Consider the following 288,358-nt stretch of genomic DNA (forward strand, 5'->3'; position numbering starts at 1 on the left):
TGCCTTGCCCCAATTACCAATGTTTTCATTTACCTTAAAGGCGGCCATCTTTGCGCGCCAAACACTCGGATGCATGAGCTCCTTCTGGCTCTTAACATGCTCCATTTCATAATGGTCGGTAAGCAACGAGAAGATGTTTATATATTCCCCTGCCCATATCTTCTCTTTGATAGCCAGAGGGACATGTTGACCCAATTTCTCCCTTCGAGAGGGTGCCGACTCATCCCTCGCAATCGGCAATGGCCGCTTACCTGAACCGGAAGCTGTATCTGCGACTGGAACTGATGGCGATGGTGCCTTCGTCGCTTCCCTTGTTTCCCGCAGCTGCCTCATCAACACCTGCGCGTCGTCAGCCGTGGCGCCCTTGCTACCTTTACCCAACCACGCTGCTAATTGTGCTGCCAGCTCGGGCGGCATATCCTCCCCGGACACGGGGGTGACCACTACGGGAATCGGATTCCCTTCCTCCGGCACAGGAGTGGGTGCTTCGAGTGGGGTACAGGGAACTGGGACGTCTCCCCCAGCTGCTCCCCTTCTGGGCCTCTTGCCTTTTCCTCCTGGAGCTGCTCCTGCCAGAGGACGTTTCGGCCCCCCTTCCTCGTCTTTCTCCGCCATTCGCTTCTTTAGGTCGGTCACCTCCTTCATGAGAACACGCAGCATCTGGTCGGTAGTCATTCGCTTTCCCGCCTTCTTAGGCATTCTCCGACAGAGTATCTGCAAAACAAACAAGAAAGATTACAACGCTCAAAATTGGCTCTTCGTTCCGTCTCGAGCTCACGTGCAGCGAGGTGGTGCAGCTTCAGAGCACAGGAACAAGAGGATGCTTCCTTGGCTTGTTGCTCCTTTTATCCGTCTTCAGGGCGGGCGTAAACCCGCCCGGCCTGCCCCGAGGGCGTGGCCCGGCCGCGTCAGTGTCTAGGCCAGCCCACTCCAGGGCGGGAAAAAGGCGCGCCCCGGCTACGCCGCTTCGGGCATACCAGCCGAGACTCGCCTCCCGCCCAAGATGCCTTCCCGGGGGGATCGTGGTACTCCGCCATACGTTCGGGGGGACCGAATGGTCGCCCCTTTCCATAAACATCTGCTGAAAATCAAACCAGCTGGTTTGAAGTTGTGTTCATATACTTGCCTATGGGAAATCAGATTATGTTAGAATTTGAATACGTTTAGTGCCCCTCCACTTTAAATTAAAGAACTGCACTACATTTAGCCTTCTACTACATATTCCTAAAACAAATGTTTTCAATTTCGGTGTAGATTGGTCAAAGAGTGGGAAAAGTTAATAAGAGAGTGAGTGAGATGTCGACATTGAGGAAAGAGGCACAATTGCTATCAATTCCGCCTTAAACCAAAACACAGTTATCGCCTCTTTGACCATACAAGAAGATGTGTTGCCAATAGTACTGGTGGTGAAGATGCATTCTAGTGCCTTCTGATTCATTCTCATCATAATTGGCAATCTACAAATAAACGTTTACAATTTTTGAATGGCTGGACAGCAGGCTAAGGTCCATATCAACCATAAACAATCTCATCCATTTGACCATGAATAACATGAAGGTCATACGTAAGTAATGATCACAAAGCTGAAAAACTAATGGTTATCACAGTTTTGCGGGGAAATGTAATGAGAACTTTGTCAGTCTATCAGAAAAGTGATACCATTAATGTAGATGGAAGTTTGGGAAACTTGGTCCGAAATTAATGATGTTTACGTATTCATAACGGTTATTAAAGCTGTTCTATGTTGGTTTAGTGAAAAAAAGTTTGCATTAGAAATGTAAAACATCACACTTATCGAAAAAAGAACGCTTAGCGAAGTTTTCTTATGTTTATTTATACACAAGGCTGAAGAATATTTTCTCGTTTTTTGGCAAGTGAAGACATCGCATTAACATTCAGCACAGCGTTATTTCCCAACAGTACTGCTATGTAAATCAATTTATTTAGTCCTATTTTTCACTTGTTTTGCCAACAGCTTTATTAATTGAATATTTAATCAAAGATTAATGGCTTTCAAGGCGCACTTGGAAGTTGCCATTTCAAGACAATGTTTTCTCCTAGCTATTGTTATTGGACAGCTCAATTATTCCAAACTCCTTGTTACCGACAGCGCTAGAACAAACATTGTGCTTTGATAATGAAAGACAATGACGACTCTTCTTTTTAGAAAGATACCTCCAGAGGGGTCACATATTAATGATTAATTAGTCACACTAAGAATTCAGATACTGTTTCAACTACCACGTCTCAGTAGTTAGTCGATATCTTAAGATTCATATAAAAATATTTCAAAGCACTGGAATTTACCTCACATTACTTTGCATTTTGACTGACAACTTTGAATCAGATGGCAACTTTTGATTATTAAGGTAGCTAATCATAATTGGTAGGGTGAGAGTTTGATTGGCACAATGTATGATTTAAAAGAATGTTTTTTGGTGGCTTCTTTTGACCAAGTAAAATCACATCAATTATTCCTTTTCAATTTAATTGCGCAGTAGAGTATTTACAGCAGATTGGAAGCGTGAATGACTGTCACAAATATTCTTTTACAATCTAATGCTGGGGAAATCATAGAGCAATGTCACACAAGTATTTTCTCATCCCCCTTATTGCATAGGTGCAAGAAAAGCACATTTGTGTATTCAGAATTTCATGATCAGGTCTGTACACATGCAAAATACACATCAGGTGCACAATTTGTTGTTTGTGCTTGAAAATAACATGGTGAACTCAGGGATGGTGTGAGAGAAGGCCAGGAACACATCATGCTACCTCTCTTCCTCCCAAGAGATGAATGCCCTAATTATAATGTCGGCCGGACTTGCGTCTGCCCGACCATAGGTCAGCGGTTTCACGTACCGAATTAGGATGCGACAGCACATGGTGCGATGGCAAACTTCCATTTTACAATCGGAGCTTCGGCAGCAGTCTGAAACTGCCCTCAGCACAAGCTCCCATTGTAAAAAGGACGTTTTTGCACATCTTTGCACTGTGTGGCAGGCACCTTGCGGTGCTTGCCACACTGTGCAGGGATGTGAAGTGAGGCACCATAGGTGCCCCCCAGGGCTCAACCGTAGGGCGAGGGGAGAAGGGGCCCTAGTAGGGGCCCCAAAGGCGCTCCCTGACAGCTCTTCCATGTCAGAAAGCCCGACATGTGAAGGTTGTCAGAAACTAACATCATATTCCCTACTGCGAAATTCCATCCATAAGGGATTATGAGCGGCTTCCAACTGGTGTACTGGCTCCTTGAGCCCATTGGAACCCATTTGGTTTCCCCTGCCGGTTTACATTCCGACCGTGGATATTATAATTTGTCTGTTGGAATGTAACCTACCATGTCGGTCAGTAAGCCTCCTACGAGCAGTCGGAGGCCATGACCGACATTGTAATTAGGCCCTATGTGAACTGTGTGCCTGTTGCACAGCCCATATTCCGGGCATGTCATGATGTTGTTTTCTGCCAATAGGTTTGTGCACTTCTTTTGGTCACTTGATTGCTTGCATTAACAAATGAATAGATTTGTTTATGACAGCAGAGCTCAGAGTCACAGAACAGCAGTTGCTTCTATATGTAAAGGCCCTATGTGTCAAAATATTCCTTTGGGTTACTTGAATATAGGAATGGGAGAATGCTTACTTTGGCAGGGCCTTTTCAATGTCCCTACATATTCCTAAATGATTCGTGCAACCTTGAATGTGCATGTTGCTATAACATGCATTTATGTATTTATTTATTTATGAGAGTACTTTAAAGAGAGTACATGACCCAAGGGTATCAGGGAGCTTAAACAAAAGAGAACATTTCCACATGTAACATTGTGTACGTAGGTTTATGCTTCTCTAAACATATGTTTCATATATAATAGAGAGAGATATGAATCTGCAGAAAAGGGTACACAGAATCACATTATACATATTCAGTTAAGCATATTTTACCTCATAATGTTCCTCCATCTGAGGTAGCTCTTGAAGACTTCTTTATAAACAATGGATTGTCCAATAAAAGTCTTATATTTCTAGTGGGTAGACTTGGGAGGTTTTTGGTGATTATATTTTTTGAGGGAGCTGTAGGAGTACTTAAGTTCCATTTGTGCCAAGGTATTTATTGAACAGTGTTGCTTTTATCTTTTTCCTCAGGTTGGGTAGTGACCGGTTGGACGTAATTCTGGACGCAGGTAGTTCCAGACTCTGAGGCCCTTATATATGAACAACTTGCGCCGCGAATGCGTCAAATAGTTTGCAGCATTTGCAGCGCAAACATTCCTCCAAATGTATAAGCTGACGTATCCATGAGGTGTGTCACTTTTCCTACACATGCATCAAGAAGAAACTGCGCTGGAATGGACTCTGTCAGGTAATTATTAAAACATCCAAGGTAGATATTCCCTCATAAATTCCTGTGTAAAAGTGATGCATGGATATTTATAACATTTCACAAAAGTGACACAGTCGCAGCTTAAATGGCACAGCATTGCAGTTACGTCAAAATCGCTGCACCTGCAAAACACTTGCAAAGGAAATGACACATCCATACAGATATACAAAGACAGTGGCTGATTCATTAGCTCCTTGTGCTGCTGGTACTACAAGTTAATATATGGGAAAAAGTGTCTCCACAGTGGTGCAAGGAGCTTGTAAATAATCCCCAGAAGCTGGACAGTACAGTTCTGCAACTAGACCTACAGCATGGAGGTAGTAGTTTTGTGACTGGGAGCCAGACGGAGATGGCCACAACCACATCACCCCCACAAAGCAATGCAGGAGAAAGGAGTGCACATTTCACTAAAGGAGCACTATGACACATCTCAGGGAGGAGGAGGTCATCATTCTTAATCGCCTGAAGAAGGAGTCAATAGTAGATCTGCTACACCTGATTGTTCCAATGCTAAAGTTCACAGCAAACAGGCCTATCAACATACCTCCACAGGCTAAGCTCATGGTGGTGATACAATTTAGTCTTTATCCGATTATAAACAATCATAAATATGTAAACAATAACCTAAGTATATAAAAGACCTAAGTTGATTTATAAACAGCTAAAATGTCACTAGATAAAATAGATTAAATTCATGAGGGAAAGGTAACACCATAGTTATGCGTAATTAAGAGTTCACAGTCTTATAAGCATATAACAAATTTTAATTAGACAATACTAAAACACCAAAACTCATTAAAATCTGGTTATATGGTGACATAGCCAGGGAATTGGATACTTACATGATGGCCTGCAACCTATTCCTTCTTATGACCCACGTACAGCTCCAAAATTTTGCCATAGTGACCCCGTCTTGCCTGAAATGTTTACGTCCCAAATGTATGTGTAATGTGTTTTTGTAGTATGTAGGATTATGTCCCACAGAGAAAAATTATCGTGGAACCCTGTGGTATGTTATTGGTCAATTCGGTAGGACCAATATATTTACTATATAAGAACTGTGTAGTATATGGATGGTGGGGGGGACTAAATACGAATCAGATTTTATATAAAGTACATATGACATTAGTACCAATGGATGACACAGGAAAAAAAAATTAGAACTAAAATGTATATAAAAAAATATAGTGCAATTTATTTAGGTACCTCCCTATACAGGGTTACACTCTAAGTTAAAAACATTAAAAACAATACATTTCATCTTCAGAATACAATTTACGTAATCATAAAACAGTCAAAAAACAACAGTCGACACGGCGTTTCGGTGGTTGTTAAATAGTTGCACCTTCTTCAGGACATTTTGACTAAGGTAACATCAAGTCTAAAAATAGAACAACATTATTATGTCCCACGTCATTTTTATTTTGTATTTTTTGCTTCTTGATTTTTTTTAATCATTAAATTAATTGTCCGGCTGGGCATTCATAATATTGCACCAATTAAAGTCTATTTTTATCCTAAGCACACTATTGTTTTGTCTAAAGACCACTGTTCCAATACTAAAACAGTAAAATCAGGTAGCATGATCAACAGGTACATAGGCAAACTTGAAACAACTCAATGGAATGAAAGTGGACCCATTGGTATCCAACGTCAAAATTCAACCATGCAAAACATTGCAACAGGGACATTGGTGTGATAAAAAATGACTCAAAGACAATTGTGTAGCTCTTAATCTGTTTTTGTGAAAGTTTACTCCAGAAAATTATGCATTCAGACCAAATGTGGCACTTGAGACAAAATAATGACAGGCGGTAACCATGCATCAGTGATCCTACCTAAAAAACAATGCTTTGTCCAATGTGTAATTTCAGGTTCATGTTATACCTAAGCGATGTGTCACAAAATTGTGTTGCAATGACGAAAAATGATGCATACTTCAAAAACCTGTTGCAGCCACACAAGATATGATGCCATGGTCCTCCCATGCTGCAAACCAGAAAGCAGCAAGTTCCTTTCACTTTCATTTTCATTTTGGTGTTGTTTGCAAGTTTCTGTCTGTGCATTGTCTATTCTGATGTTTGGTGTGTTATTTTATATTGTTAGGTTTTGTGCCATTTATTAACTGGTGTCCATCAATATAGAGGTATTTTGTAATCGTTTTTAGGGGAAATGGTTAGTGTTTAACATAGTTGATTTAGTTAGGGTGTGAGGGAGTCTTTTGTTGTTTTTGGGAGATGCTGGGCAGGTCCAGGAACCTGACTGAGCAGGGGTTTGGGGGCCTCCTGTGGCTCATTGTGTGCACTGTCTGCCCAACAAGATTGGGAGTGGAGGCAGGGTATTATGGGGGTACCCAACACAGGAGAGATAGTACCACTGGGAGAAGATGCAGAACCAAATGAAACATTTATTTGATGTTGATAGGATCATGTGCCACTACAAACATTGATGGGCTGACATAGACCATCTGTGCCTTGAAGTGTCTGGAATTGTTGGTAAGTTGCCTCATACAATTCGTTTTTTGCTGTTTCCTGTTGCTAAAATCAGATGTTGATTATTTTCTTTTGTTATGGTATATAGGGGCATTTTTTGTATGGCATCATAAAATCCAAAATCATATATAGCAAAAGTTCTTAACACTGGGACCATGGCATCAAGGGAATCATAATGTTAGAAATCCAAGCCATGCAGTGCAGGGGAGGCCCACACATATGAGGATAGACACATCCAGCACTGCACAGGAAGATCTGTTCAACTACCTGGTAGGATAGAAATTAATCAAAACTACTTTGTCTACATTCCACAAATAATGCAGGTGAGACCACTTATAAGACCACAGGCCAGAGCTTGCAAAGGCTGTCTGTCCCCCCACCCAATAGTCCAAAACATGACCCTGTCAAATATCCACATCCTCATCCCTTGATGAGACTGTATGTTTCAATAATTAGAAATGTCAACATATAATGCAACAGTCATATGTAAGGAGTTAAGTGAATGAGGCAAACAAGCATTGGTATATACAAAAATACATTCTTTGGCGATGAGTACGCCTGTATCTAAGAAGGCTCTGGAACTCTCATGCTCAGCAGAGAGAGGTCCTTTAGGGTCTTATTTACAATGGCATTGTGACCCGGTGTGAATATTCTTTAGGTGCACTGGCAATGTCAGGGGCTTGCATGATTGACAAGGCCACTTAAAGTCAGCCTGCATGACTTCTCATTGCCTTGTAAATATCGTTCTTACCATATGCATTATTTTGCGTAACAGGGCCATTCCATTGTTGTTTTTTGGTTTTCCCATTGCAAGATGCATGGAATTAGAACCATTCCCACATTTTCAAACTGTTGTAAACCAAGTAACCTCATTTGATTCCTATGCCTTCCCCATGGAGGCATAACAGCGGACCATGTGTCAATGCATAAAAACAAAATACTAAGAATGCATTGTATCTCAGAGATAGGGTGCATTTATGTCCTTCTCCCCAGCACCAGTGCGCATACAGCGGCACTGCTGGGCTCACAAATCACAAGCATTAGTAGAAATATGTTTGTAGGTGTATGTCCTATGTACATGATAATTCATAATTGTACTGTACTTGTTGAAAAAACATGACTGTGCAACACAAATATTTTGAGTGTTAGCACATATATTGTACCATTTGCCATGTGTCATGTAATACACTTGAGTGTACATAGATGAGCTTTGTGTGCCATACCATGTGTACAAACATGCATAGCCTTACTTCGAGCACCATATGCACACGGGCACATGGTTAATAGGCATGTTCCTCATTGACTGGTGATTAACCATTTTAATCTCTGACGAATGCCTATTTTCATCTTCTTTTAATAATGATGGTTAGATAGATGTTAGAGTGTTTGACATCCATGCCTCTTATGCCATTAATGCGCTTTGGTACAGATGAATGTGGTCAAGTGATACAAAAGGGCGGTGACTGATTTGTAATTCATTCCTCTATGTCAGCCAACATGAACCCAGCAGAAGAACGACAGCACATGATCTGGCTGGAGAGATTCTGCCACATTTGCCATGTGGAAAAAGGGAAAGAGAAAAAAGCAGAATGAGAAAGCAAAGCTGCAGACTAAAAGAATGAAAAAACCACATAACCCAATACAAAGATGGTTTAACCATGAGTGTACAAGAACAAATGGGGAATTGAAACTGGCGCTTAAACAAATTCCTAGAGATCTACAAAAAATAAGTGCCGCCAGGAGAGATTATAAAAAGACGCTGGAAATAAGAAAAAGGGAAATCCGAGATGAGGCCTGGGAAAGTTTAAACCGGGCAGCAGAGCTGAAAGACCCAACTCTCTTTTGGAAGATAGTTAACCACCCATATTGCAAAGACAATAACGCAGTTAGGATTGATACCATTGTACCAAACAGGGAATTATTCCCTCATGGCCTAAATTACTTTACAATTGTCAACATTTATACTTCCAATGAAGACCTTCAACACATGGTGACCACATGTATTTTTTTCATATTTATAGCCTTTAATATTTCTTTTTATATTCTTTTTTACAAAATTATTCTTTTTTACTGTGTTTCACTAAGTTCACACAATCATTTCACAAAAAAAGTTACATTCATTTAATTAACAATACATCTATGAACAATAAAAACACCATACAGAGAACAATTCTAACTCACTCTCACCAATACCTTATACATACACTCTCATACCCTCCACATTCAATCTTTAGTCTGTGTCTGAGGAGTCACAAAGTAATTGTGTGAACTATCACGCTAGGTCGACGCATTTCGGTGGGATGGGACCACCTTCCTCAGGACCTTTAGCAGAACAAAAGCTCTTCTCAACAATTTTTGGGGACTCTGTATGGATATCTGCAATAATAAAAAAAATATAATATATCTGTGCCACTATTTGAAAACAATAATTAAACAATATTCTAAACTAGCATAAATTGTAATTAACACTGACCACCTAGTGAAGGATTAACAAATTTAACATAATTCATTTCATTCTGTAATTATTTTGACTTTTGTCATTGCTCTATCTGAGACACAAACCAGCACTAATCCCACTGTACACTTACAGCGGAATAGAATTCTCTTACAATCAATTGAAGCACAAAGAATAAGCCATAGGAGGGGTACTAAACCAAGATCAAGAATTAGTTAGAAAAGGCGAAACCATACATAAGTCTGAGGGATCCCTCAACTTGGTTACATTAAAAAAGGAAGCTGACTCCTCTGATTCAGTTACATTGGGGAAGGACGCTAACTTGGCCTCGATCAGCAAAGTGTATGCTTTTAATTTATAGATGTTCTTACCCTAACAACAGTTCTGGGAAGGATCGTTGTCTCAATTTTCAACCAGCAGTAGGTTAAGTGGATAATCCTACAATGAAGTGTAAGAAGTGGTTTTTCTATATGTATATCTATACATTTATTTCAAAGGTTACATTATACATCTTCCGGTGCTACTTACCTAATATAAAATCTCCTCTTACAATATCTTTGTCTCAACTCAATATTTGATCAACCGCTTCCCATATTATATCTATATTTTGTAGTCCGCATGCTTTTCTGTAAGGAATATATAGGCAATGTTCAGTCTAGATGTTCTGTTTTTACAACAAGTTTCTAAGAAATATCCTGTGTGAATGGATGAAAGACCCAACCTTTTGTATAGAAATCACGTCTCACAGGTAATCTATTGTTCAGTGGCGGGATAACTTCAGTTGTTCTCAGTTTTTGTATATTTCCAGCTTTGTGCATATAATTTGAAGCTGTAAAAAAACGATGATGCGGAGTTAGAGGAATTTACGTTGTTGTCACCTTTGCCTATTTAATTACTACCTTTAGAATAAATGTTATTTATTAATGTCCCAAGACTTTATTATTAGCGGTTTGTTTGCCACTACAAATAACCGCTGTTTATGATTAATCAAAGGGGGGTTCCCCATGAGTGGTCCGACATTCAGTTTGGCCAAAAGCGCTCCGCTTTTGTTAGGCCGAGGGTGAAGTATAACGATGTAGTTCCCTCTCCTGTTCCAAAAAGTTTCCCACTACATATGTTTATTTCTATGTCGTCTAACTGAAATACTGTTTACGTACAGTACATATAACTCGCATAACCAAGACCCTTACTCTGACTCAATGCTATTATCCTGAGTATAGTAAATGCCTTTTAAATATCATATCCCCTGCTTTGACTCTATTTTGATGTCTCGAGTACAAGCCTCCTGTTTGAATACCATGACTCCATCTCTTATCCGGTCTCGTTAAGGAGCCGATGTTACTAGGGCTCACTCTGGCTCACTCATACTATCCACCCGTAACTAACTAACCATCTACACTATTGGTCGTACGCTATTTCGTATCGGCCGACATAATTACAACAATCCTACCAGCGTTACAGAGTTTTAGTATTAGTCTAATAGTGTACTTACCAAATCTTTGATATTCTGTATCCAACAGCAAACTGCGTCTCCCGAACCCGTGGACTCATCGAGACCCCTACTCTGTTCTCCGTTTAAGTATCATCATTCAAGCGCCAAATGAATTCGTACATCAACAGTTTTCCGCGTTTAGCGTGGGCGCCATTACTAAATGGAGTTTTGTAAATGGCATTGGCAATATATGCACGATGTAACACTATATGACAACCACTTTGTTAAGAATAGTTTTTAGAATAATAAATAACGAATGAAGAGCTGGTATCTTGGGATCAAATTTCTATACTACGATGTTTATATAAGAGGTATTGGATCCAATTACTATCACCATGGATCAATATAAATATCATAGCTCTTGCTACAAGATGGTTTTGACGGGTGCCATTACTAAGTAGAGTTTTGTAATTGATGTCTATTGAGTTTTGCGTAGAATAGCGCGGTATGACATTTACTCCACAAGAGCTCATTATGAATTGATAAATATGAGATAAAAATTAATATATTGAGATCAGAGTCCTATGATCCTTTAGTTAATAGACCCAATCTCTTCCATGAATGGACTGTTTTGCGTGTTGTATCATAGCTTTTGTTCATAGCGAATTGAGTAGACAAAAGATAACACGAAGTATCACTTAGATGCCTTTCTGCTTCGATGATATAGTCCTTAGTTCGCCAAAGCACCGTATTTCCTCCTTTATCAGCATTTTTGATTATGACATCCTTGTTCTATTGAAGTCTACTAACAAGTTGATGGTATTGATTGTCATTGTAGTTGGTTTGCTTCCTTTGATTCATGATTTCTCTATTGAGAGCTTTCAATTCTGTAATGACCCTGTCGCTGAAAATATCCACCGCATCACGGGGCATGATGGGTAAAAAGGTAGATTTGGGGCGAAAGGGTGTAGCAGCTGAACGCCCAACATCAATGTTCTGACTCAGAGTAGGTGTTGGTTGCGAATCATTGTCAAAGGCTAGATCCAACAGGTTCTGCAGCCCTGTGATATCTCGTACTTGTAGGGAGGGTGTTGCAGTCACTTCGTTATCCGCAATGTTCGTTTGATTCTGTTTGGATTCAAGTTTAAAATATTTGATCAATTTATCTTGCGGATAAATTTGTAGATATCAATGCGTGTTTGGTTGTAAGAGAACCTGTTGGGTGGACAATACGAAAGCCCAAGTGAAAGTAGTTGTTGTTCAGCTGGAGTCAAAGTAAGATCAGTAAGATTAATGACAGTATTTTCCAACATACTTGTTATCTTCTCCAGTTCCTTTTTGTTTTTCCTCGCGAGGTACTTGCGCTTGAAGATGCGCCTCCTTGTGCGCCTGCGCTGGCTGTTTGATTGCCTGATTTAGTTTGAGGTTGCCGGGAGCGCAGGGAATAATGCCGGTCCTCGCTGACAAAATTCAGCTCTTCAATCAGTGTGAAATTCTCTCGGCTGGCAGTTCCTTCTGTGGGTCTCACTGGTATACTCTCCTCATCACTTGCAGAAGTGAGAGAGTTTAATGATAAATTATCACTGTTGTCAGTCAGTACAGTGCTAGTGGATGTTGAAGGTTGGATATTGCGTGAGTTGCCGTCATTTGCCACCGCTTTTCGTTTTAAGTTGTTATATTTCCTCGAAAAGGTAAAAATCCTACCAGTGGCATAGTCGTTTTTGTCGCGGGCAAATTTAGTGATCTTGCGCTCAATGATTGATTCTTCCAACTTTTTTATACGCACATCAATTTCTGCTTTAGCTTTAGTGATAATATCAGTTTCACCTGACGCTTCCAAAAGGCCGTTTATGCGATCAATCTCAAGTAACAGTTTGTTGCGATCAGATTCTGCATACTTGATAAGAATATGTAGCATATTCATTGAACTTTTTAAATTGTTGTCGGCCCATTCTTGGAGCATCTGGGGATCTGGGTTCTCATAAGTAGGGACAATTAGGACCCTTAGACCACGAGGTATCCTGTCAGCATCCCTGTACTTTTCGAGGGATTTTTTCTCCCACCACTTTGAAATTTCACCACGTAAAAGTTTCTCAAGTGTTCTCAAAAAGGGTTTTCACATCACTGTCAGCAACACCAGGTGCCTCATTAGTGGATTTAGAAATGTTAGTAGGCAGACTGTCAAAACGAGCTTCAGCTGTAGCTTCTCTGTTCCTGAGCGCGTCACTTGAAATCATGATACACTGTATAAATACAGTCTAATCCATCTGGCTTGGATGAATTAGAACCCAAGACCCTGCAATAGTTTAAAAGGCTCGCTGCAGGCAAGATGTAGACGGCAATCCCGTAACCCACTACAGCTAAATTCAAGAGCAAGCCACACATATATATACACATACATATACAGCTCTTCCTTACATCTTTGCACCGAAAACCTCAGGCTTTTGCACTACAATGGCCCAAAACTCCTCCCTTCGTTTTTCAGCAGGGGTGACACAAATATATTTGGGTGCAGCGCATGGATAAACATTTATCATAAAATAGGTTTGGCTGGTGTAATCTCTGATCAATTGCTGCTGTTTGTGGCCCTTCACGATGCCTTACATTGCTTACAGTCACACCAGTGCAAACCCTTAATACATCTGGCCCTAGGTTTCTTTATTTTGCTTTCTTTTAGTTTGTTGTATTATACATAGGCGTCATTGTTTAGATTGGTCAATCAGAGGTATACTATAATTTGCCTAATGTTTACTTTAAGCCCACTGGGCCCGATTCACAGAATGAACTTAAGACTCAATCCTAAATTTACTACTATTTTGGTATTCACAGAATGCACTTACTACTTTTGGCATTCACAGAATGCACTTACCACTTTTGGCATTCACAGAATGAACTTACTACTTTTGGTATTCACAGAAGTTAGGATTTTGTCTTAAGTTTGTCTTAAGACAGACTTAAGACAGACTTAAGACAAACTTAAGACAGACTTAAGACAGACTTAAGACAAAATCCTAACTTCTGTGAATACCAAAAGTAGTAAGTTCATTCTGTGAATACCAAAAGTAGTAAGTGCATTCTGTGAATACCAAAAGTAGTAAGTGCATTCTGTAAATGCCAAAAGTAGTAAGTGCATTCTGTGAATACCAAAATAGTAGTAAGTTTAGGATTGAGTCTTAAGTTCATTCTGTGAATCGGGCCCTATGTGTTTAGAAGTATTTTTGGGTGTTATCCAGTAATGTGGAGGACAGGTAATCCATTACTCTGCAGGAGATTACCCTTATAGCTAACAGCGTGCTTGGCCAAATGCCCTGTGCTTGGCTGCATACATGAGGGAAACAGCCATATCTCTGCTAACTTGGTACAACTAAAGTACATATAAACAATCTATTTCTTATCAAGTTCTGCTTTTTACTTTAAAGGAACAAAATTATTACAAGAAAGTATTCAGGAGCAATTAATTATTTAGTACATTCTATGAAGAAACGGGAGTTATGGAAGGCCAGCATGTGAAATGTATGTTCTAATCATCACAAAAATAAAGGACAATAAATGGCAATTGCTTATACTTCACTGTTAAACTGCCACATCACAGATGCTGCCCATTCAGTCAGTTAGCTATGGAACTCCTATTGGTTTTATCATTGAATTCAGAGTATAAATGTATTCCCTTTTTCCAATCGATGCAATCTGTGGTAGTATGTTTTTTCTTAGGACCCGACCTGCTCCAAAGCCTGAAGTCTCAGAAGCCGTAGGTCATGTCACGAGGATATAAAACATCAAAGCCACCTCATCGAGCCACCTCTTCTGCTTCCAGTGCAGTATCAGCACCCTGGCCCGACTGGGGAAGCAAAAGCAGCCCTGAAAAAATGTTCAAATCAGCACAGCTCCCTTCATTTCCTCGCTCGATCTCTCACTTGCCATCCACACTCACTCCAGTGGTGTACCAATAGCCCTCCATAGTGCCGTCCAGACTGGCCATAGTGGGCACCTGCCATTTCCCAGGATGGGGACCGGTTTTAGACCCACTAACACCTCTCCAAACCCTCCACCCGGGGTGTGCCGAGGTCTTTGCCAGGGCTGGTTTGGTATCCCAGTCTAGCTCAGGGTGCAGGTGCCCCTACTGCCACTGTGCATTGGTGGCGCGCCCCTGGTGTGAGAGCTGCTGACTGGGTCCAGAGCATGGGGGGCCCCTGCAAGTGCTTTGCAAGGGGGACTCCTTCTTTTTGTTATGCCACTGTCTCTATCTCCTCTTCATATCTGATCTCTCCCTCTTGCTTTCTCCCTCGACCCCTTTTCCTCTATCCCTCTCTCTGATCATGCTCCCTTTGACTGCTGCAATTAATCTCGAGAGAGCCAGGAAAAATGTCAGAGGCACCAGAAGCTCCCTGGCTTTTAAACTGGCATCCAGTGGCCCCAGCCCACCGGGGAAATAAACCATGGAATAAAAGACGACCAGTAAGCACCAGTAAATCCCAGTCAAGTTCCATCCCACAAACCTGTCCCAGGAAAAACAACACAGCAAAAATACTTGAAGGCAGGACCAGTGCTTGGTTTAAGCTGCAGGTTGCCGAATGGGGCCACAAACCTCATTTTTGGGGTCTGGCACTTACTGTTTCTCTTAAGACATTTGCTCAGTGCAAGAGAGATAAAAGGAAAGAAGGAGGAAGAGGAAGATGGAAAAACTCACATAGCAAGCTTGCAGGAACCCACAAGGCTGTGAGAAAGGGACAGGGTGTGCCTGGCAGGTGACTAAAGAGGCCTGGGGTGGATTCAAGACTAAGAAGCTTTGATATTAATCACTGTCACATGTAATAGTGCCCTCCACATGCTTCTGAGCAATTCTCCGGCAATTACTCTTTTTCATAATAAACAATGAGCAGGACAGTACCGAATTACGGGCCGATTCACAGAATGAACTTAAGACTCAATCCTAAATTTACTACTGTTTTGGTATTCACAGATTGCACTTACTACTTTTGGTATTCACAGAATGAACTTACTACTTTTGGCATTCACAGAATGCACTTACTACTTTTGGCATTCACAGAATGAACTTACTCATTTCAGTATTCACAGAAGTTAGGACTCCTAACTTTAGGACTCCTAAATGCCTTCTGTGAATACCGAAAGTCTTAAAATTAGGATTTTTCTCAATTTAGTAGTAGTAAAGTTAGGACTCCTAACTTTAGGACTCCTAAATGCCTTCTGTGAATACAGAAAGTCTTAAAATTAGGATTTTTCTCAATTTAGTAAATTTAGTAGTAGTAAAGTTAGGACTCCTAACTTTACTACTACTAAATTGAGAAAAATCCTAATTTTAAGAATTTTGGTATTCACAGAAGGCATTTAGGCGTCCTAAAGTTAGTTAGTGTATGATCATTTGAAAACCTATTTAACTACAGTGGCATATAATATGGTCTTACTGGTAATAATTCTGAACTTGGTGCAAGATCAATTGTAGTGCACGTTAATATTCACCTGTGGCCCTTTTTCTTCCAATATCTGCCAATCCAGAACTTCGGGTGATGTATTTAGAAGATAAACCATGATCTGAAACCAAAACAGGCCCTGTGCACACGCAAATGAATAGATAAACAATATACAATGTAATTAATGACAAAGATGCAAAACAAAACTTTGTTATAGACGCATTGGTATTTAATGGTGTATTACTTCACAGGCCAGCCAACACGTGCTTTGTCAAATGGTGTAAAACTCTTGATTTCTTCAGGGCTGGAAGCAAACAAGGAGAGTTACATATTTCACCAGAAAGTTTACATAAGGTTACAGGTCTGCGACCAACAAAGTCTTAATGCATAAACATGCGCATTGACTTAACGAACATACACGGGAAGCACCCAAAGAAAGAAGAAGCAAATTCCAAATAATCCACTATGAAGCTTATTGTTGTATAATTGTTGTATAATGCGTGCATTGAAGATGTATACATTAAATGTGACGTGGAGTGTACGTGAGGTGCTGGTGAGTCGTTGTTTGTGATAAATCACAATTCATCCACAACATGTAAGAAAATCAGTGCAGAAACTGAGGTGAAAAGGTAGATACATTTATTTGTGACAAGTGAAAAAGATTAAGTGCACTCAAACCAAATTTATAAGGGGGAATAATTGGTGGGAGAGCCTAAATTAATTGTTGACAAAATGTCAGTGCCTGTCACGTGAAGAGATTACTTATCCCAAATGTACGGGCTCAACCCAAGCATACTTGTACTCAAGTTGGGTGAGTCCTTGGACCTAGAGGACGATAAATAGGCAATGGGGTAAGACAGTACCAGTTGTGATTGAAAACCATCATATTGGCCTGAAAATGTCTAAGCAGAGATACCGGTGTTTAATGCTCACCTAGCCACTGGTGATAATTCCGTCCCAGTGGGTCCTAAAGAAATCTTTTTCTCCCGGAGTTGTGAAGAGTTTCTTGTGATTCTTTAAATCTGTGTAAAAAATAACAGAAACACACAGTCACTGGATGATGTCATCAGTGATGGTATTTGAGATGTCACTGACCATGTCATGAATGATGAAATATGTGATGTCATCAGCAGTGCATTGCGGGGAGTGAGTTATAATTAGCTCAACTAACTATAACGCCAAATTTCTCTTGGTTTGTATGAGTGAAATGTCCAACTAACTATAATGTCACTGAAACCTGTGTTTTTTTCAGTGAATTTCAAAGGTTTTTGAAATGCTAATTTCTAACTATGCCTACATAGGAAGGACATGTGCAGAAAGAGGAAGAGAGGCACAGAAAGAAGCTAGAGAAAGACAGAAAAAGGCAACAGAAGTCCAGAAAGACAACAAACAGTACAGAAAAAAGCCAGAGATATGCAGAAAGAACCAACAGAGGTGCGCAAAGTGGCCTTGTTGCAAAGTCATCCTGTGCCCCCAACTGTTTGCTGACTCGTACTGGTGGTAACTGACTCTGAATAACCAGGCCCTGCACCAGTGGTTATCTAAAAGACACTTTGAATACAGTAAAAACATGTACATACTGTAGGGTACACTATGGGTTGGGGTGCCCCTGTTATTTGCATGACATCCCCTGTAAGATACATAATAGAGCAGGAGGGTTAAAACTACCTCTAAGAAAGAGGTGCAGAAAGAAGCAAGAGCAGTGCAGAGAGAACGAACTGAGGTCTAGAAAGAGGCAAAATGTGTACAGAAAGAGGTAAGAAAAGTACAGAAAGAAGCAAACGAGGTGCAGAAAGAGGCAAAAGATCTGCAGAAAACAGCAGGAGAGGCATTAGAAGAGGCAGGAGATGTGCATAAAGAGGCGAGAAAGGTACAGAAAGAGGGAATAGGGGTGCAGAAAGAGGTAGGAGGGATACAGAAATGTGCAGGAGAGGTGCAGCAAAAAAGCAAGAGCAGTACAGAAAGAAGCAGGAGAAGTGCAGAAAGAAGCAAGAGAGGTAGAGAAATAGGGAAGAGGGATACAGAAAGAGGCATTAGGGATGCAGAAATTCGCAAAAGAGGTGCAGAAAGAAACAAGAGTAGTGCAAAAAAACAAACAGACGCACAAAAAAAGGGAAGAGGAGTGCAGAAAGCAGTAGGAGAGAAGCACAAATTGCCAAGAGAATTGCAGAAGGATGCATGAAGGGTGCAGAAAGAGGCAGGAGAAGTGCAGAAAGAAGCAACAGAGGTATAGAAAGAAGCAAGAGATGTGTGGTAACAGGCAGGGAAGGTGCAGAAAGAGGGAACAAGGGTGCAAAAAGAGGCAAAAGAGGTACAGATAAAGGGAAGAGGGGTACAGAAAGAGGCAAGAGGGTGCTGGAAGAAGCAAGTGAGGTGCAGAAACACACATTAGAAGTGCAGAAACAAACAAGAGAAGTGCAGAAAGAGGCAAGGGAATTGTTGAAAGAAGCAACAGAGGTATAGAAAGTAGTAAGAAAAATGCAGAAAGAGGCAAGTAAGGTACAGAAAGAAGCAACAGCAGTGCAGAAAGAACCAACAGAGGTACAAAAAGAGGCAAGAGGGGTACAGAAAAAGTAGGAGAGATATACAAAGAGGCAAAACAAGTACAGAAAGAGGCAGGAGGGGTGCAGAAAGAATGAATAGAAGTGCAGAAAGAAGAAACAGAGGTGCTGAACGAGGCAGGAAGGGTACAGAAAGAGCAAGAGAGGTACATAAATAGGCAAGGAAGGTGCAGAATGAGGGAACAAGGGTGCAAAAAGATACAATAGAGGTCCAGAAAGAGGGAGGAGGGGTGCAGAAAGAGGCAGGTGAGGTACAGAAAAAAGGAAAAGAAGTGCAGAAAGAGGCAAGAAAATTGCGGAAAGAGCAACAAAGGTATAGAAAGAATCAAGAGAAGAGCAAGGTGCAGGAAAAGGTAAGAGAGGTACACAAACAGGCAAGACCAGTAAAAAAAGAGGCAGAAAAGGTACAGAAAGAAGGAAGAGAAGTTCAAAAATAAGCAACATAGGTGCTGAAAGAGGCACAAAGGGTGCAGAAAGAGCAAAGGAAGTGCAAAAAACACAGATATAGAACGAGGCAAGTGTGTGCAAAATGAGGTAGGTGATGAGGACAAAGAGGCAAGAAAGGTACAGAAAGAAGCAGGAGGAGTACAGAAAGAAGGAAGAGAAGTGTTGAAACAGACAAGAGAATTGCTGAAAGAAGTAACAGTGGTAAAATAAGAGAGGTGCACAAAGATGCAAGACAAGTATAGAAAGAGGAAGGAGGGGTACACAAAGAAGGAAGAGAAGTGCAGAAAAAAGCAACAGAGGTACAGAAAGAGGCAAGAGAGGTGCATAAACATGCAGGAAATGTGCAGAAAGAGAGGTACAGCAAGATGGAAGAGGGGTACAGAAAGAGGCAAGAGGGGTACATAAAGAAGCAAGAGAGGTACATTAGGAAGCAACAGAGGTACTGAAAGAGGCACAGGGGTACATAAAGAGGCAAGAGAAGTGCAGAAAGAAGCAACAGAGGGGCCAAAAGAGGCAAGAGAGGTGCAGAAACAGGCAATAAAGGTACAGAGAGAGGGAAAGGGGTGTAGAAATTTCCAAGAGAGTTGCAGAAAGAAGCAAGAGCAGTGCAAAAGAACCAACAGAAGTACAGAAAGAGGCAAGAGGGAAGCTGAAAAAAGCAACAGAGGTACAGAAACATGGACCAGAGGAGCACAAAGAGGCAAACGGGGTACAGAAAGAGGGAAGAGAGGTGTAGAAAGAGGCAAGAGAGTTGCACAAAGAGGGAAGAATGGTGCAGAAAGAGGCAAGAGGTGTGCAGAAAAAAGCAACAGAGGTGCAGAAAGAAGCAAGAGAACTGCAGAAAGCAACAGAGGTGCAGAAAGAGCAAGAGGGGTGTATAAACAGGCAACAGAAGTGCTGAAAGATGCAACAGAGATGCAGATAGAGGCAAGAAAAGTGCAGAAAGAGGCAAGACAGGTGCAAAAACAGGCAGGAGAGGTGCAGAAAGAGGAAACAGGGATACAGAAAGAGGCAAAAGAGGTGCAGAAAGATGGGAGAAGGGTACAGAAAGAGGATAGAGGGTACAGAAAAAAGCAAGTGAGGTGCAGAAAGAGACAACAGAGTTGCAGAAAGAGGCAAAAAAGGTGCAGAAAGAAGCAAGAGAGGTGCAGAAAGTAGAAGAGATGAGCACAAAGAGGCAAAAGAAGTGCAGAAATAGAAAGAAAGGTGCAGAAAGAAGCAATAGAAATGCAGAAAGAGGCAAGAGAGGCGCAGAAAGAAGCAAGAGTGGCTTGCACACCATTAGTACCAATTCAATTCCCACATTTAGCAATAAGTAACTGGGCCTTCCACCTTGCTGTAACACTTGTCGCTGCATTTTTGGTAACGTTTGAGACGTTTGAGCTAGAAAAAAGTTTTTTTTTGTTCAAATCTGCAGATTATGCAACAGATTATGTGGCAAATGCAGAAAATGTATGATTGTGAGAAAGGTGGTGCAGCCAAACAGTTGCATAAATCCAGTAGCCCTGCTCATACCTCTGACCAGGTCCGGAAGTGCTCCTCAGTGGTTCTTCTGTTTTTTGTCTCATTGAGTTTATAGTTTAGCTTCTGTGGCAACGAGGAAGACTAAACCTGAGGATACCACTCCACAACACAGACTACCATACCACATAATCCACATAATTACTTTCCATAACACATAAGCACACTCTACATAATTCCTATACACTAAATACCACATACTTTCTATCCACAACAAAGTCATAGTCTATCCACATAATTTCACTGCACATCTTACCACATAATTACACTACACACAACCTACATCCACTCCACTCCAAGAAGCATTAGAAGACCACTTTTACATGTACAACGCCAATAGCTCTAACTATTGCAAATGTGAAACCTATTACATTGCAAACACTTCCTTAACTGTAGTTGCGTTTACAGAGAAATGTGGAAAAAGGGGGCTGGGCCTCTGACCAGCGCTCAGGAATTCTACTGCATAGGACCTACAGGAGGTACCAGGAGGGCTTCTTGGCACCCATAGCCCCTCAGGAGTAAATTGAACTTCATCCCCCATCCCGTAGTCTGCCAGGAGGCGCGTTTTCAGAGTGGTGGAAAAAAGGGAGCATGGTCTCCGAAGACGTTTTAGCAATCCCACTGTGTGAGATTTACTAGAGGTAACAAGAGGGGTAGTTGGACATTCTTGGGGGACAACTACCCCTCCTATTACCTCCATTAAGTCCTATACAGGAGGATTACTAAGTTCTCCTAGCAGGACATGCCCCCTTTGCCCACTACTCTGCAAGCATGCTCCCTGGTGTGTGCTGGGATTGGGATTGAAGTCCCCTTTGCTGCTGGGGGTCCTTAATGGCCAACTAGCCTACTTCTTATCTCCAGTAAGCCCTACACAGTGGGATTGCAGAGAGGGGTGGAAACAGGTCATGCCCCCTTTCTCCACCACTCTGCTAACACGCCTCCTGGCATGCTCTTGGTTGGGGAATGAAGTCCCCTTTCTCCTGAGGGTCCCTGGGGGCCAACTAGCCCTCCTGTTACCTCCAGTAAACCCCATACAGCTAGATTGCTGTGAGTGCTCAAAGGCCTCGGCCCCTTTTTACACCAATCTGCAAACGTGACTCCTGGAGCACTGCTGCTTGGGGGATGAAGTCCACTTTAGTCCTGAGTTCCTCACAAGACACAAGAGGACCTCATTGTGCCACCAACAATGCACCAAGAGGCGTGTTTGCGGAGTAGTATAACAATGGGCGTGGCCTCGGACCACCTCTTAGCAATCTCACTGTGTGGGGCTTACTGTAGGGACCTGGTGGGCTAGTTGTCCCTACGGACCCATAAGATTCTGGGAGACTTCCTCCCACAACGCAAAACCCACCAGGGGGTGCGTTTGCAGAGTGGGACAGGGAGGGGGCAGGGCCTCTGGCAACATGCCAGCTTGTTTTATTTTCTTGTTTGTTAGAAGGGGGCTGTGTGGACCCCCCTTATAACAAACTTTTTTGGGGCCCTGGGGACCCCATCCTCCAGGGACTGGTCATTTTTTTTGTTATAAAAATAAAAAACAGGAAAGGGGCATCATGGCCTCCTTCCCTGTGCCACTATTGCCCCCAGGGACCCCATCCCCCTGGTCTCATTTAAAAGACAGCATTTTGCTGGGAGGAGGGACACCTGGCTGCCCCTCCCCTGGGCCACTTGTTATTGTTATTGTCAAGGCGTTTTATATAGCGCACAGCTGCCTCAGCAAAGAAACGTCCCGGCGCAAGTAGCAGTGTCAAAAAAGGGGGAAGGGATTAGGCCACAGGAATGAGAAAGGTCTTAACAGTCTTACGGAAAGACATCAAGCTGTCCAGACAGCGAATCTGCATAGGCAGGGAGTTCCATAGTTTTGCCGCCAGACAGCAAAAAGATCGTCCACCCACTCGAAGATGCTTCACTCTTGGGACCATAGTAAGATGTTGTCCAGCTGAACGTAGTTGGCGCATAGGTACGTAGGGTACTAGTAATTTGGACAGAATCTCAGGAGAGGAAAATGTTAAGATTTTAGAAGTCAGGCACAGGGTTTTAAATTAAATCTTTTTAGCCAAAGGCAACCAATGAAGATGGCGAATCACCCCATCGCAGAACAAGTTCTAGAAAGCCTCAGTGGGACACAAGCTGCTGCGTTCTGCACACACTGCAGACAAGTCATTTCTGCCTTATTAGACCCTAACAGGAGGGAATTGGCGTAGTCCAATCTGGACAGGATGGCCACCTGTACTATTGTCTGGTGGGTAGAGGGATCAAAAAATATCAACAAGGTTCTTAGCCCCCGAAGTAGGCCAAAGCAAGTTCCTGCTAATTTCTTGGTATGCTCCTGATATCTGAAAGTGGCATCTAGCGATACCACAAGGTTTTTTACTGCCAGCTTAGGGGTAGGAGCGCAACCCAGGTTCTTAGGCCACCACTGCTCGCTCCATAATCCATGATCTCTCCCCACCAACAACACCTCGGATTTGTTGCCCTTCAGCTGAAGGCAGTTGGTGGTCATCCAATCCGCAACCGCCACTAGGCCATTCCAAAATTTGGTAGCGCCCAGCATTAGGTCGTCGGAGAGGGCCACCACCAACTGCGTATCATCAGCATACAAGACCATGGTAAGACCGTTATCCCTGGCCACCATGGCCAGGGGCTGAACATACTGATGGAAAAGTATGGGGCTGAGGGCAGAGCCCTGAGGGAAGCCCTGTCTGATGTCCTGGGCATGGGAGAGAAAGGGGGGAGCAGATACTTGGAATGTTCTGTCTAACAGAAAAGACTTAAATTATTCCAAGGCAGTACCTACAACACCGGCCTCTTCCAGACAAGCTAGAAGGATCTGGTGGGAGACCGTATCTAACACGGCGCTAAAGTCAAGTAATATCAGCACAGCAGTGCGCCCTTCATCCAAAATGGTCCGCAGATGTTCAGTCACAGCTAGGAGAGCTGTTTCTGTGCTGTGACCAGGGCGGAAACCATTCTGGGACAGATATAAAAGGCCAGTGTTGTTCAAAAAGAAAGTGAGTGTGTTATTCACATGTGCTTTGGCAATTTTAGCTACCCATGGCAATAGGGATATGGGACGGTAATTCTCTAATTTTGCTGAATCCAGCAAGGGTTTCTTAAGTAAAGGAACTACCCAAGACTGCTTTCACATCCTAGGAACAACTGCTGTGGTAAGCAAGATGTTAATCATCAAGACACAGTGGCGCCAGAAGCACCAGTAGGGACTAGGGAGTCCCTAAAATGGGCAGGTTTCATAGGATTAGTTGGCGAGCCCGATTTGACTTTCTTACTTAGCCGGATTAACTCATCCTTTGAGATAGAGGACATGGCGACCAGAATGTGCGTAGGGGGAGAACCATGTGTACCTTGACAACCTGTGATGGTCCAAGGAAAGGACTTGTAAATCACTTCCACCTTATTCACAAAAAAAACAGCCAGGCAGGTGGATAGATTTATCTGTTACCACTTCTCAAACAGTTAATACTAGAGGGGTTGCCATTCTCTTTAAAAAAACATCGCAACAAGACTCTTGAAGCAGAAGGTTGATCCCTTGGGTAGGTGGGTAATCGCGGCTGTCATGATAGGTGGTACATGCGCCACGTTGGTTGGATACTATGGGCCTAACCGTGACGATCCATTTGTCCTGGCTGCGCTGTTCTCTGAGCTTTTGCATTTTCCGGAACCTATGATAATAGCGGGAGACTTTAATATTGTGCTTGACCCTCTGCTGGATAAGTCTACCTCTGACCGACAACTCGCTCTCTCTAAATCCAGAGACCGCCTACTTAAATCTATGCATCAATATGGATTTATTGACATTTGGAGAGCAAGGTCGGGAAAGAAAACTGGCTTTTCCTTCAGAAATTATAAGTACCATCACAATTCTAGGATCGATTTTTTTCTGGTAAACAAAGCTCTGGATAAATCAGTTAGGAGTGTAACCTACTTACCATTTCACCTGTCGGATCATTCGGCAGTACTCTTAGACCTTGCACTGCAATCTCAACCCCCGACTAGGTCATGGTCAATTGACAGATCTTTCCTTACGCCTCCCGATGTTTTGGAGTATATCAGAGTGGAAACGCAAGAATTTTTTTTAATTAACATTGGTTCGGCCTGCTCTAGCACAGTTTGGGACACTTTTAAATGTTCTCTGAGAGGGGTTATTAAGAATAAAACTTTGTTTCGAAACAGTATACCCAAGCGGTCACACTGATAGAGACTAACATATTGACAGCCCAATCAGAGTTAGAAAATCTTAACAATGCCCCTGAGCATGTCACACTGGCTAAACGGGAGGAGTTGATGAAGCTTAAAGGGTGACTAGCTTCTCTACTAAACCAACGTATTTTGCAAAGGTGGGAAGCCAGTAAATTAGCTAATTTTGAATTTGGTGAAGGGGCGGGCAAATTACTAGCCTGGAAGTCTAGAACTGATCAGACTCGTAACAATATTGAGTCTATAATTACTGACTCTGGCATAGTATCCTCCGACCCAGAAATAAGGTCAGCCTTCAAAGACTTTTTCCAGGCTATATATCGAGAGGATAATAACATCTCCTCCGATAATGTAGGAAACTGGCTTAGTAAAATTTCCCTCCCAGTACTCTCTACAGAACAAGTGGCTTTTTTAGATCAGCCTATAACGGTAGAAGAGGTATCAACTGCCATACTTAATAGTAAATCTGGAAAGGCGGCGGGCCCTGATGGCCTGCCGGCAGAGATATATAAACATATTGCAGCTGATATTGCTCCCTTTCTCGCCAGGTTATTCAATCAAGTTCTGATAGATGGCGATCTACCGCCCACATCATGGAATAAAGCTTTGATCACGCTTATTTTGAAATCAGGAAAGGCATCCACCGCCTGCGGTTCGTATCACCCTATTTCAGTTCTCAACGCTGACTATAAGATCTTCGCGTCACTTCTAGCCAAGAGGTTGGGGCAGGTCACCCCCTCAGTTCTACATCCCAACCAAAAGGGCTTTGTTAAAGGTCGCCAGCTTTATGAGCTGATATACGACCTAATAGGAGCGATTGACATGGCAACTAGCTCATCGCTACCCTTGGCTATTCTCACATTTAATGCAGCAAAGGCCTTCGACAGGGTCAACTGGGTGTACCTGTCGGGGGCCTTGGAAAAATTTGGCGTGGGCCGGGTCTTCCACAGAGCGGTGGAACTGCTGTACCATAACCCATCGGCCTCGGTCTTGGTTAATGGTGGACTGTCCGAACCATTTACCATCACAAGGGGCACTCGGCAGGGTTGCCAGCTTTCGCCCCTGCTTTTCGACCTCTATATTGAGCCATTTGCTCAAACAATCCGGGAAGATATTAACATCATACCATTCAGATATAGAGATTGGGAAAAAAAAGTATCCTTGTATGCTGATGATCATAACTTCAGATATCAGCACTGCGTTTCCGACAGTCATAAACCTAGCACAGCAATTTGGTAACATTTCTGGCTATGAAGTTAATGCCACAAAGACCGAGGTTATGGCGTGGAATAGTACAACAGCGGGACTTCCTGTGCAACCCTGTGACAGCATGAGATACCTCGGCATAAAAATTGTAAAGGATATTAATTTGATCGCCCCTACAAACTTCACTCTGGTGGCTAAAGAATGTAGGAAACAAATGAGTTCTTGGGGACATCTTCCATTACCGCTCCTAGGTCAGTCAAACTTAGTCAAGATGTCTATCTTACCTAGGTTGATCTTTATTTTCAACAGCTTACCACTTTATTTTGATAAAACACTGATAGCGAAGATGCAGAGTGACATTACATCATTTGTTTGGAGGAATAAGAGTGCAAGAATTGCTTGGAGCAAATTGAGGCGTCGCAGGGAGAAGGGTGGTTTGGCCGGTCCTGACCTTCAGATTTATGCTTGGGCCTTTCAGCTGACACACGCCCGAATGCTACTCAAAACACCACAAGATTAGGGCATTGGCTTAATGTTTTCAACATTACTACAGTGTGAAGGTCTAAGTCAGATGGGTTTTCTATTTAAGTTCGGAGACCCCCAATATTTCAAGAAAATCAAGCTGAAGGTACTGCAGGGCCTAGCAAGAACCTGGTATAACCTTAGAACCACTACCAAAACAGGCTATCATTCTAACGGATCTCCTATATGGGATCTTCCTGCTCCTCCGTGCTGGACTAAAGATGCATTGATAAGCCCATTAAAAGACGCTGGAATTTTAACATGGGGAGACCTGTTCTTTGAAGGGGAAATGTTTTCTTGGGAACATTTGGTGAGTAAGGTAGGCCCCAATCTCTCTAGATTAAAATTCTTACAAATCTCAAGCTGGGCACAAGCACAAAGAACAGGGCCCCCTCGTCGCCAACAACGACCTTAGGAGGGAGTAGTCAACTGGAATCTTCTTTACTTGACAAGGCACCAGCATCTAAGGAGGTCTCCTACTTTTATAATCTAATCTTAGAGGAGATTGACAGAGAATTTCATCTTCCAGACCAGCTGTGGGGCTCCCTATTGCCTGCAATAAACGTGAATGAACTATGGTTAACATCCTGCAACATTCTCAGGGATATTGTCAAACCTGCCTGGCTTCGCAGAAACCATCTTTTTACCCTGCATAGGGCTTACTATTCTCCTCAGAGGTTGTCCAAATTTTCAACAGGTGTACCAGTGGCTTGTCCCCGTTGTGGTCAAGTGGCAGCCTCAGACGCGCATATGTTTTATGATTGCCCACATTTAACATCTTATTGGCAATCAATAGGCAACAAATTAACATCTACAATAGGCTCTATTGTGAGTATACATCCCGCCTAGAAATTTTTGGAGTAGTGGACAAAAAGCAAAGTGCTAACAACAACCTTTTGTTCTACTCAATGCTGGTGGCTCGACGTGAGATCTGCAGGCGCCGGAAAGAGGCTTCTCCTCCGACGCTGCACGACTGGTGTTCCTCCATGCTACATATATCTAAAATGGATCTTTCCAGCTCTGGAAAATGTGATAAAAGAGCCTTTTGGTTGAAACTCGATTGGTCTCAATAACTTGAGGTGTTTTTTTTCCCCCCAGTTCCAATGATTATGAAGCCATGACACACTCTTTTCGCTCTATCACTTCTCGCCCTCTCTTTAAGGCAAATTTGTGGTAACAGCAATGGTGGAATCTGGCTATTGGCAATTATCGTCCAAATGGTACACAAGGGTCTGAGATTAACTGGGAGACCGACATGGCTGTAGCGTCTTGGCAGTTCCTTATTACAATTGACCCCAACCAGTCTTGCACTGAGACAGCAGGTCTATTTCTCATATCTCATTTCTCCCAGTCCACGGTACTGACGGGCCAGCCATGGTTGAGATGAGGAACAAAAAAAAAACAACAAAAACAGCCAGGTCCTCACACTGTTGCTCAGATGTAATAGCAGAAGGAGTCAAATCTTTCTTGCTTTTAAGGTCATTGAGGATTTTGAAAATTCACTCAACAGGGTTCTTTCTAGACTCAATTTCCCTCGTAAAATAAGCCGCCCGTGTGGCACGGATGGCTCTATGATAGATCTTGATGGCAGCCTGGTAGCCTTTTTTGGCCACCGAATCATAGTCCCTACGCCAGACCCATTCTAGTCTTTTACAAGTCTTGCGCACAATGGCCAAAGAATCATTAAACCAAGGATTGGAATTAGTACAACAGATCTTGGACCACTTAGCTGGAATAAGTGAATCCAGGGCCAATAAAATCCAATTAAAAAGTGCTTTATATGCCAGGTCAGGGTCACTGGTTAAAATGGGAAGAATAAGTGACAGGATAGCATGGAACTCCTCCAGATTCAATGTAAGCCACCTTCATCGAAAAGAGGCTGCTGGATCAGCTCCAAACACTGGCTTATGCAGCGGAAGTGACATTGAGACCAAAAAATGATCAGACCAGCACACTGGCCTGGGAATCTAAACAGTCAAGGACTGTAGGTTGGAAAACACAGGGTCAAGTAGGTGTCCAGCACTATGGGTCGAGCCCATCACAAGCTGAACTAACTGACAAGCAGCAAAGTCAGCAGGTAGGTTATTAATTTCCGACTCAGTAGAGCAATCAAAATGTAGATTCAAATCACTTCTAACACTGAAATTAGAGACTGTCAAGGCCAAAGAACTTACAGCCTCAAGGATAGCAGTTTTAAATTCTGTGGCTAGCCCTCGGGGGCCATATATCAACAGCCCTGCCATAGTAAAATGGGTGTTAAAGGAGATCCCGCAGCGAGCACATTCGCCGCCAGCCACATCCTCCTTAACAAATGTGCAGTGATAAGTAGATTTAAAAATCATGGCTATGCCCCCGCCTCTAGATTCCATTTTTAAAGTCAGGATGCTAAAACTGGGGGGGAGCGCCAAACCAGGTTCGGCCACAATCACATCTGACAAAAAAGTTTTAGTTAGAAAAAATACATCTGGGACTTCGTCCTGTATAAGATCATAGGTTTCCATATGATCTTTGACCAAAGAGCACACGTTAAGATACAAGATTTTCATAGCGGGCCTGAGCGAGACGGCGGATGAAAGTGGGATAGCTCAGGGTGAGAATCAAATCCACAGCAGGAGCAAGAAAGTTCCTGCCAGAGAGGTCCCTAAGCACTGGTTGCATGGGCTTACCTGATTGCTAAAGGCCAGTAATTCCTCTCTAGTATACAATGGCATGACAGGCTCAATTCCACCAGCATTTCTGGTGTTTGGTGCAGACGGGCTTGCCTTAGGCATGCCTTCAGCCCTGGGGACCCCATCCCCAGGGCCTGGCCTTGTTTTTATAAATCTGTGCCGGGACGAGGCTGTGGCAGCCCTCCTCTGGCCCACTTTTGGGCCGGGGAACCCAATCCCCCAGCACCTGTCTAGCCTTGAATGTTTTGTGGAGGGGGCGATGTGGCCCCCCCGCCTCAGGCCAATTATGGCCCAGAGTCCTAACTATAACTACCGACTGGCAACTGCCAGTAGGTAATATATATATATATATATATATTGATTACCAGTCCAACTCCACACCAATTACGGAAGGCACTGACACCGTGAATCTTCAACTCAAGAAAAAATGTTTATTCCATGAAACTGCAAAAAGACGCGTTTCGGCGGAAGCCTCCGCCTTGCTCACTATATATATTCACTGAAAAAACATAGGTTTTAGGGACGTTATAGCTAGTTGGACATTTCACTCATGCAAAACAATAGAAATTCCACTGTTATAGTTAGTTGAGCTAACTATAACTCGCGCCCCCGCAATGCACTGCTGATGATGTCACATATTACATCCTTCATGACATTTTTCAGTGACATCACTGATGATCACTGATGACATCTCAAATGTCATCTCTGATGACATCATCCTGTTAATGTGTGTTTCTATAAAATGTATATATGTTTTATATATATATGCCAAGGGTATTGAAGAATGAATGGGTCTAGAAGAGTTAAGAGGAATGATTAAGTAGTTGTGTGACTGATTGTATAAGTGAGTGATTAATTATGTCTTACTTAATGCATGTGTTTAGAGACTGATACAGACATTCACACAGTTTAGGTTGTCAGTTGGTGTGTAAGCAATAGCATAGGTTGGTTATCAATTAAATTAGGATCTATATTGGCTTTCAAATGGTTGTCTGAGTATCTGTATGGGTGCCTGGGTGTCTGTGTGGGTGAGTAGGGTGTGTGACTGTGTGCATAGATGTGTGAGTGGATAATTCACTGGGTATATGTGTTCAAGTCTGTATCTGTGAAAGCCGTATGGCTGGGTGAGTGTGTGTAAGGGTGTGTTGGTGAGTAAATAAATGCCTCAGTGGTACATCTGTGAGTAACTGCACATGTGAAAGGCAGTATATGTGAGTGTTGGACTGTATAAATGACTATATGTGAGAGTGACTGATTGTGAGAATGCCTGTATGGATCAGTGTGTGCTTGTATTAGGTATTTTATTAGAGTGTAAGTATGTGTCAGTATAAGTATAAATAAGTGAAGTGGTATTGTTATGTATCATTTTGGGACCCTATTGTAAGTTTCTCGATTCATGCCCTTATATAGGTATAAATCACCATATCCTTATATAGGCATAGAAATCATAACCATATTTAGGCATAGCTCATGCAGTCCAAATACGGCAGGGCTACTTCCACTAGTTCTGAAAATCCACAACGATTTCTTGGAAAACTCAGCTTCAGCAGCCGGGGACTTCCCCTTGCTTGATTATTGATTTGTCCAAGAACTCATGGGGTTTTTAAAGAACAGACTCTTAGGTGACGTTATTATGTCCACCTTTACGTCAAACTCGGCACCTTCAAGGTATAAATATGCCCACACTCGCCCAAGCAAGCACACGGTGGTTTGGAGCAGTTTGACGATCTATTTGCCCGACGCCGAAGGAAGCCAACCCTCCAGCATACGCACTGAGAGAGACGCTGTCTTTTCTCCTGCCGAGAAATACATCTCCAGTGTTTCCAAGCTACCCTTGCAGGTTGTTGGGAAATCGAGTCTCGAGTCCGACATTCTCGATTCTAAACTAAGGTACGGAGCTGATTAGACCCTTAGAGAAATCTTGAGCAGATTCTTAGCAAAGAATACTACATTTATGCTACACCGCATATTTTAGAAGCAGCAGTTGAGTACTTTTTGGCCTCTGTTATTTATGTATGTATTTCTATATGGTTTAGGAACCACACAATGCTCTTACAGTATTATTTTATTCTACTATTTATACAGTACGCATTATAACTTACCAACTGTGTTACGATTTTAGCAGTTCATTTCTTATGCTCGAGAAAGAAGACTAAGCATGGGCGAATTTTGCGAATCTGGCGTTTGCGAATTTGCGTATTTGCGGACTCGCAATCTGCAAAATCCGCAAATTCTCGCGAATTCGCGTTTTTTTTTTGTGTTCGCAAGAGTTTCTGCCAGTTCGCGAGGGTTTTGTTCTAGTTCGCAATTGTGAACTTACTTGTCGGCTCGCAACGGTCACGACTATGTTGTTTCTACGTCTGGTTCATCATCACAGGTTCCCAGCACCCTCTGTTTCACCACTGCCACCCTCTGTTATACCCATGCCACCCTCTGGTACATCAATGCCACCCTCTGGTTCATCATCACTGTAGATTATGGGGGGAAAAGCAAGCACACCTGCCCTGCTTCAACTGACATGAATTAATTTGGAGTTGATTTATTAATGTTTCACTGTTTTAAAATTCCAGTCTGGCACCTGATTCCTTATCTGTAATTTGCTTTCTGTTGCAGTGCAATTTTTTTTCCAGGACCTTTGTGGCCTACTTGTAGCTATTCTATGAGCCTGCTGTGAGGGTCAGAGCAGGGTCATAGAATTGTTGCAACTAGCAACTGAACTCTGGAGGGGCCCCAGTCAGGAAGCACTACAGGGAATGGTTACTAATGATGAGTTTGAAGTTGAACTTTTGCACCTGCTGAGTGCTTTCAGTTTTGCAAAACTCGCTTTTCTGCAGAACAGCAACTGTAATGCCCCAAACAAACAAAGGCAACTGAACTCTGGAGGGGGCCCTCAGGAAGTACTACAGGTAATGGTTACTAATGATGAGTGAACTTTTGCACCTGCTGAGTGCTTTCTGTTTTGCAAAACTCGTTTTCCTGCAGAACAGCAACTGTAATGCCCCAAACAAACTTACTTGTGAAAGTTGATTTCTAATCCAAAAGTGATCCAAAGAAAGTCAAAAGGCCTCAAATCCAAAAAAGTGCAGGCAAATGTCAACCTGAGGAGTTATTCTGATAAAAATCATCATTTTCAGATCTATGCTGCTTGCTAGTGGATTTCTTGTGCAGAATTGCAAATTTTGTAATTTCGTGAGTGCGAGATTGTTGCTGCCCGTCGCACCTACATGTTCGCAATTGCGAACTCTCGCGATGCGTCGCCAAACTCCCGCAGCAAGATCCAAAATGGCGCAGCACTCGCAAAATATCGAGAAAAACAACTCGGCAAACGCTGAATGACGGTAAGTGAACGCCGCACGCCACAAAATTATATCACCAAGAAAAAAAATCTGCTGCGTGCGAATTTGCGGATTTTCGGTAAATTCGTGAGCGTTCGCGGATTGCGAATTTACCGAAAATCCGCAAAATCCGCGAGCGGAACGGATTTTCCGCCCATGCTTAAAGAAGACTATTCAATAAAACCTTTTATTGAAAGCGCCCGTCTTTCTACTTTCTCTGTACCTCTAGTTAAACGAAGCATGCACAGGTGACTGAGTGAAATATCAATCTATTGTTTCCACGACTCTGAAGATACGTTTTATCCTGGGGAAACAAAGTCGTCATGTTTATGCGGTTGTCGGAGACTAATCCCTTTTTGTGAATTCGAGAAAGTTTCTAGTGACCTCTGAGCTAGCTGGCACACACAATTAAGTCTAGTATATTCGATAGAGACCCAGTCAACCTCAGTCCTACGTCTAATCTATAGGATATAATATTCCAATGCGCAGAGCCTAATGGGAATATAGGAACTACACTACAGTATGTGTATAACTGTACAGGTGAGTAAATGAAAGTGTGATTGATTATTTCCATTACTAACTAGGTATGTGAATAACTATGAATGACAGGCAGTGTCTGAGTGTCGGTATAGATAGGTGACTGGATATGATAATGCTGTATTGATGGCTAACTATACATATGAGTGACTGTACGGGTGAATGAATGGATTTGTGTGTAGACCTAGGAATTAGTGAGTGGATACTGGAAAGGGGCGACCACTCGGTCCCCCCGAACGTATGGCAGAGTACCTCGATCCCCCCGGGAAGCCATTTTGGGCGGGAGGCGCGTCTCGGCTGGTATGCCCGAAGCGGCGTAGCCGGGGCGTGCTTTTTCCCGCCCTAGAGTGGGCTGGCCTAGACACTGACGCGGCTGGCCACGCCCTCGGGGCAGGCAGGGGCGGGTTTACGCCCGCTCTGAAGACGGATAAAAAGGGACGCAAGACCTGAAGGCATCCTCTTGTTCCTGTGCTCTGAAGCTGCACCTCCTCGCTGTACGAGAGCTCGAGACGGAACAAAGAGCCAATTTTGAGCGTTTTAATCGTTCTTGTTTGTTTTACAGTTACTCTGTTGGAGAATGCCGAAGAAGGCGGGAAAACGCATGACTACTGAACAGATGCTGCGTGTTCTCATGAAGGAGATGTCCGAACTAAAGAAGCGGGTGGATAAGAACGAGGAAGGGGGACCAAAACGTCCTTTGGCGGGAGCAGCCCCGGGAGGGAAAAACAAGAGGCCCAGAAGGGGAGCAGCGGGAGAAGACATCCCGGGTCCCAGTGCCCCGCTCGAGGCACCAACTCCCGTGCCGGAGGAGGGGAATCCGATACCCGTTGTGGTCACCCCCGTGTCCGAGGACGATATGCCGCCCGAGCTGGCAGCACAATTGGCAGCGTGGTTGGGTAAAGGTAACGAGGGCGCCACGGCTGTCGACGCGCAGGCGCTGATGAAGCAACTGCGTGAGAAACGGGAGGCAGCCAAGGTGTCCGTGCCGGCTGCAGTAGTGGACAGGACACCAGGGACGGGTGCGACCGCAGAGGCAGCGTCCGGTGCAGGTAAGCGGCCATTGCCGATTGCGAGGGATGAGTCAGCACCCTCTCGTAGAGAAAGATTGGGTCAACATGTTCCTTTGACGATTAAGGAAAAAATTTGGGCAGGGGAATATGTGAACATCTTCTCGTTGCTTGTTGATCATTATGAGGTGGAGCATGTTAAGGGTCAGAAGGATCTCATGCACCCGAGTGTTTGGCGCGCGAAAATGGCCGCCTTTAAAGTGAACGAGAATATTGGCAATTGGGGCAAGGCATGGGGAATTTTTACGTCGATCTTAGGGGAACGTAGGCCTGAGTTGCTTTCCGAGTTGCCAACCTATCAGTCGCGAATCATGGGGTACTCGACATCACACCAGGGTAACCATTGGTTCTGCTACGATAATCTGTTTAGAAAGGCGAAGGAGCATAACAAAAGCTTAACCTGGGATTGTTACGATTCTTTGACATGGGATAAAATGAAGGAGACGGGTATGTTGAAAATGCCATTGGTAGGAAGTAATGTTGGCGAATCCTCCCGCCACTATGGGGGGACGCCCTTTCGTTCAGGTACGGGTACCGAAGATCACTCGAGACCTGCCGGCAATGCAGGAAAAAGGGGGTTCTGCTTTAATTTCAACAGAGGTAAATGTACTAGGCCACAGGGATCGTGTAAATTTAAACATGAGTGTAGTGGATGCGGGTCGTCCCATCCTGAGTCCACGTGCAGAGCCAAAACGGGTGATAATGGGGGGAGAGGAGGCGCCAAACAGGTCTAATATAGTCCGAGGGGCGCCTTTACCTACCCCGATTGATACCTTGGCGATGATTCCCTGGCTCAGTGAATACCCGGATCGTACTTCTGCTGGGGTGCTGCGGAACGGTTTTTCCTATGGTTTCCGCATCCCGGTAGGGGACTTTCAGGGTGTGGAAAAGTGTAAAAATCAACTTTCCGTCCTGCAGCATACGACCGTAGTACAGGATAAGATCCGGAAAGAGGTGACTCGAGGTCGGGTCGCCGGCCCGTTTAGTGTACCCCCGGTCCAGAATTTTGTTTGTTCCCCTTTAGGGGTGGTCCCCAAGAAGGATCCAGGCGAGTTCCGACTGATTCATAATTTATCAGCTCCACGTGGTCTTTCTGTAAACGATGCAATAGATCCAGAAGTGTGTTCGGTGCGGTACGCATCCTTCGATGAGGCCGTAGCCATTTTGAATCGCCTGGGGCCCGGGGCGCTGATGGCGAAATCAGATATCGAATCAGCGTTCCGACTGCTCCCGGTACACCCAGAAGACCAGCGTCTCCTGGGATTCATGTTTCAGGGTTGTTATTACATGGATAGGTGTATGCCGATGGGGTGCTCTATATCTTGTGCCTATTTCGAGAAATTTAGTAGTTTCCTACAATGGGTCTTCACACAGAAGACGGGTTTCCAACATGTAATGCATTACCTTGATGATTTTTTGTTCCTTGGGGCAGCCGGGGATCTCGAATGTGGCCAGGCCTTGGCCGAATTTTGTGTGTTAATGAAACAGTTTGGTGTGCCATTGGCACCAGGTAAGACGGTGGGTCCTGCGACTTGCCTTGAGTTTCTGGGGATCGAGTTAGATTCCAGTGAGGGTTGTTTTCGATTGCCAGCTGACAAAGTTGGGAAGTTCAGGGCAACTCTGCAAGTATGTATAAATGCATCTAAAGTTACGCTGCATCAACTACAGCAGTTGGTGGGACAGTTGAATTTTGCCCTGAGGGTGATACCAATGGCCCGCCCCTTTTCCCGGTCAATTTCCCAAGCTATGGGCGGCCTAAAGGAGGGCCATCATCACACGAGACTATCGGCTGAGGTCCGCCAGGACATGCGTATTTGGTTAGCATTTCTGGCGGATTTTAATGGTCGAGTGGTCTGGAACAAACCAGCCGTGTCCTCTGACGAGCTGGGGCTGTGGACAGATTCAGCAGGAAGCATAGGTTTTGGTGCCATCTTTGGCACAAAATGGTCGGCACAGAGATGGCCGACATGGTGGCATGACAGTGGTCTGACAACTAATATTGCTTTCCTGGAACTTTTTCCCATTTTGGTGGCCCTGAGAACCTGGCCCGAAGGGTTCAAAGATCACTCTGTCATATTTTGGTCTGACAATATGACCGTGGTTGAGTGCATCAATAGTCAGGCAGCACGTTGTAAACTGATTTTAAGACTGCTCAAAGAAATTGTTTTACTGTGTATGCAACTGAATGTGCTATTCAGAGCAAAACATGTCCCAGGGGTAATGAATCAGGCGGCTGATGCACTGTCTCGTTTTCAAATGCAGGCTTTCTCGGGTTTCCTTCCCTCAGCGGACCCAGAGCCGGCACCCTTTCCCGAAGCTCTCTGGTCTCTCGGTGCCCCGAACTTCGTCACCTCGTGGGAGAGAGTCTAGCACCAAGGACGAGGAAGGCATACGAAGGGGCGTTTCGGTCCTATTTAGCCTTTTTGGGGACTGATAGAGAGCGGCTTTGGGGTCACGAGGAATGGGTAGTGAATTTTCTGATGTCATTACGTAGGGCTGGGAAATCGGTGGCTACGGCCCAGAGGCATCGTGCTGCCATTTCCTTTGTTGCCAGAGCACACGCTATCCAGGACCCGACAGCGTCTTTCGTTGTACAGAAAGCGCTGCGTGGGTGGCAACGCCTTGAGGGTCGCAGATTAGATGAAAGGCGCCCGATAGGTTTGGATAGATTGTCCCAGTTGTTGGCCACACTCCCGGCCACATGTTCATCTCAGTTTGAGGCGGTGCTGTTCCGAGCCGCTTTTTCGCTAGCATTTCACGGGGCGATGCGGGTAAGCGAACTAGTTGCAAGGAACAAACTGGATGTGGCAGGGGGTTTGTGCCAGGAACACGTTCAGATCAGGGGAGAAACAATGACAGTCTCCTTTGTAAGGTCCAAGACTGATCAAGATGGGATGGGTGACTGCGTAATCATACGCAGGATTCCCGGGTCCTCCATGTGTCCGGTAAAGTGTTTAGAAGATTACCTAGCACGAAGGGTGGCATCATGGGGGGGGACTTTGTTAAGACACGCAGACGCCACCCCACTGACGAAATTTCAGTTTCAGCGGGTGCTTGCGATGTCAATTGCCGCTGCGGGCTTGAACCCGGGCGAATTTGGGACCCATTCCTTTCGGATAGGGGCTGCTACGGAAGCTACAGCCAGGGGTCTTAATGTTGAACAAGTGAAACGAGTGGGGCGTTGGTCCTCCAATTGTTATAAGAGATACGTGCGGTTGCACATGTTGTGAAGCTGTAATAATGTACTCACGCTTCTTGTTTTTGTTTGGTTTTCAGTTACGCAAGCCTACGAGGCGGGGCGGACTATGCAGTCGACCCAACACATCACCGGCTGTGAAAAAGGAGGTGTGGGTCGTGGGCCACTCATACGTGAGGCGTGCCGCGGACGTATTCAAAGCAGGTGATATGATTCACGTAGCTGGGGAATACGGGTACAGGGTGTCCTTCCACGGAAGAGGCGGTCTCTGTATTGACCAGTTTCAGTCATTTTTCGAGGGTCTGTTAGGGCGGACGAGGTCACCGCCGGCTATAGTTATAGTGCATTTAGGGGGCAATGATTTGGTCACCACCGGTAGACGACTTCTCCTGGAGGCAATGCTTTCCACTGTAAGTTGGTTGGCGAGGAGAGTTCCGGGGTGCACAATTGCGTGGTCCCATATGATCCCACGAAAGGTGTGGCGGGGGGCTATTTCTATTTCCGCTTTGAATCATTCTGTTAGAAAACTTAATAACAAAGTGAGTAGGTTGTTCCGTTCCAGGACATTGCATTCTATTTCGCATGGCTGTATTAATGATGACAGTATGTATTTGGGGGATGGTGTGCATTTGTCTCGGGTGGGGAATGAGTTACTCATAGGAGACTTCTTAGCATGGTTAAAAACGTTACAACATGACCTTTAGGTAGGAGCTTTGTGGGGGGGTCCGGATAGCCGGTCAACTATCCGGCCTGTGGCGGTAAGGTCATGATCGGTGAGCACTAATTGGAAGATCCCTATGAGTGGGCGTCACCCAACACGGATGGGAGCGCTCGGGAGAGGTGGCCTTTGGCCCCTCAACGGGGAGGCGGTCCCTTCTAAGGATGGGTCGCCGAAAGAAAAGGAAAGGCGGTCAAGGCCCCTTCCTGTGTAGGAGGGGTTACAGCCCCCTCCTGGGGAATTTCCCGGGGCCAGTAACGTCTGCGACGGCAGATGTGGTAAGTTGTGCGGGGTTTGGGGGGAGGTCTACGATACCTTCTAGATAACCTCACACGAGTCCTCGAACGACCTTTAACTGGCGTCGAGTTTATTGGTGCCCCCGTCAAGTCAAGGGAAATTGGTAGTTTGCACTTGAGGTACGCCTCAGTGCTGTCGCCCCTCCCAAGTGGGGGGGGTATTTCTGGTTAGGGATCTTGACACCGGTTACGACCTTGCCGTTGGCCCTTAAACGTTAGGATGTACAATTTCAATATTTCAAGAAAATGTTTTGTAGGATGTTAGTTCGGCTAGGAGAACCTCTGTATTAGAGAATCTGTTAAGGTTAGCCAAACATCGCAATGTGGTAATGAAATTGTACATTAATATGAACTGTTTAATGTTTTAATTTTTGTTTTAATAAATACGGCCGGGAGGGTCACTCCCTCCCTCTTCCAAAAACTTTAAGAGCTGTTTCCGGTTTCCCTCCTTTGGGGATTGTGTTGAGAGGGGGTGGCGGGTATCTCAGCCATATGGAAAGGGGCGACCACTCGGTCCCCCCGAACGTATGGCAGAGTACCACGATCCCCCCGGGAAGCCATTTTGGGCGGGAGGCGCGTCTCGGCTGGTATGCCCGAAGCGGCGTAGCCGGGGCGCGCTTTTTCCCGCCCTAGAGTGGGCTGGCCTAGACACTGACGCGGCTGGCCACGCCCTCGGGGCAGGCAGGGGCGGGTTTACGCCCGCCCTGAAGACGGATAAAAAGGGACGCAAGACCTGAAGGCATCCTCTTGTTCCTGTGCTCTGAAGCTGCACCTCCTCGCTGTACGAGAGCTCGAGACGGAACAAAGAGCCAATTTTGACCCACCCACCAGCCCCTGAGGACAGCAAGTTGTTTTGAATAAAGTTTGATGTGGTAACTCTAATTCTTTGTTTACAGGTGTGATTAGTATCGTGATAACGTTGAATATGCAATAAAGAATGGTCATAAAGAATGGTCAATTTGTGGTATGTTTTACAAATAAAGTAATCCTGCTTTAGTGTTCATCAGTAAGCATGTTTTAATAAAGTGGTTGTTGTTACTGTCTTTCAAGTAATTGAGTCATTTAGTAATTTAGTTAGAATTGTCGTATTTATTTTGGTCGGGCGGTAAGGTCATGATCGGTGAGCACTAATTGGAAGATCCCTATGAGTGGGCGTCACCCAACACGGATGGGAGCGCTCGGGAGAGGTGGCCTTTGGCCCCTCAACGGGGAGGCGGTCCCTTCTAAGGATGGGTCGCCGAAAGAAAAGGAAAGGCGGTCAAGGCCCCTTCCTGTGTAGGAGAGGTTACAGCCCCCTCCTGGGGAATTTCCCGGGGCCAGTAACGTCTGCGACGGCAGATGTGGTAAGTTGTGCGGGGTTTGGGGGGAGGTCTACGATACCTTCTAGATAACCTCACACGAGTCCTTGAACGACCTTTAACTGGCGTCGAGTTTATTGGTGCCCCCGTCAAGTCAAGGGAAATTGGTAGTTTGCACTTGAGGTACGCCTCAGTGCTGTCGCCCCTCCCAAGTGGGGGGGGTATTTCTGGTTAGGGATCTTGACACCGGTTACGACCTTGCCGTTGGCCCTTAAACGTTAGGATGTACAATTTCAATATTTCAAGAAAATGTTTTGTAGGATGTTAGTTCGGCTAGGAGAACCTCTGTATTAGAGAATCTGTTAAGGTTAGCCAAACATCGCAATGTGGTAATGAAATTGTACATTAATATGAACTGTTTAATGTTTTAATTTTTGTTTTAATAAATACGGCTGGGAGGGTCACTCCCTCCCTCTTCCAAAAACTTTAAGAGCTGTTTCCGGTTTCCCTCCTTTGGGGATTGTTTTGAGAGGGGGTGGCGGGTATCTCAGCCATAGTAATAACTGGTATTGGTGTGTTCATGATTTCGAAAATTATAGTTTGTATTTTAGAGTGGGTGTTTCAAGTGTTATATTAGAGTCTGATGAGGTGCATCAGATTTTCATGTGTATTTTGTCATCAGTGATATCATAAGTGATGTCATTTGACATGTCATCAGTGATGTCCCTGACCATTTAATAAATGATGTAATATGTGATGTCATCAGCAGTGCATTGCGGCGGCGCAAGTTATAGTTAGCTCAACTAACTATAACAGCTGAATTTCTATAGTTTTGTATGAGTGAAACGTCCCTAAAACCTATGTTATTTTTCAGTGAATTTCTAAGGCTTTTTAAATGCTAATTCCTAACTATAACGTCTGTAAGACCTGTTTTTTTCAGTAAATTTCTAAGGTTTTTAAAGGCTAATTTCTAACTATAACGTAACTGAAATCCTATTTTTTTTTGTGAATTTCAAAGGTTTTTTAAATGCTAATTTCTAATTATAATGTTCATTAAACCTCTCTTTTTTTGGTGTTTTTTAATAATCATCCCATTCTCAACCTGGAGAAAACTGCAAATCTCACCACTCTTCCATCTATACCTTCCACCAACAAAATCGCCACAAAGAAGAGCCACAACTAATGCTAATGATATGCAAAGTAGGTGTTCTTGTGCAAAAAAAAACATGAAAACACCACTTTCCTATATTTTCAACAACCAGCCAAATCTGCAATGCGATCCAAAAAGCAGACGATAAGCTGAGTTACCAGTAACAAATTTTAACATCAACCTTTAATTGGTGTAAGGAGGTCGACTATCTACTGTGTGAATTAGACCCAACTCACAGCCACATCTAAAGACCAACAAGTGATATTGCTACTGATCATGCATCTCCGACACCCAACAAGGCCACAACTCCCAGCGCCACCACCACCAGAACCTCCCCCCCGGACCCCTCCCCACTACTACCACAGAGGCAGTGCAAAACAGGACAACGGACCTTCCCAAAATGCCATGTCCTCAAATCCACACAATAGCTGAATGTTGGGAAATGCGGAAACCAACTATGAATGAAGGAGGCAAGCCACCCATCAATAATAATACACACAATACCAAGTGCAATGCTGATATGCTGCACAGACCTCGCTATGCAAAGCACAAACCTCTGCATGTGGAGATATACTATTGATACTCGTAGTGTAGTGCACAGTGGACGCAACCATGATACCTCAGGCAGTGTGGAAGATCTCGGTCATGAAGCTGTGTTGTCCCCCCCGAAAGCAGAAGCGGAGTGGGCTGGTCCAGCGTATGCCACTACAGCATAGGAGTATCAATAAATAGGCCGGAACCTGGCATTGGTCACTTGCGGGAAGACCAACGAGTCTGCAGAGCGGCGGCCCTCACCCTGGCACATGGCTGCTGCCATGACCGCAGGCCTCCTCCACACAAACCCCCTGCAAACCCAGCGGCACAGCATCGCAGACTTATGTCTGTACCGACTACTGCATTCCATCTACACTGCGGACAGCAGGGCATAGAATTCACATGCAGTGGCGATTGCAGATGACGCACTCCAGTACGCAAGACACGTTGCTCCCTCTGCGGCTGCACAGACCACGCATGATCGCAGGCTGCGCACACGCTGAGTGCTTCAGGTGTTACTAACTCACTGTGCCATAAGTCATCACCACGTTGCCTTATCAAGGCGGAATTCATTAGACAAAATACATAGTTCCCAGTGCGGCCCTCTGGGACCACGTATCATCGCAGGGTACGCACACGCTGAGTGCTCCAGGTGTTGCTAACTGCGCAGCTCAACTCAATGCCACGTGGCTGTGCACTCATCCTGACTACTGCCTCCACCCTGTACTGGGGTTACATGGTTCACAATTCAAGATTAGTAGCGATGCAAATTGTGTAAGAGACTAAAATCGGTTAAGAAGACCAAATGCTCCCAATCTGAGCAGCTCAAGTCAACGTGCCTGTGGGCCTTTGCTGACCGCTGCCCCAGCCTACATTGTAGCAGACCAGCGACATATGGTGCCAACTAAACCTGTTCAGCACAAGCCAATCCCACATGTATAACTGGTCCTGAATTGCAGCGACCCCAACTTTGTGGCAGCGACCACAGCACCAGACTCCCTTTAATCAGTGAAGGATATTTACATATGCAAGGCCAGCGACACGTGGTGCCAGTGAACCTGTACTATGCAGGCCGGCGGGCCACCAACATATGCACATAGCTATGTGCCCTTGCTCATCGCTACCTCTGACCTACACTATGGAAGACCGGCAACACATGGTGCCACTAGCCGTCTTCAACACAAGCCAATCCCACATGTGTAACTGTGTCCTGAGTCCTCAATGGCAGTGACCCCAAATCCAGGAGACAACCACAGCAGAAGACTCCTTTCGATAAGTAAGGTAGATTTCCATATGCAACGGCAGAGACACATGGTGCCACTAACCCTCTTTAACACAAGCCGATCCCACATGTGTAACTTTGTCCTGAGTCCTGAATGCCAGTGACCCAAAGTCCGTGGCACTGACCACACCACGTAACTCACACAAAATATAGGGTAGCAATGTACTCTCCTGTATGGACACAGGACAAGGGGGTGAAGAAATGGGCACAACCTATATTTGGACAAAAACCCTCACTCACCCGAGGGTGACATGCTTCATCATTGGGTTTCTCCAGAACAGGGGGACCGCAAGGCACCCCATGTGGGCTAGGACGTAACCCAAGAGGGAAGGAACTGGAGTGCAAAGCACTTGTTGGTTCTATAAACTCGACATGGTGAGGAGGAGCCGAGTGCAAAAAATGTATAGAACGTGTGTATTAAAAACTACCTATTTAGGGGTTACAACTTTTTTCTTCAATCCTAAGTGGTAGTGATTAAAATGCGAGTGAATGTAGGGTTATGGATATGTACCCTAACTGTAGATCAACATGTTTCTGCCATGATGACAAAAAAGTTCTTCACTCCCTTATCCTGTGTCCATTCAGGAGAGTGCATTGCTACCCTATATTTTGTGTGAGTTACTTAGCTTAATTCTTCCACTAGCCCCATTGTGTGAGATACACTGACCACACCACCACATTCCCTTCAATCACTGAGGCATATTTCGATATGCAAAGTTGTGGACAGGTATCGCCACTAACCCTCTTTAAAACAAGCCAATCGCACATGTGTAACTGTGTCCTGAGTCCTGAATGCTAGTGACCCCTAGTCCGCGGTACAGAACACAGCACCATACAATAGAGAAAACCGTTGCACTCCAAAGGGTAGAGAAAGTGTGCAATTTCTTCAGCGTGAGAAGTGATGGAAGGTAGGGTGCTGAAGGTGATCACCTCCTGTTCCTGGGGTGATGAGTCAGACAAATAGAAAGTATGCCCTTCCACTGGGAGGACTCAACCTAAAGCACTCCTTAGACGAACGTGTCGCTTCAATAAAGCTATGTAGCAGAAGAATTGTAAATTCAAATTATCAACATTTTATTTTTCAAATGATCCATACAAGCTACTTCATATCAGTATGTTTTTGTCATTGTTTTTGTATAATCCAAAAGAAATGAGGACCTCTCGCGAAGTGCACAATAGTACTGTTGTGTCACAGCATTCTAAATTTCCCCCCATGCATTTCGGGCCATTGCCCTTTTTAAAGGAGAATATACCTGAAAGCAAAATGGAAACAGAGTGTATTCAAGGACCTAGATAACCAGAACGCGCTTGCAGAATAAACATGTTAAAAGTCCAAGTGCTGAAAAATTAGACAAGCAAAGATGCGAGGTGTATATAAACTAATACATCCTACCTTATATCCCGGAATGTAGGAGTGTTCAAATAAAAGATCACCAGTGTCCGTGAAGAAACAGAAAACTCATAAAAAAGCTCCTGTTCTGTGCTGTAGTTGTAAAATTCGGCTAGTCATGATCGAGTGAGAAACGCAAACGTGTGTAGGAAGAAAGGAGAAAGACAACATTTAATAGTGTAGTGTGCCCATGTGTTAAAGACTAAAGGAACAGAAATCAAAGAAGACACCACACGTATCTCAATAAAGTGACCCAAGATTTCAGCAGTCGAGGTGATCTCGGAAAGAACGCCGCGAGGCAAGTTAGTATGGGGAGACTTGCTCCGGAAGTAAATATGTGTAAATCGGAAGCGATTGGCGGGCGTAATGAGAAAGTGAAAACAGACTACTGTGATTACGTAGTGCTCGAGAAAATAAAGTAAAAAACAACAGAAGTGCACGAAATTATAATAACTAAATATAAAAAAGTGAATGTAACCGCGGAAGCGGTGAAGGTGTAAACTGGAATTAAAATCTTACTGTTATCAGTGAAATTAGAGGGAAAACGTGTCAAAAGAAGTTACCAGGGTAAAAAAATGCACTGTCAAAGTATAGGACATATTTCGATATGCAAGCCGGCGACACGTAGTCCCACTAACCCTCTTTAACACAAGCTGATCCCACATGCTTAACTGTGTCCCGAGTCCCGACTGCCAGTGACCCCTAGTCTGTGGCACCGACCACAGCACCACACTCCCTTTGATCCCTGAGGCATATTTCAATATGCAAGCCGATGACACATAGTCCCACTAACCCTCTTTAACACAAGCCAATCCCACATATGTAACTGTGTCCTGAGTCCTGAATGCCAGTGACCCCAATTCTGTGGCACCGACCACAGCACCACACTCCCTTCGATTAGTAAGGAATATTTACAGGTTGAAGGCTGGCGACAAGTGGTGCCACTGAACCTGCACTACGCAGGTCGGGGGGGCCACCAGTGTATGCACATGGCTGAGGGTCCTTCCTCATCGCTACCACTGGCCTACAGTATGGTCAGCAGGCCTCACAATTCAGATACAGTCCTGATTTCACATGACGCAATCCAGTAGGCAAGGCACATTGCTGCCGAACCAAATGGAACATTAAAAAAGATGCTGAAAACGAGGTCTAGGCAAAATTATTATACGACACCAAAACTAACAACAGTGCCCGATTCTGGCAATCAGTGAATAGGATTTTGCGCCCACAGCACAAAGAGTTAGGTTCTCATATTACGGAATAGACTTGGATTCATTATCTCTCCAGCCATTGCAACGACCACACAGTGCACGAAGGAGCTCAAAAATGACCAACAGGAGCACAGAGCCTGATTGCAGAATTCACATGCCTGAGATATCGGGTCAGGTCGATCAAGGCCAACTCATCAATTGCCAAGACACCGCTAGAATCCAGCAGACAGCCCTAATCAAGCAGCGGATAACCAAAGGAAGGAAAGTAGGTGCTCCAGGACCGATTGGTATTCCACCAGCCTTATTTAAAGCAAAAAATAAGGAGTGGGCGGCCATAATGCAAACCCTATTTTTGGAAGTTAGGCTTCTAAATAGAATCCCAGAATCCTGGAGGGGGTCGACAACTGTCCCTATCTACAAAAAAGGAGAAAACTACCGACTAGTGGCCCTCCTTGACAATGATGCGAAATACTTCGCTGGCACCATCCTAGAGGAGATCACTCTCTGGGCTGATACAAACCTGATTATACCACTGAACCAGACCGGCTTTCGGAAAAAAACCAGTACCGCAACCAACATCCTTGCCATCTCTTTAATTATCGATGCAGCAAAAACCAAAAAAAACTCCCGCTGCACCTGTGCTATATCGACTACAGTGCTGCATTTGATAACATTGAGAGAGGTAGACTATGGGGAAAATTGGAACAATGGGGCTTACCACAGCGGACTCAAAACATGTTGAAGCTTCTGCACACTGACACCTGGGTGCAGGTAAAGCTAGGAAGCGGCTCCCGCCTGTTCTCAAAAGTTCGTACCACCAAAGGACTCAAACAAGGGTGCTTGCTTGCACCAATATTGTTCAATCTTTTCATGGCGGATTTAACAAGACTATTCGATACTTTCAAAACCCACTCCCCGAGGTTGGGAGGGAAAACTCTGAGCAACCTTCTGTACGCGGATGACGTTGTACTACTTAGCCATACCTATATTGGTCTCCAGCACCTTCTGAGGGAAATGAACACTTTTGCAATAGAAAACATCTTAAAAACAAACCTCAGCAAGACACGCACGTTATTGAATAACACCAACAAAAAACAACAGAAGACCTGGTCTCTTGGTGGTCTAAAGATCGAGCCAGCCAGGGAGTACAAATACTTGGGAGTCATATTTGACAGAGAAGGGTAATTTGTGCAGCAGAAGCAGGAAACAAGAAGGAGAGGAGCATTGATCGCCGTGACGCTGAAAAATCTAGCCACCCAACTGACGGGACCGACCATGACTCCTTATCTGAAAGTATTTCAGGCGAAGCTACTTCCCTCGATTGCCTATGGCAGCGAGGCCTTGCTGGGAAGAGACTCCAAAAACCTGGACCACATACAGGTCAAAGCCTACAGAACAATGTTTTCGCTCCCGCCCCACACCTAAGATTGGAGTTTGGCCTGCAAAAACAAGATCTAGCCAGGCACGGAGCATATATTATTTGCTGTCACAAACTCAGATCCTCCACCACAGAAACATTAAACTCTTTACTATGGCAGGACATACAAGACAGGGACGCCTCTCAGGCAAGAACTTACTTGCAGGCAGCGCTGGAAGTTACAAAACTCTCCGCGCCTTGGGACATGCAACTTGGGCACAGCGCTTTTAAAAAACTAGTTTGGAAAAACATTAAATCGCTTTCCCTATTAAAGGACAAGGTTCTTTTTTCCAAAGGATCTCATGCATGGCTGACCCTCAACACGTACAAAGTCTTGTCACCACAAATATATTTTAACCAGGGTTACCCAAAAGAAACAAAAATGAGGTTCCTGGAACACAGATTAGGGATTCTGCCAAGCAGAGAGTATCTTCCGCCATGGCTCAGGACAGAGGGCAACGAGGTCTGCCCGCTTTGCGACTTGGACAAAGGGGACATTCTCCATGTCACTTGTCTTTGTCAAGAACTTCAACAAGCACGCCAACTGCTCCTGAAGGACCAGCTTTAGCAAAAAAGGATCAGCACCAGAAGGCAAGCGGTGCTCGCCTGCCTGAATCCTCTAAACACCAAACTGAACTGCAGATACATCAAATTCCTCGCGATGGTCGAGCAAAGAATTCCAAGACCGCTAAAACCGGGGATCAACAATGTAGACACAGGTTATCAAGCAGACTGTCAGAAGGAAGTAAGGGAACCCACTGTCCAACCTTTGTAAAAAGGCGCATCAACAGCCACACTGTTCTTTTATTTAATTATATGCTCAATTTTTTTAAACGGTTTTAAATCATGGTATTTTATGATCCTTTTGTAACATGTTTTGCACTGGTTTTAATAAACTATGCATAACAAACTTTACCTTACCTTACCTTACCATTGCTCCCAGTGCGACCCGACACTCTGAGCATTATCACAGGCTCATAAAGTCCCAATCTTTCTGGTACCACTAACCCTATTTAACACAAACCAATCACACATGTGTAAATGTGTCCTGAGTCCTGACTGGCAGTGATCCCAACTTCGTGGGAGCGACCACAGCACCAGACTCCCTTCAATCTTATTTGTTGTACTTTTCTATAAATACATTTTTTATATGTAAATCTATACATGACTCAGATTCTTCTTTGTCCAATCGCACAGGGACACTTCCGGGCCCAAGAAGGTTGTTGGGGATATGTTGGTAATGTTGGAAGAGGTTACCTGCTAATGTAGGGCAGTTACATCCAGTGGCCTATCGATCTAGAAAATTAACTCCTGCCGAGATGAATTAGTCCATAACTGAAAAGGAATTGTTAGCGATAAAATATGCTTTAAAAGAGTGGCGTCATTACCTCATGGGAGCCAGACATCAGGTGACAGTTTTTACCGACCATAGGAATTTGATGTTTTGAAGTCAGCCAAAACTCTAACACCAAGGCAACTTAGATGGTCGTTGTACTTCCCTGAATATGATTTTGTCATCACCTACAGACCGGGAACTCAGAATGGGAAGGCTGACGCTTTGTCCCGATTGGGTACTGAAAATCATAAATCAATGGAGAAAGATCGACCAATAATTCCAGTTTCCAAAATAATTTGTTCAGCAATACCCGTTGAACTGGAAGAATTAATTATTCAAGCAATGAGTCTAAAGGAAATGCACACTTGGGTAGAAGAAGAACTGGAAAGAGAAATTCGAGAAGACTTGCCGTATCACCATGGAGCTGTGTATGTGCCAACTCTTGAATTGCAGTGTCAAGTGATGTATGAATGTCATGACAGTATTCTAGAAGGACACAAAGGAAAGGTAAAAACAGAAGAGTTGGTCCAGAGGCAATACTGGTGGCCAAGAATGACTACTGACATCGAAAATTATGTCGTCATGTGAAGTTAGCGCACAGGGAAAATCGGAATGCTTGGCTCCAAAAGGGTTATTGCAGCCCCTACCCACCTCTTCGGGCCCATGGCACACATTCACATTAGATTTAATTGTGGACTTACCTCTTAGTCAGGGATATAACACGATTCTGGTGGTGGTGGATGCCTTTACCAAAATGGCTCACTTTCTGGATTTAAAAGGAGTTCCCACTGCCAAACAACTGGTCGATTGTTTCAATGCACAAATTGTTAGGCTACATGGTGTCCCAAAGATAATTATCTCAGACAGAGGTTCCCAGTTTCTGTCCTGCTTTTGGAAGGCCTTTCTGGAGAGCTAAGGAGTTGAGGCAAGATACTCCACCAGTTTCCATCCTGAAATCGATGGTCAAACAGAAAGAGTAAACCAAGAATTGGAGCAATATTTGAGATTGTTCCTTTTGAAACAGGAAGGGGAATGGTCGGACTGTCTTTGGGCAGCGGAATTTGCACATAATAATGCTAAAAATGTGTCCACAGGTTACTCCCCCTTCTACTTAAATTATGGTCAACATCCAAATTTGGCCATGACCAAGGTAGAAATCTGTGTTCCAGCAGTAAAAGATCTTGTAACTCATTTAGTACAGGGTCATGGGTCTGCTATACAAAATTTAGAACAGGCTAAGCAGAGGTACAAGAAATATGCAGCTAAGAAAAAAAGGGAGGGCCCTGAGTTACAAGAAGGAGACAACGTTTGGTTAAACACAAACAACTCGAGGTTAAAAGGCAATAGGAAGTTTTTACCTAGGTTCATTGGTCCATACCAAATCGAGAAACAAATTAACCCAGTAACCTTTCGCTTGAAATTACCAAATAAATGGAAGGTACATCCAGTGTTCCACGTTTCTTTGTTGAAAAGAGGTAGCATCTGGTTTACGAAAGACAACACCCCCAATGCCAATTCAATTTGATTCAGGAGTAGAATATGAGGTTAAAGAAATTCTAGACTCCAAAAGAATCAACGGACAACTGTACTATTTGATGGATTGAAAGGGTTATGGACCCGAGGAACGGTCTTGGGAATGCCATTTTGATGTTCACGCTCCTAGATTAGTGAGGTCCTTCCACCAACGATTCCCAGCAAAACCCAGAATGAAAGGACCATCTTTGTAGAGGGGTACTGTCAGGACTCCTCCACAGTCTAAACACACAATTTCAGCTATTCTAAACAGAAAGACGTTGTACAGCAAGAGAAAATGCCAAAAGAGCAATGAATGGTCTTATTTGGTTAAGGAACGGAATTCCAACATGGCCGTCATTGTGACTGAAGAGGTCGCGCTCTAGTCTTCAGGCAAGTGACAGGTGCTGGAATTTAAGTGAAACGCGGGGGCGCAATTAATCACGCACTTCACTGAGGAAGAATTCCGAGACAGTCGTGTTGTTGCGCATTGGTTCAAGTCATGGAGATTTCGAGGAAGATTCAGTGAAAAAACTTCACTGCGTTTAAGATTAAAGAAGTGTGTGAAGTTCCGACGTTCGGATATTTGGAGATTTGAGAGGCAGTTACACGTGAATATCTTACCCTTCGTCAGTAGAGGCATTTCCGGATTTCTAGTATCGACGAATTTCCTGCAAAGCCTGAAAAGAAGAGATAAGTGAACAAGAGACTTCTAAGGATTATGGCCAAATGTTTCCTTGTAAATATTTTAAAAGTCAGCATTAAAGATATAAAATTATGTACTTACCAGTTTGAACGCATTCCCAATAGTTGTAGGAGTAGACTTGGGTTAGACACACTAGAATAGAGAAGGAGAAATAATAGTTAAGCACTGAGTTAAAACAACATTGTATAATACTAGTTAAGAGCTCTTTAGGTAGATTAGTTAGGAACACTAATTAGAAGAGTTTAACAAGGCAAAAGACTATACCAAGAGGATGAATAAAGTCGCCTGAAGAAGTCAAGGAGGTAAAAAATAAAATAGCTTAATCAATAAGATATAGCAGTAGTTATTTCAAATAATAAGCATAGTTCTGTTTTAGGGCGCTCTTCATCAAAATAAATAAGAGACACAATACACCAGAGAGAAGAGGAGCAAGATTACTGAAATACTAGGTAAAGATAATAGATGAAGAGTTATAGAGAGAGAGTTGAGTAGTCAGGTGATGTGATCATTCTTTTCTTTCCTTTGAAAATATCAGGTTTCTCTGAGGTTGGGTCTGCAGGCAGATTTATCAAGAGGAGCAGTAAGAACAGTTCCAGTGCAGTCTCTTCTGTGTACCTTTATTACTTAATCCACTCCCCTTTCCCCCTGTGGGGTGTCATAGAGTCAGATTTCCTAAACGGGCTCTGGAGAATCCTGTGGAGGGAGTTGGGAACAAGCATCTTCTGTTCCTGTGCAAGTCTGATGGTAAAAGGTACGTTCTGACACATGGTTTGGATGTGCATTTTACCTGCAATATAAGAAGGATGACGAAGCGCTGCAGGAGAGTGCCAATTGCCACTAACTAGGTGATTTTATAAAGTCTGAATTGTATTATTCAAGGATGGCCGCTGCATATAGACTTTGCTAGTCCTCTATTGAGTACTATGTACATTCTAAACATGTGACCAATGTAAGGTAAGTCTTAAAAATGTCTGCCTTTCGGGCGTGTATTGTGAAAAAACACAAGTCTAAGGCATCACCAAAATGCGTCTGTTTCTTCATGCTTTTCCATATATGAAATTAAATAAAAGTACTGCAGCAGGCCCTGTGAGTGCTTTTCCTGGTACCTGTATTGGAGTGGAAGTGAGCTGATATATATATATATATATATATATATATATATATATATATATATATATATATATATATATATATATATATATATATATATATATATATATTTACACACACACATATATATAGAAACAAACACTCACACTATTACCACTCTGAGCCCCGCTCCCCACTCAGGTTCCTTTTGCTGGAAGCATGCAGCTGACTTGCGGTGCACAATTGAAACTGAAAATCTATTTCAGACTTTTGAGGGATCCAGTGGAAACGAGAGCTTATTTTTCAATTTTGCTGTACAGGATAACTTCACCTTCTTCCCAAAAACTGGGACATGTATTTAAAACATAGGATCTCATTATGATGTCGGGAGGATCTTCCTAGACTGTGTCGGGACCGACTTGGTCAGTTTACAATCTGCCTGAATGATTACGGATGTTCGCAGTCGGAAAGGAAACCATGCGGTTATTCCAAATCAGTATAAGTGTCAGTCAGAACTGCATTGTGCACCTCTGCGAACAGTGTTTCTGACCGACCAATTACGATGTCGTTTTCCAACAGCCTTTCCGCGTCAGCCTGTCCGACATGAAAAGGCTGTTGGAAAGTGACTTTGGAGGCCCCTAGCAGGGCCCCCATCATCCTGCTGCCTCCACTTGTAGGCCGAGGGGGGACCTAAGAGACCCCACTGCAAACCTCTGTACTGTGTGGCTGGCACCGTGGGATGCCTGCGACAGGGTGTATGGTTTTACACACACAACCCAGTTTCCTATATGAGCCAGTGCTGTGGGGCAGAACACAGGCTCCCATAGCGAACAATGGGAGTCAGAGCGAACAATGGGGCTGATTAGGATGGAGGATTTTCCGCATTCTCCGGGCCGGCGGAAGCCACCGCCGGCCTGGAGGATGCGGAAAATCCTCTGCGGACCCACCAAGACCCACCGCCACATTAGGATGGCTGGTGGGTCCTGGTTTCCATCCTCAGCTTTTCCGCCGCGGTTGGCTTACAACCGCGGTGGAAAAGCACTAATATGGTGACGGTGTCTCTCAGACACCGTCAGCCAGATTAGGATGTGCTCGGAAACATGCTTTTCCGCGGAGGCTTTTCCGCCGTGGAAAAGCATGTGTAACTTCACTGCGGGGGCCCGTTGCGGGCCCCCTAGGTGAAGGGGGGGTGGGGGGTACACATGGGGGGTACCTATGGTACCCCCCTGCATTTGTATGCAGTAAGCGGCAGGCACCGCGCGCTGCCTGCCACTTTCTAAATACAAATGCAATGCGTGCATTTTTAACATTGCTGCGGATGCAGCTTGAAGCTCCACCCGCCGCAATGTTAAAAATAGAGGATGTGACCGCCACCCTGGCGGTCACATCCTAATCTGCACAAAGGGAATGCCGCAGCCCATGCGGATGTTCCCTCCTACTCAGGGGTCGCGGACTGACTCAAGTCCGTCCGCGATCCTAATGACCCCCAATGTTCGGTAGCATCGCAATCGGTCGGCGGAACTGCCGACCGCAGTTCGCTCGGTTCCCAAATTCGAGACAGTGTCATAATGAGGTCTTAAGTGTCGGGACACTGGGACAGTTCTCATAAAATCGTGACTGTTCCCCGGACGTCTGTTCACCCTGCACAGTGTGATGCAATGTACAACTGCCCGATTCAGCGTGAACTCTGCAATGGTGTTATCGTCAGGTGAATTTTATTAAACCTGGTTCTGCACTATTTTATCTCCTGTGAAAAAGCTAGGGCTGCAGGTTTTTCAAATAGCACTCCATAGCATGAAGGACTGTAAATCGTGGTCATGGTGTATGTGCAAGGTACACACCCCTGATTGAATGCGTTCAAAACCCTGAAATCTCGATTAATATTTTGAAAACATCTGTAATAATATTATTCCAATAATTGGATTAATGCAACAAGACTCTACGAACGTCGCGGATTTTAATGTGAAGTGGGTAGGTACATTGTTTACATTGAGAGCAAAGAACCGCAGCATTAAAATGTTGCCTGTCACATTTCCAAATTAAAACATGAAATGATGTGCCAGTGCTTTCAGATGGCTGTAATTCAGTCTGCACTGCAGAGTGATTACAATTTACTGGCCGACTGTACATTTTATGGCTACATCACTATCGAATGGAAAACATTCCAATAATTTAAAAACACTCTGTGCCTTATGCAGACATTAAAATGTATTGGACTGAAACTGCAAAATACATCATTATAAGCTCTGCCATGCAGAATGGTTCAAAATTACTGGAGCATTTAACATTTTTGATGAGTGCTTTATTTAGATGTGATTAAGGTCCTGGACTGGTGTGCACTTGGGAAATTTAGAATTGTCAAAACTCTCTTAGTTGTACTAATATTTCTAAAATGTTATGTTCTACGAAAAAGATTACTCATTTTTTTTGTTTACTTTTCAAAGTTAGACGTCTGATTTTTTCCATCAAGTTTAATCAGAACATCTATTTTGTTTAAGCGTCCGACAAAATTACGTCCCAGGGGACTTTATTTTAAGAAAACAATTGTAATAACCCATGACCTCTCTCGATCATCAAGCCATATACCGACATGAAAACCAAAATACACGGTGGAAGACAGAATCAGAAGTTGAAATGCTGGAAAAGGGGAAAAGAATGGAGAACAATAAGAAAAAAACGAAATGATACGAGAAGCAAAATAGGGAACTAAGAGCCAAAGAAGAAAAATAAGACGGAAGTAAATGAAAGACGAAAGGAATGGAAAAAAAAGAAGGGGTGGTAGAAGGATTGATGTAAGAAAGGGTGCAAGGAAGGAAGAATAACAGAAAGAAAGAAGGAAGGGACGAAGATAGGAAGGAATGAAAGAGGAACAGAGAGAAAAAGACAGAAGGAAATAAGGAAAGAAAGAAGAAAGAAGAAAGAAAGGCAAAAAGGAAGACAGCGAGGGGGGTAGTAATAAAGGGAAGAAGGAAGGTCAAGGGGTACAAGGACGAAAAATGAAACATTAAAAGGAAAGCAGAATTGATTTCAAGAAGGAAGAAAGGATGGGATGAATGAAAAAATAAACTGAAGACAGATAGGAAGGAATGGGGTGCGGAAGAGAAGGTCGATAGATAATACGGGAGTGAAAGGATGACCTTAACGTGGAACAGATAGTGGGCCTGATTCACTGAAAAACTGTTGTTTATCTACCACTGTGAACTTTTTCTACGCATGGGTAAAGATCTGCACATTTTGAAATTCACAACATTTTTCAGTAGCCTTTTCATATAATCAACACCAATTGCTGTTTTCCAGGCATACTCCTGAGAACGTCATACTACTTTATTACAGTTTGGCAGTCCACAATTCAGAATTGTAGACACCGTAAGCAGTGGGGAAGCAAAAACCTGTGTGAAAATTAACCGTTTTTTTTTTTTTATCCTCAGTTCACTTGTGCACTGGTTTACGATATTTCCCCGCACACAAATAGTCCCAGTATGCCATGAAATATGTCCCATTTGAATTGCACACGTTTTACCAGGACAGCCATGTGACATGTTCAACATTAATATGTTATGTTATGTTAATTAGATTTATATAAGTGTACGATTACCCTCGGGTGTCCTGGCGCTGAGTTCTGCTTAAACAATAGTCGAAGGGGGTTCAATGAATAATGAGCCAGGTTTTCAGACCCTTTCTAAAAGAAAGAAGATCTCCAGCATTTCTCAGTCCAAGCCTTGGACGTACAGGTAATTAAACTCCTACCTCCCCAGCTGTCTTTCCTAACCATGGGGATCTGGACAATTTTAGCTCCTTTAGACCGCAGGGTCCTGATCGGACATACCCATCAGGTATACCCCGATGGCTATCAATAGTTCCCAAATGTGGAATAGTGCAGGAGGTTCAATTCTGCAAGGACGAAGGCAAGCCCAAGTGCAATTGCAGATTTGTTGTTGTTTATATTTTTTTTCCACATGAAGCATTTTTTTCCTGAGGGGGGGTATCATTGCCCACCCACCACTGACAAGGATTTACTACGGCCCACAACTGGTGTAAATGTGACCATTTCCTGGTGGTAAAGGTTCAGAGTGGAGTTTAGGCACTAGTTTTATTTGGAAACTTTAAAAGTTCCTAATTTGGTCATACTGATTGTATGTTTGTCGTTTTGGTGTCAAATAATAAATTACATTTTTCTCTATTTTCCTAATTGGTGTAGGATTGTTCTTGTGTTTTATTTTCCATTTATTACTGTTTGAGGACCGCATATATACTTTGCACATTGCCTCAGAGTGTTAAGCAAAGGTTAATTTAGTGACTTTTGTGGTTCACACTGAGAAGGACTGTCGTTGTTGCTTGAGAAGGGTTAACACTCCCTTTACCCCAAAAAATATTTTTTTATTTCCACCACAAACTGAGCAAAAGTAGGAAATGTTTTGGCCTTTTTGTGGGTCATATTCACTATTCCTACTCCGGTGTTCGAGGTCCATCACTTTCACTACTATTCCCACTGTTAAATTAAAAAAATAAAACATTTAAATATAGACCTAAAATTCTAAACTAATTTGGCATAATGAATGTAAAACAATACAATTACATTTAAAAAATACAAATTTTATATTAGAACTATAACTACCCTTAAGAACAGATACCAGCAATTCAGCTGCCCTAATTTCTGAATGGAAAATTTTAAATTGGCCGTCTCTTACCACCTTCAATCTACTAGGGTACAGTAGGTATGCCTCACAGCCAATTCTCTGGAACGGAGTTATTAACTCACGCAATCTCCATCTACGCTCTACCGTCGTATGACAAAAGTCTGGTCTGGCAAAAAATTCTACCTCTTGGTATCTACATTTTGTCTGTGGCCTTGCTTTCCCCATTATCTCTTCCCTCAGCAAATAATTGCCCACATATATTAGAATTGCTCTGGGTTTATTTGAGCCAGCCCCCTTCCTCTGTACAAATGGGAATCTGTGAACACGTTGAATTTCTAACTCCCAGTCCCAGCCTTTTATATCTGGCAGTGCCCCCTTAAGAAGCTCTATTGTGTAGGCTCTAATATCTTTTCCTTCTCTTCCTTCCGGAATACCTAAGAGTCTTACGTTATTCCTCCTCTGCCTGTTCTCAAACTCTTCAAGCTTCCATAACACATCACTATTAGTTCTTTCCTGCTCTTGTCTAAATTCCTTCCAGCCTTTCATTTCATCTTCCAAATTCCCTGTTCTTTCTTCAACTTCCGTAAGTCTCCCTGCCAATTCTGTACATGCCTTGCTTACTTCCCGAAGGGAAATTTGTATTTTTTTACTTTCCTGCCTGGCTCTCTGACTCTCTACCCTCGCCTCAGTTTGGATTTGTTTGAGCATTGAAAAAATCATTTCAAACCCCTTAGGTGAGTCTTGGCCTTGGGAATGTGACTGATTATGAGCCTGGGTATGGATCTGAGTCTGAATATCAGATTGCCCTTGCCTAGCCCCCTCCTCAGTCCTCCGTAAAAGGCCCGTAGTTTCATCTATGCCACCAGTGCCCTCTTTGTACATCTGAGAAGTGGCTGCGTAATCCCAGTCTAACCTTTTTGCCACGCTAATAGCAGCTGGGCTTATAGATCCTTTCGCTCTTCTCCTTTTTTTAGTCAGGACTTTTGGTTTACGTTTTAGAGCTATATCTTGTATAGAGCCTGATGTAGTAGTAGTCCCCGTTTCCAACCCAGACACTGTCAGATCGCTTCCTGAGTCTGCAATAAAGGGATCCAACTCGCCTCCCCCAACCGCCCCCACCTCTTCCCCTTCCTCTTCACCCTTTGGAATGGTTGAAAGAAAAGAACCCGCACACTCATTCACAATCCCAAGCGCACGCTGATAGTGAACTGGTGGTAGACCTTTTGGCAAAAAGATAGTAGGATCTAGGGTATAATCCTGAGAAGTAGAAACAGTAACAGAACAGTTTTAGAATTCTGATGTATATAATATGTAGAAAGATAGTAATAAATTACACGTTCTGGTTTTTTCTTTCTCTGCCAATGGACAGCAGACAACGGGGGCGGGGGGGGGGCAGGGGGGCGCGGTATCCAAGCAGACACAGCTGTCACATATAGGTCCTTCGGACCTATTTGCCTGTAGGGGGGGTGGGACAGCCAGGGTGGGGGTTAGGGGTGGGGGGCACAGGGGGGGCAAGGAACACAGAGGAATTTGGGAATATAGAGCACAAGAGACACTATGGAACAAGAAGATTAATAAAATGGAAGAAAAATTTGTGAGTTATAAAGTCGTGGCAACAGACTGCGTCAAGTTTTTTTTGCTTAAAATGACTAAATTTATGGTTATATTTGTTAAAAACCCAGGATGAGTACTCGTATTATGACATGGAATGTATGTGGTCTCAATGATAGGGTAAAAAGGCAGAAGGCAGCAGCCCTGATCAAACAATTAAGATTGGACTTTTTAATATTACAGGAAACACATATACAGCTATCTGAAATTAGGCTTCTAGATCAGTTAGGGCTAACGGTTATAGCACACTCTAGGCAGGGCACTAGGAAGAGGGGGGTTGCTGTGATGGCAAAGCAAAGAAATATATGTACTAGAAAAAAATGGGAGGATGTATGGGGTAGATGGGCTTTAGTAGAGTGTATGGTCGGAGAAACATGGGTCACCCTGGGGTCTATTTATGGGTCTACAGGGGATGATCCGGAGATTTTTGAGGAAATTGACATAGAGCTGGCAACTTGGGCACCCTTCATACTGATAGGGGGTGATTTTAACATCAATGGAGCAGGAGGCTTGGGGTTGGGGTTAGGACCCCCAGTTAAATACAAAGGAAGGAAGAGAAGAGTTTTTAAAGCAGTCTATAATCTAGCTAGGAATAACGGATTATTAGATGTATGGGATACTCTTAACCCGGGACAAAATGGGTACACATACTATTCATCGCCTCATAGGATAAGCGTTAGATTGGATTATTTTTTAATTAGTACTCAACGCATGGACGGGGCAGAGATTGAAAGAATACCAAGGCTTTTTTCAGATCACAACCCTCTCATCGTTACCTTGAAAGGTATGAAAACGGCAAGGAAGGCTATTGAGTGGACATTCGAAAGGGCATTGCTCGTGGAGGATGCATATATCCAGCATATGAAGAAATGGATAGTTGAGTTTCTGAACATAAATAGACACACAGCATCGGTCGGGATGGTGTGGGATTGTTGTAAGGCCGGAGTAAGGGGTGAGACCATCAGCTTTGGCGCTAGAAAAAGGAAAGAGGAAAAGGAAAGATCTGAGCGGATAAAGAGGGAGTTGTTGTCGGCAGAGGAGGAATTAAATAATAGGACAGGACAAACTTATAATGGAGACCCACTAGACCTCCCATTTATGAAACTTGTAAAATTAAGAACGGCAGCAGAAGAGTACATAGCAGAAAGGGCTGCGAAACAATATACAGTGAATAGAGAGAATTGCTATGAGCTGAATGAAAGGGTTGGAAAAATGTTAGCAGCTAGAACTAGACAGAAGGCATCTCTAGGTGAGATAAAAGCAATAAAGGATATCTCAGGGACGATGGTAACTAATGTACAAGAAATAAGGGAAGTCTTCAGAAGCTTCTATACGAAGCTCTATTCTGAGAGTCAAATAAAAGATCATGAAGACATAATGGAGTACCTGAATGAATATGAGGGGGGACAGCTGGATGAAACAGAGAAACAGAGGATAGACATTGCTTTGGAATTAGAAGAAGTAGAAGCAGCTATGAAGAGTTTACCAGCAGGAAAGGCTGCTGGCCCAGACAAAATTCCGTTAGAATTTTACAAAGTTTTTTGGGAGGAGTTGGCAGGAGATATTCTCTATACTTTTAAACAAGCACAGAAGGGATGCTCAATACCGAATACTTGGTCTGAGGCTGAAATAGTGGTTATCCTCAAAAAAGGAAAGATACCGACTGATCCAGGGTCATACAGACCAATTACCCTTATGAATACAGACACGAAGATTTACTCAAAGGTATTGGCCATTAGATTTGCCAGTGTAATAACACCGTTAGTTACTACCAATCAGCACGGCTTTATTCCTGGGCGGGGGACCACGCACCATGTAAGGAAATTAATTACCCTTATGGACATGACGGAGGCTAATGGGGATCCATTTGCGGTACTATTATTGGATGCTGAAAAAGCCTTCGATCGTGTGTCATGGGGATACCTATGGAGTGTTCTGGAAAAAGTGGGATTTGGCAGCGGCTTCTTGACAGCGATAAAGACACTATACAGAGACCCGAGCGCTGCAATTAGAATTAATGCAGGGTTAACGGATAAAGTAAAAATTGAGAGGGGCACAAGGCAGGGGTGTCCATGCTCTCCTTTGCTGTTTGCTATATACTTAGATCCGCTAATTAGAAAACTGGAGTTAAATAGACATATTCCCCCAATTGTCACACTCAGGGGGGAGTGTAAGATTTTGGCGTACGCCGATGACGTGGCGGTTATAACATCATCACCCATAGAGGCTATAAGATATGTGGAGGAAGAGGCAAAAGAATTTGGGAAAGTGTCTGGGTATTCCTTGAACACTGGAAAAACACAAATTATAAAAAACAACAAGGCACCATGCCAGGATTCCAGGGTGGCACTGACAGGAACATATTTGGGAATAATTATAGCCTCAGCACTAGAAAAAATAGTAGAACTAAATATTAGTCCTATCATACAGAAAGTAGGGGGTGAGCTGGACAGATTGAATAATCTCCATCTTACTCTGGTTGGAAGAGTAAATATTATAAAAATGCTAATTATGCCAACATTTTTATACCTTTTTCGAACAATTCCCCTATGGTTTGACAATGTCTGGTTTAAAAAAATCGAGAACATGATTAACAAGTTCATATGGTCCAAGGGTAAGACTAGAAGGGCGGCGAGATTCCTGGCACTTCCACGTGAAAGAGGAGGTTGGGCACTACCAGATATTAAGCTTTATTATTGGGCTGCTGCTCTACAGTATATGATAGGATTAATAGGGGGAGCCGAAGCAGAAGGAGAGGATCATCTGGGATCATTAGCAATATACGGTATTTTGATGGGGGAAGAAACTAAGAATATTTTTTTGAAAAATTTTGACACGTTATACTTTAAAAGAACACGCTTTAAGACGTTGGTGGGAGCTCACAAGTTATGGAAGGCGTTTACGAAAAAATTTGGATTGGGTAAATTCAATAGGTATACGAGGATGTATGATAACAGGGCATTTCCGCGAGATATTTTTTCCGAGTCAATATACAGAGAGTGGTTTCGAAATGGAGTACTAAAAATGGGGGACATTATGGGGACACAAGGGATGAAACAATTCGGAATAATACAGAAAAAATTTAATTTGCCAAGAAGTCATTTTTTTAAATACTTACAAGTAAGAAGTTTCTTACAAAATAAAAGAGGGGGGACGAGAGGATTTGAAAAAAACAATATATTAGAAATAATAGAGAGTGGAGTAGATTGCACTATTAAAAGGTTTTACGCAGAGTTAAACGAGCATAGAACAGATGACATGGTCAAATGGGGGGAAAGCTGGTCAGTGAAGTTGGGTATAGAACAAGATTGCTTTAAAGACTCATTAGTCTTAGGGATAAATATTTTGTGTTCTGCATCACTACAGGCACAACAATACAAGACCTTGTACTGGCTTTATTATACCCCGGCTAAACTAGCACAATGGGGAGCGACAAATGGTATACACTGCCCCAGGTGTATGAGTGCAAATGCGGATGCTATCCATATGTTTGCAACATGCCCAAACCTAGCAATACTACTTAAGGAAATAGAATTGTTTTTACAAAGGGCATTAAAAATAGCTGCTAATTTAACACCCGTGACTATATTACTAGGGACAGATGGTAGTAATGAAGACGAAGCAGGGAAATATTGTATCTTCATTGCTATGGCAGTGTATAGACTATGTATAGCATCTGCATGGTTAGATCAAACGGCACCATCATTTCACCAATGGCTAGCCAGGTTGTTGAGTACATACAATTTAGAAAGAGCAATCTACTCTAGAAGGGGGAAAAACTCGAGGAGACTAGGCCTGAAAATATGGGAGGCTATAACGAAATGGAAGGAAGAAGGATGATGTATATAGAAATTGTATATAAACTGTATTTGTATATAGACTGTATATAAACTGTATATAACAGATAATACTTGGTGTATACTTAATGTATTTAAAGGATATCAAAATCATTATATAAGCTCTAGGATATTGAGTTAATCTTAATAATAATTGATGATATACTTTGTTTTGAAAAGTAAGTTTTAATTTACTTTATGTTGATGTTATATGAAGATGTATGGTATGAATATTCCATGGCTATGTTGTATTGTTTACTTGTTTCACGCCCCTTCTGTGTTCCAGAGGGTGGTAAATATTTAAAAATCCTTTAATAAAAAGAATTAAAAAAAAAAAAAAGAACAGATACCAGCAAACAATTGAAAGTATTGGAAATAAATATTATAAAAATGTATCAAAAATATGGAATTAATTAACACAATTTTTAAGTAAAAAACGTTATTTCGGCTGTATAGCCATAAAAGCACACTTTGCAAAAACATACATGTAAAGCCAAGCTTCTATTGAACAACAATTTACACATATTGGAGACGAATATAAAATATCCTTAGGGAGCCAAAAAGAGTGATAAAATACAAAATGATTGGGTATTTTCAGGCCCAGAGACCACACATCTCACGATAATCAACAACCTTAGATGCTAATTGAGAACAAGGCAGATATAATCACATCTTAAGAACATTTAAAACCAGTACAAAAAATAGATGTTGAAAACAATAAAAAGGTTTTAGAAAAAAGCTAAAAGTAGAGAAAGCTTTTCAGAGCAATGGAAGAATGTGCAAGTTTAAATTAGCAGCATGATCTTTAGATGGGCACGCTAGGGTTATTCCTGAGCTCTGTTTCTCTATAATGCCTCTACGCATGCACCAAAATAATGGGTGTGACTCATATTTTAGTAGCCTGTATGCCTCAGTGTGTTCTCTAATTCCCTTATTTCTACATAACTGGAGCACCCATTAGGACCTTGGCCTTCTATGAGCAGGGCAGAAGAGGAGAACGTGAAGTTCTGTCTCTTCGGTCAACATACACTCAGGGCAGTCCAATTTGGGGCCTCCCTTCCATTTATTTGTAAATACTCAAAGGGGGAGCACCCCATGTCTAAATTGCAAAAACAATTTCTTAGCAAGAAATTGTTGAATATTGTCAAGTGCTAATTCTAGCTTGTTTTGCTGTTTGACTTCCAGAAACCTGGAAGTCAGAGTTCATGTTTTGGTTCCCTGCGAGAGTTGGGCTAATTTATGTTCTTTAAAGGCAAGCTGAGGGTTTTTCTTGGAAATGGAGGAGCAGGTCTCCTCAGGTGTCAAATACATGTTTGTCATCCCCAATATATGGCATGTATTGCGAAAGTTGACAACCATCGAATGTTCCCTGCTCCTAAAATGGACATAACATCCTTCAATTCCGCTCTGTAATTTAATATCTCAGGCGTACTCCATAAGCGGCGCCAAAATAAAAGCGGACAGGAGGCGATTATATCACTTATCGGGCTGATACCCAGGTAATCCTTAGTGGTGTTAAGGGGGTACTTTTAGGTAAGCTCAAACGTTGTCTAAGGAAGGTGTTCTCTGTTATAAAGAGTGCAAGGGAAGGGCAGGAGCCCCAGAGTTCAGCTCCATAGAGTGACGCTCCCCTAGCCAGGGTTTTGTAAATTTCTGCAGGTGGTCCTACCACTTTTTGGGTACAATTTTTGTGTACTTTTAAAATACCCCCTATAGATTGTGTCAGTTTTAGATTTGTTTTCTTTACTTGGGTCCCCCAATCCATCTTGTCATTAAGGGTGAGGCCCAAGTAATCGAAAGTAGATACTCTTTCTAGGGGCTTGCCTTTCATTTGTGGCTGTGGGCAATTACTGGTGTTTGCATGAAATACCATATATTTCGTTTTTTGGAGATTCATCTCCAAATCCCTCTTCCTATAGAATTTACAGAACTCCTCCAGTACCCGATGCATACCCATTGGGGTCTTGGACAGTAGCATTTTATTATCTGCGAACAGTAACGCGGTTATTTTGCGGTTCGCTAGCCTTGGTGAGTCTCTATCTTTTATTACCAGCAGGCTTTCAATTAGACCATTTAAAAAGAGTGAGAACAGGGTCCGCGCTAGCACACATCCCTGTCTCACTCCTTTCCCTACCGGGAAGGGAGCTGTCAGTTCCCCTTTCTTACCAAATCTAATTCTCACATACATATCCTGGTGCAGACGCTTCAGCTGGTGGCATAAATAAGCTGGTGCTCCCATATCCAAGAGAAGGTCCCAAAGCTCATCTTGCTGCACCTTATTGAATGTGGATTTAAGATCCACAAAGGTTAGGTAAAGGCTGCCACCCTTCAAGATCACTGTTTTCCAATGAATCAGTTGCAATCTGAAAATCTGGTGAATAGTTGAGATTTTACTCCTAAAGCCAGCCTTCAAAGGTGTTAACACGTTTTTTTATCGATCCAAGACTGCAATTGACCCAGGATGACATGGGCAAATATCTTTTGAGTCACGTCAATTACGCTCATTAGAGGATAATTTGCCGGGTTGTGCGGGGAGCCTTTCTTGTAGATAGGGATAATTTCTGCACCTGCCCAAGTCGGGGGTAGCCCCATCCCTTTGAGGATAGCGTTATATAATACCCATAGGTAGGGTGCCCACACCCATTGTTCAAACTTAAATAAGTCCTCAGGTATTCTGTCCAGCCCTGGAGCTTTTGCTGGAAGCATTTTACCCAATGCTGCAGTAACCTCTTTTATAGTACAGGGAGGAGCACTAATATCCAGGAGAATGTTATCAAATATTGAATCCCTAACAGGTACATCTCTGTCTGAGGGCCTAGAATATAGAGTTTGAAAATACGACCTCCAGACTTCCTCCCCCAGGTTCGGTTCAATTGCGGAGTTGCCTTCGGACTACCCAGTTCTCACTAAGTTCAAAAAGCCTGTCATATCTCTATTATCTAGGTCTTTTTTAATTGCTTCCCATTTGTCTATCTCCTATGATGACTTTGCTTCAGCTACAATTTTTTTATATTCAGCCCTGGCTTCTTTGGTACATAGGTTGTCCTTATCTTTGACCGCTAGTAGTAAAGCACGCTTAGCATCCCTGCACCCTTTATTGTACCAAGTCTGTCTATTTTTAGGATCAGGGCGAATTTTGGTATCTCCATTATAGAAATACACTGCAAGTTTAGAGAACATTTCCTGATGGTTCTTGCCTATTTCCAACAGAGAATCTGAGTCTTGGTTATTTGCAGACACTCGAAAGGCAAGTTCTAGATGGGGGCAATTTGTTCATACAGAGTAGCCACTTTTTAGGTTGACTGTACAAATGTTCCCCAACAAACTCTTCTACCTCCTTCTGTTGCTATCAAGTTTGGGGCAGATTGTACGAGTAGATTCTGATAATACTCAAGTTTTGGGAGTGTTATTAATAACATCAACGGGTTATGGTCACTTTCACAGCGAGGTTTAACTACAAAATCTGCAATTCTGTGCCATACCTCTACATCTACCAATATGTAGTCAATAATAGATGTTTGGCCCAGCTTATTATAGGTAGGAGTGCCTGGATTGTATGAGGGAAGCAGGCTGTTGCATGCCCTGAGTAAGTTACTAGGAATAAAATAATTCATCTGCAGGACTATGGGGGTCCAGCCCCTTACCTGATAAGTATTACATTCTGGAATTAACCAGGCCGAGTCCTCCTCACTGGTGATAGTAGTACTCAAACCATTTAACCTTTCAAAGGGACATTTAAAATCTCCACCAATAGTTATATGTGAGGACTCGGGCAGAGTATGTACAAAAGTGGCCAAAAATCTAAGACCTGTGATGTCAGCCCCTGTCTTACTGGCCGGGAGTAGATGTTAATAATAGCAATTTTCATGTTGTTATTGAAAGTGAGGAGGATACACAGAATGTCAGGAGATGGTGTGTCTATCACTTTAAAATTGCAACCCAGATGTATGCAAACCCAGATACAAAGGCCACCTGAGGGTCTCCCCCTAGGCCCCTGGACAGCTGGAGTAAAGTATGCAACATACCCCATATATAAATCCTTCCTTGACCAGGTTTCCTGGAAGAGGCATAACTCATGTGTATCTATATAGTCTTCCCAATCTGGGACGTCAATGTTTGAGTTATGACCTGCTATATTCCAGGATAAGATCTTAGTGTTCTGTACAGGAAGCCCATCCTGCTGTACTACCTTGTGAGTGGATTTGACCTGTTCATCCTGTACAGTGCGAACTTGGTTAACCAGAGGTATATCAGGTACCCCAGAATTACCAACTGATAGAGTGGCCTCATAGAAATTTTCAGGGGGTTTGTCATTAATCTCGGGTCTTTCTGGGGGTTGGATATCAGTTGATAGGATTTGGGCAGAATTAAACATTTTATGCGTATGTGTTAGTCAATCAACCAGATCAGCGAACTAAATCGATTACTTACAGGGATATTAAATGTCTCTTTGTTACCCCAATCCTGACCTGGATATGGCAAAATGCTACTCTGAGCTTGCGATTCCCATTTTTTTATAGATACTACCCACTATCTAACAGGGGGCAGGGACAGGGAAGTGGAACTGTCTGTATGCCTCCAGTCTCGACAGTTGGACCCCATTTGAGAATGTGTTGCACCACCTTTCTATCTCTGAAATTAATTAAGACACAGTCCCCCGAGATGTCTTTTCATCTCTGCCCAAGCCAACTAACCCTTTGTGTGTATAGGATTTCACTATATACTGAGTGAGGAAGTGGTCTATGTTTGTTTAACCAGTAGGGTTTTTTATTTTTCAATTCAGGATATGTTTCCTCATGACCAGCTTCCAGAGGTGGTACTGCAGTTAAAATGACCACATATGGTATTGATGCTGGGGCAGGTCAATGGAGGGAAGAGTAGAGTTTGTCAATCTTGGCTACGATTGAATAGAATTCCTATTGACTGTTTCAGCTGTTATTTGTGACTGTTGCTCATTTGGTATAGCTGTAATAGTCGTCACAACCCTAGAATTTTGGGCATTGACAGAGGAATTGGGTGCCCTACAGTGAGAACTACTTGATGACTGATTTAGTTGAGGTGGGCAGTTGGACTTAGTGGGCAGATTTGTTTGTTCAGTATACTTTATGCCTTCTGGGGGAGGTTGCTGGGTGCAGGGAAGCAGAGTAGCCCGCATATGTTGAGGGATAATTGCCCTGTTTGGGGATTTAATGGATTCAATAGTATTCAGGGCAGCGTCGATTTTGGGTCCCCAGTCCAGTAATGCTTAACAGGAGCAAATATCCATACAAGAGTACTCACAACGAGCTGACAAAAAAGGGGATGGTCCAGCCCAGCCTAGATCAGTCTCCGATGGGCTCAGATGGGCCCGCCCTTAGCCCGTGCTTTGCCCAGCATGTCCTATGCATGTCCTGCGCTGCAGGGGTAGAGGCTGCGCTTTATGCGCGGAGATGGACCTGTGCCTCCTCCTCGTCAGCAGGTCCCGGAACAGCTGTACGAAGTCGTGTTGCACCCTGGATGATGGAGTCCTCAGGGCGGTTGGTTGGAATGCAACAACGAGGCAGTGCCTCCTGAGCAGGGGTTAGTGGGTTTTACTCCCCGCAACTGAAATCAGCAGTGTCACCGGTAAGAGGGCAGAGTGGCAAAAACAGGGACCCACGCTGCGGGGGGAGAGGCTTCACTTTATGCACGGAGATGGACCAGTGCTTTCCCCTTGTCAGCAGGTCTAGGAACAGCTGTGCGAAGTCGTGTTGCACACTGGATGATGGAGTCCTCAGGGTGGTTGGCCGGAATGCAACAACAAGGCAGCGCCTCCTGAGCAGGCGTTAGTGGGCGTCACACCCCACAACCGAAATCAGCAGCGTCACCAGTAAGAGGGCAGAGCGGCAAAAACACAATTTAATACTTAAATAAACAAATCATCAAATTAATGATTAATCAAAAATCAATGTGTTGGTATGTAAAAGTCCCTTGCATGGTCGTGGACCAGTACTCCTGCACTGAGTTCCCAGCTGTATTTATGTCTGGATACCTAATGCTGATTTTTGTCATCATAGACAAACACAGGTAATGCATTTGTGCAATGATATAGGCCTGACTCGCAGATTGTGATCTTGTTGGACCGGGAGGGGTACCCAAAGCACTACTCTCAAAGTGGTGTAAGTCTACTGCCTTAACAAGGAGATAAGCGGTACAAAAGGGGGGGTGATGGACAGAGCATCTGAACCAATCAAACACTCACACCCAGTCAACAGATCTGGGTTTAATCCATCACCGTTCTTTTGCCCACTCCGCCAACCCAGTTCAGACATGGCCATATGCAAATCAGTCTGACCCTGTGCCTCATGGGAACAGTCCAGCCCAAACTGCCAAGCCATGCCTTCCCTGGACCGGAAACAAGCTTCCTGGGACTGGTTTCTGGCATTCCAACCATCTTCAGCCAGGCTTGCTTGAATCCAGTGGCAAAGTGAGCAAGGGACTCAGGTCTGAGCATACCCTGCCAACTTATGGTGAACAAAGCGGTACAAAAGGGGGTGGTGATGGATGGAGCATCTGAACCAATCAAACACTCACACCCAGTCAACAGATCTGGGTTTAATCCATCACCGTTCTTTAGACCACTCTGCCACCCCAGTTCAGACATGGCCATATGCAAATCAGTCTGACCCTGTACCTCATGGGAACAGTCCAGCCCGAACTGCCAAGCCATGCCTTCCTTGGACCGGAAACAAGCTTCCTAGGACCGGTTTCTGGCATTCCAGCCGGCTTCAGCCAGGCTTGCTTGAATCCAGTGGCAAAGTGAGCAAAGGACTCACGTCTGAGCATACCCTGCCAACTTTTAGCGAACATAGCGGTACAAAAGGGGGTGGTGATGGACGGAACATCTGAACCAATCAAACACTCACACCCAGTCAACAGATCTGGGTTTAATCCATCCCCGTTCTTTAGCCCACTCTGCCACCCCAGTTCAGACATGGTCATACGCAAATCAGTCTGACCCTATGCCTCATGGGAACAGTCCAGCCCGAACTGCCAAGCTATGCCTTACCTGGACCAGATAAAGCTTCCTAGGGCCGGTTTCTGGCATTCCAGCCGTCTTCAGCCAGGCTTGCTTGAATCCAGTGGCAAAGTGAGCAAGGGACTCACGTCTGAGCATACCCTGCCAACTTAAGGCGAACAAAGCGGTACAAAAGGGGGTGGTGATGGACGGAGCATCTGAGTGGGCTAAAGAACGGTGATGGATAAAACCTAGATCTTTTGACTGGGTGTGAGTGTTTGATTGGTTCAGATGCTCTGTCCATCACCACCCCCTTTTGTACCGCTTTAACCAGGAGTTAAGCAACACAAGCCCAGTAGTGGCAGTACACTGTGTAGTGATAAGTAGGAGTGAACAATTCCCCTTTAACCTGTGTCACTGGAGTGAGGCCTACCAGCTCACTCATTTTTCAAGTTCCACTGCTCTGTGCTTATCCCACCCCTGTGTGCCTAACTCACCACTTGACCTACAACTGTTTGGTGTTCACTTCTGGATGTATTTGTGCCTGAGAAGATAACAGTACAAGGATCATGCAGTACTATGCAGTACACACATATTGCATACATGTGCTGGGAATATGTGTTCCTGTGAATGGTTCGGTACACAAAGGTTATGGTACTGTCTGGTGTGTGCACACTGGCTGAATATTCAGGGTACAGTACTGGAAGGATGTAGTGCATGTACACCTAGGAGGGGTCCAATGCACAAGGGATACAGTGCTAGGTCAAGCTAAATGTACGTGCTGAATGTATGTATGCCTATGAACATCAGAATGCATGAAGGATGCAGTACTGTGCAGTGTGTTCATAGTAGGTGTATGTGTTGGGTGTATGTGTGACTCGGAGTGGTACAATAATGCAGGATAAAGTGCTGTGTAGTGCATGTATGCTTTATATATATACACTGAATGCAATATTGCCTACAAATGGTTCATTGCATGGAGGATCCTAGGTTTTTAGAGACTCAGGCCTGATGGTGAAAGCTAGGCCTGGCTGGGGCTTGTGGAGTATCCCTCTACTGAATTCCACAGAGTTAGCAAACACCTCTACAAGGTTGCGTGGAGTTCCCTGAGCTAGCGAAGTCACAGTGGCTCTCATTCTAAATCTTAACAAAGTCCTACCAGGGCCTGTGAGGGTGGATTGAGAAAGGACGGACCTTTCTGTGAGGCTGGCATGATCGGCCCAACCCGCAAGAGGCTTGTCTGGTGCTGCTCGAGGCGCTTCCCTTATACATGTCATTCCATGGGCATATCCATTGCCAAGAGCGAGGACACCAATGCAGGCAGCATGTATGATAATTCTCTGAAATGCTTAATGATAATGATGACAATGAGAATATGCTGAATTAGAGTAGTTCTGACTGGTATCCAGAAGTGATTCCCAGAAAGTTGTGTAGATGAGGACAGAACCTCATCCTTCTGCAACTGTAGCAGGGTAGACAATGGGAAGCGGCCACTAACAATAAGGGAGTTCAGCACAGTGGCTCCATGACAGTGCTCCTCCTGGGTACTGTGTGATGCACCTTCAATCCCGGGACTGTAGTGAAATGGTCAGAAGGATCTGATGCTCTCAACTCTGAGTCCTGGAAGCCCCCCTCCCTGGCCCATGGCACGTGACTCCTACAGGTGGAGATTGGTCTCCATAGGGAGGGGGATGAAGGCCTGTCAAGATTGGGGATGGAACTAGAACATATGTGCATGATCTGTCCCTTCAAGTTTCAAGAGGCGGCCATATTAAAAGCAGGCAAAATGCAGTTCCAAATTGTGCTTTTTTTTGTAGGCACCAGTAAACTCCACTACGGGGCAGATTGCAGACACATTGCAAATTCAGCCGCCAGTGTGAAGTTCACTACCCGCCCATAGTGAAAGCATAAGGAATTACAATTATCCCCACACAGACTTGTGCAGTGCTGCATTTCTGTAAGCTGGGTGGGATACACTTTGTAGAGGGGAGAGCCATAATTCTTCTGCACACTTCAAAGGGTGCTCTTTGATTCATTGAGAGGTCACAATGAAGGGGGCTGGGCACATCTCAGGAAGGAAATAGGTCTGATTAGAAAACCATACTATAAAGAGTGGGGCTGTGAGCCATGGATTAACCTTTTGATGCACTTATCACTGTGGCTGGCATACAGTTGTGAACTTAAGTTACTCCCATGGCCTGTGTTCTGTGACCACCAGCTTTGTAGTCACTCCTAGTGTAACAGACTGCTTTTCAAGTGAAAGAGAGAGCAGAAGAGTTGTTATATTCCACATAGGTACCTTATATAGGCGCAAGTAACACTGCAACCTTTCATCTATATCCTTCCCTACATTACAAACATAACGGTTCATAGGAACTGACCCTTTACCTGGATACGACATAACGTTCAGAACGTGGGTTTTTCCCTAGTTTGAAACTCACACATTATGCATGAGGCTTCTTGGAAGCACAGCAGGACTGACAGCAGGATGAACATCTCCTGTATAATATCTCTGTATAAAGTTCAGGCCCGCCGTCATACTTTAGGCTGACACAGTAACACAGCAAGGTAGGACCCCTGGGGAGACCTATGGGTATATATACATCATGTCTTGCTTAGAAAGACAGAGGAGACCGTGACTTCCCGGCTGACTCACTCACCAGAGGCACTGAGGTTCCTGCATGCAGACACTCTAGTGGTCTAACATCCTTCGCTGGTGTCCAACTCGAGACCAGGACGGGGTCTCATATTCTCTCATTCTCAGGTAATTGGGTTGACTAGATCCTAGAGGGATTCTCAGCATAACACCTACATACATGCTAGGTACATTTAGGTACACCTAGTTAGGGAGACATCGTAGGAGTAGGTACTTTTATCATGTGTTTTAAATACCTGTATAAATTCATGATTCTTGCAAAATGGTAGAACTGTACCATTCCTTTACTTTCGTAATACTGGTAATCATATATCTCTGCTACTGTCAAATGGTTGTTACAGCTCACCTATTCTACACTAGAATAACATCTGTTCAATACATTCTTATTGAAACGCATTCTTAGTGAAACACCCAGACTGTTTATTCTGTGTATCTTTGAGACCAACTAAATGAGAATGAGTGACTGAGCAAAAGGTAGCATATTGGTTTCCACGATTCTGAGGGATCAGGGTTGTCATGTTCTGAGGTTGCCAGAAACTATTCTCTCCCAGATAAGAGGAGATTATAGTGGCACTGTGAGCTAACTGATACACACAGGGTAACATATCCAATGGGGGTGCACAGAACCAGTCTGCCACCTATCCCACAGTTTATGTTATCGAAACGAGCAGATCCTGTATTGGGTATATAGGAACTACATGACAGAGTGGACACTTCAAATGAAACAGAACACCAACATTAAACCTAAACAACTCAGATCCTAAATAACATTTGGTGTTTGGAAATGAACTATAAGAAGTGGAGTTTAATACCTCTCAAATTGTCATCCGCTAAGTTGCCATATGGGCTGTGTGAGGAGAGGAAGCTCTGCATGTCTTTGCTTGTAACTAGGACTGAGGGCCAAGGCCTCCTACTCTCACTGCTAAGTGAGCGGACTTCACCCAGGGAATCCTAGACCACCTGTCCTGGAGCTTGGAGCACGAGTGCATGCCTTCTTGCCAAGACCAGTGTGCTCTGTGAGAAAGAGGAGAGTGTTGGAGGGAGTAAGGTTTAGTCAGGAGCCCTGTTGAGGGAACTCCCAGTGTGAGGTGTGAGGAAAAGGCCTCTGAATCGATCTGGTCATTGCCACTGTGCAGGACAGACTCGGCAACCCTGTGCGTCAGAAGGAGCTACAGTGAAAAGGACCTACATGAGTTAATGGCCATGGCCTCATGCTGTAGCGGACGGCAACCACATATGCCAGGAGGAGACGATGTGAAGGATTTTACTGGCCCAATTGTTCAGGAGTCCATGTGCAGTGAAAGAGTGACCCCATATGCCAGAGCTGGTCACTGGGAGCATCAAGAACTTTGACCTGATCTGCCACCGCCTGCTAGAGAAGTTAGGACCACGTGGGAGCACTTGCGCACCAGTATGTAGACAAGGGACCCTAAACAGGATCATTGCAGCCATCCCCCACTGGGAGAGGAACCAGACACTTAGCCGACAGGAAGAGCAGCAGAGACCCTCTGGCTGCTTCAAGAGTGCGACTGTGTGTGAGAGACTCTGCACCCACTGAGTACAGTTGCCTTGGCCGTGTGCGGCCAACTCACCAAAAACCAGCTGTACCCACTGCAAGCACTCACAGATGGGGTGAGCTCAGTAACTCCAGCTGCTTCATGCCTGCCAGTGTGCGTAAGACTGGTTTTGTTTTGTCGGCCACAGTCAAAGTGGACTCTAGAGACTTGGACTTCAAGTGGGGCATACCCTGGATGTTACCGATAGGTTAAAATGAATAATCCCTATTGCTAGAGGGAGGAGGAAGTGGGACAAGACACTTCCAAAGAACCTCTGAAGCCTCAACCTCAGACAAGACTGTGTATAATTTGTGAATGTCGTATTGTGTTGATAGTGGTAGAAATAAATTACTTTTTTTTCATAACATTTCGTATTTGGCCGGACATTCATTTATTGCTGCTCCTGCACGCATATTGAGTTTTGTGCCCAAGTTCACTAACCTGTATCCACCTCCTACCTGAGGGAGCCTTGGACTGATTGGGCCATGTTTTCCTGAGAGTCAAGTGCAGAAGGGTTACTTGGCCCAGTTGCTGAGCATTGGACTCTAGCACATCAGGAGTAAAAGATGTCAACCGCCACAGTTAGGCACAGTAGCCTCAGGTGCACTGTGGCCCTCTAAAAGGGGTTTTGATGCAGTGAGCAATAAAAAATAAGAATGAGCTCATTAATTAATTAATTCACCTAATTATTTAGCAATTAAAATTTTAATATACCAAAAAATACAGTTAAAACAATACTTTACATTTAAAAATTAAACTCCCCATTCAAATTCCCTACAAAGCCAACAATCATCTACTGAACGAACAACTTCAAAATAAAATAAAAATACATTGATATAAACACTTACAAACTACCCTTAAACAAATGAAACACAAATATTTTTATAACACTAATAATGTATAATACTAAAATAACTAATGTATCTCATTAAAAAAGAAATTGTATACAACTATATTAAATAAAACAGTATTTTGCACAATTATATTAAAAGCAATATAAATGGCTAGAAATTCGATATTCTTACCTTCAATGTTACGTTCAAAGATATTTTTAGCAACACAATTTTCAGGACATTATATTTGTGACATGCAATATTTCTGATTCAATATTTTGTTCAAACACTGAGGGCCTGATTCACAAAGGTGAACTTACACTTTTATGTACATATACGATTGTTTGCTTTTCACAAAAAGATGTACAAGTAGTGTTGTTACAAGTGCAAAATCTCCACAAGTAAAAGACCTATCTATTTATGTGAAGAGACTCCGTACTCGTAAAGATACTACTCATGCATACTACACATGCATCCCTTTGTGAATAGCAAGCAATCATAAACTTACACAAAAGTGTTTGTTTACCTATGTGAATCAGTCCCGGAATAAATAGATGGCTAGAAACTATCCGTGCATACTAGTCTCAAGTAACACATTTTTCCACTGATTTCCAAGATCTAAATCCTCAACGTCACTGGTTGCACCAGCACCTTTTCCCTAATTCAGCATGCAGTTGTCCTATACAGGTCAGTTCTGCAGGCACTTCTTCCTTCAACCAGCTCACGTTTCTCTGATGGGAACATCTAACTATCACTCACATGCTCAACATGGCTTCAGACTTGTCCAGTAGTAAACACCCAAGACAAGGAGCTTCAACAGTGAGTAAGCAAAGATATAGCCATCAATTTATGTTTGGGCTTTGGTTGTGCATCATTGAATTGATATTCACTCAATTCGCCACGTTACAGAGCACTCAGATATGTTCCTGCCTGCCAGTGAGACTCTCTTCTGCTAAATCGAAGACATGACCTTGATTTGAGTGATCATTAAACTAGAAAACACTGAGGGAGGTTTCAAGGATAGGAGTACTCTAACAACATACACCAAGGAACTTGCAGGACTATACTGGGAGCGGGCAGATCTTCCTTAGTTTGTGCAGTTCAAATAAATGCATTTATGTAAAAAGCCCAGCAACTAAGCTCATTATTCACATACTTGTAAATTGCATTTTTTCATTGACTCTATAATATATAATTCCTGTACACACAAACATTTTTTAGTGGGGGTCTGGAAAACAGGTATACCTCCTGGGCCATATTTATCATTCTTTGACATAAGACACCTTGCTGCACTATGTGAAAGGGAGAGCGCAGAAATGTGCTATATTTATCAAGATATGGTGCTTTCCTGCTCTTTGTCTGCACTGGCAAATAAACTGCTGTCATATGCCAACATAGGCACCTTTGCACCATGGTGCAAGGAAGCCTGCGTAACAGACAGGATTAGCTTTGTGCAGGAAGGGACAAATTCTTGTACAAAAACAATACTCTGTGGCACGCATAGACAGAGGAAAAATTAGGAGAAATAAATATATTACTCCTCGTTATGCCTCCTCAGGGAAGGCGTAGCATTTTGATGTATTCCCAGGTTTACCAGTTTTGGTAATTCTGGGAATGCATCATAATCCATGAGTGAATGCATGGGAAAAACCACGCTCCACCCATGGAACACATTCTTGCGGCAGAGTAATACAAGGCAGCGACTTGGGCTGCCTGGCATTACACCAGATTTACCGATAAAGTGCTAACTCCAGCACTTATCTTGGAACCTAGTCATATGTTTTCAAAACATCTCTTTTTGCGTAAAAAAGCACAAATATGGCCCAATTTACAAGTCATATATGGCCAAATTCACAGATACATTTTCAGTTGTAAATTAAAGTTTGAGAACGAATTTACATTTTCTTATAAGTCTACCAGGATTTCACAGAGCGATTCCTGGAAAGTATAAATGGATTTACTGCTACGGATATCACTGCCACCAATACATCCAATTCAAGGTGTGGGAAATGAACATTCAAGGGCGTAGTTTGCCTTCAAAGTTTGTGAATGCCCAAAAACTAGTACATTTGTTTGCATTCACAAACTTCAATCTTACCCCATTCCACTCTGGCAATGGTCAGATGATTATTCCAGCCCTTTTCATTGCAGGATGGGAAGGGTAATGGTTCATACCCTGATTTTGTGTAGGTGTAGTAGGTAGGTCTTTCACCATAAAGAAAATGTTTTTTCCCCACAGAGTCAAAAAATACCTATTTGCACTATTAGCACCATTCCTCCTGTATGGAGGTCTCTGCTATGGAGAGCTCTGCACAGCAGTAAAATGATCCTCATGGACATGTTGCTTCAGACTTCCAGTAATATGTCTGGCAACTAGTACCACTGCACTTCTTTCCAAGTTTACTAACAGGAATGTTGACCGCTAGGAAGCTAACTGAAAAATGTGCTCGGGATGTGAAGAAAAGGTTCAACATAATGTATTTACAATTAGTTTTTGTGACAAGGCCACCAGCACGAATGATTACATTATTTTGCCTATATTCTGTCATGAAGGATTACTAGCACATTATCAAGCTGTTTTATTTTAAGGGGAAATGTTTCTTCTCCTACACTGGTACAAAAACCTAGCTAAAGTTGTCTTGCTTCTGTTAGCGAAGGGGTATGTCAGTGTGCTGAGTGTTCAATACTGAGCTGTTGGATCCCATCAAGGAAGTATCAGCCTTTCTTCTTTTCAAGGTGAGTATATTGAGTACCGCACATGGGGTAATAGAGCATCTGTTAATAGTGTAAATGCTGTGTGAACTGCTAAATGACCAAGCATTAGCAAAGGGAACAGGATTGATGTTTGTAGGACATGCCAGTCGAGCCTATGCACTTCCTATAAACGTCAAACATATTGTACTAAATCACAAACAAAATCAATTGAAAAGTGGATGTTACTGAAATAAAAGATTGGCTCTGCATCAGTTGATTTCCAGAGTAAAACAATTCCTTAAAAGGTTTGGGGAGGCAGAAGGACAAACACAAAACAGACAATTAAAATACAGTAAGACTGAAGAACTATGTAAGTCAGATCCATGATGTAATCATTGTAACTGACAATCTTTCAACAAAATGGTGGAAGGTTCCATAGCTAATGAAGAACAGCTGATGTAGTATGAGGCAAAGCCCCTTATAGGAAGTATGGAATACAATACATTTGTCATAAATAGTACTACTACTACTAGACAAACTCCTGGCCTGCGTAGCAACAAACACAATTATACCATTTCACCAAACTGTGTTCTCCAAGTCGGCAGGCACAATGACCAACATCTTAGCCATGTCAATTCTCATAGACATGGCACGATCCTGGAAGCAGGCACTCCATCTTGCTTCAAAGACTTCAGGGCAGCATTTAACTATATAGACTAAGCTAGACTTTGGCAGAAACTGGCCCATAGGAATATTCTGCACGTGCTTCTGGATTTGTTAACCTTTCTCCACACAGATACCCAGGTGCATGTGAAGCTGGGCAAGGGCACACAACTCTCAAGGCGAATTCCAACACCCAAAGGGATCAAACAGTGGTGTGTGTTTAATCTTTACATTGTGGACATGATGCAGACACTTAATTCCTGCAATTTGCATCCCTCCAGGTTAGGGGGCACAGCATTATCCAGTATTCTCTATGCTGATGACATGGTCCTGGTTTGCCACACCCAAGTGGGTATGGAATGCCTCCTCAACTTAATGTAGGCATATTCAGCGGATAACATCCTAGAAGTAAATTTGGAGAAAACAAAAACATGACCATAAAATGGGACCGGAACAAAGTCTCCTGTCTAGTATCTAGGGCACACTTAAAATCAGACTGCAGAAAATTATAAATACCTAGGTGTAATCATCGACAATGGTGGTCAATTTGCCAACCAGATAGAAATTATCAGAAGGAAAAGGGCAGCCTTTGGCAGTAATGCTGAGGAACTTAAAGTCCAAACTGACAGGCCCAACGCTCTCCCTACTCCTTTTTTTTCTTACAGAGTTTTATATAGGGCAAACTTGACCCGAAAGTATCGGGTATCAGACCACTTTACACAAGCACCTGTTGCGTTACATGAGGACACATTCATTTTTTTGTTAGGCACGGGGAGATTAGGTGATTTGCCCAGAATCACAGGATGTTGCGCATCCTTGCTAAGACTCAAACCCAGTTCCCCAAATTTGAGGTCGACCGCCCTAGCCGTTAGGCCAACTCCTCTCCTCCAGGTAGCTCAATCCAAAATACTACCAACTAACTTACACGCAAGTGAAGCCTTGAGAGGAAGAGAATAAAGTTCTGGAAAGTACATTAGTTAAGGTCTGCAGAATTATGTTTACCATACTAATCTATTTCTCGGCAGTGCAGATCCGGTTAGAGTTTGGCCTAACCAAGCAATCCTTGAAAAGGCAAGGGGCATCCATAGTCTGCTGGCACAAGATCGGAAATGCTGCTCCTAACACCCTGAATCATCTACTCTGGCAAGAGGTCCAGTGAAGGAATACCTTACCGGCTAGAAGCTTCCTTCAGGAATCCCTGCCAAATACTGGGCTCTCCCAACTCTGGGACATTCCAACTAGACATGCAGCCTTCAAAAATGCAGTTCGGTAGTCAATCAAGTGTCTTTCATTAGTAGAAGACAAGGTCACATTTTCAGACCAAAGCCACACCTGGATGACGATTAATGGTTACAAATCACTTGCCACTCAGAAATACTTCAGCCTAGGATACTCCAGGGGCCTCATTTATGAAAAGTGACGCATCGCTGCGTGAAAACAGCGATGCGTCACTTTTCACTGCGCACTCCTTGCGACACCAATGATGCGTCATATTTAATGTATGACGCATCATGTTGCAAGGACTTACAGATACGTCAGTATTTCTGACCTATCTGTAAGCGCAAAAGTGACGCATTGCTGGAGTGTGTCACAAAAGTGACGCAACTTCAGCAATGCGTCCTTTCACATGGGGAAAGCCCCATGTGAAAGGGCTTGCGTCAGTCTTACGCCTGCTGTGAGGCAGGCGCAAGATTTTGACGCAACAGCATCCTAAAAGTGACGCAGTGAAATCTCATTGATTTCACTGCGTCACAATTACGAGGCTTTTTGCGGGGGAACGCCCCCTCTGCATACATTATACCTGACGCAGGTATAATGCGGCCCAGGGGTTTAAAAAGTGACGCATCTACCTAGATGCGTCACTTTTTAAATATGGCGCAAGAAGCCGCATTTTTTACGCTGCTGGTGCGTCACAAAAAGTGACGCACCGGCTGCGCAAAACTGACGCAAGGCCTCATAAATAAGGGCCCAGGAACATAAAGGAAAGGTTTCTGAAATATCGGTTGGGCATACTTCAATCTGCCCTTTATCTTCCACCATGCATGAGGATATGCAACACCTACTTTTCACCTGCAACAAGCTGAAGGAGGAGAGGACTCGACTGCTCAAAACACAATTTACCTCGCGAGGGATGCACATGTGGAGACAGGCAGTGCTAGCCTGTTTCAAGTCAGACGACCCGCAGCTGAACTGAAAGCTAGTAACATTTCTTGCACTGGCAGAAAAAAAACTACAAAGACTCACCATGGACACTGCCCCTGCAGCCCCCTCGGTCGCCATTGCAGCAAGCAGCTTGCAACTCCTAACTTTCAATGTTTCCTCACATGCATTGCCCTTTGTTTCTTATGATTCATCTCATAATGCACAATTTCTATAATGGCATGTAGACAGGAAATCCCCCTCTTGTTGATGGTTTTATTGCACCAGGAACTTTATTAGGCTCATTACATAAAGAAGGGCTAGACTACTGGCAACGTTATCCTTGGCTTAAAGGGTACTCTGCTAGCCTCTGCTTGATCACAGGATTGTTTATGGTCTGAGCACACTTTGGTCCCTAGTGCTACAATATTTTTCTCTATGCACATTTTAAATTACTATGTAGGTGTCTACATTCATCTTCACTTATGAGTTTTAAAATGTATTTTTATTTCTTTTATTTTCCTTTTGACCTAATCTGTAATGCACTCCTGGTATTAATTAACTACGCATATGTATAAATACAACGTGGAACATGTCATATACAGCATCAATATCATACACATTAAACCTAAGAACGAGTGTGATGGGATACCTATTGCAGGTTTCCCATCTCCACCTGTACAGGGCAGTGCAGCAGAAGAGGTTTGGAACAAGGTGTTCCCAGATGGCAAAAATAGAGAAGGTAGGCTAATGAAGGTGGGTGCAGGAAGAGGATTCAAGGGGGCAGATTTACAAGCCCCTTGTGCCTCTTTTACGCCACCGTTGCGTCACTTTCGTGACGCTGCAGCGGCGCACAGCCAGCGCCATGCCGCGGGGGATTTACAATGTGACGCATCTGGGAGATGCGTCACGTTGTAAAGCCCTGCGCCACATGTAGGCGTTCCAGCGTAGGGGGGGGGCTTTCCGGCGCAAGAACGCCTCCTAAAAGTGGGTGAGTGAAATCTGCAAGATTTCACTCAGTCACTTTTAAGGCCATGCTGCGTCAAAACTCTGTGCCTGCTTGAAGCAGGCGTAAGGATTGATGCAGCATGTTAGGGATAGGGAACCCCCGAGCCTTGCTGGAGCTGCTTGGCGCTTGCAATGCAACTCCAGCAATGTGCCGCTTTTCCGACGGGGGATGTGACAAGCATCTGCCCATCCGTGTAAATGCGGTGTATCAGTGGGGGCGCACGGGTGGGCAGAAGCACGCAACTCTTCTGGCACATCCCTGCTGTTTAGCAGAGATGCACCAGAAGTAGTAAATATGCCCCAAGGTGTGCGCTGAGGAGGAATCACACCAAGCAAAATTGGTGCCTCAATCCTTTATGGTTCAGAGTTGTGGGCGCATGTAGAACTGGATTCCCTATTGGCGGGCCAAAATAAATTCCTAAGATCGTTAATGGGCCTGCCAAAATCTACCCCACTGATCCCCCTTTATATGGACTTGGGGTGCCATTCTACTAGGGATGTAGCCCGTTATAGATTAGTATTATACTGGAGGAGACTCTGGGTGACTCCCGAGCTAGCCAATTATGCACTGGCTGTGTTAGAAATTCGGGATATGGATGTAAAGAACAGAATTGAGTGGTTTAGGAGTGTAAAAAACATTCTCTGTGAGATGGGATTGAGTCGGCTGTGGACTTCCCCCGAGGGAAGTCCCTTTCCCAGTAAAACAGAGTTAGGCAGCTTATTGGCACATGATATATTCCCAGCAGTTTTCAGCTTCCAGCAGTCTTACCCTGTCCAGCACCTCCCTTCAAACTAAATCTGAACCCAAATATGAACAGTACTGGGATCTAATCACATCGACACGTGATAGAAAATTATTCCACCAGTTTAGAGTGGGAACATTATCCACAAAGGCCTTTACTTCGAAGTTGTCTAATTTCCATGCAAATAATAGCAACAGATTACTTAACATCACAGTAGATGGCCTCTCTGTGATTGCCACAGCTAAGTTCTTGGGCTGGGTGTGGGTGATTCGCTGGACCGAAAGGAGATATAGGTAAACTTCCTCCCTTTTTGATCATCTAATATTTTTGTATTTGTATTTTAATGTATAGATTTGATGCTCTCCTAAAAAGAAAAACTTGTTTCTGGGCCGCCGTTATGGGTGTGTTTTAGAGCTGTATTAAATTATTTATTGTTTTAATAATGAGCATTATATGTCCAATTCACAATCATGTGTGTTGGGATAGTGATATGATTATTGTCCAATTTAGTCTCCATGTTTGTACTGTGATAACTTTTGTGATTTTTTAAATCGAAATAAAGTTTATGAACTGGAAACTGGAAGTCGATGTGTGTGGATTGCTAAGGGTTAAAAAAGCTAGAGTAGAGAGAGTATGGACATCAGAGACCAGTGGATGAACAAAAGTGAGAAGGAGGTATCACGAGTTCCAGGACAACATGGGCAGGTAAGGAAAGGATGAGAGTAAAAAGAGAAACAGCTGAAGGAAAGCACAGGAAGAAGGCTACCAGAAGAAAGAAAGACAGCATAAAGAGGAGGTCAGGGTACATAAAAAAAAGATTAAGACGCATATGAATTTTATCATAACCATTACCTATTTGTTTGTGTCTAGGTATCAGCATTCCTGGAAAGCAAAACTGCCTGACATCGGGAAGAAAAAACCTATCGGCGACTCCCGAATACTGAAGAGAAACGTTAATATAAGCTGTAAGCCTAAAAAACAATATTAATTGTAACCGTACTGAGATATCAATGAGTCGAGTAAAACCTTAAATGCAACTCAGGAAGACTGCAATCCTCTTCTGCCCATTTACAGTGAGTTATTAGCAAAATCATGAAATAAGGGTGTTCTATAGCCCCACCTTCCAGAAAATGTAAGATTATTAAGAACATGCACCCTGTGTTTCACGGCCTAGAAATAGCTGCTGATCCCAACCTTTGAAAAAACACAAATTGTAAGTTAAAGCAACTCTTTCTCCTCATTCTAGTATTTCAAGACTTTTAAATCCATAACATATAAAATAGCACTTGAAAAATCTGTTTGATAGTCTTCTTGCTCTCCATAAAGTTTCCTTGGCGCCCTTTGATCCTTTTGATGCACTGTAGATGCTGCATTATATTTTAATGTATATTTAATTTAATACCTAGCTGGAAGCAATATTCGCATATATTTCTGATTTGGAAGGAGTAAGATACAAATTCTCAGGGCTCTGGCTGTTGGCTCTGTAGTCGTCCATGCCTGGTAGGCATCTTGACTAATGAAACTAGAAGCTGTGCTCCCGGTAATATGTCTCCAGCGCATCTCATGCTAATTATATTGCAATTAAAGCAGCCTGAACATTTAAAAAACATGAAGACATTATTATTTGAAGGCTGGGGAGTAAACCTCTATCCCGGCCTCTCTCCTAACATGTCACATAAGAAACACACACTATGCTTGGCTCATTTCATGTAATAGACTTTGAAGTTTGTCTCGGTTAATTTCAGTCGCATGGTTTAAAACACACTTCATATGACATCGATACTGCTGCAAATATGAACTTTCATTTCAAATGACATTTGCCGCTATCCGTCCTAAAATTATAGGGGCAGATTTATGAGGTCCTTGCGCCTCTGTGCGCCGCAATTGTGTCACTTTATTTGACGCAACGGCGGCGCAAACAATGCGCCCTATTTACAACGTGACGCATCTAGAAGATGCGTCACGTTGTAAAGCCCTGCGCCATAAGGAGGCGTTCCTGCGTAGGGGGGGGGGGGCGTTCCTGCGCAGGAACGCCTCCTAAAAGTGGCTGAGTGAAATCTATGAGATTTCACTCAGTCACTTTCAGGCCAATGCTGCGTCAAAACCCTGCCCCTGCTTGAAGCAGGCGTAGGTCTTGACGCAGCATTGTGAAGATGGGGCACCCCCGAGCCTTGCTGGAGCTGTGTCGCGCTTGCAACGCAACTTCAGCAATGCGCCACCTTTACGGCACAGATGCGTCACGCATCTGTGCCGTTTTTGCCCCATGGTGCGCCGCATTGTAAATGCGGCGCACCATGGGTGGCGGAGCTGTGGCGCACTGTGGCGCACGTTAACTGGCGCATCCCTGGGGATGCGCCAGTTGACATAAATCTGCCCCATAATGCTAGGTCTGGGAAAGCTGCTCTTACAGTGCTATCTTTACAGACAGTGGACTCTTGATACTGAAATATAGGTTGAAGTACCCTCTGCCATACATTAGAAGGATATTTCAAGTCACCGAGGAATTCAATGACTTTATACAGGAACGAGCAGTGGCGGACCCTATTTAACGGGGATAAAAAATGAAAAAAAAAAACAATTACCAGCAGGCCGACCGGCCACCACTGCTCGGTCCTCTTCAGCTCCTCAACAGCAAGAACCAGAACGCACCCAGGCTCCTGACTTCCCTAGCCAATCACAATGCAGCAGCGCAGCATTGTGATTGGTCTGAGCGCCGTTGTTTGGCACTCAGATGGGGAATGGGAGCATGGGAATGTTCTCCAACCAAGCTGTAATGCAGCCTGGTTGGAGAATATGACAAGTGCGCGTTGCATACCACCCCTCACTCTATCAAACAAAAGCAGTACCACTCCCAGAAAGCACACAACTTGCAAACCCAACCCTCTAACCAACCTCTACTCTTCTTTCACTCAAGCTCTTAAACGCACAACGGCCTGGGAAATATGTTGCAGACATAATTAATCAAAACAACCTTTATAATCTCTTGCAAGTTACTTAGCTAAATCCCACATAAATCCATGTTTAATGAACTCATGCTGGACAACTACACTTCCATCCACCAATCAAACTTACACAGACATCAAGATGGCCTTGTTCTGAGTCGTTCCAGGTTTCTCTTTTTTCAATAACCTCTATTCTTATCTTTTGAAATGCTGTTTGCTAGGGCTCTCGTACCAACATGTCAACGATCAACTTTCCTGCAATATCAAGTGTTTCATTACTGATTTCTCAGATCTCATCTCCTTAGCATCTATGTCTTACTCCAACAACATGTATCTTGGCAGCTTATACCTCTCCCAGGACCACAGCATCAACGCTGTGAGAGATAACTTTGTTGATACAATTGCCTCAGAAGTCTAACAGAAGCAACACATTCCAAACGAAATTCTTTTCACCTAGTTATTCATGCGATGCCTGGCCTATTATGCTAATGATCATTTCCCTTCGACTGGATTGCAAATCCAGTAATACCCATTCATATTTCTATCTCCAGACCATACATGATTATAAAGAACCCTCATCTGTAATAAATACACAATCATTAAGAATGTCTTGCTAGAATATCTTGCACAAACAGTGGTATTGGTATAACTTACTATTCAGAAACAATACTGACTGTAATAAAAGGCTCTCCAAAAAGATGAGTTCACCTTCAAACTTAGTAGACTCATATGTTCCTTTACAATCACAAAAAGATCAGACCAAAACCCAGTGCATCCTAGTGCATTCAAGTACTGAATGCTAAAGAATGCAATATTCACAACCCTGAAAGGTCTTTTTATGAATCAAAATCAACAGCTAAACACACCATCTTGGAAATGGGACAGAGTGCCCAAAAATGAAACTGTCAAGACTAAGTACTATTGAGGTTCCGTGACAATCATACCGATGTTTTTGACTCGTTCGAATATGGACGAGTTAGGTATCTGTGAACCGCAAATGACGAGTTTAGTTGGTGTTTTCGCTATTCTGGCCTGAACCGTTCGTCTTATTTGTGGGTTTCTTCATCTGAACCCACGGGTTCCATTTTAGATACGGCATCCATTTTGTCTCTTGCCCTCAAGTAGCCAGCGAACGGACACTGTCCGCTTCGTGACCCTGGGACTCCCAAGCTCTTGCGGAAGACACGTGTTCCTTTGAGGATGTCTTTATGATGAGGGGGATGACACTGCAAAGGCAGATGGCCCCGCTCGAGGCTCATCTTGCCGTGCCGGTCTATTGTTTCAGCCGTGCATGCATTAGGTACGAACCGTTTGATCCTGCAATCGTGCTTCCGATACTGCCCCCTACACTCTTTTTCTATCTGTTGTCTATCTTTGTCTTCCTTGCACCTGTTTCTGTCTCTTTCCTTAACTCGTTTACAGCCAGAATGGAATGTACCTAATGGTGGGATAACGTACTTTTACAGTTGGGAACCAGCGATGTTACTGTAATTATGTTCCGGGTTTCTGAATACATGAAAGCAACCCTTTTGAAGTTTACTGTGGGAACTGAGTTGTAACCTTTTGTTCGCCATGTTGTGCTATGACTAAAATATGTATAAAAGGGGCGACCCACTGTTGCAATTCGAAGCAGTCTCCTAGAACCTACACATGCTGTACTTCTTGCGACTTCTGTATTCCCTGCAGTAAATAAACGCTGATCTTTGACGCCGAAGGAAGTGTCCCGTGTCTCTGTAATTTGTACGCCGGAACAGGTAACCCACGAAGGTTTCAGGTGTTGTTCCCTGGCACCGCTGGGCCTTAGAATAGCCCAGTCCTTCAGTTGGCGCCCACGTGGGGCGACATCAGCGGTACCGGTCCAAAGCACCACGATCGTGAGGAACTTCGTGTGAAATCTCCGAGGAAAGGTGCACCCCGCTTCATCGATCCTGTTGTCGAAATAAGTGGTCCGAAGACTTTTCCCGCGAAGATTCCCGCCTCCTGACAGCTGCGACGGACTGATGCCCTGACTGTTGACCTGTTTTGGCGCCTGGCGTAGTCCTTTGTACGGCGAGACGATAGACGGGCCTTCCTGGTGACGCCATTGCTCTTTCAGTTAAGTATTTGTGGGTCGCTCCCAGAGTCCTTGGTTGTTGTTGAAACTTGGTTGTTTGCATGGTTCCATTGCATTTGTGGTTCTTAGTTGTTGGTTCTTAGTTGTTGGGTTTTATTTGACGATTGCAATTGCCAAAAACCGAGGGTCTTGCATTTTTGTGAGGACATCGTAATTCGATAACCCTTGAAGTTTGTAAACTCGGTTAGTGTGCACGATTCCTGGCCGTAGTACTTTGTTTGGTTGCTTTAAATGTTGTGGTACGGATTCCCGATAGGAGGACTCATGTCCGATACCTCCAGTTGGAACTCCAATTTATGAGCTCTATAGTCGCCATGGAGTGGGTCCCATCGTATATAATGATTATTGGGTCCGCTACACTAAAGACGATGGTGTCCTTAGTTGGCCACCCCATGGTAGTTTCGAAACTGCAATTTTGGATAATCTTGAAGCAAAATTGTTTAAAAATAAAGCTAGGCCGACCATGTTTGATTCCTTGCGGTTATGGCGCAAAGAGGCCAAGCAGAAAGAAATCAAGCAGATTAAGAAAAATAAGAGAGAAGGTATCGTTACGGTGATGAGAAATGCAGAGCAGTTTCAGCGAGACAAAGAAGAGAAGGAAAAGGAAGTCTTTGCTAGACTGCAACACATGGCAGTGGATAAGTGTTATCCTGTTTTACCGTTGAGTTCTGATAAGAAGGGAGAAGAAGCGGTAGAGGACCCTTTGTTGTCCTATCTACTGAAATCACCACCTCCATATGCACAGGATACTACAGCCCCTGTGGTTCCTCCTGTTCCTCAACCTGTTGCTCCGGCAGCTGCTGGTCAGCCTGCCGTTGGTCCTGTCCTTCCGAATCCTCTTGTTCCTCAAGTTGTCCCTGCTCCCTAACTTGGCCTTCTTCCTACTGCTCCACTGCCTATACCTTCTCAGTCTGCTGTTCCTGCTACTTCTGCTCTTTTTTCTACTCCTACCGCTCCTACGTTTAGCCCTCATGTTGTTGCCCCTGTACTTCTCTCCTCTTCTCCTTCTGTCCGTAGTCGCATAACTAATGCGGTTGCTAATCTTTACTCTCCATTTGGACCGATCCTCGGGTCCGATGTTTCTGATGTCTCTCAAAGACGAAGTCAAATTTCTGGTGGTAGGGAGAGTGATATGTTAGTGAAAATGTTGCGTAAATGGATTAGGTATCCCGTTAAATACACCCCGCGCATGGTTTGTGAGACGTTCTCCCAACTTAATGAGCCCACGCAGAGATTTGTGTTTGAGGAAATGTGTAAATCCTTACGAGAGGAGTGGGATAATGATGAGGTAGACAACGTGCCATCTGAAATGACTGAACTTCAGAATCAGTTTTCGAACGGTATGATTGTGGGTAGTAATGTTCGACGTGCTTTGGAGCGCCTCCTATCCTTTAGATCTATAGTACAACCTCGAGCACTGTTTAAAGACGAAACTGAGGAATGGATGGCACAACCTGGTCAGTATCCCATGCAAGAAGTTCCTCCAGTGTGGATGCCAGGTAATCCTGCTGCTAACCCAGCCATTTTGCCACACTTCCAGAGAGTATGGATACACCTCCCATGGAAGCGGTCGGAAGTTTTACAGGTGAAGCAATCTTTGCCTGATCCCCGCAAAAATCTGGCAGGTTATTATAAGGAGTTATCCCAACTTGTGGATGCTACTATTATGAACCTTGCCGACATTGACATGTTGTTTGGTAACGTGGTTCCGCAACCGGTTTGGGCGAAAATCCGTCAAGAGAATCACGCAGCTGAGTTAGGCGGTGATTGGGCCACACTTGTAGCGGCTGACGCATTACAGGTTGGTGGGGCTAAGCCTGAGCAGTTAATTACGGCTCTGCCTCAAAGAATCATTACACTTATGAAGACACTTATGCCAGCAATGAGAGTTAACTGGGATAAACTGTCCGCGTAGTAGCAAAAGAAAGACGAGAGTGTCTCCGATTTCTTTACGAGATTTGAGGAGGCATTCATCGATCACAGTGGTCAGGATATGAGCACTGAGGGAGGTCAGTGACTGTTTGTTTATAAATTTGTATCGAATTTGTTGCCTGAACTCAGCAACAAGTTGAAAAATTCTAACAGTTCGTGGGCTGTTTCTACTTCTGCTCAAATATTGGCCACGGCTCAATATTATGAACATAGGGAGAAGGAGGAAAATGATCATGCGGATAAGAAAACAAAGGATCTTAAAACTAAAGTTCTGTTGCAGCAAGCGTATCCTCCGCGCTCGAATCAAAACGATGCACAGCAACAAAATAGATCGCAATCACAGTCTTCTAGGACGCAGTCGCGTACAGACTCCTCTACACCGAGATCTATGCTTGGATATAATCAATGCGCATACTGTAGAGGTGAGGGCCATTTGAAGTTTAATTGTCCGGTTTTACGTGACCGAAATAATGGTGTTTCGGCTCGGGGAGGTCGTAGTGGTCCTCAACAGGCATCTCGTGGTAGAGGCCGTGGTGCCACTCAAAATCAGAATGAGCGTTCTACCACTTCATCAGACTCGAACCATTGTTTTGATCAGCGCGATTCATCATCTGATAGATCTGCACAATATCATGTGGATGACTATTATGTCGAGCATGATATCGATGCTGACGGTAATTAGTAGGACAGCCGCAGACAAAGAGAGGGAGTAGTATCAGTTCCAGTTGATCAGAGAGGGCCTTAAGTCGCAGTTGCCACATCGGGCGTAGTTGAGCCTTTTCTATTGGACACTGGTGCAGCGAAAAGTTCCATCATGCATTCAAAACTCCCTGGCACACCTTTGTCTGGCTTAACGAATGTTTCCGTTGGATTCTCTGGCAATCCAGTTTCTAGCCCTTTGCCCCTTACAATTGGGCCTCGTGAGCTAGAAGCTCCTTTGGTTTTAACTACTGGTTGTGGTGAGAATCTTTTGGGCCTGGATTTGTTGAAACGGTTATATGCGACTCTGTACTGTTCTCCTGCGGGAGTGGAGCTTACATTGGGTCAGAGAGTGATCTCTCCTATGTACTTGTCAACTGATAAGCTCCCACCGGAATTGAGGTCTCTTCCTGAGTCTTTGTGGGCAACAGGTCCCAATGATGTGGGCCTACTGGACATATCACCTTATGTTGTCCAATTGAAATTGAATGTGTGATTACCACGTATTCCCCAGTATCGTATCTCTCTTGATGGTGAACGAGCGCTGTTAGCGATCATATATGACTTGATCAAGAAGGATGTTATCGAGGAAACTCGGGGAAATGTGTGTAATAGTCCTGTGTTACCTATTCTAAAACGAACTGATCCATCCAAGCCTCCTGTGTACAGTTTTGTCATTGATTTAAGAGAGGTAAATAAAATTGTGATTCCACAATTTCCTGTGGTGCCTGATATTACGGCTTTACTGACTCTGATTCCAGCCTCTGCCTCTTGGTTCTCAGTGATCGATTTGAGGAATGCTTTCTTTAGCATTCCGATTGCTGAGGAAAGCAGAGATCTATTTGGTTTCTCATTAGGAGGTCGCAGCTTTAGATTTAAACGCGCTCCTCAGGGCTACTGTGAGAGTCCATCGATCTACAGCCAAGCTCTTAAGAGTCAACTTGATGCGTTTGTGCTACCAGCTGGTGCGGCCTTGATTCAGTACATTGATGACTTGCTAGTGGCTGCTAACACTAAAGAGATTTGCAAAACTGCTACAGTATCGCTGTTACAGCATCTATGTGACTTGCATCACAAAGTGTGACCTTCTAAGCTACAATATTGTTGTCAAGAAGTAACCTATCTAGGTCACTTATTGTCAAAGGAGGGAAGAAGGTTGACCCCAGAAAGAATTGCAGCGATGAAATGAAATGAAATGAAATGAAAAATTCCATTTATATAGCGCATAACTGCCCGGAGGCCTCGCAGCGCTGATGACTGATTACTGTGTTCGACTGCAGGGCAGAGTTAGTACGCCTTTGAGAACAGGTAAGTTTTTAAGTCTCTCCTAAATGACATCAGATTATCATTTTGTCTAAGGGACAGAGGCAGGGAATTCCATGCCTTTGCTGCTGAGCAAGTAAATGAACGGCCACCCCAACGGGCTTTCCTGATTTTTGCCGTGGTTGCCAAATGCAGAGAGGCCGAACGAAGAGTTCTAGGCGGCACATAAGGCGGTACCAGGGAAAGCAGAACTGCCGGGCCAGTTTGATGAAAGGCTTTGTGCAGAATGCACATGGCCTTGAACAATGTTCTTGCAGCCACTGGGAGCCAATGAAGCTCCTTTAGGGCAGTTCTCGCTGACTGCCAGCGAGGGATGTTAAAGAGCAGGCGCGCCGCACAGTTTTGAGTGACTTGGAGTTTTTTTGTCACCGATGCCGGAGCCCCTAGATATAAAACGTTTCCATAGTCCAGGCGGGAAAGTATCAGGGCCTGTACCATGACCCTTCTCGCCTGGAATGGAAGTAAGGGGAGCACTTTCCTGAGCATTTTCATTAGCCCTACGCATACAGAGGCTGTTTTAGTGGCTTGAACCGAGAAATCCAGAGCTCTGTCCAGCCAGATTCCCAAACTCTTTATCTGGTCCTTTGGAAGGGGAGGGGTGCCAAGACACGAAGGCCAGTTCAACTGGAAGGTGGGAGAAGGGTTACCTAGTAACATGACCTCGGTCTTCTCCCCGTTGAGTTTGAGATGGGAGAGTTGCATCCACTCTGCAACAGCCTCTAGACACGGACCCAGGGTGTTAGACGAACCATCCTTGTGGTCCAAAGAGACCACAAGTTGGGTATCGTCAGCGTAGGTGACAATCCGCACACCGTAGGGGAGAACTATCTTCTCTAGAGGCTGCATATAGACATTAAACAGTGTGGGGCTCAGGGAGGAGCCCTGAGGAACCCCACAACTGAGCGGATGCTTAGATGATACCACCTCGCCCTCAAATACTTGGAAAAAGCGTTCCTCCAAAAAAGAGGTCAGCCATTTCAGGGCCGCGCCCGACACCCCCATGCCCTTCAAACGGTGTAAAAGGGTGGCATGGTTAACAGTGTCGAACGCGGCACTGAGGTCCAACAGTATAATAGCAGTTTTTCCACCTTGGTCCATTATTGCTCTGGCCGCCTCTGTGACCGCCAGAAGGGCGGTCTCAGTGCCATGTTGAGGACGGAACCCTGTTTGGGAGGCCTGTAGAAGTTTGTTGAACTCCAAGTAGTCCCCTAATGTTTTATTGATATGTCTCTCCAACAACTTACTTACTAGCGATCGCTCGAATGACTGTGCCAACAACTCAGAGAGATGTTCGTGCCTTTCTAGGTATCACGTCATACTGCAGGCAATGGATTCCAAATTTGTCATTGCTAGCGAAGCCATTGGTCGCCCTCACGTGCAAGGATGTTCCGACTCCTGTGCCATGGACTGAAGAGTGTCAGAAAAGTTTTTCTGAATTGCGTGATGCGTTGTGTTCCGCTCCTGTGTTAGGTACTCCTGATTACAGTAAGCCGTTTACACTATACGTTCACGAGAGAGAGAGGGTTGTGCGTTGAGTGTTTTGACGCAACAATTTGGCGGTAAGCAGTGTCCATTTGCATATTTTTCCTCGACCTTGGACCCAGTAGCTAGAGCATTGCCGAGTTGCCTGAGAGCGACAGCGGCAGCTGCGGTGTCCATCCGGCAATCTGCAGGACTGGTCATGGATAATATGCTTACGGTGATGGTTCCGCATGCAGTTGACACTCTCTTGAATCGTACAAAAACTCAACACTTGACGAGCGCTAGGTTGTCCGGTTATGAGTTGACGCTTTTGGCAAGTCATATACAAATAAAGCGCTGTAATGTACTAAACCCGGCGACATTGTTGCCGACTAATATGGAATCAGATGATGTACCACCACATGATTGCTATTTACGAACTGAGGAAGAAACGAAGGGTCGTGTTGACCTAAAAAACACTCCATTGGCAGACCCCGATGGTACTTTGTATGTTGATGGTTCTTGTTTCAAGTTACCGAATGGTGATGTGACGACTGCGTATGCTGTAGTGACGCTGAGTACGGTTGTGGAAACTGCGAGATTGTGTCAGAATTCCGCGCAAGCGGCAGAGTTGATTGCGTTGACGAGAGTGTGTGTTTTGTCTAAGGGAAAGCGAGTGAATGTGTTTACAGATAGCCAATATGCGTTTGGCGTTGCACGTAGCTTTGGCCGTCTGTGGAGAGAAAGAGGATTTATGACATCGCATGGCACGAAGATCCAACACGGACAGCTCGTGAACGATCTTTTGGACGCACTTACATTGCCTAAGCAGGTGGCAATCATTAAATGCAGCGTGCACCGAAAGGTTACAGATGATGGTGGTCGTGGTAACGCGTTTGCGGATGAGATTGCTAAAGAGACAGCTAAGAATCTTGCAACCCGAATGTACGTTACGAGTTCAGTAAGGTGGCCTGCGGAGACTGGTATGTGTGAGGACACTGTTGAGAGTGTGAAAGTGATTCAGAATGAGGCCACTGAGACTGAAAAGACTAAGTGGAAAGAAAGCACAGGAAAGTTAGATGCGCATGGATGCTGGATTGATTTGTCGGAGTGTCAGAGGTGGATGTTACCGGATGCATATGTGCTAGCCGTTGTGACTATGGCTCACGTCTTGTCACATATTAGCCTGAAAGGTATATGTAAGTTGTTGTCCCCTGTATGGAAGAATGATGGTATTGCTAAATGTGCTGAGAGAGTGGTCAAGAATTGGATGGTATGTATGATGTACAATCCCGGCAAGGGCACCCCCACTCCACCTGGCCATTTTGGTCCTCCTACATGTCCCTTTGAGGTTATCCAACTGGACTTCATCCATATGGAGAGATGCAATAACCTGAAGTATGTTTAAGTTGTGGTTTGCTCGTTCTCCAGATGGATTGAGGCCTATCCTCTTAAAGATAACACTGCCCTGTCCACCGCGAAAGTCCTTGTTAGAAACGGGACCCTGGCCGGCCAAGACTCGCGTCGAGGTCAGTCAGGGATCGCCATTTCTAAAGTCAGGGCCAGGGAGTCACACACCAAGGTAACCCCCACTCGCCCTCTAGGTAACGTGGCGCGAGCAGTCTAGGCTAAACTTGGAGGCGGTATGAGTTAAGTATTTGCGCACGCACCCCAGCAACAACACCCAAGGCCCACCACAAAGAACGACTCCACACAAGGATATATATAAAAAATAGCCTTTGTATTTATAGTAAACAAAACACATTAGATAACACACGCAAACTGTACAATGTGCCAGGGGCACGGGCAGAATTTACAAGGGGAATTATGTACAGGACAGGGCCACATGGACCACTGTCAGGGGTAAGCACTTGTCAGAAAATAATACTGGTAGATATACACTTATGTCGTAAACATAGAATGTTTAGCACCAAAATTATAAATGCAACACACATCCAGTAATTACTGGAAAAGTAAAGACCTCCTACGCAACCCTAAAACACTGTAGGAAATCACGCAGGTAACTAGGACCTTCTCATCAGGACCTAAGGAAGGAATACCAACACCTAAGCAGTTCAATCTTAGCAAAGTGAAGGAAACCTAAAAATAAAGTGGGACATCAACAATCCTCTATGCAGGTCACTCTTAGCAAAGTGGATAAACATGAAATACCTAATCAGGTCACTTTTAGAAAAGGTAAGCGGACATAAACAATTGCACATGAGGCATTAAACACAGAGGTGCAGATTAGAACATTTTGCGCAAGAATCACATATCAGAAATTACCCTGAGCGGGGTGCACGTAGCACAACACTCACAAATGTCCCTCAGGCCAACTGGCCTCGAAAGGGGCGGAATGCCCTAAGTCTCAGTGTCAGGGAGGTCTGCGCAGGCAGCACAGAACACAAAGCCTAAACGTGGCAACTGTCCACTAAGTGCTGGACAGTTGTTAATACAGATGCACAACGTTGGAGCCAGGAGGGCTCAAGAACGAAGTGGGCAAGGAGCCTCTCAGGGGCTCACAAAGCAAATGTACAATGTAGAGCTCAGTGCTCTAAAAATAATCAAAATGCCCCAGAGCCTCGGGGTTCGTGAATGCAGGTAGGGCAAGAAGCCTCGCCGGGCTCGGCAATAACTATGGCCTCTGGAGCCTCTCGGGGCTCGAAAAGGACCAACGCGGGCAGGTGGAGCCTCTCTCAGGCTCGTAAATCAAATCACTGGCACTCGAGCCTCGCGGGCTCTAAATGAACAAATGGACCCCAGGAGCCTTGGGGCTCCAATCTAGATTGTAGGCCTCGTTGGAGTCCCTCACGCGGGACTCGAAAACAACACAAATGCCCCCAAGAGCCTCAGGCGGCTCTCTGAACTCTAGCGTGCGCGAGATCGCGCAACGGGGGAGGGACGGACACCGGCAATGTGTCCCGCGGCCCCTCTCCCTCCTCAGCACTCACCGGGTCTCCTGGCGGTAGCAGCGCGGGGCTCCTCTCCTCACTCGGGAGCCTCCGAGGACGCTGCAGGCTGCTTCCTGCTTCTCCGGCGGGCAGCCAATCACGGCGCGAGTCACTCGGCGAGCCTCCGGCAGCTGTCACCAATCACAGCGCGGCTCTCTGGGTGACGTCAGCGGCTGTCCTCTCTCGGTCCCGGGGCTGCGGCGGTGAACACAGGGCAATGCCGGGTGGGCACTGGCTTCGAGATACGCAAATACAAATGGGGCAATGCCGGGTGGCACCGGCCTTCCAATTAAATATAAAGCGAGGTGGCACTCGCTACGCCAAAAATCCGTGAAATCGGCTCCGATGCCGGGTGGGCACCGGCAATGCAAATCAAGCGCTCCCAAGCGCTCAGGGGCTAAGGACAAGCGCGCTCAGCGGTAAAAAGACAAGCAAACCGCTATTGAGCGCTGGGGCACCAGGAAAGCGCGCCTAGCGCTATAAATCAAAGAAGAGCGCTTCCAGGCACAGCAACAGCTCCAGCAGGGTCTGGAGGCAGGCAGAGGGGCAAGGCAGGGCCAGAGCCAGCACACTGGGTCTCCAGGCAGGGAGACATCCAAGTGGCAGTCCTCTTGGCCCCTGCAGCAGCAGCCCCCTCTGGCAGGATCCTGGAAGGAAAACCAAAGACAGGACAAATTGTATGGGGACACAGCCCCTTCTTATACAGAAAAACCCCTTTGTCTCAGGGTGCAGGGTCGGGGAAAACCAGTCGCAGCTAGTTCTGAAGTACTCTGTTTACCTCAACCACCCTCTCTATTCACTGGCAGGGCTAGGGCCATCAGTCGCACTACAGGGGGTGGAGCCAGCATTGTCCGGGGAAAGTCCAGGCCCATCAGGGACCAGGGGTACTCCTCCCAAGCCATCAAGCATGCTGATCTCACACTCACCACCGGGCAGACCCATCCAGCCTTCCTGGAGCCAGGCTCACCAGCCAGCTCCAGCCAATCACACTGCAGACATATTTTACAGTAATATGCCAAGTACTAGAAATGGCATTTCTACACATGACACACACATGCCACATGCACCATTGCAAAGCATTCATTCTCACGAACTCGCACATACCAAATTCGAGCATGCACTCCCTACACATCAGGAATTACTAGGGACACAGACATTCCCCATGCATCCATATGGGAGAGCAGGCCAGCCTAACTACATGCACGCACTTTACTCTGGGACACAGAGAAAAAGTGCGCCCAGACCAGAAAATCATCCACACAGATCACAGATCTAAAGCAAAAAGATTAGGGGTGAACCTGCCTTAAGGGCCAAGTCCAACAGTCCTGCTGAAGGAATACTTTCCTCGGTATGGAATGCCACGGATTGTATGGTCGTACAACGGAAGTGAGTTTGTGGGGAGTGTGATGAAGAGTGTGTGTAAGGGCCTTGGAATTCAACAAAAATTCCATAGCGCCAATCATCCCCAGTCAGCAGGTTTAGTGGAAGGGTACAATGGCACTCTGAAACTAAAACTTGCTAAGATTCAAGCTACGACTGGTTTGTCATGGCCTGATGCCTTGCCTCTGGCTCTCTTATCGACCAGGGCGACTGTACACTCTTGAGTAGGGCTTAGCCCATATGAGATTGTGTTCGGTCGTTCTGCGAACATTTGGGGAGTCCCGAGGCCTAAGGCCTTTGATAGTCTAGAGTATCCAATGTTAATTGATTATCTTCATGATCTGACTGCTAAACTGAGGTTAATTCATCAACAGGTCTTTGAAGCTCTACCGGCACAGACAGAGGGTCCTGGACATCGGCTCCAACCGGGTGACTGGGTCGTCACCCGCAATTTTGGCAGAAAACGTAACTTGGAGCCGAGATTTGTTGGTCCTTTCCAAGTCCTGCTGGCCACAAGGACTCCGGTTCGGTTGGAAGGCAGGAAAAATTGGGTGCATGCCACCCACACCAAAAAGGTCCCGATCCCTTTGCCAGCGGATTCTTGGGTAAGGACTAGGATTGCCGCAACGGAGACAGAGACCCCAACAAGTTTTGTGCCGTTTAGTGATGCTCAACCTGTAGGAGACACTTTATTGCAGCCAGATACATCTGTTGAACTATCAGCATTGGAGAACTCGAGGCTTGAATTGTCGCCTGATCGATTGGACGTTGTTTCGCAAACTGAACAATTGTTTGAAGAACAGACTCGACCTGGCAGAAGTCGATATTTTCTTCGTTCTCGTGACAAAGACTAATAAAACAACCCTTTTTGGTTTTTTTCCCCTTTTGAATTCACATTACCCCTTATTGTTGACACGAACATTATGAACAATTGCATCCTCTATTAATTCTTGAGAGTTTTTCCATGTGTATTCCTTTTTCCACAGCTAGGAGATTTGCATGAAAATTGAATGTTAGTTTAAGAAAACCTGTCATCCGGGTTGACCGTAGGGCCGTGCGGGTACTTCCTTCTGTTTAGCAGGTTCCTGACACTAGGTCGGTTACTTTTGTCGATTCCTGGGAACTCCTGGGACTTGATATTCGCTACTCAGAACGAAGTGCGTCAAGAACGTTGCAGACGGTTTTTAGATGATGGAGTTCTCTAAGCTGTCGGAAGTAGAGAGGATGTCAGCTCAAAGATCAAAGTTGCATAGGGTTGTACGAACAAAATGCTTTCTGTTTCAGGTATTTCTGCTGTTTCTGACTGTTTCCATGCTATTGGTGGGTGGAGTGTATTTTGGAATACAGTCGTTGTTGCCTTCTGCTTCACCTATTTCTTCTTCTTCGGAACCAAAATCTATTCCCACTGTTTATCCAAACTCCTTTCATCCTCTGCCCCAACATGAGCAGGTTAGACGTGCGGAATTCATGAACAACTCCTTTGTCCAGCTCCTACATCAGCATCAGTTAGTGATGAATACTACTAACTGTTGGGTGTGTGGGTTAATGCCACATACCATGGATAGGGGTATTCTGTATTTGGTTCTTCCTTATAGCTCCCAGGGGTCAGCTCGAGCATTCCAAACTATGTTCCGTACCGCACTAGATTCCTACCCCCATCGAGAGCCACGCTCTGCAGATCCTGGTCCCGGCCCGTACCACAAGCCTTTGGCAAGAGCGATTGTTGATTTAGATAGAGATATTTTTGATGCATCGCTTATCCCAGAGGAAGAGGTGCGAGCATACAAGGACCTGAGTGAGGCTGAGTATAGCATGTCAGTGGCTGATAGACAGCTTAAGAGCTAGTCTCCGATCTGGATTGTACCCCATCTTGGTAATTTCTGCTTGCAAGGCCTTGGTCGAAATCCGCGAGCCCAGCTTGGGAAGAGTGCTTGCACTGAAACGTATGTTTTACCAATGCTCTCTTCCCCTGTTTTTCTGACTGCCAAGGGTACATACTTTGTATGTTACGATCGCGCATATACATGGTTACCCCGTGACTTCTCAGGCACCTGTTATATTGCAAATTTGTTGCCACCGACTTTCACAGTTGCCTCGGACTATCACAAGACTAGAGTTGTGAGAGGCGTTATTAGCAAAGAGGACACTGCCGGTCAAGAAGCAGGAGACTTTTTCAAGGGTTTCCTGCTGTTTTGGGGACCTATGGTTAACAGTAGGAACCTGAGACAATTGACTCGTGTGGTGGAATCGACTGCTAATATAACTGCAAGTGCCCTTGGTAATTTGACAGCAGAGCTTCAGGCGGATAGACTTATGACGTTGCAGAATCGTATGGTTTTAGACGTTGTACTTGCAGATAGAGGTGGTGTGTGCAAGGTGATCCATTCGAGTTGCTGTATTTTCATCCCTGATAACGCTCCAACTGTATATCAAGCTATCTCGAAATTGCATAAGATCTCCGAGTCCATACACGTGGACGTAGGTGATTGGACGCTACTCGGATGGTTTTGGGGCCTAATGTCGACGTGGGGTTGGAAGATTCTGATGATCATTGGAGTTGTTGTGACGTTCCTATTCACGTGTTGTCTGTGTGTACAGTGTGGTCCTGCCTTATGTGGCCTCTGTGCTACGTCGTGTATAAGACGGCCATCTGTTACCAAGGAAGCATTGATGGATAGAATAATGTTGCAGCAACATCTGAATGACCTGATGAATATCTAGATCGATTCTGATATCGACTAGTGCTTGCCTACATGAGGGCAAAAGGAGCGTCTGAGGTTCCGTGACAATCATAACGATGTTTTCGACTCGTTCGAATATGGACGAGTTTGGTATCTATAAACCGCAAATGACGAGTTTAGTGGGTGTATGCGTTTTCGCTATACTGGCCTGAACCGTTCGTCTTATTTGTGGGTTTCTTCATCTGAACCCACGGGTTCCATTTTAGATACGGCATCCATTTTTTCTCTTGCCCTCAAGTAGCCAGCGAACGGACACTGTCCGCTTCGTGACCCTGGGACTCCCAAGCTCTTGCGGAAGACACGTGTTCCTTTGAGGATGTCTTTATGATGAGGGGGATGACATTGCAAAGGCAGATGGCCCTGCTCGAGGGTCATCTTGCCGTGCCGGTCTATTGTTTCAGCCGTGCATGCATTAGGCACGAACCCTTTGATCCTGCAATCGTGCTTCCGATACTGCCCCCTACACTCTTTTTCAATCTGTTGTCTATCTTTGTCTTCCTTGCACCTGTTTCTGTCTCTTTCCTTAACTCGTTTACAGCCAGAATGGAATGTACCTAATGGTGGGATAACGTACTTTTACAGTTGGGAACCGGCGATGTTACTGTAATTATGTTCCGGGTTTCTGAATACATGAAAGCAACCCTTTTGAAGTTTACTGTGGGAACTGAGTTGTAACCTTTTGTTCGCCATGTTGTGCTATGACTAAAATATGTATAAAAGGGGCGACCCACTGTTGCAATTCGAAGCAGTCTCCTAGAACCTACACATGCTGTACTTCTTGCGACTTCTGTATTCCCTGCAGTAAATAAACACTGATCTTTGACACCGAAGGAAGTGTCCCGTGTCTCTGTAATTTGTACGCCGGAACAGGTAACCCACAAAGGTTTCAGGTGTTGTTCTCTGGCACCGCTGGGCCTTAGAATAGCCCAGTCCTTCACTATCTAGAAGTAACTCTTAATGCTAACAAAGCAAATAATTAGTGAAAGCTCTCAAAAGTTTTTTTCTATTTACCTTATCACTACATACTAAGTTCAGAAATCAACTAATAGTAACTAATATTTCATTAGGAAAATCACCAAAACAGCTATCACCATGAAAACACATCCTAAACTGTAAAATCAAACATACGTTGTAAACATACCTCTTCCTGGCACTCCTTTGAACTATTGTCAACACCTACAACCTACAACAATACCTCTACCACATTGATGACCTCATTACCCTATCCAACGTGATGCGGTCCGCAAGCAAACGGTGCGGCGATCTCACCCAGCGACGACAGTCTCGGCGATGATACTCACAGCGATGGTAATCTTCCTGCACCGGTCTGGTACGTCCCGCAAACGAAGGATGTGATGGCTCTGGCAGCGGCAACAGGCGGTGCGACGATCTCGGCCTTCGTAGCAACAGGAATTTCCTCGCACTGTCGGGGATGCGTTCCGCAAGGGAGCGATGCGACAAAACTTGCAGAAAGTCTTTAAAAGCTTGGTTTCCAGCTTACCAACACAGGTACAACTTCCAGGGGCACCACACATGGGCCACGCACTCCAGGAAGTACAGAACTCTCTCAGTGGAGTTCAGGGAAGCTGGGGGTGAAGTCCTTTGGTTCCTGGGACTACATAACATGGAGCCAGCTCTCTCTCAGGCCCTTGGAGAATCCTGGTCTGAAGCCTGTTGCTGCATACCAACGAGAGATGGGCACTCTTTCTGCTCCTTGCAGAATTCCTCCCTGGAGGGCCCACCTTCTTGCTGCCAATGGGTCAGCTCAGGCAGGTCGCCAAGTTTGGCCACCTGTTCCCCTGAGGGTTCCATGGCATCCCCCTCAGGTTCTGCTCCCTCCTGGATCGTGGGAACGGCTGGGGCTGGTTTCCCAAGCCCCCTGCCCTTTCCTCCCCTGGTAGGTCTCTGGGTCACTGTTTCAGGCTCCAGTTCTGCTGAATCAATCCCTACTGGCTGCCATAGCACGCATGGTCACACAGATCCACGCAGTGTTAGGTTCCCCAGAAGAGCGCCTTCTCTGCTGCATAACGTTGGGATCATCAAGTTGGTGCATCGTGAAAACTACAGATCCCAGAAATCTTACTGGTTCATTGCCGATGGGAGGTTTCCTATGGGAGTCATTTCCTGTTCTCTGTGTCAGATATTCGATCTTGCTTTCAACCGGCTACGGAGTTAGGCTGACTCTGTATTTTGGGATTCTTGTTCTTGGAATTAAAAAGCTTCTGGTCTTTCTAATTCGTTATGATATTACGATCGGCAATTCTGCCGATTTTCTGTTTCCGCTGCGTCCTCCGTTGGCGAGTCCTGAATGACTCATGCTGAGGACGACTGTATATGAGCTGATCTCCCATTGCCCTCCGTTGGATGAGCCATAATCGGCTCATGCGGAGGACGACTCTTGTATTCCTTTGTCAATGATTTTATTTGCAACATTTGCCCTCCATTGGGGAGCCTGAAGCTAAGGCTCATGCGGAGGACGAAAACGCTACAAACCTCGGACATTCATTACCAGGCTTGGTAATTGGTTCTTCTTGTACGGAGTTGGCATCTTGGTGTCCTGTTAATGGAACATCGTTTATGGCGACTCAGTGTATCTGACAGAAGGTACTGTACAGTTCTCCATACTTACTGGGTGAAGTAACCCATTCTGGATTAAGTTCTTAGATCCTAAGACTGACTTCGGACTACTCCTTGATCTCCCCTTCTGAGCTATAATTTAGCAAAGGGTGGTATGTACAAACCTTACACATAAAATATATATCTGATTCATTAGTCCCGTACTCGGACACTGGGTAAGGGTTGTTATTCCTTTATGTGTTGCAGGTGGGAAGTAGCGCTGTCCTTATTCTTCCAGGCTTTGATGTTGGTGAAGAGTCTTTATCTTCTACAGTACAGCGTCTTTAATTTCCTTTCCAGGTAGAGTGAGTGAGGGGGTAAATCAGTGGTTTGTGTTACATGATTGAATTGTGGATATTCCAGAGAAAGTACTGGTTCAATAATCTTTATTGTTTGCCGTTTCAGATCTCCCTCCCCGCAGTTCCCTTCCTTCCCGGCAGGCTTCATTGCCCTCGTCTGATCCTTCCTTAACCCTTGGCTATCACAGCATTCGGGGTTTGGATAGATCAGGAGGTGGCCTTAATTTTACATCACGCTGATCCCAAGGACTAGAAAGCTAACACGCAGGCAAACTCAACATCTCCAAATGAGTTCTGTGTTCTACATCCTTCCATGGAGAACTCTCCAGGTCATTACCTAGCAGACAGTCTACAGGCAAGGCATCACTGACAACAACTTCCAAGAGACCAGAGACTCCAACCCATTCAAAGGGAACATGTGCCACTTTGCAAAGGCATACTGACCTATCAGCTGCAACTACCTATCAGCTGCAACAGCCGCCCCCCAATGTTTTTCAGGCACACCATTCATTCTCAAAGCGATTTCATAAAAAGTAAACCAGGCATAAATATCCTCACTCCTATTGTAATTCTGTACCAGATCCTTGGGAATATATACTTTACCCCCCTGCACTGGCTGTGCGCTGCCACCATTTGAACTGGCATCCACCTCCTTGGCTTTAAGATCCAGTTCTCTCATGCTCAACTCATGAGCCAAGAGCAATTTCTTTTCCTCCAGGACTCGGGCATTTTTACTCTCCTCTGCCGCCCTTTCTCTCTCAGCTCTTTGATTCTCTTTTTCCATTTCCAATTGCTTCACTTTCAATTTCAGGACCTCCAAGTCATGGTCCCTTGCTCTTTGATTTTCTTCTAACTCTTCTTGAGTGAAACCCCTGCTGGAATGGTGACTGCCAGGCCTTGAGCCTACTCTGCTCACAGGCAGATCTGTGATTTGAAAACCATTCCCTGTACTTGCATCCTTTCCCTCTTGTGCCTCCCAATGGGCCTTCAAGATTCTCTGCAGCTTATCCTTCCTGTATCTGATCTTTATGGGGAACTCAAACTCATGGCAGAATTTCCTAAGCTGATCAGTTTTATAGGAATTCAAAACTCAAATTCTGCCTCCTCCACACTCAATGCTTTCCCATTCACAGACATGATGCTTAGAAGAGTTACTCAAAAATAGAACCAACCAAAAAAAACAGTAGTATTCGGTGGCGTAGTGGTCTGCCCTCACTAGTGATGTACACACATCACTGTGGGTCTAGTACAAATACAAGTTCAAATCCCACCGCTGACCAACAATGCTAGAACTGGGGGTCTCTAGTTCACAGAGGTAGGTACCACTGTCCAAATAAGGACCCTTGCTTCTAGTCAGGGTACGGAGGAAACACTCTTTAGATAACCTCTGCTCACACCCTTGGTAGCTTGCCAAAAGCAGTCACTGCACTTCAGACACCCACTGACACCTCACAGATGTCACGCTGGCTCCTGTGTCTCTCAGAGCCTCTATCTCCCTCCCATTGATGATCACCTTCTGCCCAGTATTTCTTAGTTTTAGGGGGCAGTAAGGTTTCCTGGACCATCACTTGGTCTCCTAGAGAGACAAGGGTCATAACTGCTAGTTCTCCTTACCCACTAGAAATCAAATCCCCTCCCAAAGCTACACTTGCTAACCCTGGGGCTGGAGCCCCAGCAGGTGCCGGGGGGTTCTTGGGGCACCTGTTAATAACATGTCCCACCTCATTGCAGTGAAAGCAGATAGGGGGACCTCTGTTTTCCCATCTGCCCCTAGGGGGTCATGGCTGCTTGGGTCTGGGGGGTTGGGACTCCTTTTCCTGGGAACTATTTTGGGGCCCTTGAGAGAACTTCTTTTGGTTACCCTTGTCCCCCCCACTCTTCTTCTGGGGACCCTGCCCACCTTTGGCTGTGGTACCCACAATTCCTCTGTGGACCCTGATACTGGTCCAGCGGTACGCCTCCTTAGCAAGCTTAATGGGGTCTGTCAGCTTGCTGTCTAAAAGATGCTGGCAGAACTCTGGAACACAAAGACTACTCAAGTGCTCCCAACTGATTAAATGCAACAACCCCTTAAAATCAGTTACTTTACTACCCTTCTTTCAACCTTCCAGTGTACGTGAGTACAAATTCACACATTCCATCCAAGTCTCGGACTCTCTCTTCTTCGAGTTTCTAAACTGCAGTCTATACTGCTCTGGAGTAAGCCCATACCTGAGACATGAAGCCTCCTTCATATTGGGGAAGGTCATGGCACCTGCCATCTCTAAGGGCTCTAGAGCACTCCTCCCAGAAGCCATCAAATGTTTCTACAGGCCCGCCCCCCAATGTTTTTCAGGCACACCATTCATTCTCAAAGCGATTTCATAAAAAGTAAACCAGGCATAAATATCCTCACTCCTATTGTAATTCTGTACCAGATCCTTGGGAATATATACTTTACCCCCCTGCACTGGCTGTGCGCTGCCACCATTTGAACTGGCATCAGCCTCCTTGGCTTTAAGATCCAGTTCTCTCATGCTCAACTCATGAGCCAAGAGCAATTTCTTTTCCTCCAGGACTCGGGCATTTTTACTCTCCTCTGCCGCCCTTTCTCTCTCAGCTTTTTGATTCTCTTTTTCCATTTCCAATTGCTTCACTTTCAATTTCAGGACCTCCAAGTCATGGTCCCTTGCTCTTTGATTTTCTTCTAACTCTTCTTGAGTGAAACCCCTGCTGGAATGGTGACTGCCAGGCCTTGAGCCTACTCTGCTCACAGGCAGATCTGTGATTTGAAAACCATTCCCTGTACTTGCATCCTTTCCCTCTTGTGCCTCCCAATGGGCCTTCAAGATTCTCTGCAGCTTATCCTTCCTGTATCTGATCTTTATGGGGAACTCAAACTCATGGCAGAATTTCCTAAGCTGATCAGTTTTATAGGAATTCAAAACTCAAATTCTGCCTCCTCCACACTCAATGCTTTCCCATTCACAGACATGATGCTTAGAAGAGTTACTCAAAAATAGAACCAACCAAAAAAACAGTAGTATTCGGTGGCGTAGTGGTCTGCCCTCACTAGTGATGTACACACATCACTGTGGGTCTAGTACAAATACAAGTTCAAATCCCACCACTGACCAACAATGCTAGAACTGGGGGTCTCTAGTTCGCAGAGGTAGGTACCACTGTCCAAATAAGGACCCTTGCTTCTAGTCAGGGTACGGAGGAAACACTCTTTAGATAACCTCTGCTCACACCCTTGGTAGCTTGCCAAAAGCAGTCAGGCTTATCCAAAAGCAATGAGTAAAGTTTTTGTACCAACACTCACAGTAACACAGTGAAAACACCGCAAACTGACTCCACAACAGTTTAGAAAAATAAAGGTATTTAATCTAAACTACACAAGACCAAAACAACAAAAATCCAACATACACAGTTCAAGAATATGGTTGCAAACGGTTGCAAAAGAGTTCCTAAAGTTGCGATAAAATAATCCACAGTTGCGTGAAAAGTTCACAGATACGTCACGTTTAGCCAACAGTACCTTTTAAATGCGACAAAGTTCCCAAACAGAAGCAGGTGCGGTGGAAAACAAGCGATGCGTTGCTCCTGAGACCCTGGGGAGGCGATGTGACAACCCCGCTGCAGCAGCGGGCGTGTTGCAACGAATCCGGTCTGTATGGGGAGGAAGGCGGACTTGTATGATTCCGGTGCGTAGGTTCCGTAGGAAGTTTTCTCTCGCAAAGGCACTATGCGATGATCTTCGGAGTTGCGACGATCTCCGGGGCGACGATGCGTGGACCAGCAGTGATCTCTCTCTCGCAGCTCCTTGATGCGATGGCTTCTGCGATGACACTCGCAGCGACGTGATGCGGTCCGCAAGCAAGCGGTGTGGCGATCTCACCCAGCGACGACAGGCTCTGCGACCACACTTGCAGCAATGGTAATCTTCCCTCACCGGTCTGGTGCATCCCGCAAACGAGGATGCGACGGCTCTGGCAGCGGCAACAGGCGCTGTGACGATCTCGGCCTTCGTAGCGGCAGGAATTTTCTCGCATTGTCGGGGATGCGCTCCGCAAGCGAGCGATGCAACAAAACTTTCAGAAAGTCTTTAAAAGCTTGGTTTCCAGCTCCCCAACACAGGTACAACTTCCAGAGGCACCACACATGGGCCACGCACTCCAGGAAGGACAGAACTCTCTCAGTGGAGTTCAGGGAAGCTGGGGGTGAAGTCCTTTGGTTCTGGGACTTCATAACAGGGAGCCAGCTCTCTCTCAGGCCCTTGGAGATTCCTTCAAGCAAGGGGATACAGCACAAAGCAAAGTCCTTCACCTCTCCTTGGCAGCAAAGCAACAGCAGGTCAGTCCAGCAGAGCAACAGCAGGACAGTCTTCCTACTTCAGTTTCAGCTTTCTCCTTGGCAGACGTTCCTTCTTGATTCCAGGATGATCTAATCTTCTGTTGTCAGGGGTCCTGTACTCATACCCCTAAAAGTCTTTGTTCTCTATGTGCAAGTGGACCCTGAACCCGGTCTGAACCAGTTCTGGGTGTTCCTTGAGCACTTTGTTTTCTTGGCTTCTCCTTTCTTACAGAGTGAGGGGCAGGGTCATCAGCCGGCCCGCAGGAGGTGGAGCCAGCATTGTGGAAGGCAGGTACAGCCCTATTCAGGCCCAGGTGCTATCTCCTCCCACCATTCAAGTTGCAAATGCAGTCTTTCAGCCTAGGGCTGACTCAGCCAGCCTCCTGGGGAATCACCAGCCCCTGTCCCTCTCAAACCAGACAGTCAATTCACAAACAGGCCAAGGCACACAGAAAGGTCAGACAAGAGAACAGCAACTTTCTAAAAGTGCTGTTCTCAAGCACAGGATTTAAAAACAACTTTTCCTATAAGATGTGTTATTAAATTCTGTGTTCAGGGATACCAGACTTTTATTTCCTATCTTGTTCCTATGGGAAGATAAGCTGGTAGCCACTGTAGTCAGCATCCCCCATGATAGCCTATGGAGCAAGATAGCCTTGCAGCAGTGAAAAACGAAAATGTCTGTAATTCACTACCAGAGCATGTCACCTGCACAAGTACATGCAGTAGTAGTATATACTTTATTCCATACAATTTTCATCATAAAAGTATGCAATCTTATACAGTTTAAAAATAGGAAAAGGGACCCACCAATACATACAATCTGCACATAAAATACTAAAATGCTTAAAAGAATAAAATATGCGATAAAAACAGATACATATCGCATAAATTCATCATGTCATGAATCCATACAACAATCAGCTAGTTAAGGGGGTTGATTTTACCCTCCGCATGCGGGTCTGCCAGGTACTGCCCAAGAATTTAGCTACCCCACAGACCGTGTTGGAGCTGAGGACCCGTAAGACCATTTTATGGCACCTGAGGCCCAGCCCCTTACATATTGGTTTTAGCCATATCTTCCTTGCACCCCTATAGGCAGGGCAAGCAAAGAGGAGATGAGCCACAGACTCCTTTGGGGCTGCATACCCTTTACAGGATTTTGGTAGACTGCCTAGATTGTTCCACCCCGAGGTGAATTAATTCACCGGGAGGGTCCCGAACCTTAGTTTTAGGTAGAGTGATCTATCCAATGGTTTTTGTATAAAATCAAGGAAAGGTTCGAGTTTCCTTACAAGTTTAAACTCTAGAAACTGCTCTGTAAGAGGACCCCCTGCGCCTCTGCATGTGGCCACCTCCTAAACCCAGTCCCAGTAGAGTTTCCTAATTACTAACTTGGGGGGAGGGGATTGGCTAGCCCATGATTCACTCAAGCCCAGTTTTAAAACCAGCTGCATCAGATTGCTCAACCACTTAATCTTATTCCCCGAGTTTAGCAAAAGTAGTTCGTCTAGAACTGCTGCATAGTTAGAGAGCTCCGGGGTCCTACTAAGTCGAACCCAGAAAAGTAGCGGGCGCAGGCGAACTACATCTTTTAAAGAGTGCCTGCCCATATCTTGCCGTAATGGATTTAGCGGGGTAGAAACAGGAAGGGACACCAGATATCTCAGAAACTTATTTTCAGATGTGGCTAGATCAGTTGCATTCTTAAAGCCCCACAACTCGGATCCGTATAGTGCCAAGGGTAATGCTTGGCCTTCGCACACAGCGAGAGCCGGGGCTACAGGTTTACTCATCAACTCCCGCTGCTCCCTCAGGATAGCCCCTGACACTCGTTTATGATTTAAAAGCATTTTGGCGAAATGATCTTTCCAATTCATCCGGCTATTAACCCTAACCCCCAAATAGTCGAATGAATGTACCAGCTCCAATGGGGCACCGTTAAGCGAGACATTATTCCTGAATCTCTTGGAGGGTGAGATGGCCATAAGCTTTGTCTTGGCGGTATTGATGGTAAGACCTCTATCCTTGCAAAACAAGCTGAAACGATCCAGAAGCGTTTGAAGGCCAGTGGGGGTTTTAAAGATCAGGAGGGTGTCGGCTGCAAAGAGCAGGGTAGGTGTTTTTTCCCCCGCCAGGGATGGGGCATCGGCCGATTCCTCCCTCAGATGGTCCAACACACCATTCACAAGGAGGGAGAACAAGATCAGCGCCATCCCTGGTGGACTCCTCTCCTCACAAACACCCTCTCTGTCAGTTGCCCCTCGGTACCCCATCTGATCCTAGCATAGTTCCCCTCGTGGAGTTTCTCAATAAATTCCAAGAAAGACCTAGGGAAGCCCATCTTCTCTAGGTTATCCAAAGCCTAAAACGAGGGACTAGATCAAAAGCTGTTTTAAAATCTATAAACGCCAGGTACAGGCTGCCCTTGCCGATGGTCACTGCCTTCCAATAGATCTCAAAAAATCGGAAGACCTGGTCCATCGTGCCCACTTTTTATCTGAATCTCGCTTGGAAATGGGAAAGGATGTTCTCCTCTTCTATCCAGAACCCCACCCTGGAGATGATGACCCTTATAACTACCTTCTTGACCACGTCTATTAGACTGATCGGTCTGTAGTTGGCAGGGTCATCTCTCGCCCCCTTCTTGAACACAGTTACCACCTCCGCTTCCTTCCACGAATCCGGTACTGGGTATCCCCTAGAGATCAGATTCATTATTAGGGCAATGAGTTTGGCCCAGGTTACAGGGTCATTCAGAAGGAGGTCCCCAGGTAACCGTCCGGGCCCTCCGCCTTCCTCGGGGTCAGATGTTTAATAGCCATTTTTACCTCGGTAATCGAAAAAGGGTCTTCAAGCACCGTGGGCACACGGCCCTTAATATCACATGCTAAGGGTGAGGGGGGTATCACATCTGCTCCACCGTACAAAACAAAGAAGTGGAAATACCATTGTTGTTCCGTTATATGGTTACTGATGGGAACCGTGCCCCACCGCCTGGCTTTATTAATCAAATCCCAGAACAGAGGAGAATTCTTCATCTGGGCTGCAGATGTGAGGTCCTGCCAATGATGTTCTTCCCATTCGCATTTGGGTAGCACTAATGACCTGACATAGTCCTTCCTAGCCGCTCTAACTAGTGAAGGGTTCTTTTTAAGCAGGGCGGCTGTTAGCTCCTTCCTTTTTTCCCTGCACTGGGCTGTGTACCAGGGGTTACTAGATTTTGCTTGATTTTTGTTCAATCTACCACTATTGCCCTGGGTAGTAAAATATTGGCCCATTTTCTCTATTGTATTTTTGTAAACTAGTGAGAAGAACGGGCCCTGAACACTGCCATTTACCACTTCAAGTTCCTCTAAGTCTGCAGCCAATTCTGCTAAATGCACATTAATCATACTAAGGTTCCCTTCCTGGGATTGGACCTTGTTCCATTTCAACCTACGGTTAGAATTACAGGGGACAGCCTCCTTAGTGGTCATCAGGGGGGCTTTGTTCCCATTTCCGTTTATTGTGCCCCACCTTAACTTCATAAATAAGGGGTTGTGGTCACTGTCCTGGGATGGTATTACCACCACGTCGATTAAATCTCGCCACAAATTGATGTCAAGTAGAATATAATCTATTCTTGACCGTCCGTTAAGCCTATTGAAGGTGTTTGCCCTGTCACGATCTGAGCATGTCCTGCTATTTAATACTCTTAGATTGTGTTCCATGGTCGGGGCATCTATCTGAATTGCCCTCAGGGACCATTTTCTAATTGGGGCTATTGACAGAGCCGGTATGGACCATCTAGAGTCCTCGTCCTCTATGTCCAGGGGATCATCTCTGCTTAGGGGTTCGAAGGTGCAATTAAAATCCCCTCCCACTATGGTTTCGGAGAGCGGGGGCATTTAGCTGTTGCCTGCTTGAAGGTCGCTATTGTACTTGACATTAGGTCCCCAGGAGACCCTCTTGAATAAATACTGAATAGGTCTATCCTACTCCCCTTGTTATGCCCTGAGAATGAAAGGTGTAAAATGTCCTTTCGTGGACAGTGATATCCCAATTCAATGCTATCTTTATCCAAACATGAAGGCCCCCAGCGGGTCTACCCTTCCCAGAGCTTATTGCGGGCAAAATGAAGGTTGAGTAACCTGATTCATATACTTGGAACAAACTCCATGTCTCTTGGAACATGCAGATATCGAATTTATCGATAAACGCGTTCCACTCTGGTGAGACCATCTCTTTTTGTAGCCCAGCCACATTCCAAGACAGCAAGTGTAACACCGGAGAAAGTGTAACCACAGGAGAAAGCATAATGGAGAAGTTTACTGCTTCAGCAGAATCAATATCGATGGATTCTATCCTTGTTTCAAAAATGTTTCTATGTACAATAGCTATACCACCGCCTTTCTTCCCTGAAGATCTATCCTGCCTGACTACGTGGTATCCATCTGGAACAGCTGTACAGAAATGTGGGCCAGAAGCTTGGTCCGTCCAAGTTTCAGTAATGAAGAGGATATCAATGTTGTCACTGATTATTAGTTCATTAATCTCCTCTTTATGTTTAATAAGAGAACGGACGTTAATGAGCACACAGTAGGTATGTTTAGTCTTTAATTTTTTTTCAGGAGATGTGGAATGCGTATTTTGATAAGGAAGCGTTAGTTTAAATGGACAATTTGAGCATTGAGAGGACTGTAGATTAAACATAGAATCTGAATGAAAATGAGGGCAATGGGGACCACCCCTGATGTTTCTTAGGTCCCTTAGTTGGATGTTAGAATATGTTATTACCTCATTCCCATAGTAAGATAAATTGGGGCCAGGACTGATGGCACCCGAACAGCCATCACTATTTATGTACAAAGCCCCTCCCCACGCTAGAGCGCTAACTCTGTTAGCGGCGGGATCCGGCCCTCAGGCAATATGGCGCCCTACCCTGCCCTCCACATCAAACGGCACGAGAGCCGCGTTGGAACGGGGCTGGTAGGAGAATGCACACAAAGCAAATGACAGCAGGTACAATAAGGTTTAAAAATACATCGCAGCGGGCGTGGCCAAGATGGCGGGCTGAGTGGTCGCACTCGCTGTGAGCTCCGCCGGCCCTGGGCCCTTAACCTACTAGTATCGCGCTGATCTCCCACCCGAGACGCTGCACTTGGCGAGATACAAGTGCCGGACATCGGAGTGGCGGCTGTGGGGGCAGAGACCGCCGGAACCGGAGGCTGAGTGGTCCCGGAGTCATTGTCGGGAACGAGGAGGGCCCGGGGCTCGGAGCGGAGGCGGAGCCAGAGCTTGGTTTTGGTGTCCGTCTGCCTTGGTGACTGCGGAGGGGCTGCTGTGTTCTCCCCCCTGACCCCGAACATACTCACCTCAACCCATCCTGTGGCGAGCCCCGAAGAACTGCGTCGCTTGGCCCCCGGAGGCGGAGACACTAGAGGTCACGAAGTGTGGCGCTCACCCAGCGGCCCGTCGGAGGGACCCCCTGGGTGCGGGACTGCACCCCCAGATTTGCAAGTGCCAAGCCGGGGGTCGAGAAACTTGGTGTTGCCGCCCAGGAAGATCCCACACGTGGCGCCGAGGCTGAGGCCTACCTCTCCTGGAGCTCCGGAGGTGCAGTGGTGGGTGTTCTAGCTGTTGGCTGCGGAGGGGCTCAGCTGCCTGTGTCCTCCCGAGGTCGGCCCTTCCTCCGGCGCCGACACCTCGGCCGGCATCGCCTTGGAAAGGCTGAGAGGGAGGCGTTTGGTGTGGTATAGCTTGCACATACTTGGCGGTAGAGCGGTGGCACGCTGGAAGGTAGGCACAGTCCCCCCTGCTGACGTACACGGGAAGGATATACCGGGCCGGTTCGAGGGGGGCCCCCTGAGGAGCGAGTGAGCTGGGGATCACGCCTGTGGTGCCGGCCGTGGTGGAAGAGGGAGCAGGGCAAGGCCAGTCGGGCCTGGAGACCTGGGTGGGACGCCAGTCCCCGGGGTGAACGGATCGCAGCCCGCTCCATTGCTCATCGGAGGAGGCCTGCTGGCAGTACGGACTGGCCCACTGGGTTATTGGTGGTGGGGGCAGGGAAGTTGCAGCTTGGCCTGTGGCGTAGACCAGTGGCTGGGACAGGGCCCCATCGAACATCTGGGAAGGTACCCTAGCAGACTCAATGGCGAACAACAAAGGGTCCAAGAAAGGGGAACGCACCCTGCCGGACATGTTAGGCAGGAACAACGCGAGACAGGATAGAGGACAGCCGTCTCCGAGTCTCTCGGGTGGCTCCCAGGGAGCGAGTGGAGGGGAGCCCCCGCTCACGAGATCCTTCCTTGAGTCCCTCTTCAGTACATTGCGGGACGATTTCCAAACGCTCAAGCAGGAGGTGGCAGGTGAGGTCCGGGAGATACGACGGGAGGTTGATGGCCTGGGAGAGAGAGTGGCCACGGTGGAGGGCGCTGGCCACGCCAGGGACGAAGAGATCACGCAGTTGCAGCAGGAGGTTATACGGCTCCAGGACCAGCATCTTGATCTTCAGTCACATGCCGAGGACCTTGAAAACCGCTCCCGGAGGAACAACATCCGAGTCCGGGGAGTTCCTTCCCGAGAAGAGGGGGAAGACGTGGGTGCGTACCTAGGGGACTTATTCAGAGAGGTGCTGGGTGAATCGGCCAACTTCCCCATTCGGATCGATAGAGCAAGCAGAGTGGGCTTGCAGCGCCGGGCCTCGGCGCCCCCCCCCGACATTCTGGCCTTCTTGCCAGACTATCCCCTGAAGGAACGAATACTTTGCGAGGCACGGAGGAGGTCATCCTTGGAATTTCGGGGTCACCGGGTGGCTCTCTACCAGGATCTCGCAACATCCACCCTGCAGAAACGCAAGGCCTTTAAAATTGCGACTGACTTTCTTCAGGAGCATGGCACTCAAAACTCCTGGGGACACCCTTTCCGCCTCATTTTCCGGTGGAATGGGACTTTACATCAGCTGCGTTCCCTTCAAGATACGTGTGGGGTGCTGGGGATCACTGCTACAGACGACGGAACACACACACCTCGCCGGCGCCGTATCACTAGAGATGGTTGGCAGACGATCCCTGGCCGGCGGTCCTCGGCTTCCTCAACGCGACTGGGTTCGCCTGCTGCGGCTGCGGACCTGGACGATGCAGCGCGAGATAGAGCCAACGTCACGGCGGCAAGTGAAGTTGCGTTGACAGCCTGAATGAACTCCGGGGGGAGATCGACATTGCCATAACTGTAATGCAGGTTTGAGGGTTCGGGGGGGCGGGGGAACGGGGAAGTGCGTAGTGGCTGGACGTCCACTTTTCTGACTTTCCACAGGCTTGTCCGCTACGGACCAGACTAGGACAATGGGTTTTGGAGGGTTGTTGGGGGGCTGAGGGGGTGGGGTCGGTGTTGTTGAGACAGTCCCAGTTGTGGGTGGGGACTGGGGTCAGTTGGAGGGGAGGGAAGCAGGTTTTGGGGTACCGGGAAGGGGGTGGGATAGGTGGGGGGGATCCGGGAGTTGGGGTGGAAGGGAGAGGGTCGTCCAGTGCATAATGGGGTTCCTAGTTACTCAGGCAATGTATGTGCTTTTTGGTTTGCTCAGTATTGACTGCTGCAATTACAGCTTTGACTTTCTTTTTGATTTGCTGGAGCGTAGGGGGGGGAAGGGGAGGGATGTCCAGTACACGTTGTGGTCTCTAGCTTTCCGGACATTGAATGGGCCTCTTGCTTTGCTCGGACATATTTGCCCCACACATGATAGCGCTTTGTTCATTGATTTGTCACTTCTATTACATTGCAGCATTTGTGCCCTTGTTGCCCTATTGCTGTGGGTCCCCATTGCTTTCTGCTACACCCTTTCACATGCCTCGTGACACTTGCAAGGTTGTGACCCTGAATGTCCGGGGACTAAATAATCCGGTCAAGAGACGGGCTGTGCTCTCACTTCTGGAGAGTACCCAGGCAGACATTTGTCTTCTCCAGGAGACGCACTTACTGTCACAAGACACGCACAGACTCCGTTCTCATAAGTTCCCGTCACAGTTCTTCTCCTCTTGTACTACTAAAACGGCTGGGGTGGCGATACTGGTGGCCCGACACTTTAGGGGAGAGGTTCTCCACAAGTTCGCCGAACAGAAAGGCAGGCTACTCGCATATCGGTTTAAGATAGGGGGTTTTCTATTTACGATCGGGTCCCTATATATTCCTAATGAAAGGCAGGATCGTTTCCTGCAGACTGCTATCGGGGACATTACTTCTTCCCAGGACAGACATATCATACTCGGTGGTGACTTCAACATGGTCTTTAATTCCGCACTGGATAGGTCGGCGCAATGCTTCATGCAGGTCGGGGAATTCTCCGCTGCCCTTAGGGCTCAGTTGGAGGAGATAGACCTCCTTGATCTGTGGCGACACATGCACCCCGCGGACAAGGACTACTTGTACTATTCCCACGTGCACAAGACATATGCGAGGCTGGACCACCTTTTAGTTACCTCCCCAGTGCGGGCGCTGACCTCGAGGTTGGAGATAGGTGTGATTTCCCTTTCGGACCATGCCCAAGTTGAGGCCACGTTGTGTATGCCCCCTGCGGTTCCTCGGCCCAGGACGTGGCGTCTCCGTGACACGCTGTTACATAGGAAGGAGGTAGTGGTCCGCATTGAGAAGGCAATTCGGGACTATCAATCCCATAATGACAACACTGACACTAGCCGGGCCACGCAGTGGGCGGCGCTGAAGGCGGTGATTCGAGGGGAATTTTTGGCGATTTCCTCGGCTGACAATAAAGAGCGGCAGGCCAAGAGAGATGAACTTACGGATCGAGTTAGAGAACTTGAGCATATACATCGTAGGACTGGGGCTCCCAGGATTTGGAGGCAGCTCAAGGAAGCGAGGAAGCTCCTGGCAGCCCTGGATCTTGACCGGGCGGAGTATGCGGCACTCCGGCTGCGTCACACTTTTTATACTGGAGGAGACCGCTGTGGTAAACTGCTAGCCCATAGGCTCCGGGTGACACGTCAGAACCAACTAGTTAAGGAAATTTCCGATTGGGCAGGGAAGGGTTGGAGACGGAGGACGCTCGGATAGAGGCCGTCTTTAGCGACTTTTATAAGGACCTCTACACGGGAGAGCCTCCGGACGAGATGCCTATGGCTGCTTACTTGGATTCGGTTACATTGCCATCACTGGATCCTTTGCAGGGGGAATATTTAGATAGAGACATTTGGATAGAAGAGGTGGTCTCTGCTATTGCCAGACTTAAACATGGCAAAGCACCTGGGCCGGATGGATTCACGGCCCTCTATTATAAAACGTTCTGCACGTCTTTAGCCCCTATGCTTACGCAACTCTTCAATTCCTTTGCTGACTCCGGAGCTATCACACCTGATCTTCTCCGGGCCTCTGTCATGGTTATCCCTAAGCCTGGTAAGGATCCGAAGCACTGTGGGTCTTATAGACCGATCTCTCTTTTAAATATTGATTTGAAGTTATATACAGGGATTTTAGCCGCGCGATTAGCTCTTCACTTGCCCGCTCTCATCGACCCTGACCAGGCAGGTTTTGTCCCAGGGAGACAGACAGTGGACAATACGAAACGGATTGTACACCTTTTGGAGAAGGCTTCCCGGATCCCGGGAGAGCGAATGATGCTGGCGGTAGATGCGGAGAAGGCATTTGACCGAGTCCACTGGCATTATCTGGAGCAGGTTCTAGTGAAAGTGGGGATAGGGGACAAGTTCCGATCCATAATTCTTAACTGTTACATACAACCGTCAGCAGTGGTCCATGTTAACAGGTTTACATCTGCGACCTTTGACATTGAACGTGGCATCAGGCAGGGTTGCCCGCTCTCGCCCTTGCTCTTTGCTCTTTTATGGAGCCGTTCGCTCAACGGGTGCGTGACAATCCTGCGGTGACCGGAATCCGGATGGGGGTTTCACGCACACTATCAGCCTCTATGCAGACGATGTCATCCTGTCCATTGACGGACCCCGGACGGCTCTCCCGGCGTGTATAGAGGAGTTGGACTCCTTCGGCGCGGTCGCAGGGTTTAAAATGAATATGGGGAAGTCGGTGGCTTTAGACATCTCCCTCAAGCCGGCTACTAGGGCCTATTTGCAACACAGGTTCCCCATGCTTTGGTCTTCAGGTGCAGACCTTACCTGGGGATTCAGATTGCTCCCACTTTGTCACCCATGGTGTCGGCCAACTATCAAGCCCTAGGTGCAAAGATTAGGGAAGAACTGGGGCGGTGGAATTGCGGAACTCTCTCCTGGCTGGGGAGGATAGCTGCTATCAAAATGAATGTCTTGCCCCAAGTACTTTATCTCTTTCGGGCCTTGCCGCTCCAACCGACGTTCGGGTGGATACCGCAACTACAGGCGGACGTTTCACGCTTAGTCTGGCACGGTAAGAAACCTAGAATGCCCAGAGCCCTTTCGCTGCTGGCCCCTGAAGCGGGCGGTTTAGGAATACCCGATTTCCGCAAATACTTCCAGGCTGCGCAGTTATGTTATCTTGTGGAATGGAGTAGGTGGGAGTCAGATAGACATTGGCTCTTCCAAGACCAGGCGGTGGCAGGGAGACCTTTGCAGGAGATCCCTTTTCTGCGTCGGGCACATAGGCCCAAAAACCTCTACGCCTCCTTTATTACGAGAGTACCCCTGCGGGTGTGGGATGCTACTAACCTCCCACACGTCCTCACTACGTTCCCGTCACCGCTCACACCGCTGGTGAACAATCCAGACTTTACTCCGGGACTGGAGAGAGGAGCGTTCACACATTGGAGGCAGGCGGGGTGCTGAGCCCTGTGCCATTTATATAGCCCTGAGGGGGTTGTCCCCTTCTCCCAACTCCGTCAGGAGTTTTCTCTCCCGAAGAGCGACCGACACCGCTATATGCAGGCTCGCCATTGGGCCCTCCAGCCGCAAGTGAGGGAGTCAGCCGACCGGCTTTTTCTTCCTTATGAAAAGTGGCTCCTGTCGCGGACATCGGATTCCAAACTGATTACAGAACTTTACAAGCTGCTGCAACCGCCTGTGACACACACTTATCTTCCCGGGAGGGAACGCTGGGAAAGGGAATTGGGGACGACACTGAGCCCTAAGGAATGGGAGCACATATCTTATAGGGCGAGGCACTCAGCATACCACATGGGGCTCACTGATACTCTGACCAAGGTCTCCACCTACTGGTACTACACACCTGAACGAGTCCACGAGTTTGATCATAGCAAGGAGGACACGTGTTGGCGGGGGTGCGGGCACCGGGGTACACTCACGCACATTCTATAGGATTGACTGTTACTGGAGCTTTACTGGAAGGAAGTGTTGGATGACATTGACTCACACTTCAGCATTGAACTGCCACGCTTCCCTGCTTATACCTTGTTGGGGCTTCCGAACGGACTGATGTACCCCCTTAGATCCCGTAGGGGCAGACAGATAGCGATAGCTCTAGGCTCTGCAGTCCAAAACATTTTAATACACTGGCACACCGCTACGATACCCTCCATCACAGGTTGGCTCCATAGGCTGTGGCATGTGTTGGGTATGGAGAGAATGTCCCTCACGATGGCAGGAGATGTGGAGCAATTCAGGGAGCTCTGGCAACCGTTTCATTCCTTATTACTCACGGAATATAGGGAGCTCACCTAACCAAGTACCTCCGCCTCCTGCGGCTTCCAAGCCCGATAGAGCCCGCCCAGTGAACTGTTGCTGGACTTCTTCTCCCACAGGGACGTGGCTTTGATATATTTTTTTTTGGGTGAGGGACTGTGCACTGGACGGGGGGTAGGGGTGGGGGGAGAGGGGGGTTGGGTAAAGGGAGTTGGGTTGTTGGGGTTTGGGGAAGGGTTGCACGGGGAATGTCATTTCATGCTGTGACAGAGCATACCATGTATCACTGTGAGGGCATAACCCGTAATGACGATCTTTGCTGATGGTATCCCTGAGATTTGGGGGTTTTTCTGCCCTGTCGTATCGCATTTTGAAGGTGTGTGTTTGTCCCAGCGTGTTGTGCTGAATAAAATACTTTAAACCTAAAAATATATCGCAATTAAAAAATGGGTTTAAAATTAATTTCAGCGTGTTATACAGGCTAGTCCAGCTGGGGTTAATACAGGCAGAGGAGGATCCCCTCACAATCTGCCACACTCCGAAGCAACACACAAGGAGCTGCCACCACCTTAAGAAATCGCCCGGACTCCCAGAAATACAATCTATTTATGTACAAAGCCCCTCCCCACGCTAGAGCACTAACTCTGTTAGCGGCGGGATCCGGCCCTCAGGCAATATGGCGCCCTGCCCTGCCCTCCACATCAAACTGCACGAGAACCGCGGTGGAACGGGGCTGGTAGGAGAATGCACACAAAGCAAATGACAGCAGGTACAATAAGGTTTAAAAATACATCGCAATTAAAAAACTGGGGTTTAAAATTAATTTCAGCGTGTTATACAGGCTAGTCCAGCTGGGGTCAATACAGGCAGAGGAGGATCCCCTCGCAATCTGCCACACTCCGAAGCAACACACAAGGAGCTGCCACCACCTTGAGAAATGCTATGGTCTCTTTACACCTTTGTTCAGCTGGTTGTGTGTTCTTCATATAGTTGATTTATTTGTTAGAACAGGAGAAAGATGAGGAAATTCTGGCAGAGTAGCAGTATGATGATTGAAAATCCTCGAAAAAAGCTGGAGAATAGGAAATGAAGAAATGCTCGAATCAGTCCAAATACTGCTTTAAATCAAGTCACCAGATCCAAAGCTCTAAAAAAGATGCGGAGCACCAGTGGCCACAGATGAAGTGAATATTGTTTGTATGATATCTACATAATGTCTTGGGCATTGTGTCTGTAACAGTCTTGGAGGTTCTGAAGAATTTCTGTCTGTCTGCAGATTATAAACTTCAGCGCAGAGTGACTTCTTTTTGTAATAGAACAGACAATAATTTGTTTATATCAGATTACATAGAGTTCTTACAGATGCTAGGCCAAGGGATGTTCCTAATGCTATTTTGAGTTGTAGGATACAAGGTCTGTCCACAACACTGTATTGTTTTTGAAACTGTGTTCAGGTAAGGCTGGCTGAGTTCCAAACCTCAGCAAGTAACATGTGTTAAAATTAATGAGACCCATTATTCAGAAGGTCATGATGTGTGGGAATGGATGCAATGGGGGAATCAGATACAACACTACTTAACCCTGGCATCAAAGTACTACATATTTCATGCAGTACTATGGTGTCATACAAAAGGTAGTGTCGTAAGGGATTTCTACAATTTCCTTTATTGATGTACACAAGGTAATCTTCATTTTTATTTGAATATATTTGGGGGAAAGGACATTTCCATGAATGGAAGAATTGTGAATTGTGAATTGTTTCATTCCAGCCAATGGATATAATACTTTTGACAGCTGTGGAAATGACAAGTTGTAATGGGTAACACAATATTACTATGTATTAACAAGGTACTAGTCAGAGTGTTACTGGCTGTAAATGATGCATCTCCAACATCCTCTACACTTAACAGGGTGCATTCAGATTCTTTTTTAGCTATTGTCTTTTTTGTGTGAGTACCAACATTTATGGTTTAACATGGCTGATTCCTTGAGAAGTTGCCAAGGCAAGAACCCTGATCTTAATGTTTTTAGCACCCTATTTATTTGTGTAATTGTTCATAACTAAGCTTTACCATGTTGTGACAAATTCAGGTTGTCTCCTTTAGGGGGGTCGAAGGCTGAGGGCAAAATGTGATTTAAAGAATACACTCTTTTAGAAAGTGTGTGCATTCCATTTTCAATATCTTTAAAAACAGTTTTGCACATTTTCTTGATCAATTTGCCAAATTCTTACTGCAGCTTCTTTCTCTCAATGGGTGTTCGATTCATTAGAGATTGCATATATTCTTGTGCCAAATAATCGTTTATTTCTTTTATGATGTAATCCCAGATGAAAGGCAGAAATCTCCATATTCTTACTAATTGAGCAAAAGTGTTCTTTTACAGCTGAAAGACTACAGTGTTCCAACCATTGTTGGCAAAGCTTACACAGTATGTGGTAACTACTACAGCAGTTTGTGTATTGTACCATGGATCAGGACGATTAATTGTAGGTCCATGACTTATGGAAAGGAAATGCTACCTGCAGGAGTCAGGAGTTAAGGCCATAAGGCCAAACCTTCAACAGGAATGTAGATTGAATTATAGGTTCCGCTCTGTATAATATCATGTATGTCTGATTTAGACATATTAATTTTCAATTGCCAATTATTAAACACAGACAAATTGACTTTTGGAATAGAAAGTTCCGTTAAATCCTCCATTATTCCAAATCTCAGTTTGCTAGATAGTTTTGTTTAGAAAGAACATTTCTTTCAGTATGATACAGGGCCTAAATAAGGCTTCCTTTCCTTATATCTGCTAAAATGTGGTTCTTCAAATCCTTTTTTTCATCAACATTTGCATTACATTACTCATATCCTTGAAAAGCCAAGTTTTGACTAAACTCAATGGAGTAAAGCAGCTTGTTGATAGTGATCAGATTTCTTGGAAGCTGCTGTTGTTATATTTCACATTGGTACCCTAATATAGGTCCAGGAAACATTGTGCACTTTCCCTACATCAGCTCCCGTTATTTCATATGAACGAGCTTTATAAGGACATAACTACAAATAAGGACAGATGCCTTACAAGGACATCACAACTCATAAGGTCTGCATCCTTTTATGGACTAAACCTTTCACCTAGTTCTATGACGAGGGCTGATTTTGCCCGATTGATATTGCTAAGACGTCATCCTTTGCACATATGAATAAGGAATGAGTACACTCTCCAGGAGGTTCACTTCACCTCTCCCATCGATGCACAAGGTTTAATCCCCAACGTCATCCTCATACTGAACAATGTGAAACACACATACATAGACTGCAAAAATACAGCACCTCTTGCTATCAGAGAGCAGGAGGGACCCGAGACTTCAAGGTCGACACACTCACCAGAGACGCTGCATCTCTTGCATGCCATCGCTCCAGCTGACAGTGGTCTGACTATCCCTTGCGAGGTGTCCAGCTCAAGTCCAGGACAAAGTCCCACACTCTCACGACTCAGGTATGCAGGTTTGACTAAAGCCTAGTGGGATTCTTGGCTCTTAGGCTTAGGCTCTCTAGCACCTACTCACATGCTAGGTACACTTAGGTACATCTAGTCAGGCTTCTTCGGAGTACGCACTTTATTTGATAAATGCATTATATATTCATGTATAGGTTCATGACTGTTGCAAAATCGTAGAACAATACTATTTCTTCTTATTCACTGTACTGCTGGTTCTATATCTTTGCTACTGTGTTACATTTGTAACAGCACACATATGCCCACATGCATCAAGGGTTTTTGCATTCGCAAACGGTGAGAATCTCAAAATTCTGCCGTTTGCGAATGCAAATCCCGTTTTTGGGATGCATGAAGCATTTTGCTATTTTCGCAATTTAAGAAATTGCAATTTTTTTAAGATTTCTCAAATTGCGATTGCTTTTAAGAAATCGCAATTTTGCAATTTCTTAAATGCAATGCATGATTATTTTGAAATTGCGAATTCGCAATTTGGAAGGGGTAAATTAGCATGAAGTTGAACTTCATGCTAATTCACCGAAAACTTTCAAACATGCACTAGTTGCATATTTGAAGCTTTTAATTTACACACACACATGTCCTTGGGTCAAGTGTGTGTGTAAATTGCACTTAAAGTTCAATTTCAGGGGTGCAGGGAGGGGTTCTTTGGACCCCCCCCAGCACCCTTGAAATTGCATTCACATTTTGCGAATCGCAATTTGAAATTCGCAAAATGTGAATGCCTTCCCATTCATTCCTATGGGCCTTTTGGCCCAATGGAATCAATGGGAAGGGTTTTCCTTAATTGCGATTCACAAATTGTGAATCGCAATTAAGGAAAAATGCAGAATCGCAAAAAATATTGTGATTTTTTCATGCATAGCATTTTGCAAATTCTTAATTGCGATTCCTGAATTTTCGCAATTAAGAAATCGCAAAATGTTACAATGATGTATCTAGGGGTTATTTTACATGAAAGGAACTACTGTACAATACATTTCTTATTGTAAACATGTTTGACTGTTTCTTCTCTGTATCTCCTGAGAGTAAAAAACAAGCAAGCATAGCGATTGGGTAAAAAGTAATATATTGTTTCCACGAGTCTGAGGTTATTGTGGTCTAAGGTTGCAAAATCTAATCTTTCTGATAACAGGAGATTCTAGTGGCACTGCGAGCTAGCTAATACAAACCATAGGCTAATATATGCGGCGGGGTGTACTACAGAATCAGTCTGCCACCAGACCCACAGTATACGTTATCCGTAAATGTTGTAGGTCCTGCATGACAGTGTACTTTTTGGGACTACACTACATACCTATGTTAGGGTACGGATATGACATATAACACCCACTCCATCTTATACTTAACAATAATAATACACATTTATGAAGCACAGTGTCTGTGCATACAATTAACAAGCAGTCATTTAAAATGTTCCTAAGAATGTTAATATATCATTAAAAACTGTTTAAAAAATGAGGAAAAATTTCTTTGGTAATGTTTGACATTGTTAAGTTCCGCAAATCACAGTTTTAAATGTGTTTGTTCATACAAGTTGAACTACTATAAGCGTACTTAGAAGGGTGTGATTTGAGCTAGGAAGTGTCAATTTGAAAAAGTTATTTTGAGAGAAAATGAAGGGAAAGGAAAAAGATCCATATTTGTTTCCAGCACATGGTGAGACGGATTTAGATTAAATGTCCTGGCTGGTAAACATAATATAGTCTCTGCCTGCTGTTGCAGTGGACAAACATTGTAGCACCTAGTATAGCACGTCAAGTGTGCATAGATGAAACTCCTCAGTGCTGCCAACAGTTGTTGGTGAGACAGCCGGTGCTTTATTCAATACCTCCGTGCCAAGGGTGGAGCTGAAATCCAACTCGATCAAGGGCACCAGCGGATCCACGCGGAATGCATGCTTTAGGATAGGAATACGCTGGGGACAGAGTTGATAATGGGACCGCCGGGGTTCCTGCCTGGAGTCTAAGTCTGCTGGCATCTCCATTAGAGGTGTCAGACAATTGTCTAACTCGCATTTTCCCCTGCAGAACTGGCATCGGAACACAGGTACGATGCAGTCGTCGTGGACTGGTCTGAAGGACAGGAACCAAGACGCACTAAGTTCTCAAAGGTTAGGTGACCCAGATGTTGTACCATGCTCTCACAATAATATCTTTCCAGGAGAGCTTTCGAAATCTCAGTGGTGGATGGTCCGTCCTTTGCGAAGCAGGTAAGAGACAATCAGGATTCCAGCTACAGCACGCAGTATTAGAGGTAGACCCCCGAAGATGATTCCAAGCACGGAGTGTAGGAAGTGTAGGAAGTTAGCAATAACTCCAAGGATTGTCTGGAATGTGCTAAGAAATCCAGACCCTATGTTCCTATGACTTCTTTGTAAGCCTGAGAACTAAACGCAGGACCACGGTCAGAGTGTAACGTTCGAACTGCGTATGTACTGATGACGACTCACAAATCTTTTATAACAGTAGACACATGCAAGAGGTTTGTCTGATTTTAGTAATGGCGTCTGTGCCGGGTGTGCCATGGTGGAGCCTTCCATCTGCTGGCAGATGTCGCATTTCAAGACGTAGTCCTTAGTTTGCTCAGTTAACCTGGCCACCAATAGCGCTGTTTCAGTAAAGAAATAGTCGCTGTAACGCCTGTGTACTCAGAGCCCAAACCCTCATGTGCAGCTAGCATTAACCCTTGCCTATGATCCATATTTGGTATTACTCGATCCCCCACTCCAGGAATCTGAGCATAAGGAATGTTTTGTGAATCTAATTAATAGGAGTATTTGAGTGGAAATTTTTTAGGTACTGCTGTGCTGCCTTTTCAAGATGAGATGACAGCTACCGTTATATCTCCGTCTATTCTCGTTTTTGAATGAGTCAGCGCAGCAACGGAAGCCGTGCAAACAGCCACCTTTGCGGCTTCATCAGCCAATGAATTCTCTTGTGCACGCCATCACCTTGATGACTCAGTGTATGGATCAGGTGAGTCCTTGGTAGTTCTGATTTCAATTCTGCTACCTGTTCCCATAGCATTTTGTGCTTTATTGTGCCACATTTTGCATCTTTAAACCTGTTCTGCTCCCAATGTTGTAAGTACTCATTGTACTACTGTACACAGCAAAAGGAGTCACACACAATTAGTGTGAAGAATTCGTGTTCCGTATTTACAAGTGCCAGTATCAGTGCTTTTAATTCTGCCAACTGAGCCATGCAGTCTCCTAGAGATTGCGTTTTTGTGCAACTAGGATGGAACTTGCCATCATGCATGCGACCTTTTACGATTGCACACACTAAAACATGTTGTTGCTTACTCCCTATGGCCAGTTGCGTAGATCCATCAGTATATATTATATATTCATGCTGTTCAAAAGGCAAGATTTCATTAGGTAGAGGATATTCGTGTTCATATTTCAGGAATGCCTGAGCTTTTAACCTGGATCAAATCTGTATTTAACGTCTGTTGCAGTTAGAGAATCTGCCCATTGTATCCACCTGGGATGTAAAGCTGTCGCATTTGGGATACTGGCCTTTGTAACAGCTTCTAAAGCTGGTACTGCAGTTACGACAATAATGTGTTTCCCCTGAGTCAGTGCTCTTCCTCTTGCTACTGCTGTCAGGATTTTTTCTGTTGAAGTGAAACGCATTTCTGCATTTGTGTGCAGGTTTGATTTGAAAGAGATTGGTACTGTTTCTCCTTCATTAAAGGTTAAATAAGTGTACCCGCATTGACCCGCTATGATTCGGATCACTAAGTGGAGTATGTTTACGCCTGTTTGTAAGTGTTTGGAAGCTATCATGTCTTCCTGGATTGAATGAAGAATATTATTATGTTCTTGTGTCCGTTCCTTTACCATATATTCAGGTTTTAATAATTCATGGAAAGGTTTTACCCTTTGTGTGTTATCTAAATTTTATGTCCTGCCGAAATTTAGGAAACCTAGTATTGATTGTAAATATTTTAAGGATTTAGGAGGCTGGAGCAGCACACATTTCTCAAAAGTTAGCTGCCAGCCATTTGCCTGCATTTGACAGCTTATATCCCAAAAATAGGACATAGAGGTGGGCTATTTTCGATTTTTTAAAGTTGAATTTGTAGAGTTCTGCAGCAAATTCCATAATAATGGTGCTTACCCTGGTCAAGTGCCTCATCAAGTCGTCCTCTGTTAGGTAAATATCATCCACATAGGACAACGCTTCTACATCAAATTTGTGAGCTAACTCCGTTACTCTTGCTGGAAATACACATGGGTTGTTTCTGTACCCTTGTGCTAGAGAACAGAATTGTTGCTTGGACCCAAACGCACTGAAGGTGGTCAGATACCTGCTTTCAGGCGCTATATTTTGGCAGAAAAATCGATTTAAGATCTCAGGAGTGGTTTTGTATTTTTGGCACACAATGTTATTCTTTAATACGGCACCATGTGCATTTTGGACAGCAAATGTCTTTATGCAGGAGTTTTGATGTCTGTAATCTAAAACTAGACGATAAGTATTGTCAGGTTTAGAGACAGGAAACAGGATTGTTCATTGGAGAGGTACAATTTTCAAATAACCCCCAATACTCAAGTTGATCTAAGATCTCCCTGACCTGTATTTTAGCTTCTTGCTTTATAGGATATTGCTTCTGAGCATTAGGTGAAACTTTTACCAGGATCACATGGTAGGTTGTGTTCTTATCCCACCCTGTGTAATTTTTGTATAGTGCTGGATCTTGGACTACTGCCCAATCCAGTGCATAAGCATGTTTAAAGTGAACGGGAACATAGTTGGAAAATGCAGGAAAAATTATACTTTTTCCCCTGGGGCACCCCATAATAAATGCAGGTGACCAATCTTGTTCTGCTAACAGGATGTCATAACCAGATGATATGTTCTTCCAAAAAAGAGCTTTTACTTTCCTGGCCTTGTCCCCCTCGAGCCGGAGTGTTACTTCATATAACCTATGTGGGATGCTCACCCTGGTGTCTGGTGTTTCCACTGTGATGTAATCATTCAACTCTGCTGTCACCAGAAATTCCTTCAGGTTCAGGCGAGCTATTTTTACTTCAGCTGTGCTGTCTAGCATCGTCAGAGCCCATTCCTCGTTCAGAAGTTGTGTCCTCAGAATTCTGGGCATGTCTGATTTTCAGACCTGCAACTTCCTTTTTCTAAAATTGAGGCTTTTGATTTTGCTTATATTCTTTTTTAGAAGTTAAGTCTTGAGTGCGCTGCTTGTCTCTGGACTGTGTGCGCTCCTCTCAGTGTTCTGACCGTTCTTCTCTTTCAAAGCCTTTCTTTGAGCCCTGAAAGGAACGAGAGGAAAGTAAATCAGTATCCTGATACCTGTCAGGTTTTCTAATATTATCCCTACTCCTGAGGTTATACCTCTTTTCAGAGGGCTCCTGTTGAAGAGACCTAACTCGTGACTGAGATCTCCTATCTTTAGAGTTTTCTTTTTTATCCCACTTCTTTTTATATAAAGTAGGTGTTTGTTTAACAGTATCCTTCTCAGGACTGCCCTGTAGTTGAGGTTTTAATGCTTTGCCCCCAAACCATCCCTGCCTAGTTCTGTTGATGCAGTTTCAATTAATTTGGGTAGTTTAGCCTCCTGAATGAATGGGCTGACCTCCCTTAGGCATTGGCAGATTGCCATTGATGCTGCTTCCCCTTTAATATTAGCTAGTATTATGGCTGACACCTGGTCTTAGTTATTTAATAACTTCTTCTCTAAGTTAGGGCAGGTTCTGCTCCTTAGGCATTTTGTATTTGTCTTAATACATCTGGTATTACTGCTAATGAAGGAATACCATGAGTTATGGTATATATGGCAGCAAAGACTGTACCCCAAGAGGTGCAATCCTCTAACTGTGGTGTAATCCCCATGGGCAAACAGATTGTTAACATTCTGTGTTTTTTGAATGGTGTTGTATTTGGAAAAACCGCTTCTAACTAGGTTATTTTTTGGGCTTCCCAGAAAGGAATTTGTTCACGTTTTGTAGGGCACTTTGCCCATTACTGCGTGTAATGTTTGGGGAGTAACTTTAGTACCTGAGCTCTGTGTAGGAGCTGCAGTAGTTGTAATTACTGTAGGTTGGACTGTAAGTGTCCTTAAGACAAAATGTGTCATGTTCCTCTAGAGTTTTATCAACTCTTTGTGTTGAACAAGTAGTTCATTCTGTAGCATTGTTTCAATGTCTGGATGTGGTGCATAGGTCGCTAATATTGACCATGTTGCACCTTGTATCCCTAAAGGACCAAGCCTGGCTCTTGTTCTTATGTGGGGTAGGGCACCATTAAACCAGAAAATATGTTCCTGGAATGTAAGTGGAATCTCAGTCTCCTCAAAAGGAGTGGAGATCACTGGAATTTCATCATGTATGTAATAATGGTGCTGGGAATATAACCCATGAGTAGAATACCTCTGTTTTGAAATCTTCGTGCGCCTCTATCACAAATATTACTACACCTCCTCTGGGTGGTAAGTGTCTGAGTTTGGACTGTGAGTTGCTGCATGAGCCTCTCACCAGGTGAGTGCATGAGTGTGTGTGTGACTCTATGTGAGTCTGTAAGTGTATGCATTAGTATGCATGTGAGTGTGTGAATGCATTTTTTTAATTGGCAAGGTTTATGACTCTGCTGCAATGGGCTGCTGTGTGAGTTGTTGTATGGGGGGTGACTGGGGGTCTTAGTGGCTGTATTGATGACTGAGTGGTTGTGTGAGTGACTGTATGGGTGAGTGACTGGGTACGTAAGTGTCTTTATAAGTGACTGTTTAAATGGGTATTTGGTTAACTGAAGGGGTGTGTGAGGGGCTGTACGGGAGAGTGAGCATCTGTGTGAGTGGCTGTATGGGTAAGTGGTTATCTGAGTGCTTGTATGGATGAGTGAATGGATCTGTAGGTGGTTGTGTGGGTGTGTGAGTGAGCATGTTGGTTCTTGTATGGGTCAGTGAGTGGCTGTTTTGAAAAGCTGTATGGATGTGTGATTGGCTGTATAGATTAATACTGGTGTATGTGAGTAGCTGTATGGATGAGTGTGTGGCTACGTGAGATGCTGTATGGGTGAATGACTGGTTGATATGAGTAGCTGTATGGGTGAGTGAGTGGTTATTTGAGTGCCTGTATGAATGAGTGAGTGGGTGGGTGAGTGGCTCTATAGATGAAATAATTGGTCTGTGAATGGGTATTTGAGTGGTTATGTGGGTGTGTTAGTGGGTGTATGAGAAATTGTATAGAGCTGTGAGTGGTTCTGTGTAGTCAGTTTATGGCACTCAAGGTCAGTTGAGGAACACTTCACGTGTGCAATTTTACCTGTAAAATAGGCTGAAGCTGGCATGCACCCACTTACATATGCACTCAGAAACTCATTCACCTACTCACAGATGGACTTAGAGACTCACACAACCATCTGCAGACCTGCTCAGAGCTCCACCCACTCACTCATAAACCCACTCACAGATGTATCCACCCATTCATAGACCCACTCTCAGACACTGATGTACCCATTCACAGATCCACTTGGGCAGGCATCTACTCACAGACCCATTCAGAGTCTCACACACCCACTCACAGATGCACTCAGAGACTACACATCCACTCATAGAGTTACTGAGACTGTTATGCACCCACTCATAGACCCACTCCGACACTCTTGTAGCCACCGACAGACCCAGTCAGACACTCATGCAAACATTCACAGACCCACTCATAGACTCATGTACCCACTGAGAGGCTCATTTAGATACCCATGTGCCCATCCACAGGCCCACTCAGACAGTTATGCAGCCACTTTCCTATCCACTGAGAGACTCACAAACCCAGTTAGAGAATTACTCAGGCACTCATACACCTACTCACAAACTCATTCAGACACTAATGAATCCAGCCGCAGACCTATTAAGAGACTCATTCACCCACTCACAGACCCACTCAGAGACTCATGTACCCACACACAGATACACAGAGAGACTCATGCATGCACTCAGAGATCCACTGAGATACCCATGCACCCACTCACAGATACACTCAGAGACTCGTGCACTTACAGATGCACTCAGATACTAATGCACCCACTCACAGATGTATTAGGAGACTAATGCATCAACTTACAAACTCAGTCAGATACTGACATATGCTGTCGTAGAACCATTAAAACTCTCACATACACTCACAGATCCTCTTACACACTATTGCACTCACTCTGAGACCCAGTCAAATTTTCATGCGCTCAGAGATCTACGAAGACACTCATACACTCACTCACAGACCCATTGATATTCTGATGCAGCCACTCACAGACCCACTCTGACACTCATACACCCACTGAGAGACCCACTGAGAGACTCATGCATAATAGACCCTGGCAAACACTCAGACATCCAGAGACCCAATCAGATACTGAAGCACCAACTCACAGTCCCACTCAGAGACTCATGCACCCAGTCACACACCCAATAAAATAATAAATAATACACACTCAAGTCAAATTTACTTTTATTGATTCATTAGAAATCATAAAAGGATGGCGAACCATTATAAAACACTGTACTTTCAATGGACATTTAAAAACATAAAAGAGACATAAAAAGGGCCTTAGAGTCATAACCATATTCAGAAAACTAACAAGTAAAACAATGCATTTAAAAAATGTGAGCCAGCAGAATATTTAGTGGCTGCTTGGCTTAAATCATTTTTTTACAGTTCCTTTGCTGCTATTTTTCAGAATTTTATGGCACTACAGGACAGGGGAATCGAAAACCCTCCAAGATACCTGATGACTGCAGCTCTACATGTTCTTATCTGTTCCTTCTTTAAAATCTCCCGAAGAATGGATTTTCTAGTTTTTCAAGTTTTCAGTAGAAAAGGGCAAGTATTCTCGGTACACAAAGAGAGAGATAATTCTTTATTGTTTGTTTATTCAAAATCTTACAATATTTCCAATACAAAAACATAGTTTTTAAAATACAGTAAAAAAACAATTATATCCTAAAAAGATTTCTGTAAAAAGTTATTTTAAAAACAATTTTTCTAAATCATTCTCCCAGTTTTGTAGATGCTATCTTTAGGAACTTTACAAAGGCAGCGTTCATGACTATATCATTTGAATGAAGACAGATTTTTAAAGCCTGCCTACATGTCCTTGTTCCATGCATATTAAATTGAGGTTTCAGTAGTGCACATCTTTCATTTCGGAGTACAGGGCAGATACATAGAAGGTGGACAATATTCTCTTCTCCACCGTTACATAGTCTACACCATGTGTTGCTGTTGGTCTTTTTCCACGGCGGGGCATGACTGAGGCCTGGTAGTATTCCAAATCTTACTCTTATGAGACATTGTTTGCTTTTTTCAGACCAGGGTGTCTTCAGATATTATTGTACTTTCTTTTTTTCGTATCCATTTATTACTGACCACGAATGCTTTCTTTTTGCCAACGTATCTTTGTCCTTTACTGATGATAGGTGGTTTGTTGTTCGATTTACAATTTTTTTAAATTATCCATTGCTTATCATATTTATCCAGATTGGCATTAGTGCAAACTCTTCTATTGCCTCATTGAGGTATTTCCATGCAACCAATTTCATGTTCTTATTTATTTCTTGCCAAAGTAATTGGGATAAATGATTATCATGGTCATTTTTAATCCTATACCAAGTTTTAATAAATTGGCCTTTTCTTGCAAATTCTTGATTGTTTAAACCAAACTCCAGTCTAATTTGTGCCGGTGAAGCGTTATTTGGGAGATAGAAAAGCGTTTTATACGTTTTCGAAAGAACTTTGTTTATCGTTTCCGCATCCATCCCCATTAATGCTTCGCTACCATATGATATTGTTGGGAGCAATTTAGCCCCTATAATTTTCAAAAGCGGTTGATGGGTCAGATTTCCGAGCGATTTCTGTGCTATCTTAAATTCTGCAGTAAGTGAATTAGCTTTTCTTTGTATATCCAGTTTTTGTGATTGAAGATGTCCTTTTTGGTCAAATAGTACACCCAAATACTTGTATACTTCTATTTGTTCCAGTTGGGTGTTTTCCATATACCATTTATGTTTTTGTCTTAGTTTTATGTTACTAGTGACCACCATGATTTTTGTTTTGGTTTAATTTATTATCATTCCATTTTCTTGAGCATACAAAGCTATTCTGTTAATTAGGCGTTGAAGACCGATTTTAGTATGACTTAAAAGGATGGCGTCATATGCATACATTAAGTTAGAGATATGTTTGTCCCCTAACTTCGGAGGGTGTGCATTGAGCTCATCCAAGTTCCCTGATAGATCTCCAAGGAATAAATTAAAGAGAAGAGGGGCCAACACACATCCCTGCTTTAGCCCGTCTATTGCTGGAATCTCCTTTGTTATTGATCGGCCGTCCCCCATTCTTACTCTTACCCAAGTTTTCCTGTGTAGTAATTGAATCAGTTTCAATAGTTCATTTGGAAAGTTTTTTTCAAAAAGCTTTTTCCACAATAAGTTCCTTTGCACACAATCAAAAGCAGATTTAAAATCTACAAAGCATAGATACAGGGGCTGTTTTAGTCTGAGTGACTTTTCAAATATTAGTGATAGTGCCATGATGTTTGTCATTGTTCCAAGCCCCTTAAATAATGTGTTTGATTGAATGGCAAGATCTTATTTTCTGATGCCCATTCATTTAATTTGATCAGTAAAATTCCAGAAAACAGTTTAGCATCCGTGTCTTGTAGGGTGAAGAGTCTATAGTTCTCCGCAAGGGCCCATTTACCTTTCTTGAATATGGGGGAGATTAAAGATCCACGCCAGGACTCCGGGATGTTACCTGTCTCTATAACTTCTTTAAATACTATTTCCAAGTAAATCGACCAAAGTCAGGGTTTTCTTTAAAAAGGGCAAACGGTATCCCATTTGGGCTGGGTGCCCCATCTTTCTGCTTCCTTATTAATTTTACTAGTTGTTCTTTTGAGATTACAATTTGTTCTTGCATTTCGTCAGTGTCTTTTTTTGAGCTATGCTGTATGTTTATAATGATTTTTATAGCTCCATTACTGTTTAGATGCTTTCCAAGATAGGTAACCCACTCTTGCTCAGTTAGAGTTGATGAAACTTCCAATTTGTTCGGCCGTACTAATTTATTTATAATTTTCCAAAATTCTCTTGCATTTGCTTGTTTGCTTGCATGAAATAATGTAGTCCACATTTCCTGTTTAGCTTGGTATTTCTCATTCCATATTAGCTTTTTTAGGTGTTGATTTAATGCTTTTAGATTGTTCAACATTTTGTCATTAATAGCTGTGGTGCTAATTTGTCTCCTTATTCTGTTCCTAGTTCTTTTTAACTTAGTTATTATGTTTGAAAGTTCCGTTATGAGTCCTCTCCTTCTTCTTTCCTTTTTGTCATTCTTTTGTTGGGGTTAACCCAGATTTGTAGTTTTGCTAGTTTCTTAGTGAATTCCTCCCACTGCTCAACTGCTGTTTCCGTCGTATTTTCAGAAAAGTAGCTCTTTATAATGTTCTCAACTTTTTCATTCATACTATTCTTATTCAGATTGGTCCAAATTAGTTTTTTATAATTTATTGTTCCAATGTGCCCCGGCACAGTATGATATGGTTGGTAAATATTGTATCTAATGTTGGAAGTTATTAACTGCTGGCAGTGGTCACTATCTCCAACTTTAACTACCCTATAGGAATTTATGTTTTGAAATATATACAGTGAGACCATTGTATAATCAATCCTAGTACTCGCATTGTGTGCAACATACTTGAATGCAGGGGGTGTATCCTCTTTAAATCGGCCATTAAGGACTCGTAATCCCAACGCTTCTATATTCTTAATGAATGTTGTACCAATTTGATTTTGTGCCTGTTTTACCATGACGTCTTGGTGATCCTGGTGTGGAATTGACCGCTGAAGGTCTTGTGATTGTGCTACATCATCCCTTAGGAACGGTGTTAGTAAATTAAGGTTAAAATCCCCAGTCATCACATAGTCCACTAATGGGTTTTCTAGCATTTGTTCCAATAGGATGGTGTTAAGGGTTGCACATGTAGATATTCTACTTGCTTTTGTTGGATGGATATATACGTTGATCATAATTAAAAACCTATCTTTTTGGTCTGCATTTTTATATTTCAATCTAACTACAAGAATGGTATTACTATGCGATACTAGTTGCTCATGCTCAGCTTGTATGTCACAGGAGATGAAAGTTGCTAACCCTCCACTCGGACGTCCATATCTATGAATTTTACTTGCATTTTCATAGTATCCTACATAGCCCTCCAAAATAAAAGGATGTTCTTCCCAGGTTTCCTGAAGAAATAAAATGTGACATGGTAAAGGGATAGACTTTATTTGTGCATTGGAAAGCTTTGTCCCTACTACATTTATGTTCCATGAACACAAGGGCAAGTACATAGTAGGTGTAGTAGTGACTCCCCCCCTTGACCGCAAGGGCGGCATTCCTTAGATGGCCATGTGTATTTTAATTTTGGGGTCAGATCCTTTGAGGGGAATGATCCCATTTGTAGCAACATCGGGTAGTGCTTTTTATGGTGGGAGAGGTGTTCAAACAGGTACTGTTGCGGCTTCTGCCTCTGGTAGGACACCCCAGCGTCGCACAGCCACCAGCTGCTGCGTGTGCCCCCGCCGGCCGATTCAGCCTGCCTCACAAAGCCTTCCTGCCCTCGGATCCGCACTCAGGCCAGGCCCCCCGCCTGCTGCTCTCGCCGCGTTGTGCTCCTCTGCCTGCCTGTTCCTGCTGTAGTGTTTGTTTTTCTGTGCCCTGATACTTTTTTCCCCGTGCTGCCCCTAGTTTCCCCCCCATTGTGCAGCCTACCCCTGCACCCGCACCCCGCTCCCCGCTGCCGATTCCCGCCGCCGGGGAGTGTAGCCACGCCCCCTTCCTCCCCGCTCCCGCCTCCCAGCTGCCCCTCCCTCCCTGCACTTGGCCATAAATGGCGACCGTGCGGCACAGGTGAGTGTGACCTACTTGTAGGACACCCCCGCGCCGCACGGCCACCAGCTGCTGCGTGTGCCCCCGCCTGCCGATTCAGCCTGCCTCACAGAGCCTTCCCGCCCTCGGATCTGTCCTCAGGCCACGCCCCCCGCCTGCTGCTCTCGCCGCGTTGTGCTCCTCTGCCTGCCTGTTCCTGCTGTAGTGTTTGTTTTTCTGTGCCCTGATACTTTTTTCCCCGTGCTGCCCCTAGTTTCCCCCCCATTGTGCAGCCTACCCCTGCACTCGCACCCCGCTCCCCGCTGCCGATTCCCGCCGCCGGGGAGTGTAGCCATGCCCCCTTCCTCCCCGCTCCCACCTCCCAGCTGCCCCTCCCTCCCTGCAGTTCGCTTGCACGTAGTGCATCCTGCTCAACACCCGCTCCGTCCACAGACACACCATCAAACTCTGGAACCTCCTCGATACCACGGCTCCTGACGTCGCCTTCCTCACGGAAACCTGGATGAACGACTCCTCAGCGCCCGACATCGCCATCGCCATCCCAGAGGGCTACAAGATCACCCAAAGAGACCGCGGCAACCAGACTGGAGGAGGCATCGCCATCATCTACAGGGACACCATCCGCATCACGACCAACACCGACGACACCCTGAAAACCGCCGAACACCTGCATTTCCAGATCCACACGGACCCCAAAACCACCCTCAGAGGCACCCTCATCTACCGACCCCCGGGACCACGCACACAATTCAGCGAAGACATCGCCGACTTCATCTGCCCGCACGCCCTCCCCTCCGCTGACTACATCCTCCTGGGGGACATCAACTTCCACCTGGAGAACAACAACGACCGCAACACCACCACCCTGCTGGACAACCTCGCCAACCTCGGTCTCAAGCAGCTGGTGACCACCCCCACCCACCTCGCCGGACACACACTCGACGCCGTCTTCTCATCCAGCAAGGACATCATCTTCAGCCACGCCACCGGACTCCACTGGATGGACCACAGCTGCGTCCACTTCACCTTCAGAAGATCCACGATCCACCACCACCAGCAACAGGTCGCTCGAAGAAACTGGAACAAGATCACAGCTGACCAGCTCGCCGCTTCCCTGAGCCAGCACCCTCCCGCCAGCTCAGCGAACCCCAGCCAAGCCGCCGACAACCTCACTAAGTGGATCAGCAACTGCGCAGACGACCTCGCCCCACTGAGGACCCCGCCTAGCAGACCCGGCAGCAAGAAGGCCCCATGGTTCACCGACGAACTCAAGAGCTCCAAGAAGAACTGCCGAGCCCTCGAGAAAGCCTGGAGAAGGGAGCCTACACCGGACAACATGACCACCCTCAAGCTCGCCACCCGGAAGCACCATCAACTGATCCGCGCCACCAAGAAAACAGCATTCAAGGACCGACTGGACAACAACGCACACAACTGCAAGGAACTCTTCAACATCGTGAAAGAGCTCTCCAACCCCAACGCCGGAAACAACAACATCACCCCATCGCAAGACCTCTGCAACTCCCTCGCCTCCTTCTTCCACAACAAGATCGCTGACATACACAACAGCTTCAGCCCACAAACAACGCTCCCCACGACCGCTCCAAATCCCCCCACCACCACCCTCTGCGCCTGGACCCAGATCAACACAGAAGACACCATCTGCACGATGAACTCTATTCACTCCGGATCTCCGACCGACCCCTACCCCCACCACGTCTTCAACAAGGCCGACGCTGTCATCGCACCCCACCTGCGGGACATCATAAACACCTCCTTCGACACCGCCACCTTCCCGGAGAGCTGGAAACAGGCCGAACTCAGCGCTCTACTAAAGAAACCAACAGCGGACCCCACCGAACTCAAGAATTACCGCCCCATCTCGCTCCTCCTGTTCCCAGCCAAAGTCATCGAGAAGACCGTCAACAAGCAGCTGGCCGCCTTCCTCGAGACGAATGGATCCCTCGACCCCTCACAGTCTGGCTTCCGAGCCAACCACAGCACCGAGACCGCCCTCATCGCTGCCACCGATGACATCCGAGCCCTGCTTGACAACGGTGAAACAGCGGCCCTCATCCGCCTTGACCTCTCCGTGGCGTTCGACACTGTTTGCCACCACACCCTAGTGCAGCGCCTCAGCAACATAGGAATCCAGGAGAAGGCACTGGAGTGGATCATCTCCTTCCTCGCCAGAAGGAAACAGAGAGTCCGCCTACCACCGTTCAGATCAGCAGCCTCGGAAGTCATCTGCGGCGTTCCTCAGGGCTCCTCGCTCAGCCCCACCCTCTTCAACGTCTACATGAGCCCCCTTGCGGCCATCGCACACCAGCACAACCTCAACATCATCTCCTACGCCGACAACACCCAGCTGATCCTCTCCCTGACCAACGACCCCGCCGCCGCCAGAACCAACCTCCACGAAGGGATGAAGGACGTAGCCGAGTGGATGACGACCAGCCGCCTGAAACTGAACTCAGACAAGACGGAGGTCCTCATCCTGGGCTCCTCGCCCTCCACCTGGGACGACTCCTGGTGGCCCCCCGCCCTGGGCACCGCACCCAAACCGACAGACCACGCACGCAACCTGGGCTTCATCCTGGACTCCTCCCTCTCCATGACCAGACAAGTCAACGCCGTCTCCGCATCCTGCTTCAACATCCTGCGCATGCTACGGAAGATCTTCCGGTGGATCCCCACCGAGACCAGGAAGACGGTCACCCAGGCCCTCATCACCAGCCGACTCGACTACGGCAACGCCCTTTACGCCGGAACCACCGCCAAGCTCCAGAAGAGACTCCAACGGATCCAGAACGCCTCAGCCAGACTCATCCTCAACATCCCCCGATGCAGCCACATCTCCGGACATCTGAGAGACCTGCACTGGCTCCCCGTCAACAAAAGAATCACCTTCCGTCTCCTCACCCACGCACACAAAGCCCTACACGACCAAGGCCCGAGCTACCTCAACAACCGCCTCAACTTCTACGCTCCCAAACTTCACCTCCGATCGACCAACCACGCTCTCGCTGCCGTCCCCCGCATCCGAAGAGCGACAACAGGAGGAAGGTCCTTCTCCTACCTGGCCGCCAAGACCTGGAACACCCTCCCTACCGACCTCCGCCTGACCCAAGACCACCTCTCCTTCAGGAAGAAGCTCAAGACCTGGCTGTTCGAGCAGTAGCTGCACCCCACCCACCCCCCCCCCCCCTAGCGCCTTGATACCCTCTGGGTAAGTAGTGCGCTCTATAAATGCCTTGATTGATTGATTGATTGATTGGTAGGCCTGTATCACAGCCCAGGCGTGTTTTTTTTTTGTGAAGATAATTTTATCTATTAATTAAAAGATCCGCTTGATTACATTATTCACCATGCTTTTGAATCCAAAATATGTTACTGGGGTGAACCAGGCCTCCTCTAGCTGTAATGCTGACAAAGATTCCTTCAGGATTGTTGTAGTTGAATCAGCTAGTCTTGCTTGATTTTCAATCTCAACCCAACAATGGTCGGCTAGGGTATTGTCTTCTGCCTCCCTCATCCTCCAATAATACTTTACTAAGGCACCTTGCCAGGCCATGATCTGATTTTTTTGTCTGAATTCTATACAAAATTGTTCCTGTGAGGTGTGTAATGGTATTAGGAACAGTCTTTTAAAAAATGTAGATTGTGCTGTGTTTAATACTGAAGCATCTTTAATGTTCAGGATTTTCGAGCCATACGAGATGGAAGGTAGAAATTTTGTGGCAATCACTTTTTTTGCAGAGCAGCCTATGACCTTTTGTCTCAGAATTTTGAAGGCAAATAACAGTTGTTTGGATTTCGTGCATCCTTGTTCCACATGTTGCTTAAAGTTGAGCTTGCATTCTAGCTGGAAGCCAAGATATTTATAGGAAGCTACCCGGGCCAGTGGTTGCTAGCCCAATTTCCAGGAGAATCTGTGCCTTCTCAATATTTTATTATGATTAGAGAAACACATGACTTTTGTCTTCTGATAATAAATCGTGAGTTGGTTCAAGATGGTATAGGCTCCTTGTCCCGTAATCAATTTCTGCAAGCCAACAGGAGTTTGTGCAAGCAACACAGTGTCATCTGCATATTGGAGGCACGGTGTCAGTATTTTGCCCAGTTTTGGGGGGTCAGCTGGAATTAACTGGAGGTACTTATCGAGATCGGAGGTATAAATATTAAACAGATAAGGCGCTAAAACGCAACCTTGTTTTAATCCATTTAATGTTGGAATCTTACAGGTTATGCTGGACCTGTCTCCTTTTTTGATTTGAACCCACGTATGAGAGCAGAGATTAATGATGGCGTCCAGGAGCTCGGACGGGACCCCCAGGCTTGCATTTTTGCCCATAGAGTAGCACTTGAAACTTTGTCAAAAGCCGCTTTGAGATCCACAAAACAGGCATACACAGACCTTGATTTTGCGAAGGTTTGGTTGACCGCAGAGATGTTCGTGAGGGTGCCCAATCCACTCCGGAATCCAGTTTGCGTTTATGGTATTAGGTTTCTTTGACTGACCCAAGCCTCTAACTCTACCAGAAGATTATATGCATGGATTTTTGCCTCCACATCTATCAGTGCAATCAACCTGTAATTGGAGGGATCCGAGCGGGAACCCGACTTGTGGATTAGATTAAGGATGCTTCCTCTCCAAGACTCAGGGATAGAACTGCTGGCTATATCTTTGGAAAAGAGAGGAGTCAGGATACGAGACCAAAATGGGGGGTCCTACCGAAACAGAGCATTTGGTCATCCGTTCGGACCTGGGGCTCCCTCAGATTTTACATTTTTTATAATTTTTAGAACTTGATTTTCTGAAAATAACACAAAATCCTCAGGGGATTCATTGGTCATGAAGTCATTAACTTTGCCTCCACTGCTGGCACCCTTCCCTGTTGATAATCCGCTATTTGGGGAAAATGGGGGTGGAGTTTTGTTAAAGAAGAGTTCGATATGGGCTCTCCATGTGGCCTCCAATATATCCGAATTATGATGTCAATTCCAGCCATTGGTTAGTTGGTTGATTTTTTCACAAAAGAGCTTGGAGTCCCTTAGATTACAAGCATGAAGAAGTTTCACCCAAGTATGTTCTTGGTACTCTTTTTTGGCCAATATTATGTCCTTTTTTAACTTTTTTCTTTTTTTTAAAATTAGAAGCACGAGTTTCTGGTGGTGTTCTGGTCCTTGAGATAGTAGTTTTCTGAGGTACTTATTTAGTTGTTGTTTTTGTTTCCTCAGGCTATTGGTGATCCAGGATGCCCCTTTTAGGCTTCCTGCATTGTGGGCGTATGCGTGCTTGGAACATTTCTTGTTATTTTCATAACAGGCACTCATACACCCACTCAGAGACCCAGCTATGCACGAAGTCACAGATCCCACTGAAACGCTCTTACATTCTGTCACAGACACATTCAGAGAATCATAAATGTTTTATAGAGTTATTTAGATAGTAATATTTCTAGTGTAATAGATTGAAACAATTATATAGTTCTACATTTTGAATATGCTGGTGGCTATTGAATGTCTGCTTTTGTTTTGCAATTTCATAACTCATTCCCAAATATTGTGATATTGTCATGAATATTTAAAAACGTTGAAAAAGGTATTTATAAAGAAAATGAACAGTAGTTTAGGCACTAGGATGGCTCTTAGGGTTCATTGTGTATATATGACAGCGACACATAATACTGGATTCAGAGTTTCATTTTTCTGAGAAACACAATGTTGTCTTCGTCTCTAAAGCAACTCCATCACTTCTATAGATTCCATCCATGTTGAAATGCAGGTTGTTGTTGTAGATAGAGCTCATGTTGCAGTCTCTGAGGAATACAGAAACAATTTTATTAACATATTTCCTGGCTTTTTCAATCTGTGGTATTAGACCTCTTCCACTTCTGCCATTGACATATGTTGCAGTACACCAAGATAGTGTATAAGAAAAGTGTAATTAATTGTGTGAAGGTATCCTTCATTAGAATTTCCAGTTCTACCCCAGTCAGTTTGCTAGGTCATTGCCAACACAGTGCATAATCATGAGGTGAGGCGGTTTGGAATCTACAATGGTTTTAACCAAAGGCAGCAATTGAAGCCACGTCAACCCTCTGTGGCCAATCTAAGTAATGTCCACATTAGCCAAACCCACGTCCCTGTCAATACGCCTCATTCTAGCACACTCCCAAGCCAAAGGACCACGCTCGTAACCTGGGCTTCATCCTGGACTCCTCCCTCTCGATGACCAGACAAGTCAACGCCGTCTCATCATCGTGCTTCAACACCCTGCGCATGCTCCGAAAGATCATCCGGTGGATCCCCAATGAAACCAGGAAGACGGTCACCCAGGCACTCGTCACCAGCCGACTGGACTACGGAAACACCCTCTACGCCGGAACCACAGCTAAACTTCGGAAAAGACTCAACGCATCCAGAACGCCTCCGCACGACTCGTCCTGGACATCCCCCGGCACAGCCACATCTCCAGCCACCTGAGAGACCTGCACTGGCTCCCCGTCAGCAAGAGGATCACGTTCAGACTCCTCACCCATGCACACAAGGCTCTCCATGACCTCGGCCCAAGTACCTCAACAACCGCCTGACCTTCTACACTCCCACCCGCCAGCTACGATCAACCAGCCTCGCCCATGCCGCTGTTCCACGCATCCGCAGAGCCACCACGGGAGGAAGATCTTTCTCCTACCTGGCAGCCAAGACATGGAACTCCCTCCCCATCCACCTCCGGCTAACCCAGGACCATCTCTCCTTCAGGAAGCAACTCAAGACCTGGCTTTTTGAGCAGTAACGGGCCCCTCTCCCCCAGCGCCTTGAGACCCCTCCGGGTGAGTAGTGCGATATACAAATGTTATGATTGATTGATTGATTGAGAAAAGACATAGCTGTGGCCCACAATCCATACTCTAACTATTTTGAAGTAAAGCAGCAGTAGAAAAAATGAAAAGGCTGAAGTGTTGAATGAGACATTTTTCAAAATTGAAGGCAGTTGAAATGAAGTGTGCTCCTTGTTTTAAAAATACATACATGATGGGATGCTGTGAATATGGAGGTGAATAAAAATAGGTAGTGTCTAGAAATCTTAAGTAACTACATCTATGATTGGCTGCAGGGAGTATAAAAAAAAGTGTAATGCAGATATGGCTATGCTTTTAGTTCTGTACTGTACACTACACCTCCTGCAGCTCATTTTGTACCAAGTATGGCCCTTCTAGAATGTGCTATGAACTCGTGACTCACTAGTTCTACTGGGTTGTGATGGAGACTGTGCTAAGAGAGTATTGGGGAAGGCTATTAGAGAGAGAGCTGTCTGTTTTAAGATATTAGAGATCTTTAGACTGATTGTTGTGTAACATGATTACATTTCCTTATCACAGCTCGCTAATTAAGTGTACTATACTCTTAAAGTCATAAAATTACCACCCTATATATGTTTTTGGACACCTGTTTTAAACCTCAAATTCATTGCGATGATCATGATTAAGTGACTAATATACACAGTTTTCCATTGTAAGTAAGTAAGTAAGTTTATTATGCATAGTTAATTAAAACCAGTGCAAAGCGTGATGCAAACAGTAAAAAAATGGACATTAAAAAATCGTTAAGATTTATACATTGTTATCGTCATTAAAAAGCATACACAGAAGAACCCAGTCTGATTAGCAAGGAGCAATTGTCTTTAAGGCGGGGCTGCATATTCCTGTAAGTCCTGTAGGCCGCCTACGTGTTGTCTGTGTCAATGTTCGGAATTTTTTTGTTTTGACAGTTTTTGCTCGATCATTGCAAGGAATTTAACGTATCTGCAATTCAGTTGTGTTTTCGAAGAGTTCAGGCAGACGAGAACCGCTTGCCTTCTCGTGTGAGTCCCTAGCTGCTTAAGCTGGGCCTTTAAGAGCTGTTGACGGGCTGGCCGTAGCTCTTCGCAGAGGCAGGTCAGATGAAGTATATCGCCCTTGTCTGTATTGCAAAACGGACAAACCTCGTGGCCATTTCTCCTGAGCCATGGTGGAAGATACTCTCCGCTGGGCAAAACCCCTAGTCTATATTTCAAGAACTTCAGTTTTATTGTCCTAAGATAACCCTGGCTGAAGTAAGGTTGTGGTGTCAGCGTTTTGTAAGAGTTTAATGTCATCCAGGCATGGTTTCTTTTGGCGAATGTGGCCTTGTCCTCTAGTAAGGATAGTGTTTTAACAGTTTTCCAGACTAGTTTTTTAAATGGGTTGTGCCCGAGTTGCATGTCCCAAATCACAGATAGATAAGTAGCCACCAGAGCTGTCTTCAGGTAGGATCTTGCCTGAGATGTATCCCTATTTTGGATGTCTTGCCATAGCAGCGAGTTTAGAGTGTTGGTGGGGGCCGAGCGGAGTTTGTTGCAGCAGTTGATGTACGCTCCCTGTCTGGCAAGGGCTTGCTTTTGCAATCCAAATTCCAGCCTAAGTTGGTCCGGCGATGTATAGGACGGAAGGGAAAACATTGTTCTATAGGCTTTTGTCTGGATTGTGTCCAGGTTCTTGGAGTCTCTCCCACGCAGCGCCTCGCTGCCATAGCAGATAGAGGGGAGTAACTTAGCCTGGATAACTCTCAGATAGGGGGTTCGAGTTGGTCCCATCAGTTGATTGGCTATGTTTTTTAGTGTAACGGCGATGCACGCCCCTCTCCTTTTTGCTTCCTGCTTTTGCTGTGCAAAGGTGCCATCTCTGTCAAAGAGAACTCCCAGGTATTTATAAACAAGTGCCGACTCTATTTTTTGACCGCCTAATGCCCATGACTTCTGAAACTTCTTCTTGGTGTTGATCGACATGGTGCATGTCTTGCTCAGATTTATTTTAAGTTTGTTTTCCGTGGCATAGCTGTGCATTTGGATCAGAAGCTGCTGGAGGCCGATGTAGGTATGGCTAAGTAGCACAACGTCGTCCGCATACAACAGGTTGCTCAGGGTTTTCCCCCCCAGCCTCGGGGAGTCGGAGTTGCATTTGTTGAGTGTGCCTGATAGGTCTGCCATAAACAGATTGAATAGTATTGGGGCAAGCACGCACCCTTGCTTCAGGCCTTTGGTGGTGCGAACTTTAGATGACAGGTGTGTGCCGCCTCCTAGCTTCACCTGCACCCAGGTATCAGAGTGTAGAAGCTTCAGCATACTCAGGATCGTCTGCGGTATTCCCCATTGTGTCAGTTTCCCCAAAGTCTGCCTCTCTCAATGTTATCAAACGCTGCACTAAAATCGATGTAGCACATGTGCAGCGGCAGTTTTTTCGTTTTTGCTGCGTCGATCATTAGAGAGATGGCCAGAATATTGGTAGCTGTTCCAGTATTTTTCCGGAAACCGGTCTGGTTCAATGGTATGATCTGATTTGTATCCGCCCATTGCGCAATTTCCTCTAAGAGAGTTCCCGCAAAGTATTTTGCCTCATTATCGAGGAGGGCTACTAGTCGGTAGCTGTTAGGGTCCGTTTTGTCGCCTTTTTTGAATATGGGGACAATCGTCGACCCTCTACAAGATTCTGGGATTTTGTTTAAGAGTCTTACTTCTGCGAATAGCGGTTGCATGTTGGTAGCCCATTCTGTGATTTTTTCCTTAAATAGGGCTGGCGGAATACCTTTTGGACCCGGAGCACCATCCTTCCTGCCCTTGCGAATCTGTTTTTTTATGATTGCTGTTTGCTGGCCGGCTGTTGTATCCAAGATGTTTTTGGGTGGGCTTTGCTCTCTCTTGATTAGGGCCTTCAGCACAAACATTGTGGAATTAGGCTCTGTGGTGTTCGTTGTTTGCGCTCCTGTGTGTTCCGGCTGGTCATTAAAGTGGCTGGAGAGGTAAGTGATCCATGACTCTTCCAGAATGCGCGAGCCTAGTTCTTTATGCTGTGGTCGTAGGATCCTGTTTGCTGATTGCTAGAAGTGTGCGCTGTTGCTACTTTTGCTGTCGTGTAGTAATTTTGCCCATGTCTCACTTTCAGCATCTTTCTTTATGTTCCATTTTATGCTTTTGAGCTCAGTTCTCTGTTTCTTCAACACTATCCGAAGCTGTGCGTTATCGGGGGCTGATCTTAGCATTCGTAAGGTCGAATTTACTAATCTTTTATGCTGCCTTAATTCTGCTCTTGGTCCTTTTTTTGAGTTGGTATTACTGCTCACATTGTGCAAGTTACTTTTTGCCGGGGTCTTAGTTGCCAGTTTTTTTTAGCAAAGATCCTGTGTATTGCTCCCAGTGTGGGATATGCCCAGCTGAATTTGGTTTGTGTATTTTATATCGTTGAAGGGCAGTATCGGCCAAAGTTGTTAGGTTAGTTGGTGTGCATTTGATCCTTTTTCGATTGATGGTGTAGATCGCCCCTAACATTTTGTCTGGCCTAATTGTGCTAGGCAACTTTATTGTCAGGTGGCATTCCTGGGGACGGTGGTCGCTTTCTCCCTTGTCACTCATTCTAAATTCCAAGATGTAGGGGAAGAGTGCCAGACTGGCGAATGTATAGTCCAAGATGGAGCTGGCTGTATGTGAGTAGAATGTTTCTACTGGAGGACGATCTATCTTGAATCTACCATTTAATGCCCGGAGATTTGAATGTTCTAAGTCTTTGAGAAAGGGATTATGTTGGTGCTTTCTCCTGTTTTGCGGGGAGCTTTGTGGTGGTATGGTGTAAATATTATTCAGAGCCAGGACCTCTTCCTCTGCTGATGAGCCAAGGAGGTTTTGGTTGAAGTCCCCTGACAGGAGAAAGAGTGGCTTTTCTATCTGGGAGATAGACTCCGTGAGTTGATTGAAAATTGTGTTGGAGTCTTTACCTCTGTGTTTAGGATGGACGTATGCATTGACAAGGCATATCTCTTCTTCTGTGTTGCTGAGCTTCAGTTTTATTTTTACTGTTAAGGTTGAGGATGTGGACGAGTTCATGAGAACTGCCGACGATATTGTTGTGTTGGATATATATGTAGCCAGGCCTCCTGACTGGTGGCCAAATCTATTGGTTCTAACTGCTGCTGTTGAAAAGCCAGTGAAGCCTGTGATGTGTTGTGTAGATGTGAGACAGGTTTCCTGCAGCATTACTTTATCAAATAGAGAGATGTACTTTTGGAAGTCTGGGTCCTCCATTTTTGAAATTAGGCCGTTTATATTCCAAGAACAGATGCCTATGGATGGTGAACTGCCCTTTGTTCCATCTCTCCTTTGTTGGGTGCATCAGGCCTCTTCAGGACGTATGAAGATAGAGTTTCTCTTGTTAATGCTCGATTTTGATGTAGCGCACCCCCTGTGCTCGCTTCTGTCCATCCCCGAGGGCTGCATGTGTTTTTTCCATTGTGGGATTCTTTGTAAAAGTGAGCAAATGGGTTAACACATGCCAACCATTCAGAAGTGAACTTTCAAAACTAATATTTGAAAGGCATGTTGGAAGGCATGTTTTTATTTGCTGCGCTCCACAATATAAGAGAGAGAAAACTTGAAAAGGTTACCATTAATGGTTACTTTGTCAGAGAGTGGCAGGTCATTCTTATGCTTAGTTTTCACATTTCCTGAGAGTAATGAAACTATAAAATAGGAGCAAAAAACTTTTTGACCTATAAACTCAATTTTCAGTTTTGTGAAGTACATTGTATTTTGAGAAAAAAATATTGAACAGGCATATGTGTATGTAAGGTTGATAAAATTGAGTATGAAATATGTAGAAAGGTTTTGTTGTTTAAGAGATGATGTATACGTGATAGTGTGTGCTTTTACATATTTATGAATAGGTGAGTAACACACGATGTAAGTGTGTGAGTATGTAACAGTTTGTGTGAGGCTCAGAGTAGCTTAGTGAGAAGTGTAGTTCCGTAGTTTAAAGGTCTGAGGTTCGGGTGTTCTGAACCCTTTTAATAAAGGTCGTCGGAAATAGACGATTTTGGTGTCAGCGGACCGCAAATCACGAGTGCAGTGTGTACGAGTGTTTTCGCATTAATCGATCAATGAGAACATTACGTATATAGGGGTTTTGTTTGAACCTTTGGGTTCCATTTTGTGAACGGCAGCCATTTTGTGTGGTTGCCCTCACATAGGCCGATGACTGCGGCCGAACGAGTTCTTGGGATACGTACACCTTAGCTGACTCCTGAATGACCTGGCCGAACTGACTCCCTTGCCCGAGGCTGACCTCGCTAAGCCAGTTCCTTGTTAAGCAGCTGGTCAGATAAAGATCAAAGAGCAGGACGTGCCGAAGTTTACGGTACACTGCATCCACCCTTCTATCTTGTTTCCAATCTGTTTCTGCTCCTTCCTTTACGACATAATCACTGATTTGGGTTGAGGTTTTATGATTGGTTTGTCGGGCCTGATCGAACAGGAATAGCGGAATGTGCTTGGTCATTTCTGGTGGGCTGGACAACGGAAAGTGGGATTGTCATCATGCAATATGTTTGAAATGTCACCATGTGATTGGTTAGTTTGTATGTAACTGACGCCACCTTTTGGAATGTGATTTTTGGCATAAAAGACCATGCTCCGCTCATTGAATTTGTGCAGTCTCTAGCGAACCACCCGTGTGTGCTTCGTAGACCTCTGTTCCTGGTTGCAGCCAATAAATTTGGTCTTTGATGTCATCAAGAAGTATCCCATGTCTCTGTACTCTAAGACAGGTGAATCCAAAGACATTGGGCATTTTCCCCTGGTGCCACTGGGTTCTAAAACCCGGTTCTTCAGAAGTTAGTTGGCAATGTGTTGCCCAAGAATTCAATATTACACATGTTGTTTTACTGCATGCTGTAAGTCCCTACAAACAGAACTGACTGCTAAGGTCTAAACTTATACTTAAAAATTAATGATCTGCTAAGTTTTACATATCTATATATGATGTTCTGCTGTCAAAGAATGTTTTTCTTGGAGCTCTCGGAGTTGTTCTATTTTTTCCATTTTAAAAGAGGGCTAGAAGTCTCAGAATTGAAAGGAAGAAATGTGCAGTGTAGGTGTAGATAATGTTTGAATCTGTGAAACCTGAAAGCTATGTATTATTTACCCTTTAGAGTAGGTATTGGTAAATTATTGAACAGGTTTTTATGTTGGTAGATGGTAACACATGCTCTTTATACTAATACTGAGTTACATATGTCGTATGAAAATGCTAGGCATAATTAAAAACGCAGTGTTTAAAGATGGATCAGGCCTACCAATACAGACTGTGTGTGTGTGTGTTCTCACTGCCAGGTTTACTTGCCTTGTAAAAGCTATTTGTCAAGTGTTTAATGTATGTTTAAGTACACATAACTCACCTGTCAGATAATTTTTAGGTATGCAATAAAAACAGTGCTGTGTGCTTAAATGATTGAGAGACATCCTTTCGAGTTTTAGTAATTTAGGATCCTTTTTAGATCTTGGTGGATAGAATACTCTGTCACAAATGTGACGGATATCCTGGTCACTATATTCCGATCTCCATAGGATATAATGGGATTGTAATACATTGGACGGGATATCAGCCATGTTTGTGATAGAGTATTCTCCTCCGCCAACATCTAAATCAGGCCCTAAGTCATGTACTTGCAGACCTGTACGACAAGCACTATATAAAGGAAACCATCCATAATAAAACCAACATACAGGTTTCCAAAGTGCAGAGCATCTTTCTCTTTCCGGTTACAGAGCAACAGAGGTACTTAAACATTTACTCACATACTCACAAACTGCTTATGAATGCGCTAGAATCAAAGGCAGTTGCTCAGACACCTACACACTTCTCTATTTCCTAACACAGGCCTGAGGTATTTGTCACGCCACTTACATACACGTTTAGAGAGCCCCTGAGGTACTAAAATAGACAGCCATATAATGGCATATTTACTTAAACATCTCATGGCACTGCTATGGGTGGACTCCTACACTCGCTCAGATATGCAGGAAAGTGGTAACATAACAGATACAATAAGGTGATGGACGGAGTGTTGAAACTTTTAAGACACTCACAGCCCCAGATCTGCATTTAATCCATCATAGTTCTTCTGATCACAAAGTCACCCCAGTTTGGACATAGGCAAATCAGTCTTGACCATGTTCCTCATGGGAACAGTCGAATCTGAACGGCCAGGCTAGGTCTCCCTGGACTGGAAAAAAGCATCCTAGGGCCAGTATTGGGGTTTCACCCTTCATCAGCAGGCTAGGTTGAATCCAGTGGCAATGTGAACAAGGGACCCACGTCTAGGCATACCCTAGCCACTTAGGGCGAACATAGCAAACACAATAAGATGATGGAGGGAGGCATGGACTGTTCCCATGAGGAACAGAGTCAAGACTGATTTCCATTTGGCTAAGCTTTAACTGGGGTGGGGTAGTGAGCAAAATAAGATGATGGATTCAACCCAGACCTACTAGTGACTGGGGGTGAGTGTCTGAAAAGTTTCAGCACTCCGTCCATAATAATATTATGTTTGCTTTAAGTAGCGACACAATCTCACTATCCATCCAGGCAAATAGTCCTTTAAACATAGATCAGGCTTACTCGTGCAGAACCTGTCCCTGAACTTTCACTGCCAGCTTCACTTACCATATAAAAGCTGTTTGGCAAGTCTTACATCCACGTTTTAGTACACATCCCTCTCTTCTAAGATATGCTGCTGGTATATGATAAAGCATGCTGCTTCCTGCTTGAAAGTTTAACTAGCGTCCTCTTGAATTTTACGAACTTACTCATGCACTTGCAGACCCTTATTGCAAGCACTACATAGAGGACATCATTGATATTGCAACTATCGTACATGTTTCAAAGCAAACAGCCTGTCTGTCAACCAGTCAAAGAGTAACAAAGATGCATCTACATTTACTTACATACTCAGAATGCACTTTTCTATTTAAAGAGAAAAACTGGATGGATGAAAAATAATGACATCAACTATCGATTTAAACCAAAACCTCCTTCCAATTTTCCAAATTCGTATATTTCTTTCTTCAACAAATGCTCTAAGGAGGAATTGTGGATAAAAACGTGGTGTGCTGTGTTTTTCTACGTGGTTCATCAGTCTTTTAGACATTAGCCTATCGGGGGTAAAGTCTTTAACGTGTTTGTCAAAATTCAGCTGTCCTTTTATCTTCCATAAAGCAGTTAATACCACATCTAAATACTACAATGTGTAGTTAAAATAAGAAACTGAATGGACATAATCCAATTAAAGCAGCCTGAAGTTGAAAGCAAAAACTGCATTTGTAACAAAAAAATTACCCCTATTGTTTCATCAACCAAACTTCTACTTGATATTTGTTGAATATTGTCTATATGGATCACCAGTATGTAAATATCATTTGGCCTACCAGTTGTTTTCAAAAGGATCTCCAAAATTGAAGAGCGTTTTGTATTTATTTGTAATATTACAACAGATATTGGCCTAGATGTATCAAGCATTTTGCGATTCGTTAAGGCCGAAATTCGCAGAATTTCGGCCTTAACGAACGCAAACGGACATTTTGCATCTTTTGGGATGTATGTGAAATTAGCAAAATAAGGAATCGCAAAAAATTGCGATTCCTTATTGTGATGGTGGGCGGACTGCAGGCTGGAAAAGCAAGCGCGGAGGCCGAATATAGTGGGCGATGGTGTTATTTATTCAAAACCAAGGTAACCAACAAGGTACGGGCCACATAACATATAGTCCAGGTAAGGGATCCGAGGTCGGGTAGAGGGCTCGTTTCCGGTTCCTTTCTTCAGGCTCGTCTCTGGGGTCCTTCGTCGGGGAAGTACCTCGAAGGGCAATAAGAGACAAAGAAAGGACCTGTTAGTCTGGTCGGTAACTCTATACAATGCTTCCACCGTCAACCGGGTAGTGGGGGAGAGAAAGGAATGACTGTGAGGAAGGAGGGGGGGGCGGTATCCTGAAGGGAGGTAGGGTGAGAGCGAGTCAAGTGAAATCGTGACGGGCAGGGGTTTCACACAGTGAGGTGCTATACAACTAATATACAGTGCGACAAAGTGGCTAGGGGATAGTCTATACATACAGTATATACAACGAGCACCTAGCGAGCTCTCTGGTGGAATTACGGTACTCACACGGTCCGCCGTGACTCTCCGCTGAGTCACGGCCGCGCTTCAGCCACCTCCTCGGGTCTCCACCAATCCTCCGTCCACACGTCTTCTTCGGTTGCCTCGTCTCCGTCTCCAGCTCCGGTTCGAGTGTCCTGCCACGATACTCCAACGTCGGTCGTCTGCCAGCTCTCGGCTTTTACCTGTTCCGACGCTGCCACGGGGTTGGAACTTCCGGGGTTAGAGGGTTGTCCTTCCTGTGGTCGAAAGTCACTGATTGGCTCCTGCAAGAGAGAGGAAGGCGGAGTTCCGTTGGACATGGTTGTAGCGCCTATGTTCGTTACTGTCATGGGGAAATGGTTGCGGCGCCGCAGTCCTGGCGGGAAGGAAGCTGATACAGGTGTGTAGGAGTGTTCGTAGGAAAGGTGGCTCCGGGACAACGTCTTACACTTATTTTGCTTAAGCATTTAAGGAATCGCAATTTTGCGATTCCTTAAATGCCATGTATGAAACTTTTTTAATTTGTGAATTCAGGTTAAGGAATCGCAAATTAACACCAACTTGAGGTTTGTGTTAATTTGCGAAATCCCTTCAAAAACCAAAATTTGGCAATTTTGAGGGTGGCATGTGACACACATGTAAGTATCAGGGGTGCAGCAGGGTGTCCATGAGACACCCCTGCACCCTTGCAATAATTCTCAAATTGCGATTAGCAAATTGCGAATTCGCAATTTGAGAATTATTTCGCAATCATTCCTATGGGCCTCCTGGCCCATAGGAATGAATGGGAAATTATTCCTTATTTGCGAATTCGCAACTTGCGAATTCGCAAATTAGGAATAATAAGGAATCGCAAAAAAATAGCGATTTAAAACATACATCCGATTTTGCGATTTATTAATAGCGATTCGGTAAAAATCGCTATTAAGAAATCGCAAATAGGAACGATGATACATCTAGGCCATAATATTTTAAGAAATAATTTTAGAATAGGTTTGTTTACACTACTGGAGTCACTCCGGACAAAGCAATTAATTAATGTCAGTCCTGAATGTCTTTATTCATTAGCAAAACTAACCATAAAAGTACAATAAAAACTGTATGAAAAAAATTGTAGATTCATACACATACCATAAAATTCAATGTCATAAATATATCATAACATACAGTATCATAGATGAGCATAATAAACCCCTGCTAAAAATCTAGATAAATAGCAACATACATTAATATTGACCAAAAATTGCAACTATGATAGAGCTGGTCTTACTTGCTGAAAATTCAGAGGCAAGAGTAATGGATGAATATATATATCTGACTGAAGGGTTCATTTAGGGCAAATTAGAACAATATGTAAGGTGTCTATTACAGAGGACATCTCACATGTCAAAATGGGGTAATGGGGGATCTAATGGCTTATGTCCTCCCACTAGTAGCTGAGGGAACATATTCAGACAAAAATATGTTAAAAACCTACTATGCATGACCAGCATATCCAGTGTTAGGTATGGTTCTATTTTATGATAGATTTAACCGACACATAATGTGTTAAGCGGTGCTTCTGCTGAGAGCCTAAGGTTTTTGGGTTTATGCCTTAAATGCTCCCTTAACCCATGTAACATCTAGTTTGGATATTAGTACTGGTGAATTATTAAGATGGGGTTTCCTTAAATCTCTCAATGTCTATTTTATATAACCCAACCAGGGTTTTGGGAGTCTATGTTACATATTCAAACAATCTCTCAAAATCATCATAGTCAATTCTAACTCGCTTTTGACCCATATCGAGAACGATTACAGAATGGGGTGCAAATGTATACAATCAGCTATAAAGCCTGCTCTCATCTCATCATGCACTATTTCTGCTGGTACACTCAGTGGAATTCATAACAATCTTCTAAAAGACTTACTTTTGGCCACTTGTAAAGAGAGGGAAGATTAATATCCCCAGATCTCTGCTCCAAAGGATACAGTTGGTACACACTTTGCATTATAATGGTGTAATACAGACATTATATGGCCATAGCCTAGTCATCTAGAAAAGGCATCAATACTGTGGGTGACCCTATTAAAAGATTCAATATGTGATCTCAATAAGGGAGCCCAGGTAAATTTGTCATCCAGCAAGTGACTAAGTAACTGCACTTGTCCACCTTACCTATATAGTGATTGTTTGTTACATGAGTTTTTGTTTAATTTTACCATTTCTGGGTCCCATTATTATGGTATAAGATTTTTGTTAATTGATTTTTAAGCCCAGATTTTCTATAAAATCAGCATAATTATAATTGTAATCCATTGGCTGTACACGCGATAAGAACAGAGTCGTCCTCGCACAGCAGGGCAGGAACCATTCTATTTCCTACCTTTGGTAAATCTTTACTATGTTCCATTAAAAACTGATCTAATTAATTAATATATAAAATAAAAAGCATGGGGGCTACTGTGCTCTCCGGCCGAACCCCTTCCCTAACTGAAAGTGCAAAGTGCATTCCCTTAATGGACAGTATCTTACTGAGGCTTCAATCCCTGTATTCAAAATGTACAAAAAGGCCACTAAGGCCTCATCCACCCCCATGTCCCTCATCACAGTTTAGATCTCCCCACTATGTCTAACGCTGTGCTGAGGTCCATGAAGGCTAGATGTATGCTTTCCCTTTTGGTCACTGTGTATTTATTAACTAAGAGATATCCATTCAAATTTTGTTCTGTAGTACCTAGGCCCGGTCTAAACCCATATTGCATTTCTTACAAGTTTTTCTATTATTTGCCCAATCTGTTAATCACTTCAGCAAGGCCCTACCCAGTACTTTGATTTCTGCATCTATCCAAGAGATTGGATGTTATCATGCTGGGTCGGCTTGATACCTTTTTTAAAAAATCGGAACCATAACTGATTGCATCCATGAAGAAGGAATATGGCCTTGTGCCTCCGCATTTAGGTGTTGTGTGATTAGTTGGGTCCAAGGTCTAAACATGATTTAAAACGGTCTCCAGTAAGCATGGGCGGAAAATACGTTCCGCTCGCAGATTTTGCAGATTTTCGATACATTCGCAATCCGTGAGATTCGCGAATTTCCTGCAAAATCCGCAAATTCGCACGTAGCGGATTTTTTTTTCTTGGTGATACAATTTTGCGGCGTGCGGTGTTCACTTACCGTCATTCAGCATTTGCCAAGTTGTTTTTCTCAATATTTTGCGAGTGCTGCACCATTTTGGATCTTGCTGCGGGATCCCGCGGGAGTTTGGCGACGCATCGCGCAAGTTCGCAATTGCGAACTTGTTTGTGCGACGGACAGCAACAATCTCGCACTCGGGAAATTACAAAATTTGCAATTCTGCACAAGAAATCCAATAGCAAGCAGCATAGACCTTCTGAAAATGATGATTTTTATCAGAATAACTCCTCGGGTTGACATTTCCCTGCACTTTTTTGGATTTGAGGCCTTTTGACTTTCTTTGGATCACTTTTGGATTAGAAATCAACTTTCACAAGTAAGTTTGTTTGGGGCATTACAGTTGCTGTTCTGCAGAAAAACGAGTTTTGCAAAACTGAAAGCACTCAGCAGGTGCAAAAGTTCAAACTCATCATTAGTAACCATTCCCTATAGTGCTTCCTGACTGGCGCCCCTCCAGAGTTCAGTTGCTAGTTTCAACAATTGTATGACCCTGCTCTGACCCTCACAGCAGGCTCATAGAATAGCTACAAGTAGGCCACAAAGGTCCTGTAAAAAAAATTTGCACTGCAACAGAAAGCAAATTACAGATAAGGAAGCAAGCGCCAGACTGGAATTTTACAACAGTGACACATTAATAAATCAACCCCAAATTAATTCATGTCAGTTGAAGCAGGGCAGGTGTGCTTGCTTGCTTTTCCCCCCCATATTCTACAGTGATGATGAACCAGAGGGTGGCATTGATGTACCAGAGGGTGGCATGGGTGAAACAGAGGGTGGCAGTGGTGAAACAGAGGGTGCTCGGAACCTGTGATGATGAACCAGACGTAGAAACAACATAGTCGCGACCGTTGCGAGCCGACAAGTACGTTCGCAATTGCAAACTGGTACAAAACCCTCGCGAACTGGCAGAAACCCTTGCGAACACAAAAAAATAAAAAATCCGCAAATTCGCGCCCAGAGCCTTCTCAGCTTTCAGCTCCATTATAACTTTCCTCACCTGTTCCTGCTCAAAATAAACATTTGTTTCTCTGGCCAGAATGCAATAATATTAGACTCACTGTCACCCACGTATATATGATGAAAGTCAATTACCTACTTTTGGCTCAAATCTGTTACTGTTCCCTCAGTAAATAATTCACGACTTTCCAGAAGGCTGAACTGTCTTTAGAGCTGCAAGTCTCCATGAGCTTATCCCAAGCTTTCTCTCCTCAAGGTATTTATTCTATTATACACCCACCTAACCACTTTTACAGTGTCTGTCGACTAACCCTGGGCTGTGAACTCTGCTCCATTCGTGGAGTTTGCAGAGTTTTCCTCACTCAGTGCTCAGCGGACCACGCAGAGTTCAGAGCAGAGTTTTTTTCCTCGGTCGCACTCGTCAATGTCAAGTTGGCAAGCGCAAGCAAGGTTCCTTGCTCACACTCGCCAAGGTCTAGTTGGCAAGCGCAAGCAAGGAAAATCAACCTGCTGGTGAGATTTCTTAATGCGAGTGGTTGGATTGCTCAATGTGAGTGGTTGCGGCAAGTCGCTATCAGTCACTTTGAGAGCCCTTTCTTTCGGGTTGCGAAAGCTGCCACTAGAGTATAAAATCAACTCCAGCAGCAGAAAGGAAGCTGCACCCGCTTGCACAGTGCATGGTGCCATTTGTGATGATTTGACAGTGAGAGGACAAACACCCGGTGCTCAATATCACAATGAACAGCAAGACCCTAACACACTCCAGGCATAGAGCGTTGGAGTTTTTTGTCACTCCACAAACTCAGCCCTCGCTTACTGTTGACCTTGGCTTTTGTTTGAGGGCTGCCCTTAATTCTTTGTAAGACTTTGTACAGCTCTTGTTGAACAATTTAGATCCAGACTAATTGTCCCGGTATTATGTTGAGTTAAGGCTAATTTGACCTCAGTACAAATCTGGTGAATGAGTCCACAGTAGCTTAACTCACCTCAAACACACCTCAAAGTTCTGGCTGCACACCTGTACCAAATTCCTCAAAAAATCCTCTGGAGTGACCTTACCCCAGCTAATACACCTACCTTGCATTTTAAGTGTAAGCAGGCTTTACATATGGTGGAGGTCTCACCCACAAAATCAAACCAAACAAATTCTGCAATAATAGGGTTATTGTCAGTGAAGATACTCATACTGTTCTAAATCCCACCAAAAATGTAATCAAACGTGCAGACACAAAAATATAGTCAATAGTTGTATTGACATCTCTGCCCTTAAAAGTGGGGAGTGACCTAAGGGAGTCATACTAGATAAAAGATTAATAAAACAAAATTCTGAAAACATAAGATTAACAGTCAGTCAGTCAATAAATGTTAATTCGACCGAGGCCTACAAGCAGTACACAGATAAAACACAGTAAAATTGTCTGACATAGAAAACTAAAAAAGAAAAAAATTAAACATTATAAAATAAAGTGATGGGGTATGACTGAATTATAACAATAACATCCTTTTAAAATAGTTGTTAGAAAAATTAATAAAAGATGATCACAAACAGTTCTAGTTCGAGGATAATGGCATTCGATGCAAACATAAAAGCTAGATTTAAATATCTGATCACTTGCCAGGCCCCACCTTATTTTATAAAATAAACCACCTAGGCGTTGTGCACAGGATCTAGCGCCTTGACCTTGGCCCTTCTTTGACACCACATATAAAATAGAAATCTTTTAAGTCACAAATACCATCAGAGGGGAGCGGTTGTATCTTAAAATTCGATACACTTCCTGGTAATTTCTGATACCTAAGTTTTTACATAATTGGAAGATCCATTTGGCTCTGACGATGGCGTAGGAAGGTCAGAAAAGTAAAATGTTTAAATCGGATTCTACACTAGCTGAACAGCCAGGGCAGCCTTTAAGTGTAGAATTTTCTCCAGCCCACTTGTTTGTAAAATACCGTACCAGAAGCGTTCCATGTCTAAATTGCACATAACGTTTTTTTGCAAGGGGCGGATGCATGGTGTCCAAAAATTGTTCAAATCGATATGTGCACTCGACCTCCAAAAATCTAGAGCTTAGCGCCCCTACATTACCATTCCAATTTAGAATGGCCAGATGGTGATCCTTGAGCGCTAGTGCAAGAGATTTATTGGAGATACGGGGACATGCCTGTTCCGGGGCAAGCCATAAATCAGCCCTTCCCATAGTAGGAAGTCCTTCAGTTCCTCCCTGTAATGACTAAGCTCTGGGGTACTCCAGAGACGTCTCCAGTAGAGTAAGGGGTGGTCAATTATTGTCTCCCTGATTGGGGTCAGGCCAACGTCTAAATGTAGTGGGAGTAGGGGAGTGCTCTGGGGGAGGCGTAGTAGGCGTCTCAAGAAGCTGTTCTCCGTCGCCTCCAGCGTGATTATGTTAGTATGGCCCCAGAGTTCTACTCCATACAGCGCTCCACCCCTTGCTTGGGCCTTGTATATTTCTATTGGGGGAGCTAAAAAAGAATATGGGGCACTCCTTATGTACCTTTAGGATACCCCCTGATACCTGAGCTAGTTAAGGGTTGGCTTTGGCCACATGAGACCGCCAGTCCATGCAGCCGTTAAGGGTGATCCCCAGATAGCCAAATGTAGATGTTCTGTCCAGGGCCATACCCTTCAGTTGGGGATGGGGACAATTTGTTGTTCTAGCATTATAAACCATGTATTTTGTTTTGTCAAGGTTTATCTCCAGATTCCTGGTTGAGCAAAAGTTACAAAATGCTTCTAATATACGCTGTATACCCATAGATGACTTGGATATAAGTAACGTATCATCAGCGTACATTAGAGCTGGTACAAGATGGTCTGCCAGACATGGAGAATCTAGATCTTTTAATCCTAAAAGATGGTCGGCCAGGCCATTAAGAAAGAGGGAGAAAAGTGTGGGGGCCAGCCCGCACCCCTGCCTGACCCCCTTTTTGACTCCAAAAGGAGCTGAGAGCTCTCCAGTTTTTCCATAGCGGACCCTGCCATAATTACCTTGATGCAGACATTGTATCATTTGGCATAGGTAGTGGGGGATGCCCATATCTTGCAGGATGGCCCAGAGCTTGTCTCTTTGCACAAGATCGCACACAGATCGTAGATATACGAAGATCAGGTACAAACTGCCTCCCCCCTTGATGACCACTTTCCAGTGGATTAGCTGTAATCTAAAGAGTTGGTCCATGGTAGAGACCATAGCCCTAAACCCCGCCTGAAGGGGGGTAAGAATCTCGTGGTCTTCAATCCATAACTGTAGCCAACAGAGTAGTATTCGGGCAAACAGTTTTTGCAAGCTATCTATAAGGCTAATCGGTCGGTAGTTCACCGGATCAAGGCGGGAGCCCTTTTTGAGGATAGGAATCATTTTGGCTTCGAACCAGGTGAGCGGAACTTCCATGCCCTGAAATATGGCATCGAACAACAACCAGATATATGGTGTCCAAAACTTCTGCTTGCTAAGGAACAGTTTGCCTGGGATCCTGTCAAGGCCCGGCGCGTTTCCTCACGGTAAGGACCTCAGGGCAGCTTGGTCTTCTAGCATGGTGCATCTAGGGACCCCCTGGACCGGGTTTTTAAGGTATTTACTCACTGAGAGCACAACTGGGGGGCAAGTGATGGCCTCTGTAGGAGCACCATTAGTTAAGGAGTACAAGTTTTTATAGTGCATGAGCCAAGCCTCGTCGCCTACATTCGGGGCAATAGCTAAGGGGCCGTCGGCCTTGCCGGATTTTACCAAGTTCCAAAAGGCCCTATAATCACGGTTATCCAATGCTAATTTAATGTCAGCCCATCTGTCTTCCTCCCAGTCTAGTTTGACCTTTGCAGTAATGTTCTGTTAGTGGGATCTGGGTAGTCTAATTGATTCAGTAGAGACTCTTTTAACCTCCCTTGGTAACAGAGATTTTGCCAGTCTACATGTTGAGCTATACCATTTGTTTAGACGATGAGGCCGATCCTTCTTGATGACAGTGGAATAAAAGAAGGTGGCCATTTTGACAGTAAGCTCTAAGTGGTGTTATTTATTGCGTTTAGGTGGACAGTGTCTAATTTGTCCACCGAAAAAGAGAGTACTCTCTCTAGAGTGTTTGCGACTTGGTGGTACAACTCTGCTACCTTGTAGTGTGATTGCGCAAAATTACCCCATCTAATTCTTCTGCCTCCAGCAATTAAAAATACGTTTTGATGGTTACCCCCCTCGTCTCTACGAGAATTGAACAACAAACCAAGTGGGTGCTTTTGCTCTAATGAAAGTAGATTATGGTCGCTGTCCACTCTAGAAATGACAGTAAAACCCTGATGTGAGACCAGAATTCTAGATTAACCACTATGTAATCAATTGGTGTACTTTTTCCTGGTCTATTAAATGTTACTTTACCGGGGAATCAATGGGGAATCTTCCATTACAGGCTCTAAGGGAATGTGAGATGGTTAGACTACTTAATTTTAGAACAAGCGAAGTCCAGCTCTTTGTTGGGTAAATAGAACACTTGGGGTTGGACCACACTGTATCCTCATCCCGAGTGAGAGATGTAATGCCATCTAGGGGTTCGAAGTGGCAGTTGAAATCGCCCCCTATGATTTTATGGGAAGAGGCTGGGATTCATAATAAAAGTTCTTCTAGTTGATTTAAGATGGATATGGCCTCTGTTGTTTGTGAAGGGCTTAAATAAACGTTGACTATTGCCACCTGTTGGCCATCTGGAAAGTTGAGAAGAAAAAAAAGAATGTCTTGAGAGTGGGTATCTAGGACCTTCACAGAACAGCCCAGGTGGGTAGCCACCCAGATACAAAGTCCCCCATATGGTCTACCCCTTAACCCCCGTAGAGCCTTTGTACGAAAGGTTGCAAACGCCGCTCTATGTGGGGCATCTAGAGCCCAGGTCTCTTGGAATATACACAGATCATACAGATCTATTAGATTCCCCCACTCTGGATGGTCCAGTTTAGAATTTATCCCAGCTAGGTTCCACAAGGTGAGTCTAAAAGTGGGTAGCTCCTCTAGTGGTACTGTGAGAGCTAAAAGAGAACTGTTCCCACTATTTGGGGGCACCGAATCAATAGGGTTGTTGTCACGGTGTGTGGGGGGTCTGAATACGGGACAAAATTGTATCGTTTCTAACCTCCCAACGTTAACCATGGTGCTGGTACGGGGGTCCCACAGGTGGGTTCCCTCCATCACCCGGTTGGAACCTTGGCCTGATGTAGTTGGATTGCTCTTGTGGGTAGGTGATGAAATTAGTCAATCTACAGTATTCAGAGAACTGTATCTATTTTCTAATGGAAGAACAAAAGCTTTTCCCTGGGGTCCAAGAGAATGATGAGTTCTGGGACTGGAGTTATTTCTAGAATAAGATTAACATTAGCTCTCTGACATGAATGCCTCAAACGAATCTGCTCAGAGACCTCACTATGTCCATGATTCTCCTATTCTCAGCAATTAATGAATTGTAGTGAGTGCAACGCAAGGCCGGGTGAGCGGCCTTGATAGAAGTGTCATTGTAATGCGCATGCGCATAGACGGAGGAGGGAACAGCGCATGTCCGTATAGGAAGCGCAGAGTGTTTAAATCAGGGAAACTGAACTTTAATGGAAAAACCAGTGCTAGCATTCATAAACCCATGTTGGTAATTTATGTTGGCTGATGAATTCCTATAAGTTCACACATGAAATCAAGTGTCAACACACCACTCACAATCCAAAGTCTACAATACATATTTATTTATATTCCAATTTTGTGCAGAGGATGTGGGTATGATTTAAATTCATGTTAAGATGGGAGTCAGAAATATACCCAGTATGTGTAAACTTTCATGTAAGAGTGTTTTACGATGATATAGAGCTTATATTAGTGGGTTGCTGTGGATGGTCAAAAAAGTCCAAGAATGGTTTTAGGGTTATTGACCGAGTTGGAGCCATGGAATGTCATCATTAAGACCTTCTTTCCAGGTGAGGAGGCGGTACACCCACCGCTGTTCTCGAATGTGCAGTGGCCTACTAAGGTCAGTCGTGTATTTTTTCATAATTACTAGGACAGTCCACCTGAGATCTGTATCTTTGTGGTTCTTTTCTAAGAAGTGTCGGGTAAGTTTAGTGTTATTTTTTCTGCAGCGAATGGTGCTGCAGTGCTCATTGATGCGTATTTTGATTTTTCTCGTCGTCAGCCCCACGTACCTAAGGTTACATGGGCATGTGAGGAGATAGACCACATTCTCTGTGTTGCAATTGCTAAAAGAGTTCAGTATCCATGGGCGGGTCATTCCTATGTCAACAGTTTTGGAGGTAGTTGTAAGAGGGCATGCCACACATCCACCACAGGGATAATGTCCAGTGACCCTTTGGGAGTTCTATAATGTCATTTGATTATCTTCTCTAGATTCTGGATCCTTGGCCCGTACTAACTCATCCCGCAGATTTTTGCTTCTCTTAAATGCGAACAGGGGAGGATCCCAATGTTTTTCAGCCCCCTGAAGGATGTGCCAATTCTTTCTGATAATTCTCAGTACTTTTTTTGATGCTGGAGTGAATGGTGTGACACATACCATTCTATCTGATTTCTCTTTGCTGTTTGTTTCTAGAAGGGCTTCGCGGTTGACATTTCTTGCTCTTTGCTTTGCTCTTTTGATAAGTTTCCGGGGGTAGTGTCTTTCAATTAATTTGGAGTCCAGCTCCTCTGCCTGTTGCAAAAAGGTGTTTGTTTCAGAGCAATTTCTACGAATCCTAAGAAAATGGCCGATAGGGAGGTTGTCCCTCAGGGCTTTTGGATGATAGCTTTTGTAGAGTAATAAGCTGTTCTTATCCGTTGCTTTGTTATGAACTTTGGTACTGATGCCCTCTGGATCCATTTTGATATCAAGGTCAAGGAACACTGCATGGTTCTTGCTTATTGAGTGGGTGAATTTGAGATGTCTGTCTATCGTGTTGACCCACTCTACAAAAGAATCAGCTGCAGTCTGGTCCCCTCGCCATACGATGAACACGTCATCAAGAAGAGTTTCCATGTCTTCAGGTTGGCAGAGAAGGGGTTGCTGTCATGGAAGATGTAGTCTTCCTCAAACTGTTGTACATATAGACACGCTAAACTGGGGGCAAATGTGCTGCCCATCGATGTGCCACTAATCTGATGGTATAGGGCACCCTCGAATTCAAAAAAGTTTAAAGTAAGGGCTATTTCTGCACACTCCATAACAAATCTTTGTGGTGTAAGGAAATTCCACTATGTGTTATTAAGAGTCTGTTCCACCACTTCCAAGGTGCGTTGTTGAGGGATGCTCATATAAAGAGCATCCATGTCCATCATGATGAACATATCTTTAATGATGTTGGTCTCTAAATCCCTCAGGAGGCATAGTACATCTTTAGTGTCCCTTAGGTAAGATCGTGATTTCTGGACTAGTGGTTTGAGAAACCAATCACAAAATTGTGACAGAGGTTCCAGGATGGAACCTATGCCGGACACAATGGATCTGCCCGGCAGTGGAAACTTCTCATTGTGTATTTTCGGTAGAGTATAAAATCTTGCTGTTCTCGGGTTGTTATTCACCAGGAAGTCAGCTTCCTGCTTGGTGATCCAGTCGTTACAGACAGCTTCATTGACAAGTATCTTGATTTTTGGTGGTAAATTGTTCTGTCGGGTCGATGGTGTGTCTCTCATAGCTGGTGTTATCCGCCATCTATGCGCATGCGCATTACAGGGACACTTCTGTCAAGGCCGCCCACCCGGTGGCGTTCTCCCGAGCCGCATGTAATTAGCAATCCCGATGTCCATATTTTGGCAGCCAGGCACTCCGACAAGCACATACTGAAGGGGGAACTTAGACACCGGAATCCCCACAGCTGCTCCGTAATTATCCAATCTATCACTTAATTCCCGGTCACGCTGAATATAAAAACGAATCTCCAGCGGAAACATTTACCATCGAGGAGCGGAGACATGCAATTCTAGGCTGAGAGGCGGGAATCACGTCAGTTGACAGTAAGAGTTTGAATGAGAAGATGAATGAGTTTTTTTCTTACAGGCTACACAGCTATCATACAACACAGAGATGCCTCATAGATTGTTGTGGCAGGTCCCTATGGGCCATTCATGTTTTAATATTCTGTTTTTCTCCACGCCTTCCCCTCTTTTAGTTCCAGGACCTAAAGGGTCCATCTGCCCTCCCTCCTATGGGGCGTATTTTACCTCATCACAGGGTAAGTGCAATGGGAAAAGGTTCTCCGATTTTGGTGCACAGATTGTTTTTTCACTTCACAAATTGCACCAATAGCAACTCACGCTAGAAAATTGGGTGATTATGGCTTTAATTGATTTTTGTATGCTAGTATAAGTAATAGTGCGAATAGGTTTGAATTGTTTTTGTATTTCAGATTTACTAAGACCTAATCATTACAAATAGTGGAGTGTGAATATAGCTCACCCCACCAAGTGGAACCCTCTCACCGAAGTTTCGTAAGAGCGGAGCCCTTTATATTATGGTCCTGATGAATGCCGCGGACCCAGCTGGGCCTACAGGCAGAAACATGTTGACCTCAGATACAGCGGTGATACAGCAGTGGGGGGACACTAATATCCCCATGACACCGATCACCCTATTTTAACTACCATATGGATGTCGGCACTATTAAAACTAAGCAGACACCCATAATGGCCTTTTAACTCACTATATATTTTTCTTTGGGCCCCCACTTAGTTTAAAAGTGCATCCCTGTCGTCAGGTGCATGCCCGCCCTCTATCAAACCAAGATTTTAGAGGGAGAGGACTGGTCAATGATGAAGCATGACACCCGGTGGTGTGTGAGAACAGTCCTTCACTTTTTGTGAGATGCCGGCACTCACAAAATAACACTTCACTTACATTAGCAATACTCAGACTGGTAGCGGTTCATTGTGGTACACAGCATTTGCCAATTGCCTGGGACCTCACTTTAGACTAGGTGTAATAGTCTCTGGAAAACCACATGTAAAAGACCGCCATGAGGTGAAGCCTGGCATAGAGTGTGCCAATATGATTCACTTAGTCACCCAAAAGTTGCAGCAGCCAAGGCCTGCTGGTCACCATCCGGTAACCAACCCCTTCAACGCATTCACCAGCCTGAGAGATCCTCACTGTAACTGCGGCCACTGCTGGAAACAGAGGCTGTACACGCTTTCTGGTGGCTTTGCCTGCTGTGCCTGAGACCTGGGACTTCCAAAACACTGCCTCCCCTGGAGGAGAACTTCCTTCATACTTTGGGCAACCGTTGTACGCTGAAACCTCCATGGCGGAGTATTGTTTTCATCGACCGCAATGGTAAATGTGTTGGTAACACTCCGCTGTCAAACCCTATGCTTTTCTTCCCCCTGACTGTGATGGTCTCTGCCTATCGGTATTGACTGCTTATTAAACTTGTAAGCATTTGTGGCTTGAACTCTATTTGGTTAAAAATAGACATACAAAGCATTTAATTATGAACTGTTTAATGCTGTTCTTGTTTATTAAAATTATATATAAAGATATGATTTAATTTTCCCTAATTGGTCTCGGATTTGTATTTGAGTGTGTGTTTCATTTATTGCCTCTGTGTATGACAACAAATGCTTAGCCCTACCCTCTGATAAAATTAACTGTTCACCCACACTACCACAAAAAGAGCATTAGAATTAGTTTTTACCTTTGCACACCATTTGGGGATTTACTGCACTCTCTGCACAGTATACTTCATTTTAGTGCACTATGTAGAAAGTCAGAATCCTACATTTAGAGGTTCGGCGGTGGAATAAAAGACTTTGCATTTGCTGGAAGCACTGTGCCACTATTTGACCACATGAGTAAATCTAAAAATGTTTATTAGCTAGTCAAATTTTTGATTGGTCTATTTTTCTACATTTCTTAAATTACCTAATAGGGCCTTGGTTAAGTCCATGAAACAAACTATTTAAAAATGTAAATTTCTGTACTTTGCTGAGGACAAATTATTTTGCAGTGAGTTTTTTTTAACATGCTGAAAGGTTCCTAAATTTACTAAAATAATGCCTAAACCAGTAGTCAGGTTCAGGAGCTCGACCTCACCCCTTACATGGGCCTGAGTCATGCTCAAATGAGAGGCCTTTGTAAGATCTATGGAATCAAACCAGACAAGAGAACTAAAAAGGAATATCTCAAAGAAATGATAGCTCAGTTCAAGAATGATCATCCAGAACTGATAGAAAAGCATGAAGAAGAAGACAATATCAATTATAATAGTGTTGAGGATGGGCTTGAGTTAATCCCCTTAAACACAGCTGAGAGTCCCTCAGACGAGGACCTCATGCTAGAAAGACTGGCCAGGAGATTAAACTTAGAAGCTCAGCTCCTGGAAATAGCATGACAAAAGAAAGAGATGGTCCTAGTGTAGTGTTGTTCCTATATTCCCAATAGGCTCTGCGCATTGGAATAATATATCCTATGGATTTGAAGGAGGACTGAGGTCAACTAGGTCTCTATAGAATATACTAAACTTAAATGTGTGTGTGCCAGCTAACTCAGAGGTCACTAGAAACTTTCTCGAATACACAAGAATGGATTAGTTTCTGACAACCGCATAAACATGACAACTTTGTTTCCCAAGAATAAGAATATATCTCTCAGAGTTACGGAAACAATAGATAAGTATTTCACTCAGTCAATTGTGAATGCTTCGTTTCGACAGAGTTGCAGAGAAATAGTGAGACAGACGTTTTCAATAAAAAGGGTTTATTGATCAGTCTTCTTTCTCATGCAAGAGATTTGAACTGCTACAGTTGTTATGCAGACTGTAAAGTATAATGCATACAGCGTAAACAGTAATATGAAATAATACTGTAAGAGCATTGTATGGTTTCTAAGCCATATGAAAATACATCCATAAATACCATTGACTAAAATACTCAACTGGTGCTTCTAAAATACGCCTACCCCCATTGTACCTAACCTAAGTCTAGTACGAGGGAAGAAGTAAATATTGTGTAGTATAGGTTGAATTTTTGCCAAGAGTCTACCAAAGGTTTCTCTAAGTTCTAATCAGCTCAATACCTTGTTAAAATGAAGGAGGTCTGGTATCTCTGTCTCAGGACTCGATTTCCCAACACCCCGCAAGGGGAGCCGGAAACACTGGAGCTGGATTCTCGGCAGGAGAAGCGCAGCTTCCTGATCAGTGCATCAGCTGGAGAGTATGCTTCCTTCTGCACTTGCTGTAGCGAGCTGCGTCGGGCAAGTAGGTCTTCAAACTGCTCCGAACCACTGTATCTTGCTAGAGCAAGTGAAGGTATATTTATACCTTGAAGGTGTTTAGGAATGCCATAGTTTGACGTAAAGTCGGGCATATGAACATCAGAAAAGAACCCCTAGGGAATAGTTGTTCTTTGTAAAGTAACCTTGGGGCATATTATCAAGGGGGGCGATATGAAATTATTGCCACTTTAGTAATTCTATCGCCCTATTAGCAAGCTGTCGCTAACAGCAGTAAGTGACAGCTTGTAGGCGATAGCGAGAGGTTTGGGGCCCGTTTTGCCTGTCAGCGATATTTATCGCTAATGACATGCAAAGTGGGCGTACCCAACCTGTTAGCGACTGAAAGAAGTCGCTAACATCGCTATCGCCTATTACCAACACAGGCATAGCAATGGAAATATTCGCGCTAAGCGCGAATATCTCCAAAAACTAATGCCTGCTCAGACCTGTTCTTAGCCATTATATCCAATTGGGAGGTGGATATAATGGCTAAGACCCTGTTAGCGATAATGCGTGAATATTGCTGTATTCTCTGCGATATTCACGGATTTCGCCGCTATCACCGGAAATTTTATCGCTTTTGTGATAAACGTTGCTTATAGTACGTTATCTCAGTGATAAAATCCGGTGATGCGCGGCGATAAAAAAAATTTGCCGCTTACTCTACTTAGCGATAAATATAACGCTATTTGTTGATAATATGCCCCTGAGTTCTTGGACAAATAAATATTCAAGCAAGGGGAAGTCCCTGACTGCTTAAGCTGGTTTTCCAAGAAGTCATTGTGACATTTGGTATGGGTGGAAGTCGCCATGCCTTTATTTGGGTAGCATGGGCTATGCCTAAATAAGGCTTTGATTTCTATGCCTATATAAGGGCAATGTGAATTGTAACTATATAAGGGCATGAATCAGAAAAATCCACTTGGAGCTTTAAACGCCACACAACACCCACTCCACCTTCCTATGTATGACATTACCAAGTTCTAAACACATAAAAACATATCTAAACATGATGGGTTAAAACCCACTCAAAATACATAAAAATGCATTGGTACTAGTTGTACACGAAAAGCATTTGAGCTGTATGCATTTAAAGCAATGTTCCATTCAAAGCATATAGATGACATTTGAAAATGCTAACCGAATAAATCACGAAAATACATTTATGAAATGGCTCTTAATTACAGAAGAAAAAGTTGAGATCATTCTATGGCAGATTATATAAACTGTTTGATTGTGGACAAGATCAAATATTGTCTTTTCGAAGTTTTCAAAGAATTCTAGTTCTCTATGAATAGTTTTAAATTAAGCAGATTACTTTGTGCCAAAAAATGAAAAAATGCAAATTTGGAAAAACAAAAGTTTGATCATACAAAAAAAATTTGAGTTCCAAAGTTAGGACTTTGTTTTGAAAAATAAAGGTCAAATTTAGAGTCTCTCAGAACACTGTGTGCCAAATCAAAAGTTAGTGTTATTGTTTGGCGAAAACATCAAATCATCTAAGTCTGTAAAGAATTTGTCTACCATTGTAGGTGAAAGTTGGATTACCTAGTTAAGAAGATTAATCGCACATAGATGTGAAGCATCGCCGTCAGCGTTCTTCGCATTAGCGATGTTCGAATTGGATGGTACCTGTGTGCCGCTTTTCTCTCGTACCTCACCTCAGCATTTTGCGTCTGTGAGATCTCAATGCATGCCGTCATCAGAGTTGGTAGCAGCTAGGGACAACACAGTGCATGAGCCGTCACTAGTCTAAGCAAAGTATCAACATCTGTTGGCAGGACTGATTGGAGTGTGAGACAGCTCTCTAACACGCATTCTTCTCCACATAGCAGGAATCATAGAACAGGTAAGATGCAATCTTGCCAGAATGGGCTGAAGGACGTAAACCATGTGGTATTCAATTGTCCTAAATAAGTTCATCCTAAAATTTGGACTATGCGCTTGCGACACTTCACCACCAGTAGAGTATTTTCCACGGTAATGTGGGTGTCTGCTGTGGATTGGCTTGCCATATCGAAGCAGTAGGAGCAAAAATAGTATCCCTGCAGCGAGTCCCAAAATGAGAGGCAATCTGCCAAACACAGAGTGCACGAAGTTTGGAAATATTCCTAGGACTGGTTCAAAAGGTGCTAAAAGTCCCGAAAAATCTGTCTTAAAGACATGTACAATACCACTAGTATAAGACATGTTTCAAATACGACCTAACATTTCTGAGAATTGTACAGGGCAATTTGTAGCTAATATGGTGTGTATCTCTGTTGAAGTCCTTGTGACTTGCAGGTCATAGGTTTCTTTGGCCGAGGTCAATGGCACTGTTTTTTGCAAAAGAATGGCTTTCATTCTGCTTAAAGTATCAATTCGTATAGAAGAGATGTTCAGTGAAGGCCATAACGGCGACTCCCGGTCTGTCTTTGTTTTTGGAAACAATACTTGCATACAACAATTGATCCTGGCTTACACAGTTACGAGATAGGCTAGACCTGGCAACATTCCATAGCAGCTGTGATCATTCAACATAATGTAACTCTCATTTGAAAGTTACCTAAAAATTGGATCATCACTGCAGCTCGTGAACCTTGCAGGTGGCAGGATAAATTGTTAGAGGAACCATCGCAGGCCCTGTGTAAATTAATACCTTGACAAAGGAAAGAGACGCTTAGTGCATTTTCTCACAATTGTTACTACTAAGAAACACTTCTTTCCCCCACTCCAAAATTTGTGTGTGTATGGTAATTCCCAGGATGTCTTGATGCATTCTTTACCCAACCTTTCATATATGCCTGCTGGTATATGTTCTAAGCAATACTGAAAATGGAATATTGTAACAGGCAGAGTGATTGTTCTGTGTATTATCCATTCAATGGCTGGCTTTTCAGCAACAGTAAATGGCAAACTTTTCAGTTTTTCAATGCTCAGCACCATACAGTCTGCTCCCCTCTGTGCCAGTTTGATCTGTTTATCAGTGAGATTGAATTCTGAAAAACAGTGACGTGGCATTGATTAAACGCCAAGGCACATAGCCTGAATGAAGGTTTCGTAACTTCCAGCCTAATAGCATTATATAACGTAATTGCGATTTACCATGTTGCAACATGACCAAGTACGTCGACCACCCCCTCTGAAGTGTTACTGCTATCAGGTGTAGGTGTAGGTATTGACGGTTTGTTTAAATCTTTTATCTTGTTGGACAGTGTCATTCAAAAACATTATTTAAAACTTCTTCGTTTTTGTGGTTCTCAGTTATTTAAAGCTTACTTTTGTTTTTAATCGCTGATAAGATTGTCCACACACTTGCACGATAAATTGGGCCCCCCACCGCTTGTAGAGCGGAGTTTTTTGTGTTCCCAACATCCCTTACTGGTGACGCTTGGCCGCCATACTGGGGGTGCTGGTTCTCAGCGCGCCACTTGTTGCAGCGCTCTAGTGCTCCGTTGGGAGCCCAGGTGAGGCGGCATTTAAGGCGAGCTTTGAGTGCAGCGCGTTCTTAGGAAAGTCTAACGCGCATTTGCTATCGCGCTCCTCGACCTCTGCATTATTCGCGTGCAGCGCTATTTGATATTTTAAAACTTCTTCGTTTTTGTGGTTCTCAGTTATTTAAAGCTTACTTTTGTTTTTATCGCTGATAAGATTGTCCACACACTTGCACGATAAATTGGGCCCCCCACCGCTTGTAGAGCGGAGTTTTTTGTGTTCCCAACATCCCTTACTGGTGACGCTTGGCCGCCATACTGGGGGTGCTGGTTCTCAGCGCGCCACTTGTTGCAGCGCTCTAGTGCTCCGTTGGGAGCCCAGGTGAGGCGGCATTTAAGGCGAGCTTTGAGTGCAGCGCGTTCTTAGGAAAGTCTAACGCGCATTTGCTATCGCGCTCCTCGACCTCTGCATTATTCGCGTGCAGCGCTATTTGATATTTTAAAACTTCTTCGTTTTTGTGGTTCTCAGTTATTTAAAGCTTACTTTTGTTTTTAATCGCTGATAAGATTGTCCACACACTTGCACGATAAATTGGGCCCCCCACCGCTTGTAGAGCGGAGTTTTTTGTGTTCCCAACATCCCTTACTGGTGACGCTTGGCCGCCATACTGGGGGTGCTGGTTCTCAGCGCGCCACTTGTTGCAGCGCTCTAGTGCTCCGTTGGGAGCCCAGGTGAGGCGGCATTTAAAGCTCACTTCCGTCGCGCAGCGGTGACGCGCAGCGGTAGCGCCTGACTCGCGCCTGAGTCGAGCCAGAGTCTGCCCGTCTGCGCCCGTCAGCGCTAAGGAAGTGCGGCGTGCGGCAGAATTCTTTCCTTCGCAATGGCTTCCCCTCCTGTCAGGTATGGTAGATCAGATCTATTGGCGTTACGGAAGCAAGTTCCCATCTGTTCTCTTCCGCTTGTATCGCCGCTAAGGGGTCCTTATCGGTGCTCCCACTGCTGTTGGTGTCTGCCCCCCTCTTCTCGTTGCCGCTCCTTAGAAGCCTCCGCCCGGTTGAATAACGTGTCTGGGGTGAACACTGTGAGTATATACAGTTTAAATGTCAGATCTCTGGTCAAACACCAGGCGGAGATCTTTGACATTGTGACTAACGATTCCCCAGATGTGTTCTTTATCACCGAAACCTGGCTTCAGGACGCTGACATCGCGATTCTAAATCTTGCTTTCCCCCCAGAATACACAGTGGCCACTCTTAACCGCGGCTCCAGAGGGGGTGGCATTGCGATGGCAGTGAAACGTTGTTTTCCCTGCGAATGGAAAGAATTAAAACTCTTGGGCTGCGAATGTGCCCGCTTTAGAATTTCTCTTTCCCATTGCTACAGCTTCTCAGGTCTTCTAATATACCGGCCTCCGGGCTGCGATGCGGCCTTTAGAGCCGCTCTCCCGGACGTTATTAGCATAGAAGCGCTTGGCTGCGCTAATTTTAATGTGGTTGGTGATCTCAATCTGCATTTTGATTGTACATCCCAACCTGCTATTAAAAGCTGCCTAGCCGATTTAGAAGCCTTGCAGCTCCTACAAAAAGTGTTATCCCCTACCCATTCAGGTGGTCATACACTGGATCCGTTCTTCACTACCCTAGAGGATATAATTATGTGTCCATCCGTCCCGCTGACATGGACTGATCATATGCTGGTGAAGGCAGCTATTCCTGTGGCAGACCCTATATTTGTGGCACAGAACAAAACCTCTTTCTCTCGCCAGTGGAGCAAATTAAAACTAGAAGATTTTTACTCTCTACTTGGAAAGACTCCCTTACCTACCTTCTCGGATGTCGACGGAGGGTACGACTCTTTCTGCGCTTGGATTGAAACGGCCCTAGACTCCCTTATCCCCTTGGTTCGCTCCAAGTGCCGCACTAAGGCTCATAGTCCGTGGTATGATGAGACTCTGGCGTGTCTTAAGAGAGAGTGCAGGCAAGCGGAAAGGCAATGGAGGAAAGCCTATGATCCTGTGCGCAAATCCTGCTATCTCACTCTGTCCAAGGCATACCATAGAGCGGTCTGCCGAACTCGTGCTGCATATTATGCGCAGGAGTTCCGGGACAGCCCTAACCCCTCTAAACTTATCTTTAAGGTTCTAAAAGAGCTGACGACTAAGAGGGTCTCTGCTGCAGAAATCTTTACAGACTCTCATTGCGAGAGTCTGGCCTCTTTCTTCGTCCAAAAGGTGCATACAATCTATCGCACCTTCCCAACTGCCGTGCATCAATTGGACCTGGATGTCGGTTCAAAGGACAATACTCCGACTTTGGATTTGCTGGCCCCCCTTTCTGAGGAGGGTTTCGATCTATTGAGCCAAAAAATTAAATCTGGCTCCCCAGCAGATCCTCTCATACCGACTCAGTTCAAAAACATGCAGGCGATATGTCGTCCTCCCTTGCTGGCCCTTATTAACACGTCTTTGACTTCGGGGGTGGTGCCCACCAAGTGGAAGCAAGCGGTAGTTACTCCCATCCTAAAAAAGCCTACCCTAGATCCTGTAAAACCTGAAAATTATCGCCCCATCTCACTGCTACCGTGGCCTGCTAAAATCACCGAAGCCCACGTGAATAGGATCCTGGCCGACCATCTTGCCAAAGCTAACATCTTGGATCCCACGCAAAATGGATTTCGTGCAGGCCACAGCACGGAGACTGCCTTGTTATACATGGTTGAACATCTGCGCTCCGTGCTGGACACCGGACGAACAGCGGCACTCCTGTTGTTAGACCTGAGTGCCGCCTTCGATACGGTGTCCCACGAGATCCTATTACGGAGGCTAGTGGAAGCTGGGGTTAGGGGCACGGCGCTAGGGTGGTTCCGCTCCTTCCTTACCAACAGATCCTTTCAGGTTACGATACCACCTGGCAAATCCACCTTCCACCCGCTCACCTTGGGAGTCCCACAGGGCTCATCTTTGAGCCCCACTCTTTTTAACCTATACGTGAGTCCGCGGGCTGCGGTAGTCAAACGCTGGGGCCTGACAATGGTGTCCTATGCGGATGACACGCAGCTGGCGGTCACACTAAGTGGAGACTCAGCTGTGGACGCCCGCAATTTCTGTGAGGGGCTACGTGCGGTGGCCAATTGGATGAACCTAAATTGTCTCCAATTGAACACAAAGAAGACTGAGGTGATGGTGGTGGGAAAGCAACCTGGATGGTGGAACGACAACTGGTGGCCCCCTGAGTTAGGAACGATACCTTCTCCTGCCATAGAGATAAAAAACCTCGGGGTATGGCTGGACCCTACATTGAGCTTCATCTGCCAAACTAAGAGGGTGGCTGCCTCCTGTTTCGGCATACTCAGGGGTATCAGGCCGGTGCTCAAATTTTTTGATGCCCCCACTAGACAGCTTGTAGTCCAGGCTTCGATCCTATCCAGGATAGATTATGCCAGTGTCTTACTTGCAGGTGCGAACAAGGCAGAACTCATGCGGCTGCAACGTGTGCAGAACGCGGCCGCAAGAGCGGTTCTGGGATTGCCCCGCCGTTGCTCGACGTCTAGAGCATTGCAATCGCTCCACTGGCTGCCTGTCGCTCGTCGGATTGAGTTTAAGGTGCTTTGCCTAGCTTTTAAAATTTTGAAAGGTATGGCTCCACCGATTTTGACGAATTTACTGACCCCATATGTCCCTTCTCGATCCTTGAGATCGATGGGTCAGAATTTGTCGGTTGTTCCACGCTTTCTGCTGTGCAGGATGGGTGGCCGCTCCTTCCGGGTAGTGGCGGCCAAACTGTGGAACTCTCTTCCCAGTGAAATCCGAGCTATGGAGGATTTACTGCAATTCAGACGTGCCATCAAAACTTTTCTTTTTAACTAATATTCCTGACTTCTCTGAATGCGCTGTGTGATGTTGTGTTTACCTTTCCTGGCGCCAGGACGCCCCTTTGCTGGGGCAGCTGTGCGCGGTACAAAAGCCAATAACATAACATAACATAACATAACATTTGCTCTTGGATAAGCAGGCTCTATATAAAGCTTCTAAACCCTGACAGTTTTTGTCTCAATGTTGTCTTTCCAAAAGTCGAAACCTAATGAAGACAACTGAGCATAAAAGGCCACAGAATAAATTTGCTTGGAATTTATCAACATAATTTTCATTCCTGTCCTATTAACAATTTTAAAGTAAAATGATTCTGGATTTGAAACATTAAAACCTAAAAAGTATGGAAATTTGCCATAAAATGTTTTTGAGCTACCCTTTGGTGGGTTGGACAATGTTCCCATTGGTTATATTTCAATACATTTCTAGGATTTGCAGATTTGTGCCAGAAATGATGACCATAGTGATTATAACAATACATTTGTTCATAATCTGAAGAACATTCTAAGTATTCATGATTTGTAAATACAGCAGACATTTCTAAGTAAGACATCATATTATTAACAGTCTTGAAGTCCCAATCATCAGAAAAGGTACTGGATGAAACAAAGTAAGTCAAGGAATGGAATTTTCAACAGCTCCGCTGGACCAAAAATGTCATAATCAGTTCTGTCCCAAGCTATACTACCAGGTATAGGAACAGCTGTGATGTTCACTGATGACAAGTCTCTTTGTTCACGATGTGATTATTTGTGTGGCTTAAGGATAAAGTTGATGTTCTTGCATGCTGTGTCCTTTTTAACATATCTTCCATTTATCAGCATTCCCAAAGTTATTACAAGAGTCAACCAAAGTAGAAGAAAAAGTACACCCAACACAATCCAAAGTTCGAATCATGGTGAAACCAGATAAGTCTTTTCCAGTTTTGCTGCTTGTCCTCTAAAAGTAATTTTTACTGGCGTTGTTTCAGGTTCGCTGGCATCCTCAGAAAATGTATCAAAGTTAATGAAATACCCAGAGGCAGATCTGTCAATTGTAGGGATTGCATCAGGATTTGTTGAAATCGCTGGAACCACATGATCACTTGTTACATTTGTATAGTCAGATGCTATTTCATTGCAGACAGGCGTTATTTGAGTCTCAAGAGGGACAAGTTCCATGGCTTTGTTGCATAGTCCTTCTTTTCGCACTGCAGATTCATCAAAGGAGATGAGTCTCTCAGTTTGAACCTCTTGGATAGTTGAGGAAATATAAATTTTATGGTCAAGTAATGTTCCCTAACGTGTACCCCACCGTCTCCATGTACCAGCTTAAAGTGCATGTAACTTCCCTCCTGTGCCATCTATGAAGACGCAAATACATTTGCGTCCAACGTTAACATGTCCTTTTTGAGACCCACCCTGAATGGGTTGAATATTCCGTTTCTAAGTATGCTATGCCAACGTCTTTTTGTGGTGTACTTTACACGTTTTTCAACTCTGGCGAAGTAGGCCCTGAATTCTGCCATCGAGCCCTTTTCCTGCTTTCTGACTCCGAAAGCCTCAGCCCAGGCTGTCTCTGTACCCGTGACCTCTGCCTTACTCCCTGTGCGGCTCACGGCGCTTAGCCCAGCCTGCTGCCTGCCAAGACTGTATTCAACCTTCGAATTATCTGTTCCGCTCCTCGAAAATGCATTCCTGCCTACTAGTTTAAGTAAACATCCCCCCAGCTGCAGAGCAAAGGGCCCGGCCTCACTGTCTCCGTGCAAGTAATTCATAGCCTCTGTTACCATGGTAGGCCCATGCCCCTCGCATTCTCATGCAGACACTTAGGCGCTTATACACGCACTCACAGTCAGTATAGAATAGCTTCTGCCCCCAGAGACCTTTTCCTTCTAGATAATATGGTTCCCAAACATCAGATATCAGATATGATAGAGGTATGAGTTGATCTGACATGCCAGACTTCTGTCTCTTTCCGCCAGTGTAAATGTCAAGTCCCCTGCACCCTCCAGTTTCACGTCAATCACACGTCATGCAGCTGCGCGCGCATCCAGGCCTCAGATTTCTGCTGACATTACAAGATTCTGCTTTGTTGCCACCCACTTGTGACACCTACCTGTGACGTTTCTAGCACACACCTCTATGTTCACGCCTAGTTCACGCCTTCTAATTACGTATCACTACCACGTGTGTGCTCTTATCTTGTTTCTCTCAGCTGTTACGCCTACTGTATTGGTTTCTACTGTACGTTTTAAGTATATAAGCTATGTATTGTCAATAAAATATTGCTCTATCCCTTCCTACACCCCAGTGGTGTTAGGAACATGATATCCGGTCTGACCATTCCTTTTTAAGGAATAAAACCCCTAAGAACTCTAACACCACAGACTCTGCCTCTTTCTTTCCGATTGAGTTATTATTGATTAAGTACTTACCTGCATAGAAATTAGGACGGTAAATCAAATATTTACCACATTATTCTGGCGCCCGAATAGGGACCCCTCCCCCACCCCATGCGCCGGTTGGTGCGTTGCAAGCTCTGTCCCCTGCCATCAGTTAGACGGAACTACGCGTACTGGCAGGATTTCCTGTATCTCCCTCTGGCCCACGGAGGTGACGAAGACTGCGATCAGCACCCAGACGAGGCGGTGAGGAGTGCGGAGGATCCCGACCAGAGCCTAGCCGAAAGAAGCAAGGTCCGAGGTGTCAAGAGACCCACCAGTTTCCGAAGTATCCACGTGTCGAGTCGAGTCGAGTCCGGTCCAGTCCAGGCGAGTTTTCCGAGGCCTTCTGTTTCCGTGCTTCCCGGTGAGTACCATTGCTGGGACGTATCTAGACGGGTGCATTATTATGTATCCGGTAAAGACGGGTTTGGGTACACAAATTCGGTCTGCACTGTTTTAGACAGTGTATCTGTACTGTTTAGCAGTATATCCGTTATTCTAGTTCTTGCACTGTTTTTAGCAGTGTATCTGTGCTGTTTAGCAGTACATCCAGTATAGGGGGGTAGTCATATATGTCTCAAATGTCTTTCATGTGATTAATGTCGTGGTATGAGTGACTGTTTTTTTTTAATGTGCATTATTGTGTTTTTGTGTAACTAGCTGTGTTCAGAGTTAAGTAGCAAGGATTGAGCATTTAGTACTAAGTAAACAAGATGCCGTTTTTCAATAAGTTAAAGCAGATAGGAACTAGGAAAGGGATACTAGAGGAAGAAATTCCCATCCCCCCTAGGGACACTCCTGGAAATTTCATGTATCAGAAGCATGGCTTAGATGCCATATTGTATCTAGATTTATGGGCCGATTATACTAAGCATCTAGATGAGAGACACAGATGGCCTGTTACCGGAACATGGGATGCCGAGTGCATCATGAAGGTAGAAGAAGCACTATGGAAAAAGAAAGCCAGACAATCTCAGAAAGACGCCATAGAATTTTGGCGTAAAGAATCACATAAACGTGCTGAAAAAGCTCTCCGTAGAGAAGACAGACATAGAGAAGAGTCAGATAAAGCCCGAGAAAACGAATTAGTTACTGAAGGGATCCGAGTAAAATCAGAACAAGTAGACCGCGCACGAAACAATCTTGTAAATGGCATGTATCTTGTGGCCGAGGGTTCGCCGGAAGCCACTTCAGAAATACCGAAAAATCTGCCGCCACCATTGGTTCCAACTAAAGTAAATCACAGGACTACTAAGGACATATTTCTGAATTCCTATCTAAACGATGTAGCACCCGCTTACACCAATCCACGTGCCCACGTCCCGCCTACTGACGGTGACGGAGATGGCAACCCGCCTCCAGACCATATCCCGCCATTACCGCAACAAGGTTCCCCGTCCGACAGCCTGTTGTTCCTCCACCTCCACCACTTCCCGCACTTAAAGTTAATATACCAAATCCGTTTCTACCTGATCCTACTAAAAGACAAGTTCAAGTACACATACAGACTCCACAGAGGGATAATGCCCAAGCCTCCGCCTCAGGAGGTGCGACCGGGGGTTACCAGACCCCGCCAGCAACACACAGATTACACCTTAGGGACATGCAGAACACACTCCAATCACCCCGTCTCGACAGACTCAAAGCACCGCTTTCAGTTTGCAGATATGATCCAGTACCCGGCAAAGACGATAGAATGTTGATAGCATCACTACGCTTGCGACAAGCTACAGATTACCTAATAATATTCTCAGGAATGAAAGATCACCTAGATAAAATATATCATTTTGTCCAGACTGAGGAAAATCCTGAAAGTATTAAGGAGGCCCTGGCACATCAGAAAGTTGACACTCAAGCATATATACTACGTTTTTTCATAAATTGCTTAATAAGAGAACGAGACAGGCCTGAGACAGAACAGGATGAATTAGAGGCACTAAACAAGTGGGGTCAAAATATATCCGAAGGAAAACATGATAAAATAAATTGTATAGCCAGTATGTACAAGAAAATAAGAAAAGCAGTAATAGATATACACGAAAAAGAGAAAGAAAATGCTTCCTCCGAGGAGGAGGAAGAACCTGAAGAACCAGAAAAGACTACAGATACGATAGCGTATGTAGGTAAGGGAACTTATCTTAGGAAAGGCATTCGTCCAGAAAGCAAGAGAGTTTTTCTCTCTGGCATATCAAAACCGAATTCTCCTGAACATCAGTTCCAAGAGACTGATAAAATGCTTCGAGAACGAATGGGGTACCATGTACTCAATTCTATGGATGAACAAGAACTAGCCCGGTCAGCAGTACTATGGGCTGACAATCCGAACATATACAATGATGACACAGTAGCGCAGACATTCGTGAACCTATCCCCAGGCGAGCAGAAATTAGCAGGTACCTATATGATTCAGCACCTCCTCAGGTTATACAGAAATCAACATTCTGATCCAGGTCCCTTACACGATACATTAGAAGCACTACTCATGGATAGATGGAGAGGCCTAAGTACCCAGTTAATACAAATAATTCTAGAACAACGGCACAGATATAACACTTTCTTAAGCTCCGAATATGTTCCCGCTCCATCCCCAGAAAGAAAAATGTATCATATGGAGCGTCTTGAAAGACAGAACCCTTTACGAGAAGTACATCCAGTTATGGGTGCCGATAATACCTTGAAACGTGTGTATGTACACACACCTCTGACCAAGTTAGAACTATTAGAAATGAAGAAACTAGTACCGTGTCACGACAAAGACCCTGCAGGTTTTCACAGAGAACTTAAAGACATGTTACTGATGGGAGATTACACATATGCAGATATCATGAAAATGTTAAAGGTACTGCTGCCCACCGGCATCTACGAGAAACTAAAGGAAAGAGAATGGGAGGTGGGAGACAAAAAGATTGTATGGACAGAAATAGAAGACGAAGAGAAACTTCGTACCCCAAGGCTAGGCCTTGGGGAGAAAACTAAAGCATTACCAGGTTTGATAGTACAGGTTCTGCCGAGATTACTGACAACTAGAAAGGAAGACTGGGACGCAATTTCGGCCTGTAAACAGAAACACGATGAAGATACTAGTGACTTCTATTCAAGATTCGAGAAATGTTTCCTTATTAATAGTGGCCTTAAACCAAGTAGCGAATCGTACCCGCACCTTTTTGTATCAAAGTTAGTCGAGAATTCCCTGGCAGCAGTTAAAACTCGTGTATACAAGGTTGAGAGTACATGGCAAGCAAATACGCCATCCCAGATGTTACAGATGTTACAATACCATCAGAACAGAATTAAAGAAGAACAGGATCATGAACAGAAACGTATGAAAGACACGAAAATGAAAATGTTAGTGGCCCAGTCGGTTCCAGCCGACGACCAGAGAAAGGGTACGACCCAGACCCAGAATTCAGCAGCTCCCGTTAAAGGGACATGCAACTATTGCAAGCAGCCAGGTCACTACGTACATGAATGCCCAGTCCTGAAACATAATATATCGACAGGTAAAACTAAAGAAAGACCGCGTCCGCCTAGACAAGACCAGGTCCAGCAACCGACTTCACAGAATATACAGCCCATGCAGAATACACAGCCTATGCATGTTTCACCACATGCAGCACAGACAGTAGCGATACCACAGCCACAGCCCATTGCCGCGACTTAGCAAGTTTGACAACAGATGTACCAGTATGCCCAATCTGATTACCCCGATTATCCACGTTACACATGAAACAGCCTAGAGAGGGAGGGTGGCTTGCCTCTTATTGAGATTCCTGTAGATCAAGAGGGTCCTTATGTACACAGTCAAGTATTGGGAAAAGACAGAAAGTTTTTAATTGACACAGGGGCAAGTCGCACAACAATCAGCCATGATGAAGTCCCAGGGGCACCCCTCTCAGGCTCACAGAATGTTTCCCTTGGTTTTTCAGGACAGCCTATTGTAAATGAGGTATCGAAACCCGTCCCCCTGGCTGTGGGTCCATTATCACGTGTTACAGACTTGTTACTTACGAAATCATGTCCAGAAAACTTGTTAGGAATAAAGACACTGAAGGCTCTAGGAGCAGTGATATGTTGTTCTCCGGAAGGAGTTAGACTCTTTTTGCGAGATTTCAAGGGTCACTATGTATTACGAGAGTTTGATGTCAGATTGAAAAATGTACCGGATCACCTGTGGGCACAAGGCCCAACCGATGTAGGCTGCATGCACATTACACCATACCGTGTTACACTGAAGCCAGGTGTTGTTTTACCCCGAATCAGACAATACAAGTTACCACCCGATGCTGTAGTGGCTTTACTGGAAATCATTGAAGAGCTCATTGCCCAAGGAGTGGTCGTAGAGACCGACTCCAATATCTGTAATTCCCCTATCATTCCGGTTCTTAAACGTACTGATCCCAATGCACCGCCAGTATATCGGCTGGTGATTGATTTACGAGAACTGAATAAATGCATTGTACCACAGTACCCTGTGGTTCCCGACATCTCATCCCTATTGACTGCTATTGATTCAGAAGCAACGTTCTTTACTGTAATTGACCTCAAGAACGCCTTCTTTAGTGTGCCTATTGATCCAGAGAGCCAATATCTCTTCGGATTCAGTTTAAATGGACGAAGTTTCAAATTTTCACGCGCACCTCAAGGATTCACAGAAAGCCCCAGCATCTATAGTCAAGCACTGAAAAGACAACTAGATTGTATTCAAATGCCAGTTAACACCGCTTTACTGCAATACGTCGATGATCTGCTGATCACCGCACAAAGTGAGCCCGAATGTGAACAAGCATCATTGACAGTTTTACATTTTCTGGCCGAAAAGGGACACAAGGTGTCTCCTTCGAAGCTACAATTCTGTGTTCAGCAAGTTGTGTACTTGGGTCACTTGCTGTCCAAAGTGGGGAGACAGCTCACTCCTGACCGTATCCAGTTAATTGTAAATATGCCACAACCCCAGACACAAAAGGAAGTGCGGGCCTTTATAGGCCTCACCTCGTACTGCAGACAATGGATTCCTCAGTATGCATTTCTAGCTAAACCACTCATCCAGTTAACAACACAGGAGGCAGCGACTTCGACTGTCCTTCCTTGGACTCAGGAACATACACAAGCCTTTGAAGAATTAAAGAAAGCTTTATGCCAAGCACCAGTTTTAGCGACACCATGTTACAGCAAACCTTTTACACTTTTTGTTACAGAACGTGATGGTACAGCGTTGTCTGTCCTCACTCAAGATCAAGCAGGTTCACATAAGCCTTGCGCTTATTTTTCAAGTACATTGGATTTAGTAGCCCAGGCACTCCCTGCGTGCTTAAAGTCAGTAGCAGCAATCAGACAGAGCGACTCAATTGTTTTAGGACATCCATTAACAGTACAAGTTCCACATTCTGTAGAGGTTCTTTTAAACAGAACTCAGACTCAACACTTGACCATAGCACGACTGACAGGTTATGAATTGACGCTATTCCAGCCACACATAGAAATCAGACGCTGCAGCATTCTAAACCCCGCAACATTGTTACCTTCAATTATGACAGATCCAGCCCCGCATGATTGTATAGAGATCATTAATGCAGTAACAAAGCCCCGACGAGACTTAACGGATGTTCCATTGACAAATCCAGACCTGACACTTTACGTGGATGGTTCATGTATGAGAACAAGTACAGGAGAATAAGTGTCCGCGTATGCAGTGACCACTGAAACTGAAGTAAAAGAAACATATCGTATTGATACACTGTCCGCTCAAGCGGCAGAGCTCATTGCTCTGACCCGAGCCTGTATACTAGCCAAGAACAGAAATGTTAACATATACACTGATTCCCGTTATGCTTTCGGAGTCGTACACGACTTCGGAATGTTATGGCAAGAACGAGGTTTTTTGACCTCTCACGGTGCCAAGATTCAACACGGTCCCCTCATTCAAGCACTGTTAGAAGCAATACATCTGCCTTCAGGCATATCCGTCATGAAGTGTAAAGCACATACTAAAGTTACAGATTCTGTTTCCCAGGGTAACGACCTGGCAGACCAGACAGCAAAACATACAGCATTGACTCACACCCAGACAACTGACGTGACAAAGACAATAGTACCGACACATTGTATGACAGTCAGGGATCCCACACTAGATGTAATCGATATTCAGACACATGCTACTACAGAAGAAATAAAGAAATGGACTGAACTAGGAGGGATCCAGACAGATCAAGGTTGGATGACGAAGGGAAAATCTACATGGTTTCTCCCCGACTCTATGGTCCAAGTCATAATAAATACAGCACATAGTCCTGCACATCTAGCAGAGAAAGCGATGTTAGACAGTTTACAGAATCTCTGGTACAACAAACACTTACGAGCAGCAGCAAAACAGAAAGTGCGTACTTGCATGATCTGTTGTCAGTTCAATCCAGGTAAAAGCGTCCTTGTAGAGCAAGGTGGATTTCATCCTCCCGATCACCCTTTTGAAGTCCTCCAGATGGATTATATCCAGATGGACCGTTGTCGAGGATTCAAATATGTCCTCGTAATTGTTTGTGCACTTTCCCGTTGGACCGAAGCATATCCAGTCCCAGATTACACTGCTCCGACCACTGCCAGGCAGCTGGTTCGAGAATTCTTCCCACGGTACGGCTTGCCTCGTGTCGTGTACTCAGATAACGGACAGCCATTCTCATCCGAACTCATGAAACAGGTTTCCCTTCTGCTAGGATATCAGTGGAAATTCCATTGTGTCCGACATCCCGAAGCCGCTGGCCTTGTAGAAAGGCATAACCAGACACTAAAGACCCGCCTTGCTAAAATATGTAAAGAGAAAGGGGTCGACTGGATAGTCGCCCTGCCAGTTGCATTGTTCTACATGAGAATGGTCGCCCATTCGAGATCAGGACTATCCCCGTATGAAGTGGTCTTTGGCAGACCACTGAATATGTGGGGGACGCCCATACCTAAGAAAATTACAGATGTTGATTGTAATATGCTGACAGATTACCTTGCCTCCTTGATGTCTGCACTCCAATCATGTCGTTCACAGGTTGCCGCAGCCTTTCCTGACAACACTGATGTAAAGCCGCATGATGTCCGTCCCGGAGACCTAGTGCTAATTAGGAACTTCGACAGGAAAAGTCCGCTGGAGCCCCGCTGGAAAGAACCGAAGACCGTCCTTCTTACAACTCGGACCGCTATCAAGGTGGAAGGCCGAAAGGGGTGGATCCATACGAGTCATATTAAAAAATGCAATGAACTGTTACCCGAAACCGACTCGTCCACCCCCTCCAAGGACTGCCTCGATACTAAAGACTTTAAAGTTATCAAACAAGAGAAAACTCCCCAAGAAGAGTATCGCATGAAACTTCGATCTAGCAAGTCAGACAGTTTAATTGTTTAAGTCCTCCCCTAGGTGAATCGGTTAAATAGTTTCTGACATGTATCCCCTAGATCGAGATAGAGAGAGAGAGAGACAACTCAAGAAACGTACATATTGCAAATCACTCCGTAGTCACTGTATAGTGACATTATTGGTTATGTTTTTTCTAAGTCTTCTGATTATTGTTGCGAGTATATTGCTTCCTATATATTACCCTATCTTCAAGCGTGAACAATCTGCTTACAATGTCACTGCCGAACATTCTTTTAGTGAACTACCTCCCCACGAACTATCTTACAGACTTGCGCTGCGCAACAACACCTTCATTAGTATGTTACATCACTCCCATCAGACTAACAATGCTACAAACTGTTGGATATGTGGCCGACTCCCTCCCTACCAGAAATACAAGGGAGTTCTGCCCCTCTTTCCGTACCCGTTCACTCACAATGGCTCCTGTGGTGCATGGTTTAGAATAAATAATTCCTTAGATCCTGATATTGCTGTTTTTAAAGGGAGCTGGGTTTGGGGAAACTTGAACTTAGTTCTGCTTAATGCCTGTTACCCTGACAAGAAGGGACTTCCCATTAGAATAGGAACTGATCTAGAAAATGAAGTATATGGATTAGGTAATTATACAATTAACCTTATGATTCTTACTGTCGAATCCGAAGCTGCACCAGTTCTCCCTGCTATGTCAGTATTACCAGTCACTGGCGATTTATGTGTCAGTAAGAAAGGTTCAGTACACTTAGGTCATAGTAAATGTACTACTGTGGTCGAATTCAGTGACCAAGGCAAATCTTCCTTTAGAGCTACCCGTCATTCCTACTTTGTTTGTGGCCATACCGCATACATACGCTTACCTCCAGATTGGGATGGTACCTGTTACATTGCATTCCTTCTGCCCCCTGTTTTTCTAGCTCCTCCTGATTATCACAGAAATACAAATCTAGTAAAGAATAGACTCCGAAGAGATCTCCCGATTGTCGACTATACTGAAACGGCATGGGAACAATACACAGATTTCAATAAAGGATTCTTTTTCTGCACAGGCCCCGTCCAAAATAGTAAATTAATACGCAGATTAACTAGAACACTTGAAGCTGTAGTGAATGAAACGGCCTCCGCCCTAGGTAACTTAACAGAGGAGCAGTCCGCCATGCGGGTTGTTGTTCTTCAGAATCGTCTTGTTATTGACGTCATCTTGGCAGATAGAGGCGGAGCTTGTAAGGTCATCGGGTCAAGTTGCTGTGTTTTCATTCCAGAAAACGCGCCAACGGTATACCAAGCTATTACACGTCTTCATAAAATTGCAAGTCAGATACATCAGAATCCAGGCACCTGGACTTGGTCCGGTTGGTTCTGGACAACGTGAACAGCTTGGGGATGGAAGATCCTATTCTTCCTAGGCATTGCCCTTGTCATAGTATTCAGTTGCTGCCTGTGCCTACAGTGTGGGCCAGCGATTTGCGGACTGTGTGCCACATCGTGCATTGAACATTCCAGTTTTCTCTCAAAACGTGAAAGAAAGAAAGAAGAGCAAATGATGTTACAAGAACAGACTGATCGATTCATGAGGATCGATATATCATGAAGGGTCCGTAGGGAACAAGGAGGGAATGAGGAAATATAAATTTTATGGTCAAGTAATGTTCCCTAACGTGTACCCCACCGTCTCCATGTACCAGCTTAAAGTGCATGTAACTTCCCTCCTGTGCCATCTATGAAGACGCAAATACATTTGCGTCCAACGTTAACATGTCCTTTTTCAGACCCACCCTGAATGGGTTGAATATTCAGTTTCTAAGTATGCTATGCCAACGTCTTTTTGTGGTGTACTTTACACGTTTTTCAACTCTGGTGAAGTAGGCCCTGAATTCTGCCATCGAGCCCTTTTCCTGCTTTCTGACTCCGAAAGCCTCAGCCCAGGCTGTCTCTGTACCCGTGACCTCTGCCTTACTCCCTGTGCGGCTCACGGCGCTTAGCCCAGCCTGCTGCCTGCCAAGACTGTATTCAACCTTCGAATTATCTGTTCCGCTCCTCGAAAATGCATTCCTGCCTACTAGTTTAAGTAAACATCCCCCCAGCTGCAGAGCAAAGGGCCCGGCCTCACTGTCTCCGTGCAAGTAATTCATAGCCTCTGTTACCATGGTAGGCCCATGCCCCTCGCATTCTCATGCAGACACTTAGGCGCTTATACACGCACTCACAGTCAGTATAGAATAGCTTCTGCCCCAGAGACCTTTTCCTTCTAGATAATATGGTTCCCAAACATCAGATATCAGATATGATAGAGGTATGAGTTGATCTGACATGCCAGACTTCTGTCTCTTTCCGCCAGTGTAAATGTCAAGTCCCCTGCACCCTCCAGTTTCACGTCAATCACACGTCATGCAGCTGCGCGCGCATCCAGGCCTCAGATTTCTGCTGACATTACAAGATTCTGCTTTGTTGCCACCCACTTGTGACACCTACCTGTGACGTTTCTAGCACACACCTCTATGTTCACGCCTAGTTCACGCCTTCTAATTACGTATCACTACCACGTGTGTGCTCTTATCTTGTTTCTCTCAGCTGTTACGCCTACTGTATTGGTTTCTACTGTACGTTTTAAGTATATAAGCTATGTATTGTCAATAAAATATTGCTCTATCCCTTCCTACACCCCAGTGGTGTTAGGAACATGATATCCGGTCTGACCATTCCTTTTTAAGGAATAAAACCCCTAAGAACTCTAACACCACGGACTCTGCCTCTTTGTTTCCGATTGAGTTATTATTGATTAAGTACTTACCTGCATAGAAATTAGGACGGTAAATCAAATATTTACCACATAGTAGCCAGGTTAGGGCGTCTGCTACATCTATGGAGTCCACTTGGCCTACTGCTTATGATCGGCCACATGATGTGGTTTTACCAGGTCGATGGACACAACCCTGTTCTCCTTTTTACCAGCAAGGGGCGGCAGTAATACTGTTCTTGATCCGTGGATTGCTAGAACAGGTACTGGTTGTCTGTAAGTAGGCCCAAATTCCTTCTTGTCTGCAATCTTTTCTCTGACTAGATTCCCAATCAAGGGAATCCAGACAGGTCTTGCTGGGATGGTTGCTTTCTCTTCAGTTGTTGTTGGCTTCAGGAACACGTTACTTTGGCTTTTCCTTATTTCATTTAAGTCCTGCAAAACAGCCAAACGATCTTTGATATCAAAGGGTTTTTGTTCTACCACTGAAGTGCGACAATCGAGATCCGAAATAATCATTCTTGTTCCAAAAAGGATTTCATATGGAGTGATTCCTTCTAGGGAACTTCTTAGCAGATTATTAAGACTGCGTTAAACACATATTAAATGTTTGACCCACCCATCCAGCCTAATACCCTAGCTGTTATAGATTATTTTATGTCACAGTTTTTTCTCTCCACCACCGAATTTCCCTCAGGATGGAATGGACTAGAGTACCGCAATGCAACGCCCAATTTTGCCATGGCCTTCTTGTAAGCTCGAGAGTTAAACGCAGCACCCTGGTCAGAATGTAGCGTGCCGACTGCGTATGTGCCGATAAAGACTCGCAAATCTTTTATAACAGTTCGAGCGTCAGCCTAGCACTGAGGCCACATCCAAATAAATCTTGAGCATGAATCCACCGCGACTATGATATTGTAGTTACCATCCCTCTGTAAGGGACCGCAGTGATCCAGGTAAACACAAGCTAATGGTTTGTCGGAAATTAACAGGGGCGTCTGAGCAGGACTTTTCACTGTAGAGACTTTCATCTATGGGCATATTTCACATTCCAAAACATAGTTTCTGGTTTGTTTCCTCATGTGCGGCCACTAGTATCTCTGTTTTAATAATGATACTGTAGCGGAAACACGTGCATGTGCAGAAGCAAGCCCTTCATGTGTTGCTAAGATTAGTCCTAATCTTTGTTTCATGTTTGAAATTACTCTATACCCCACTCCAGGAATTCGAGCAAAAGGAACATTATTCGCATCGGTTATATATGAGTATTTGAGTGGAGAGCCTTTTGGTAATGTTTTATCACTGTCTTTGCTTGAAGCATTGACAACTTGCATTATTTCGCTGTCTATTTTTGTTTTTGAACGAGTGATGGCAGCTAAGGAAGCCGTTTTCACAGCTGCTTTTGCGGTTGCATCAACCAATGAATTCCCTGCAACGTGAACGCCATCACGTTGATGACTCAGTGTATGTATCATGTGAGCCTTTTGTAGTTCTTGTCGTAACTGAACTACTTGTTCCCAAAGCAATTTATGCTTAATTGCGCCAACTTTTGCATCTTTGTAACTGTTTTGAATCCAGTTTTGCAAGTATTTATTGAAGATTGAACACAATAATTCGAATCGCACACTATGAGTGTGGGGAATTCGCGCTCTATATTTTCAAGCGCCATCTTGAATGCTTGTAGTTCAGCTCTCTAAGCTGTACAATCTCCTAGAGATTGCCTTTTAGTGACCATTGGTCTGAATTTACCGTCACACCAGCGACCTTTAACAATTGCGCACGCAGCACTATAAGCTTGTTTAGCCCCGTAGCGGGTTGGGCTGATCCGTCAGTATAAATTATACATTCATACTGAGGCAGAATCTCAGTAGGCAGAGGACATTCTTGTTCGTATTGTAGAAATGCTTTCGGTTTCAAATAAGGTTCAAAACCGTATTCAACGTCTGTTGCATCAAGATAATTAAACCATTGTAACCATCTTGGATGTAAAGCTTTAGCTTTTGGAATGCTCGCTTTTGTCACTGCCTCTAAGGCAGTTACAGGTGCAACAACCATAATGCGCTTACCCAGTATGAGGGCTCTCTCTTTTGCTACTGAAGTTTAAACCGCTGTCAGAATTTTTTCTGTTGAAGTGAATTTCGTTTCTGTTTGTGTGTAAAAATGTGATTTGTAAGCTATTGGTACTTTTTCTCCTTCGCTAAAGGTTAAGTACGTGAATCCGCATTGTCCTGGAATGATACGGATCACTAAGTTGCATACGTTTACAAGTGTTTGTAAATGTTTTGTTGGTAACGTCTGTTTGCAATGAACACAAAATTTCTGTGTGTTTTTGAGTCCAATTAACTGTTTTGAAATTAGGTTTGATTAGTTCTTAGAGAGGTTTAACCCTTTCAGCGTAGTTTAGAATTTAAGTTCTTCCGAAATTAAGGAAACCTAGAATCGACTGTAAGTTTTTCAGCGTTTTTGGAGGTTGGAACAGCTCACATTTCTCTAGAAAGTTTGCTGCCAGATTTTTGCCTTCACTTGAAAGTTCATATCCTAGGAAAAGGACATTTAAATGGGCAATTCATGATTTCTTAAAATTGAATTTGTACCCTTCAGAAGGGAAGCCCTATATTAAGGTGTTCACCCTGTTAAAGTGCCTATCCAAGTCATTGTCTGTTAGATAGATGTAATTGACATATGATAATGCATCATCATCATTGGTTTGTAGTAACTCTGTTACTCTGGCTGAAAATACCCCCAGACTATTCTTGAATCCCTAGGGGAGAAAACAGAATTGACGCTGTGTCCTCATAATTGAGAAAGCGGTCAAATACCTACTTTCTGGCGCAATGTTTTGACAGAAGAAACCGTTAGAAATATCTAATGTGGTTTTGTATTTTTTACGCACAATGTTATTCATTAGTTCCGCACTGTGTGCATTTTGTACTGCAAAAGTTTTGCAACAATAGTTAAAATGTCTGTAATCCGAAACTAGACGATTTGTATTGTCTGGTTTGGAGACAGGAAACAAAGGATTGTTCATTGTTTAGGTGCATGTTTCAATCAACCCTTGGTATTGAAGTTGATCTAAGATCTCCCTGACCTGTTTTTTAGCTTCTTGCTTAACCGGATGCTGCCTTTGTGCAGTTGGTTGATTTTTTAACTGGATTTTATGGTGAGGAGAATCCTCATCCCATCCTACATGATTTTTATATAATGCAGGAGCGTGGGCTACTGCCCATTTCCTGGCATAGGTATATTTTAAATGAACTGGAATGTGGTTGGAGAAAGCTGGCATAATGATTTCTTCGCCATGTGGGCACTCCCTGAAGAATTCAGGTGGCCAGTCTTGTTCAGCTAGAAGAATGTCATAACCCTGAGAGAGTCGCTCCCAAAAGAGTGCTCTTATTTTTCTAGTAATGTCCCCCTCCATCGGGAGTGTTACTTCGTATAACTTATGTGGGACACTAGACCTGCTATCTGCAGTTGGAACTTTGATGCACTCATTCAAGTCCACTGTCTCCAGATGATCCTTCAAGTTCTTGCGAGCTATGGTGACTTATGCTGCACTGTCCAACATTGTTTGAGACCATTCCCCGTTCTTGAGTTGTGTCCTCAAGATCCTTGGCATGTCTGATTTTTAGACCTGCTACCTTCTTTTCGGTGAATTGAGTTTTCTTAATTTTTGAAACACGTTGATCGTCTTTAGACTTCATGCGTTCTTCCTTGAGTTCTGACCGTCCTCTTCTTTCGGATTTCTGTGACGAAGTCTGAAAGGTACGAGAGGAACGTGTATCAGTACCTTGATATCTATCAGGTTTTCTCAAATTATACCTATTCCTGAGGCTATACCTCCTTTCAGAAGGTTCCTTTTGAGGAGACCTACCTCAGGGTTGAGAACGCTTCTCTTTACAAGTTGGTTTGGTGTTCTCCCACTACTTTGTAACGGGAGTAGAAGTGTTTTTAGTAAAGACCTCTTCAGGACTTTCTGACAGTTGAGGTTTGCCACCCAAGCTGTCTCTGCCTAATTCTTCATATGATTTTTCAATTATTCGGGCCAGTTCATGTGGTTGCTCAGTTACATAAAATTCTCTTAGCTTTTGGCGGATCGCCACGGATGCTGCTTCACCTTTAATATTAGTTAATATTGCAGCAAAGACTGTACCCCAAGTGTCGCAGTCCTCCAGGTGTGGTGAGATCCCCATTGGTGAACAGATTGTTAGACTTCGGTTTTTCTCATGAGGGGTAGTATCAGGAAATACTGCCTCTATTTGAGTAATTCTTTGAGCTATCCAGAATGGAATTTGATCCCGTTTTGTGTGTAATTTACCAACGACTGAATGTAGAGTCTGTGGTATAATTTTATTCATGTTCCCCTGGTAAGGGGTGTGTTGTGGATTCCTTATTGCCGTTTGGACCGTGAAAGTCCGCATAACATATTGAACCAATTGTCTATAGATTTTGATTAGCTCTTTGAGTTGAACTAATAGTTCCGCATCTGACATTTCTTCAATGGCAGGATGTGGTGTATAGCTGGCTATTACTGGCCATGTTGCTCCTGGTCTACCTAGCGAACTGAGCCTGGTAATGTGATTTATATGTTTTAGGGTGCCTTTAAACCAGAGCACAAGCTCTTGGTATGTTAGTGGAATTTCAAGGTTCTCGAAAGGAATGTATTCCTCTGGTGGTCCATCTTCTTTGTAATAGGGAAACACTATTGTTCTTGGATCTGCTTCAGGGAAGATTATCCAAAAATAGAATACATCGGTCTGGTGATATTCGTGTGCCTCTATCACAAAAACTACCCTACCACCTCTTGATGATAGGCCATTTCATATAAGCTTTATAGTGATGGCTTTCCTTAAATTTCTGGACTGCTTATAGCATTCTTGTTGGTCTCCTGGGGACCTGTAAAGTTTAAAGCTTGTACGACGTTGTCGCCTGTAGCTCCACTGGCCCTGGGATTATCTTTGTCAGCCATTTTGTTGATTGAAAGGAAACAAAGATAACCTTCAATGTTATAAAACCAAAAACTAATACATCAAATTTTTGTCCTACTCAGTTACGGCGAATATTATCCCTTTATCCACTCCAGACGTCTATTTGAGTATTACAGAAAAAGGGGTCTCTGAGAAAAGCACGACTGAGTTACTTTAGTATCTAGCGTTAAATTAGTGCCTTACCAAACGTTGGGCCCTTGTAGTGAAGTTCTATATTCCAAATAGGCTCTGCGCATTGGAATAATATATCCTATAGATTTGACTTAGGACTGAGGTCATCTAGGTCTCTATTGAATATACTAAACTTAATTGTGTGTGTGCCTGCTAACTTAGAGGTCACTAGACACTTTCTCGAATACACAAGAAGGGATTAGTTTCTGACAACTGCGTAAACATGACAACTTTGTTTCCCAAGAATAAGAAAATATCTCTCAGAGTCGCAGAAATAAGTATTTCACTTAGTTAATCGTGAATGCTTAGTTTCAACAGAGTTGCAGAGAAATAGTGAGACAGGCGTTTTCAATAAAAGGTTTATTGAACAGTCTTCTTTCTCATGCAAGAGAGGTGAACTGCTACAGTTGTTATGCAGACTGTAAAGTATAATGTGTATAGCGTAAACAGTAATATGAAATAATACTGTAAGAGCATTGTATGGTTTCTAAGCCATATGAAAATACATACATAAATAACATTGACTAAAATACGCAACTGGTGCTTCTAAAATACGCCTACCCCAATGTACCTAACCTAAGTCTAGTATGAGGGAAGAAGTATTTATTGTGTAGCATAGGTTTAGTTTTTGCCAAGAATCTACCAAAGATTTTCTAGGTTCTAATCAGCTCCATACCTTGTTAGAATAAGGAGGTCTGGTATCTCGGTCTCAGGAGTCGATTTCCCAACACCCCGCAAGGGGAGCCATAAACACTGGAGCTGTATTCTCTGCAGGAGAAGGGCAGCTTCCTGATCAGTGTGTCAGCGGGAGAGTCGGATTCCTTCTGCACTTGCTGTGTCGGGCAAGTAGGTCTTCGTACTGCTCCGAACCACCGTATTTTGCTAGAGCAATCAAAGGTATATTTATACCTAGAAAGTGTTTAGGAATGCCATAGTTTGACGTAAAGTCGGGCATATAAATGTCAGGAAAGAACCCCTGGGGAATAGTTGTTCTTTGTAAAGTAACTGAGTTCTTGGACAAGTCAATATTCAAGCAAGGGGAAGTCCCTGACTGCTTAAGCTGGTTTTCCAGGAAGTCATTGTGACGTTTGGTATGGGTGGAAGTAGCCATGCCTGTATTTTGGTAGCATGGGCTATGCCTAAATAAGGGTTTGATTTCTATGCCTATATAAGGGCAATGTGAATTGTACCTTTATAAGGGCATGAATCAGAAAAATTAACTCGGAGCTTAAAACGTCACACAACACTAGGACCTATCTCTACTGGCAGCACATAAATAGATAGGGAGGGTAAATACACAGATGGTGATGACATCACCAAATGGTTCACTGCATTTAAGAGAGTCTGCTTTGGTAGAAAAGTAGACAGAAGAAATGTGGCTCCTCTCTTGTGGGAGCTATGCTCACAAAAATGCAGAAATCGACTCCTGACATTGCTGAAAAAGATGCTGAGTCCTAAAACCTCACGAAGGGTACCCTGATTATGGGCTTTCGACTCACCACTAAGAAGTATAAAATAAGATTCAGGGAGATTTTACAAATCCAGAGTCATTCCTGGTTGAAATTTGTTGACTTTCTGTGAAACCATTAGGTAGTTGGTTAGCAGGTCAGTCAGTCAAATAACTTTATTAGATTCTTAAGAATCATAAAAGTTTGTATACATACATAAAATAATTCTTGCGAGAACTAAACAAAAATACTGACACAGAATACATAAATAAGCTTTAGAATTTAGGACTCAACACATATCATCCTCCAACATAGTTTTAACTCCCACTACATAAATACCATATTTAATAAAAAATGAATTCATCATGTCAGTGTTCTGCACATAAATACTAAAAAAATAGTTCTATAAAATCGTTTAAAAGCTTGATTTCCTATTGCAGCACATAACGTTTCCTAACTAATAAAGCGGTTTGAGTGAAGTTAAGCGCAGCAATAAAAATAGCAGCAGTGGATAAAGAAAGTAAGAAATTAAATACCTCCTGATAGGAACAGGGTTGAATATATCGCAAGACAGGTTTAATAAAATGTGCCCTTGGTTCTTTGTAGAGTGTGCAGAACAACACAAAGTGCATCGTGCTTTGTTGGGCTGAATTATTGCACGGACAGAGGGTTAGTCTCTCGCACCAACTCACCTGTTTAGGGAAAGCCACAAGAAAGTGCAATGTGCAGAGTTGGAATCTAGTCATGAGGAAACGTGAATGTACTTGAATAGTAAAAGACAAATAAAATTGCGGCTGGTTTGGGCATTTTTTATCATCAATTTCTTATTTGGTTGAATACAGTTGGGATTATCACAGTAATGCCCTAACCCGATCTTATAACAATTTTCTTTACATATCGAAGGCCGGGAATAGCAAGAGCCTATTCAAGGGTCATACAATCTCTGAGAATACTCCTTGAGAATGATAAGTCCTCTGAGGTCCACACTTTTCCCAGAGGATTAAGGGAGCAATATTTATTCTATCTTTTACAAAATCCATCCCCACTTCCGAGTGGCAAAAAGTAGTGGGCGAACTAATAGCGATCATTAATAGTCTTTTTTAACATTTTCCAGAATATGTAGCTGGTTACTTCTGTGGTGTCCTTATACTCCCACCTCAAGGGTAGCTACTGATAAACATTTAGATTTGTATATGGTTATCATTTACGCTACTGGCTTATGTCCTAACTTGCAGGTGAAGCGGAACAGCCCCTCCACTATTATGCTAGTATGTTGGACTCTAGCCACAATCAGTTGCCTTTCAATTTAATTTGTTATTAAAAACATTACTTAGATAAGTGAAATTGGGCACCTTATCTATAATCTTTTCCTTCACCACGAATGTTCTTGTTTTCTTTTGTTTGGGACCACACATCCACAAATCCAGAGTCATTCCTGGTTGGAATTTGTTATCTTTTCTGTGAAACCACTAGGTAGTTGGATAGCAGGTAACAGTGTGAATTATTTTGAAGGGCTTTACAATTTAATTATGAAGATGCATCTTTTAAGTAATTGTTACATCAGCATCTGGTAGACCTAGGTCCACTTTCTCTTCTATAGTTGGGGAAGAAGGCAGACTACTGGCTCAAAATAGGGATGACCAAACCTACCACTGGTGGGGGTGACCAAAAGAAGCAGGCCAATGGAAAGCTGGTGACCAAAATGATGAAAACAAAAATGAGACTTCTTGAGGCCCCCAAAAACCTGCTCAGTATTATACACCCCGAGACTCATCACACCCCAAGGGTGGGTACCTGGGTAAAATCTTTGAACCCAAGAAAACTTGATATTTTCATTGTAAGGCAACTGGACTGCAGCTGGAGACCTTAGATGTAAAAATAAAAAGAATGTTTCTAGTCTCTAGCAAATGCAGCTGTGAGTCTCCAGGTCAATGTGCTCATCTTCTGCTATCACTGTACATTGTCTGCTTGGAAATGATTTGGAGTACTCAGCCAGAGCTGAGGTTGAGACGAAAGCCCATGTGGCAATGCTGGGAATACCTGAATGGGTGTGTGTAAAAATGAGGGCACAAAGCAAAACCTAGGGTGAAAAAGAAGTGTTGGAGCATGAAAGGATGGGCCAACCTTCCAAGACAAAAGGTGGTAATACTGGGGGATCGGCTTTAAAATTACCACCAGATCAAGTTTCCTCTTCTCAGGGAGAAGACTTGTCAGCCCCAGGGGAAAATGAGCCTCAGGAGCTTGGGCATTATATGGCAGAGCTCTTAGGAACAGCGAACCCTCTAGGAAAGATCTATTCCAGGGACAAAAAACCTGTCCCACTCTTGAAAGCCTGAAACAGCAAGCTGCTGATCAGGAAAAGGGAAGTGTCAGTGGTTCCAACTGGACCTACTGGGAGGAGGGACTCCTATACACTGACACCAGAGGCCCCAAACCTGGTACCATTAGGATAGTGATAGTGGCTCAGAAGTATAGTGAGTTTCTCCTAACATTTGCCTATGATATTCCCCTATCTTGGCCAGATCAAAACCTGAAATCAGTTAGTTTACCACTTCTACTGTCCAGGAATGTCCCAATGGTAAATTTGCAACTCCTATGCCAGCTGTCAGGCTGAAACTGAAGGTCCTCTTAATCCCACTTGCAGTGGTTGAAGTACCCTTTGAATGTATTGGGAATTACATTGTTGGTCCCCTTGACACTTCAATTGTATCAGGGAATACATTTATTCTGGTGGTAGTGGATCATGTCACAAGGTACCCTAAAGCATTCCCCTAAGGACTACCACTGCACCTGCAGTGGCCAAGGCACCCCTTGAAATTTTTACTAGGGTTGGCTTTCCTAAGGAGGCAGTATCAGACAGAGGTACTAACTTTGTGTCTTCTTACGTGAAACGCATGTGAGCTGAGTGTGGGGTGACCTATAGGTTCATTACCCCATACCACCCAAAAACAAATAGGGTTTTTGAAAGATTTAACAAAACTCTAAAAGGCATGATTGGTGGACTCCCTGAAAAACCCAGAAGGAGATGGCATTTTCTACTACTGTGCCTTCTTTTGCTTAGAGAGAGGTACCACAAAAGGAGCTGAGTTTTCCCCCTATTAACATTTCTTTGGACACGGTGAAGCAGGACCCCTCTGTCTTGTCAAAAAATGATGGGAGAAATCCCTCCAGGAACCAAAACAGGACATTGCAGATTATGTACTTGGCCTTTGTTCCGGGATGAAAAAAAGGCAAACAAAAATCTTGAAGACAGCCAAGAGTTCCAGAACCTCTAGTATCACCAAAATGCTGCCATGGTGGAGATCAAAACTGGGCAGAAGGTGTGCATTTTGGAGGCTCTGGCATCTAGGTCCCTTCAGGACAAATGGAGTGGGCCTTAGGCAATCCTTGAGAGAAAGGGGGAGGTCAACTACTTAGTTGATCGTGGCACATTTAGAAACCCCAAGATCTAAATCGCCTGAAACCCTACAATGACAGGGCTGATGTGACCATGCTCATGGTCACAGATGAGGACCAGGGGGCAGTGAGTGAGCCACTTCCAGATTTCCTTTTTCACAACCCTAAAGATGTGTAAGTTGATGGAGTGGACTTTTTAGACACCCTCACTGCCGAACAGCAAAGTGATGCAGGCAAATCCAACTCAGAGATATGAGTTATTGTATGCACTCAAGACACCCAAAAGAAGCACACATATCCCCTCTGAGCTGGTGCAGCACAGAATTCAGAATTGTAATATGGCCCAGCTTATAACTGTGTACATATTTTTGGTAGTAAATATTGGAGATTGACAAGTCAACAACTTAACAGGTAGAACTGAGCCAGAGTCAGGGGTCTGGCTCATATCATAGAGCCCATGCATTAGCCAGGTCCTGAAAATGGTTGCTATGTAAATCCGACATCAAACTTAATATGACATTTGACCAAATCTGATCAAACTTCAAAAAAGTGTATTTCTTTAACATGTGGAAGCTTTGACATTAATATGTCACATATTATCATCATTGGTCTGAGGATTACTTTATAATGAACGGTTAGTGAACTAAAAAGACAAGACAGTTGTCATGTAAACCCCCTGCACTTGGCCCAAATTATTATAGAGCAATGTTATAGTCTATTAAATAAAACACAATAGGTTTTTATATAACTGGTATTTTGATCTCAAATGTTTGAAAATATGTGCATACGCAATAATAAAGAAAAATAGTTTTGGTAAAATAAAGTATATGCCTAAGATCCCACAAATTTAAACAGGATAGCAGTGATTTATCTAAGTTTCTGGTTTTGCTTTGTACAAAATCACTCAATAAATGGGTAGTATCTATTTGTCTCTCCTAATGTTAAGTTGTTTTTAACCTCTTTGTGCATTTGTTTTACAGTTTTTAACACCTTTGACGCTCATGACGAGCTCAGCTCGTCATGATGTACACCTCTCATACACTCATGACGAGCTGAGCATGGGTTTCTGAATATTTCAGCACCCAGCGGGAATTGCTCTAGCAGCCATGGAGTTAATATAGCGTGAACGCAACATGGAAGGTATTGGATCACTTTATGTGGACACCAGTTACATTATACAAGGTCACAATTCATTATTTATAGGGATGGGAAGATTTAGTGATTTGTCCGGAATCACAATATGTTGAACCGATGCCAAGACTCGAACCTTGAATCCAAGTTCCAAACTCGGCATCTCTGATGTAATGCCACGTCCAAGGTACAGGTTGAAAGGCAATGAGGAATGCAATATTATTTAATTTCTGGCGACATTGTTGTTTTCTGTCACTTGGCATGCGTATGTATTGCATATTCACGCTCTTATGTATTTATTCATTTGTACTCCATTGTAAGTAAATCAAGATTGTTCATAGGTGGTACAAAATTTGCATATACAGTACAGTCAGCCAATTGGCATTTACCTTAAAATTCAAATGTAAAATAGACACTAAAATCTTGTTTAAAAGTTTTGCCATAAATGTGTGCCTGCTCACTGTGCACTACAAATCATGTTATAGCTGCAGGAGATACCTTTATGTATCATACCGTTTTCACAGGGTTTGCATGAAAAGTTGCCTTTTTGTATTTCAACTGTCAATTAATTTAATCATTTACTTGTAATGGTCACAAAGCTTTTCTCTTTTTTTTGATCTGTTAGCATTTAGCACTACTTGAGTCTTTTAATTAATGTTGTTATTTGTGTGGAATGTAATAAAACGATTGGGCATTATTCATTAGTTTACGAGGCTTTGACAAAGACCTTAAGGTCAAAATTCATCATCCAATGGGCAGGAACCACTAGACATATGGTGAATTCAAAGCTCCTGACTCACGCCGCCATTGATGCATAGTTTGGAGAACAAGGTGCTTGGACTAGATGCAGGGTCTAAGGTTGCGGTGTGTCGTTTGCGGTGGCGGTACGGTGGTAATCTGATCCCTCCTCCATGACTCCTAAGACCCCAGTAGCGCCGGCCACACTACGTGGCCCTCGCACCCCTCATGATGCAGTCCGTGCAGTCGCAACCATAGAGTGCCGATCACCCTAACGCCTGGGGGTAACGGCTTGCACGCTGAAAACGCTGTAACGCCGCCCGCAACCGGTTCCCCTTGCAAGCAGACCGGGGATGGGTTGGGACAGGCACGATCGGGCAATCACCTCTCGGACCCATCGAGCACCCCATTGGAAGTTGGCGGCGCGCTGCAGTGTGCCTTTTTTCTGTGAGGACCCCCTTCGCCTGACTCGCCTTTTTCATCAGCGTGCCTCGGACGGAGGTTTAATCCCTGGGCACGTTTTCAACGAGCTGCGGGGACATCCCGACATCCTGCCACGGACTTCTGCTTAGGTACTTTTATTTGGCCACGATAACCTAAGCCTTGTTGCACTCGAAAGCCTGGTTACCCTCTCCACTCGGCCCGGCGCGCTCTCTCAGTTGCATCCCCCACCTGACGCCACTCCGGACCTAAGGTGAGCCCATCGATGCGCGCATAATTATGCCCGTAGCTCCTCTTTGAGGCCCCAATACCGGCCCAGTTCTGCTCTGATCACCCGATCAGCTCCCCGCATTGCTTGAAGATGGTTTGAACTGGGTTTGGCAATGGGAAATCACGGACTGACATCATGTGATTTTGTTTTTGTTCAATCGCTCAATCACAGCACATTTTGTGCTAGACCACTTCTCCTGACTTTGACTCTGGAAATCCTCCTCAGCCACTTTCTCACAGGCAATTTCGAAACTAGGTTGTTTCCACTTTCAACTGGCAGCCATCTTGTAACGGCTTCCGACGCAGAGGCATCCATCGGGGACCTGCGCCCTTCTGCTAATCCGGTGTCCCCCATCCTTCTGCAGATCTGCTGTTGTACATTGACTTTATTTTGCAATAATTCAGGGCTCTTGAAATTGATTTAAACTGTAGTTTTTCTCCTATCAGCTGCATATATATATACAAAAGGTGCTATAATAAACAGGATAGTCACTGCACACTCTCACAGGTTTTTTGGATTAATGCTATCTCCTGACCTGTCATGTATACTCCCTCCTCCCCCTACCCCCTACCCCTTCCCGCTCTACTCCTCTCCACTTTCCTCCTACTGACCTTTGCCCTCACTTGTTCTGGCCCTTAGGCCCCACCTTGTCTATCTGTGAATTTTCCCTCCTCAATTTGAGACCTAGCTATTTTGTCTGATGCCCGATGGAGCTACCTGGTTTAGCTATAGGGGAGACAGGTCGGGGATTTCCCTCCTTGGACGTCACCTACCCAGTCGGTCTTTAGACAGACTTCCTTTCGTCTCTCCTGTTGTCTCTTCCCACATCCTCCCTCTATCTATGTCTCTCCTTCCCTCCTCTCTCAATGTACTGAGACTGAACTATTTTGACTGATGCCCAATGGAGCTACCTGGTTTAGCTATAGGAGAGACGGCCCGTGGATTCCCTCCTTGGTCGTCACCTACCCAGTCGGTCCTTAGACAGACTTCCTTTCGTCTCTCCCCTTATCCTCCCTTTCTCACCTCCCCTGCCCCCTCCACTACTTTTCTCTCTCCTTTCTCTCCTCTCCTAATGTTTTTCCTTTTTTTTATGTATTTTGTAATTGTTGATCTTTTTCTGTTACATTGTTGATTTTCATGTAAAACGCTTTGATACCTTCGGGTGTAGCCAGCGCTATATAAATCTCTTTAAATAAAAAAATAAAGAGTGGAAGGTTGGACGCTAGTTTTTTTGTATTATCCCTTTGACAAGGAACTTGACTGTCTCCCACCAGTGAGCCCTCCTTAAAAGAAGTAGGGGCATATTCTCAAGGACTTATCGCTGAGTTAGTAGCACTTTATCGCAGTCAAAGTCGCAATAAATGTATTGTCCCATTCAGAAGCTGGTGCTAACATCCGATATCACCAGTTTCCCTGCGATAGCAACCGCAAAAAACATTGCCACAGATGACACCGGCAATTATCACTAATGATATGCAGAGTAGGCGTTTCCGTGCAAAAAGCTGCAACAACACCACTTCACAACATTCTCAGCAACCAGCCAGATCGGGGATAAGATCACAAAACAGGCGATATGGCGCGTTAGCAGCAGGATTTTAAAACATCCTCGTACCTGGTGTAAAGTCGGACGACAACCTGCACCAGAAGAGGGAGCCCTGCCCAGAGCCACACCTGAAGAAAAACAGATGCCATGGAGCCATTGATCATGCAGCTCGGATACCCAAGAGGGCCACAAAACCCACCGTCGCCACCAACACCAGGACCTGCTCACCCAGGCCTCACTGCTCACCTTCCATCACTGGCGTGTCTCCAAGAGGACCCACCACATGACGCTGCAATCTGCAAGCCAGGGGCCCGAGACCATTGCAGCCTCCACATAATGAAGCCCCACACCGCGGGCTACCGGGTCACACACTTGATTCTGGGTCTTGATTTCACAACGGCAGAGATCATATAAGTGCGCACAGCATCATCACAGGCTGCACACCCACCCAGCTCTTGGTAGACCTGCACTGCCCACTGGCTCAGGCCTACACTGCGATCCAGCAGGGCTCACACAAATCCTTACCAGTACGGACGGGCAGGACGGGATATCATCACAGGCTGTACACCAGCTCAGCTCTTTAGGTGCCCCTACCTCAGTGCACTGAAAGTCACTGTCCCCTGGCGGTGTGCCTGTGCCGGCCACAGTGTTTCAGGTGCCACCAAGTCTATGCACCGCAAGTCATGGACCCTTTATCATTGAGTCTTGTGGTGTGGACGTCATCAATGTCACCTCCGGTAGAGGGGAATGTGATGTGGTAGGGCCCTAGGCCCTCATACATAAATATTAAGCACACAAATACACCCAGACTCGCCAACCATACAGACCCCGACACCGCCGCCCGCAACCTCAGACAGTGGATCAACAACTGCGCCAACACCCTTGCCCCAATCAAGAAACCCTCCAACAATCATACAATCAAGAAAGCCAGCTGATTCACTGAAGACCTCCGGGCCTCCAAGCAAACCTGCCGAAAGCTGTAGAAGATCTGGCTCCGGGAACAATCACTGGACAGCCACGCCGCCCACAAGAATGCCACCCGCAGACACAATCACCTCATCAGTTCCGCCAAAAGGGCCTCCTTCAAAGACCGCCTAGACAACAACGCGCACAGCAGCAAAGAGCTCTTCAACATCGTGAGGGAACTCTCCAACCCCAGCTCCAACACCAACGACGTCCCACCGTCCCACCCTTGCAAGACCTGTGCAACTCGTGGCCACCTTCTTCCACCGCAAGATCACAGACATCCACGACAGTTTCAATGCCAAGACCGCCCGACAACCACTGAGACCTCTGCCCCCATGACCACCATCCATACCAACCGCCTGCTCTACTGGACCAACATCAACGACGATTACACCATCAAAATCATGAACATCATCCACTCCGGATCTCCATCAGATCCATGCCCAAACCACATCTTCAACAAAGCCAGTACATCCATCGCACCCCATCTCCAGAAAGTCATCAACACCTCCTTCAAGACAGCAACCTTCCCGGAGAGCTGGAAGCACGACGATATCAACGCCTTACTCAAGAAACCCAAGGCGGACCCCAAGGACCTCAAGAACTTCCAGCCCATCTCCCTGCTCCCGTTCCCGGCAAAGGTCATTGAGAAGACCGTCAATGAACAACTGACCCACTGCCTCGAGGAGAACAACATCCTGGACCCTTCCCAGTTCAGTTTCTGCAGCAACCACAGCACCGAGACTGCCCTCATCACCGCCACTGATGACATCAAGTCCCCGCTGGACAACGGAGAAACAACGGCCCTCATCCTCCTGGACCTGTCAGCCGCCTTCGACATGGTCTGTCACCACACACTACTAACACGCCTCCACAACACTGGGATCCAAGAGAAGTTCCTGGACTGGACCACGTCCTTCCTCTCCGGCAGAACACAGAGCGTCCGCCTTCCCCCCTTCCGCTTCAAAGCCACCGAGATAATCTGTGGCGTACCCCAGGGCTCATCCCTCAGCCCAGCTCTGTTTAACATCTACATGGCACCGCTCGTCCATGTCGCCCATCGGCATGACCTCAACATCCTCTCCTACACGGATGACACCCAACTGATACTCACCCTCACCAAGGACCCCCACACCGCCAAAACTAACCTTCATTAAGGAATGAAGGCCGTTGCTGAATGGATGAGGAACAGCCAACTGAAGCTGAACTCGGACAAGACGGAGGTCCTCATCCTTGGATCCAACCCTTTGGCCTGGGACGACTCCTGGTGGCCGACCGCATTGGGAACCGCTCCAACACCCACCGACCACGCACGCAACCTAGGGGTCATCCTCGACTCCACCCTCTCCATGACTAAACAGGTCAACGCCGTCTCCTTCTCCTGCTTCAACACCCTCCGCATGCTCCCTAGGATCTACAAGTAGATCCCCACTGAAACGAGAAGAACATTCACCCAGGCCCTTGTCAGCAGTAGGTTGGACTATGGAAATACCCTCTACGCAGGAGCCTCGGCCAAACTCATGAGACGGCTCCAACGCATCCAGAACGCCTCTGCACGCCTGATCTGTCATGGGTTCCTTGGCAATCGCCAGTTAATCCCCTTTATGGTAAACCAGATTTAGCAAACAAGAGAATTATGTAATGTTAATCCCCTTTATGGTAAACCATATAGCAAACAAGAGAATTGTGTATTTAATGTAAACAATGCTTATTGATTATGATATGCTCGCTATGCTTTCTCGTTTGTTGGTAGCAATGCTTGTTGATTTTCGAAGGAGCTTCTGCTGTGCCACTATCCAGGAGAACCTTCTCGCTCTCACGTTCTAACTGTCGTGAGAGGCAGAGCATACGCCCTAACCTCAGCCTATAAATACAGCACAGCTCATTTAGGAAACGCTTCCCTTTCCAGTTTTATTTCATCGCGATCGTTCCTGAGCCCAGCATTCTTCGATGTCTCCCTTCAGTTTCCTTCATGAGGTCTCCATTCAGCTTCCTTCCCCTCTCCCACTCCGCTCAGTTCCTCCTCCCGATTCCCTCCCGCTTTCTCCTCCTTACCTGGAGCCCATCTTCATTCTTGCGCTGTGGACAGCATTCACCTGTGAAGACAGAAGAGTTTCCGGTGCGGTCCGTAAGGCAAGTTCTTCCCCGCATTTCCGGTGGAGTCACCGGTCTTTATTCCGACGCCCTGCAGAAACCAAGTAAGAAATGACAATCAAGCATTGACAAAGACAATCCGTGTTTCCCTATTTTACCAAGGACTAGAGACTTCGTAGTTAGACTACAAGCATTGGTACCTGCAAACTGTTGTGCTTCATTTCTTTGTAGACTTTGAGAAAAGACTACAAGCATTGGTACCTGCAAATTTGTTACATTTCTTTTCTTTAAATGTTACTGAAGAAAGCTAACCACGGAATTCAAAAAAGCATTGACAAAAACAACACTGTAATGATCCAAGGTTATATTGTGAGGACATTTCAGTATAACAGTTTTTAGTCAAAGTGCATTTAGAGTGAATATGTCACTGGTGGTTTAGGATATCAAGATTGCGGAGAATCTTGTTGTTTTTCTTTTCTGTTTTATTATTTTTCAGAATCTTTTCTGAGACAACCAACAAGTGTTTGCCAGGTATGCAAGGTGTTTTGTATTTGTTGTGTGACTAAACACCCCTTCACTAACCTTGTTAACTAATTCTGGTTTTAATGAATGTTATTCTAGATTGGGTCGATTGATTTTCGAATAATTTTAAAATTGCCTATTAAGGTTTGAATTCAATACAGTAAATCCAGGCAAAGGAGTGTAGGAAAGGACTTCTTGAATGTTTGGTATGTACTAGTATATCCTATTCTGAGTTTATTTACAGAAAAGGATTGTAGTATAACAAATTGATTATTGAACCTATTCTTGAAGGTGTTATCAAAGAAGTCCTGAACACTCAGAGAGAAGCAGACGTAGACACTGGCTCGGAGGAAGACTCTAGTGTTTGTTTGTCTTGTTTCTCAATCCACTTCCCCTTTCCCTTGTGGGTTAACCAGTCACGTAAGAGTTTCCTACCTTGCGGGTTGGTTGATTCATAGGGGAGTTGGGAGCGTGCATCATCAAGAAGGAAATCTCAGGAACCTCGTGTGTGAACGCTGACATGATCCTTGACAACCCTCGCCGCAGCCACATCACACTCCACCTGAGAGACCTGCACTGGCTCCAGGTCAACAAGAGGATAACCTTCAAGCTCCTCACCCATGCACAAAAGGCACTCCACAACACCGGACCAACGTACCTCAACAGACCACTCAGCTTTTACTCCCTCACGCGCCAGCTCCGCTCCGCCAACCTCGCCCTCGCTACAGTCCCCCGCTTACGAAGAGCGACCTCAGGCGGCAGATCGTTCTCCCACCTCGCCGCAAAGACCTGAAACACCCTCCCCATCCACCTACGGCGGACCCAAGAACTGCAGACCTTCAGAAAACTCCTCAAGACCTGACTTTTTGAGCAGTAGCAGCATTCCCCACCCCAGCGCCTTGAGACCCTCATGGGTGAGTAGTGCGCTTTACAAATGATATGATTGATTGATTGATTGATTGAGATAGAGAGTGGAAATGGCGTCCATCACGTGCACCCGGCCCTTTTTATTGGCATTGTCACATGTCCTGTGACGCATGTGCTAGATGGGTGTGGTGTGGGTGTGAACCAGCCGTTAGGGAGTGGCTGTGGCATGCTTACAACTAGACCTGTGATCATCAGATCACTACAGGGAAGACCTGGAACATTTAGAGTTGCCCCGCCGCTTGTGAGCTTAAGCGGAGTGGGCTGGCCAGGCATATGCCAGTCCAGCGTAAGGGTGTGAACAGTGGCCCCGGGGTTCTGAGCGTGGTTCCGTCCTGGGCTGGACGAGGAAGTAACTAATGCATGTGTCTCTGTTGTAGTGTTGGTGCCACCCGGATCGTAATCGGCAATATGTCACACTGTGACTCAAGTCCCACAACATGGACAACATGGACAACATGGACGTGAGGGGGAATCACTGACCCTACATTCATCCATACTTCCACACTTGAATGATCAAAAACATGACACATCTTTGTGTATAGGAATGTTTAATGCACATTCAGTGGAGTGTTGTAGCTGGATCAGTGCAGGGCCATGCAAACCCCACTTCACATTGTTGGCCCGTGGAGGGCCACCCAGCGTCCTTTAGGAAATGACAAGCTCATCGGAAGAGGATGAGTACAGTCCGCGGTCTGAATGCTGTGTCATTGGTGACCAAACAGAATACGGCAGTCCATGTCGAGGTCCAGGGTGATTGTCGCAGAGTGTATGGGGGACCGTGGAAGGTTATGATGCAGAGGGCAGAACCAAGCAGAAACCAGCCAAATGGCGGAGAGAATGCTACTGCGTCCTTCTTACCACGAAGACAGATTCATCCACATCTTCATTCTCTGCTGTTTCATGTGCCTCACATGTGGGTGGTGGTGTTCTGTCTCAAGCACTGTGTGGCAGTGATACCTCAGGGGCCGGAGGTGGAATGTCTACTGTACTGTGTGGCACTGACACTTCAGGGAGCGGAGATGTGGATGGAGTGGTAGCAGCATCATTGATCAGCGCCAGGCCTTGTGGCAGCAATGCCATAAGGAGGGTCTTTAGGGCATTGAGGAACCCAGCTACCTCTCACTGGTGTGCAGTTGTGGCAGCTGCTCCTTCCACCTGTACCTGCTCCATGTTCTCCATGATCCTCTGCATGTGTCTCAACTCCTGGGTGACATCACTGGCGCCACTCCGACTAGACAGTTGTTCTTGTTTCTGAGTCAAGACTCCAGCGATGTCAGCCATGGATCATTGGAGAGCATGGAGCGGACTGTGGGTTTCTATTAGGGGCAGTGAGTGGTCCCTGATGTGACTTAGACACCCACCTATGGCATCTAGTTTGGCTGCCATGCGGTCGAACCCCACCCGCACCTGTACAGCCAGCTTCTCCTGGCACTCCAACGCACGGCGTTGGAAGGCCATGTGTTCTTTGTGGGGGTCCTGGGAGGCAGCCATGGTGGTGAGTGCTGCCTGCTGTGTGGTCTGTGCAGGGGCAGGGGTCTCCTCGATGCAGCTGGGCTGCCCTGCTCCCGGAGATGGGGTGCTGAGGCTGTCCATGAGCTATTGGAGGGTGTCTGGATCGAAGGTGTGGTGGCCCTCTTCCTCAACAGAATAGAGAGGTTCGGCCTGTTGTTTGGTGTTGGTTTTCCGTCTGCATTGTGAATGGGAGATGCAGTTTAACATTGTGTTCACATGTCTTTTGACGCATTGTACATGTTTACATACAGACTGCATGACAGTGTACATTGTGACTGTTTGGGAGGAGCTGCCTGTTTGATGCAGGACAGTGGACATTTCAACATCAGGGATGTGTGTTTGTACTTGTACATTGTCAACTCACATTTCCCTGCAATGACAAAATGTGATTGGCCAGTTTCTACACACAGGTGGCACCAGTCGTGTCCTCTGTTCTGTTGTGGACCTGTTGTGGTTTGTACAACATCGTTGTCAATGTTGATGTGCTCTGCATGTTATGCGTGTATGTTGCATTTTGGGAGAGTCGTCCCTGCAGCTCTGATTTTGCTGCCCCTTATCCCTTTCATGTGGTGTGCCTTTCACTTCTGTGCTTATACAGTGCTGAGATGTTGAATACTTGGGTACATCGGTCTCTATGTGGGAGTTGGGGGTCTGGGGCATGGTTTGTCCACAGATGTGCTATACTTAATTGAGCATGTGTGCCATTGTGCCCATCTCCCCCCTCCCCCCAGTCGTTACACACCCTAGTGCTGTTATGCCAGGTCATGTTGAGCAGTATCAGGTCCCCCAACTCATGCCACCTCCTCCCCACTGATGACTATGGACACCATTTCCTCCATCTTGGCCAGCTCCTCCTGTGGTGCTAGAATCCCACCTCCAGTCTGCATTGCTGCCTTCCGGTTGTTGGTGAGTTTCTGCTTGGTTTTGCTCTTCACATCATTCCAACGCCTCTTGACCTCTTCCATTGTCCTCTTCAGAACTCCAAATGCATTCAACTTGTCCACAATGGACTGCTATATTCCATTTTTTGTTGCCAATGACAGAGTGGAGGTGACAAACAGTATTTGATGGTGTTCTACCACCTCCGTTATCAGGATCCTGTTTTTATGCGGACTGAACTGCGTCTTCCTCTTCTTCTTGTCCTTGTCCTTCCCTGACACGGAGGTCCCAGGCTGGTCCCCCCCCGGGGGGCTTGTGGGGCTCTGGTTGTCCTTTGTACTTGCTCTGGCTACCTCCATTGTGCTTCACTGTTGTTTTGCTTTTGTATGCATGTTTTTTCTACTTTTAGAGTCATTGTTCCTGCCTGACATGTGTTACTTGCAGGCCTGGCGAAGATTATAGCTGATTTTTTTTATTGCGGTTAGGCCCATCAAAACTTTTTGCACGGTGGTGTTTACATTTTTTTCACTGTCTCGGTGAATTAATCGTGGACATCTGACGCGTTTCCTGCATGGTACGACAATGGATGGATACCACAATTTGAATGAACAAACCACCCTAAACTGATTGAGGAGTAGTCGACGTTGATTGCTGGTACATGCACAAACATGCTGTGTGTATTATCAAAATATGCCACAATGGAGTTGGAGCAAAACTCACAAAAGGAAATTAAGACCTTTCTTAAAGAAATGGAAACCAGATTTAGTAAGTCTGAAGATGAAAAAAAAGAAGAAGCAGATGTTTCTAAGGCACAAAATAGATTTTACCACAGGGTGGGGCCTTTCGTTTAGGAGACAATATGAGGCAGAGTGAAAAGAATACAAGCAGTTGAATTCCTTAAGGGAACAGGAACTCATAAAATCAGAATCAAGTTCAGTAAATTTTTCGGACATAGATGAAGTTCAAGCCAACCAGAAAACCCTACCATTCACCTCGTTGGAGGAATACCTTTATTTTTTGCAAAGCCATGTGCCACAGAGGAAACCATCAAGAGGAAGAAGAGGTGGCAACGAAAGAGGAGTAAAACCAGGAGAGGAAACACCAGCACCAAAAGACAACTTGTTGCATGGGAGAAACACACAGCAAAGCAAGAAGAATAAGAAATGGGTGAGAGCAACTTAACAGTTATTAACCTATACACACATAAACTTAATGGTGATAAGGAATCTTTGCGAGAGTTAGAGTTGTCTTTTTGCCCTATTGCCAGATTTACTTACACAGAGACTCACATTGACCTATTTTCATTTATTAGGAGACTGAAATTACAAAAAAATATTGAAACAACAAAAAGAAAGATGTATGATAATGCCTATTGTGTTGGGCGAAAGTGTGTGTGATTCTACTTTTGACAGTCTCAGCATTGGTGATATCCTAGAGTTGGCAACCTCACGGGAGTTTGAACAAGGTGTCAGAGACTAGGACACTGAGAGGGAGTCACTTTGTAACCTGGGCGTAGAGACATATATAACAATTCTAGGAAATTGTAACCTTAGACTTTTTAAATCTCTGGCAGAGCAGTGGCAATGATTTTGCCAAAAATGTCATGACCAGTCAGCGGACAGCACTCATGTCCCCGGGTAATGATACCTCATTTGTCATCAAGCCTGCTGACAAAGGAGGTACTGTGGTTTAATGGGACATAAATAAATACAGTCAGGAAGCTAAAAGACAGCTAGAATTGTCAGGTAGTTATGAAAGGTCATCAGCTATGGTTTACAAACAGACTATCACATAATTTCACACTCTACTCTCTGGCTGGTACAAACAAGATTTGCTAAACATTGGTGAGTTTCAATTCCTTATGGGTAAGCATCTCCCCACACCATGCTTTTACATGCTGCCACATGTATATATACACAAGACAGACCCCCCAAGGCAGACCTATCATATCGGCTGATAACAGCTTATTGGAGAATATGTCAATATATCTGGACTTGTTTTTATGCCCTTATATCCTGAGCCTCCCAGCTTATTGCAGGTACAGCACTTATTACTTAACCAAAATACAGAATACTCCATGGAAGGCCAGTTATTTCTTGGTTACAATTGATGAAGTATCTTTGTACACATGTATTGATCATGAACTGGGTATTGAGGCCTGCAGATATTTCTTTAGGGACAAACCGATTGCCATGTATGATAACTCTGTGATGCTTCTTTGCATGTTGAGATTCAGTGGCATAAGCATCTTACCGGGACTGCTATGGGAAGTTGCTTTGCTCCAGGTTATGCAGGCATTTTCATGGGGTGGTAGGAGGCCCAGCACATTTGCAGAGGCAAACGTAAACTCAACATAGCACCTGACATTCTGGACATGTTACATTGATGACCTGTTCATAATATTAGACGGGCCACAAAAAGTCTTTGCCATTTTATATATTTGATTATTATCAACAAGTTGAACCTTAAGTCACACAATACTGCCATGGACTTCCTAGACTTTCTGGTTACGGTAGAGGAGGGTACCATCTGCACAAGCCGTTACAGGAAGGACACTGCTGGAAACAGCATTTTGCATGCCCGCAGCCATCATCCATCCTATCTCAAATGGAGCATCCTCTTTGGAGAATTGCTTCAGGCTAAAAGGAGCGAACCAGAATGATGGGGAGATTCAGGTCCAAAGGATGCCGGGCTAATGTAATCAGGACAGCTTGCACGAGGGTGGCAGGTGCAAACAAAGAAGGCTTACTGATACCCAAACGTATGAAGCAAGATGACAAGGTATTAATACTCATAATCAATTCAACAGCGAATCCGACTCCATGAGATAAATGTTGAGAAAACATTGGAACATGATCAAATCTTATCAAGTTATAGAACATCTGGTGTGTCCCAGCCTAAATTCAATTCAATTCAATTCAACATGATTTGTATAGCGTGCTACTCACCCAGTAGGGTCTCAAGGCGCTGGGGGGGAGGGGTACGTTACTGCTCGAAAAGCCAGGTCTTGAGTTGTTTCCTGAAGAAGAGGTGGTCCTAAAGATAACGTACAGGAGGATCAGGTCTCTTAAGAACATATTGGTGCATAGTTACCCCATAAGTCAGTGGGGGGAGCAGGTTCCTGGCTCAAGAAACAAGGTTCAACAGATGTAGAAAGTGCAAGGTGCGTGAAGATGGCATGAACAGAAAGGCATATACTACCTACAGGTAGAGGGGTGAAGATCAAGAAATTCATTAATTGTAAAAGCGATTTTATGATCTATGGTTTAGTCTCTACCTGTGTGTTACAATATGTGGGAAGTATCATTTTCCCGGGGAAGAAGAGAATCTTTGAACACTTACTTGCAGTGAGAAACAAACATCCTAATTATCAAGTTGCACATCACTGGCACCAACTTCATTCCCTGGACACTCATGAGATTTCCTTTCTTGGAATTGACAGAGTCTCATTAAGTAAGAGAGGTGGAGAAAGGGTGCCTAAGGTGGTTGGAATCATAATATATCATCCTGTTGAACAGTTGATACCCCGGAGGCCTCAAGCAGGATGGAGAGATGCATGTACACCTGGGTTGATTGAATGAGCTGAATATATTATATATACATGTCTTTATTTTCAACAAGCTTCCTGGGACTATTTACAGTTCCACATAAGGATCCACATTTTACAGGTGAACTCCTGTTAGAAGCAGAGGGTGATGTACTTCTCTGTTATGGACAGTTTATATAAGGGCTCTGGCTGGGTCTCTGTATCCTCATACCCCTGACCCTCAAGCCATTCCCTCTCCTACTCACTGTGGTTGCTCACATCGTGGCTCTTTCACACATCATCAAGAAAAGCAGGAGTGACTCGTGCAGGTAAGCGGGTTGGGGTGGTGGGGCTTGGTGGGGGGGACTCAACAGACGACAATGATAGAAAATGAATGATTTATTTAATTTTTCCTTATCATCTGTTGAGTACTCCCTCCCTTACCGTCCCATCCCCCCACTGCTCTTACCTGCACAGGCCGCTCCTGAGGGAAAGTATGCATGCAAACACAGTGTTGCCACACACAAACAAAAGTATTAGTTGGAATATTGTTGTTGTTATTCTATGTTCTGGGGACAAAAAATTAAATTGCTATATTTAGCCTCATGAAATTTAGATCCTCGATTTAGATGCTGGAAATTTTATTTGATACCTAGGCCTATTTTCTGTCCCAGTCTGACCTCATACATAAGTACTGTGCTGAGAGGCTGTAGTGTATAAAGTATGTTAATTGAATCTGATGTTCTCCAAGTTGGAGCTTCTATTTCAGATAGTACAGCTTGAAAACAATGAGAAAGCTTTGCCTCTTTCTATTTCTGAGTTGTGCTTGTAGTGCCGGGGCACTGGGCCAGTGATGACCTAGGCCGTAGAGTGGGGCCTAACTAATTGAGGCAATAACGACACGAGCACACTATCTGCTGGCTAGGGCTGAAGACCACGAGTGGTCTCGAACCCCTTTATTTATACTTAGGGGCTAACCCACTCCTGAGGTGTATGCGTGCGTGCGTGCGTGTAAGGACGGGCTGGGTGGCTCCGTTACTACATCCCTCCAAACTCACAGATCAATAGTCCAGGTCATGGGAGTTTCCTGGGCGAGCCTAGGCTACATGCGTAGTCCCTCAGTCTCTGGCTGGGAGTCGGGTTTGGCCTGAGATGGTATCTTTGGCTCCGTTGATTCTCCGTCTCTCCGTCACCTTCGGGCTGTTCGGCAAGTTCTCGGGTTTCCTTGAGATACTCTTCGTGATGTCATTCCTCCCAGGTTCAGGTTTCGGCGGGGTTGTTTCTCCTCCGCGCTGGCTTGTCGACATCTTGTTGTCCACCTGACCATTCCCGTCGTGTTCCGCATCCTCAGATGTTTGACCGGTATCTTCATGCCCTCGGGGGATGCGCTTGAACCATGACTCGTTCCGTGTCACTGCTCTCGTGCCTCGGGTTGTGGATATCATGGTGACTTGGACATTAACAATCTCCCAAACCTCGGGCTCATCGGCGGTGTCATACTTCCAGTTTGGATGTCTGTTTTTGAGAACAACCTTGTCACCGACCGCCAGGGACCTGGGTTGGGCTCTCCAAGCCCGACTGGCTTTTTCGTTAGTGCATCTCCGTCGATCTTGAGGTGCATTTTGGTCTAGTTCTGGCAGGCACCAGGAGGGTACTGAAGTATTTCAGGGTTCCCAAGGCCTACACGCTCCAGAGATTACCCACATACACAAAAGAACTGTTGGCACGGAAGCTGTAAAAGGCAAAGAACAGGTTTATTAAAACCCCATGGAGTGGTGGTACACTCAAACAGCACCCTTCGGTATTGCAAGAGGTATCACACCGAACACCGGTGTGACCCCGTTTATATACAATTTTGGGGCAATAAAAGATAGGCGGCACAAGTTAAGACACAGTTTTTAGAGACATACATGGTCATGTTTTGGAATACTGCCAGCTCATTGGAGGGTTTCAAACCCACTGGTCAGTTAGTGGCACATTCCTGAAGGTATACGGGTCAGTGAGAACTGCGCATGTGTGGCTTGACCAGTACTAAAAATAGCCTGTTGCTGGGCAGATGTGAGTGGTCAGTGGAACGGACAAAGGACTAAAGGGCACGTCGGCCACGAGGCCGCTCATGATCTAAGATGGCCGCCACAGTATTAAAAATGGCGTTTATCGTATACAGCCAAGTTAAGGAGGACAACGTGTAGATTCAGCTAATCGCTAACACGGACGGGCCAATTACAACAGACGACCCTTTTAGCGTTTAGCTGAATCTACCTCATAATGAACATAGTCTGGATGTTCGTCCTCGATGTCAATTAGCATAATTTGTGTCACCTCCTTATGTAGCATCATTTTATCGTAGGCAAGAGCTCGTCTCGATGGCAAACAGGCCGATAGGCACAATTGAACATAATGCAGGACCACATTGGATACACAGGCAGATAAAAAACATTGCTCCCACAAGTATACAGAGAATTGTCAACAGTTTCCAGCCCCAAGTTGCAATCATGGACCAGAACCATCCAGAAAGTGTCCAAGTTCCATTGTCCGGGTGTATTTCGGCAGCTATTTTATGCAGCTTTGAAATCGCATCATACACAGATGGAGAATTATCAGGCACGTAAACACAGCAGCTGCTTCCGATGATCCTACATGCCCCCCCACGATCAGCCAAAACAACATCCAGTACCATCCGGTTTTGGAGGGTGACAATTCTGGAAATCTGCAGTTCTTCGGTAATATTCCCCAGGGCAATAGCAGTGTCATTCGCAACAGCCTCGACAACACGTGTCAGGCGTCTGATCTTCCGACTGTTCAGTGCGGCCCCCACAAAGGAGAATAGTCCCAGATTAAAATCCACATATTGTTGCAACGCAGTGTCCGTTTGATCAATGTCCTCTAGTGCAACAGTTCGCTTAACTCTGTTTAAAACAAAGTCATGGTACAGAGTATAGTCGTTGTGATACATCGGAGGGGCAATGAATACAGGAGGTAGCACAAACGATACATAACATGTGCCCAACCACCCCACTGGAAGCTGATGGTACCCCTTCGCTCCACAGATGAAGTAGGTGTTTCGGGATGCAACAAATGAAATGCCATTCGGGCTATCAAACGTGAGAGTAACGTTACATTCACTTTTCCCCACAGCAATCGTGCCCTTATTCCGGATACATAGATCGGCTTTCGTGGCAATGACATTTATAACATGAGCACTGGATACATTCACGTTTCGCTGATTGCTGTATATTCGTGGGGCAGATACATTGTCAGGCCTATACTCCTCCCATTCAAACCGTGTACCCTCAGCCCGTGGAAACCCATCCTTGTCATGGGGACATTCTTTATTTAGGCGAAAAAGCACCCCCCCTTTTGTTGGCCATCTCAAGGTAAAGAGGAGGGTGTACCAGGCGTTGCAAGACCCATTATGCGAAAACGGGAGTGGAATAAGTGGGGTGCCCCCTCTCTTCTGGTGCCCAGGCAACATTCCACACACCCAGCAATTAGAGGTATTGGTCATATTATGTGTGTGGTGAAGAATCTGAATGAAGCTGTTATTTAAATACGTTTGACGGTGGCGTTCTTCATGAAAAGGCAGAGTAAAGTGAAAATGTTCAGACGGTGCCGGGGTAGTCGGCAGCAAATGTTCACGTACAGGCACCACAAGTTCGACTACCCAGGCAATAACAGCTATCACCACAATCGTGAAAACAAAAAGAAAGGCACCCAGTATTTTCTTATCACGCAATACCATTGATGCCATAGTTCAAGAAAGTTCAGTGCTCACAGTTTCTCACAAATAGTCTCTGATACACATACGTGTATACCTAAAAAAAAAGAAAAATGCGGTGCTGAACTCCGAGGTAGCCGTTGTTTTCTTCTCCGGGCCAAGACGGGTGTCGCTACTCTGGCAGAACTGATCCCCCCCCCTTGGAATTCCCGGTTTCCGTTTCACAAACCTGGAGCGGTTACCAACCAGTCTAAAAAAGGAACAAAAATCTTCTTTATCGCGGTCGTAGATTGTAGCGCTCTCTTCCAGCAGCAGATTGGTCCGGGAAGGCTCCCTCTACTTCGGCCGACGTCACAGCTGGGCTCTTTTCTTTCTCCAAGATCTCTTTATAATCAGTAAGCACAGCAGGAGTCACCAGATCCGGAGAGACTCGACGACAGTGAGTCGAATGCACCCACCGCTTCCTGTTGGTCACTCGTACGGCGGTGCGGGTTGCCAGAAGGACCTGCTCGGGACCCTTCCACCTGGGCTCCAAACTGCTTGCTCTTTCAAACGAACGGATCATCACATGATCCCCAGGACGAAGATCGTGGCCTTCTCCAGTAGAGTTGTCAGGGAGCGCTTCTCGAACCTGTTGATGAATGGAGAGCAAATCATTTGTTAATCGTGCCAAATAATCATTCATCATAACACAAGGCACATCATGTATCAATCGCGGCTTGGGCACTCCCCAGATATTCATGGGGCGGCCAAACACCACCTCATAAGGTGTAAGGCCAGTTCGTGAATGGGGCACTGATCTAAGAGACAGTAGTGCTAGCGGCAACGCATCTGGCCACTTCAATGATGTAGACGCCACAATTTTGGCCAGTTTAAGCTTCAACGTGGCATTGTACCGCTCGACCAAACCTGCCGACTGAGGGTGGAATACAGCGTGGAACTTTTGCTGAATCCCTAACCCCTTCAGTACATATTCCACAATCTTTCCGACAAAATGGGGCCCATTATCGCTCCACAAAAATTTGCAAACTCCAAAGCGAGGAAAGAATTCCTTAAGCAACACCTTAGCTGTTGTCAAAGCCGTATTGTCTTTCGTGGGGTAGGCCTCAACCCATTTGCTAAAGGCACACACCACCACTAAGACGTACTTCAGGTTATTGCAACGCTCGAGTTGAATGTAATCCATTTGAAGGACTTCAAACGGTGCAGAAGGTGGAACGAACCCTCCTTTCGGAGTATAGGCCCCCTTTCCAGGATTGTGTTGCAAACATACCAGGCAGGTCTGCACTACTCTCTTTGCAGTGTTCGCAATCTCGGGATGTTCCCAAACTCGTGTTAAAAGCTGAGTGATTGCAAGAGCTCCGACATGCGCCAGTCCATGTGTCATCTGGACCATCGCCTGTAAGTAAGCCGCAGGCAATTTCCACTTCTCCATGTCTTTACTTCTCCAACATCCCTCATCATCTAGCACCCCATCTGCTGCCCAAGCCGCAAGCTCAGATTCTGTAGCTGAATTTTGTATATCCCGTATCTCTGCTCTAGCATCACTCCATCGTTCAGCCTGTGATTGTACCACATACATGGGGGAGCTAGTTCGGGACATAGCCGTTTGCCTTGCTATGCTGTCTGCAAAGGCATTTCCTTGGCCCACCTTATCCGTAATTTTCTTATGGGCACTGCACTTCACTATTGCTACTTTTTTAGGGCCAAGCAGCGCATTTAGGAGATCACGCACTAACTCTCCGTGCATAATGTGCTCCCCATGTGACGTCAGAAACCCGCGTTCCCTCCAAAGAAGCCCGAAGTCATGGGCCACTCCAAAGGCGTACCGGCTGTCTGTGTATATGTTCACACATAGGCCAGTACTCAATTCGCAGGCTCTTGTTAAAGCTATCAGCTCTGCTGCCTGAGCCGATTTTTGTGGTATTCTAGCTGTTTCTACCACCGTCTTAAGTGTCGTGATCGCATATGCTGCGGAAGTCGTGCCATCTGGCAGCCTCAAACACGATCCATCAACCCACAGTTCCCCATCCACATCTGGAAGTGGCACATCCTGTAAGTCAACACGACCCTTTGTCTGTTCCTCAGTCAGGAAAACACAATCATGATGTTTTTCTTCCTGACCCTCCTCGGCCGGATAGGGCAATAAAGTCGCGGGGTTCAAAGTAGCGCATCTCTTCAATGTTATGTGTGGCGCTAAAAGTGTCAGCTCATATCCTGTAAGTCGTGCACTCGTGAGGTATTGGGTCTTTGTTTGGTTTAACAGGGCGTCTACTGCGTGAGGAACCAACACCAGCAATTTGTGTGATAACACTATGCCCTCACTCTGTCGTATGGCTACTGCTGTTGCCGCTACTGCTCGAAAACACCCAGGCAGCCCTCGTGCTACAGGATCCAAAATGGCAGAGAAGTATGCACATGGTCTCTGCTTATCCCCGTGTAACTGCACTAACACTGACAACGCGCACCCATCATTCTCGTGCACGTACAATGTGAAAAGTTTCGTGTAGTCTGGTGTTCCTAACACGGGTGCAGAACAAAGGGCCTGTCTCAACTGTTCAAAGGCTTTCTGACATTCGTCTGTCCACTCAAGAGGCATCGGTGTAGTTTTGGACAATAATGCTAGCAGAGGTTTTATGATATGTGAGAAACCCATGATCCATTGTCTACAAAAAGATGTCAACCCTATAAAGGCACGCACATCTCTCTGCGTGCGGGGGACTGGTGTATCTAAAATCGCCTGAATTCGATCAGATGTTAATGCCCTCCCCTCCTTAGACAACAGATGACCGAGGTAGGTCACCTGGGGTCTACAGTATTGAAGCTTTTTCTTGGAGACCTTGTGATTGTTTTGTGCCAAAAAGGACAGCAACGCAAGCGTACTTTGTTCACATTGCATATAGGAGTCAGCAGCAAGCAAAAGGTCATCCACGTACTGGATGAGCGCAACGCCAGACTGCAATTCGAAGGAATCTAGTTGTCGTTTTAAAGCCTGGCTGTAGATGCTAGGGCTCTCAGTATAACCTTGGGGAACACGACAAAATCTATACGATTTATTATTGAGCGTAAAACCAAACAGATATCTGCTATCTGGATGAACAGGGATAGAAAAGAACGCATTCTTTAGATCGATAACGCTAAAAGTGGTGGCTGTCGGTGGAACCAAAGTAAGCAAAGTTGTGATATCAGACACCACTGGGTATTGGGGAATGACAATTTTATTTATTTCACGCAAATCAATAATAAATCGATAGATCTTGCCATCTGAGTCTCTCTTAAGAATTGGTAGAATAGGGCTGTTACAGACATTATAAGGGACCTCCTCCACTACCCCTGCAGAAATCAAATCCTGAACAATATGTGTTAGTGCAATTTCGCCTTCCTTCGAGATCTTATACTGTGGCACTCGTGGTAGAGGGGCCCCCTCCTTAACAGTGATATGTATTGGTGGAATACGCATCTCTCCCACATCCGTATCTGATGTCGCCCACAACGTGTGCGGCAGAGAGGCCAAAGCGGGAATGTCTAAAATGACACAAAATCTGTCACGTTCAGGACAATCATCAGGATCAGGGTAGTTGTCATTCAGAATAACCCGCACTCCTTCTGGAGCGCAGCGTATTGTTGCTCGAAAATATTTAAGCAAATCAATGCCCAAGATATTATCTGGGGTATGGGGCGATAACAAAAATTGGCCAAAACTAAAGTACTTGTCAATGCATAGTGCAAGGGGCTTGGACAAAGGGCTAGGGGAGGGTGTGCCATCAAACCCTACACACGTAATCATTTCGCCAGACAGGGGAGCCCTCGGAACCAAGTGTTTCGACAGAGCGCTACGAGTAGCTCCTGTGTCGACTAGAAACTGATCAGTAGAACCCAAAATACCCGCTGTTACATATGGACCTTGCTGATCTACTGGCACTTCGACTGATTCCTTACCCCATCCTACGCAATCCTATGCATGCACATAATCCTGATGTTCCACATTCTCTCCTTCCAAAATCTGATATTGATTCCGTCTATCAAACGTATTTCGTTCGTCCTGGCCACGGCCCCTCTCCTCAACCTGTCTACGATCACCTCCGCCACCTCTCGCTCCAGTATAACCTCCTCTTGACCTTCCACTGCCTCGACCACGCTGACTACGCTGTTCACGAAGTACCGGACAATCATCGGCCCAATGCCCAAACTCCTTACAATAAGCACACTGATCCTCCGCAATGTCCGTACGACCATACGACGCATTTCCTCCACCTCGTCTACCTCTATCATTCCCTCTACTCTGTGTTCCCCGAACCTGTGCCAACATCACCTTCGTTTTCAATTCCTTCGTCTTTTTCTCTACATTCTCTTTAGCCTCCACTTCCTGCCGCTCATAATACTGAGCCATAGTTAACAAGGACGCAGGGGTCGCCGTGGCCCAGGAACTCTCACTCGACTTCAATCGCTTTGCAATCTCTGGTAGGAGATTAGCCACGTACTTATCTACAAACAAATGCCGACCCGTATCGTCAGTTAAAGATTGACCACTGTAATCATGAAATGCCTCCTCAAAGCGTGTAAAGAAATCTGAAACCGTTTCATCATGTTTCTGCTTGCACGACGTTAACATGGTCCAATCAATCTTTTTGGCGGGAACAAGCGTTTTCAATTTACGCAAAATAGCTGCCGGGAGTTCTAGAATTAGCTGACAAGGCTTGCATGCTGGTGCCCTGTCTAAATCTGCAGCATTTATTTCTTTCCATGTCCCTCCCAATATTGTCTCATCATTATTTTTACGAATCTGCCGCCACATGTCAGGTGGTAATATCAACCCAAAAAACAAATCTATATCTACAAGAGTCATCACACAAGACGATATAGCCCCCTCTACCCCCTCATAGAATGCCGCTGGGTTCTTTCGGAGATCAGGTAAAGAATTTTTAAGTGCCATGACATCTGCTCTATTCCATGGCGTATACACCCAATTATACACAAAATATCCCTTCGCATCCTTTGACGATTTATCATCATCCGTACCTTCCCCTTTTGGTGGAACATACAAAGGCGCGGCTTCACGCATAGGCATAACATGCAACGCAGAGCTCTTATCTGAACCACGAAGAGAACACTCCTTAACCGCCCCGTCGTTTCCCGGCTCGGACTCCTTTTTCCTCCGTTTCAGTTCCTGTCGTAAAGAAATTGTCTCATCCCGCAGCGCGATCAACTGCTTGAACAGGTCGTCCACATCTGTAAGATCAAAATCACCTTTAGCTAAATTCTCACGATATACCGACAAAGCTTTAGGTTCTAACGTTTCAGAAACTTCACGATATGCATTTACAACTTCATCCGCTAAAGTGGACAAGAAATACATTAATTCAAGATCCGACCACCCCTGTTTCTCCGCTACCAACTGTTCCTGAGTAACACAATGCTTATTCACTTTACGAGCCCAACTGCGCAAATGAGCGGACCTCTCCGCAGTAAACCTGAGAGCCGATACCCCTTTCTGGCTCACTTGAATCTGCCCATCATCCTCGGAATCCGCAGCCGGAGCCGTCGGTGAAACGTACGGAGGCGGTGACCGATCTAACAAAGAAAAATCATCAATTTCATTATTAAGGACAGGATAAAGCGGTCGGCGAATAGGAAACTGACCAGTCATTTGCAATTTACGTTCCCGTTCCTCCCTCTCTTTCTTCTCCTGAGCCTCCTTCTCCTCAAGCTGTAAAGCCTTATCCCGAGCAGCCTTACGCTGCTCTTTGTCCGCCAAGGCAACCTCACGCTTCATTCGTTCACGCACCGCTTTCTCCCACATTCGTACACAATCAAACATATTTTGTCTAGACCTACGTTGAAACATACATTGCTCGACAAATTGGATTTTACTCAAATCGTATGACCCGTGTAGGGGCCATTGCAATTCGGGATCGGCCTTAGTGTACTTATGCCATAATTTACTGTACATAATAGGTGGAAGGCCGTGCTTGATATACATGTCCCTATTTGGCGTTCCCTCTGGGGAAGCTGGCTGTGATTCCGCTAACCTAATTGATGCATCATCTCCTAAGCAACACATTCCCCGGAGTTTGCTGAAAACAGGCATGTTCAAAAAGTATCACGAAAGCGTGACACCAAACCAAAGGGCACTTACAGTTCTTCACACAATTGTGCCGTTCAAAGGAAAAACAAGGTTAGAGAAACATCTCTACATGCCTGCCTATGTGAAGTGCACTACACATATAAGTTCAAAGGTCACAAATTCAAAATGTTAGCTAACTCAGATCAAAGTTCACAAAATTCAGCGAGCGTCCGAAGACTACCTCACTGATCACAAATCTCAAGACTTCAGTAAGCGTCTGAAGACTACCTTACCGAACACAAAGCTTACCAATTCTCAAAAGTCCAGATTCCAACTGCCAAGGTCTTGTAAGCCAAATCAGCCAAACGGCACTTTCTCAGTGAAGCGGACACTCGAAAACTCAGTCGGAGACCGGCGCCACCTGGAAGGTCAGATCGGAAGGAAAGGAAAAAACACCTTGGCAGCCAAGACTCGGGTCACTCGTGGCAGTGCGCGTCCATGGCGAGTTTCCAAGCCTTCGTCACGACCTCTCCTTCGGGCATCCGAGTCGCCGATGAGTCCCTTCGTGGTCGCCAATTGAAGTATTTCAGGGTTCCCAAGGCCTACACGCTCCAGAGATTACCCACATACACAAAAGAACTGTTGGCACGGAAGCTGTAAAAGGCAAAGAACAGGTTTATTAAAACCCCATGGGGTGGTGGTACACTCAAACAGCACCCTTCGGTATTGCAAGAGGTATCACACCGAACACCGGTGTGACCCCGTTTATATACAATTTTGGGGCAATAAAAGATAGGCGGCACAAGTTAAGACACAGTTTTTAGAGACATACATGGTCATGTTTTGGAATACTGCCAGCTCATTGGAGGGTTTCAAACCCACTGGTCAGTTAGTGGCACATTCCTGAAGGTATACGGGTCAGTGAGAACTGCGCATGTGTGGCTTGACCAGTACTAAAAATAGCCTGTTGCTGGGCAGATGTGAGTGGTCAGTGGAACGGACAAAGGACTAAAGGGCACGTCGGCCACGAGGCCGCTCATGATCTAAGATGGCCGCCACAGTATTAAAAATGGCGTTTATCGTATACAGCCAAGTTAAGGAGGACAACGTGTAGATTCAGCTAATCGCTAACACGGACGGGCCAATTACAACAGTACATCCGGTACACAGTCTCTTGGCACTTTCTTGAACAGCAGATGCGCCGGGGCACACCGCGTGGAGGAGTGAGGCCTCTGCCGATACAGGCTTAAGAATGGGGACAGACATTCTTCCGCATCTTCTCCTTTGCCCACTCCGATCTGAAGGGCGCGGTTCAAAGTCCGCATGAACCTCTGGACCTCCCCGTTCGCTTGAGGCCATTGCGGGGTGATTTTCCACTGATGGATGCCTCTTGCGGTTAGATATGTCTGGAAGTCCTTTCCTTGAAAAGGTGGACCGTTGTCCGACCTTATCTCCTCAGGCAGGCCCATCATGTCGAAGACTCTTTCCATTGCCTTTTTCACGTGCATGAATGCAGTGAAGGGTACCACCTCCTCTACCGGGAAGCGTGAGTAGGAGTCTATGACCACAAGCGTGTGGCGTCCATCCGGGAAAGATCCAAAGTCTATGCTGAGTTTCGACCATGGCTCGTGACAGGGGTCCTCGGTGATCACAGGATGAAGGGCCGGGTCCTGGCTTGTGATTGTGCACGAGTGACAGTTGCTGATTTCTTCCTCCACTGCCGAGTCCATGCCGGGGAACCATACTTTACTGCACAACCGTGCTTTTGTCTTCGACACCCCTTTATGACCTTGGTGAGCCAGGCGTACCACCTCTTTCTGTAGACTGTATGGAATCACAATCGCTGTGCCACAGAGGACTATCCCATAGGGTCCCACGCTGAGTTCACTCATATTTGTTGTCTTGACTGTTGTTCTACGGCCATGAGGGCACTGACCCCGTCTAGGAAATGCTTCCAGTTATAGTTTGTTATGGTGGCCTTCACTCGGTTGAGGCACTCGTCTTCATCTGTGGCCTTCCAATGACTTCCAGCGTGAGGGCCGCTGGGCACGCCTCTTGCACAGCATCTTCACAAACTCTTCAACCTCTTCAGTGTCTATCGTCCCCTGGTCTGGGGCAGCCGTGCCGGGGTGTCTCGATAAGAAGTCTGCCGGGTTGTCCGCCCCAGGGCGGCAGATGACCTTGAAACGGTAGGTCTGCAGCTGAATGACCCACCGTTCGATGCAGGAAGGAGCAAGTCTGGCTGTCCCTGCAAACAATGGCACCAAGGGCTTGTGGTCTGTGATGACCTTGAACTCGTGGCCATACAGATACAGGTGGAAGTATTGGCACGCCCACTTGATGGCCAGAGCTTCCCGTTCGATCTGTGCGTACCTAATTTTGGTTGCCGTCAACGCCTGACTGGCGTAGGAAGTGGGCACCCATTCATGTGCTTCCATCTCCTGCATGAGGACAGCCCCGAGACCAACCAGGCTCAAGTCCACAACCACTTCTGTGCGCCGGTGTGGCCTGAAATAGGCCATGACCTTGTTGTCAATTAGTGCGTCCTTGATAGCCGTGAACGCCTCATCCTCCCTCGCAGACCATGTCCATGGTTGTCCTGTCTTGGTCAGCATGCGTAGGGGTTCCGAGAGGGACGCCAAACTAGGGATGAAGCGGCCACAGTACGTGGCTATCCCTAAGAAGCTTCTGACTTCAGTTGCGGACGTTGGTTTCGGCGCCGACCTGATTGCCTCTGCCTTTTTCGGGTCTACTTGGAGTCCCTCCCTCGAGAATATGTACCCGAACAATTCCACCGAAAAGAGCACTTGGCCCGATGTAGGGTGAGACCGTGATCAGCCAGGCGTTGTAGGGTGGCACGGAGGTGTACATGATGTTCTTCGAGTGTCTTCGAGAAGACTAGGATGTCGTCACTTAGATTGATGACTCCAGACAATCCCGACAGTGTCTCTCTGATGGCGTTCTGGAAAACGTCCGCGGCCGACGACATGCCAAAGCTTAACGGCTTGTATCTTCGAAGGCCGACGTGCGTAGAGAAGGTGGTTATGTTGCGGCTATCCGGGTGTAGCTCGAGCTTGTGGTACCCGGCGTTCAGATACAGTTTCGAAAACCACCGAGCTCCGTTCAGGTCTGCTACGATGTCGTCCTTCGTGGGCGTCAGGTGCCTCTCTCTTTTAACCGCTTTATTGGGTAGGCGCATGTCTACGCATAGGCGTATGGCACCGGGCTGTTTGGGTTTCGGGGCGACCACGAGAGGCGACACCCAGGGTGTTGGGTCCGACACCTTCTCTATGACTCCCAATTCCTCGAGCATCCCCAACTCCTCTTCCACCTGCGGCCGCAGATGAAACGGCACCCGTCTTTGCCTCAACGCCGTTGGCCTTACTGTGTGGTCCACATGGAGCTTGAAAGTATTCCCTTTTAGGTGGCCGAGTCCTTGAAATAAGGCAGGGAAGTCCCTCAGCATCACGTCTGCGTGCAGCTCACGCACTTATCTTGCAAAGAATACCAGTTGGGGATCTTCGGCTGTTTGGGAGCGGAGTAGCGTGCCACGTCTTCCTCCGATTACGTGGAACCTTGTCTTCACCTCCTGGTCATTACAGGCAGCTACTAATTCTATCACCCCTCGCAGGGTAAGCGGTCGTTGCTGTCGTAGGTATAGATCTTGGCCTTTGATGGCTATAGCGGCGGGCATGGAGACAGTTTTTCGTATTGGATGCTGTCCATCACATTTACAGATGCTCCAGTGTCAATCAGCGCTTGTACGGGGGAGCCGGCTATGGAGATCTCACACATGGGGGGCGGCCTCCTCCTCGAACCTTCACTTCCTACGAATGACACAAAGAAAACGTCGTCATCAACATCTTCCAGGTGAAACGCCGACCGTGAGGTGTCCCTGCAGGGTCCTGGGTCTTCCAGCGACAGCTGTCGCACGGCATGGGCGGGGCCTCTCGCACTCGGTCCGGGGCGGCGACCGCCGCTGCTGCGGCACACTTTCCCGAAGTGATTTGGCTTTCCGCAGTTCAAGCATATCTTGCCTTTCGTGAAGCATTTCCCTCCTGCCGGGTGGTCCATGCCACAGGTCCCACATGCCGTGCGTGGCGTCGTCGGTGTACTCCCTCTTGGAGCTGGAGGACGTCGGCGGATCACATCCACCTGTTCTTCTTTGATAGTTGGGGCCTTTACCGCTATTTCAGGACGGTTCAGAGTGGCCTGCATTTCGTCGGCCCTGGCATTGTAGAGCTCATGCGATCTTGCGAGAATGAGCATTTCATCTAGAGATATCCGCGGTTGCCTGAGGATGAGGCGTCTGAGTTGCACTGACCTGCAACCCTGGATGAGTTGCAAACTTATCTCTAGTCTTTGGTCCGGCAGTTCGCAGGCTATCGCAAGTTTCCTCAGCCTAGCGTAAAATGTGTCAATGGATTCGGATTTGCCTTGTTGCGCTTGGTGTAGCTTAAACCATTCGTAGTCAGGATTTACTCTGAGGTCAAAGTATCGATTTAGCGCAGTGACTGCCGCGTCGTAATCATCGGCTTCACCTCTGTCCGTCAGCGTCTCGAACAAATCATAAAGTTCGTCCTCCCCATAGCACATCAGCAGCGAGCGTTTTACTCTCCCATCAGTCTGTCTGACTCCAATGAAGTAGTGGTTGAGCCTTCCTATCCACAAGCGCCATAGCGCCGCCGCTGTAAACGGGTCCGAGAGCTCGCTGAACGGTGGGAGGGGAGCTGCTAGACCATGGCCGAGAGGGGCCGGTGTGGCGGCTGCCGCCGGGCCCGCGGCATTAGCGCCGACTTGAGGTTGTACGGCAATCTGAGGCCCAGCCTGTTGTGGGGCCTGCTGTGTCGCTGGCGCTGCTGCTGCGCCTCCTTTGCCCGCTGGTTGCATGTTCATGCTGTGTGGTGGGTTGGTACATGGCAGATGCTTGTCGTGCTGAAACGTGCCTCACTGTGAGGTGAGTGGGCGGGGCTTCTCCGCGGTGTATCTGTACTGTGGCTTGTGCCACGTGGCGTGGTGTGTGGTCCCTGGGACCTCCTGCAGACGCGCAGCGCCCGTTGTGAGGTTGGCTTGTGCAGGAAGCCGGGCTCATTGCGCTGTTGATTGCCCTCTGTGTGCGCCGCTGAGCACGTGCTGAGCCAGTGGAGTGTGCCTCGCAGTGTAGTAGGCCCGAGGACTTGAGGTGCACTAGGATCTGAGGCCTCACGGTGAAATAGGTCTTTAGGCAGTGAGTGCTGCTGGTGCGTTGCCGCCACCATTCCTGGCGGGGTCTGAGTCGGGCCCACTCGCGTGTGGGGGCCGGCAGCCGGAGCACACTCACTCCCCTTTCCTTTTCAGTTTTATTGGAGCTGGGAGGCGTGGGGGCCGATCCCTCCCTCTGACACGCACAGAGCTCTGCACATGCCCGCTCAGCATGGGAGAGGCACGGGGGCCGAATAAGTCCCCCCGATGGCCTGGGTCACAAATCCGGTAATGGGCCGGTGATGCGCAGGAAATCCGCCTGCTCAGGGGCGCGGCTGCGGTATGGTGTTTTACCGGAGCCGTGGGGCTGGGCGGGCCGCACATGCGCAGTCTGCGATCCTCGCTGGGAGAAGCACGGGGCTCACCTTAGCGCCAAAGCCTGGCGCGAGTTAGTCACCTGGGTCACTCGGCTGCCCACAGGTTGGCCAGATGATAAGGCGGCGGGTTGGGCACCCGCGACAGCTGGCCTCACGCCAAGGGCTGAAGCTTGGCAGGCGCAAGCCCTCCAGGCAGAAGGCAAATGCGGCGATGTACTTCCACGGAGGCGAGGCGTGGGACAAGACCTGCCTCGTCGCCAGTGTAGTGAAGGGTCACCGGGCCAGTGATGACCTAGGCCGCAGAGTGGGGCCTAACTAATTCAGGCAATAATGACACGTGCACACTATCTGCTGGCTAGGCCCGAAGACCATGAGTGGTCTTGCGCCTGTTTATTTATACCCAGGGGCTAAACCGCCCCTGATGTGTATGCGTGCGGCGTGCGTGTAAGGACAGGCTCCATTACTACAGTGCTGTCTACAATAAGGCAAATATTTGAAATAAATATGCAGTTCAATAAATTAACTTTATGCACTGAAGGTGTGTAAAGACCGCCGCTCGACCCTGCTTTAAGAAGACAGCGAAGTTCATCATGATACAGTCACAGGGGGTAATTCCTGTCAGAAGTTCAAAATACCACTAACCTTATTATACATTTTACACTGCAGAGATCTCTTTTTGGCATCTTTTGTTCAGAGTTTGTGCTTGTTTAACTAACAACACTGTTTGAAAATGCAGGACAGTAATTGCCTCTTTGTGTTTCATGCTCATTGTCAACAAAGCTTGCACTAACTCAGAGATATATTGAGTTATTGTATGCACTCAAGATGTCGAAAAGAAACACGCAGATGCCCTTTGATCTGGCAGAGTGCAGAAAACGGATTCATAACATGGCCCAGCGTGTAATTGATTGTGTTTTGGTAGTATTAGAGACTGACTAATCAACAAATTATCAGGAAGAGTTAAACCAGAACTGCGTCAAAGGTCTGGCTCAGATGTTAGAGCTTGTGAATGAGCCGAGCCCTGAAAATATTTGCTATGTAAATCATACATCTAACATAATTGAAAAATTGACCAAGTCTCTTCAAAATTAATAAAAAAAAGTGTATTTCTAAAACACGTGGAAGCTTTGATACTAATATGTCACATTATTTGACTGAGAAGTACTTTATTAAACGTGATCATTTTTAAACATGAGATGTTAGTGAACTGACAAATAGGAACAGTTGTCATGTAAACCTTGTACTTTGCCCACATTATTATAGCACAACATTATAGATTGCCCAAGATCACACAAATTAAAATGGGATGGGTAAGTTTATCCAGGTGATTTCCAAATAGCCAACCCGCAGAAATCAATATTTGGGAATCGCAAACTTGAATGTATGTATCCTGCGATTTCCTAATAGCCATTCCTATAGATTCACATTCACAATTATGAAATCACAAAATGTGATTTCCTAATAGATCATTGCAAAATAGGATACTCAGATTTCTGGATGCAGACTAATGTTATCAGCCCAGGAATTTCATAAATTATGGGTTTGGCCGCAACCGAGAGGTCTAGGCTGGAAGTAACGAGTGCGCCGGCATCAGCACTGCCACTGAATAACACCTTCCCAGGTAACGACCATGGCCACAGAAGATGGAAGCAAGGACTCAGGAACCAGAAAGCGGAAAGTAAAGCTTACTATGAAGGAGCTGGAGCACCTGACAGAAGATGGTGTGACCCATACGGACCAACTGTACGGAACAGCCTCCTTCTCTTGGCAAGAGAGCCAAAAGACTCAGATCTGGACCAGCATCCTGGAGAATGTGTTCTCCCTAGAAATCACCCAGAGGAACTTTTCTGAGATCCGCAAAAGGTGGTACAATGTGAGGTATCGTACAAAGAATAGGGTGGCCAGCATCAGGGCAGAGAGATGTGAAACAGGTAGAGGACTCTCTAAACACCCACTCTGACCTCACTGGAGACACTCATCGAGGGGACCCTGGACCCAGAGAAGGTGGTGGGAGTTATTGACATCAACACCTCCAACTCAGCAGGCACCATCAGGGTAAGCCATAATGTTAGCAAATCCATATCGCATACATCACAGCATGAGCAACTCAGTGCACATCATTTGCTTGCTGAACTGTGTGCTGATAACTACACCAAACATATATCTACAACATTAACATGTCACAAACAAATGAAACATAGTTACAAAAATATTGTGGACAAACTTTAACTATTTATGTATACTAACTATGTACATGCATTTACACAGATCACAGCCCAGATGTGCAAGGAACCATTGCAGACGAAGGGCCCACTGACACTGATGTGTTTGTTCAGCCCCCTCTACCCATCACCCCCCAACTCCAACTGGCAGGAGAACAACCATCTCATCACTGCCAGAGTTTGTGTACAGTGATGAGCGTCCATCACAGAGCAGGGACCCTACAACATCAGAGGCCAGGACACATAGACAGTGCAGAGGGCAAAGATCAGAAGTCTGTACAGAGAACGTGTGAGAGAACATGTCTGATAGAGCTCCTGTGTATGGTGGGTTGGAGAGGTCCATCATCTCCGTACAGCACCTGCAGACAAAACAGACATAAACTATCAGTAGACAGCTGCAACATATGTCTAAGTATCTGCAGAACTTGGAGAAAGGGCAGAACTATAAGCTACTGGCAATTTATGGAGAGCACCGTGTGCTGAAACAGAGGGACAGGTAGTAACTTGCAACGTTTGATTCCTTTACCCGGTCCATCAAGCGCATGGCAGTAGCCACAACAATGCTAGCAATCCAGACTGTGAACATTCAGACTAGCTTGGGGCGATGCTGTCAGGACATTGCATATGGGCTGGTGCAAGTGACCACAGCCCTAGAGAATTTCCAGACCCACAACCTCTGTGTTTCCAACATCCTGTGCCCACCTGAAAACAAAGTGGGCTCCAGCTTCAGTGCCACATCCTTCCAGGAGGCATGAAGTATCATGTGTCAACACAGACACACTTTTGGGACTGACATGTCATCAGTCCCATTGCCCAATGTTGCTGACACAGCACCCAACCCCAGACGGCATAAGAAGTGAAGCACTGTACACTCAGAGAAATGAGCCACTTTTGTTTTTTTTTTGCATTAGTGACAATGTTTTATCCAAACGGGTACAGTTTATCCTTGTGTGTAGCAATGTTTCTGCTACCTGAATAAAATGTGGTATCTCAGTTGTCCACCAAGCATTACCATCATGTGTGATGTCTAATTATTTGATATTCTAATTTCTCTTACCTCAGAAATAGTTGTTGGTGAACTCTGTGCTTCGTGCACATCCCTCTGCTGCATGTGTGCACTCCTGCTGCACATGTAGTGATGGTAACTGATCATCATAGTCAGAATCTGGCTCTGTGAGTATGTTGTGCAGACCCTTCCTCATTGCAATATTGTGCAGTATGGCACAAGTGGCCATTACCTTGCAGCTTGTATCGGTCTGTCCAGTAGTCCCCGTCGGTCTTGTGGAGTCCCAAAAAGTGGGACTTCAGGATCCCAAATGTCCGCTCAAAGATTGAGCCTGTTGTCCTGTGTACCCTGTTGTATTGCCTCTCTCTCACTTCTTGTCCTCTGAGTCAGGCACAGTGTGAGTTGCCAGGGATTTCAGAGCATAAGAAGTAAAATCATTAGGTCACATTACACATACTGTGCTGGTCACTGTATTAATTGAGTCTGCATTTCTCTTACCAACTAGGAAACCATTCTTAAATTCACCCTGTGCCAGTTGATTTTGTATTCCACTGTGGTGGAACATGAATGAGTTGTGGGTTCTGCCTGGGAATATGGCCTCATGGTCTGTGATGTCACAGGAGGTGTCACATGCTATTTGAACATTGAGTGAGTGTGAGCTTTTTCTGTTCCTGAATATGTGTTCAGTTGCTGAGGGAAGACATATGGCAATATGTGTACTATCTATACAGCCAATGACATAGGGTTACTGTGCTACACTGTAGCACATCAATTTGGTTTCCTGTAGTAATTGGAAGGTATCGGGGAAAGAGATATATTGGTTGACCTTGCTTATCCTAATTTGAAAGAACCTGCAAAATAACCTGTAAAAGGTACTTTGTGACACCCCTCTGCCACTTCTATGACCCCCTAGTAACTGCCAATGCCTCCCCAGGTGATGGTGTTCTGTGGCATCTAAGTGCTTGCGCTGGCTGGACGCTGTGGAGGGTGATGCCCCTGAACTGTGCTGAACTTGTGCGCTGTGAGCACCACAACTTCATGCCTAAGGGGGTTCTGGTGCATCACCTGCATTGGGAGAGGGCTGAATCCAGGATTATGAATTCTGGCGTGGCTGAGTCTCCAGCTGGGTGTGTCACAGATTGTGAGGGAGCGTGGCAGATTGATCCCCAGTGTCCATGTCCAGGTGAGGAGAAGATGGGAAGGGGAGTGGAGGAGGCCCGGGGATCGACTTGGTCCAGGCCTAGTGCCTGTCGGTGGCACACACCATGTCCTGAGCAATCCCTGCGCTGTGGCAGACCTACATCACCAAAGGCACTAAACAAGCTGGTGAAGGAGTCCACAAACTGCCTCTAGTTGCTGATATTAGCTGTTGGTGGTGGCGAGAGCCCAAGCAGAGGGGTTGTTCAGGCACCAGCCCTTGTGCACGCTGCCTGATCTGCCCTCACTTACTGGCGCACTGAGTAACAGAGAATCTGGTTGCCACTGTTACCTTGAAGTAGATGACCAGCTAGTGCTGCCTTTCCTCACCCCCTGTTAGTGAGATCTTGGGTGTATGGGTGATTTCCAAATGGGCCGCCCGAACGAAGAGTCCTGGCTAGCATACACCTGACTGCAGGAGTGGGGATGCCTGTCCACACTGCAATGCACTGCATGCCATACAAAGTGAGTGGGCATCTGATGCAATGATGTCCCACCTGCAGACGGGCGTCGTTGACATTTGGCTATTCCTCCATGTCGTGGAACCAAGAGGCTGGGCTTCGCTGTCTGGTGGGGCAGGTGACAGACAACACCCTGGACTTCAAATTAGACTCTGCACTCACAGTGGGTACCTCTTTCAAACAAACATACACTTTCTTTGAGGGCCACATAGACAAAATCCCAGTCAACTTCACCCTGGAGCACACAGATCATCACCAGCTGACTTACAAGGTACACAACATTAAGCAAGAACTGGCCAAAGTCCCCCCAATTACACTGAGCGCCGCGTTGGAGGTGAAGCAGCTGATGGCACATGTAAAGTCAGTGGAAAGAACAGTGGAGGATGCAGATGGTGCTCCCAGCATAATAATGTGAGGGTGTTGGGTCTCTCTGAGGGAGTAGAAGGTGCTGATGCTGTGGCATATACTGAGACATGGTTGCGTGACATACTGCCAGCAGGTGTACTTTCCCAATTCTGCTGCTGGGGACAGGTCCTAGACCCTTTCTCCTCCTCCTCCTACAGGGATCTTGACACTGTCCTGAGGGTGGTAGGCAAACTCGGGGAGGTGAATGTGGATAATGCCACAGTCATTTTCTTTCCTGACTTTGCCACAGGGGTGCAGAGGCATAGGGCTCGTATCTAGTGGTTAAGCGATGCCTCAGAGAGTCGGGCATCAAATACTCCCTCTTTTATCCGTAAAGGCTGAAAATTATCTCAGATGTTGACACACAAATTATTGACGCCACTGAACAGGTCTGGACCTGGCTGCAATCTACTGTACTCCAGGTGCTGCAGACAGGGAGTGAAGGGTCTGCGCAACAAGTTGTCATTCTTGGAGCTAGACGTACTGGGAGGCGAAGGATAAGCAGGCATTCCCTGGCACAACTACAAGCCACCCACAATCTGCAGCAGGTTATACAAGTGAGGCAGAAGGTGATGCATGTGGCTTCAACAATGTGCAATTGCACTCAGAGACAGGATCCCAACACTTCCCCTAAACGCTCCCCCTGTGACGTGGGCTCCACTGCGAGGTGGTCATCTGGTACCTAGTCCCTGCAGCATCTGGATGTGACTCCTCAGACGGCAGATACCCTAGTTTAATGTTGACTAGTTGTGCGTCTCTTTCTTCCATGGTTACAGACAGCTTTGAATAGTTTCTGGATTTCTGTGGTTCCAGGTCTCCAGCTTCCTGTTGTTGACGTTCTGGTCTACTGAGGTCAGCACATTGAGGGGATCAGTTTGACTCATCACCCAAACGGAACGGAGCAGTTGTTCAGGTAAGCAATGCATGTCAGGGGTGGTGGTGGTGGTCTCCTTGGTGCTCCAAGCTGCAATGACAGGAGGTCCAAAGCGTTGTTGACCTTGCCAAGGACGAATTGTGGGAGTTCTGCTATTATCCAAAGCGCTCATTTATGAGGCCATAGCAGCATGCTTGCAATGCAGTAACATCACTTGTTTGACATTTTGGTTGCACAATGTGCCGCAGTATGTTTACAAGGCCACGTAAAGCCACTTTACAAGGTTTTTCATAGCCTTGTAAAAATGTGCCCCTTTCACACATTAAACAGTGTGAAATGGGACATTCAATGGATGTTGCTGTGGACGTTACCACGCCAAACTAATGGAATCTGAAGCATTCCCAGGTTTAGGAGAAACCATTGTTGCAGGGATTCTGCACATATACAGAACTATGCACAGGAAACCAGGACCTCGGTGTATAGTGGTGTACCAACTACCCACCTTAGTGCCCAAAATCCCATTCTGACTTGTAATAGTGTCTCATTCATTCTCCGTACTACAGCGAAGTTACCAATGATTAGACAACCCAGAACATGTCACTCCCACTCTCTCATGAATCGCGGGAGCATGAACACTCTTTGGCTCACTCACTCATACTTGTCCACAACATGAGTAATCAGAGACTCAGTATAGTTTAAAATGTGTATTTTAACTAGCGTGCTCTAAAATTCAGTATACATGCCAGTACTATCAGCATAATGCATAAACACAATATTGTCAGCATTGTTACAATTCCCTAAAATATGAACAGGGATATCATTTTATAACGCTAGTGGAAAAATGGCATTCTGTGCCTTTCCACCCTCCCAATGCTAGGAACTAGTTTATTATAAAAAAGAAGACCTCTTGGCTTTGTCAGGGGGACCCCATACCTCCAATTCTAGATGCAAAGGTTTACATTTCCGGAAAAGCACAAATCTTCTTTCTGGAAAGGTTTTCTCCAAGTGTCTCTAACATGAATTGCTTCAATATTAAAAGCACTCGATTTTCACCAGTGCAGCTGATTTTTGTGGTATGTCTAAGTGCGGGGGACTGACCAGAGCAGAATAACAAGGGACATTGTTTTTCGAACTTGTACATCATGTGCAGACAAAAACCACAGAGAACTGCAAGGCACGCGAAAAGTAGACGGTTCTCATGTGAACAGCAACAAGCAGAGTTTAGTTAAAACAAAGTCATATAGGAATGTGTGCAAAAGCAGTAACATGACAGCCAAGCTTGTACTACCTTTTAGCAATGTCAGGAAGGAATCCACCACCCTCACTACACAGTAAACCTTCAGAATGCATCAGAATCTAACACCACACCAAGGGGGCCCAGGAATATTCCCTATCATATTGATAGAGAGCATTCCTGACCTTTTGTTTTGGTACAGGGCAGCGCAGCAATATTCCTTGCAGTGCTGTCCAGCACCCAAGCATCTTATTTGTGGCCACAAGTGTTTGCACCAATTTTAACCCCTTCCCTGCTGCCGTCCGCAGTTGGCTGTCGCGAGCACTACCTCGCAGGTGCTGCGAACGTCCAACGGCCGACACGGCCCCACCCACTCGTTCAAACTGCTGCGAAAAAACTGCCGCGGCTAACATGTTAAGACCAGGTATTTTCTGGCCTTAAAAAACTGCCTCTAATTGGTTTTTGCAGCAGTTTTTTTGGTTTTGCGGCATACAAGGAAGTCCTTGTAAATATTGTGTTGTTAGTTTTGCAGGAGTTTTTGCGTGGGAACGCCTACCTTGCATCTCATTTTTGGTAAGTCATGCTAACAGAAGTGCCAATGTGAAAAATTTGTGTTTACACTAGAAAATTGCCGCTAACTGGAGTTAGCCGCAGCTTGTAAATACTGAGATAAAAAAAGCCACCATAATGTCAGAAAATGGACCCTATGGCAGCATTAGATTCATGTAAATATGCCCCATCCTCTTCTAACACCACACCAAGGGGGGTGTTTGGGAGACGCTACGAGGATAAATGTTTTAATTTCTCCTCTTTTCTAAAGAGAAAGTACCCTTGATTGATAGGTTTTATGCAGGTAGGTGTCCCTTCCTGCACAAAATCAATCAACTCTGCAACAGAATCAACCTTGCACCATGGAGCAAAGGGTGTCTGTGTGGCGCATGGTAGCCATTGTGCACCAATGTAGGAGAAAAAGACAGAGGGGCTTATTCATTAGCCTGTTGTGACAGTTTAAAGCCTCTGGTGCGTCATTTTCTTGAGGTACTTGCAGCGTGAATTTTGCACCACTTTGCACCGTATTTACAAAGTGACGCATCTAGGCATATGCTTGACCTTGTGAAGCCTTGTGCCACAATATACCTGCATCAGGTATGATGTTTGCAGGGTGGGCTTTCCCATGCAACACAGCCTCATAGGAGCTATTGAGAGAAAGCAATCACATTTCAATGTGACAACTCTAGGACGTCACTGCGTCAAAACATTATGCCTGCCTTAGGACAGGTTTAAGGGTGACATAGTGACATAGGGCCAGGCTTTTTCCCATGCATTGCGTGAGTTTTGTCATGCTTGCGACACTAATGCAGCAATGCATGACTTTAGCACCAACAGATATGTCAGGATTCCAGACAAATATGTAATTGGTTGCGACATGGAGGGCAGTACAGTAAATACGGCGCATCCATGGTGTCGCAGTCAGAAGTGTCCAATCGCTGTTTTATTACAACAATGCAACCCTTTTCATGAATGTGGCCCAGGAATATTCCCTATCATATTGATAGAGAGCATTCCTGACCTTTTGTTTTGGGACAGGGCAGCGCAGCAATATTCCTTGCAGTGCTGTCCAGCACCCAAGCATCTTATTTGTGGCCACAAGTGTTTGCACCAATTTTAACCCCTTCCCTGCTGCCGTCCGCAGTTGGCTGTCGCGAGCACTACCTCGCAGGTGCTGCGAACGTCCAACGGCCGACACGGCCCCACCCACTCGTTCAAACTGCTGCGAAAAAACTGCCGCGGCTAACATTTTAAGACCAGGTATTTTCTGGCCTTAAAAAACTGCCTCTAATTGGTTTTTGCAGCAGTTTTTTTGGTTTTGCGGCATACAAGGAAGTCCTTGTAAATATTGTGTTGTTAGTTTTGCAGGAGTTTTTGTGTGGGAACGCCTACCTTGCATCTCATTTTTGGTAAGTCATGCTAACAGAAGTGCCAATGTGAAAAATGTGTGTTTACACTAGAAAATTGCCGCTAACTGGAGTTAGCCGCAGCTTGTAAATACTGAGATAAAAAAAGCCACCATAATGTCAGAAAATGGACCCTATGGCAGCATTAGGTTCATGTAAATATGCCCCATCCTCTTCTGTCTCCTCCTCCTTCTATGTCTCACAACTGAAATCTTCATCCTCCTTGTCAAAACAGAGAGGGCCGCCATTGTAGAGCCTGATGAATATTAGGTGCCTTTTTATAGTTTGCACCTGGTTACCACCTGATCCAATTCATTGGTAATTGCATTTCCATTATGGCCATTTTGTGACTAGTCGCAATAATAAATCGGTTTTACAAGGAGTTGGTGATTTATATTTAGGACATTTTTATTTGCGATTTCCTATTTTGAAATTTTCAAAATGCGATTTCTACAAGCTACAAATTGCATTCTGCACTACTGAGAATGCATTTTGTACATAGGGAATTGGCATTGTGCATTTCCTAAAGGCCCGAAATATCGATTTGAACTGTTATGAAATGCAAAATGCCTTGGTACATAGGGGCCATGTTGCAGCTATTGATAGAGTGTTTTCTATAGTATCTACCGGTGGTAAACAGAACAAAGGGATATCACCAGAAGTCAGGGTTAACTCGTCTGCAATGAGTTTGTTTATGGAAAAGGCCATTTGGCATTATCACTTTCTAAAGGTTTGCAGTGCTACAAGCTATCAGTAAATCTAATATATTTTTGCATAATTAATAAGAGTATATATATATATTCCCTAACACCAGCTCCCATGCTACTTTAAAGCTAACCGCCAGTCAAAGACACACACTGCTCCTTTGTTGGGCCTACACCGAACTGGCAGTGGAATCAACACATTTGGTGTGCCTTAAAGGCAACCAAATATGCCGGTAAATGTTAACTGTTACAAATCTCACAGATAGAATCCTTTTTCTCATTTCATTTTGTTATTTTAGGACTTTCAAGATTTATGGAGAAACAATAGCAGAAGAGATGTGTGTTTCCATCAAAGAAAGCGATTGCCAAAGCTCAGTTTCTCTCAAAAAGAAACCAACCACCTAGCATGTTTGGTCCTACCATTCTCATCAACAAGAAACAATCATCAGCAAAAGCAGGTTACAAGACTTTCATCCAAAATGACTGTAGAGACAAAACCTAACTGTCTTCTCCACAATCCTTGTATCTTATAGCTCAGTTAAAAGAATATAGAGGGATTCACATCTCTGCCCCTGCATTTTGGCCGTAGGAAAATAAAAAAAACAGTAAACAGACAAAGAACACTTCATATCACATTGACTTACCTGGCTGTAAACGATGTTAAATGACGAATAGGAGGCTGTTGTTGTTTGCAGACAAATTACTATCATTGGGTTTCATAAACCTGCAAAATGTTTTCAGTCTGTTTTGTATACAATTAAATTATATAGAGAAAAATGCTCCCTTGAAAAATATTCCATTCAGTAAAAAGTCAATATTTCCATAATCACTTCTGCTGTTATAGCTGTTTCACAGCAATGCAATTTCAAAGGTTGATCCAATGTTCTAACTAGCGAACCTTCTATTGAGACTTTTTCTATTATGAAAACAATATAATAACAATTTGAAAAGGCAACCTTGTATCTTTTTGTACAGCTTGGATAAATAATTTAGCACTGATTTAAAAGTAAGTGTACATGTGTGTGTGTGTGTGTAAATATATATGTATATTCACAGAAAAAAACATAGGTTTCAGCCATGTTATAGTTAGGAATTAGCATTTAAAAAACCTTAGAAATTCACTGAAAAAAAATATAGGTTTCACCCATGTTATAGTTAGCTGGACATTTCTCTCATACAAAACCATTGAAATTCCTCTGTTATAGTTAGTTCAGCTAACTATAACTCGCGCGCCCGCAATGCACTACTGATGACGTCACATATTACATCACTCTCCTTCTTGAATAAGAGGCTGCATAGTTGGTGAGTAGCTACATGAGTGTCTACATAGGTTATTAGTTGTTTTTTGATTATCAGTATAAGTGTCTCAGTGTCTATAGGTTTCGGTGGGGGATAATACTTACCGTATAGATGCATGAATGAGAAACTTATTGTTTATATGTGTTTTGAAGACAGCATTTGTGCAGGACTGTATGAGTGGTTGAGTGTGTGTATAGGCGTTAGTGAGTGAATGACTGTCTCAATACTGTCTTTATGACTAAGTACATATGTTTTAAACTACTATATGTGAATATTGGTGTATATAACTGAGTATATATGAGATTGAGAGATCAGAACAGTTCCTGTATAACTATGTGTTTCTGTAAGTGATTTTTTAAGAGAGTTAGTATGTGTATATTTCTGTACAAATAAGTGTAGTGGTGTATGTATAGCTATATATGCAAGCAAATGGATGTTTGAAAGTTTATTTGCATATGTGAGTATGTGTGTGAGTAACTCTATGGATGAGTGTCGGTGTGTAACAGGATGTATAGGTGTATGAGAACATATGAAGAGTAACTACATGTATGAGTGACTATATAGAACTGTTGGTGAATGAGTGGATATGTATGTACATTTCGGAATAACTGAATAGGCTGTTGTAACTGGTATTGGTATCTCCATTTATGAAAATTTTAGTTTCTATTTTTGAATGTCTGTATCAAGGGTTATATTACGCTGAGAGGAGGTCTGCCACTCTTTCACAACAATGATGTCATCAGTGATGTCATTTGAGATGTCATCAGTGATGTCATGTGTGATGTCACTGACCATGTCATGAGTGATGTAATATCATCATCATCATCATCAAAAATCTTTTTTTCGACAATAATGTCATAAAAGCATACATCATTAAAACAGTAAAAGTAAGCGGTGGGATTTAAAAATGGAGTTAAAACACATGTCATAGGCGAATGACAGAACAAATGCACCTTAATAAATTATATGTTATTTCTCCTCTGGATTTTGAAATTGAGCATCAGTCCAGCTCCACAAGAGTAACTTGATTGAACAAGGTCATACATTATTCACCAAGGTCCTTCTTATATTCCACATTGCTGATAAGAATTTAGATACAGCAAAAACCATTACAGGAGAGGGGTCCGTTTTCAGAAATCTATATGCTTGGAAGCAGTGATTAATCCCCAAATTTTGGCATAGCGAATAATCCACCTCCTTCTCGATTTTGAATAAGCGGGACAGAAGAACAAAACATGCACTTCATTTTCCATGTCTAAGGTGCAACCTGGACAGTTCTTAGGAGAAGAAAGATGCCAATTACAGGTCAAGGTTCTGATGGGTTATGAGCCGTGGCGCCATTGGAGGTACAGTTTCCTTGCAACAATAGGGCTAACATTGTCTAAGACATGTTCAAATTGATAAAAATCCTTAGTCATTAAAAACATACCAGTAAGGGTGCCAGAGTAGGAGTTTGACATGAGGCGGGCCAATTAATTTTCACGATACATATTAACCAACTGGTTACGCGAAATTCCACTGCACGCATGCTCCGGATCATACCACATTGAAGCAAGGCCCAGTTTCTCCAGACCCTCTCTGACATACTTGAGCCAGGGAAGTTTTCACACATTAGCAAACCTCAGAACGTCGGCTAACTCCTGCCTGTAATTCCTGAGCTCCAGAGTAACCCAGAGTCTCCGCCAGAAGGTTAGTGGCTTAAGGCCCAGCTCCTCATCGATGGGTCTAATGCCCAAATCAAGCCTTAGGGGCATTAGTGGTGTACTCGGGGGCAACCCAGCCAGATGTCTTAAAAACTTGTTCTCCATAACAGAGATCGCAGAGCAGCCCTTGTGTCCCCAAAGTTCACCTCCATAAGTTACTGCCCCCCGGGCCCGAAGTTTATAAATTTCTAGTGGTGGGCCAAGTGGCTAAAACTGGGATTTAGTCAGGAGTTTGAGAATACCCCCCCACTATCTGACTCAGCTTTAGTTGCGATTTTAATTGATGCTGGTCCCAAATCATGGATTAATTCAGCGTAAGGCCCAGATAGACAAAGGTATGAACCCTTTCCAAGCGGACTCTGGCTATCAAGGGGTTTGGGCCATGTTACTACTGGGGGTTAAAAGTCATGAATTTCGTTTTTGAGTTGTTTATTTCCAACCCCCGGTCCCCACAGAAAGATACGAACCCGTCCAAAACTCGCTGGATGCCCATGGGTGTCTTTGAGAGCAGTAAGGTATCGTCAGCGAACATAATCGCAGAGATCCGACGGCCAGCGAGTTTTGGAGCATCACTATCTACTACTGCATCCAGGTGTGATATTACCCTGTTGACATAGAGGTAAAACAGGGTGGGGACAAAACGCACCCCTGCCTTACCCCCTGCCAAAAGGGAATCTGCCTGACAGAGCACCGTCTTTCCCACACCTCACCTGCACAAAGTTCTCGGTATGGAGTCGGATTATCATATTTAATAGCAGGGGCGATATGCCCAGATCCCTGAGCACAGTCCACAGTTTGCTGCGCTGCACAAGATCGAAGGCTGTGCGGAGATCCACAAAAACTGTGTAAAGTGAGCCACCCTCTATCTTCACTGTCTTCCAGAAGAGTATGGTTAATCAGAAGATCTGATCCGTGGTGGAAACGTTCTCTCTAAACCCTGCCTGTAATAGACTTAGGATGGAATGCTCCTTAATCCATACCAACAAGCGCTCTAGGATCAGCCTTGAAAAAAGCTTTTGGGGTACATCGATAAGGCTTATTGGCCTGTAGTTGGCTGGGAGCAGAGGTGAACCCTTCTTGAAAGTAGGGACTATCTTTGGTCCCAGCCAAGTATTAGGGACCGCCATGCCACCCCAAATCGCATTGTAAACAACCGTTAAATATGGGGCCCAAACCCTTGCTTCATGCTTCAGGAGATCAACTGGCAATTTATCTAACCCTGGTGCTTTGCCAGAAGGGAGATTAAGAATAGCAGCATTGACCTCACCCTTGGTGAACTCGGGGTCGTTAATTTCCATGATAGGACTGGAAACAGCTCCCTCCATATCTGAGTCACAGGGATAGGGCTCGCCCTGGTACAGAGTAAGGAAGTGTTCTTCCCACACCTCCGCAGCGATATTAGGGACTATAGCCGAAACAGGTTCAGCTGACCCGGTATTCACTATTTGCCAGAACTTCTGGGGATCTCTTGTTTTAAGAGCTGTTAATAAGTTGTCCCAGTTCTATCTTGGCATGATGGATTCAATACCTATATACTGCCCTTCTTTCTTTTATTAGTGCCCTATCGTCTTTTTGTTTCAAAGCCTGAGGGAGGTCCAGTTTCGCCTTCCTACAGGCCGAATTAAACCAGGTAGGTTTGGAGCCCACTCTTCTCCTCATTAGCCTCGGTGGGTTTAAAATTTCAGCTAGGGTATTAATTAGAGCCTTATAAAGATTTCCAAGTTGTGTGTACACAACAGGGGAAGGGTGTTTTATACTCAAGGCGCCAGAAGGTTCCAGCGCCGGTATTACCTGAGCATATAACTCAGCTTGTAACTCAGGTCGAGTTACCACTTTGTCCCATCTAATCCTACGCCTGTTGGTAGAGAGGAGGGCCCTATCATCTGGGGAGACCCTATTTTATGCCCATCCCTGGGGTTGCCTGGGGAAAGGAAATCTAGGATCAACGCATTGTGATCACTTTCTCCCCTGGTTACCACACTAAAGTCAACAACCCTAAACCAAGCACAGCACTCGACAAATATATAGTCAATCAATCAATCAAAGCATTTGTATAGCACGCTACTCACCTGGAGGGTCTCAAGGCGCTGGGGGAGGGGGGTCCGCTACTGCTTGAACAGCCAGGTCTTGAGTTGCTTCCTAAAGGAGAGGTGATCTTGGGTCAGGCGGATGTGGATGGGGAGGGAGTTCCATATCTTGGCAGGCAGGTAGGAGAAGGATGTTCCTCCCATTGTGGCTCTTCGGATGCGGGGAACGGCAGCGAGGGCGTGGCTGGTCGATCGTAGCTGGCGGGTGGGAGTGTAGAAGGTCAGGCGGTCGTTGAGGTATCTGGGGCCTTGGTTGTGGAGAGCTTTGTGTGCGTGGGTGAGGAGTCAGAACGTGATTCTCTTGCTGATGGGGTGCCAGTGCAGGTCTCTCAGGTGTCCGGTGATGTGGCTGTGTCGGGGGATGTCCAGGATGAGTCGTGCTGAGGCTTTTTGAATGCGATGGAGTCTTTTCTGAAGTTTGGCTTTGGTTCCGGTCTAGAGGGAGTTACCATAGTCCAGTCGGCTGGTGACGAGGGCCTGGGTGACTGTCTTCCTGGTTTCGGTGGGGATCCACCGGAAGATATTACGTAGCATACGTAGGATGTTGAAGCATGATGAGGAGACGGCGTTGACTTGTCTGGTCATCGAGAGGGAGGAGTCCAGGATGAAGCCCAGGTTGCGTGCATGGTCCGTTGGTTTGGGTGCGCTGCCCTGGGCATGGGGCCACCAGGAGTCGCCCAGGCGGAGGGTGATGATCCTAGGATGAGGACTTCCGTCTTATCTGAGTACAGTTTCAGGCGGCTGTTCATCATCCACTCGGCTACGTCTTTCATCTCTTTGTGTAGGTTGGTTCTGGCGGTTGCGGGGTCGTTGGTGAGGGAGAGGATCAGCTGGGTGTCGTCGGCGTAGGAGATGATGTTGAGGTTGTGTTAGCGTACGATGGCTGTGAGGGGGCTCATGTAGATGTTGAAAAGCGTGGGGCTGCGCGATGATCCTTGTGGTACACCGCAAATTACTTCGGTGGCTTCGGATCTGAACGGGGGGAGGCGGACTCTCTGTGTTCTTCCGGCGAGGAAGGAGATAATCCACTCCAGTGCTTTCTCCTGGATTACGATGTTGTTGAGGTGCTGCACTAGGGTGCGGTGGCAGACCGTGTCGAACGCTGCGGAGAGGTCCTGGAGGATAAGGGCCGCTGTTTTCCCGTTGTCGAGCAGGGTTCAGATGTCGTCGGTGGCTGCGATGAGGGCGGTCTCGGTGCTGTGGTTGGCCCGGAAGCCGGACTGAGAGTGGTCGAGGGATCCATTCGTCTCGAGGAAGGCGGCCAGCTGTCTGTTGACAGTCTTCTCGATGACCTTGGCAGGAAAAGGAAGGAGCGAGATGGGGTGGTAGTTTTTGAGGTCGGTGGGGTCCGCTGATGGTTTCTTCAGTAGGGCGCTGAGTTCGACGTGCTTCCAGCTCTCGGGAAGGTGGCGGTGTCGAAGGAGGCGTTGATGATGTCCCGGAGATGGGGTGCGATGACGGAGTCGGCCTTGTTGAAGACGTGGTGAGTGCAGGCGTCGGTTGGTGATCCGGAGTGGATGGAGTTCATCGTGCGGATGGTGTCTTCGGTGTTGACCGGGGTCCAGGCGCGGAGGGTGGTGGTAGGGGGCGTTGGTACAGTCGTAGGGTGCGTCGGCTGTGTGATGAAACTGTTGTGTATATCTGCGATCTTGCTGTGGAAGAACGAGGCGAGCGAGTTGCAGAGGTCTTGCGAGGGGGTGATGTCGCTGTTTCCGGCGCTAGGGTTCGAGAGCTCTTTGACGATGTCGAAGAGTTCCTTGCTTTTGTGGGCGTTGTTGTCTAGTCATTCCTTGAATGCGGTCTTCTTGGTGGTGTGGATCAGCTGGTGGTGTTTTCGGGTGGCGAGCTAGAGGGTGGTCATGTTGTCTGTAGTCGGGTTTCAGCGCCAGGCTTTCTCGAGGGCTCGGCAGTTCTTCTTGGAGCTCTTGAGTTCGTTGGTGAACCAGGATGCTTTCTTGCTGCCGGGTCGGATGGGGTGGGGTCTTCAGTGGGGCGAGGTCATCCGCGCAGTTGGTGATCCACCTTGTGAGGTTGTTGGCGGCTTGGTTGGGGTTTGCTGAGCTGGCGGGTGGATTCTGGTTCAGGGATGTGGTGAGCTGGTCGGTGGTGATCTTGTTCCAGCTTCTGCGGGGAGCCTGTTGCGGGTGGTGGTGAGTGGTGGTCCTTCTGAAGCTGAAGTGGACGCAGCTGTGGTCTGTCCAGTGGAGTCCGGTGGTGTGGCTGAAGGAGATGTCCTGGCTGGAGGAGAAGACGGGGTCAAGCGTGTGGCCGGCGTAGTGGGTGGGGGTGGTCACCAGTTGCTTGAGTCCGAGGTTGGCGAGGTTGTCCAGCAGGGTGGTGGTGTTGCTGTCATTGTTGTTCTCCAGGTGGAAGTTGAAGTCCCCTAGGAGGATGTAGTCAGCGGAGGGAAGGGCGTGCGGGCTGATGAAGTCGGCGGTGTCTTTGCTGAATTGTGAAGTCCAATAGTGCCTCTTGGCTAGGTTTATTAAAAGTACATTTTGATGGAATGTCTGATTTTACACGGCCATTGCACGCCCTTATTGAATGGTTTAAAGTCAGGGCCATGATTTGGAACACCGAAGCAGCCCAGGACATAGGTGGGGGACCCACCACCTGAGGTATTTTCCAGTGGTCATCCTCTGCCTGATTTGCTCCATCCATCAAGTCTACTAGAGGCTCAAAGTGAGAATTGAAGTCACCCCCACCACATAATTAACCCCCTTGGGGATCCCACTTAGGAAGTTGGAGAGCTCATCAATGGTTCCAGACTCGGATGTAATACTCACTGGTCTAGAGTAGATGTTAACCAGGGCGAGGATGGAAGCATTTGGCCACTCCAACAATACACATTGGACATCCTCTGTTAGGGTCTCCGAGACCTAAGCACTACAACCCAAGTGAGTTCCCACCCAGATTGTTAGCCCCCCGAAGGTCTTCTCTTCCCCCCATCTTGCGGGAACCGAGAAGGAAGCAAAACCAAGTCAAAATTGCTCCTCCCTAGCCTAGGTTTCTTGAAAGAGGCATATATCATTCTTGTCTATAAAAGTGCCCCAGTCAGGGCAAGCCAGTTTGTTACAAAGGCCTGCAATGTTCCAGGACAAAATTTTCAGGGGTTTGGTATCGGTAATAGGATTTGAGACTAATGAGGAAGAATTTGGATCACAGGAAGAAGTATGTATGTATGTATTGGCATACTTGTATAGCGCAATGGCTGTCACCCAACGGGTATCCTAGCGCTTTAGACTTTTGTAATCCATACACGTTGTTTCCAGCTACTACCCAGCTTACATTGTTCTAGAAAAAAAGTGTGTTTTTAGAGCATTCTTGAAAGAAGGGAGATCTCCCATACTTCTCAAGCACAACGGTAGGGAGTTCCACAGTCTTGCTGCGGTGAACCTGAAGGACCCACCTCCCATACGGGTCCTCAGAATCTTGGAAACTACTACCAAACAAGCTGAGACCGAGCAGAGAGATGTGGATGGGGTGTACCAGGAGAACAAGTCCTGCAGTGGAGACGGGCCCTGTCCATGAAGGGCCCTAAATACCAGACAAAGGGCTTTGAAATCAATCCGCTGAAGGACTGGCAACCAGTGAAGATCCCTAAGTGCCATAGTAGATGAGTCAGAAAAGTTGGCGCGAAAGGGCCAATTTGGCTGAAAAGTTCTGTACACGCTGCAGTTTTCCCACCAGGGTCGTAGGTGCCCCCAGAAGTAGTGCGTTACAGTAGTCAAGCCTACTTAAGATGATACTCCGCACTACCTATGGCCTGACCTGCACAGGGAGCAGGGGTAGTATCTTCCGCAGCGTACAAAACAGTGCCATACAAGTGGCCCCTATTTTATTCACGGACACGTCCAGCTGCAGGCTGGAACCGAACATCACCCCCAGGTTCCGAACGGATTCAGCCGGTAAACTAGTGCCCTGAAAAGAAGGAGGCCAGAAATCCTGTGGAAGAGGCCTAGGGGTGCGATCCATTGAGCAATGCAACACCTCGGTTTTGGAGCTGTTAAATTGCAAGGAGTTGTGGCTCAACCATTCTGCCATAGTAGTCATGCAACGGTGAAAAATCTGTTGTGACACAGCCGCCTTTCCCTCAAACGAGAAGATAAGTTGGGTGTCCTCAGCGTAATTGGTGACTGCTATGCCAGAAATTTTATCAACTTCATCAGGGGACGGAGGTAAAGATTGAATAAAATCGGGCTGATGGCAGACCCCTGAGGCACACCCTGCCCAACCCTTCTGATGTTAGATTTAAAGGGTGGCAGGGCTACCACCTGGTGCCTATTACCAAGGTAAGACACCAACCAATCAAGGGCCAAGCCAGACACCTCCACTTCCTCCAGTCTCCCGATCAAGATCGTGTGGCTGACCATGTCGAACGTGGCCGACATGTTGAGCAGTACTAAAAAAGCTGCTCGACCTTGGTCGGCGCGCGTCCGAAGATCATCCAAAACCATCATAAATGCTGACTCCATCCCATGGGCTGGTCTCAAACCGAATTGAGCCACTTCTAAGCAAGCATTGGTCTCTAAGAAGCTGGAAAGATGTTTTGTGGCCATTTTCTCCAGAATTTTAATTGGAAAGGGAAGTAAAGAAATAGGCCTATTATTTGCTGGGCAGGTGGGATCCAAAGTTTCCTTCTTCAGGAGTGGAGAGACCACCGCCAGCTCCAGCAATCTGGGACCCAGGCAGACCTGAGGGACTGACAACAGATGGAAAAAAGAGGGGGAAAAAATCTCTTCACGGAACAGTTTCCAAAATTTATGTGGAAGTGGATCAAACGGCGAGCCCGAAGAGACACCGTTTGCCAGTGCACAAAAATCCTCAAAGGACGGCAGGGGAAAACTGTTCAGCCGGACTGGCCTAGCATCTTTCTCTGTAATAGAAGTCGAAGTGAGATTAGGCAAGGACTGAGAGTCAGGGCCTGGCGGTGTAGCAAGATTGTTCAGGATAGTAGCAATCTTGTCCTCAAAGGCCTGTGCCAACGAGTCACATAAAGATTGAGAGGCAGGAATATCATTTGCAATGCAGGCAGGACGCGCCAAGTCGTTGACGATCTTGAATAGGGCCTGGACTTATTCTAAGAATCTGTCTTTGGCACGTCTAATCTGGGCTTTATAGATCGCCAGTACCTGTTTAAAAAGAGCTCTATCTGATTCGAGGTACTGCTTTCTCCAGGCACGCTCAGCCCGTTTGCACTGGAGTTTAAGCTGAAGAAGTTCCCCTGAGAACCATGGCATTGCGTGTTTGGTCCTAATTCTAGTTTTTCGCAGCGGGCCAATGAGTCCAATGAGGCCAAAATTCGCTGACTGAGGGTCTCATAGCTCACATCCACACTATCTCCCAAGGTGAAGCCATCTGAAAGCAGAGTAGGCAGGGTTGACTATTTAAGAAGTTTAGACCATTGTCTACCCACCTTAGTGGCTCCTAAACTGCCTTTCTTCACTAAGGCGGCAGAAAGTGAGAGAGAAAAATGGACGAGTGCGTTATCCGTCCTACACTGGGGTAGGATATTCCGTATGGTCACTTGGCATACGTCTGAAAAGATCAAGTCTAAGTCGTGACCCTTTAAGTGGGTCTGAGAGAGCACTAGCTGTTGCAGCTGGATATTGTGGCAGGCCTGGACCAAATCTTTGAAAGCTGAGTCAGTCGGTCCATCCGGCCACAAATTAAAATCCCCTAACACCATAAACCTTGTGTGGGAGTTAGATGGATCATAAATAAGATCAATAAGCTCAGTCACAGCAGGCAGAGCGCTGGCCGGGGGTCTATAGCACAGCAGCCCAGTATGTAAAACACCTCCCTGACCATTTAGGGAGAAACCCAGCAGTTCACAATCTGGAATTGCCTTAATATCGAGCTGGGAAAGATCTAGCATCTCCCTAAAAATCAGCCCAACTCCTCCTCCTCTGGCCCCCACCCGGGGATTGTGTCTGATTTTGTAGCCAGGAGGGCAAGCTAAACCCAATTCCACCGTGCTATTCGCTCTAGTCCAAGTCTCTGTCATGAAGAGTACGTCTAACTCATGAAACTCATTGAGTAGCGCAATTTCTTCAAAATACTTGCTGAGAGATCTTACATTCAGCAAGCCACAGGACAAGGGTTCTTGATGCCTACTGATGGAATGAGGCTGGCAACTGGTAATAGTGCAGGAGTTCAGGCTTAAAAGTATTCACCATGTATATGCTAGTTACCCCCATACCTATTGTGTCGGTTATACGCTCACACGAGACACCCATCCCTGTCCCTGTAACTTCATCCATCACGCATTCCTCATCTCGAGCTCTTTGTTGGACCCAGTCACTCATCCCACCATCTTTAGCGCTACCTCTAGCTATACCATGAAGTCAGTGCACTTGATCCAGGCAGCTGAATCTATTGTAGTGGAATTGATCAATGGGCAAAAAGTTGTCATTGAAATTTATCCTAGCCCCTCTATTACATCTCCTGGAGCCTACCCTTGTCCAGCCTTCTTCAAAAGCATAGTCACTAACTGGTGGATAAAAGAAGGACAGCGGACGGGACTGTATAACAGTGCCTTCCGTACTGCCCGTCCAGTTACATATGGGAGACTATCCCAGCATTTCTAAAGTTGACCAGAACGCAGTCACCCTTAACTTTTTTAGTAGTTTGGCCCACCCACTCCACCCTTCTAACCATTACAATTTCGGTTGACATGTGTGGAGGGAGGGGTCTGTGAATGTTCAGCCAACTTGCCACCTTATTTTTTAGTGAAGAATAGAATTCTGCTGTAGAGTCACAAAGCTCCGGGACGCCCGTTAAAACCACTACCAAGGGCGCCGCCTCGGGGGTAGGTTGACTACATTTTTCCACCTCACTCTAGTACCCTCGGCCATATTTCGGTCATTACTGTAGTCATTATTTTCTGTATTACTCATAGGGTTATCCATGGCGACAGTTACAGGTGCCTGTGCCAGGCCAGGGGGGATTACTGGACCTGGGATTATTGTTTGAGGGGAGATACTTGATGAAAGTGCCACCCCTCTATTGATGTCAGGGCCCTTTTGCGGATTCCCCACTGATTTCAGATGATCCATCAATACCCCGTGGCCATTTCTATTGCTAGGAGCCTATGATCAATACAATTGAGCCTATAAAACAGAGGGTATAGCAGGGATTTCAGAATAGCGCCCAGAGCATGGTTAGACTGATCCTCGCCAGCCTGTGCTTTATCACCAAATCTGAATACAGTTGGGTGCGGTGTAAAGAGAGTTTGGGGTGGTGACACCAGTGGTAACTATCGGGGCATCACTGTTTTGTACTTGACTAGTGACGTGATTGGATAGGTCATTATGGCACAAGCCTTTGTCTAACTTTGTTTTTTTCCCGCCTCTCTCCTGGGCCCCGCGTTTTCTTTTTGGGACAACCCCTTCCCGCATCCCCTGCGATTGTCTCGTATCAGGATCGTGCTTAGCAATAGGTAACCCGTCATTAACAGTGAGTGGCACTAATACGGTTTCGGGAATTGCTGGGAGAGAATTTATATGCACACCAGGGCTATTCCCAAGGTCTTGCAGGACAGCTACAATTGTCTAATCAATAGTATCCAAAAAAGCAGCGGAAGAGGCCCCACCCCTTTCTGGAGTTTTGGCATTTGCTACTAAACCCATAGAAGATCTCCTGAGAAGATCTCCTCTAGTCAAAAAGTTTTCCAAGGTACCTGCCACCATGGAACTCAACGCTGTAGCTTTACTCCTGGTCTCACGGTTCATCATCCTTCTCTGGCTTCAGTGCTCCAATGTCCCAGGATTCACGCCAGAGTCCTTACGGCAATGACTCAACCCCACACAAAATAATGAATTAAAATAAGTTTAAAACCAAGGGGGTGGCCCGGACTGGTCCGGTCCTGCACGGTCAGGAATGGGCTTAAACGGACCCGCCCGTGGCCCTTCGCCCGGCGCACACCCGCGCGCGTCCTGCGTCGCAGTGGATTGACGTCAGTCTTAAACCTTCCTAACAGGGGACATGGGCGCTGAGGGAAGAGGCTGCAGCTCCCTCAGTACAGCCCAGTAGTCAAAAGGCAAAGTTCACAGCCCAGTGAGCGGCACCCGCAAACCAAGGATTCCTTCAAAGTCCTCCGAATCCGGTTGCAGCAAGGGCAAGACAATCTTCACTGTATGCGGCACCACTATTCAGAGTCGGTCTGCCTGACATTCGATCTCTCGCCTATGATTCTCGTCCTTCAGGAACCCAAAGAGGCTTTTGCGCTGCTACTGCTAAATTCACTGCGTACCTTTATCTCTGTATGGAGTCCAAACAAACAGAGTCCAAGAACGAGAAAGCTGGAGGTTAGCTGGAGGTGAGCGGAGGATAAATGGAAAGTTACCGCCCCACGCTCGCGGTACTTGCCCACTGCACTCTTCTCCATCCTCAGTAGACCCCAGGGGATGGAGCTACAGCAACGGCAGCAGCGCCCCCGACACCTTGACTGCACGGCTCAGCCCTCCATCCGGTTTTTCCGGTTTCCGAGTCCTTCCTCAGCCAAAGCCTCAACGGGCTCCAAGCAAGGCTGATCCGAAGAAGGAGAGTGATGTAATATGTGACGTCATCAGTAGTGCATTGCGGGCGGGCGAGTTAAAGTTAGCTGAACTAACTATAACTAAAGAATTTCAATGGTTTTGTATGAGAGAAATGTCCAGCTAACTATAACATGGGTGAAACCTATGGTTTTTTCAGTGAATTTCTAAGGTTTTTTAAATGCTAATTCTTAACTATAACATGCCTTAAACCTATGGCTTTTCACAGAATTTCTAAGGTTTTTTTAAATGCTAATTCCTAACTATAACGTGCCTGAAACCTATGGTTTTTTCAGTGAATTTCAAAGGTTTGTAAATAATAATTTATAAATGTATTAATTATTGTCTTTCTTTATATACTAATTTCTTATATTTTTAATATAAACATTTATATTTATTTTATTTTTTAGATTATATTTCATATTCTTATTATAAAATAATAACAAAACTAAATTGCAAAATATTTTTGGGATTATTTATTGCTTGACTTCGGTTGCAAGCATAACACAGCTCCGGCAAAGCTCTTGAGGCCCTATGCTCACAATGCTGTATCAATCCTTACACCTTCTTCAAGCATGTGCAAGGTTTTGATGCAGTATAAGCTCAAAAGTGACTGAATGAATTGTTATACATGTCACTCAGTCACTTTTAGGAGGCGTTGCTGCACCCCCTCCTGCACAGGAAAGCCTCCTTCTGGCGCAGGGCTTTACAATGTAATGCACCCTTCAGATGCATCACATTTTTAATAGCACACACCATGGCACATCTTTTGCACCACTGCTGTATCACAAAAGTGACACAACGGCTGTGTAAAAGAGGCAAAAGGGGATTGTAAATCCGCCCCCGACTCATACAAATTCACCCAGGCATTTTCACCAGCAGCGCAAATGGAAGCATAGACTTGTAAAATATTTATGTACATATGTTACATTCAATTGCTTTGGACATACAACAGTATACTATAGGTAAACACCTTATAGATGTATGCTGTAGCACTTCCTTATAGTTCTGCACTTTCACATTCTCCATACACTAGTAATATATTCATTCATTCATTTATGAACTACACATTCATTCTGAAAAACTTTTTCACACTAACATAGAAATATAGTTCTTTCTTTGTCCAGTGAAGGTAGTTCTAAAATGAACAGGGCCCTTATTTATGAGGCCTTGCGTCAGTTTTGCGCCACCGGTGCGTCATTTTTTGTGGCGCACCAGCTGCGTACAAAATGCGCCTTGTTGCGCCATATTTAAAAAGTGATGCATCTAGTATCCATCCATGTACGACCCCCTGAGCAAGCCTATAGGGTCAGAATGTTTCTACCCTGCCCCCTTTCCTTATTTCTCAACTTTGTTTTACTGTGTTCTTGTGACTCGGTTCTAGCGACTAACAAGAAAAAAAAGTAGGTCCTAACTATAACTACCTACTGGCGACCGCCAGTAGGTAATATACATACATATGTATATATATATATATATATTCACTGAAAAAACCATAGGTTTCACACCAGTTATAGTTACCTGGAAATTTTACTGACATAAAACCATTGAAATTCCCACGTTATAGTTAGTTGGACTCACTATAACTTGCGCATGTAATGCACTGCTGATGACATCACATATTACATCACTCATGACATGGTCAGTGACATCACTCATGACATCACTATATATATATATATATATATATATATATATATATATATATATATATATATATATATATATATATATATTCAATGAAAAAAACATTGGTTTTAGGCCATATATAGTTAGGGATTTGCATTTAGAAAACCTTATTTTACTCGCATAAAACCATTGAAATTCCATATATAGTTAGATGCGCTAACTATATATCGCGCACCCGCAATCCACTGCTGATGATGTCACATATTACATCATTCATGACATGGTTAGTGACATCACTGATGACATCACTGATGACATCTCAAATGACATCACTGATGACATCACTGATTACAACATCCAGTGACTGTATGTTTCTGTAAAGTTAAAATATGTTTTACATATTGAAGAATGAGTGGATATATAAGTGTCTGGATGAAGGATTTACTAGGTGCATGACTGACTGATTGAGTGAGTGATTAAATGTGTCTCACTGAGTGCATGGGTTAGTGACTAAACTGTTTTAATTTGTGCATCATTATATCTGTTGTTCTACAAACTGCTGCATATGTTGATCAGTAGCTATATGAGTAACTGTATGGGTTATTGATTGGTTGTCCAAGTATTTGTATGGGAAACTGAGTGTGTGTGTATGGGTGGCTGGGAGGTGTGTGACTCTGTACATAGATGTGTGAGTAGTTGATTCACTATATGTATGGATTCAAAAGTGCATGTGGAAACAGCTGTATGGGCGGTTGACTGTGCATGAGTGTATAAGTGAGTGAATGGATATCTCAGTGCTACATGTCAAAGTAAGTACATATGTAAAACACAGTACATGTGAGAGTTGACATCTATAAATAACTGTGCATAAGAGCCAGTGAATGTGTGAGTGGCTGTATGGATCATTGTGAACATGTATCAGAGATTGTATAAGAGAGTAAAGTAAATATGTGTTAGTATATGTTTGAATAAGTAAGGTGTGTATAACTGTATAGTTGAGAAAATGGAGGTGTGATTGATTTTGGCATAACTGACTAGGTGTGTGAGTAACTCCATGGATGAGTGACAGTCTGTGACTGTCTGTTTACACTGATTGGATCTAAGGTTATATTAGAGTCTGAAGAGGTTCATGGTATTATCACATGAATTATATCATCAGTGATGTGATCAGTCATGTCAAATGAGATGTTATCAGTGATGTCATCAGTGATGTCATTTGAGATGTCATCAGTGATGTCATCAGTGATGTCACTAACCATGTCATGAATGATGTAATATGTGACATCATCAGCAGTGGATTGCGGGTGCGCGATATATAGTTAGCGCATCTAACTATATATGGAATTTCAATGGTTTTATACGAGTAAAATAAGGTTTTCTAAATGCAAATCCCTAACTATATATGGCCTAAAACCAATGGTTTTTTCATTGAATTTTCAAGGTTTTGTAAATGCAAATTCCTAACTATATATCGACTATAACCTATGGTTTTTTCTGTGAATTTCAATGTTTTTTTAATAGCAAATATCAAAAGCTGTCAAATGTCAAGTACGTGATAGGTAAAAATGTTTTCGTGTTTATGCACGCTGATGTGCTTTGAACGCTGCCCCCCCCCCCCACTCCCCTCTTTTCTCTTAGTAGTACTCTCTCTTTGCAGATAGTGAACGGTAGTTAACGCAGACCTTTACCCCTGTTGTAATCCGTCGTACCTGCTTGTCTCTCCATTTGATTGATTATTATCCAAGCATTTACTGTTTTAGAATTGGTTCTCTTTGGATCATTCTCTATTTACAAACAAGCACAAAGTCGCAATACTCTGTTTAGTCTTTGCAGATAGTGAAAAATCGTGTAAAAAAATAAAAGTAATCGAGCAAAATCAGTAGACCACTAATTCGATCTCTTTTTGACCTCGGTAAAATACAAACATTAGGAACAACCCTTCATGAGAAATACGAAAATAGTGAAATGAACTGAGCTCCACACCATGAGGGCTGCAAGACAGCTCGACTCCGCCACCCACCCCGCCCAAAATAACGACAAACCCTATGCAAATATTATAAATATAGACAACACACCAGCAAAGAAACAGGGTAAAACATTTTATTAAATAACTATTTACATAACTATTTTATACTTTTTATTGCCCGATCCGGCTAGCTCAATCGATCGAGCATGAAACTCATGCACTGATAGCAAGCGTTGAGAGTTTGTAGAACAATGGCTTCAGATTTTCCACATACGGTGTAGTGGCACGAACTGGGAGGGGGCGTTTGGATTCTACCCCTTCCCCAAATAAGATTTTCATACGTGAATGTTCGTTCATGCTTTTTGTCCCTGAGTTGCTTCCATGTCACTGCCTTACACAAATGGCATAAGTCCTGGTTGTTGAGTGCCATACTTCAGAGTTCTAAGCAGCTCTTGTAACACTGTTTAAACCTTATTTGCACCTGCTGCAGCTTCACTATTCAAAGTAAGTGGGGTCCATTTGTGGACCTGACTGCATTGGAAAACAATGTGATACGGTGCCTCCCTAAACCGCTTGACAGAGGCCCCCGAGGGGCGGTGAGATGGCGCGGACTGAGAGGGGGCGCTTGGCTCCTGCCCCCTCCCCAAGTCGTGTTGCCCTGGTGTGGCCTGAGATCGCCCCCGGCATAGGTGGCCGGCTCCCGGGGTCCGGCGGAATTTTTTCCCTTTTGATGACTCTTCCATTCTGGACCTTGTCCCACAATCCGTTTGACCTGAAGACACGCTGTCGTGGGGCACCCCTTTACCGTTTTAGTTGCCATTCCGCCCGCTTTTGGTACTCTGTGCCTCTTCCGCCATTCAGCTGTTTACCGCCCGCTCTTGCGACTACAACGTCTCGCTCACCATGTAGTTGAGTTGCTCCCGCTCTTAAGATTTAACCGAACTTTTTGGACTGCTGAAAGCGGTTGTATTCCGACCGCTGGTTGGTGGAGACATTTTGACTATATTCTGGACCTGCATTGTCGCGTAATGCGTCATATGACGCGACGCGTTAGCGCACCCGGAAGTGCTCCGGTGCGCAAGGCGCAGCTTCCCGGAAACGATCCAGAGCGCGCCGCGCAGCGCGTAACGTAAGCATAACAGGTCATGTGACTTGTTAATAAAACTTTTCATTGGTTCATTTTACTTTTGTTTTCCTAATGATGTAAGACTAGGTCATGTGACCTAAAAATAACACTTTTCATTGGATTAAAACATTTTTTTTCCCAAACGATGAAAGCCCCACCTTGTTTCTGGATGTTTCAGACTGAAGCTGGCGTCACCATGAGAGCACCACCATCTCGTAGCTCCGTCGTGGCCATTCCGCAAGCAATCATGGCAGCCGCTCCCCACCGGAAGCCTGCGGGAGTCGACGGCCCCCAAGACTTTTGTACAATCTTCAAGGCTGAGGGGACGCTTTCGAGAATGGAACCCAAGCCCTGGCAGACAAGCGTCCGAGTTCCAAGGTGTCCCAGGGCCATTTTACTGGACCAGGCCCAAATCTGAAGAGCCGGCCGCCATTTTAAGAGTCCTGTGGAAGCCGCCTATCGCTGCACCGCAAGAGTGGGAGCAACTCAACTACATGGTGAGCGAGACGCTGTAGCCGTAAGAGCGGGCGCTAAACAGCTGAATGGCGGAAAAGGCACAGTGTAGCAAAAGCGGGCGGAATGGCGACTGAAACGATAAAGGGGCGCCCCACTACAGCAGACAAGCCTCCGCCATGTGCTTCAAAACTGCATATGTATCTCGTGATATCAAGGTTGGGCAACCAGTACACAACAAGCAGTTACGAGTCCCATTTACACCGGCACCATTTTGGGCGCGGCCGGGCAGGTCCAGGATCTAGTCAAACATAACATATGAGGCTGACGTCTCTGAAGCAGTTGACGAACAGCAGGACATAGCAAATAAACATGAAGTCTCTAAAGCTGTTAACTCACTGCAGGACAAAACAAGTAAACCTGAAACCTCTGGAATAATTGTCGCTCAAAAGAACAACACACAAAACTCTGTAGAGCCTGAAGAAAAAAAAACAGAAGGGCACTGTAGTTTCAGACACACTTAACACTAATGACTAAACAAAGATATCGTCTGTTTATGAAGCAGTTATCATCTTCACAGAATTGACAAAGAAGTGTGCAGACACCAATGCTATTAAGAAACACAAGGAAATCCTAACGCATCAGCATTCTCGGAAGAGGTTGACACAGATAACATCTTAAGGAACAAAGAAAGACCTGTTCACTCTTGACACCCCAGGTGCTGTGTATGTTGCACTATAGTGCTGCATCGAGAAAACGGACAACCCTATTGATGTGGATTTTTCATTATTGATTATTGTAAAGAAATGGTGACTCCCCCCTTTAGCAGATTAGCTAAATGTTTGCGTAATTTAGGCATAAAAGTTATATTATTGTTGTTGTTGTTGTTATCGTTATAGTTCTGGTTAATTTCAAAAAATGGTTAAATATATTTACAGTTTTTGTTGCGTTCGTTATATTTAAAAGTTAATAAAGTTTTAAAATCTAACTTTGTTGGAGTGCTATATATGTTTAAAAAATCGGGTGAATGGGGCCTTGAATCGGGTTATTGTCATGTGTGGGCTTTGCAAGTGTACTGCTACAAGATCGGACATTTCAAACTCAAATGCACGTTCTTTTTCTTACCTTTCCGAAGCATGGAGCGCAATAGCAGGCAGAGAAAGGGTGATGCACGTGTTGAACACTGCCTGGCCTGGCAAGTTGCTGGCAGTGCCCCCCCGCCCGCTCCTGAAAGAGGGCACACACACACCGCCGCCCCGAGTACTTCACAAATCTTTAAAAGACCATGCGCTTGTTCATGAGGCTTAAATGGTTTATCACCCCTTCTAGAACCCCTGCATCGACCCTCTGACGTTTCCTGGAAGAATTAGCACGTAACACAATACCAAGCCCTGTCAGCTGAAACCCCCGAGAAATCATGGGGCATATTATCAAGGGGGTTTATTTCCGCTTTTTTGGCTTTAAAAGCCAAAAAAAAAGACATAAAATTATCTCCCTATTACCAAGCTGTCGCTAACACCAGTTAGTGACAGCTAAAAGGAGATAGCGACCATCTTGGGCCCCGCTTTGCATATCAGTGATATTTATCACTAATGACATGCAAAGTGGGCGTGCCAAGATTTTAGCGACTGGAAACAATCCCTAACCATCGCTATCTCCTATTACCAACTTTTGGAGATATTCGCGCTAAGCGCGAATATCTCCAAAACCTAACACCTGCCCTGAGCAGTTTTTAGCCATGTTATCCAATGGGAAGTGGATAACATGGCTAAGAGCATTTGCTGGATAATGCATGAATATCACTGACTTTTCAACGATATTCATGCATTGCGGCCGTTTTTTATCGCATTTGCGATAAACCTTGCTAATAGCAAGGTTTATGTGCGATAAAATTCGCCGATGTGCGGCGATAATTTTTGTCTCTAAACAAGTTAGAGACAAAAATTATCGCTAGTTGTTGGTAATATGCCCCCGCATTTTTCCTTGCAAGAATCGGGATTCGAAAGACTAGCACTGAAATCAGTAGTCTCATGCCTGAATCGGGAGGGTTGGCATGTCTGGATACTCTACAGCTGGGGCCATAAACTACATCCGCAGGGCTAGGTGATAGCCTAGGTCTGGCCTGGACAATCGGACACAGAGGAAGAGGAGTGTCAGAGGGTGCGTTAGTGAATAGGGTGAAAGGGAGGTGTCGGGCGGGCACAGGGTGTGATTCTCAGAGGAGAGCAGCGCAGATGGGGGGAAGTATATGGCCCATGCATGAGAGAGAGAGCGGGGGTGACCAGTGCGTGGGGGAGATGCTTGCGAGGGTGGGGAGCCATGCTGAGGATCGGCGGCGTGCAGAGAGTGGGCCTGGTCAAGGCATCTAAAATGGCTGCCGTGCACGACAAAATTGTGGCATTGGACAAAAACGCAAGATGGCGCAGACAATGTTTATCAATAAGGATTCATTTATAACAAAATATTTACTCGCAGTGACAAAATGGTGGTCAACACTTCCTGATTTCCATCGAATCGAACGTTAACAAACGTCACGCAGCAAAAAAAAAAAAAAAAAGCTCACGCACAGAGCAGTTTTTAGCCATGTTATCCAATGGAAGGTGGATAACATAGCTAAGAGCATTTGCTGGATAATGCATGAATATCGCTGACTTTTCAGCGATATTCATGCATTGCGGCCGTTTTTTATCGCATTTGCGATAAACCTTGCTAATAGCAAGGTTTATGTGCGATAAAATTCGCCGATGTGCGGCGATAATTTTTGTCTCTAAACAAGTTAGAGACAAACATTATCGCTAGTTGTTGGTAATATGCCCCCGGATTTTTCCTTGCAGGAATCGGGAGGCGAAAGACTAGCATTGAAATCAGTAGTCTCACGCCTGAATCGGGAGGGTTGGCATGTCTAGATACTCTACAGCTGGGGCCATAAACTACATCCGCAGGGCTAGGTGATAGCCTGGGTCCGGCCTGGACAATCGGACACAGAGGAAGAGGAGTGTCAGAGGGTGCGGTAGTGAATAGGGTGAAAGGGAGGTGTCGGGCGGGCACAGGGTGTGATTCTCAGGGAAGAGCAGCGGAGATTGGGGGAAGTATATGGCCGATGCACGAGAGAGAGAGCGGGGGTGACCAGTGCGTGGGGGAGATGCTTGCGAGGGTGGGGAGCCGTGCTGAGAATCGACAGGCGTGCAGAGAGTGGGCCTGGTCAAGGCATCTAAAATGGCTGCCGTGCACGACAAAATTGTGGCATTGTAAAAAAGGCAAGATGGCGCAGACAATGTTTATCAATAAGGATTCATTTATAACAAAATATTTTATCGCAGTGACAAATTGGCGGTCAACACTTCCTGATTTCCATCGAATCGAACATTAACAGACGTCACGCAGCAAAAAAAAAAAAAAAGCTCACGCACAGCCGCTGGAAGAGATGTATCAACATATATGAGCCTCCTCAGCCACCCTCAGGAAACATAGGGGATTAGGATACGTCTCCCGCACCCCCTTATACCTAGTAATTTAATTAAAACGAAGCACAAAATGGCGAATTCCCGTTTCGCTACCAGTTTGCGGCCCAGTTCGCGGCCCGTGAAGCGCTTCTACCGTGAAAAATCTTTTATTTTTTATTTTCCCCACGGGACCCTTTAATAACCCCAACAACATTCCTAGGGGGTCAAGAGGGGTATACCTTGCCCCCTTTCAATAAATTCCCCCTTCGTTTTTCACCTCTTCTTCTCTCTCGATCCTACCGAGAGATAAGATGGCGGCCGCTCCGGACTGTTTAGAATGTTGACAGACACCGGAGAGCCAATCAGCTTTCTGCGCGCAAAGTTCCATTTCGCGAAAAGTAAGCGAACCGGACCGCAGCCCGGAGCGCTGTTACAGATATATATCTTGTTTTGAACGTTAATTTCTCAAAAACTACTGGAGCACATATCTTGAGACCTAGCAAAGGCACATCGGGCTAACAGTCCCTACAATTTTGCCAAGTTTCGTGCAAATCCATTCAGCCGTTCGAGCTAAAAGTGAGTCCAACCGCCCTATGGAAATTAACATGGGAAAAACGCGTTTTGGGACCCCCCTTTTTTCTCGGCCCCCCCTTTTTTCTCGGCCCCCCCTTTTTTCTCGGCCCCCCCTCGACAAAACCCCCCCAAATTTGCCAGGGCTGCTCAGAAACAAAATGTGCCATTTTCCTGAAAATTTCAGCCGATTCCGTCCACAAACGCGAAAGTTATTAGACATAGAATTTTCAAAAATCCCATAGGGAATAAATCCTAACTATATATACCTACTGGCGAGACGCCAGTAGGTAATATATATATATATATATATATATATATATATATATATATATATATATATATATATATATATATATATTACCTACTGGCGATCGCCAGTAGGTATATATAGTTAGGATTTTTTCCCTATGGGATTTCTGAAAATTCTATGCCTAATAACTTTTGCGTTTGTGGACGGAATTGGCTGAAATTTTCAGGAAAATGGCACATTTTGTTTCTGAGCAGCCCTTGAAAATTTGGGGGGGTTTTGTGGAGGGGGGGCCGAGAAAAAAGGGGGGTCCCAAAACGCCTTTTTCCCATGTTAATTTCCATAGGGCGGTTGGACTCACTTTTAGCCCGAACGGCTGAATGGATTTTCACGAAACTTGGCAAAATTGTAGGGACTGTTAGCCTGATGTGCCTTTGCTAGGTCTCAATATATGTGCTTCAGTGGATTTTGAGAAATTAACGTTTAAATCAAGATATATATCTGTAACAGCGCTCCGGGCAGCTATCCGGTTAGCGAACCTTTCGCGTAACGGAACTTTGCGATGAGAAGCTGATTGGCCCTCCGGTGTCTGTCAACATTCTAAACAGTCCGGAGCGGCCGCCATCTTGTCTCTCGGTAGGATCGAGAGACAAGAGGAGGCCTAAACAAAGGGGGAAATTACCATAAGGGGGCATAGTAGATCCTCGTTGACCCCCTAGGTTTTATGTGGAGGTTTTAAAAGGGCCTAGGAGGGTCCAAAAAAAAAATTTTTTTTTGCGTGGTAAGCGCCAAGTTCGCGAACCGGATAGCTTTCTGGGCAGCGAACTTTATGGATAAAAGAATGAAAGACTTTTCTAATACTGTATGTTAATTGTTTGTTGTTTTTCTTGTTTTTTTTTGTTTTCTTTTTATTAAAGTGTTTTTTTTATTTTGATTCTTTTTCATAATTTATTAAACTTTCTAACATTTCAGTGTCTGAAATGTCATTATTTTCTTGAAATATTGTTTGCAATCTGTGAGGTTGCAAAATGTCCTCATTTGCAAGGAGGAGATCTACTGCTTGGACACATTGCAGCAGTTCATTATCCAAGCTTTCATCCATAAATTCCATGTCAATTGGTTCAATCAATTCCTGGCTGCTCTCTTCCAGGTCCATCTCAAAAGAAACTTGCTGCTCGCCTTCCATTTTGCCTGAAATTTGGATTAAAAAAATATATATTAGTAGAGATAGGGCACTGTTGGGATTAATTTTAGATAGGCAGTTTTTATCAGTGAATTTATCTTTTGGCAGTGTATAGTATCAGAGTGGAAATAGGACTATAAAAAAGTGTATGTGATTTAACCAAGACAAGCCTAACTCCATTCATAACTATAACAGAGAAGTCTATCTAAATCCATAACTACTACAGAGGGATAGTATATATCTATCAGAAAAAGTCTACCATATTAAGTTATAGTGCACAATATACTTCAGTTTTAAAAATAACAACTTACCTTCACAAACAAGTTGAAGTGTTTAGTAGCTAATCAAATGTAATGTACAACAAGAAGTAGCAGTCAAAATGGCTGTGTTTCCTTCTCTTCCTTTATATATATTCAGGTATATAACCAATCAAATGTCAGGTAATAAAAGTAGAAAATGAAAGTAACATTTTCATTGGTTGTCAATTCCAACACTTCAGATGTGTTTTGTGAAGTAATTTACCTCACGGTACTTGGAGAGGTCTACAGGCTAAATGGCTAAATGGAATTTCAATGAAATTTGTGAGAATGGAAGGGATTGTTATGTAGTATGAGCTAATCTATATTTGGTGAGAGTGTCTCTAGTCGTTTTTCTGTAAATTACTTTCCCGCCTTTTTTTAGGACCGCTTTCCGGGAAGCTGCCCGGTTAGCGAACCTTAAGCGTCACGGGAGTCCACCATTTTGTGTTTCGTTCGCATTAAGATACAAGATGGAGGGCAAATAATGTTTAGAATGGGTAGAAGGGGGCATGGTAGACTTATCTTGACCCCCTAGGTTTTCTGAGCGTGACTGAGGAGGCTTATATGTGCGGAAAAAAAAACTTTTTTTTAAAAAATTCCGCGAGGTTAGCTTTCGGTTAGCGAACCGGGTAGCGCTCCGGGGAGCGAATTTTGTGGAAAATTAGTGAAAAAAGTTAGAGAAAAATAATAATTATGAGTGATCAGATGTAGGGTAGCTCTGAGAAGAGCTTTTGGGTTTATGGTACATTTAGGTACTTATAAGTAGGTACCAATGCACAGTCTTAAATTCAGAATGAAAATTCTGTTGCCCTCATCTGAGAAGTGAACTCCATCTCCTCTGTAGATATCTTGCATGTAGTAACGCAAGTTATTGTTGTACAGAGAGCCCATTCCATGGTCTCTCATGTAAGCTGAAACAGATTTGTTTACATGCTTCCTCGCTTTCTCAATTTGTGGACAAAATTGGTTGGACCACCTCCATTTCTGTCTTTGGCATATATTGGAATATACCAAGGCAGTTTGAGGAAAAAGTGCCATTAATTGCTCCAAGGTGTCCTTTAAAAGCATTTCCAGACCTACCCCTGTCAAAGTGCCCAAATCATTACCTCCACAGTGCACTATTAACAGGTCAGGTTTTGGCAAATGCATAAAGGTTTTCACCAATGGTATCAATTGGTGACATTTTAATCCTCTTTGGCCCAACCACTTAATTTCCACATCTTGTAAATTGAGGTTGTGTAAATTTCTGCTCTCAGCATACCTTTGAGCCCAGTGGATGTAACTATGTCCAACAATCCAGACGTTAAACATGGTGGAAGAAGGTTGTTCTGCAGTCAGATGAAGTGTGGTAATGAAAGGGCAGTTGAAACAGTAGGAGTTTCTAAAGAAAAAAAAATGTGGATTTACAATGCTAATGATTCATTAGCAGTGATTGGTGCATTTCCATTTCTGAAAACAGAAAGTTAGGGTGCATGGATGTGTTCTTTGAAAGATGTAATTTGAATGGTCAAGGAAGAAACATTTAATGAAAGATTGCACTGGATACGCAGGTGCACTGAGAGTTCAGAGTTCAATTGAAACATTGTTGTGTGAATTTGCAAACATGAGAGGTCTTCCAGGAGGTGGTTGCTATGGAAACAAGGCAGACAGGGCAGAGGGGGGAAGGGTTTTGATTTGAAAAAAGTGAGGGAAGAGGTATGATTGGCTAATATGAGAGATATGTGAAAAGAATATCTGTATTTCTGTGCTTTCAATAGCTGCAGCCTTTGGAGTGCATCCTTTTTCTTCTGCTGAAGACAATTTGGTGTATTTCTGAGACTGTTTTCAAAACTCAAAAAATATTTGCTAAGGTGAGAAAAGATTTATTTAATTTAGATAGAGAATAGTATGATTTAAGGAGAAAATGATGAAGAAAGCTGTGTTTTTAAAATGTGGTTTTGTCTCTAGTGATATACTAATAGAATTAGTTTCATAGAGAAATTATAATTGCATATTTGGTGTAACATTCTGGCATGCAGTAACACAAGATATTGTAATACATGGAGGCCATTTCATGGTCTGTTATGTAAGCTGAAACAGATATGTTGCTTTTAAAAACGATTTAAGAAATCAATTACATTTCTGGATATGTACTGCTAGAGCTTCATAGGTTGTTTTGGGCCATATTTATAAGGTATTTGAGTGTCTAAGATGTTATGTTCGCCTTTTAAAATGTAAAGTGTTCCTCATGGGGCAAGTGTCTTGTAAATACGCTCCCACTTGTGCTTGGCAAATTTAGATTTTCATTATGGGAATTACCTAGCCATGTTAATAGTGTCCCAAAAATGGTGCTAGGGCATTCCAGAAAACACTTTCATGTGTCTCAAGGACATTTTTAGTCATTTCTTCATGAATGCAGGTATACAATTGATTTATATGCTGTGTTTAAAAACGAATTTTGAAATGAATTAAATTTCAGGATATGTACTGTTAGAGCTTCATAGGTTGTTTGGGTTCATATTTAGAAGGCATTTTAGTGTCTTTGATGTTATTTTTCCCTTTTTAAATGGAAAGCGTTCCTCATGGGGCCCTGAGCAGTTCTTAGCCATGTTATTTAATAGGAAGTGGATAACATGGCTAAGAGCATTTGCTGGAAAATGCATGAATATCGCTGATTTTTCTGCTATATTCATGCATTGTGGCCGTTTTTTTTCACATTGCTTCATAGGTTGTTTGGGTTCATATTTAGAAGGCATTTTAGTGTCTTTGATGTTATTTTTCCCTTTTTAAATGGAAAGCGTTCCTCATGGGGCCCTGAGCAGTTCTTAGCCATGTTATTTAATTGGAAGTGGATAACATGGCTAAGAGCATTTGCTGGAAAATGCATGAATATCGCTGATTTTTCTGCTATATTCATGCATTGCGGCAGTTTTTTCCACATTGCTTCATAGGTTGTTTGGGTTCATATTTAGAAGGCATTTTAGTGTCTTTGATGTTATTTTTCCCTTTTTAAATGGAAAGCGTTCCTCATGGTGCCCTGAGCAGTTCTTAGCCATGTTATTTAATAGGAAGTGGATAACATGGCTAAGAGCATTTGTTGGAAAATGCATGAATATCGCTGATTTTTCTGCGATATTCATGCATTGCAGGCCGTTTTTTATCACATTTGCAAGCACTTCTTAGCCATGTTATCCAATGGGAGGTGGATAACATGGCTAAGAGCATTTGCTTCAAAGGTTGTTTGGGGTTATATACCATTTTTGGGAAATTATTAACATGCCTATCTAACTCCCATAATCAAAATCTAAATTTGCCAACCGTAGGTGGGAGCGTATTTACAATAAATTTGCACCATGAAGAATGTAAAATAGCATACTAGATACTCAAATAACTTATAAATATGACCCAAAACATCTTATGAAGCACTAGTAGTGCATATTTCCAGAAATGTATTGGTTTTCATTTAATGATTTACTTCATTGGTAGGCCTTCACATGTTTTTTTACCTTGGTTTTTTTTCAGTGAAAATCTTATCTGCAACCATGTGTTGGCCTCACCTCAAATTAACAAAACAGGTGATGGACTGAATGTGGATCAATGACACACATTCACCCCAGTCCAAAGATCTGGGCCTAAACAAACCTTTAGATAGGCTACATCTTATCGTCATCCTGAATTAATGATTTAAAATATTAGGGAGTGATTTATGAGTGTTGTATGCCTGTTTTGTACCATTGAGTGTCATTTTTGTGATGCAGTGCTGGTGGAAAATATTTGCTATGTTAAATAATTAGTACGGCATTAAGTTTTAGATGACTGTTATTTATTTACTGTTTGGTAATAGTGGTTAATAACTTTTTATATTATATTTTTTCACAGATTCAACTGCAGATTCTTTCATAGTTTGGAAAATGCCTTCCAGAAGTCGAATACGAAAGGCTAGAAAACGTCAAAGACAGCAGGATGATGTTTTATTGCAGCAGTCCTCTTCCCCAAATACTTGTCAAAACACCAAGAAAGGTCCGGGTAAGAGCACGAAATCATTCTTAAGAAATATTTGTAGTAAAAAAAATGTTGCTCAAAAAAATGTGTCTGTTCACAAAAAGAAAAGTAATTTAAATGGAAAGGAGAGACCCATCACAAATGTTACTGGTAGAGGAAGAGATAACTCTGTGCATGATAGTAGAAGGAAACAACAGTTTAGGGACATTCGACAACGAATGTTCCGTAATAGGATATTAGTTAATTTATTGAAAAATATTAAAAAGAAAGGCCAACAGAAAGCGGCATTTTATAGGAAGAAGAAAAATGTAGAGAAAATTATTGATCATGCTTTTGAAATCAAGCGAAAGTTGTTTATTTTGGTAATCAATAGAATTAGGAAACTAAGCAAGGTAATTTCTGATTTCAAAACAAAAAGTAGATGGAAGAGAGTAGTAAATCGTACTAACTTTTGTGAAGTTTTTTCTGGAGAATGGATGCATAGTTCAAGTTCTGAGGCATTTTTTAATGAGGAGACTTATTTTCAGGATAATGATTTGGTGCATGCAGTTGACATAAGTGGTCGAGCTTATGAAGTGAAGGATGGTTGTCCAGTTGAAAAAGAACAACTTGTGACAACAGAGACAGAAGAGGCGCTAAGTGATGAGGTTTTAGGAAGACGTCCTAAGGGTCCTGTGTACATTTGGAAGTGTAGTTCTATTTGCAGTGTGCGACAGGTTTCCATCAATTTGCTTTGTGATTTTATACGGACATTTAATAAGAAAAGTTTGAAGCAGAAAATGAAGTTGTTGCAAGATTTAGATCCTTGCAGAGTGAGACAAATGACAGGTTTGCGTGGTCATTCACTGGCTTGTCTTTCCAGGAGAGTATGCCAGAGTGTTTTTCATCATTTCAGGATGCTAGCAGTGCATCATAATAAAGTGAGAAAATTAGTGAGAATGTTGTATTATGCTAAGAGTCCAGCAATTATGCTTAAACAGTTATGTGCTGCTCTTTTGCATGGTTCTGAAATAGATGTGAAGAATCTTTGTGAAGAAATTGAGTTTCGTTACTTTGGTAGTAAAGATGAGAATGTTCAAATTGACCCTGAAGTAGAGGGTAATGTGGAAGATAATGTACAGGTTTCCAGTACAGATAATTTTCAGAAGGAAATTGCCACGTTTCAGATGAAATCAAGTGAGAGGCCTAATTTCACTTGTGTATGTTGTCGACGCACTTATTATAAGAATCAGACTAAGGTAGTGGATTTATATGCAAAAAGTGAAAGGGAAAATAATAGTGAATGGAAGGATTTAGCCACATACTTGATGGTAGAAAATTATTTTGATTTGGGATCGGATCAACGTGTGTGTACTTATTGTTGTAATAAATTAAACCAAAACCAGATGCCTGCTAGGGCAGTTCATAATAATCTGGAATTGGTTGAGATTCCTTCTGAATTGAAGGATTTAAATACTTATGAATCTATTTTGATTCAAAGTATCCATCCCTTTCAGGCTATTGTAAGAATGGAGCCAAAGACAGGGAAGTTGCCTCCAGCAGATTTACAGAGAGGATTAAAGGGAAGAGTTGTTTATTTGCCTCTAGATTTGAACAAAAACATTAACACAATTGGAATAGAAAAAGTGGAAGAGGAACCTCTGGTTATCTTGGTTAATGGGGTTCCGACAAAGAATAAGAAAATATGGCAAGATTTAGTGGATGTTAGGAAAGTCAAAAAGGCAACAGTGTATTTGAAGAAAAATAATAAGTACTATAGGAATGTATATGTTGCAGAAGAGGAAGTAAGTGATGAAGAGGATAGCGATTTGTGTGCTGGCCAAATTGAGAAAGTAGAGGCCTCTAAAAGTGAAGAAATATATGAACATTATAGTGTTCATCCTTTGCATTCCAAGGAAGTCATGGGGAATGCTATTGAGTTGTTTCAAATGAAACAAGCCAAAGGGAGTCCCATTAGTGTTTGGGAGGAAAGTTTGGAAGCTCGGTGTTTCCCACAGCTATTTCCCACAGGTCAAGGAGGAAGATATGATGAGCGACCTCGTGAAATTCCTGCGTCTGAATACCGGACTTTACGATTGTATGCAGAAGATCCTAGGTTTCGGCAATGCATTCCCTATTTGTTTCATCTCCTGTTTGAAAGCGATCTGTCTGGACTGTCATATGCAGTGAACCACATCTTAAAAAGTGGTATACAGATGCGAAACATCTCGGCAAGTGACTTTATGCATAAAGTCAATGTCCAAGACAGTATTTTGGATTCACACTTAATTAATCTCATGGCGTGTCAGCGTGGTACTAATGAGTACTGGTACCGTCGTCATGGTGATTTAAAATGTATGCTGAGGAACTTAGGAACTCCGACATGGTTCCTCACTCTGAGCTGTGCCGAGTATGGCTGGGATGACTTACTTGAATTTCTACGAGAGGCAAATGGAAATATTGAAAACATTGAATTCAAGACACCTGGAGAACTGTGTTCTTTGGATCCTGTGAATGTATGCAGGTACTTCAATCATAGATTTGAAGCTATGATGTCTTTCATCACAAATAAAAAGAATCCACCTCTTGGAGAGGTGTTGGATTTCTTCTGGAGAAAGGAGTATCAAGCAAGAGGTGCCCCTCATATACATATGTTGCTGTGGATCAAGGATGCACCTAAATTTGGAACAGATCCGGATGACTTAGTGATGAATTTCATCGAACAGTATTCTACGTGTGCTGTTCCAAACGCAACGGAGAAGAAAAGTCTAAGAGAACAAGTTCTACGTTTCCAAAGCCATCGTTGTGGAAAGTACTGTCGTCGTAAATTCAGAAACAAGGACAAGTTCTACACCAAATGTCGTTTCAACTTTCCACGACCGGTGATTTCTAAAGGAAGAGTGAACAGTTTGATGTCTTCGCTGCGACATAATGTGACGAGGAAATCACCCAAGAATACATACAATTTGAAAAGGAACGAAGAGTCCAAGTACATCAATGACTACAACCCAGTGATTTTGTCCATGTGGAATGCCAACATGGATATACAGTTTGTGGCTGACAACTGTATGGCTGTGGCTCGGTATGTGACATCTTACATCACCAAAAAAGAAAAGACTGAACTGAAGGATATGTGGGAGGACATTTCCCATGAAAAGAGCCTCAGCAAGAAGTTGTACAGTTTCAGTCTGAAGATGTTGTCGCATCGAGAAATCGGAGCTTACGAATGTTCTGATCGATTGTCTTCAGCAAGTCTCTATGCCAAATCCAGGAGTCTCGTTTGGGCGAGTCTTGGTCTTGCTGCAACGCGAAATCGAGTTCTAAAACCTGTTCGGGAAATTGAGTATTTGGCAGAAAAGGAACCAAACAGTACCGACATTTTGAAGACCAACATGTTGGATACATATTATCCAAATCGAAGCAGTCACCTTGAGAATGTTTGTCTATATGAGGTTCTCCAAAATTATATATTCAAGAGGAACATCAAAGAAGATATTGAGAAAGGAGTGTATGCTGTAATTGGAAGTGAGGGATGCCTGGTCAAGCAAAGAAAATGCCAATTAGTAAACCATCGAAAATTAAGTGGCGAATCTCCAGAAAAAAAGGAGTTTTTCTATTTAGCACTTTTGCAACTTTTCAAGCCTTGGCGTGCAGAAGAGGAACTGCTTGGAGATTTCCTCTGTTACGAAGACTCTTTCAATGCAGCCAAGGAGTCCATAGAATGTCCTGCTTTTTCTAAATATCAAGAAATGCTAACTTTGGAAATTGAGCAGGAAGCAACGATTGCAGCCGAGATTGCCAGAGACAGTTCTCAGGACAGTCAGAGTTCTGTTTCATTGAGTCAAGATCCACTTGGAGGACCTATTATCGAAAATGAAGCTGCCACTGCTATGAATGAAGTAGAAAGAGCCATGGCACATGCTCAGGAGGATTCAGTTAACTTACAAGACTTGGAAAAACAACTCAACGTTGAGCAGAGGAAAATATATGATGAAGTTACCAAGGAAATTGAGCACGGATTAAGTCATGAGAAGAAAGAGTGCTCGTGTACGTCGTTGAAGCCTGTCCGACTGTACGTGAGTGGAGAAGCGGGAACTGGAAAAAGTTTCCTCATTAAAGCAATCTCTTGTTATTTGCAGGAAAGGACTGAGTCATCGCTGTCTTGTGTTGTCACCGCTCCTACTGGACTGGCAGCACATAATATTAAAGGTATTACTTTGCATCGTCTATTGATGCTGCCGGTGGAGCATGACAACAAATTACAATACAACAAGTTATCTGGAGATGCTTGCTGTGAAGTTTCAAGAGTTTTGAGGAAAATGAAACTACTTATCATTGACGAAGTAAGCATGGTTTCCAATGTCATGCTTGCCTTTGTGCATTTGAGAATGCAAGAAGTACTTAAAACTGAATATGATGTCTTATTTGGTGGGAAACACATTATTGTTTTCGGAGATCTTCTACAGCTGACACCAGTAAAAGGTCAACCTGTGTTCAAAATACTCACGCATGAAGATACCAGGAAGTGCCTAGGGAGCATTGGCAACGTCAATATATGGTTAAACTTCAATTATGCAGAACTGCATCAAAATATGCGTCAGGCAAAGGATGAAGATTACAAGAATATTCTACAAGATATTAGAATTGGAAAAGTGACCGAGCATGGGAAAGAAGCTTTAAATGCACGGTTACTGTCAAATTTGTATCCCAAACAAGAGATTGTGCCTGAGAATATTTTTCAGAAAATTACTGAGAAGAAATCCGGGATATGTCTCATGCCAACTCTTGCAGAATGTGCCATCTTCAACAACAAAATGTTGAATTTAGAAAAGCAAGAGATTGTGAAACTTGAAGCTATCGACAAATTAGAGCATATGGGATCAACAATTATTTTGTCAGACAATTTGAAATCAAAATTGGATTCATTAGAGAAGACTATATCTAAAACAGCGGGTTTTGAAAAGACTTTGAATGTGTGTTTAAATTGCCGAATTATTTTGAGAAGGAATTTACATGTAGAAAGAGGTCTGGTAAATGGATCAATGGGTAATGTTGTTGATTTTGAGAAATACAGAAATAGAGATGGAATAGAATTTATAAGAATTAAATTTGATGGCATTGAGGAAGTACAGCAAATTGGTCGTTGTTCTGCTAGGTTTTTGCTTGTTAAAGACTTATATGTTCGCCGTAAACAGTTTCCTGTTTGCTTGGCATATGCGGTGACAATCCATAAATCGCAAGGTTTAAGTGTAGACAGTGCATTGGTGAATATTGGCAGTTCTGTGTTCAAGGAGGGTATGGCATATGTGGCATTGTCACGAGTTAGAACTTTATCGGGATTGTACTTGATTGACTGTGATGTCACAAACATTTGTGCGGATCTAGATTGTGTTAAGGAATACAATAGGTTAAGAAGAGAGTATGCGCCACATTTGCCTCAATATCCTTTGTTTGAGAAACGTGTGGTAGGCCGCAAACGTAGAAATAGCAGTAATAGTAGGGAGGTTGTTGCAAAAAGACTAAAAGTCAATGAACCGAAAATTGTTAGCAGAAAGAAAGTGGATTCTGTTGAAGATGTTGTCGGTTTTCAATTTGAAAACAGTTCTGGTGTCAACTGCTATGCAAATGTAGTGGTTAATGTTCTCTTTTCACTAGAGAGTTTAAAAGAACAGATTCTGTTGAATTCTGAACAAATTTTATGCTGTTTGTTGAATTCTGTTTTCGAGAAATGTAGCACTGATCGAACAAAAGTAGAAAGTGTGTCTGAAGTTCGTTATCTGTTAGATGAATGTTCAGGTCAAACAGACTTCTCTGAAAATAATCAGCAAGATTGTCAGGAGTTTTTAATGTATATGCTTGATATATTGCAAGTTGAGGGTGTAGATGTAGATCACCTGTTTGGGCTTTCTTATCAATGGCAGCATGACTGCGAGAACTGTATGGTATCAAGTACTACTAGTGTAGACTCAGAAAGATTTATATATTTAACTTTGCCAGACAGTAAATCAGTCTCCTTTAATAAGCTAGTAAATGCAGCGGATCACAACATGGAGTGTAGCCAATGTAAATGTGATATGATGTCAACATTATTTATACGTAGATATGGCCAGTATGTCATTTTAATGATGCAACGATGTAGGCTTGATGGATCAAAATTGTCAACTTTAATAAAAAATTTTGTGGCTTCTCAGCTGTCAATATCAGGGAGGACTTTTGTTACTGTAGCAATTATCTATCACGATGGTCCATCAACAACATCAGGACATTATACAGCTTACTTAAAGTCTGGAAACGGCTGGTCATTCTGTAATGATTCTGTTGTAACGTTCAAAAAAAAATTGCCGTTTGACCTTAAAAATTCTTACCTGGTGTTTTTAAAACCAAAATTTTAAGTAGAGGGAATGTAAGTCTGCAATGCTGTCTCGATTAAAAATCCAACTATATAAACCTGATGCAAGTAAGTCTGCTTCATAGTAAGCAGTATCAGTGTCATAGGAAAAGGAGAACATGAGTGACAAAGAAGAGTAAGATATTAGTAGTCCAGGATTGTGAAAATAATCTCAAATATTTTATTTTTGAAAGTTGCGAAAATAGAAAATGTCGGGATTTGATTGGAAGAATTACAAGATTTGCGAATCGCGGCAACATGATTTGGCCTAGTGGAAACATGTGATATAATGAGAGAAGTTTTTTTTCTATGTAACATATTTCACGTATCGATGGAGGTTTTCTTTCAGAAAGTGGCGGGCTGAAAATATTTAAAGCACAACAGAGTGGATGCTGTTTATAGGAGATCGTTTGACGTCATTGAAAGTAAGTTAATTTTAAGAAGTTTTGAAATCAGATTTCTTAGGTTGTATGGGTTTTTTAAACACAGTCATTTTGATTGTGTTTTTTTTTCCCCGCTGTTACATGATGAATACCTTCAAGTCACTGATTTAAGTGAAATTTGATACATTCTGAGAACAGCAAAAATAAACCATTTAACATGTATAATTAATGTTATGCTTTTTGTCCTTATGATATACATTTAGAAATGTGTGGTACATATGGGTAAGGTGAGTTCTGTAAATATCAATTTTAATGCTTAGAGTGCTGTACTTCTGGGTAGGGTTTTTTTTTAAAAAAAAAAGAGGCCTCACCTCAAAGAAAGCTCTTGAAAGCACACATCTTATTTGCATCCTAAAACAATCATTTACAATGTTAGACACAATTTTATTATGGCTTTACATCTTTTTTGCGCTGCTATTGCATCACTATTGTGAGACATTAGCAGTGCAAGAAAAACATCATGTTCCAAAATAGGCCTCAGTTCAGCAATATCAAGATACAGTTTCTTTCGAATATATATCTTTAGGATTGTGTAGGGGACGTAGAGAAGCAGAGACTTCTGTAAATGTCAAAGTTGTTGAAAAACTGTTTGTTTTTGAACCTTTTCCCTTGTCTTTTCTAATTTTTAAATACATGTTTTAATATTTTTTGAAATGTTTGTTCTTTGTTTTACAGATTGAAAGTATGAAAAAATATTTAAAAAAGGTAACAAGAATTATAAGGTAAATGTTTTCCACTCTTTTTACCCGCAATGCACTGCTGATGATGTCATTGACACTATCTCTCATTTACTCTCTCTAGCTGTCTTTCTTTTTACATTATTCTCTGTTTACTTCCCTTATACTAACTCTTCTTTTTTTTAAAAAAATATTTTTTTAGTTCGCTTAAAGTTCGCGAACCGGTCAGCGAACTTGAAGCGAACCAAAAGAAATAGAGCTTGCCAGAGTGATAAACATTCTAGCAATTTTGTTTGAAAGGGGAGGTAGTTCTGAAAAGAACTGTTTTTTTTTGTTTTTGTTGTTTTATATTTTTTTTTATTTTTTGAACATTTTTTGATTTTTTTGTATTTTTAGAACTGTTTTATGTTTTTTTTGTGTTTTTTATGGAGGGGAGACAACAAAAAACAGGCTTTCAAAACGGCTCAACTGGAGCAAAAAAAAGAAAATTACTTTTTGGGTGCATTAGGGCATTTATGATTTTCATATGCAATGTTCATGAGGTTGACACTCATGTTGCCATATGACAGCATAGCACCACAGTAAATACAAGACAACTTCATGTGCTGGAAGTTAGGTTGGATGTTTGGCACAGTCTCTTGTGCCTCTCTTCCCGTCAAAGACAATGTGGATGTAGATCTTGCCACAGGAGTTGCCGTCGGATTGTCTTCAAGATCCCTTAACTCAGCCCGGCTGTAGTTCAAGGGATGCCACCTGCTCATGTGACGATGCATTGTATAGTTCCCCATACTGTACTTCTTTTCTGTGCCTCTCGACAATCTGTAGTCACAGATGAGGCAGGTGGCATATTTTGCATTCACTTTCTTGGTTCCAGGAGGGATGGTGAAAAACTGCCAGATGAAACTGGTTTTTCGTTTAGAAACCCGGGGCAACTCATCAACAAATTGTTGTCCCTCTCTCTCCTCTTCTTCTTCTTCCTCATCTTCCTCCTCTCTGTTAGTCATAATTTGACTAGGTGGTCCTCTCTTCTTATGGGGAGGTGGAGGTGGTGGTGGGGGTGCACCAGCTGCAGCAAGAATGGAAGCCATTGTGGAACTTCAGAAAAATGGTCTTTCTCTCACCAAGATGAAAGTCAGAGTGAGGAAATAAGGAGGGGTTTACATGATTTGGGGAAAACAAAAGTTCTGAGCCAATGAAAAGTGTTATTTTTAGGTCACATGACCTAGTCATACATCATTTGGAAACCAAAAGTGAAATGAACCAATGAGAAGTTTGATAAACAAGTCACATGACCTGTTCCGCTTACGTTACGCGGCGCGCGCCGCGTCCCAGATCGCTTCCGGTTCGCTGTCCGGAGCACTTCCGGGAGCGCTAACGCGACGCGTCATTAGACGCATTACGCGATAACGTGATACGTCGCGCTTCCGCGGCGCGTCACTGTTCCGCTAACGTAACGTTGACCGGTTCGCGTACTAGATCGCGGCATCAAGATGAGCTAACGGAAAGCTTCCCGGTTCGCGAACTAGAAGCGAAGAAAAAAATATTTAAAAAAAATTATCAATAAATATCTATATATATTTTGGGATTTAAAGAATAATACATTTTACAGCTACAGATGTTAGCTTTTAAAAAACCAATGAAATTCACTGAAAAAACCATAGGTTATAGACCATATATAGTTAGAAATTTGCATTTAAAAAACCATTGATATTCAATGAAAAAACCATAGGTTATAGACCATATATAGTTAGGAATTCGCATTTACAAAACCTTATTTTACTCGCACAAAACCATTGAAATTCCATATATAGTTAGTTGCACTAACTATATATCGCGCACCCGCAATCCACTGCTGATGATGTCACATATTACATCATTCATGACATGGTCAGTGACATCACTGATGACATCACTGATGACATCTCAAATGACATCACTGATGACATCTCAAATGACATCACTGATGACATCACTGATGACATCTCATTTGACATTACTGATCACATCACTGATGATATCATTCATGTGATAATACGATGAACCTCTTCAGACTCTAATATAACCTTAGATACAATCAGTGTAAACAGACACTCACAGACTGTCACTCATCCATGGAGTTACTCACACACCTAGTCAGTCAATCAAAGAATCAATCACACCTCCATTTCCTCAACTATACAGTTATACAAACTTTACTTATTCAAACATATACTAACACATATTAATTCTCTTATACAATCCCTGATACAAGTTCACAATGATCCATACAGCCACTCACACATTCACTGGCTCTTATGCACAGTTATTTATATATGTCAACTCTCACATGTACTGTGTTTTACATATGTACTTACTTTGACATGTAGCACTGAGATATCCATTCACTCACCAATACACTCATGCACACAGTCAACCGCCCATACAGCTGTTTCCACATGCACTTTTGAAACCATACATCTAGTGAATCAACTGCTCACACATCTATGCATAGAGTCATACACCTCCCAGCCACCCACACACACACTCAGTCTCCCATACGAATACTTGGGCAACCAATCAATAACCCATATAGTTACTCATATAGCTACTTATCAACACATGCAACAGTTTACAGAACAACAGACATAATGATGCACAAATTAAGACAGTTTAGTCACTAACCCATGCACTCAGTGAGACACATTTAATCACTCACTCATACAGTCAGTCATGCACCTACTAAATCCTTCATCCAGACACTTATACATCCACTCATTCTTCAATATGTAAGACATATTTTAACTTTACAGAAACATACAGTCACTGGATGTTGTAATCAGTGATGTCATCAGTGATGTCATTTGAGATGTCATCAGTGATGTCATCAGTGATGTCACTGACCATGTCATGAATGATGTAATATGTGACATCATCAGCAGTGGATTGCGGGTGCGCGATATATAGTTAGTGCAACTAACTATATATGGAATTTCAATGGTTTTGTGCGAGTAAAATAAGGTTTTGTAAATGCGAATTCCTAACTATATATGGTCTATAACCTATGGTTTTTTCATTGAATATATATATATATATATATATATATATATATATATATATATATATATATATATATATATTCACTGAAAAAAACCATAGGTTTCACACCAGTTATAGTTAGGAATTAGCATTTAAAAAATCTATTAAATTCACTGAAAAAACCATAGGTTTCACACCAGTTATAGTTAGCTGGAAATTTTACTGATATAAAACCATTGAAATTCCCACGTTATAGTTAGTCGGACTCACTATAACTTGCGCGTGCAATGCACTGCTGATGACATCACATATTACATCACTCATGACATGGTCAGTGACATCACTCATGACATCACTGATGACACCATCCTTGTGACACAGTCACAGACCTCCTCTCAGTGTAAAGTAACCCTTGAGACACATATTCAAAAATAGAAACTGAAATTTTTAAAAAATGGACATACCTATATCAGTTACAACAAGCAATTCTGTACTTCCACTATCTATATACACATCCACTCATTCACCAACAGTTCTATATAGTCACTCATACATATACTCACTCATCATATGAAGAGATACACCTATACATCCTGTTACACACCGACATTCATCCAAAAGTTACTCACACACATATTCACACGTGCAAATAAACTATTGAACAACCATTTATTTGAATATAGAGTTATACACACACTTCCACCTTACTTCTACTGAAAATTACACATATTTATTCTCTTAAACAATCACTTATAGAAACACATACTTATTTAAACAGGAAATCTTACAATCTCTTACTCTCACATATACTCACTTATATACATCAATATTCATATATACTAGATTGAAACATATGTAGTTACTGATAAAGACACTAGTGAGACAGTCATTCACTCACTAACAAACACATATAGACACTCATCCACCCATACAGTCCTGTACATATGCTGTCTTCAAAACACATACAAACAAAGAGTCAGTCACTCATGCATCTATGTGCTAAGTAATACCTCCACCAAACCATATAGACACTCATACTGATACTACTAAAAATATCAAATAACCCATATACATACGCATGTAGCTACTTATCAACACATGTAGCCACTTATACACAAAGTGAAACACTAATATATGTATTTAAATATTTAAACATAACTCACTAATATTTATTTTTCAGAGACACATATTCACTGGATGGTGTCATCAGTGATGTCATGAGTGATGTCACTGACCATGTCATGAGTGATGTAATATGTGATGTCATCAGCAGTGCATTGCACGCGCAAGTTATAGTGAGTCCGACTAACTATAACGTGGGAATTTCAATGGTTTTATATCAGTAAAATTTCCAGCTAACTATAACTGGTGTGAAACCTATGGTTTTTTCAGTGAATTTAATAGGTTTTTTAAATGCTAATTCCTAACTATAACTGGTGTGAAACCTATGGTTTTTTTCAGTGAATTTCAAAAGTTTTTTTAATGCTAATTCCTAACTATAAGTTTCACTTTATAAATAAGACTGTTAGCACTCTAGTTGTTCTTTTTAACACTCTGGTACATTCTGTCATTGGGCTACAGTTGGGCTACATCTAGTTGAATTTTGGGCTACATTTACAATTTTTGATCTCTGGTGGCCATCTTTGGGCTACATTGGGCTACTTTGGGCTACATTTGGGCTACATTTTGGCTCTAACATATATTAAGCCCAATGTAGCACAATACATATTTTTATAAAGTTAATTTTTTTACAAACCACTTCAGAATAGGGCTACCTGTCTCTACAATTATCCCATTTTTTTTTTTTTAATTTTTGGGGGGAGCGCTCCCAGAGCGCGCCCCGGAGTGCGCCCCGAAAAGCGTATTTCTGAAAAGCGCCCCCGGGCGCGCTCCGGGGAGCGTCCCGTGAGCGCCAATATCGCAAACGAAAACATGATCGTGACGTATCGCGTAGCCGCGACCGCGTGATACGCACGGCGTAAGCGCACCCGGAAGTACTCGAGCGAATACGATCGCACAACGTAAACTTCCGACGCGCTTACGCTGCGCGCCCCCGGGCGCGCCCCGGGCGCGTAGCGTAAGCGCGTCGGGTCATGTGAGCAGAAAATAACACTTTTCATTGGTTCATAACAGTTTTAGTTTCATAATGATGAAGCCCCTGGTCTTGTGACCTGAAAATAACACTTCTCATTGGTTCAGGACAGTTTTTTTTTCTAAATGATGAAAGACCCCACCTTTTTTCCTTATTCTGACTTTGTCCTTTGACCGAGGAAGACCTGTTTGTTGCTCTCTCTACTTTTTTGCTCCAAATAATGGCTTCAGTAGTAGCATCAGCTGGTGCATCTGCCCCACCACCACCACCACCACCACCAAGAGGACCAGCTCCAAATTATATTGGTGGTCAAGAACAGGAGGAGGAGGAAGAGGAAGAGGAGGAGGGGAGAAGAAGATGGCTGCCAGAAGAAAATACACCTTACAAACCCAAACCACACATTGTTTGGCAGTTTTTTTCAATTCCAGAGGGGAAAAAAAAGGTGAATGCTCCCAAGGTGACTTGCCTCATCTGCAATGATGAACTTTCACGGGGCAACCCAAACAAGAAATATTCTTTTGGTAACTATACCATGATTCGGCACATGACAAGAAAGCATCCAAACAACTACTCTCGCGCAGAGTTCCGGGAACTGGCCAGTAACCTCCCCCAGTCATCAAGGACCCCCTCCCAAAGAAACCAACCCACTTCCTCGCAACCAGAAACATCTGAGGTGATGCCTTGCATTCAGCCGAGATTTGCTGATTTTAAAATTACTTGCACTGCTTGTGGCAAGCTTATCTCCTATGGGGAACAAAGTATTAAGCTCATCGTCCTTGCAGGTGATAATCACAAGTGCCCCAAAAAGAAATAATTTTTTGGGTTTTTTGTTTTTTTGCTCCAGTTGAGCCAGTTTCAATTCCCTTTTTTTGTTTCTCCCCCTAAAAAATACAAAAAAAATATAAAACTGTTTTGAAAAGCCAAAAAAAGTTCAAAAAGTTCCAAAAACACAAAAAAAATATAAAACAACAAAAAGAAGAAAAAAAAAAGTTCTTTTAAGAACTACCTCCAATTTCTAAATGAAAACTTCATTTTTTTAAAACTCTGTCATCTTTTTCCCTCATTTTACGCTCCCCGGTGCGCTACCTGGTGCGCGCACCGAGCGCTTCCCCCGCGCAAAACGAAAAAAAAAAAAATATTTTAAATGCCCCGCGGGGCCCTTTTATAGCCCCCACATCAAACCTAGGGGGTCAAAGGGTTCTATCCCTGACGCCTTATGGTCAGTTCCCACTTTGTTTTAGCCACCTCTTATGTCTCGATTTTACCGAGACACAAGATGGCGACCGCTCTGGACTGTTTGGAATGTTTACAGACACCCGAGAGCCAATCAGCTTTCCATGCGCACCTCGCGTCACGCGCCCGGAGCGCTCCCTGGTGCGCGCACCGGTGCGCTGCTATAGATATATATTTTTTTTGAACCTAAATTACTCAAAATCCACTGGAGCACATATCTTGAGACATAGCAAAGGCACATCGGGCTACCAGTCCCTACAATTTTGCCAAGTTTGGTGTAAATCTATTCAGCCGTTCGGGCTAAAAGTGAAATCGACCGCCCTATGGAAATTAACATGGGGAAAACGCGTTTTGGGACCCCCCTTTTATCTCGGCCCCCACTTATTGTATCCCCCCCAAACTTTCAGGGAAGGACCGGAGCTCGACGAGGCCATTTTCATGAAATTTTCAGGCAGATTCGTCAACCGGTGCCAAAGTTATTCCAAATAGAATTTTGAGATTTAACATTGAGAAAAATCCTAACTATAACTACCTACTGGCGACCGCCAGTAGGTAATATATATATATATATATATATATATATATATATATATATATATATATATATATATATATATATATATATATATATATATATATATATATATATATATTACCTACTGGCTGGTGGTTTTTTCTCTATGGGATTTTTGAAAATTCTATGTCTAATAACTTTGGCGTTTGTGGACGGATTTGGCTGAAATTTTCAGGAAAATGGCACATTTTGTTTCTGAGCAGCCCCTGAAAATTTGGGGGGGTTCGTCAAGGGGGGGCCGAGAAAAAAGGGGGGTCCCAAAACGCGTTTTTCCCATGTTAATTTCCATAGGGCGGTTGGCCTCACTTTTAGCTCAAACGGCTGAATGGATTTGCACGAAACTTGGCAAAATTGTAGGGACTGTTAGCCCGATGTGCCTTTGCTACGTCTCAATATATGTGCTCCAGTGGATTTTGATAAATTACCGTTCAAAAAAATATATATATCTGTGACAGCGCTCCGGGTAGCGCTCCGGTTCGTGTACCTGACGCGTAACGGAACTTTGCGAAGCGAAGCTGATTGGCTCTCCGGTGTCTGTCAACATTCTAAACAGTCCGGAGCGGCCACCATCTTGTCTCTCGGTAGGATCGAGAGACAAGAGGAGGCCAAAACGAAGGGGGAAATTACCATAAGGGGGCATAGTAGATCCTCCCTGACCCCCTAGGTTTGATGTGGAGGCTTTAAAAGGGCCCCGCGGGGCAAAAATAAAAAAATAAAACATCGTTTTTTTTGCCTGGGGTGCGCCCGGTACGCGCACCGGAAAGCTGTCAGGGGAGCGTACTATGAGGAAACAAGAATGATAGACTTTTTACATATTGTATGTTTATTGGTTGTTCGTTTTGTTGTTTTTTTTTTGTTTTTTTTATTTAAGTAGCAATATGTAGGTACCAATGCAGAGTCAAAAAATTAATATACACCGTCTCCTTTGTAGATATCTTGCATGTTGTTTCAGAAGTTATTGTGGAATATGAAATTCATACCATAGTGTGTCAGGAAAGTAGAAACAATATGGAGGCAGGAGATGATAAAGAGATGTTAAATACACATTGGAGATAATATAGTTGGAGAATGGAAGTAACTATGAGCAAAATTATTGTGTAACATCAAAAAGTTGCACAGTATACTATAAGTCTGACTTTACATTATAATCAATTTGGTACTAGTTTATGAATTACATATAAAAATGATTAAAGACTCGAACAATTTTTGATTATTAAATATAAATTTATTTTTCTGATTCTTTTTCAAAATTTAATAGACTGTCTAACATTTGACTGTCCGAAATGTTATCTTGTTGAGTGAACATTACTTCCCACATTTTATCGTCCCCATAATGAAGTAACAAATCCACAGATTCTACACATTGTAGAAGTTCTTGGTCTCGTGATGCGTCCATGAATTCCAAGTCAATGTGTTCAATGATTTCCTCATTGTTCATCTCTAGGGCAATTTCAAAGGAAACGTTCTGTTCTCCTTCCATTTTTGTGCTGAAATTTGCATAAAAAATAAATATATCAGTAGAGATAGGGCAATGTTGGGTTTAAGTTCAGACAGGTATTGTGAGTTTATAACAGAGAAGTTATCTATGGGCACTGTATGGTTTCAGGCGTGAAGTAGTACTATTAAAAAGTGCCTGCGAAAAAGGCTAAGTAAATTCATAATTATAACACAGAAACGTAAGTCAATCCAAAATTATAATAAAGAAGCCTTTCTCAATGTCTAACTCTTACAGAGGGATCGTATATAACTATCTGAAAATGTTTTCCAAATTAATTTAAATTGCATAACATATTTCTCCGGACAAATTTATAAAATAACATCTTACCTTTTAAAAACAAGTTTTAGTTGTCAGTGAAAATGTTCTTGCAATGTACTTCAGGAAGTAGTAGTCAAAATGGCTGTGTTTTTCTCTCTTTCTTTATATATATTCAGGTACATAATCAATCAAATGTCAGGTAAAAAAAGTAGAAAATGAAAGTAACATTTTAATTGGTTGTCAATTCCAATACTTCAGATGTGTTTTGTGAAGTAATTTACCTCAGGGAATTTAGAGAGGTCTACATGCTAAATGGCTAAATGGAATTCCAACCAAATTTGTGAAAATGGTAGGGATTGGTATGTAGTATGAGCTAATGTATATTTGGTGAAAGTGTCTCCAGTGGTTTTTCTGTAAATTACTTTCCCACCTTTTTTAAGCGAGCGCTTCTCAGTGCCTGCCCCGGTACGCGAACCTGCAGCGTTATGGAAGTCCTCCATTTTGTGTTTCGGTAGAATTGAGATACAAGATGGAGGGTAAATAATGTTCAGAATGGGTAGAAGGGGGCACGGTAGACGTATCCTGACCCCATAGGTTTACTGAGGGTGGCTGAGGAGTCCCATATGTGCGAGAAAAAAGAAATACTTTTTTGAATTTTTCGCGCGGTTAGCTGCCGGTTAGCGAACCGGGAAGCGAACATAAGTGAAAATTAGTGAAAAAAGGTACATCCGAAATTTTTAAAGAGTAATTATAGTTAAGGTAGCTCTGAAAAGAGCTTTTGGGTTCTGTGTAAGTTCTAGGTACTTATAAGTAGGTACCAATACACAGTCTTAAATTTTGCATGAAAACTCTGTTCCCCTCATCTGAGAAGTGCACGCCATCTCCTCTGTAGATATCTTGCATGTAGTAACACAAGTTATTGTTGTAGATGCAGCCCATTCCATGGTCTCTCATGTAAGCTGAAACAGACTTATTTACATGCTTCCTCGATTTCTCAATTTGTGGACAAAATTGATTGGACCACCTCCATTTTTGTCTTTGGCATATATTGGAATATACCAAGGCAGTTTGAGGAAAAAGTGCCATCAATTGCTCAAAGGTGTCCTTTAAGAGCATTTCCAGACCTACCCCAGTCAAAGTGCCCAAATCATTTCCTCCACAGTCCACTATTATGAGGTCAGGGTTTGGCAAATGCAAAAAGGTTTTCACCAATGGTATCAATTGGTGACATCTCAATCCTCTTTGCCCAATCCATTTGATTTCCACATTTTGTAAATTGAGGTTGTGTAAATTTCTGTTATCAGCATACCTGTGAGCCCAGTGGATGTAGCTATGTCCTAGAATCCAGACAGAAAACATGGCAAGAGGAGGTTCTGCTGCAGTCAGATGAAGTGTGGGAATGAAATGGCAGTTGAAACAGTGGAGTTTGTAAAGAAAAAAAACTGTGGAGTTTGAGTGCTAATGATTCATTAGCAGTGATTGGTGGATTTCCATTGCTGAAAACAGAAAGTTAGGGTGCATGGATGTGTTCTTTGAAAGATGTAATTTGAATTGTTAATAAAAAATGATTTTAGGAAACACTGCAGTGGATTAGCAGGTGTACTGAGAGTTCAGAGTTCATTTGAAACATTGTTGTGTGAACTTGTAAACATGATTGGTCTGGCAGGAGGTAGTTGCTATGGAAAAAGGGCAGAAAGGGCAGAGGGGGGAAGGGTGTTGATTTGAAAAAAGTGAGGGAAGAGTTTTGATTGGGTGACATGAGAGATATGTGTCATGAATATCAGCATTTCTGTGCCTTTGTTGGTTCCAGTCTCTTGAGTCCATACCTTTTGCTCTGCTTTTGTAAAATTGGTGTGTTTCTGAGACTGTTTTGAAATTCAAAAAGCATTTGCTAAGGTGAGATATTGTTCCTTTACTTTAGAAAGAGACTAGTATGCTTTTTGGAGAAAATAAGGAAGCCAGCTGTGCATTTAAAATGATGTTTTGTGTCAAGTGTTTGCGTTATGTTTTCCAAGAAGATTTTGCTTCTTTTACAAATTGTAATTGGTGATAATGTGAAATATTAGTACTGACAAGGTGTGGTTGTACATAGGAGCTGTGCTGTGTTTTCAAATTATGACCAGAAAATCGTTTTTAAGGAAAAGGAATGCTTTTAAAATTTATGAGAATTTATTTACTTGCGATGTGACTCCTGCAATGCGTCGCTTTTGCGGAACAGATGCATGATGCATCTGTGTTGTTTTTGCCCCATGGTGCTCCACAGTGTACATGTTAAAAGTGATGCATAAGTGGTGCAAGGGCCTTGTAAATACACCCCTATGTGTGCTTGGTCATTGTAAGTCACTTCCCCCTGGGGAAAGGGTCTTCTAAATATGTCCTCATGTGTGCTTTGCAATTTTAAGTCACTTCTCTCTGGTGCAAGTTCTTTGTAAATACGCTGTTATGTGTGCTTGGCCATTTCAAGTCACTTCCCTCTGGTGCAAGGCCAGTGCCTTGTAAGTACGCTCTCATGTGTGCTTGGCCATTTCAAGTCACTTCCCCCTGGTGCAAGGTCCTTGTAAATACGTCCCCATGTGTGCTTGACCATTTCCAGTCACTTCCCCCTGGTGCAAGGGCCTTGTAAATACGTCCCCATGTGTGTTTGGCCATTTGTAGTCACTTTCCCCGTGGTGCAAGGTCCTTGTAAATACGCCCCCATGTGTGCTTGGCAAATTTTGATTTTGATTGTTTGAGTTACATAGCCATGTTAAAAGTGATGGAAAAAAGGTGCAAGGGCCTTAAAAAAACGCTTTCATGTGTATTAGGGCATTTTAAGTTAGTTCCCCATGAATGTAGGTATATAATTGTTTTACATAAAAGGTTTAAAAACGTTTTTTGAAATCAATTAGGTTTCTTGATATGTACTGCTAGTGTTTCATAGGTTGTTTGGGGCATATTTACAAGGCCTTTGAGTCCCTTTGATGTTATTTTTCCCATTTTAATTTAAGACATTTCCCCGTGGTGCAAGGTCCTTGTAAATACGCCCCCATGTGTGCTTGGCTAATTTAAGTATTGATAGGGTGTGCATCTACATAGGACGTAGACTACATCTGCACAATGAGATAACTAAGCTGAAGAAATACAGGTGATGTGATTGTTAAATGTGCAAAAATATTTGCACGTTTTTCAATTATATCACTTGTGTTTCCTAACATTACGAATCACATTGTACCGATGAGGTTTAGGCGTGTTCAGGGAGATAGAGGAGGTCTGGCCTTTGTTCAAGAGTGCAGTGGACATGATTCACTTCATTGGTAGGCCTGTACATGTATTATCACCTCTGTACTCTTCAACAAGCCTAGATTTCATCTGCAACCCTGAGTAGGCCTCACCTCAAACAAACCTCTAGATAGTCCACACCTTATCGTCATCCTGAATCAATCATTTAAAGTGTTAGGGGTAGATTTATGATGGCTGTGCGCCTCTTTTGTGCTGCTGTTGCGTCACTTTTATAATGCAGCAGTGATTTACAAGATGTACCATGTTGCAAGATAGGAGCCTCGGGCCATGGAGGGAGTTACGGTGGGGCAGGGAGGCAGGGAGGGGGAGGGGCAGGGTGGAGGGACCTAAACACTGGCATATGGATTATTGCAGGTAAGTATACAATTTAACGTGCTTCAGGTTTCATGTGGGCGTTTTGTTGCAGAGTGGGCAGTCATTTGCATGAAAGCCCTGTAAAACTAACACAGTAAAATTAAGAAGATTTCACTGAATCATCTTTATGGCATTGCTGAATCAAATCCTTACTGTTATTGATTTACTGTTTGGTAATAGTGGTTAATAATATTTTTTATTATATTTTACCACAGATTCAACTGCAGATCATTTCGAAATTAGACAATGCCGTCTAAGGATAGAATCCAAAAGGCTACAACACGACAAAGACAGCAGAATACTAAATGCTTGCAGCAGTCCTCTACAATAAAATCTCGTCAAGTCACGAAAAAAGCTCCGGGTAAGAGAACAAAATCATTCCTTAGAAACATTTGTAGAAACAAAACTATAACTACAGAACAAGTTTTAGTCCAGAAAAAGAGAGCCAATTTAAATGGAAAGGAAAGGACAATCAAAAATGTTACTGGTAGAGCAGGAGATAACTCTGTGCATGGCAGTAGAAGGAAAAATCAGTTTGGGGACATTCGTAGACGAATGTTCCACAACAGGATAATTGGCAATTTGTTAAAAAATTTAAAGAAAGGTCAACAGAAAGTGGCTTTTTATAAGAGAAAGAAAAATGTAGAGAAAATTATTGACCAGGCTTTTGAAATTAAGCGAAAATTATTTATTTTGGTAATCAATAGAATTAGGAAACTAAACAAGGTAATTTATGATTTCAAATCAAATAGTAGATGGAAGAGAGTAGTTAATAGAAGTAATTTTTGTGAAGTTTTCTCAGGAGAATGGATGCATAGTTCAAGTTGTGAGGCATTTTTCAATGAGGAGAGTTACTTTCAGGACAATGAATTGGTGCATGCAGTTGACACCAGTGGTCGAGCTTATGAGGTGAAAGATGGTTGTCCTGTTGAAAAAGAAAAACTTGTGTCAACAGAGACAGAAGAGGTGTTAGGTAATGAAGTTTTAGGGAGACGTCCTAAGGGACCAGTGTATACCTGGAAGTGTAGTTCTATCTGCAGTGTGCAACAGGATTCCATCAATTTTCTTTGTGATTTTGTACGGACATTTAATAAGAAAAGTTTAAAACAGAAAATAAAATTGTTGCAAGAATTAGATCCTTGCAGAGTGAGAGAAGTGACAGGTTTGCATGGTCATTCACTGGCTTGTCTTTCCAGGAGAGTATGCCAGAGTGTTTTTCATCATTTCAGGATGCCAGCAGTGCATCATAGTAAAGTGAGGCAATTAGTTAGAATGTTGTATTATGGTAAGAGTCCAGCAATTATGCTTAAACAATTATGCACTGCTCTTTTGCATGGTTCTGAAGTAGATGTGAAGAATATTTGTGAAGAAATTGAGTTTTGTTACTTTACAAGTAAAGAGGAGAATGTTGAAATTGACCCAGAAGAAGAAGGTAATGTGGAAGCTAGTTTACAGGTTTCCAGTACAGATAATTTTCAAAAGGAAATTGCCACGTTTCAGGGAAATCAAGTGAGAGGCCTAATTTCACTTGTGTGTGTTGTCGACGCACTTATTATAAGAATCAGACTAAGTTAGTGGATTTATATGCGAAAAGTGAAAGGGAAAATAATAGTGAATGGAAGGATTTTGCAACATACTTGATGGTAGAAAATTGTTTTGATTTGTGTTTGGATCAACGTGTGTGTACTTATTGTTGTAACAAATTAAATCAAAACCGGATTCCTGCTAGAGCGGTTCATAATAATCTGGAATTGGTTGACATTCCTTCTGAATTGAAGGATTTAAATACTTATGAATCTATTTTGATTCAAAGGGTGCATCCCTTTCAGGCTATTGTAAGAATGGAGCCAAAGACAGGGAAATTGCCTCCATCAGATTTACAGAGAGGATTAAAGGGAAGAGTTGTTTATTTGCCTCTAGATCAAAAAAAAAATATTAATACAATTGGAGTAAAGAAAGTGGAAGAGGAACCTCTGGTTATCTTAGTTAATGGGGTTCCGACAAAGAGTAAGAAAATATGGCAAGATTTAGTGGATGTTAGGAAAGTCAAAAAGGCAACATTGTATTTGAAGAAAAACAATAAGTACTACAAGAATGTATATGTTGCAGAAGAGGAAGTAAGTGAAGAAGAGGATAGCGATTTGTGTGCTGGTCAAATTGAAAAAGTAGAACCCTCTAAAAATGAGGAAATATATGAACATTATAGTGTTCATCCTTTGCATACTAAGGAAGTCATGGGGAATGCTATTGAGTTGTTTCAAATGAAACAAGCCAAAGGGAGTCCCATTAGTGTTTGGGAGGAAAGTTTGGAAGCTCGGTGTTTCCCACAGCTATTTCCAACAGGTCAAGGAGGAAGATATGATGAGCGACCTGTTCAAATTCCTGCTTCTGAATACCGGGCTTTACGATTGTATGCAGAAGATCCTAGGTTTCGTCAATGCATTCCCTATTTGTTTCATCTACTGTTTGAAAGCGATCTGTCTGGACTGTCATATGCAGTGAACCACATCTTGAAAAGTGGTGTACAGATGCAAAACATCTCGGCAAGTGACTTTATGGATAAAGTCAATGTGCAAGATAGTATTTTGGATTCTCACCTGATTAATCTCATGGCGTGTCAGCGTGGTACTAATGAGTACTGGTACCGTCGTAATGGTGATTTGAAATGTATGCTGAGGAACTTAGGATCTCCCACATGGTTCCTCACTCTCAGCTGTGCCGAGTATGGCTGGGAAGACTTACTTGAATTTCTACGAGAGGCAAATGGAAACATTGAAAATATCGAATTCAAGACACCCGGAGAACTGTGCTCTTTGGATCCAGTGAATGTATGCAGGTACTTCAATCATAGATTTGAAGCTATGATGTCTTTCATCATGAACAAGAAAAATCCACCTCTTGGAGAGGTGTTGGATTTCTTCTGGAGAAAGGAGTACCAAAGAAAGAGGTGCTCCTCATATACATATGCTGCTGTGGATCGAAGATGCTCCCAAATTTGGAACAGATCCAGATGACTTAGTGATGAGTGTCATAGAACAGTATTCTAAATGTGCTGTTCCAAAGACAAAGGAAGACAAAAGTCTAAGAGAACAAGTTTTACGGTTTCAAAGCCATCGTTGTGGAAAGTACTGTCGTCGTAAATTCAGAAACAAGAACAAGTACTATACAAAATGTCGTTTTGGATTTCCACCATCGGTGATATCTAAAGGAAGAGTGAACAATTTGATGTCTTCTCTGCGACATAATGTGATGAGGAAATCACCCAAAATACATACAATTTGAAAAGGAACGAAGAGTCCAAGTATATCAACGACTACAACCCAGTGATTTTGTCCATGTGGAATGCTAACATGGATATACAGTTTGTGGCTGATAACTGTATGGCTGTGGCTCGGTATGTGACATCTTACATCACCAAAAAAGAAAAGACAGAATTGAAGGATATGTGGGAGGACATTTCCCATGAAAAGAGCCTCAGTAAGAAGTTGTACAGTTTCAGTCTGAAGATGTTGTCGCATCGAGAAATTGGAGCTTACGAATGTTCTGACCGGTTGTCTTCAGCAAGTCTTTATGCCAAATCCAGGAGTATCATTTGGGCGAGTCTTGGTCTTGCTGCAAGGCGTAATCGAGTTCTGAAACCTGTACGGGAAATTGAGTAATTGGCGGAAAAGGAGCCAAACAGTACAGATATTTTGAAGACCAACATGTTGGATACATATTATCCAAATAGAAGCAGTCACCTCGAGAATGTTTGTCTGTATGAGGTTCTGCAAAATTACATATTCAAAAGGAACATCAAAGAAGATATTGAAAAAGGAGTGTATGCTGTAATTGGAAGTGAGGGATGTCTGGTCAAACAAAGAAAATGGAAAGGGGCGACCACTAGGTCCCCCCGAACGTATGGTTGGGGGCCCGGATCCTCCCGGGAAACCATTTTGGGCGGGGGCGTGCCTCGGCTGGTATGCCCGAAGCGGCGTAGCCGGGGCGCGCCTTTTCCCGCCCAAGAGGGGTTGTCCTAGACACCTACACCGATGGCCACGCCCAGTAGGCGTACCGGCGGAGGGTTCACGCCCTCCCGAAGAGGAATAAAGAGAGCGGGAATCCGAAGAAGCATCCTCTTGTTCCTGTGCTTGGAAGCTGCACCCACTCGAAGCACGTGAGCCCTCGACGGAACAAGGAGCAATTTTGAGAACTTGTATTTCTTGTGTTTCTCTTTCAGCGACTTCGAGGCTAAGGATCCAGGACTGTGTTGGTCAACTTGGATTGAATACTCGAAAACAATGTCTGGCAAGAAGGCAGGAAAGAAGCTCGAGACTGACCAGGTGCTTCGCATGCTGGTAAGCAGAATGACGAAGATCGAACGAAACGTCGTTATGGTCCCGGCGCTTGGCCGAGATATGGCAAACATGAAGAAGCAGATGGCTGCGATGAACAATCCGGGTAAACCAAAGAAGGAGATAGGCCCGGCATTGCCGGGAGTTGTCCCCGAGGGTAGGGGTAAACGGGTCAGGAATAGGGCGGCAGGAGGGGAGGTTCTGGTCCCCGAAGTACCCCCGGCGAGCCCTGCCACTCCAGTCGAGACCCCAGTACCAATCCCAGACGCGGGTCAGCCGATTCCAGTTGTGGTTACACCCGCTAACGAGGAGGACATGCCTCCTGAATTAGCCGCCCAGTTGGCCGCATGGCTCGGCAGAAAAACAGGGGGTGCTACGGCACCTGGAGACACGGCCGAAGAGGCCAGGTTACTAATGCAGCAGTTGCGGCAGTCGCGAGATGCCGCAAAGGCGAATCTCCCTCTTGTCCCCCCACAGGTGACCCCGGAAGGACCGGCATCTGGCGTCGAAAAAACAGCGGGAACGACAATGGAGCCGGGTAAGCAGGCATTGCCAATGGCGGGGGAGGGCTCTTTGCCCTCAAGACGGGAGAGAGTGGTTCAACATATCCTGTTGGCCACGAAAGAATTGATATGGTCTGACAAGTATGTAAATATGTTTTCCCTGCTGACTGACCATCGCGAGATGGAGTATGCTAAGACGCAGAAGGATTTGTGGCATCCGAGTGTATGGCGAGCCAAGATGGCGGGATTCAGGGTTGATGAGACAATCACAAATTAGGCCAAGGCCTTTGCGATGTTTACTGCAATTATTGGGGAGCGTAAGCCTGAGGTTTTGCCTGAATTGTCTTGCTATCAGGCACGAATAATGGATTTTTATGAAACATATGAGGGCAATGAATGGATGGGTTACGATATGAAATTCCGCAAGGCCAAAGAGTACGATTCATCTCTGACGTGGGATTGTCTCGACTCGATTTCTTGGCAGAAGCAGCTCCTGCCGGGCGCGACGAAGACGTCCTCGCCAGGCGGGAATGGGTCGGGGTTTTCCCACCAACAGCCCGCA

This window comes from Lissotriton vulgaris, chromosome 4_1, assembly GCF_964263255.1.
Source record: "Lissotriton vulgaris chromosome 4_1, aLisVul1.2, whole genome shotgun sequence".
In the NCBI taxonomy this organism is placed as follows: Eukaryota; Metazoa; Chordata; class Amphibia; order Caudata; family Salamandridae; genus Lissotriton; species Lissotriton vulgaris.